General features: G+C 29.8%; 4 protein-coding genes across 6 annotated transcripts; 2 read left to right on the forward strand and 2 right to left on the reverse strand.

Annotated features, from left to right (window-relative positions):
• The first annotated feature begins 2,729 nt into the window (after positions 1–2,729).
• On the forward strand, positions 2,730–116,669 carry LOC129981454 (uncharacterized). Of its 2 annotated transcripts, XM_056092298.1 has the most exons (55): positions 2,730–3,012; positions 40,491–40,518; positions 53,965–54,046; positions 60,373–60,479; positions 61,680–61,895; positions 61,998–62,096; positions 63,964–64,094; positions 64,895–65,105; positions 65,846–65,988; positions 67,090–67,294; positions 68,350–68,519; positions 70,399–70,570; positions 70,756–70,935; positions 74,109–74,474; positions 74,603–74,779; positions 74,905–75,012; positions 75,094–75,188; positions 75,325–75,546; positions 75,662–75,824; positions 76,760–76,951; positions 77,691–77,870; positions 78,730–78,954; positions 79,764–79,955; positions 81,035–81,175; positions 83,645–83,745; positions 83,842–84,042; positions 84,157–84,358; positions 85,615–85,866; positions 87,130–87,588; positions 88,824–89,035; positions 89,864–90,134; positions 90,231–90,389; positions 91,478–91,648; positions 92,849–93,013; positions 93,272–93,466; positions 93,586–93,861; positions 94,389–94,951; positions 95,875–96,068; positions 96,214–96,593; positions 96,679–96,844; positions 97,756–98,007; positions 99,656–99,856; positions 102,399–102,643; positions 103,525–103,620; positions 103,740–103,952; positions 104,962–105,226; positions 108,423–108,613; positions 109,293–109,466; positions 110,184–110,345; positions 110,514–110,672; positions 110,781–111,077; positions 111,461–111,662; positions 112,796–113,001; positions 113,853–113,966; positions 115,790–116,669. In XM_056092298.1, the coding sequence occupies exons 1-55, from the start codon at positions 2,920–2,922 to the stop codon at positions 115,813–115,815; spliced, it is 10,668 nt and encodes a 3,555-aa protein (XP_055948273.1). In that variant the 5' UTR covers positions 2,730–2,919; the 3' UTR covers positions 115,816–116,669. The 2 variants fall into 2 exon arrangements, with proteins under 2 accessions (XP_055948273.1, XP_055948272.1); XM_056092297.1 differs by lacking the exon at positions 115,790–116,669 and having other exon boundaries at positions 113,853–114,221.
• A 58-nt stretch (positions 116,670–116,727) lies between these two features.
• On the reverse strand, positions 116,728–135,483 carry LOC129981455 (outer mitochondrial transmembrane helix translocase-like). The gene is made up of 10 exons (XM_056092299.1): positions 135,212–135,483; positions 128,080–128,121; positions 125,184–125,361; positions 124,652–124,720; positions 124,481–124,569; positions 124,338–124,380; positions 120,870–121,066; positions 119,871–119,921; positions 119,308–119,456; positions 116,728–117,079 (listed from the first exon to the last, which is right to left on the reverse strand). The coding sequence occupies exons 1-10, from the start codon at positions 135,371–135,373 to the stop codon at positions 116,941–116,943; spliced, it is 1,119 nt and encodes a 372-aa protein (XP_055948274.1). The 5' UTR covers positions 135,374–135,483; the 3' UTR covers positions 116,728–116,940.
• An 8,718-nt stretch (positions 135,484–144,201) lies between these two features.
• On the reverse strand, positions 144,202–151,362 carry LOC129981219 (tetratricopeptide repeat protein 5-like). Its single transcript, XM_056091967.1, has 10 exons — positions 151,108–151,362; positions 150,566–150,698; positions 149,310–149,527; positions 148,708–148,855; positions 148,457–148,548; positions 147,361–147,414; positions 146,621–146,767; positions 146,213–146,427; positions 145,645–145,789; positions 144,202–144,391 (listed from the first exon to the last, which is right to left on the reverse strand). Exons 1-10 carry the CDS (start codon positions 151,117–151,119, stop codon positions 144,272–144,274), a joined length of 1,284 nt encoding a protein of 427 aa, XP_055947942.1. The 5' UTR covers positions 151,120–151,362; the 3' UTR covers positions 144,202–144,271.
• Positions 151,363–156,595: 5,233 nt separating this feature from the next.
• Positions 156,596–174,392, forward strand: LOC129980973 (phosphatidylinositol 3,4,5-trisphosphate 3-phosphatase and dual-specificity protein phosphatase PTEN-like). 2 transcript variants are annotated; one of them, XM_056091528.1, is made up of 12 exons: positions 156,596–156,920; positions 157,037–157,214; positions 157,309–157,396; positions 158,104–158,188; positions 161,271–161,315; positions 164,511–164,685; positions 166,000–166,107; positions 166,424–166,565; positions 168,346–168,509; positions 170,548–170,747; positions 171,106–171,214; positions 173,703–174,392. In XM_056091528.1, exons 3-12 carry the CDS (start codon positions 157,315–157,317, stop codon positions 173,892–173,894), a joined length of 1,302 nt encoding a protein of 433 aa, XP_055947503.1. In that variant the 5' UTR covers positions 156,596–156,920; positions 157,037–157,214; positions 157,309–157,314; the 3' UTR covers positions 173,895–174,392. The 2 variants fall into 2 exon arrangements, with proteins under 2 accessions (XP_055947503.1, XP_055947502.1); XM_056091527.1 differs by having other exon boundaries at positions 156,596–157,214.
• The last annotated feature ends 107,163 nt before the right edge of the window (positions 174,393–281,555 follow it).

Below are 281,555 nucleotides of genomic sequence, written 5' to 3' on the forward strand. Positions count from 1 at the left end.
TTAATCGACTTGTATTTTAACTAGCTTTTGGATGATGAATATTAGACAGTGACCTCTAACAGCACGATAGCCAAATATCATCAAAATCGGACAAAATGATGTACATTTATGTAAAAGACGTCCAAATATGTAAATGAATTTGCACTGGAGGGTGTACTGCGCATACATTTGCCATCTAATATCATGCTATGCTTACATTCTCAACAATTTTTAGTAAAAAATTTGTTATTGCTAAGCGTTTGGCTGTTATAAGACGAAAGTGAAATATAATTTTTGGATAAAAACATTCTTTAACTGCTCTGAAATATTTAAAGCTTGGAATATATAAATTTCAAAGAGAATTAAATAAGTATATATCAGACCAAACTTAGAAAGACTTTGTATTAATGCAAACTGATATTTCTTGAGCCATTATTTATGCAATCTATTTCAAAACCAACTTACCTATAATTTAACTTTTTATTAAAAGTAATGATTTTTACGCTTATTATTATTATTATTATTTTTTTTTTTGAAAGTTTTATCTTTTCTGAAGATACGTTTTTTCTCTTCCCAGTACGTCGACTGAGTAGCTACCTAGAGCTGCTGGGCCGAAGGGTATGAGAAAATATTATTAATCAAAAATTATGAATTATTATTAATTAAAGAATATTGATTAAACGAATATTATTAGTCTGTTGTCAAATAAATGACTTAATAAAACATACAAATACTATAAATTATGAGATCGCGTTAACATTTTGTCAAGTATAATTTGTCAGATTTTTGTCTATATAATTACATTTACTTCGTTATTATTTGTAATTATATATAAAAATATTGATATGTGTACAGTATTTATAAATATCCAGTATATATGTTTACTGCGCAATTATGGTTTAGTTTATTTATAATTTGGAAGCAATACAAAGGCTATTTTGAGACGGCCTTCTTAGCTTTGAAAATCGGTTAGATGACGAAGGCGAAACCTGAGCTGAACCTCCTCTCTCCAAACTTTCTCACCACATTAATGGGAGGACATTTGTTCCAGATTTGACTTGTATCAGCCTGTATGTACATCTAACCTTTAGTGGAAACGGGTCTCAAATTTGAAACTTCCGGCTCCGAAGTCGAGACCTTATCACTAGACCCCCGTAACTCTACCGCAAAATCTCGAGTCATATAAATAAATAAATAAATAATATATATATTTCAAAATCATTTAAATAAAAGATGAATCTAATATAAATGATTTAAAAAAATAGAAATCAAATTGGCCAATTTTGTTAAAAGAGAAACTTTATGATGTATGCTACTTAGGTCTACAAAATGGCTAAATCCGTCACTAAGAATTTAAAAAATTGAGAAAATTATAATCGAATTTAAATAATTATAAATCTGAATTGATAGAACTTGTATAATTATAAATCTAAAAAATTATTTTTCAAGAGAAATGAGTTATTCATAACAAATTCATATGAAGAGTACTTGCTGTAAATTTAGTTAAAATTTTTAAGCACCTTTATTCTAAACGTTTGCAAATATACGGTAATTTTGTTCAAACCTATAGTGTGTGATGAATTGAAGATCATTATGATGGAAGCAAGAGGGCGTATGTTTTCGGAACATTTTTTTTTAATGATCACATTTCATACAAAACAGACACAACACGAAAGATCAGACAAGACATTAACGCGCGCACCTTAACAGAACAACATCATTTCATTATAATTACAATTGCAATGCACTGTGGGATGCGTGCCTAATCGGGCTTCGCCATCTATTATCCAAAAGAGAAGTAGAGTTATGTAACTGCTACAAATTTATTTATTCCATAAAATAATTCCAACTGATTCTTATAAAGACGTAATCGTTTCTTTGAAATGCATCGCATTACTTAATAAAAAAAGGTTTAACATATTATTGAGCTCCGTTTTGAGTTTTAAATTTAAAAGTATGATACTTTAAAAAAATATAAAAACAATTAAATTTAGAATTTCCCCAGAATTTATAATAATTATTAATGAAGATATTCAGAAAGGAAATTCCATTCAGAGAACACTGAAAAACTCATTATTTGCAATACTTTTCAAACGTTTAATTTACTATGAAGATCTTTATCAAAAGTATATCCAAGAATAAAAATATAATTCTATCAATTTTGAAGGCAGTAAACATTCTTTTACCCGCATCTTTACAAATATTTCTATTAAATCCACATCAGAATGCACACACCATTAGAGGAAAACGATGTTACTAGAAGTAATGCATAACATTCAATTAATAATAACGATTAAAAAGAATTTGTGACCTCAGAGTCACACACAGGAACATTCCAAAATCTTCACTCACACCAACGCTAATGAGCCGAGTTCACGAAGAACATCGATACCGTACCTCACTGCCCAACACGAAAAACGATGCAACAGCAGAGAGGAGCAGATAACAAGCGGGAGGGGGGGGGTACAAAATAAAAACAAGGTAACCATTTCACGACAAACCCGCATCTTCCCTCCCTCTCTTCATACCTGTTGCATTCTCCATTGGAACGGAAGAGGCAACAATCGCCTGAAGCCAGCTGTAGATAGTTCTCAAAGGAGGAGAGAGGGAATACATAGTTCCATGCCCTTTTTCTTCTTCGGTGTATATCTACCTGAAGGAAACCTGTCTGACAGGTTCTCAAGGGATCGTCAAACGGAGGGCTGATTTTCTCCGATCCCCCTCTTGCTGGAGCAGAGTTCTGTCAAGCGTGGTCCATTCAAGAGGTCTGCTGCGAGACCCAGAGAGAGTATTCCACGCACGGGACGAAGTGGTTGGTTTTTCTTTGTTGCCGGTTTTGGTTTTAGATCTCAAGGAGTAAGACACCGATGGTCTGTCTTTAGGTATTGCTAGTGGTTTTTTTGGGAATAACGTTGCTGTCATTAAGGACTATTAATTGCGATGGATATATGGAAGGGGTTGGCGCGCCATGCCAGGTGGTGCGCTGTTGTAATGTTAACGGTTTTGTGGTGTAGCGGAAGTGAGGCCGCTAAGGTAAGTTTCCGTTTTGCATTATATTTTTTTAAAGCTCTCACCTCTTTATCCCGTAGTGAAAAGTGTATACGTTATATGGGCTTGTGCAAATTGCTGATTTTTTTAATATTGTAGCACAATTAAGTATTGATTATTGAATGTTTTAAGGAATTGACAAAAATATTATTTATGTGCCAATTATAACAATCAATTTATTGATGTGATATAATAAGAAGCTATGATATATCTTTTGATTATTAAATTGTTTGATCTAAGTGGTCACTTAGTAGGCAATGCAATGAACAAAATAATCATTTCATATTATAAAATGTCATGTCAAGTCATACAATGTTAACTATCGTTTTTTTATCCTCGTATATATTTCTTCAATAGCAAATTAAACGTCGAGTCGATTATAATTTATCATTTTCATTAAACCATGTAAGCGGTTTCTTTCACATATCATATAAACGGAAATCCTATAATTGTTTCCTTTCTTTCTTTATCTTCAAAGCATAATAATATTCGAATTTTTCAAAACAATACATATCTTATAATTGCCATTCCATTGATTTTACATCATCATGTTCTTCTCAATCTTTTGCTTCTACATCCTTATAAACAGGTTGCAAAAAATAAGCAATTATATTAAAAATTAAAATTTTTCTTTCAGTTAATCAGTTGCGTAATAATATAAATTACCACTCATCTCGAGATTTCTGTTCCGAAATTAATTTTAACAATGGCTTTGCATTTTATATTTATATAATTATTTAAACTTTGCTTAAAAAAATAATTTTAAAATGGAAGTAGTACATTTCATTCTTTCTTTCATAATAAAAGATTTCGGAATCCTGTACCTTTAAAACAGCAATAATTCTAAAATGCATTTGCTTTCGTTGAAATAGTAATGCTCAATATTTTTCAGCTTCTTTATAGATTTATAAAAAAAACCTTTTTTTTTCACTCATTGTCTGCTTATCACAATAAAAAGAAATATGAAAATGGTACTTTTAGTTGGAAAGTAAAAATTAGATTTATTTTTACATCATTCATAACAAAGAAAAGAATATTTCTCTGTATTCATGAGGATGCATACATATATTCTTTTACGAAATTAACAACAATAAAAAACTCATGAAATGAATTATCAGTATTTATTATTTTTCACCTTTCCTAAATGATTAGATCATAACCCCAACAAGTAAGGACTCTACCAGTTGGAGAAGTATTATAGTTGCCTGAAATTGCTTCTTAATATTTTTGTCTTTAAAATATCCCTCAAATGACCTAAACAGAGAATTAATTTCCCAAATGTTAATTGGTATTTTAGGATATATGATTTTGTTATAAATATTTTAAGGCGATAGGGAATTACAAGAAAGTAACTTAATAAAATATATGAATAAATCATCTAAAAAAATAAACATCGCTAGGAAATAAAAAAAAAAGTTGAAAATCGTCTGAGAGTTCAGCAGGTGGAAAACGCGAAGGATGGAACGAATGCATCAGAACAATGTGATTCTACCGAAACAAAATCCATAATGATTCGAAAAGATTATCATTAAAGTATTGAATAATGGAAGGGCCTGTTTCATGCAAAGAACGAATAATGGATAAAAAAAGCAAATATATTTTCGTTGGTGCTACTGAAGCCGGAGGCTGGTGCGGAACGCAAAAAGGAAACTTGAAAGTGGGCATTTATGCGGTCATTTTGCTTGGTCGCTTTGTAGTGAGTGGGAGTATTTTGTTTCTCATTGCTTAACTAGTGTAACGAGTTTTGTTGTAAAACTAATAAATTTTGTTTTTCCAAGGAATTTGTAATTTAATTTTTAAGGAAAAAATGGAAATGATAGACAAAAACAAACCTTAGACAAATAAATAATGTCAGACATAAACAAACCTTAGACAAATAAATAATGTCAGACATAAACAAACCTTAGACAAATAAATAATGTCAGACAAAAACAAACCTTAGCAAAATAATAATAGTAATAATAATTGAAAAAACAAACCTTAGCAAAAAAAATTATAATTGAAATGACAGACAAATAAATAATGTCATTTCTTTGTCTAAGGTTTGTAATTTAATTCTTATTGAAAAAAATTTGAAATGACAGACAAAAACAAACCTTAGACAAACAAATGATTGTCTAAAGTTTGCAGTTTAATTCTTAATGGAAAAATTTGAAATGTCATTTGACTTTTTGTCATAATACTTATGTAAAATACATTTCAATGCAATAAATAGTTTAAATTTTTTATGCCTTATACACAAATAAAATTGTCAATCTAAAACATTTTATATGGTTAATTTTGAAAGATCGTAGCTCTTTGCGGATTCATGGATATATGGACAAGCTGGTTTGGGACATTACTCGTTCTGGTTTAAATTTACAAATTATTTCCTACGTTTAGGTTCTTGCCAGTATATATTAAAATTAATTCTTGCATAATTATTTTTTGACGTAATAAAAGATTTCTGTACTCTTTTATTTATTAAGTTTTAGGTACTTAAATATTATTCAAATGAAAATGTTGCTAGTAAAATATTGGTTCCGGAAAATAAAAATGATATCCATTGAGGCAAATCCATTAAATAGATTAAATAAAATTTAAAATTTTGTGTTCTTAAAAACATTAATAATCTTCATTGATGTAACCTTAAACAAAATTAAAATAAAATTCAAAATTTAGATTTAAGCTTTAAATTTTCGTTTATCTTAGTTACGTGTAGACCTACTGGTTCGAGTATATTAGCTCAATATTTGAATTGCATATGCGAATTAAAGCTAGAAAATGCCGATTAAGAGAAAAATGCAGAATTTTGATATACTATAAGACACCGGTTAAATAAATATTTCAAACCTTTCTTCTTTTAAGTTAATAAATAATTCTTTTTGATTCATTATTTTAATGAATGGCATATTATAATAGCTTTACAAGAAAGTTTGCAAATCGTAAGCATTTCCAACTAACCCTTGCGTAAATTTAATGTGGCATATAGATTAGCTTGATTTATGATTTTTTTTTTATCATGGTCATAGTTAATAAAGATAATACACCCAAATTTCTATGATTTTCATACTAAAATTATGAGTTCACTTAAAATAAATTATAAATGTGTTTGAAACAACTGAAATTCAAAAGGATGCCAAAAACCAACCGATGATTTAAACTAATGACAAAAGCAACACGTTTAAATAAGTATTTAAATTTAAGCCATTGTTTTCAATGATATGGAAAATGAAATGAAATAATTTTATAATGATTGTTTTCTCACCTACCGAAAAAAACCTAGAGTGTATTCATTAAAGTAAAGTACGAAAACGTCCTATCAAAATTAAGAAGTTTAAAAGAAAAGTCGTTAGAAATGTTTTTGAAGTAATTAAGATAGTTAACTGGGAAAACAATTGATAAACTATTACGAATCTACTAATTATTTCTCACGTTTCCTAATTAGCCTCTCTTTTTTGTCTTTTAAAAATAATTGTTTTAGTGTTTTGAAAAATGACCTGATAAGTTGATTGTCAGAAATGATTGAAATGAAATTTTTAATTGGAGTTAAAATAAAAATAGCATGCAATGCGTAATGACTTTATTATAGTCTTTTACTTAATGTCTCTGTTTTATACTATGGAAAGCCCAAGATTTATGAAGTTTTATTTAGTTTATTCATTATACCATGGGGAAGACAATTGGAAAATATGGAAGAGAAATCCTCAAATAAGTAATCACACTGTCTCATCTTCTGGGGGGGGATAGAAATGTTTGAGATCGATTTACTTCCATTCCAGTGACGGGATGTATTTCCTGCGGGAAGGGGTGGGTTGTAGCCCAAGCTTGTGATGACACTTATGATTCGACCTTCGCTTCTTTTGTTGTTGCGTGTGATGACTAAGATAATGCATAGGCAGGCGAAGGCAAATCTTTTAAGCTGTTATCAGGGATTGAATGTTTAATCAATAAATGAATTCTTTGTTTTCAGAATTAGATTTAAAAATATGGGATTTTGAAAATTCTAGCTGTAAAAATGAAAAATAAAATTTTTTTGAAAGCAAACTATTTTTAGTGAATATAATACAAATTAGATTTTACTATCAAAAATAGATTTATTGTTTTAACTTTCTTCGAATATAAATAATGTCGATTGTCTTTGGAAAACACCCTTATTTTCTATTTAATTTAATTTAAAATAATGCAGATTCCCCTAATCCAATTTTTTAGACTAACATTTTGTAGTGATTTACTAGTTATGATCGTAATTTTATTTTTTATCCCTTTTCCCTGTTCTTTTTTTCTTCTGAAATTTGTATTCTATTAAAAAGAAGCTTTATATTCATAAAGCTGAATATGAATACAAACTCTTGTCACACATCTTTTTTTAAAGACATGCATCAGTGAAAACTGTGCAAAATTATATTCTCTTTCTGAATTAACAAAAAATGTAAATCGTTGTATAGAAATTAAATATAAGTTCTGTATTATTAAAATGTTATTTTGTTTGACGGTTGAAAGAAAGGAGAACGAAATTCTTACTTTTTTTAAATTTAAATCATTAGAATTGATTTGAAAGCTGTAAGAATTTTGTAAAAACTTTAATTTGAAACGTGTTTCGGTAGAAAAGTATTCATAGTAGCAATCTGTATATAATATTTTTTAAGGAGGGAAAGTGTAGATCTATTGGTATTAGTAAAATTTTATTTAATCTTCATTTATTTTAGAAAAAGTCGATTTGAAAAAAAATGCTAAAGAACTGAACTCTTATTTATTTTTTAATTTAAATTATTAGAATTTATTGTATAGTTGTAAGAATTTTGTAAAGCTTTAATTTAAAACATGTTTCGGTAGAAAATCGTTCATTGTAACGTATAATATTGTAACATTATAATACTTTTTAAGAAGGGAAATCGTAGACCTGTTAGCATCAGAAAAATTTTATTTAATCATTACTGTTTTAGAAAAAAGTCGATTTGAAAAAAAATTCTAAAAATTATAAATTAATTTCTCAAAGTAATATTTGTACAATAAATGCTTTTATACTGTTCCTGAGAAAAAAATGAGTAACTTAAGAATTGCCAACCATTAATATTTATAGCAAATTAAAAACTATTGTAATAAATGAGCCATATCCTGGGAATAATTTTCTTTATCGGTCTCTGACTGATTTATTACTATATTAGCGTATGCTTACTTATCACCAACATTGTATTTGACAGCCAAATGGAAATAAAAAATGCTGGGGAAATTAAATTATTTCTTATGTGTTTATTAATTTTATTTGCCTCAAGTTAAGAAAAAATTATTCATTATTCGTTTATCCAATTTACGACTTTTTAAATATTTGCTTTATAAAGTGATAAAAAAGCCAACGCATCATTATAGCTCTTAGCTTTTTTAAGTTTTTTTCTTTTTGGAAAAGACTACATGCATTTAGTGCTTTTTTGAAATAAAATCTAGAAATAATTAACAGTCCTTTGCAATGCTTAATCTGTTATAATATTTATCCTTCATACATCAATTCTATAGAGCTCTTTGTGTATTCTGAAATAATTCTGAATTAGATAAAAATCAGTTAACACTTTTCTTCCAAAAAGTGTTTGAAGATGTTTTGAATCATTCTTTAAGAACATTCCACAATTATTTATATTTATCTCACATTTTATTTCTTTCCTTTTTACTAAGACAAGCGAAAAGTGTTCGACAGAATTTGCAAAAAGAGAGATTATTTCTTTGACAGGAGTGTAAATTAATATTAATTCGATTAAACTATTTTGGGACTAAAATGAATAAATTATAAAGCTCAAAAATCTGATACTAAGAAACACGTTTGCATTCATTTTAAATAATTTCGAATGCCAGCTCTTTATCAGATTATATTTTCACTGCTTTGAAGAGTAGCAATGCAACATGATCTTGACCTTAAAATTTATAACTGTATATTTGTTTCGTACAATATTTTGAAATTCAAGATCTTTGAAAAACGAAACCTTCAAATCACGATAACGTCTTTCACGCTACGGGAAGACGTGAACATGTAAATGTTTTAAGACACCGGAAATCCTTATGTAATCTTCACATTGTAATAAAAAAAATTTAACAGAAAAAAAAACACCACAATGTCAATGAAAGATTCTTTTATATAAATTTGTTCATCAATTGAATCTGAAGATCTGAGCCTTGATGTTAGAACCTTGAAGAACATACTGTGATTGTGCATTTAGAATAAGAATTGTTGTCGAATTCTTTAGAAAAAGTATTGTTGTTTAGAATATTATTGTGCTCCTCACGGATTTTAGCTTTTGCCGACCTTCGCATTCTTTCCAATGGCTTTTCCCCAAAGCGAGTCCAACGAACTAAGCTTCAGCTGTAATCAAAAGACAATCGTAATTTTAAAATAATTACATCCGACTCGCTGCTTGCTTACTCTTTTTCTTTACAGTCTCTAGCACACTACTGGCTTTGTTGAGCGTGAGAAAAGACGAATGCTAATGTCTCCGTTTTATCGGTCTATAGATGACACTTCATCTGATAATTTTAATTATTGCAGGAGTTACTTTGTACATTAAATGCATGGTGATGCAATAGGGTAGATATACCACAATAGTTGTTCATAATTATTTATTATCGATTGTTTAATTGTAAATTTTATCTCATTTTATTCTTTAGATATAATTATGTCTGATTTAAAAACAAAATACTCAAAAAAATTCTCATAATATTTATTAATGCAAGATTATTTTATTATTAAATGCCCGATGATGTTATTGAGATGATTTATAACAGCTGTTCTTTATAGCCTCTGATCGATATCTCTTAATTATAAATTTTGTCTCGTTTTATTTTTAAGATAGTATAAAGCAAAATTTAATAATAAAATATCCTAAAAAGGTAAGCAATTTAGTTTTTTTTTTTTTGACATAAGTTTCTAGTGACTTTTAAAAACTTCATTAATTGAAACATTATAGGTTTTACTTTTAAGTTTTAAGATTAATTTAGCAAGAATTCTTCAAATGTTTTATCGTTTCAATATATTTTCTGCTACGGATTAATCGATTCATTAAACCTTCATAAAAAATAACAAAATAATTATCATTTAATTGGTCAGTTTCCAAAAAATTGAGGACGTCTTTATTTGTTTTAAATTTTTTTAAAAAATATTTTTGGAAATGTCATGTGAGAATATAAATAAAAAAATCTAAACATGATTTCCCAAGAAAAATTTTAAAATAAGTTTTTATTATTACTTAAGAAAATTATTATTTATAAATTTTTATTATTACTTCCCGATTGTTTGCAAACAACAAGTAATTATTATTTACCTTCAAACGTAGACTAAAGTCCTTGAACAATAACATTGAGTTAAATTTCTATCCCAAAATAAAAACTCGATCCGTGTTCAAGTCATAAATATTAATTGAAAGTAATCACGCAAAAAGTTCATTATCAGATTAATTTATGAACTTTCTCAATTTGTTTATTGCTTAATTGTATGCGATATTAGGAAAAGTATATATCTTATTATTTGCAAAAGAATTGTTTAATTAACACTTCGAATGTGCTTGTTACAAAAATAAGAAAAGAAAAACAATTTACTTTTATTTTAAATACTCATTTCATCTGCAGCTACTTTGAAGAAATGAAAATGCTTCTAAAAATAAGATATTACAAAAAATATATTTCTTATTATATGTAATTATTCATTCATCGTTGCGTTAATTTATCATAAATAAAAATAAAGGTTTTTCATTCAAGATATTGAAGGAAACTAGACGCATGGACTTTAGATTCAGAAAAATATAACAAAGTTTTTTTTAATGCATTTTAGTGTTTCTCTAAACATCTGTGTAATGTAAGAACATTTTTTTATTTTAAAATATAGCTTTTGAGAAGATATTAAGACATATTTAGAAAAAGATTCATAAATAATGGCAAATTTTCTGTAAAATTGAATTATTTATTATCGTTTGTTAAAAAAAATGTTTAATTTGCAAACAAACATCTTCAAAACTAATAAGATATTGACGTCTACTGCCAGGAAAACGAATATCTTTTGAATGCCAAGAAAGATATTCAATTAATGAATTTATTTTAATTAATTTTCGCGCTTGTGTTCTAAATTTTCCATTTAAGATTATGAAACAGTCTTTTTTATGATTCAAAGCTATGATTATTTATCAAGATTTGAAGAATTAAATTTAAAAAAATAGGTTGTATTTATTGTTTTCTTCTATATGTATGTCATGAGACCCTTAAAACAATTATATCCTGTGTGCTAGGTTGCACTTCAGTTCAGTGATTCCGTTCACTTCTTTCTCCCCCTCCCCGCAAAAGAAAACCATTGTTCCTAAGCTCACAAAAGACTGCAGTACAAACAAAAGAGTTCGATAAATAATAAACAAAACGACTTGAAAAAAAAACGCGAAGTCTTCCAGCTGATATTTAGTATATCTCGTTCAAAATTAATTAGATCTTTGGAGGAAGTGAAGCGAAGTGCATTGTCAGACGATTTTTATCTGATCCCGCATTGCATACATTTAAGAACTCTCTTTTTGAAAAAGCAACTGTTCTGTTGCCACATCGAGTTGGAGAAACTAAGTTGTCAAATATCTCGTTGCCGAATGTTTTTCAACAGCTTCTATACAATATCCTTCCGGGTGCAATTTTCTCACGTTGCCAAACAACTCTTCGATGCCGTTAATTCTAAATGGACTTCTTTTTCTTTGCTTCAACTCTTACTGTTAATTTTTTTCAAAGAGGTTGAAAGGTGACGTTTAGTTTTTGAATGCTCACAGGGCAGTCAAAGAGATTACCACCTTTTTTATGATTGGCATAACCTCTATTTTGTTTGTGGGCAAAATTTTGTTTTTGTTTTGTAAAAACAAAATGTTGAATGCTTACTGACACACCTTATTATTTCTCCTTCAGTCGTATTATAAAAAGTAGTTTTTTTGTAATTATTTTTTGGACAGTCTTTTGATTGAATTAGATAATAGTTTCCGCTAAATAGGTTTTGACACTTCCTAAATATGCTTTGATATATTCATTTAAACTTCATCATTTTGCATATTTTAGAGATCGAATGATTATGATTACATATGAAAAAAAATGGGCAATGTTTTCCGAAGTTTTCAAATGTTAAATAGAGGTTTAATAATTATTTGTCATTGTTTTATAATTATTTGTCAAAGAACAATCTTTACTTTGTTTTTTGCTCTATAACATTCTTTTTAATCAATCTTTTCATTTTTAAATATCATATGTTTAATTAGCAATTTATTTGAGTGAGCAATAATCACAAACATCTGATAATATCTGGTTCATCTTAAAGTTTCCTTTCTTCGTTAAGTTTTTTTAATCTAGATCTAATAACTATCAGGATAACTTTAAAATATATAATTTTTATTAACTTTAAATCTTTAATTACTCTTAATTTTAAAGGAAAATTCAATATAAATCAGGATAGCGCTATAGAACGTGCAAAATTGTATTAAGTGCGGTTCGAAAAAGGCGACAAATTTTTGGCAAAAAATTCAAATCAGTGTCTGACCGTGAAAGACAGCAATTTCTTAGATTCCAATCAGTTAGTGTCATGGCAACGAATTGTTGATTTTTTTTTTGTTAACCAGTAGGAGATTATATGCCTGCAAAAAATGATTTGATATATTCTCAGCCTTATGGTATAACGAAAGTAAGTGTGCTGCAGTGGTATGATATTATTTTTTTCATTCCCTCTTGATATTTCTATTAAAAAATGACATAAACGCATTATTATTTTATCCCCAAGGTGCTTTCTTAGACCGGTCCTACAGCATATCCCCTCAACCCGCTATGTTTATGCCACTGTCTCACCCATCTGATACAAGTATGCAAGTTCCATCGTAACTTGCATACTTGATAACCTATACTTGCATAACCTATTTTAAGAAGTAATGGAATTTTTAAATGCTGAAGATATTAGGACCTGGAAAACTTTCAGAAATAATAGCCCATTGATACTCATCTTCACTTCGAATTTTCTATATTGACTAACCCAGAAATAGCTTCTGTTATTCAAATCTTATACGATATTTTTGACTATCGCTCGGATTTATTAATTTTAATAATCAGATGTTAAACAACTTAAAGATTGAAATATGCATATAAAAGAAATTTTAAATTTACAAACTTAAAAATTTTAAATGTAAATACATATTTTATACATTGCCCTTAAATTCCTCTTTGAATATTCAAAACATACTTTTAGTAATAATCTTATATATATGTTTAAAATATTTTTGTACTGATATAAATTTGTATACAAATTCTAAAATTGATATAAAAATATTATCAAAAACACAATGTAAAAGAATCTTTGCTAAAATGTGTTTTTGACATTAATGATCGAAAAATGTTTGAATTTATCGGTTCCATTGTTTACGAATCAAAACAGGTTTTCCAATTCATTGTTTTTAAAAAACTTCCGATGGAAATTTATTTTTCCGACTATTTTATTGAGTTCTATGAAAAGAAATGATAATACTATGTAATTTAAAATATATGCATAACACAGGGATAGTAAACAATAAGTTAATAGATGAAAAACGTATAGTATAAAATAAAAACAGAATAAAATTTCAATTATATAAGCTTTTTCATGCGGAATTAAAGAAATTCCGTTTTTTTTTTTTTTTTTTCAGCAATCTTTAATTTTTAGCAATCAATTTTCGGCTTGTAGAAAATTGATCAGCTTTTGAATTTCTTTGTAGCTGGTGACAATAGCATTCATTATATCTTTATAGGGAATGCACCGTTTGAATTTAGCTTGTGTTTAGATTAATTGTATTACGAAATATATATATATATATATATATATATATATATATATATATATATATATATATATATATATATATATATATATTCTCGCATAGATTTTCAAAGTAATTTAAGACACTTTTTACATGATAACAACATTAAAAAAAAACAGATGCTAATAAAAAAATGCTACAATAAGCTAATTGGCTTACGATATTCTTTTCAAAAGACATTTAAATATTATTTTACTTATGTTTAATGACTATCACAAGAATGACAATTAGAAAATAAAAAAAGAATATTTAACGAAAAAAAAATAATTCTTGGTTTTAAACATTTTTAAGTTTTCTGAAACATAAAAAGGCTTTTATTTTAGTGATCTAACAGGACAGGATGTTTTATTTATTATATAAACAAAATTATCATTTTGTAGTCATTTTTGACGATGTGTTAATGTTATTCAACAATATTGATTTAAATTGCATATCACTATTGCTCTAATTTTAAGTTCCACTTATATTTACAATTCAATTGTTATTTATTTTATTAAGTAGGTGAATAAGACTTTATTTACAAAGGAGTTCACAACGATTGAAAATTATTTTTCGGAAATTGCAAAGGATTTCTGATGCGAACCTATATTAAGAAAAACAGATGTCAATATTTTTCTATCAATATATTATATTGCCTGACAGAATTTGTTTAACATACTTCAAAATCAAGGTTAAACTTCTGCAAACAGTAGTTAGCAATACAATAGCTGAAACTTGCGATCAATCATGCATTCCGCAGAAATTAAAAAATATATATAAATGGAGCAGGAAGAACAAACATTGGAATATTTAGTGTTTGTAAATTGATTTTGTATTAGCTGAATAAATTCGTAATGATGTTTGCAAATAGCAAATACGTGAACTTTAATAACCGGATGTAAGCGCCAAATATTATGATGCATTTCTTATTGAAGGAATAAAGATTAACTGTAACTTTTTAAAGATGAATTATTATGTGTTCTAAGAAAAAAGAATTTATCGTTTATGTTTATAATATATATTTTAAGAATTTCGTATAGTATTGTATCAAAATATGGGGAAGATAAATTTTTTAAAATCCTTATTTCAATATAAATCTAAAAAAATGTGAATGTATGTATTATTCTCTCCGTTTGCAGAAAAAATTACATTATTGTTCAACTTGTTGTTTTTAATATCCATGCATATTCCTTAAAAACTATGCTGTAAGAATGATAATATTCGTCTAATGAGTAAAATATTGAAAATCCTGATATTGCAAATAAAGATTAAATCTAGATCTAATTTAATTCATGCAATAAATAAAGATTATTGTAAATTAAGGATTAATATTGTATGATTGATTATTATTTTTTTCATGATTCTTTTTTTAAAATACGATACTTAAAATGGGATTACATTTATGGAATTATCCGAAGCATCATGATTTTTTTAAAAATAAGGACTTTTTAGATATTTTCACATTTTATTTTTAATACATTTAATTTCCATCCTTTCTCAATATTAGAGTAACTCATACAATCTTGTAGTATGGAATTTTATTTGTAAAAAAGATAAAAATCTACCGGCGATATTGAATCGGTTTAATTGGTTTATTAAATTTATTTTAATGTTCGAAATTCTGTGTAAATCAGCCCCTATTACTATAGGTTTTAAATCTCTTATTCTGTTTTAAAATTAAATTTGAAGTGATAAAATACACAGACAAAAGCACCTGCATTTATGGATTTATAATCTAAACACCTGTATGTAAAATATAATCCTTTCAATGATAACTGGAGCATAAATCTTCAGAATATTCCTTGTATTTTATATATTGCAAAAGATTGTGTATTCCGTATTGGCAAACATAAAATAAAGGCTTGGCTTTATTTTGTGTTTTTATTTGAGTTGAAACGAATTGGATACACGAAAGTTAACTTTCGTTTTACATTGAAAAGAAAAATTTAGTAAATATACAACAATTTTTTTAATGTTGTTTATTAAAAATGGTAACAATATTTAAATTAGCATTATTATTTCTAGCATTAAAAAGGGATTTTTCATACAATATTTTAAATATTTTAATACGTAAATCGCATTATACTACATAATACCAGCAAAGGAATACTGAATTGATCATCTCGGAAGTAATGAGGTATTATTTCATTTAGGCCTTGACTTACTTGGGATGTGATCAAAAACAGTTTAAACATCTATTGCCCCACGTCTGAATTGTTGTTTCTAATATTTTAAAAAATTAACCTTGAATTCAGGCCACTACTTTCATTACAGTTAAGAACCACGCCCGTAAAAGCAAGATTTAATCTCATACAGTTTATACGCCCTCATCTGTTACGTGGTTGCTTAATCACGGCAAAATTGTTTCTCGTGAGAGAATTTTTATCATGAATATTGCATCGGTTTATTGGTATGTAAATATCTGAAGCTTTCTAGAAGCTTGTTCTCTTCATCTTTAGAAATTTCGGAAGAAATAAATTTCAAGTGCAGAAGAATTGATTATTAAATATATTCTTGCCACAAGAGAAACACTGTTACGTTTGCAAAAGAACTGTGACGACAGGTGAATTGATTCTGTTTCTACTGATCTCGCCAAAGGATTTTTTTTTTCTAAGCTGGAATCGATAAATTTTCATTTTTGATATCAGCAAATTTTTTTATACATTTTAAAGTGAAATTATAAATGGTACCTGACATTTGTTACTATTTTTTGAGAATTATACTTGCAATTGGTGAGAATTTATTAAAAAAAGATATTATTTTAATTTCACACACAGAAAGTGGAATTTTGTTGCTTTTCGTGGGTATTTTTAAAAGACATGGAAAAAATCCTTCACTCTAAAATATTAAAACGAAAGAAAAACCATGATAAATACAGAAAAAAAAAGATAGAACATATTTTGTACGAAATTGGCATCATGTAAATTTGGGAATTTTTTTAGAATGAACTTATTTTCAATTTCGCATATAATTAAAATTTAATTACATACGAGGCAAAGAAAAGTTTTAGCTTTTCTGAGGAAATAAACTACAATAGACCTTAAATTTTTTATTTGGAAACATAGTAGATTTGAGAGATTTTTTTTAATGCAAGAATCAAAAACGATAACGCTGCGTCAAGAAATTGATAATCCATGGCATATGATCTCTTTTTATCAGTAAGACTTGAGAGTTTAGCTCCCTTCTTGCTTCCACTCACCAACCCTGATGTTCATTAATGTATCCAGTTAGCAAATTTTTAACTTCACTGACCATTCGTTCAACGTTGGAAACTTTATCTTTCTATGTTGACAGCATGTATTTGCCGATCGGCCTACTTCCAATTCAAAATTCAAAGCCCCACAATGAGAACATTCTTCGCTCATATTTCCAATAACTAAATATTGAATCAGTTTTTCATGTGTGCCGCCAACGTAATAGCTTCACGATCAGTTTTTCTTTTCAAAATTAGTAGCTTCTCGCTCGATCTTTCTTCGCTTTTTTTTCCCTTCTTTATTTGATATCACTAGACGATATCAAATAAAGAAATTACTACTGAAAAAACAATGCAGAACTAACAAGTGTATTGCTTACGTATTGAAATGATTGAAAGGCGAGAGACAAAAAATTTCGGTAACGCAAATAAAAAAATAAAAAAAAAACTGGAGAAAAATTAAAATGAAATCTACGATTATAAATTTCAATTTATCATGTGAGAACATTATTATTTTGTAAGTCATTATTTTTCTTAATTAATTTAAGTCTTTAACCAGTTTAAACCGGTTTGAAACAATCACGAGATTTCTCTATCGTTTACTATCCCTCCCTCCCTCCCTCCCCCTCTCTCTCTCTCTCTCTCTCTCTCTCTCTCTCTCTCTCTATATATATATATATATATATATATATATATATATATATATATATATATATATATATATATATATATATAATATAATATAATTTTTTTTAAACTTTCATTTTCAATTTTTCTAGCTGGCAAACAGTTTTGGAGCTCGACCGATTTTGACATGAAATAACAGCTATGATGTTATAGTTCTATGTCAACCTTTTAAAAAAGCATCTGATGTTCAAAGAAGCATACGTAATAATAATGCAATACTGGTAAAAGCAGATAAAAAAATATATATGTGATTAAAAGATGATGATGAAAATTGCCATTTATGCTTTATTTACTGCCTACGCGATTCCGATCTTCAAATATTCATTGCCTACGCGATTTCGAGCTTCAAAACCCCCTAACGAAAACAACATCATGTTCTCACATGATAATAAACCAGAAAGCTATTTATTAGTGTTGCCATAAACGGGGTTGAATTAGTAGTAGAAAGTTTAAAAGTAGAATTAGCTAATAATATTTCTTTAAACTCATCTGTTTTTACTTAATAATTACTTAAAGCTTTACTTTTACCATGTGAGAACATGTTGTTGTTTTGGTTTGAGGTTTTGAAGCCTCAAAATGAGTAGGCAACAAATTAGCGATTTTTCGCTTTTGAAGTATCAATTTTTCGCTTTTATGGTTATTAGGAAATAATTCAGAAGGTTGTCACATTTGGCGATTTGTCGCCAACGAAAGTTACAAATTGATTTCCAAATTATTCATTCTCTGAATTCTTACGAATTGTCTTAATTAATTTAAGTCATTAACCAGTTTAAACCGGTTTGAAAAATCACGAGACTATCAGATTACGCATGCGTCGATATTTATAAAAACGATGGGTTTTTTTCCTCTCAAAATCGGTCGAGCTCCAAAACTTTGTTTGATAAGTCTCGTGATTGTTTCAAACCGGTTTAAGCTGATTAATGACTCTTAAATTAATTAAGATAAATAATGACTTAAAAAATAATAATGTTCTCACATGATAACTTGAAATTTGCGATCGTAGATTTCATTTTTTTTATTGTCAGTATTTCAACGTCAAATGCAATACAAATACTTACTACGATGTAGTAATATTTTTCATTAAATATTTCAAACAGTACTGGCAAAACAAACCTCAAATGTCATGGGTTAGGTGACTCACTATCTACCAATCACAAAGCAAATAAAACGCAATTTTTGCATACATTTTTTATATAATAGAAAAAAAAGAAGAATTATTGCTATTATTTCACATTTTAATATCTGTTTCATAATTATTTATCAGCGTTTCATAATTAAAAAAGCATGTAATTATCATAAAAAAATTGCATATCAATATTTTGCTTTTCTTTTTTAACTTATTTCCTTCTTAAATCGTGAGTCGAGCAGACACATCATGAAGAGAACAATACATTCTTAAAGCGTTTGAGTAACTTTCAGAAACTTATCTCAAGAATTAAGAGTTTAAAATAAATACTGGGGCAAACACGTCATAATAAGAAAAGGGTGGTGTCTTACAATTAGGTTGAAACGTGTTTCACCTGCCTCATAATTCCAAACACGCTCTATTTGGGAATTATGAGATATATTTTATAAGTTTTATTCAGTCCACCAAATGCATGGAAAAATTTAACCAAATCTAGCTTAAGAAATTTAATACATCAATAATTTATTCAATTGCATTCTGAAATGTATGACTATATCAATCAATTTATCATAATTCTGTTTTCGTATTGTTTTTTATTGCATAACCAATCTTTTCCATAGAGTTGTATTCAGCTTCATCAATGATTAAAGAAAAAAAGCTGGCGTTTCTATATTGATGGAAGGAAACTCTCATCACCTCTTATAATTACGCTGTTCGAAATACTTGCTGAATTTTAATTGCATGAATTTGTCGTATATTTGTATTTATTCAGTAGAATTTGTATTCATTCAGTTTTTTTTCAATGCTCTGCACTTGCCTTACCATTCCATACATAACATATTTTTTTAATTGCTTAAATGCTTCATGTAATCCTTCGCAACAAAGTGACAGATAATATTTTGTGGTATTGTGTTACTTATCTTTAACAACAGTTTAAGATTATATCACAGAACGAACAAAGAGCCAAGTCGGCAAATTTTTCATTTCAAAGAAAGTTCAAACAATCGCCATAAGTTGACCGTCTGTTAACATAATCTGACAGACTTCTATTCTTAAATCCTAATTCTCCGCTCAGGAGGTAAAACACGTGGAGTAAAGTTTATCATAATACTTTACAACGCTTCAAAAATATATCCAGATTAAAAGTTTTTACTCAGAGATTCGTAGTTATAAATCCTTTAAGGTGATATTCTATCAGAACGTGTTCTTTCTTCCTAAAATAGGTTTATAATTCGAAATATATAAGAATTCTAGTTTCATAAATAATATTTCCTATTCCAAGTGGTAAATTCTATCTATCTATATCTATATATTCAGTAAATATAAAGTATATTTAGAAAATATATTTAGTACTCTATAAAATATTAACATATTTTAGCAGTTGCGTGTCAGAATAAAAAAAAAGCAAAAGAAACCAAAATTTTCCCTTCAGTGATTTTACTATGAGATTTTGAAAGGGATTTCTTTGATAAGTGTCGTTTTAAGAAAGGGAATCTTAGATATCTTAAGAGAACATTTTAAAATGAAGTTAATATGGGCTAAAGTAAGATAAAAATTAGGAAAATTAATAAGGATTTAAATTATATTCACACACATATATATATATAATATAAAGACTAGGAAGATATATCAGAAACGTGACTGCCACTCGTTCCTGCTGATCTTATAAATCGAATCCAAAATGAAAAAAATAGGTTATGCAAGATGAAAGTTATGCAAAATATATGGAGGTGGAGGCATTAGTAAATGTAGGAATACTCCTTTTTTATGGAGAAAAGAAAGATATCTGAGTGGCTTTAAATCCAACATGATTGAGTGTGACAGAAGAGTCTGTTCCATTTATCCACAAAACCGCTAATTTTTTTGATTTTCCCCGTAAAATAGAGGTTTGAGTCTACAACAGATGTCAGTAAAGCCAAGAAACATTGAAGTATAAAGTGGAAATGTGGGCGGAAACCGCTTGTGAGCCCAAAAAGTGCCAGATGATTGACACGCATTGTATAATAAAAGTTACAATGCAGCAAATGGCACAGGAATATAACTAAAAATCATACAAAATATATCTTAGCTTCCAAAAAATAGATTTTTATAATGAATTGTCTTTAATAGTCATAGATTATAAGAGTTCTTTGGATTTTCCTTCAAACCCAAAAAATTATATCCGAAAGAAAGCGCTTACTAACGGAAAGACTTATCTGCATGTTGAAATGATCAATAGGCGTTATAGCAGTTAACAGCTGAAATTTACTTCAAAAATTATTATTCTTTGTGTCTTTCATCTGAAGATATTGTTGTTACAGTTGATGGTTTGTTACTGCCCAAGAGGTAATTTGAAGAACTGGCATTAATCTTAATTTCCTTCACATATTTGAAATACAAATTCATCCTTTATATCGAACTATGGAAGTGGGAAAATCAACAAAAGTTATTGATAGCTCAACAATTTTCAAACTTTTAGCAGCATTGGCAAATATCTTATCTAAGAAGCTATAGAAAAAAAAATGTAAGAAAATATTTACCATTAGTGAAATTATTATCAATTTTCATACCCTAATTTTTTCGACAGATTATAATTTTACCAAAATAATATCCGTTATAGATACAAGATTCCCAACTGTTTTAAAAAGTAATTATTTAAAAAACAAGAATGGCTTTAAAAAAAGAAGTGGTTTTTCTCGAAGAAATCTACTTTTTTTAAATTTCTTTTTCATTTCTCTCATAAACGCTTGGGCGATTTCTCTGAGGAATAACCACAACCCCATTTCTCCACTACTCAGCCACTCCGTCCTCAGTGTCAACGGGACGACAGGTCAAGAGAAATTTCTTTTTTCTACCGAACCACCGAGCCTACAACCCATGGAGCCCCAACCTACAACCTGTTGCCTCACCTCCGCAGGTCATTTCACCTCACGCATCCCGGGATGGAAATTTTTTTTTAACACACTCACACTCGGGAGAATGGCTGCATCACATACCATGAGGTTACGATCGCTTAACCTGACCTCAACCACAATCCTTGTTGACATCGACGCTTTTCCTAATGAACCTCCAGATGAGACGTGAGATGTCACTGAGAGAAATCATACGCTTGAACTGCACTCATTCACAATCTTTGATGTGATCTGCTTCAGCTGATGTCTTCCTGAGATCTTCCCTGTCGCGATATGGCTGACTTTGACCTGATTTCAGAGCCTCTGACAAGGGGCTACACCTGGTGTATTGTACTAGGGTCTTGCAATCGGGGGAAAGCCTGTCTGCTATCTCAATCTCGGAAATGAATTCTAGGCCAATGGTTCTGAACTTTTTAGAACTTGGGACCCAACTTTCCTCATTGTTTTTTTTATTAATATCTCCTCTTCTTTCTTCTCGGATGTGGTTTGTAGCATGATTGATGTAATGATATTAATCATGTTAAGTTCTTAAACACATCTGAACTTTTTGGAGCTCTTGAAGATTTTTAATAACTTTTTGAAAAAGGTAGCTAAATATAACTATTATTCATTATTTTTTCCAGTGTTTCTGCCATTATGGTGATAGTAGAAAAGATTATATCGTGTTTTGTTGCTAATAATTAGTTTTCTTCGAAATATTTACCTTCTTCTTAATGTGGTCACATTCTATTTCTACCAATTCTCCAAAGGGATCATGCCTTATAGGTTGAGGAACCCTCTTCTAAGTTATTGATAAGAAAAATTGTTCACACTCTGGTATTTTTTCTTTACGATGTAAATAATATTTTGTTTTCTTTGTGACAAATTACCAAAACGAATTTTACAACTAAAAAAAATCTAATTAATAGCATTAGAAATATTTGATTTGTGAAAAGATTTTTTAAAATTTTGCTATCGTCCTAAGGATAAAGATATCCAGTGATCATTTGTTTAAATGTTTATATTCTAGTTGATGCAATTATTCCTCCCAAACTGTTTTTAAGATTTATCATTAGATAAATATTTATTTTCAAATATACTGCAGGAATTTTCAAGCGTTAATGCATATTGTATAGCCATACCGAAATTCTTTTCAAAAACAAAGATTTTTTCTCAAATAATATTTCTAAAGCAAATTGGGAAATGCACTTTAGTCCCAAAGTATTAAAAAAATCAATTTAAGATACTATTGCGATGTATTACATTTGTTCTTTTAATGATTCAATTCACGAACCTTCGATTTCCGTTCTGTTATATAATGAGTTCTATTCTGCAGATGTAATGAACCTCGTTTTTTACACTTGGTTAATATCAAATATTAATTTTAGTTTAATTATGGAGCAGCACTCTTCATTTTTAATTTGATACATAAATATAAATTAAAACAACTTTTATGTTAAAGTTGAACAGTTCTTTTATTAAATTGTGTTACAAATATTTTTATAAAGAAACTTTCTTTTTATTCCGCAGCGTTCATACTATGTAAATTCCTTCGCACGAAATGTAACGTTTACCTTTGCTCAAAACTTATATCCATCTATTTGTTGTAATATTGCCATTAATGACAGTTTAAAAGTCTTGTGTTAATCGTTTGCATACATATGTATAATTTTGTTTCTATCAGAATGATTAATTATTAAAATGATAATGTTTATAGTCATATACTATCCTGTGTAGTGTACAAAAATGTTTAAAAAAAATCGTTCAAATTGTGATGATTTTTGAAGTTATAAAATTTGACAAATAGCTATTTTAAAAGCATCAATTATAAAAAAATATTTTAATTAAAGTTTATTCTAATTAGAATTTTGAATTTTAATTAGAATGTAATTAAAAAATAATGGCGATTTTAATGCTTTTCCCTCAATAATGTCAGAGCATAATACTGCATAAAAACTACTTTTTACATCTCCTGAAATTTAGAAAATAGCTTTTGAAGACATCCATTTTATTTTCATTTAAAAAAATTCTCTAATGTTAAGAAATTTTTGATTTTAAATATATTTTAAGTTAATACTTTTCAAAGTTTAAGCATTGCTGTAATAATAAGAATATCTTTTTTGTTTACATTTTCTGTATAATTAACAGCAAATTTTAAAAACAAAAATATTCTAAACAGCCAAAAAATCGTCATTCTAATTTTTTTTGGTGTGAAATTTTATTCTTTCTTTCTTTTTGTTATATAAAGGAAACAAATTTAAATTATGTAATATCTTAAGATCTCTTTTAAAGCTTCTCGTCTTATACTTCATAAACATGTACCTTAAATTTATTCCACAATCAATAGTAGTTTTATTGCAATTGTCTTGTTATCAGACTTCATTCTTTTTCTAATGAATAAAAAGAAGTGTCCACTGATTTTTCATAACAATTTATCCTTTAAAATGTTCAACACCTTCATTAATTCATTGTTTATTGTCTTCATAAAATGACACAAAAGAAACCATTTTCAATATTTACCTATTCCTAATCTTTCCTGTTTAAAAAAACAATTTAGAATAATACTGTCAGAAATTTGAATTATCTAAGTGATCATCCACTTCCTACTTTGGCGAACGACTTCCTTTTCGAACAATTGAATAAAAAAATACGTACCACTTACAAAAGAAAAGTAAACAATTGTTTATGAAAATTTGCTAAACGCTAAAGGCGCCGGTATCGAAAAATCAAGCCCAAGAGAAAGTTCAAAGAAATTAAGTTGATTCCAAACTGCGACCACTTACGGGCTCAGTAACTGAACCGACACGTTTTAACGAAACGTTTAAGAGAATCTTCAGTTGTTATATCAGTGCTTTGGGAAAGGCAGTGTTCAATTTTTCAATATGACAGATTCGCATTTTCAGCAAGCAGTCAATGCACTTTCTACAAGCATACTTTTCTGGATTATGGATGCTTCATTTGACTGATGAGAATTCTTTCGCGAACGTGTGCGGGTATTTATATGCGGAAGAATGCACTTTCACTGGATTACCATTTTACTTTTCTTATGCTTTGACTTGACGGCTTAAGCCTAATTCTTTAACAGTCATTTGAATCGTGTTGTTAGTTGTAATTATAGAATTCGAAAGACAGATCATTACTCTTTTTGAATTAATTAAGTTTAAGAAACGTGATTTAAAGTGGTTTTAAAATATGGCAATTTCATTATATCGTGAAATTACCATATTTTAAATCGTGAAATTACCATTTTTGTTTTTGAAGATCAATTTGTAATATTTTTGTTTTACATTGTTTAGCATATTAAAAGTTTTTAAATGTGTTTCATTTTTGCTAGTTGACTGCCTTAATTTTGACAATTCTGGTTCTTGGGGCATTAAACTCTAAACAACCAGCATTATTTAACAGCCATTCTTCGTTATGCAATAAAAGAACTTTTGATTAGCTCAAATTAAAAATGATTTTCAAAATTCTGCAACATGTTTAAAGTAAAAGTAAGCATTAATAATTGATTTTTCATAGTTTTGAATTTATGATAAAAATAAATCATAAAAAAGTGATTGTGGGTTTTTGAGATAAAATAATCTTCTAAAAAATACATTTTAAATTAGCAAAAAAAATAATTTATGTATATTGTCACTAAAGTGCAGCTCCTCGTGATGCCAGTACTGTTTATTCCAAGAACGAAACCCCACAAATTAATAAGTAGCAAACTCGAAAGAATTGAATTTTTCAATGAAATTTTGTAGAATGAGTAAATTGATGATCCAAATGAGAATCTGGTGATTATTCTGGAAAAAGAGCATTCTTTCGATGGAGTTCAATATTCTGCAAAATATAATAAATTGATAAATTGCAAACTGCAAGTTCCTATTTGGACAATTATGAATTGCAATTAGTTTAAATAATTAGCAAGGTAATACGTACTCTAACTAATTAACTCATATCACAAATGCTTTCAAGTGAACCTATAATAATATTCTAACGTCGGTTTATTTCATAAAAGATGTGAAAAAGTATTTTTTTAATCTAGAAAATAATATGAAGTTAAAAGATTTTTTAAAACTAAAAATAAGGCATATTTTCGCTAATTTTGCATATAAAAATTGTATTTTCATTTCCCAGTAACATTTGAAGAGAAAACTATACAATTATATACTAATTATACAAAACAATTAATGATCATCCGTTACAACATTAATCGATTTTAAAATATTTGATGACCTTAACAGATAAATTTACTTGCATTGATTTAATGTTGTAATGGTCATAATGTGTTTTGAATAATATTACGCTTTGTAGTTCAAGATCATTTCTTAAGAATTATAAACAACTTATTTAATTTGGAAATCAACATTCAGATATACATTGTCCAATGGAATCAATTTATGCTACCTGGAAATGCATCAGTGCGCAAAGCTATTTTAACCTTCGATTCTATTGCTTATCTGATGGGCAAAAAAATTCGTGACATCATAGAAGAAAATATAACGTGTTAGATGATATAAATAGTCAAATTTGTCTTGTGACAGTGATGCCATATAAACTGACTTAATAGTGTAATGTAATACAGACTATAAAACTCTACAACTGTTTCCATTGACTGTTACACAATCATATCTAGAAACATATTTAATTGTTCGTAAAATAAGTTAATAACTGGGGGTTTTTTTTCAAAAATTTTTATGATAATTTTTAACAGTAAAATTGTTAATCTGATAATATATTTGTCGATACTTTCTAAAACAATAATTGGAAAGAAAATAAATTTCATTTTTACTCTAATTAATGTTAACAAACAATACGCCATTTTTGGATATGATTCGTTTTCTTTCCTAGCTTAATAAATTAGTTCGATTTAATAAATTGCATTGGCTCTCTTGTTGGATATTTGGTTGAGTCTAAATGCCAGAGCACTTCTACTCAGATTGAGTGTAAAAAAAATTAGCAAGGATAAGAACATTTTGTATCATTATCTATTCTGAATCAATGAGAAGCAAAAGATTTATGGAAATAGTTACGATGATGTTAATTGTATTAACTAATATTCTTTCTTCCCGTTATATACTTCAAAAATTTATCATCAGATTAATCAAGACGTTGAGGACGAAATAAAATATTTAGGATTACAAAAATTGAAAAGCAATAGCTCATACCCAAGTATGTTTTTTAATCTACAAACTTTAGAAGGCATTGCACATCTTCAACAAACCGTTTTTGATAACAGACGAAAATCATTTGGAAGGGATTATATCCTTAACGCCAAAGCTGTACGGCGCGTATCGCATTAGACAGATAACAACAAAATACTATAAAACGCTTGGGCAGACACAACATCATTATGAAAGTCATGCTCAGACATATAGACGCGATAATCTGTTGGAAGATTATACATTCCAAACAGAAAAAATTCGATTTTATATATTAACTTGTATATAAGTACACAACGGATATTTTTGCAAAACAATTTGGTTTGGAAAATTGCTGAAATCGCATTATAATTCCACCTTGCTATTTTCAGTAAACGATTTGTGAAGTTGACGCTGCTCTGGAATTATAGTCATCAACAGTAACTGCTGGGAAAAAAAATCGCTGCTTGTCCCTCATATTTTAGAAATTTCTTCAAATATTTTTAGGCCACGTATATATTTATTTGAAAAATGCAACAAATAATACCTATATTCGGATGGTATATTTTAAATCTTGTGTTAAAGTATGTTAACCAAACCGTATACAAAATTAAGCATAATATTTTGATAATTATATTAAAGGCCGCTATGTTTTGTATATCGCTAAATTATGGAAAATGGAAATGCTCATTATTTTATGTTATTTAGATTCTTAAACTGTTCGATGATAGCTTCAATCCTCCTTAATAAACCTGATAATGCATCAAAGTTCTGTAGAAAAATATATTGCAGATGGGATACATTTCAATATTATTATAAATTGTTTTTAATCTATTTTATTTTCCTCCATAATCAGGATCCAATGAATCTCTACTTAAAATAAAAGTTAAATTTGCAATAGATATTCTAATGTAAACAATCAAACTAAAGATTCAGTCATTGTTCTACTTTTTTATTATAAATTTGTTTCCGAAATTATTATAAAAGTATTAGAAATTTTCATTGTTATTTATTTTATTTTTCTCAAGATATTTTCTTCTAGGAAATTCTATTCCTTCTCTTCCGAGATCATAATATTACCACGAATAAAATTTAAGAAAATGCTTTTCAACGAAATAATTCTGTTTATTTTTAAATGTAAATTGAAAAGATAAGACGAAGAAATGCTCATGATGTCACTTTTTAAATCAAGATTAAATATAAAATTCGAAAGAAGAAAAACATGTACAGCTTCTAGAAACGTCTGATCAATTTCTACGTTATGCTGACAACAAATGTCACTGTTTCTCTATTTTTCATTCATCTCACCATCATTTAGCTTCCATCTATTAAACCTCAGTTCACATATGTTTAATCATTTTTGAAACAAGAAATTATATTATTTATTTAGTGGAAATTTAATTATTTATTTTTTTTAATGTGGCATATATAATATTTTCTAAAAAAAAAAAAAAAAAAAAAAAAAAAAAAAACCGTTTTCAAATGGAAAATCAAATGCCAAAGCCATTATTAAACTAGAATTTCCAAACCAGATTCCAGATTCAATTTGTGTTCTTCGTGACATCTCATTGAATGACTAGACTCAAAGAACGCAGAAACTTTCGATGGAATGCAATTTTTTTTGCACCCATAACTGGGGAAACTAGTCCATCTTCCAACCGAAATGAAAATGATTGCAAAACTGACCGAAACTTTAACCACCAACATCTGCAAATCCGGTTTAACATTTTAAATTCATCCTTTAAGCAATTCCTTAAATTGTGACGTATTTAAAAGACCTTCGAACCATTTCTGATTTGGGATAACCTACTTTCCGTCTGCAGATTTTTTAATTCTTGGTTAAGTTGGAATTGTTTGAAGACCAGTTTTAAGAAAACTACAGTTAATGTTCTCGAGTATCATCTGAAGATAATCGTCTGAAGTTGTAATAAATTGAATAGAAACTCTTTAAATTAAATGGATCAAAATTTAAGTGTATTTATTACCTGTCTTAAGATCAAAATAAAGCAGGTAGAAGAAACTAATACATTTTTTCTATGTATCAAAACCAAAGATTTCCACAGAATTTTCAACTTCTTTTTTGATTAGAATATATTTTTCAAAAAGAAAAATAAACGAATGAAGGTAAGTCTATGGTAACATAGAATTCTTCAAATATATATTTAAATATAATTTGGCTATATAATATTTGTTATTAATTTTTGCCAAACAGTATTATAGTATTTGGGAAAAGCATGTTCTACCAAAGATTCTATAGTTTTAAAATGTTTCTATGCAGCCGTATTTGAGGCAGGAATTCACAGTTTAAGAGCATTTAAGCAAGAATAAGCTTTAAGAAGGAATATAAAAAAAAAACTGTTAAGCATTTTGAGAAGAGAAAAAACTTGTATTTATTATCTTCCAGAAACAATTTTTCAATTCGTGTTTCAACAAATAACAATAGCTTCACTATTATTGTCCATTCGAATTTAATAAATTTTTAAACCTTGGGTCTCACATTTTAAACTTTGTTTGGCCATTTTCTAAAATAGAATATAATGCTTATCAAAAATTTAATCGCAACAATAATTTTAAAATATACTTTCCAAATTCACGTTATTTTAAATCGCTGGTATGTGAGTTAAAAATTATACAATTAAAATTATTCTTGATACAATCCTGTTTTAAATTTTATCTGAAATCGCCGAATTCTGCAAAATAATTAGATTAAATTTGTTCAAAAGTTTAATATCACGTGACATATATTTTTTTATTATCGAATAAATGTAAAACCTTATTCTTGATTATAGCATAGCATATAGCATTATAGCTTGATATAGCTGATCACTCGTAACTTTCCAGAATGAGATTTTTGCTTGAAACATTTACCATAAGCCAAGATTTGATGAATTCCACGTTTTCAATCTTTATGATGCTGCTGCAATTTCAGAAACTGATTTTTTTTACACACAAGATTTTTGATACTTCATCATATGAAGATTCTTTTTGCCTAGCATTTTAAATTAATATCAAACCAACAATCAAATTCTTCTTATATAGTTAAAATAAAAATAATTTTGTTCTTAAAATTTTTTGACACCATGATTTTCTCTCTATTCATAAAATCTATTATAAATGATTTTGAAGCTTAATAAGAAGTTAAATTTGTAATTTGCAATTATATAGAAATGTGACAATGAAATAAAGTTAATATTTAAAATTTCATTTTAAAATTATTTTTGTTCTGAAACTTTTGACCAGTGCTATATCAATTTGCATTAACAATATAAATAATTTTACATAGAAAAAAAATTTGAAAGAATTTGAATTAAAAAATTATTGTTCAGATACATTTCTTTAAGTTATGATTTTATGCTCAGATGCCATCTGACCGAGGTTCAAAGTTACAATATTCGTCTAAAAATAGTGCTAATGTTGCTTTGAAAAGGGATATTAATACAACTGAATTAACATCGTTTGACTATAACATCACTATATATTATTGTGACGCAATTATTACAGCAACATTTTAATTCCACGTAGTGTTTCATACAGAAAATTTATCGTTGTGGGCTCCCTTAAATAAGCTAGGATTACGTTCTCTTCGGTTTCTTGAATTCGATAAAATCTGATTCAAACTGATATGACATAATTTGATTATTAAAAAAAAAGTATTCTTCTGCAGCAGTTTTCTCTGAAATCATCAAAGTATATTTTAATTTATATAATATAATTTTAAAGATTCTGGTAAGCTTTCTTGCAATGATATTCACATAGAGCTGCCAATGATTCTAAAGATATTATCTGGTAGGTTGTTGCTTCAGTAACGCCTTATAACTCCAGCATTCTTTTCTATAATCCATTGTTCAAATCTAATAAAGTAATTGAATTTTCAGATCATTAGCTTATTATCCTTGCTATTCTGGCACTATTTACCAGTAGAATGAAAATATTTACTTACATATTTCAATATTTATGATATCAAATTTATCTAAAATATTTTAAATTATAATATCGATCGCTTTAAACATGCTTTGAATGCTTAATATCTTTTACCAATAAAATAGATTTGTGTCAAGTAAGATTTTATGCAGTCCCATATACGAATTCGGGACAAGCTAAGCTAGACTATCCTCTTGGCATTTTAAGACTTCGGCATAGTTAAACTCCGACCCCAAATCTCATTTTGGAACGGAAGCGACTCACTGCCAGACGGTTTCTGATTCGGATAGACAATGAGTCATTCTGGGAGATAAATAATTCCACTGATACGATGAATGATCATTAGAATCGATTTATTTGCGGTCCCCGTTGCGGTTACAGCGTTCCAGAAGTGCGTGATCTCCTTTAAGAGTGAGACGGCCTTGCGGGTTGAGAGTATCCCAAATGAGTTCAATGCCTCAACTTATATCTATCTTTTTCCCACTGTGTCGCTCACATTTAATGATTATTATCAAATGGTTCATTCCCAGGAATCATATATTCTCATTTCACAGAAAAGTAAACCTTTTAGAGGGCTTAGTGATTGTCTCCTAATATCTTCTCTGAAGTCGTAAAATCCTGAAGAATTCCACCGTGAATATTTCATCTTTTTGGAATTGTATTTGTAGAAAACGACTATCTTTTCAAGTACAGAATGTATTGTATTAATAGATTCAAAGAAAAAAAAATATACTACGTGATATTATCATTTTAAGAAGTTATATATTACGCTTATTATTTTAGATAAAAGGGTATTTGGTTTGCAATTAATTGGAAACAATTCATTCGAAGATCAGCATTCTGTTTGGCAACTTCTGTTTTAATATCTTTATTTAATCATTAAAGATTAAGATGTAATAATACAGAAAGGGATTTTTAATTTAAAACTTCAACTGCTATTACATGGTGTCATTTCACATTTAAGTTTCGTTTACATTAAAGCTTGAAATTTTTAAACCCAAGATTTTATTATAGTTGATTTATTAAAACTTTTCATAAAATTTAATTAAAAGAGTGGTCTAATTTTTTTTCTTTCCATTATCTTTGCTAAATATTTAAGGTTTGTTTTTAATATATTTGTAAATTCTTTTTTAATTTATATTATATTTTATATTTATATTATATTTATTATATATTATTATTTTTAATTTATAATATATTTGTAAATTATTTTTATCAGTGTTTTAATTATAATTCTATTGATATTGTTTTCTTATTGATACAGTCGGAATTCAATATAAGCTCGTTTATCATTTATCCCAAAAAATTATAAACAGCAGTAAAATATTTTATTTAATCAAACAATCAACAGATGAATTAAAAGATTTTATATAAAGTTTTGAAAAGGACATTTTTTTTTCTTTGCTTATAAAAAGAAGTGTTTATGTGTAGGTATAATTCCTCTACGGGACAGACAATTAAACTTATGCTACTGAATTTAGCACTAATACATTTTAAAATGAGAGAATGTACACCTGTAAAAGAATTTTTTAATTTAAATTAATTGATAATTAAACGAATTTTTGAAATTTTCCCGCCATTACATCTGAAAATATTACCGCGAAAATTTGATTTTTACACCATTTAAAAAAATGTCTCTTTTTTACGCAATTTAATTTCTGTGAAATTTTTTTAAAAAATATTTTCGAATAATTTTTAACACTAGATTTTTATTGTTTTCAATGACATTCAAAAATTTTCCGTCGTCTCATCAAATGTTTAATCACGTGATTTCCTGACAGTTTTGAATGCTAATGGAGAAAGATTCTACTAATTATCGACTCAGTGTACACGAAGAGAAAGAAAATGAAATTATAATAACGCAAAATATAGCGTGCTATCGTTCTTAGACGATAGCATGTCATTTTGATGCCATGCAACTCGGTTTCATTAAGAAAGTCCATGTACACAGTAAATAGAATCGATATGAATCTATTGAAACAATGCGGCTTTAAATCAAAACGTCATGCTTAAAAATACTTTATTGTAAGAATTGAAAGCAAGTTAGGTATAAAGATATAATTGAATAATATAATTAATAATAAAATAAATTAATAAAGAATTAATTGATATAACCAATATTTCTGATAAATCAGCCTGTTGCCAAAGGACACTGAAATTTAACTAAATCAAATATAAGATTAACCGAAAGATTTTATATGAATATCTAAAGAGCCATTTCATTTCTTTTATCTCTTTATTATCTCTCTTTATCTTTTTATTTATTTTATTTCTTCTTATCTCTTTTAATCAAATTTCTTACCAATAATCGTTTTTCTACCTCACAAACTTTAAGAATTCCTTTAAGCTTTAACTCAATTTAGTCTTCAGTAATCCGTGATCACCAGTGAGAAGACGATCAAGGATTGAATCACATTTTCTCTTGAGCCTCTAGATCTATTTTTATTAATGATTCGTTTTGGGAATTAAAATCTGGTTTTCCCATGATGCTACCACATCTTAGAAAACCTCTGAGAAGATGATCAAGGATCTAATCACATTTCCTCTTAAACTTCTAGATCTATTTTTATAAATGATTCGTTTAGCGAATTAAAAGCTGGCTTTCCCATGATGCTACCTCATTTGAGAAAATCACTGCAGCGGTAACTTCAATGAAGTAGGAAAGGATTTCAACAGTTTGATATCATGTGTAATTATATCCATATCTAAATATGTCAGTGAAGGTTTATTGTTGTTGAAACTTAACTTCTGTGGTTACCATGTATCATTACATAAGTCTAACATCGGTTCGGAAATGTAACTATGGTCGGGATGAATTATTCGAAAAATTATTCGAAAATAATTATATTTTTGAATATTTGTATTAAAAAGTTTGAAAAAAAAACATCTATGAAAAAAATATATACCAATTGAGAGGCAAGTTTTTTAAAAATTGTAAAAAAAGTGCCTTTTTTTGGCTAAAAAGAGATGTAAAAGGAAAAAAATCTTCTGGTTTATGAATTTGCTTCAAGTTTTACAAATAGCTTAAGAAATATATTATTTAGGTTTTGAACTAAACGATGAACTGTATTTCTACCCATTCTTTTAATATTTGGTTCGTTTGAAAAATAACACGAAATTTTCAACTTTTTTCGCATTGTGAAGCACTAAAATAATTATAAAATATTTCTAAACGTATAGAATACTTATTCTCTTGTGTAGAAACTGCAGAGCGTATTGAAAAATCATTATACCAAATTTGGACAAAAAATGTTCATTAGATTTTAATTTATGACGCTTTTCGAACGAAATTTCTATCAAAGATTAGAATTTGAGTAAACAGTATCAAAGCATGTAAAATAGCATCAAAACGTTTATAAATACAAATATAGAAATCAGTGTAACTTCCCAAAAAATAGACTTAGAAACAAAAATCTAACGGTTTTTATAAAGAAACCTGTACGAACATGAAGAAACATTAAAAATAAATGCATAAAAATAATGACTTTTTTAACGTAATCACCTACCTTTTAAATGAAAATAGTTGTTCGGACTGATATAAATATTACAAATATAGAAATAATTTCACATCCATATTTCCGAATGCTTCCAAACCTGGTTACGACGCTAGAATCCTAACGCTATTTTATATATATAAAATATTATTTAATGTAAAAGATTCTTTTATTTATTATATTACAATACCAAATGTACATAAAATCCTTTTATCATCCGCAACTTTATTTTTAACGTAAAAGATATTCATTTTATTTAAAATATTATAATATACAAAATGTTCTTATCGTCTGCAACTTTATTTATAAAATGAGTAAAAATCGTTACATCAAAGGTTTTTAATATCTCTTACTTCTTTGAAAAATTATAATTTGTTCCAAAAGATTTTTAAATATTTCATTTTTACCAAACTTTGTTTCCAAAACGGATTTTGTTGAATTTTGTTTGCTTCCAGTAGTGTATGTGTAGATAACTATTTCCTATACAGACAAAATCAAAGGAAACAAGAGATGCATTTTCAGCAAAAGAATTTCAGATGGCAAATTTTGCATCCTATTGAACTGCAATGGTTAAACTATTTTTCGGTTTGTTTTTTTTATTCGATGCAATTTCATTGCATAATCTGTTATGCAATACTTTATTCAATATTAGAAATTTTAAGAACAAATCCTAGATGCGAATTTTTACTTTGTCGTATACGTAGTATAGAAGAAATATAGCAATCATCAAACAAATTTGTACTCGGGATTTTGACGAATCTCCACGTTTTAGACCCCCCTCCCCCTGTTTTCAAAAAACAAATTTTTAAGAAATGTTCGTCTGTGATAAAAAAAATAATGACTAAAAAAACGCTTTGATCTAGATGGTTGAAATTTGGTATACGGTTTTTACATCAAATTTCCAGATTTTCATCAAATTTTGAGCAAAATCTCTTTTGAGGAAATACGATAATTACAAAACGAAGCGATCTAGATAGATAAGATTCGGTGCACAAATTTAATATCTATCTGTAGAAACCTGTCAATGAGATAATACCAATGACATGTTGTCAGTCTGTACTTTCAGAAACATGTTAACGCAATAATTTCAAAAATTTAATGACTTAAATGTATCAAATTTTGTATGGAAATTTGTGAATACAAGTGCAGTTTTGTACCAAATATTTCTTCCAGTCGATTGAGAAAAATGCTCCGAAAGAACAAATTCAATTTTCGCCAAATAATTCGCCAAGGGTTACGCGATAGATTCAGTAAAATGCTAAATTCACGCTAAAAATTGATTTTTCGTAACTATTGTACACCATTGTCTTGCAGAGCAGTGGTGGCCTGGTGGTAAGGTCTCGGCTTTGGAACCGGAGGGTTTCAGGTTCCAGTCCCGATTCCACCGACGAACTGTCGTGTAAGCGGGTCTGGTGCACTTTAAATAAGTCCAGGACAAACATCCTCCAACTGGTGTGGTGTGGAGAAGGGGTTGCCAGCTCAGGTGTTGTCCTCGTCATCTGACCGCGGTTCAAAATTACGAAGTCCATCCCAAAATAGCCCTAGTGTTGCTTTAAAAAACGGGACGTTAATATAACTAAAAAAAACTAAAACCATTGTCATGAAAGATGTTCTATGGCATGATAATCTTATTAGAGAGTATGTGAGAAAATTTTGGTTAGAGAACTTTCTTGGTTATTACAAAGCATTTCTTAACATGGTTAGAGAAATATTTACTGCGTTCATAAAATGTTACATATTTAGGTTAAATCCTTAAAATGCAAAATGGCTTTTTCTGAATTTTATTAGGAAAAATCAGCTGCAATAAAATGCTATTGCTTTAAAAGACTAGTAAATTTGGTAATGTTACATTTTTTTTTTTTTTTTTGCTTCAAACAATAAAATTTGAGTTTAAAGTTTTTTAATCCATATAAAGAACGGCGAATAAAATTTACCTGTTAGCTATAAATAGCTCTGAAATCCGGAAGCATTCTGTGTGTATGAACATACCCTCATATCCTGTATTTTGTAACGGTCTGCTGAATGACGACTTCATGGCAGCTTAAGCCCGCTCGCCAGCAAATTGAACAGACGTCCTAATAGCGTGAATTAAGCAGGAAGATTCACAAAACGATAAGCACAGAGTTAAAAATTATCTGAAGGATTTCAACAACGTTATGGAAGGAAAATTAATTGCTTCCCAAGTTGCAAAACTTTTTTTTTTTTCTTCGATTTCAAATTCTTGAAATCACTCCTTTTTTCGTAATTGTTTTGGATAATAAAAAACGTGTAGAAAATATTTAATAAAAAAAGTAAAATTAATTTTTATCGTTATATCTTTTTATGCATGATTTACGAAGAAAATGTGTCATAATATTTTAATGCAAATACAATATCTTGAGAGGAATTCTTATCGGTTTCAAGGTTAAATTATTTTCTGATAGAAAATTTTACATTTATTTCTGAATATGACTTAGAATAAAAGTATTTTAACAGTATTCACTCTACATTTCTGCAAGGAATATTCTCCCATTTAAATAAGCAACTACTTTGATTTGCTCATTTTTCTTTAAATTGAATTTTTTTTGTAATGTTTCGAATTTTTCAGTTTCGAAATAACATGATTGTGGATCAATCAAATTGAATTAAATTATTTTTATGTTGATTTTGCTGTTGATAAAATTAAGAGGAAAACAAAATGAATTCATATAAAATATGGAATTTAATGAAAAATGTACTATATTTCTGAAGATTTCATTTTATCTATTGAACCATACAAATTAGAATCATAATACGACATACATATAGTACATTTTCTGAAATTCAAAAATGTTTAGTAATTTAAATCAATACATTATAATCTCTAAGTTTATATAATCCATAATAAATTTAATATAAATTAAGTTGGTTCAGTCTCAGTTGTGTAACTGAGTTCATCATTTTATGAATTTCGAATCCATTGTTACAAACAATTCGTAAATATTTGTAGTTTGTTTTGATATCTAAATCAGCTCCAATCTGACGCACAATACATTATAGTAATCATTTAAGTTAAAAATGTAGCATTAAAATTGATTTTTTTTTTTTCGTTTTACGAAAATAGATTTATTTTATATTTTTAAATGCGATTTGAAATTGCTTTTCAACTGATAACTGTCTGTCTTTAACTTATTATTTGCTTTGTATTTGTTATACTAACTTTTGATTTCTTAAAATCATCGCTTATTCATTTTAATTAGATATCATTTTAATCAATTATTTAGAAATAGAGTATTAAAATGCAACAAAAATTGCTAATTTAAAAGAATTGGAATAAGCTAATAAAAGTCAATTAAAACCTTGAGTTTTTTCATCGTGTTTTATTTGTCCTATATCACCTTCACTAGATGAGATCTAACAAATCCCATAAAAACAACAGACAGCATTTGATGTTCTATTTCGGCCAACTGGTGATTATTGGATTAGAATTAACCTATTGTTCTTTCTCGACAACGCAGAAATTGCTTTCCAAAAATAGAACTTATCTTTCCTCTAGCCATTCCACACATCTCTAGTTAACGAATCCACAGCTCACGAATATTTTAAATAAGGTTCTGTAATAATAATGCTTGCTAAAGGTCACACGGCAATTTCGTGCCATTTTGTTTTACTCTTTGGATCGAACGATAATGGAGGTAAAATGAAAGTGTTCGCCTTAAAAGAGGTACATTACATCTATGGCGAGAGTAATTTTTAGGCTACTAAGACAGTGACGAAGATAGATGAGGATAGGGTTAAGTATTTGCAAATTGAATTCAGTCTGCGTTATGGAGAATGGTAGTTTTATGATAAATTTGTATTATTTGCGTCTAGTGCTAGTCGAAGATGGAATGTTTCTGTGGGCATTGGAATTTGGGTGTGTTAACTAGGAAATAAATTATAATTTATAAATAGATTTTAACTAATAAGATTATATCAATTAATGTAGGTTATTATTTTTTCAGAAAGTTGAAAATTGTTTATACCGTTATAGAATATTCTTGATTTTTATTAACTGCTATTCTTATCAATAGTAAGAATCACCTTTGTGTTTATACGTAAGGTAATTTGCAATTGATTTTATTAAATATGAAATTAGGCGTAAATTATAGATATTATTGTCGGTTCAGAAGATTTATACTTATTTTTTACTAGCTAATTATCGTATATTGGAATCATTCTAAATTACTTCATGCGTTGTGAATGAGATTATATCTATTATCTTGTAAGACATTATCATTTTAAAATTGCTTTTAATGATAAAAAACAGAATATAAAGAATGTTTAAAAGCATATTACAATTACTTTTATTGAAAAATGACTTTGATTTACACCTTCTTTTCATTTGTTTTGTTAATTACACAGAATGTGATTTCAAATGCCAACTTGAAAATTGCTTAGAACCATGAAAAATATTCGTACATATTTGTGTCATTATCTGTGAAAATATATCTTTTTATCCAGTTTACAAAGTATTACCTTTCTTTAGCTTGTTTAATGAGCTGATAAATTGCTGATGTGGTGATTAGCTTTTTATGATTTCAATTGCTCAATCTGAAGAATTTGCTTACAATTCTTCAGCAAGACTTTCGTTGGCTTACCAAGTATTTTGATTATTAATTTGCATAATTCAATGATTCTTTAAATAATTACAATTCTGCATAGAAGCAAGTAAATAATTACTTTTTTTTTAACTTTTACTAAATTATTCTTTTAAAATCAAAATTAGTGATAATGTCTTGTTAAGTGATTAGAATTAATGAAGATCTAGAATGAAACTTTTAATAGCAAAGGGACCAAAAACTAAACTAACGTAAAAGAAATGCGTAACAGCAAAGTTACAATTATTTTAAGCCAGTTTTTATTCAAAATAAAGGGTGTCTCAAAATTAACACAAGATTTAAATGTGCTAGCATTCGTGCTGTAAAGTGTTGTCAACACTATTAAAAATCATTTGACAGCTGATAGGGTTAGGGTTAGTAAAAATGGAACGTTACACGATAGAACAACGTGTTAACGCAAAATTTGAATTAAATAAAAAAAATACATTTTATTTATTATAAAATATGACAAATAAAATGAATAAAATATAATAAATAAAATTTTTATAAAATGTAACAATTTTCTTCTTTCACATGGTTATATTTTTATTGAATAATAAAGCACACAGGATAGGATTATATATAGAATAGTAGCACATAGGGCAAATGGCCTCCACGGCTTTCTTGGCACATACGCACTCTTTTGAAATTTTCCATGACCATTTTGAATAAAGGTGGCTGAATTTCGTTGATGCAGCATTGAATTTCCTCTTTCAATGCACGCGTACTTGTGGGCTTGTTGGCATAGACCTTCTATTTCATAAAAAGAAATCTGATGAGGTTAAATAACACGATAGAACAACATCTTCAACAATGAAAACATGTTGTTCTATCGTGTAAAGCTCCATTTTTACTAAACCCTAACCTATCAGCTGTCAAATATTTTTTTAGTAGAATTTCCAACACTTTACTGCATGAAGGGCGGCAAATTCAAATCTTGCTTTAATTTTGGGATATCGCTTAGAAAATGGATCCTTTTCTACTAAAGTATAGCTTTAATATCAATTGAAGTTAATTAAATTATTTATTAAAAATAATTTTGAATAAATTAGAAATATTTTTAAAGCGAATTGTAAATCGCCGACGCATTTATTTGCGTATTACACTTTATTCAAAATAAATAAAAAATGGTTTTCTTTATTTTTATTTACTCTTGCCGAAATATTTCGTTTTATTTTCCTTAATATATCGATTTATTGAATAAACAAAAAAAATTCAATCTCATCTGTCATAAATAACATTTTTTTTCTTTCTCCACTGTTTACGCTTAGCAATTTTAAACAAAAACGAATTTTATATACGTAACACGTTCCCCCGTCTTTCAACACAGCAGAAAAAACTTTTATATTTATATCACCGAACGTATAACATAAATATGTCGACGCGAAGTTGCATTTTGCACAATATTCGCCTTTTATGTTTCCCGACAAAACGTGATATCAAGGATCTATTGAAATATAAACCCAATTATCCTGGCAGTCGATGGCCATACCTTAGAACCCTTTCTCCCGTCTTCAAAAATAGGTAGTTGACCCACTTCGTTCAATATCGCACAATAAGTATTGTTTGACCACTTAGATATCAGTTGATTTATCTTCCTATTGTTGATGCTCCTTCTACTGAATATTTACCATTTTTTTTTTCTTTCTTTTCAGGCAAATGACATACTCAAGTGCCCAGATGGTAAGCGAAATTTCATTTCTATCTGTTGAATTTCTTTCATTTCGCTGGAAAAAAATTTTTTCTGTAAAAGACTTTCGTTTTCTCCATTTCTTTGTTTGGGCAATGCTTACACGCGCGAGTTATAAGAACTCTTTTCTTTAAATTGGCTCAAGCAATCATTTACAAGAACTTTCCTTTTCCTTATTTGAAATTGGATTAAGTAAGTTTTTTTTTATTATTTCGTGGCGTGTTTCGTAAAAATTATGGGAAGAAAAGGAACACAGATGATGGTTTTTAAACTAATGTTCTGTTGTAATCCTTTACTGATTTTGTAATTTCTTATTTAACTTGGGATTTAATGACTTTATTCGTTATGAAAATTTGTCTACGATCAGAAAGCTTAATAAACTTTGCTTTAATATGCATACACATACAGTAAAACACCGTATCTCATTTATGGCTTTTTAGAACAATCCCAATTCATTCATAAACATTGCAATGAAAGCCAATTCGTTTATATGATGCAAAGGACACCAAGTTATAGTTATACGTAGTGCCTAAGTTTCAGAAGACTGAAATCTAACTTTCAAGAAATATGTGAACCGACATTGTGACTTTGGATTTAACCCATTAGCTGCCATGGTCCAATTTGGGAACTTTGGAATTTTACATACACTACTTGACGCAAAGAATGTTACGCTCTACAGAACAGATTGTTGACTTAGAGTGATCAAATTTAGCATACAATTACTTCTTAAATGCTAGGTTGCAACTAAGAGTTTTTTCAAAATTGTAACAAGATTTTTATTCAGTTAAGAAAATTAATAGGAATTTTGACATTTTTGCTTAGTAACATTCAAACATATTGTCACTCAAAAACTATAACCCACCATTGTAAAACTAAAAATATCAAATTTTTAGTGTTACAAATTTCTCTTCCTAATTTTAACAGTTAAAAAAATTGCAATTGCTAAAATTAGGATAAAAATGCTTTTTAAAAAATAAATTAGTTTTGATGGAGAATTTTTATTTTAGGTTTAATTAATATCATAATGTTTCTAAGCTGGTATTCCTTCTGTAAAAATTGTAAAAATTGCTGAGCGCAAAATGCAATAGCTGATGTTATCAAGCTAGACGAAGATTAGATAAATGAATCAAGCCGGAATCATAATCACGTGACGATGCTCCGGACAAGCAGATTGACATTTTTTGTCTTCAACAATAGATATTCAAGAAATTCCAAAATTAAATTGGACCGTCATAGTTAATTTGTGTCATGAGTTAGTTCTATTATATTTTTAATTCATGGATGAACTGACATTATTTATATTACATGCATAAGAAAAAATGCAAATGATAAGAATTATATGTTAAGACTAACATGTGCTAAAGCCTTTTTAATTAATGCTAAATTTCTTTGGTAATTTTTCGTTAACAGCGCTAATGGACCAATATCTCTCTCCCAGTGTTTATTTTATTTTTACGTTTGATTACTATATATACTGTGTTACCTATTGTCGCCATTATTTGGCTACAACGTATGCTTGGCGCCTATATTTTTATTTAGTGACAACTGACATTTATATTTTGAATTGGCAACGATCAGTGCCATGCTAATGGAAAAGTTTCTGTTCCTTAATATGTCCCGAATTAAAAAAAAAAAAAAAAAAAAAGGAGATTGGATCTTAAAATTTCATTGGTGCACTTTGATATTTGGTGGTTTTTTTTTTTTTTTTTTTTTTTTTTTTGTTAATTTCAAACTTCATTGCTATTTTTTAATAGCGGGTTTGTAACAAGTTCAAAATGAAACCGATTTGTAACAAAACGAAAATAAAACTTTCTTATCTGGCATTGTAACATTTACTATACAGATTATGAAAGTGAGACTAACGTAATTTTAAAATTCATATTATTATGCAATAAAGAGAAAATTCGTTTTTTTTTCTCTGACATTCTAAAAAATAACATACAAAATCTACATTCTACATTCAGACAATTTTCTACATTTTCTTTTTATTTGTTTTTACAAAATCTAAAAAAAAATATATTCGATTATAAAAAAAAATCAAAATTTTGACAAGATAAACAAATGAAGGCTTTTAAACACTCTTTAGCTGTTTACTTTCAGTTCATAGTTTCCCTTTCTTTTCTTACAATGACAACATTATTGTTTTATCAGCAATAAATTGCAAAATTATCCTTCCATACGTCAAAACAGTATTTCTTGCTATGTTTCTCCGTACCTATCGAACATTTCCCTGCTTATTTAAATGTTCAAGGATCAAAATTGCTGATAGCACACACACAAAAAAAAAAGATACGCGAGGCAACTTATTCTTTCATGACAATCCATCTCTTCTTTGATAAATCACATGACATGTATGCTAAATGCCTAAAAGATTTACTATTGTAAATATCCCATTTTCCTTCGAATATCAAAAATCCTTATTGACTCTGTTGTTTCAGGTCAGACATTTATACTTCATGATCTCATACGTATAAAAAGAAATTTTACGAAAATATTTATTGCTCTAAGGCACTTTTTATTCTTTAATCGGTTTCTTAGAATTTTCAAATATGCAGTAAAATTTCGTTCTAAATCATAGGAATATTTTATCCTTAATTTTAAAAAAGTTATGCTTAAAATATTTATCCCACGTACTATCGCTGAAAATAATTTTAGAAGTAAAATACCACTTTAATAAATTATACCAATTTATTACACTTGAATAAATTGTTTGTTAACCAATAAATTTGGGTTCCTTTCAAAGATTTCTTTTTGCTGGGATGTCATTATGATGTTATATGACCTCAACTTTTCGCTTTTTAGTATTGTTTAGTACTGTTTTTTAAAAGAATTGTTTTGATATTGGTTGATAGAATAAAATAATGTAATTTAGAAGACATGTTTTTAATTAAATTGAATCATAAAATTAATTTTATTTTTTATGTTAGAATGATTAATTAGCAACTTTTAATTTACAATTAGAATGATTAATTAACAATTAAAAATCTGGCTTATTGAAGAATCAAAACCTTTTTGTTACTTTAAAAAACTATAATAAAATTCGTAACATTTGTTGGTATTAATTATTACATTTTTATTTTTATATAACTGTAATTTTGTAAGGTGTTATTTATCCATTTATAGAGTAGTTTAATATTTAGTAGCATAGCCTTAAGGAACTACGCCTTCATTTTGTCTTTTAAACATCGATAATTATAGAAAAAAATATGATTGAAACAGCTCTCATTTTATTTTAAATACCATTTATAAAAAGATTACATTGTAAAGTTTTCCTATTTAATTTTCTCTTTTACAAAATTTTCGTTTTCTATGTGAAATTCATTCATTTTATTATCAAGGAAATTATCAACAATTAGAAAAGCTTGTTAATTACAAACCCAAACTTATAAATTTCTAAACTAAACATCGAAACACGGAATGAAAGAGGATATTTTAAAATATTGTTCGAAATTTTCTTAACAATTAGCTATGCTCTGGTTTAAAACAAATTAAAAATTATAAAATATTGCATATTTTCGAAATGAAATCATTCGATTAAGTTAAAAGTAAAATCTTCAACGAACAAAAAAAAATAAATCATTATTGGTGTTATTCTTTGCAGTCATTTTTTAACTAAAATAGTTTTAAATAGAAGAATTATTTTTATAGTAAAAATAATTTATAACTAAGAATAATTTTAATTATTATTTTATGTAGAAATAAATTAAGATCTTTGAACTGAATTGAAATGAGGCTGAAAACTATTTAACACTCTTCGAAAAATTCTTCCAATCTGAAAACAATTTTCCGTTGTTGCCATTAACAATTAGAAAATAATACTCATACATTCCGCCGCTCCTTACGGAACAAGAATTTTCTATGCCTTTATCTGAAGAAACCTAGGAAATCATGGAACCATGCGAAGAATTTTACCCTGAAGGGATAAGAACTTGACTTTTCATCGTCTACTCGTTTGCCATTTTTATTTCCTGGTCTTGAGAGAAAAACCGTTTGAACGTGATTCTCATAAGTAACGTGCCTCAAATGAATGTTTTCACATTTTTGCTTTTTCGTACTCAGATTATTATTATAGGAGCTTTTTTTCTCGTTCCAACCGTTGCATAACTGCTTAAGGTAAATACCCGCTTATGCCTTTCTTCCAGAACTCATAATAGTTCGTTCTTCAAAATGATATAGAAAAGTTTTTTATAAAAAAAAGATTTAAAAATGGTATATTTTGAATTCTAGAGTGGAATGTCTCAATTAAAATTATGAAAAGAAATAAGTTTTTTATATAAAGATGAATGTTTGCATATTTTTTTATGCAAATCTACGGGTTTGTTTGATTTTGATGAAATTCATGACACGTGGAAGTTCAAAGTTCGAAAACTAATTATAATATGTTTATTAAAAATTAATTAAATTTTTGGTGTTTCAGCCGAGTTTGTCGAAAATATTTATTCTCAAAAATTATTTTTACACTACTATAAAATTTTAAAATAAAGTATCTTATAAAGATACCAACTTTATGTTTGCCAGTTTTTGTTTTTGTTCTAATTTTGATAATTTTTTAAAATTAATTTGATACAAAATTTGCAACAACGCTTTTATTACATACATACATACTTATTTCATTTTCAATCAAACAATCCAACTGCATGCTTGTACCATGTTAAAATTTAAAAAATTGCTTACTTTTAAAAATTAACTCCAAAGTAAGAATTTTATAACCAGTTTTATTTCTTACTACCAGCTGTCTTTAATTTGTTAACGCAGTAATTTGTTGAATACTGATTCCATAAAATTTATATTTTTTTAAACCTTATCAAGTAACGAAGCGAAATTTTAAATTAATGCATTCGAAATTACTACTTCAGCAACCAGAAAAGCCAATATTCCGGACGAACAAGTTGTTGCCAAAGGCAGTTAGTCTATATTAAATGTTTATTTTTATTGAGTATTGATTCTTTTTTTTAAGTTTTGAAGGGAATTGAAGATAATTATTTAGAATCCCTTTAAGATCATAATGTACGTGATTTGCAGGCTTATCTTCCATATTGCTAAATGTTTTAGCTCTCAAAAATAATTTCAAACCTCAAATCTGAAAATACTACAGCTCAGTTATGCATTAGGCTTGATTTGTTTATCAGGTCTTTGTCTTGCTTGATTGCATAGTCGTTGCATTATAAGGATAAAAAGTTTTACATCGCTCAATTTCCAGAAAGAATATCCGTCTGTCTGTCAAATCTTTATGAAATGTTTTACTTTTTTTTTCAATGAAAGATTTTTTTTTTTTTTGCATGACATTATATTAAAACAAAAATAAGAATGATTTCTAACCTAGGAGCAATATATTAAAACTAAAAATTCGGCATTGAGGTTGAATAAAATCGTAAAGCATTAAATTTTCACGAATTCAGAGAAAAACAACTCTGATTTTAATCTGCCTTTGAAAGAACATATCATTCGAAAAATCAAAACTCCATTCAAGGTTATATGTGGCTCACAAAAGAAGATTAACCGCGCATGAGGGGAAACAAATTCTGTAGACTAAATATGATTAAGTCAAACACAATGCGCTGAAACAGAAAAATGTCAATCACTAGATCGAATTATCAGCTCTGTTTGCTGTCCAAACTATGGAGATAGCAGAGTATTTCTTAGCTGACCTTGAAATTCTATTTTTACTGGACACAATTTTTGAAAACTGGGATTTTGAGTAAACATTTTCTTGGCCCATTAAAATCTTTGTTCCAGAACTGTTTAATGCAAACAGTAACGTCAATTGAAATCTATTTTCGTCTGCTGTTTCGCGACGCAGAACTGAAATGAATTGATCCGGAAAGAGAATACAGGAAATCTATCGGATGACCGTAACGAAATGATGGAGCCATCTCATTTTAATAGTCTACCTTTGTGGGGCATAGTCTCTGAGATTAACTTCTATTTTTTTAAAGATATTCTCAGGGCGGTAAAATTTCTTTTATTTCAAGGATGATTTCACAAAACCAGTTTTCCATCGTCGCTTGGATCTTGTTTTGAAAGGATTAAAGAACAAATAAATTTTTGAAAAAGTTAACCGAGTTCCTCGTGGCCTGACCGGTTTTGTGGAACGGAAAACATTATTTTGTGGAACACCCTTAATTTGTGTTTGAGAATTTTAAAAATAAAAACACAATTAAGAACTCATGAATGAGACAGAACACAAAGAGCAATTTTAAAATCCACAGTCAAAAATATTCGTATAAAAATTTCAGATTTAGCTAAATTTGCTGTTTTATGTTTTATTATGAGAGTTTTATAATAAAGCTGCAAGAAATAATATTATTTGAAACAAAAATCAAGGTCAATTTTTACTTTCTCGTATGATCGATTACTCCATGATCGATTCAGTAGTATGGTGAAAGTATCGTAATCGTCAAAAAATTCGAACTGGAGATTTTGACGTTTGAGATCTCCTCGTTTTAGAGCTTCCTGAGTTCGAAAAACACATTTTTTGAAAATGTATGTCTGTCTGTCTTTGACAAAGATCACTCAAAACCGTTTTGAGCTAGGCAGTTGAAATTTGGTATATGGCCTTTGCTCCAAATTTGCAGATTTCTATCAAATTTTGAACAAAATCTGTTCAGCGTAAGTACATCCGTTCAACTGTTCGAATATAAGTAACTATAGTTACAAAAATATGAGAGCTAGATAGATAAAATTCGGTACACAGAATCAACATCTATAATGTAGACACCTGCCAAATTTTGAGCCAAATCCAACAAAGAATCGAGTGTCTACCGGTCTTTATTTGCAGATACATGACAACGCGATAATTCAAAAACGTTTTGATTTAAATCTATCAAATAAGGTATGAGAATTTGTGACTATAAGTGCAGGTTTGTCAAATCTTAGTTTCAATCGATTGAGAAAAACGTGTTTATAATGAAAATTCGATTTTCGGATACTATTAACTGCATGCCAGAGATTAATCGCCAAAAAACTCGCCAAATATGACATGATCGATTCAGTAAAAATGCTAAATTACTGCCAACAGTTAATATTTCGTAACTATTATACGCCAGTGCTATGCAAAATGTTCTCTGGCATGACAAGTTTATTTGAGAGTATGCGAGACGGTTTTGGGAGCGACCACTTCCACTTGTTCTATTTGAAAGAGAAATTCTATATTTTGTAAATATAGCTATTTCTATAAAAACCAATATATTCATACAATCAAAGTTTCCAAAGGATATTTAAAATAAAGTTCTATTTTTCATTTCCTTCCTATAGTTTCATTTAAAATTTGATATACGAGTGCTAACCCAATTACTAAGTGCAACAAACGTCACTTTTCAGAATCGTCTGAATTTTTCAATGTATTCTGCAAAACTTTCTGAAAAGAAATACAACTTTTATAATAATAGTGGTGCATAGTTCACTGTTTTGATGATGGATTAAAGTCTCAGTGTAATGTCCACAATGGTGATTATCCACTAATATTATGTTTTTTAACAGAGAGTTGTTGGCGTAGGATTACATCTCAGCTAACATCTTACTTTTTGAAAATATTCGTAATAGAAGTTTAATGAACTTGACTTAATACCCGAATTTACTTGGACCTGACCCATTCTATCCAAAGTGTTCCAAGGAATAGAGTATCAAATTATTATCATTAGAAGTCATTAGACTTCAGACGTTCGCAATATCAAATATCAATGTAATTTCCATATTTTAATGACAATATAAGTATAAAATTTGGAATTAACCTCTTAACAAATTCACTTTTTTTGGCTCTCTAAATAATTTTTGTAAAGATTTATAATGTCTACAAATTATTTAATTTTAAGATATTGAGTTCAGGAATGCAATAAATCGATGCACGTACTGTCATTTAACAATCTCGTGACTATCACTTTTGGGCAATTTTACTCCTCATAGGTGTGATTCGCTGAAAGATAAGTATTTTTCCGGAGTTTATTATGCTTTTTTTTTTTGCTATTTTTTTCAAATGTTGAATTTTATTTTGCTGTTGAATTGAACTCGAAATTTTGACGAACCTCCACGTTTTAGACTTCCCTGTGTTCGAAAAACACATTTTTGAAAAATATCCGTCTGTCTGTCTGTCTGCCATCGAAAAAAAAAATAACTCAATAACGTTTTGATCTAGAAAGATCAAATTTGGTATACAGGCCTAAAACCAAATTTGAAGGGGGTTTTTTAAATCAAATTTTAAGCAAATTCCGCTCAGAGGAAGTCTCTCTGTCCATCTGTTCGAATATAATTGAACATAACTACAAAACGAAGAGAGCTAGCTGGATAAAATTCGATACACAAAGTTAACATCTATAGGCTAGACACCTTCAAATTTTGAGCCAATTCCAACAAGGAATTGACCGTCTGTCTACCTGTGCTTTCAGAAACATGCAAACGTGATAACCAAAAGACGCAAGGATTTAAATATATAAAATTTGGCATGGGATTTTCTATAGTTGTAGTTCTGTGTCTAAATTTTGTTTCAATCGGTTGGAAAAACGCATCTAAAACACAAATTCGATTCTCGGATACTATTAACTGTATGCCAGGGATTATTCGCCAAATAACTCGCCAAGGATGACACGATAGATTCAGTAAAATTAATAAATCATCGCCAAAGGTTAATATTTCGACTGTTGTACACCATTGCCATGCAAGGCATTTTCTGGGACAACAACTTTATTAAAGATTATGTGAGAAAGTTTTTAAGATCACTCCCGCTGGCTTTAAATTTGAAACTGTGTACTGATTTTACATATTACTTTGGCATTAAATCAAACTTTTTTTAATTATTATTTTGATGAAATGAGAACCAATTTGAGCATGCGCAAAAGTACAACAGACGAATAGACAAGATGAATGAGAAATCATTTAAAGGGTTAATTACCCCTATAAATTAAATATGTTTGGAATATATATATGTTATTTTAAATTGCAAACAATAATTACAATTGGATCAACAAATTATAGGTATTCTAAAATTTACAGTATCAAAAACTAATTAAAGCGATTGATTGAGTTTGAACTATAGTTTAAATAAAAAAAAAAACTGTTGGTTAAGTTAATGGCAGAAAAGCTCTTCCTCGACAAACGACAAGCATAATTAAACGAGTGCAACATTTTTCACGCGTACAAGATTTTATGGTTACACGGTTTTTACTCCGTTCGGAAACCTTCAATTATGCATGCGTCAGATGAAACAGTGAAATCCTCAGGTGTTTAACCCGGATATCCGCTGAAAACACGCGAAGTCTTTAAAAAGCAGTGAGCAATTCATTCCTCTTAGGTGCTACGGAAGACGCATTCTTGATGATATCAATTACTGTGCAGTAGCATTTAGTTCATTCTGCTTGTGGTTTTTGCTTAAAATAAATCAAGGAACTTAATTAGATTTTCAAATTGGATGTTGTATCAGTTTTGTTAAACGAAGCATAAAACACGAAATTCAGCTCGAAAATTCTTATAACTTTAAACGTGCAGTTCTTAGATATATGTAATTTTATTTTAACATTTAATTTAATCCTAATTAATTTCCAAAGTTTTATCTTAACCCTTTCTAGGGCCGGGGGAAGTATGCTTCATACCAAATTTATCAATCTTTGTATGAAATTATGTAGGTTGGTATAAGTTCTGACAAATTTTTTAGAAAGACAGAAATTTAGATGCTTCAGTTCTTTATCTTACACAAAATGATGCGTCTTGATTTGTTACTTAATTAATTAATTTGGTTAATTAATAATTAATCATATTAAATTCATCTAATAAGCTAAATGAATCCCTTTCTTATTCTAATTTCAGGCCTAAAGCTTTTTAAACATAATATGACTAGAAAAAATGGCCCTTTAAGGGGTTAATTCGGCCCATATTACTTCATTCTAAAATGTTCTCTTATTTCCTGATCTAATCCCACTTTTTTTTATTTATATAACGCGACAGAAGTTCTGTAAAATGGCTGAGATCGACAAGTTCCCACATTCCGAGTGAAGGGATAAAAATGTGTCGATCTGATACGTTCTTTTGAAAGATCCCTATAATTCCCTTACCTAAATTGACACGTGTAAAGAAATCTCTATCAAAATCTCACAGTATATATTCATGGGAATAAATATTTCACTAGTTTTACCTCTTTTCGCTCTTGTGTCGTTCTGTATTGATGTGCCTCCTCGCTTCTGCTTGTACATAAATTATGCCACCCGGGATGGAATAAAAGCAAAGTTTAAAATTCAAACGCGTCTCTTCGGCCACGATTTTGCTTCAAAAATTACATGTTTATATATATTTCGTGTATCTCTGAAACGGCTCAAACGATTTGGATCAAATTTTATATTTAGATAAGGTTTCGCTTTTTAAATTTATCTATATATGTGTCTTTCCTAAAAAACGCGATTTTACACACACACACACACACACAATTTTTTTTTATATCTAAGTATTAACATGTGATTATATATGACTTGCATAATCGTATCAAAATGGAGTATTGGTTAAGGATTCCCATGCATTTTTCTCATGTTCGATCCCGCGTTTGTAATTCAATTAGATTTCTCTTATAACTTTAAACGAACCGTGGGATAGGATTTTATTTACGATTTTACAATAAAGATAAATAAATAAAAGCTTCCGAACGAAACTCGGCCTCCCAGGTTTAGTTTAATTTAGTTATATTAACGTCCTGTTTGAAGCAACACTTGGGCTATTTTGGGACGGACCTCGTAATTTTGAATCACGATCAGATGACGAGGACGACACCTGAGCAGGCACCTCCTTTCCACACCACACCAGCGGGAGGACGTTTGGTCAGGACAGATTTAACGTGCAACAAACCCCCTTTCACGACGGTTCTTCGGTGGAATCGGGTTTCGAACCTGAAACCCTCCGGTTCCGAAGCCGAGACCTTACCACCAGGCCACCGCTACACCCAGGTACTACACATGGAAAGAGAATTCCATAAACTTATTTTTTTTTTTGTATATTTATTTGAAATTTATTTCGTCTCATTAAAAAGGGCAATTTTAAAATAATTTTACATACGAAAGTAACTGCTAAAAACAATTTCCTTGATTACTCGGTTGTCAATTTGAAAGTTTGCATAACGAATTTTCCAAAAATCAGTCAAATTATTTCTCTATTTTATGTGGAATTCTGAGGTTTATTATTTTACTATCATATCCATCGATTATATCTACATCACGTGGCAAGAGAGCTTTGCGAGTTTCCGATATTGTTTATAAAAAAAATGTTCCCGAAAGTATTTTAAAATTCCCTATAGTAATGTTTCTTCTCAATATTTTTCCTATTTTTTCTTGTCATTAAAAGAAAAAAAAAAAACCTTCTAAAGGATGTTTGAACCTCCAGTCCAAAGCATAGTAGCATGATAATGTTTCTTTCATTTTTTATATTTTTATTATATATTATTTTTTATTTGTAATTTATATTTTTTTATTCATTCGTAGTTATATAAGAGCAATAACATGCACACACACACATACAAAATATATATTTAATATCTTCACAATATATTTCTGACTGTAAATCTAATAAATAAAAAATGAAAATATTGTTGTAAAATATATTTAAAATATTTTAAAAGAATTTTTGAAATTGGAGACAAAATTGTATGGATTTTAAATTGACATCATTGAGAAACTAATTTGATATTTTAAAGATGCGTTTGGGGCAATTACATGCTGCGAAATTAGTGAACAAAATGTATTCGAAAGTTTTGATTAATATTTTATCAGTTATGTCAATACCAATATTTTATCAATTATGTTAGTGTCACGGAGTGCTTGAACTCAAGGTTCTTAACCTCCAGACATAGCATATGAATAATGATATGGCAGTGAGATTTGTAAATGATTAGTAATGATGATAATAAGATTAGTAAATGATTGCACAAGAAAGAAATAAAAGCAGACATGGAAATCCTTCTTCTTCATGTTGTTAACGTCCAAAGAAAGCAACTTTTTTTTTATCTTAACATTTGTAAAAGTACGAGAATTAATTTTTTAATGAAATTAGTTTGAATTTCAATATAACAATAGAAAGATCGTTACATATTGCGCATCAAATTAATTTTTGAAAATTCATTAAAAATACAGAAAAAAAATTACCAAAAAATCAGTATTGTTAAAAAGGATTCTTTTTTAATTTAAGGACTGCATAAAAATCTATTTTATGAGGTCATATTTTCATTAAGAGATAGCGCTTTTAAGAGAACAAGGAACAAGAATTTCTTCAAGAAGACAGTGCAATTTGCGGGGGGAGGGGGGAGACGAAAGTTTGAAAATATTGAATCTTTCAGCTCCAAAATATATGTTATAAAAGATAAAAATAGCATTATAAGGTGCATCGTGTAATAAGATGAATATTTAATGTGTTTAGTAAAGTGTGCTCACTTTTCTCAAAAAATGCCTCTTTCATTCATTTTCAAATTGTTTTGATTTTTAATAAATTGTTTAAAATCCCTAGTAAATATTCCAGTTAAATATAAAATTTAGACGTATATTTTGTCGAGAGCTTTTGTAGACGGTTAGAAGTCTAATTTAGTTCAGAAAAACTCATAATTCGTATGAAAAATTAAGGCATGCGCATAAAATTATTTCCAAAAATTAACCTATAAATAGAATTTCAAAGCTATACCCAATTTTGTTCCAAATGTATTTTTATACGATAATAAAGAAAAAATAAGAGGGAAAAAAATTAAAAATTATTTCGCTTGAAATATTTTAAAATTTAAAAAAAGTATAATTAATACATGATTTAAAATTTTTTAACTTTTATAAAGTATTTAAAATTTTCTTTATTTTTTTTATTTTAAAGAGTTTTTAAAAATATATTTGACGAATTTATACTCTGTCAAGAATGTATAAAAAATTTCATAACTCTAAATCAACAATATGAAAAAATGTCTAATAAAATCCATCGCTCCTTAATTTTTAAATAACGTATTTTAACCCTTTGCGGGCGAATGTCTTCTCTCAGCTACCATTCAAGACGGTGCATCATTTTGACATTTTATTTATTTATTTTTTAAAAATTTTAATTGTTAAAAATACCTACAGAATATTAAAATGATTTAGACTCATTTTCCAGAGAAACTCAACTTAAAGCAGTTACATGTATTTATTTTTTGGTGTAATAAACAGGGCCCATGTATTGAGTGAATAATTATGCATCGAATTATCTTTCGACAGCAAAGTGTTAATTGACTTTAGGCTTCGAAAAGACTGACTTTCCTGTTGTCTTGAAGAGCAATAAAAAGGCATACAAACATTCATCTTTAAATGTTTAGATGCCGTCCGATTTATACGCTAATGTTTTATTTCTGATTTCTTATTTTTTCTTCGTTTATTGTATTTAGAATAACATAAAATATTTCATATTTTGTTTTTGTTTTCTTTCAATGAGTGTACTAATAAATTTTCTTCTCTTTTTAACAGGATGGACGCAGGACGACATTCATTGCTATAGGTTATTTAATATTAGGCATTCTTGGAAGAAAGCCGCAGAAATCTGCGGGAGGTAAGAAATCAGCTGATTTTTTTTTTCAAATCTCTAACGTACATAAAACATTTAAAACAATAATAAACTGAATAAATTCTAGTTTTCTGATGATTGAAAATAGGACAAATTGCTAAACAGGATTAGGGAACTGAATAAAAATTTTACACCTTCCATTTTTTTCAGTAGTATATTATGGATTAAAGCAAAATAAGATATAATTTTTTTAACTTTATTTATAATAATTTTCCGATTAGAAGCATGGGCATAACTCTAACGGGGGGATCAGAGAGAGGGCCTCTGACCGTCTAGCCCAGAAGTCGTCGACATTCACCATCGTGCCAAATAATCGTTTGAAGAATTCAATAGCAAAATCGCAGAAATTTTCCATTTTATTACATTAACTTAACTTTTGAAATTTTCAGACTTTATAATTCTTTGATATATTTATTCATATCAATTCATACTGCTTTCTTTTAGTTGTTCTATTGATATAAGAATTATGGAACGTTTCATTCTAAAATTAATAAATCGTAAGACTTCAAAAGTTTAGAATTAATTTATCCACATTCGGACAAAGAGGGAAAGAAAATTACATTCTGAACTGTGAATTGAAACTTTTTTTGCATTCCTGATTTTTTAAACCAAATATTTTTTTTTTAATATTTTTATCCTCAGAGACTTAAAGAAAAAAAAAAAGAATGATTGGTTTTGTTGACTTTATAACTACCTTTCAGTTGAAATCTTTTTAGGAAATATTATTTTTAAATATGCCTATGAGAAAGTTCGACATTTTGTGTTGAAAAAACATGTAAGAATGTCATTTTTATATCATAACAATTCGGGGGAAAAAATTCTTCGGAAACAATTTCATTAGAATGTTATCAGTTACAGAATTGATGCTCTAATCAAAATCCACGAAAGGAGGAAACAAGATTCGTGCCAACTAATGCCAGCTGGAAAATGCAAACATGCGAGATCCGGAATTCTCGTACTTAGATGTAACATCTCCTATATCATTTCATTTGAAAATAGAATAAGTCATAACTTCAAGTCTTCATGACAAAAAATTTATTCTTCAGAAGAAAGAAAATCTAATAACGATAAGGAAATATAGTAAATCCTTCACATGAAAGCTAGATCATTCAAGTAATCGTTTCTGCCCGAGGGCAACTTGTTATCATTCCATTAAGGCATTTTAATGTAACGCATAGCACGTCTAGTTGGGACTGATCTTTTTTTCACAGCGTAATGTTACGAATCATTCATAACAGCATTATATCACTAATGAAAAATAAATGCAAAAATGGATGAAAGAAATAGGAAGTGAAAGATGCAACTTGTTTAGAGCGGGGCATTAACTTGTTATTTTTGCTTCAGTGACGATATAAAAATGACTTTTGTGGTAGTATGTGGTGTATAAGGCTATATTACTTTTCAAAGTGTAAATTTTTGGTTCATTTCAAACTTCAGATAAAATGCATTACTTATTTACTATAAAAGCATTTACGAAAAAGTCTTTTTAATGCTTTTTAACACATTCATTGCTAAGGATGAATTAGTTTAAAAACTCCATGAAAAGACGAATATCAATTCTTCTGGCTGTTGACCTTTTTTTATACAAAATAATAATAATAATAATAATAAATGAAAAAAGTAAAGGTATACTTCAGATATGTATTAAAAAGTTCAACCTATCTAAACTTGCATAAGAGACAAATCTTAGCCCACAGAAACCTGTCATTGGAAGTATCTGAAAGAAGAGATATCTCGTCGGTAGCGTTGAAAGTGTTAATATTTATCAGAACAATTTGAACCAGTGGAAATGGTCTTCCCGAAACTATCTCGCATACTCTCTGTTAGTTTAGTTTAGTTTAGTTATATTAACGTCCCGTTGTAAAGCAACACTAGGGCTATTTTGGGACGTATCTCGTAATTTTGAACCGCGGTCAGATGATGAGAACGACACCTGAGCTGGCACCCCCCTCTCCATACCAGCGGGAGGACGTTTGGTCTGATGGATTTAACGTGCAACAGACACCCTTACACGACAGTTCGGTGGAATCGGGTCACGAACCTGAAACACTACGGCTCACAAGCCGAGACCTTACCACCAGGCCACCGCGACCTTCGCATACTCTTTGAAAAATGCTTTTCTGTATTACTACGCTCATGCCATTAGCTAACAATAGTCAAGAAAGAAACTAATAGCGTGCGATTGTTAGCGATTTTTTTGCTGATTAATCGTTGGGATGCTGTAATATGCAAGTAACGAGAAATCAAGTATGTATTGTGGCCTTCTTTTCCCTAATCTATTGAAACCAGAGTCTATTACAGATATATAATGAAAAGCTTTCGCACGAAATTTTATATATTCAAATCATTGTTTTTTTTTTTTTTGTTGTTGTTGTTTTTTCGAATTATCGCGCTTGCATGCTTGTGAAAGAGAATCAACTCTTTGATAGATGTGGTTAAAAATTTGATACAGATTATTTGATAAAGTTAGATGCTAAAACTGGGGATCAAATTTCACTTATCTGTTACATATTTACATTTGTAAGTACCAAATATTGATATATAACTATAATTTTACTAACGAGATCAAATACCAAAAGTTTATTCATTTAACTCTTTCACTTCGGATCCGGCCCAATTGGCCGTGCAAATTATATCCAGGTAGGCTAGTTTCTGTTTCAAACGAGGAATGCACACCAAGGATGCTTTCGCTTACATCCTGCGTTTGAAACCGAAACTGGCCTACCTGGATAAAATTTGCATGGCCGGTTAGGCCGGGATGAAATTTTTGAATTTAGTTGTCGCGTTTAAATACTTTTTAAAGTACAGACTGACAGAGGGTCAGCACTTTGAGAGATTCAATTCAAAATTCGATAAAAATCTACACTTCAGACGATAAAATTGTATATCAAATTTCTTTTGCCTGATTTGTTGCGCTATCACATTTACGTGCAGACAAGACTACGGACAGACAAATGGTCACGCATTTGAATGCATTTATATTCAAAATTAAAATATACATGCACATTTTAAATGTTGGTGTATCAAATTTCATTTATCTAGCTTTTTGTTTTGCGATTTTCTTGTTTACTTGTATTTGGACAGACAAAAACAAACTTTATGCGAATGCATTTCTTCGAAGATTTGATTAAAATTTAATTTGGTTTAAAACTAAATATTAAATTTTATCTTTCTAGATCAAAGGTATTTTTTTACTTATTATGTTTACATATAAACAAAGTAATTGTCAGTCAGACGGACTGATATAATTTTTAAAATGTGTTTTTTAGATTCAGTTAGGCATTAAACGCAAAGATTCGTTAAAAACGAAAGTTTGATTTTTTTTAAAAATAATTCTAGTACAGGGATGGCGAACACAATATTTTGGGCACGCTGCCGATCAAAACGGTTTGCATGTGATTTTATTTGATAAATTGAACTTTTCCCAATTCAATTGGTTGGGAATTGAAAATTTTGAAATACAACTGATTTATTTCCAGTCTAGATAAATATGGATTCACAAATTTATTAAAATAAGGAAAAAGTTGGAATTGAAACAGGTTGATTAACAAGCAATATAAGTAAAACTGCCAGTAACAAAATTTTAGAAACAAGGAATTCGATTCTAGATACATTTAACTGTTTGAAGAAGCTGGCTCATGCTAACCATATTTTCATCTACCTATGCCTGCGAGTCCTTATTTTCAGAGATGAAAAGCATTGAAGACTCGCTTTGAAAGAATTTGGCAGATGACTCCAATTCAGTATGCATTTTGCTGAAAGTAACATCTTACAATCCTAATATATTTTTCATCTAATCTGCAGCAACAGAATTCACACTAATGTTACTTTAATTTGAATTACACGCATTATTCAGTGCAAAATTACTTACTTACGTACTTACAGTGTTACTTTAATTTGAATTACAATTACTACTATACAATGCAAAATGTACTTTTTCGTAGTAAATAAAGACTTTTGAGTTGTGATTATTGGGAAAATAATAATACTAACAAGTCAAAATTATTTGACGGCACGCCTATTCCTCATTAAACATTTCTTTAGAAAAAATGGCGCGTTGATCCATAAAGGTTCGCCACCCCTGTTCTAGAACTTCTTCTTCATGTGCGACGAAGTTAAAACATTGAATAAATTGCGTCGATCCTGGGAAAATTAATCATATTTCGATATGATCCGAAATATTTCTTTGAAATTAAAATTCTAGATATTGATTTTTTTTTAATTATAAAAGAGGATAATTTGTGAGCACGGGTTAATGAAAAGTTGTCAGAAGTTTCATATAAAAAGTAATAATATAACAAATCCGTAACTAAATAACAGAAACTTGGGAAAATATTTCATGAAAAACTCCATAGAGTCTTTTACAGATTGATGTCACAATAAAAAAAATCAGGTGAATTCACTGTATAAATAAAAATCTTTAAGATATTAAATAAATCCATTCATCTTCTTAAAACTGGTTTTGTATCCAATTTACTATTGCTTAAATGCATCTTTAACAATTTCAGCATCTTTTAAATCCCTTAAGTATTAAATAAGTTTTATCAAACATATTTATTGGTTGAGTTGATAAAAAAAAATTCTTAATCCGTTCCGTGATCACCAATAATTTTCAGCTTTGAGGACAAATTCTAATCTACTTTCATGACATAATAGTTGAGATTTATTCGCATTATATAAAATGGTGAGATAAGTTTTTCTGTGTTTGTGATATTTAGAAGTATTTTATTGCTATCACCGTTATTTTTTTTTTCTGAAATTGTACTAAGCTTCAGTAATCTCCATCATATTTTGTATTTAAAGATCATTTTTAAACAATAAAATCAAAATTTTGAATAATATAAAGGATACTAAAAAAATATAGTTCGTAACATTGAATAAAAATCACTAAATGATTGAATTCCATTGCAAATTTCAAATTAAGATTTTAAACGAAATATTCATCAAAAATAGTGGCCGATTTCATACAGAGGTCATTATTTAAATGGCTTAAAATTTTCATTGGTCAGTGGTTTTCTTGAAATACAAAATTCCTTCACAGCGCAGATCTGAATTCCCTTGATTGTTAAAAAACATGTCAGAATCTATAAAATAATTGGCTGACTATGCAAAACATCTACAACAGGATTTTTGTCATAATATCGGATTTTTATTTTCTCTTATACAAAGCATATATGGAAGTATTATGATTGTAAAAAAATTCGAATTCGAGTTTATAATAAATGTTTCCAATTTCAAGCCTCCTTGAATTTGAAAAGCAAATCTTTTGGAATTATGTCTGTCTGTGAACACGATTACTCAAAGCTGTTTTGATCTAGATGAATGAAATTTGGACATATGAAATTTAGACCCAAATTTGTAGATTTTTACATAACGAAGAGAGCTCGATGGATAAAATTTGATTCGCAGATTTAGCATTTAAATTGAATATTATTAAATGTTAAGTCTAATCTTACTTGACTGTCTATCTGCCTACCAGTCTGTAACTCATAAAGGCAATAACCTAATGAAATTCCATTATGATCTTGTGACTTTAGTTATAGTTCCGTATCAAACTGATTTCTTTCTGTGGGGAAAAATATGTCTTTAATACCTATTCGCACAGTACAATTCAGTAAAAGCTGGGATAGCCTGGTTGGTAAGGCGTTGGATTCTCTCCCTTCGGTTGCGAGTTCGAATCCCACCAGCCGAAGGCTCTCCGTGTGTGTGGTGACTGGTGCACGTATAAATCTGTCGTGATCACAAAGTCCGCCATGTCGAGAGTAATACCACTGGGGGTACTGTATCCGGAGTGATTGTTCTCTGATTCAGGTCTAAATTACGATTTGTGGATGAGTGAATGAAATGCATGAATGATGTCCGCCCTGTATAAAGGGTTGTGACGTGTGTGTAGCTAAGTCGTGCTCTTGCCCAAGATGGCGCTACTGAAAAAACAAGAGGCGCACCCTTGGTTTAAAATCACTGCCTCCTAAAGTCTATCTTGTCTATGACAAGTGCCATTAGAAACAACAACAATTCAGTAAAAATGCTAGATTTAGGATAACAATCGAAATTTCATAATCCTTATTCATCAACAGTATACGAGGCATTCGTGCCTTATCTAAGGTCTATCCTTTTATGGGAAGGGTGGGGAATAATAAAATTTTTTGGAGGGTATGCCAGAAAGTTGTGGGGACATCACTCCCGTTGATTTACTTTGCGATTATTTTTGCTTCAGAAAAATAGTATTTGCGATTAACCTGTTATTGAATTTTAAGTCGAAGTTACAAATACAGTTGCAAGGTATTAAAGGAAATTTTTTTTCTTTTCAGGTACGGAGGTGATTTAGTCCTGATAGGAGATTATAGTCAAAATAATTTTACTAGTAAAGTAGCGTTAAAGAGCTTAAGGGATTCAGGAGAAATTTCCTACTGGATAGGTAATGTATTCAATCACTTTTCAACAAAATGATTACAATGCTATGACGCGAAAAAATTATTACATTAATTAGTTTTGTTATACCTCTACTTGCAAGAAATCATGTCTTTAATGAACTTTCATTTATTAATACATATAATTATATAGCATTGCTCTTAAATATAGTTGGTGCACTATATTTAAGAAAGATGAATGCACTTTTCCATAAATTATTTATATATATTTGTATTCTTTGAGCAATTAACTTCTCAATTATGTCATTTTTCATAATATCTAATTTAATTATATCTTCTTTTTGGAGAAGATATTGTCAAATTAATTCAACTAGATATCTATGAAGCACTTGCGATGTTTATAGATTTCATATTGAAAAAGTTTTGTATTTGAAAAATACATTTATTTGATGTACGAAAGATGTTCGACCAGACCAGTTAAGAGGTTAATAAGCTACAAAAGGAAATTAATAAATAAAACTGCAAAGTTTCTGGGCATTTTAGTTCTGTAGAATTCTTCAAGTGTTCTGTTTGAATTTTAGAAACATTCAAAAGTAATTTTCTTTTGAATGCGTAATTTTTATTATTAATCTAAAACTCAAATTTTAAACGGTATTTTTGTTCTCTTTAATATTTTTATAATGTATGGATTATTTTCTGAGACTAGATAACTATTTTTAGATATAAAAATTCCCAATGGTAATGTGTTGATTTTAAATTTTTAGCAAAGGTTATTTTAACCCTTCAACTGCTTATCCCGCGGGTTGGCAATCAGTCCATTTTCTATTGCATCCCGCGTTTTTCGCAGTTTAAAGTGTTTATTTTTATGATTACAGATTTTTATTATATTATTATCATGTAACATATAGCATCAGTTTGTTTGAAAAATATTTGAACTTATTTGCAAACAACACATCTAAATAGTGATTTTTAAAGAATTACGTAGTCAGAGGGTTAAACTCATAAATCAAACTATTCGATTTTCTGACTTTTCATCAGTTGATAATTTCAACGTTGAAACTTCTAATTGCAATTCTAATTTTATAATCTATTTGTAAAATGTTGCCATAAATCAAGATCTTGTAATTGCGTACATTTTAAATAATGAATTACAGACATCAAATTTAATATCATTACCAATTTTATGACCAATTCTTCTGCTAAAACATTGCCAAAACTAAATAAAATGTTTCATGTCACGCTTTCAGGTCTAACGTCAGTGGACGGCCTATCTACAAACACTCTAGAATCCTCCAGTGGCTCATTCATATCGAAATATGTGGGCTTCTGGGATCATGACCAACCACAACCGCATAAAGGCGAATGCGTCCGGGCCAAAATTAAAGGAGAATCACAAGTTTGGGAGCTGGCTCCATGTGAAACTTTGCTACCTTTTATTTGTCACTTGAAAGCATGTCACAGAGGTATGGATGAACAGACATTAAAAATTCAGTGTGCTCAATCCATTTACTATCCTCTTTCTTATTATTATAATTTTTAATTTGTGAAAAAATTCTTTTCATTAGATTCATTTCATTGCAACAATGGACAGTGTATCAGCAGAAAATTCTTGTGCGATGGTGAAGATGATTGTGGTGATCAATCCGATGAAACGGATTGCCCAGGTATTTTTTTAAAATTAAGTTACATTTTTATTACATGTTACTATTTTTCTAGACTTTATCTCCAAAGATACTGATTTTCTAGACTTTTTCTCCTAAGATACTGATTTTTTAGAATTTTTCACCTAAGATACCTATTTTCTAGACTTGTCTCCTGATTTTCTAGACTTTTTCTTCTAATATACTGATTTTCTAGACTATCTCCTGGAAATTTTTTCTAACATTAACTGAAAGTGCAGAGAAAAAAATACAGAGAGTCAGTCCACAAAAAGTTCTCTGCCCTTAATTTTTTCTCGTTTTGTCCAACATTTGAAGCATATAATTTTAATGGATCGTTATCCTCCTCTCATTTTCTAACCAAATATCAAAATTTTATCCATCAATCTAACAAAAACTTCAAAATTAGAGAATAACTGTAATATCATCATTTCTTTCTTGGACACAGCAAATGTGTTTTATGAAACTGTAGATAATTTTGTAGAAATAGTTTGTATATACATATTTGAGTTTAAAGTAAAAATAAATATAATTGTTTAAGTAGATTAATGACCAGAACAGGCCCGGATAGCCTGGTTGGTAGAGCGTTGGATTCGCGTGCCTTAGGTTGCGAGTTTGAACCCGCCGGCCGAAGATTCCCCGCGTGCTTGGTGACTGACGTCTGTCTATAAATCTGTCGTGGTCACAAAGTCCTCCATGTCGAGAGTAATACCACTAGGGGTACTGGATCAGGGGTGATCGTTCTCTGATTCAGGTCTAAAATACGATCTGTGGATGAGTGATTGAAGTCCGCCCATAAGAAGGGTTATGGCGTGTGTGTAGCTAAGTCGTTCTCTTGGCCCTAGATGGCGCTACTATAGAAACAAGAGGCGCCCCCCCCTCAGGCATAAACCTTCTGTCTTCGAACACCGGGCTTGTCCATGGCAAGTGCCATAAGAAACAACAACAATGACCAGAACAGTCTAAAACAGCGGGAGTGATCTTCCCCAAACGGTCTTGCATACTCTCTAATAAATTTGCCATACCAGAGAACGCCTTACATGGCATTGGCGTACAATAGATACGAAATATTAACTTTTGGCATTAAGTTAGCATTTTTACTGACTTTGCCATGTCATCCTTGGCGAGTTATTTGGCGGCATGCGGTTAATAGTCTTCGAAAATCGAATTTGTGTTTTAGGTACCTTTATCTTAACCGATGGAAACAAAAATTTGGCCAGAAACTTGACTTGTAATAAAATCTCATGCCAAATTTCATATATATTTAAATCATTGCGTTTTTGAATTATCGCAATGGCATGTTTCTGAAAGTACAGACCAACAAATATTCAACTACGTAATTGTATTTGGCTCAAAATTTCACAGTTATCTACACTTTACATGCTAAATCTGTGTACCGAATTTTATTTATCTAGCTCTCTTCATTTTTTAATTATTGTATTGATTGTAAGACCGTATACCAAATTTCAATCCTCTAGCTCAAAGCGTTTGTGAGTTATCTTTATCACAGACAGACGGATATTTTCCAAAAATGTGTTTTCCGAACTAAAAGAAGTCTAAATCGTGAAGATTCGTCAAAATCTCGAGTTGGAATTTTTTGGCGATTAGTATACTTCTATATTACGTATACGAAAAAATAATAAAAGCAACTTAATTCCTAGTTATATTAAAGATGCCAAAAATTATTTATGATATCCTATTTTTCTAATGAATTCTAAAACTAATTATTCAGTCATTTTAAACAAGAAATATATTAATTATATAAAGATAAAGGACATTAAATTTTCAAATAATGGCACAAAATAAATTTGAATTCATTTATCAAGCAGTTTATTGAAATCTTTAGTTAAACCTTGGCATTTTAATTTTTTAGCATCTTGTCATTTCCACCTACAAAGTTCTGGAGACGCTATCCAATCACCAAACTACCCAAATAGATACTTTGCCAATTCAAATTGTAAATGGACGTTGGAAGGACCCATCGGTACCGGCATAGTTCTTCAGGTACGTACTTATACTCGATTAATATCCATACAAGATACTAATACACTGAAATACCAAACTCTAAGAGAACTATATGGGCTCAACTAGATTGTAGATTAGATAATATTCGACAACCACTCATAATTGTATTGTTAATGCAAGTTTTGAATTTTGTCAAAGAATGGCTTTGTTCTTCATTATACAAATACACTCCAAAGAATTCATTTCTGGGTGATGTCTGGACTGATGAATTAAATTTAATTAAGATGAATATCACATTTTGGAGAAGCGTGATAATTGGGAACTGATGTCGCGTTTTATATCGCAATAACATAACGAGCACAATGGTTTAAATAGCAGTCTTTTCTACAAGCATCGATGCCGCAACAACTTGAAGCTGTTTTACCAGTGATAGCAATTTTGAATGTAGTTTAGAATACATGTAGGTTCCTAGAATGACTGAATTATGAACCCTTTATCATCCTTCCTCGAATCCAACAAGCCATCACTACACTGGCTCCATTAATTAAAAGAATTTTTTAAACTTCTGATGGGCTACCCGGTTATTATTTTGCATTCAAATGAGATTAATGAATCTCGATAATCATCATCGCGTATAGTTTTGAGAGGTATTCAAGAATCCAATGGATAATTCTGACCGCATTTAATTTATATCAATACCGTCATCTTTCTAATACAATAAATACACATAAATTCTTAAGTATTTTTGAAGCTTTAGGCACTGCAATACAATCTAAAGTTAATTTTAATAAATCTAACTTGATTTTCCTAAAAAAATATGCTTTTTTTTTCCCTTTCAGTTTTCTGACTTCGATACTGAATCTAGCTTCGATACTGTTCAAATACAAGTGGGCGGAAGAACTGAAGAAAAGAGCGTTTCTTTAGTGACTTTATCAGGAAACCCGGACCTTTCTTCCATGTCCTACACGACAGCGTCTAATCTCATGATTATTAAATTTCGCACTGATGGATCGGTGGAAAAGAAAGGATTCAGAGCTAGTTGGAAAACTGGTAAGTCATACATTATTTTAATCTTTTTCTTATCTTCATTCATTATAATCATATTTAAATTTCATCGAGGTTACATAAATGACCATTTATGTAAATATGTTTAACCCTTTGCATTTGGAAAAGTAATTCGATGCATAATTATTCATTTAATACATGGCCTTGTTTATTGATCCAAAATATATATGGTGTGTGTGTATTAAGTTGGATTTCCCTGAAAAATTAATCTACGTCTTTTTATAATTCGGTAAATATTTTTAACAGTCAAAATGGAAAAATAAATAAAGCATCAAAATGATTGTACCGTTTTTGAGTGGTGCCTGAGAGACACCATTTGAGTGCAAAGGTTAAATTCAAGAAAAGCAAATTTTATAAATTATAAGATAGATTTTTTTTCAAAATTAAAAAAAAAAACTCTAAGAATTATGGAAATAATTCTTTTTTACCACATATTTTTGATAGATCTAATCTTTATAAATAAATAACTATCACAATTCTTGAGCAGAAACATTGCTATAATTCTTTCATTCATAAATATTATTATTCATAAATATAATCTTATTAGCACGCAGAAATTAGCCAAAATTACGAGGGAATATCATGGAATGTTAAATGTCCGCATAAAGAAAACATTTGAATTATAATGAGCTCCCTTTTAAATAAAATTTTATACATAATAGTATAATTAATTTCAAAACTCAAGGAATTGTATCTTCTTTTTTTTTTTTGTTTGTTTTCACCAGAACCTGTCAGATGTGGCGGTGAATTATTTGCTCAACCAACTGCTCAAGTCCTTACGTCAGCCACATATCCTCAGCCATATCCTGGTGGTCTTGAATGCTTATACGTTCTTACAGCGCCTCCTGGGAAAATATTGACTCTTGAGGTATTTATAATCCTTTTGCAGATACCTATTATATAAAGTTATGCTCTAATTGTTAAGAAGCGGCAATAAGGTGCAAATTAGAATAAATTTTCATTAAAAAATCCCTTTTACTTAATTTTTAATTCCATTTCTGCTCATGAAGATAAATGAGGCATAGAATTTTTTATGGATATGTATATAGTATGGCGTCTAGGGCTAAAATGAATTTTGTATAAGGAATAATAATAACCGAGTTAAACAAGCAATTAATTTATTAAAAAGATTTAAACACTTTGATATTAACGATATTAGGCTATTTACAGAAAGGGGATTAGACAAACAAAGAGATTGGTTCACCTGTGAGATGGGGATGCTAAACATGGTCAAGGCCTCAAGAGAGTTTGCTTTCGTCTTTTCTGTTAAAACGGAGTACATAAGGAGAGTCAAGCCTCACACGTCCATTTACGGCCAGTGTTCTTCTCTCAGAAGCCTTTGTAGCGGATTTGGTATGAGCGAGGATAGAACCAGAGACCTTGTGGTTCGCAGCCCAGTAACATGACCACAATACAAAAGCAATTGCTCATACAGCGTAGCTGTTAACTGGCTTATAAGCTTTCACCACACCTTTAAGGCGCTTGACTAACTTCTCTCGTTGGATGTTAAAATTCGACTAGATCTAATTAGACTTGATTGATATCATCATCCCTTACAATCGAAATTAACTAAGCATTTTAATTAATTATTATCCCTTAATTGAAACAATTATGTTAATATTACCTTCTATATGTATTTCATTTTCGTTTATGAAATCCATGTTTTCCTAAAAATAATAGCATTATTTACTTTTCATAATTCCGTTTCAAATTTCATTCACCAAAATTTTTTATTAGAATCGTCGTTTAATATTCATTTATATTCGAATTGTATGTGTATCATGGATAAAAATCATAATATTACATGTACACTCTCTTATTGTATTAGATGCTGCGTTTTAAGGAAATCAACAAAAGAAAATAAAATTTGAGTCTCAGAACAATATTTTTGCAATTTTGGAAACTAATTCTTTAGATTATTTAAAATTTAGATTTTGAAAGTCGTATAATTGAATATCATGAATTTCAGGTAGTTGATATTGATTTGGAACCTGACAAGGACTTCATCCATATCCGTGACGGAGCCAGCCCTTCTGATCCATTGCTTGCCAAAATGACGGGCGGCGTCGAAGACAATCCTAAATTTATTTTATCTACTACAAACAGAGTTTATATATACTTCCATTCTAGTTTCGGAGACAGTCGTAGAGGATTCGCAATACGCTTCAGAGCTGGTAATTTTTCTCTCATATTTAAGGGTCAAGTGTATCAACTTAATAGTTCTGCTTCATAAATTTCACTTGCAATTTTTTTTAAATATCTATATATATAAAATATAACATTTACTATCCATTTACATGGCAATATGAAAATTACAATAACGTACCAGTACCATTAATAGTATTTAACCAACATTACTTTGAAACATACAACTTCATTGAGTTTTGGATACATCACTTAACTATAATTGTCTCGCATTTTTACGTAATCTTTGTATTCCCAAACACAAATACTTTGCATTACCCACGGAAATTCTGACCAAAACTTTAATTTTGACTCGCGACTTTAAATGATTTTACAATTAACTTGACTTATTCGCTTAATTTGCCTCATATTTTAATCTCTGTATCTGAAATCCTAACGTTAGTAATAACTCAAGTCGTCATGTAAAATTCAACAATTCAAGTCTTCATATAGATCTGAACTCAAGTCTTCTTGTTAACCTCATTGACTCAAGTCTTTTTGTTAATCTTATTAGCTCAAGTCTTTTAGTCAAATATGGCTGTTGAGCCATAAAACATAAACAAACTCAACTCAAGTTTTCTTGTTAACATCATTAACTCACGTCTTCATGTTAACATGAACAACTCTAGTTTACATATATACCTCAACAACTCAAGTTTTCATGTTTACCTCAATTCTTGACAATTTCATGGTCTAAAAATATGCGATTCTATAATCATATTTAAATTACAAATTCAACTTGCTTACTTGCAATTATAACCAATTAATTGAATTAATTACTTGCTGTTAAAAATATAGAAGTATTATTTAAAATATTATCTCCGAATTTTTTTAAAAATTTTACCTTTTATATCTTTTGTCTACATTTAACACATTTTGTTATATATTTCATTGATTATGTTAATATTTTACTTGGTAAGGGCATTTTTTTAAACATTTTGATAGGGCTGCCAAACTAAAAGTCGTTTTAGACTCGTAAAGACATAAAAACACATCAGACTAAAACAATCAATATATATGAAAACCTATTTATAATTTTTTCCAGGTTGTGAAATCGAAGTTGTCGCCTTGGCTGGTAATTTGTCTTCCCCTGCCTATGGAGTTTCAAATTATCCTTCGAACCAAATTTGTTCATACCATGTCAGCCTGCTTGGAGGTGGACCAGTGTCTTTGAAATTCGACGCTTTTCAAGTAGCTCCAGATGACTTTGTTCAGGTATAGAAATAAGTGCATCTTTTAGAACAGTGCTACAGAAATTTTTTCCCCTCCTCCTATTATCATAAATCCATCCAAAGAAAAAACTATTTATCAATATTGTTTAAGTCCTTGGATTAATTCAATGACGGATTTTCAGTTGACAGATAAGATAGCTGCCAAGCGTTATTAGATTAAAGTGTATTGCATATAGGGCAATTAAAAATATATTAAAATACTTGCCATTTCTTTGTAATACATATCTTTTTATTTAGAAAATTTCAGGGCCATAGAGTGTATGTACACATTAAATTATTTAAATTATTAATTAAAGTATCAGTAATTATGTTTGTATATTATATAGTAAAATTAATGATACAGTAACCGGTTATGTTACATCCAATTTGACAGGTCCTCTAATAATGCCAATTCTTGATATTGTTACGAACCTATAATATTGCTACCCGGCACGAATAGAGTCATCGTAAGAAAGACCGTTGTACGATCGGTCCTGTACGTGCTGAGATCAATGAACTTAGAGCTTGGCGACAGACTTGGCGAGCATTTGGCGGCTTGGCGATAAATTTGGCGAGTTTGGCGACTAAATGGATAGTACCGGAAAGTTCGAGAACTTTCAAGATCCATCCACTAACAACCGAGATGCAGCCAGGTACGCCCTGATTGGTCAGAAGATTCTAGCCCCGCCTCCCGGAACTATAAAAGACGGGCGCTCAGAAACTACGAAGTTGTTGTTGTTGTGTGGATATCGGAGGAGGTCGTGTCGTGTGTATCGGAAGAAGTCGTCGTGTGGATCGTCAGAAATGGTGTGTGTGCGAGTGGTCGGAGTCGCCGACGAGTAAACAGATTTGAGAGGATCAGACAGCAAGCAAGCTGCTGAACTAGTATAGCAATTAAATGTGCTGCGCTATTTCGATTGATCGACGTTATTTTGCTGTATAGAAAAAATTTGTAACAATATTATATTTGTTTGAAATGCATTTATTTTTCCTTATAATCTTTTATAATAACCAAATTCTTGCATTTGAAGATAAGGAAATCATTAATTAATAATGATGGTTGATTTTTCAAGAATTGCTCTACTTTAGTTTTTTCATGAGACACATATTAAAAAAGAAATGAATAAAAACATAAATATTTTCACAAAAATATTAAAATAAATCATTAACATGTTGATTAAGTCAAAAATGCGTTGAAATGTAAAACTAAATTTGACAGCTATTACAAGAGAAACCTAATAAGTGCACACAACAAGGCAACAAAATGCCCAAGTATGCTATTAGGTTAATTTAACCCTTTAAAGGGCCATTTTTTTCTAGTCATATTATGTTTAAATATTTTTAGGCTTGAAATTAGAATAAGAAAAGGGATTCATTTAGCTTATTAGATAAATTTAATTTGATTCATTAAATGATTTGGTTAATTAATAATTAAGTAACAAATCCAGACACATCATTTTGTTTAAGATAAAGAACTAAAGCATCTAAATTTCTGTCTTTCTAAAAAAATTTGTCAGAACTTATGCTTCATTCAAAGATTGATAAATTTGGTAGGAAGCATACTTCCCCCCTAGAAAGCGTTAAGATGCAAGTTAGTCTCAGTGAAATTTGTAGCGTTTATTTTTGATTTTCGATTCTACGAATTCTTCCATTTTTAAAGTACAAATTTAAAATCATTAAATTTATAAAAGGGGTATCTTACAATGCGAATAAATCGATGTTTTAATATTCAACAACAAAAATGCATGGGATTTAATAGGCATTTTTTTGTGAGGATTAAAGTTAGTGTCCCAGAAACGTACTATCTGTTTTAAGTTAGATAAAAGTTATTTAATTATAACTAATTAAAAAAGTCATAAAAAGAGAATATTCTTGAATTTCAGGTCTATGATGGAATAAGCCCCGAGAGTGGAGTGCCTTTACATCCCGGTTCTGGTTTCAGTGGTTTGACAAGGCCTTCAATTACCATGACTTCCAGCAGTGGAAATCTGCTGGTATTATTTGCCAGCAATCCCGTCAATACAGCCAGAGGATGGAAAGCCAGTTTTAGTGCAGGTTAGTTATCTATATAAAAGTATAGATTAGCAAAACATAATAATATTTCACCTTACAATATTGTTCCTTCGTTTAATATTGTCATTTTGTTGATGTCTTAGTTCTGAAGAGCTACAGTTTACATCTAACCTTTAGTAATTCCAAACAATAGCTTCACTCCTGATATGTTTTTTTCTTAATTTTAGATTGTCCTCAAATATCGGTGGGTAACGGTGCCATAGCATCTAGTCGAGAAAGGACTTTTGGTGCCAAAATTAGATACACTTGTCCCATTGGCCAAGAATTCAGCACCGGCGTAGCAGAGATTGAAATTGAATGTTTGCAAAGTGGTCAGTGGAGCGTGCCGCATATTCCCAGGTGTCAAGGTGAGTTGTTCTTGATTTATAAATGAAATAATAAAAACTACATATGTAAAAAATACATAAAAATGTGACGCTGAAATAAAAAATGAAGGAATTAAATTTATCTCCATACAGATGTTTTTTTTATTCTTAAATACAATATATATACAGGGTGATCAAGAAATAGCAGGAGGTGTTCGGTTCCCTGTAGGATGTTATGTACTGAACGAAATATAACAAAACTTCGCCAACATATATATTAAAGTATGCGGTTCCGATTTGTTAAAAAAAATAGTACCAAAAAACGCCGATAGCAGAATTCTGGCTGTATGATCAAAAACTTCATTATGTAATGTGCATATACGGGTACTTTGTGACACGATATCAAAGGTAAAAGAAAGGGTTGTGTAAATTCAAGTCATTCTGCAAGAATTCGCCCGTCGATGGCGTTGTCACTACAAGAACATACCTTATTAGTCAAGCTGTTTTGTCAGTGGGATGAAAATGCCATTGACGCTCTTCGTGAATACCGGCGGTTAAAACGGTTACGTAGAGGACAGATGACCATAGCTAACTTACGAAGAATGATTGAAAGATTTGAAACAACAGGAATTCTTGGTGTGCAACCAGGCCGAGGACGTAAAGGTATCAAGCAGGAACAAGTTGAAGAAGTTGCAACTACCGCTATGGATCAGGCGATAGCTAATAAGCAGGGCACGCTTAATATCACGACAAACAGATATCCCATTCTTGATGATGCAAAAGATATTGAGTAAGATCCTCAAATTTTATCCGTATAAGATAACACCCGTTCAAGAATACCCGATTTGAGTTTGTTTTGAGATTTTTAGCTCGATTGGAAGTTGATGACGAATGGCCATGGTGGATATTATGGAGCGATGAATGGATATGGTGGATATTATGGAGCGATGAATGGATATGGTGGATATTATGGAGTCACTTCCATGCGCACGGTAATATCAACACATACAACTGCCGTATTTGGGCTGATACAAATCCACGCGTTGGTCAACAGATCGGCGTATATTCGACGAAAGTCACAGTTTGGTGTGGGTTCACTGCTTCTTTTATCATCGACCTGTATTTTTTTGAAGAAGTTTGTGGGAATGGGCTAGTGACTTGTTCTGTCAATTCCGATAGGTATGCCTATATGCTCGTGAACTTTGTGATACCTCAACTGTAGCAAGGACATTGCATCGATTCTACCATTTTATGCAAGATAGTGCGCCACCGCACATCCGAAGTCGGGTGAAGGATGTTCTGAGGCAACATTTCACAGACGCTAGAGAACTTAATCGTGCATTTCCCATAAGCTGACCTCCGTGGTCTCCTGATCTGAATCCTTGCGATTTCTGGTTGTGGTCTACTTGAAAGACGTTACATGTCAGATGAATAAATGACAATAGGCCGCGAGCCACCATCGAAAATCTCGCGTATCGCATACAATTATTGGAACATCAGGCTGGTGGTCACCTTGAGCCAAATTTGTAAGTTGTTATAATAAACGTTTTTCATTGGTATTTGGTGTGTTGTTATTTACTGTTTCCATTGGTAGTTATTTATTCTTTTTTCACACATTATGCGCTTGCAGTGCCAGAATTTCCTCTATCTGCGTTTTTGTTACTTTTTTTTTTTTTCCTTTTGGCAAATTGAAACCGCATACTTTAATGTGTATGGTGGCCAAATTTTGTTACATTTCGTTCAGTACATAACACGCTACACGGCTCTTAACACCTCCTGTTATTTCTTGATCACCCTGTGTATATAATATGATCTCTCTGATATCTCTTAATAATTTTCTGTAATGATATCTCTTAATTAACTTCAATCCTAATTAATTTCCTAATTTTTATTTTAATTTAACTCATATTAACTTCATTCTAAAATGTTCTTTTATTTCCTTATCCAATTCCTACTTTTTAATTTAATTAATGCAACACGCTCGCTACAAAAATGCTCACTTCAGCATTTTCTTATGCTCCGAGTGATGAGATAAAAATCCCTAATGCTTAGGATATTCTTTTAAAGATACTTAGATTTCCTTATGCTAAATCGATATGTGTCAAAGAAATACCTATAAGAATCTCATTGTAAAAGCCACAGAAGGGAAAATCTCGCGATGTAGACTGACGTATCTCGTCGCTTCTTCCCTGTACGTAATGTGCATCTTGGGATGGAATAAATTGAAGTTAAAATTTCAAAAATTTCTTCTCTTTGGTCACGCAACTGCTAAAAAAGTATGTTTACATATATATGATATCTTAATTTAATTTAAATCCTAACTAATTTCCTATTTTTTTTATCTTAAATTAGCTCATATTAACTTTATTCTAAAAGGTTATTTTATTTTCTGATCCAATTCCCACTTTTTTATTTAATCATTTCTAGCATGCGCTCCAGTTATCTGATAACTGTTACATCTTCTCTCGCTCCGAGCGACTAGACAAAAATCCCTAACAAATATACTTTTCAAAGATCCCTAAGATTATCCCCTTTCCAAAGTCTACACGTGCCAAATAAATCCCTATCCGAATCTCATAGTAAAATCACTGAAGGGAATAATTTCGGTCAATTTGCTCTTATATCAAGATGTAAACAGACATCTTTTTATCATCGCTTCTCTCCTGTACGAATTGTCACTCCGTCTAAAATAAAATGAAGTTAATTTCAAAAGTTTATTCTTTTCAACCACACTTCTGCAAAATTATAATTACATATGTATTTTTTGCTTAAAGTAAATAGAATGAACTTGTTTATAAAAGAGTATACACAAAGATTAATTTTTAAGACAGTTTTTTTTTCTAGTGTTTATTTATAGTGTGGTAAAACATTTTCATTATAAAAGATTTTACATTTATAATTTCTTTAGTTTTGTAATGATATACAAGCATTAAAAAATTTCTTCAAAATTTCATTAATTCATCCATTTTTATTAATTCCCTTTCAACAATTCATTTCATCCTTTCAACATTTTAATATTTTGTGAATAATAAAACAAATTTGAATAAATTTTTATATGATGCATTTATTTTCCTTTGGCACCGAAAAATATGCTACATGAATATTCACAGTAAAAAGATCATCTTTAAAAATTTACTCATTATCTTATTTGATTGTTTTTGAAGTACATGAAATGATATGCAATTTCTTACAAAGACTCTTCCCTTCTTTTACAGAGAGATACTGCGGCCCAGTTCCTCAGATAGACAGCGGCTTTGCTGTTGCTGCAACCAATGTAACTTACAGAGGCATCGCAACATACCAATGTTATGCCGGGTTTGCTTTTCCAAGTGGATTACCGACAGAAACCATTCGTTGCTCAGAAGATGGCAAGTGGGAAAAATTGCCCGTATGCCTTGCTTCATCTTGTCCCCTGCTGAGCGAAGCTCCTCATGCAGTACAAACAGTTTTAAACGGTGGTGGTAGAAGTTATGGTACGGTAATAAGATTTGAATGCGAGCCAGGATATTACAGGATTGGAGATCCTGTTATTTTGTGTATGAGTGACGGAAAGTGGTCTTCAGCTCCCCCTCAGTGTGAAAGTAAGTATTGTTAAAAGTTTCATTCGCATTTTAAATATCTTCTGATGCAATTTTTATGAAAGCCCTTTGTGTGAAATCTTGTATTTAAAAGTTGTATTCCTTAAAATTGACTTCTTTCATTTTAAAAGGAGCCCAATGTCCTATACTTCCTGAAATCGAAAATGGATTTGTGGTCGAATCCCAAAGAACGTTCTTATTTGGAGATGTTGCAAAAATTCAATGTCACAGAGGTTACAGACTTGAAGGAAGTCCGGTTATAACGTGTGGACCTGATCAAAAGTTCGCTAATGTTCCTACATGCACAGGTAATATTTCCATTAAAAAAGTTTAGAATTGGTTTTTATTCTAGAAAAAACTTTTATATAAAATTTGAAACTGTATTAAGCATTTTAGTAGCTAAAAGTACAATTTTCTGGTTTTCATTATGTAGATGTTAATGAATGTTCAGCTTCAACTTGCGATGCTGCATCAACAGTTTGTACTAACACAGCTGGAGGATTTTTCTGCAAATGCAAAGAGGGTTTTGAACCAAACTTTGGTACGTAACACAAAAATATATCTCTTGAAGTCTAAATTTTAATATTTAAATAAATGTCTTATCCTTATTCTCTCTATAAAGATTGCAGGCCTGTTGGAGACTTAGGACTTGGCTCTGGAATCATTCCTGATACAAGCATAAAAGTTTCTGGTGTTGAAGCTGGCTACGGCAAAAATGTAAGTAAAGAATCTCAGTAATTTGAGCGAATCATTTTTGTATTGTTTTCGTGGATGTTTTATTTTTCTAGATACGCTACAAAGAGTTTAATTATTATTTGCTACGAAAATATATATTTTATAAATTCTATTACAGGCAGTAAGACTTGACAGCAGTAACGGTTGGTGTGGCAATGTTCCAAGACCTGGACATAACTGGGTGCAAATTGATCTTCGAGCTCCAACAGTAATAAGAGGGTTCCGAATTCAACAAGTCATTCGATCAGATGGAGCATCGGCTTTCCCTATAAGCTTAAGAATTCACTTTACCGACGATCTAACAGATACATTCCGTGTATACAGCGATCAGGCTGGAAGGGTACGGATAGTTTTGATATAAACCTTTTTGTGTGTCTTTTTTATCACTCTTGCCTTTTTCTAAATGTATGCTTGTTCATTAACAATGTTGATGATTTCTTCTGTTTTGTTTTCAGCCGATTCAATTTAGACCAACCCCGGATAATAGGAGTGGTATTTCTACCATTACTTTGCAACAACCTTTGGAAGCGAGATACGTCAGGATTGTCATCATGGAATATGTTGTCGCACCATGCTTGAAGCTGGAACTTATGGGCTGCTCAAGACAAGATTGTGTTGGTAAGGATGAATAAATTTATGCTTTTATAAATTGCTTGTTTTCAGATTTATTGTAACTGCATTTGTATGTCCTTGCGTACTAATTGATGATTTTAAAGTAGAATAACTTTATATAAATTTAAATTTTCATTTTTTTAAAATTAAAAGTGATCCTTTTTTATTATTATAATATAGTAACTTCTCTATTCTTTTAAATATGATTTCTAAACTATGTGTAAAGAGATAATTAATAATATGGCATAATTGCATAAATTTGAAATAATATCAAGAATGATTTAGTTTCAAGATTTATTGGCTTGTTCTCGTGTTCAGATACGGGAATTGTTTGGAAACAGGAGCTAGCAATTATATATAAAAAAGTAACCTTAGGAACTTTATTTTTAAATCAAAGAATTTTTATTTCTATGATAAGAAATATATAGTGTGTTCTGCTAATGTGCCAATAAACTCAGAGGGTTTTAAGGTGGCACCAAAATGATTATTTTACAAGACGGCGCAGCGCGGCACAAAAGCAAAAGTAAAGAAGGAAAAGAAGGACCGAAACAAATGATCACTAGTCTTATATAACATGGGATTTCCGGCCACGTGCCGATGGAATACATGTGTTGACCTTTGACAAGGGCAACGGAAGTATCACTTTCATTTGATACTTAGTACTGATGGCACATTATTTTTACAAAAGAATTAATTAAACCGAAAGTGGAATTAGATCAGGAAATAAGATAATATTTTACTATGGGCTAAATTAAGAGTTTAAAATATCATTACATATATATAATATTTGTACGATATGAGGTCAGAATATTGAATTAAATTATAAAACATGTAAAATTATCCATTTAAGCATGTAAATATAATTGCAAAATACAAACATAATTAAATTAACTTAAAAGAAAATGTAATGTCTTTTTTTACCCATATTTTGTCTGTTTCAGATAAAAACGAATGTATGGAAAACAACGGTGGATGTGATCAAAGATGCATTAATAGTCCCGGAAGCTTCAACTGCCTGTGCAATGTTGGATTTGATCTTTACACCGAAAATGGTACCGCAGGTTTCCATATTGCTTCAAGTGAAACTGGAATGAAAGATGACGATGTATATCGAATCAATAAGACCTGCGTTCGTAAGTTTCTGACACTGAAATCCTTTTTATTATTATAACTCGTCTTCTTCTCTGTTTGTCTGCCCAGTGCTAATTTTGGAATCGATTTTAAACTTATTTCCCGTTGAGTTGGAACATGAAATTTTAAACATAGTTCAGAACTTTCTGACAATGCAATATTAACTCGTTTTCTTGTCTTTCTCTCTACTTATCTGTTCATTATAATTTTTACAATCAATTAAAAACTTTTATTGCCGACAGATAACGCCATGGTAAATCGTTTGCTCATAAGGAAGTCAGTTTAAAATCAATTGCAAAGCTTCACACAAGTAAGAAAAAATGGAATATAATTATTTAAATTAAAAGTAATTAATATACCACGTTCAAAACTTTTGTCATAAACTTTTATCATATTTCTTTTAACATATTTCTCCTAGCCTCTCCCCAATACAGATTTATAATCCCATGAAAATTGTCCTGAAAATTTGTAATTGTGAATTCTTAAAATTCCTAATCATAAAATCTCAAGACACTCTGTATGAGGTTAGGAGAAATAATATTATACTTTTTAATCCGCTTTAAAAATGCGGCATATTAAATAAATATATATATATATGAATAATTATTTCTAAATTATAATTTTAAATCCATAAATATGATTACAGTAAGAAAAAGGGATTAAAAAATAATTAATTTTCAAATCCAGCTACTATTTTTGGAATGTAATTCTTAATAGTAATTGCATTTTCTTTGACTCTAGCTAAGATGTGCCCTACTTTAACGGCTCCTGAAAATGGTATGATTCTTTCTACTAAAAAGATGTTCCATTACGGCGATGTTGTCAACTTCCACTGTGACTTTGCCTACGTTATGATCGGAAATCCTACAATACTCTGTACCAGCAATGGGGTATGGAATGGAAGCGTTCCGACATGCGAATGTAAGTTAAATACAAATTATTTTTACAAGCTTGTTTTAATATGTAAATAATTTTAAATCACTGTTTTTGGTATATCTTTATGTTATAATATCTGCTAAAGGAATGATTTTTAAAAACTTTAAGTAAATTCTATCATTAAGTAACGAGGATTTTTTTTCTTTGCTTCTAAAAAAAGTTTTATTAAAAATACTAATTTAAAAAAACATATAATATCGAAACTTTAAAAACTTGACATTCTTTTTTATATATTACATTTGATACTTCTAGTTAAAATATTCCTTTCAATCAAAAATACTCTACGGCATTTAAAAGTTTATAAATATTCAGCACGTATTGAAAAAAAATTAACTAGAAATGTTCACCTAAGTGAATTTAAGAACTCAAAGTAAATTTATTACACTCTTTGAATCAGCATATTAGGTGAATTTAATAAATAATGTTACTAAATTAAATATTTTTTCTAATTCCCTTAAATGTCATTAATGAAATGATGGAAAACAAGTACTTAATAATTAGTACAGAAATTCCATAATTTTCTGGACAAAAAGCTCTGTGTTTTTAACACGATCGGTTGATTCGCTTTGATTGTATTTACCTAAAGTCCATGATATAAATCAAGGAAAAAAGAGATCTAATAGCTTTATAATAAATTTCAAAAATATTATTTCTTTCATCACTGTGCAATTCATCATTAATGTTTCTGTTTCATTGTTTAAAAAAATTATACAATTTTTTTAATACAAAAAATTTTGTTTGTTATAAAAGTTTTATAAAAAAAAACCAAATAATTTTATGAACTTAGAAAACAGGCCACCTCAGCAACATTCGGAAACATTCATTTCAAAATCTTATATTTCAGACGCATATTGCGAAAGACTCCCAGACGACCCCTCTCAAGGCCTGTTCTTGGAGACTGAAACTGAAGAGAAGTACATCCCCTTCTTCGAAAACGTGACTGTGTCCTGTCACGAAGTAGGCAGACCCTTACGATCCACAGCTACATCGGGATTCCGCCAGTGTGTGTTCGATCCTCACGATGGAATGCCTATGCACTGGCTTTCTGGAGCTAGACCCTCTTGTCCAAGTAAGTGAACTGGTGCTTTATCGGATAATGATATGGTTTAATGATTAGTATATATTCAATGTACATCACGTTGGCAGAAAGCATTTTACATGTAATGTAGGCTTCAAAAGTTATACAAAGGTCTGGTAATTTTAATGCAGTTTAAAAAACATATGTAGGGCAAGTTTATTCAAATAAAATAATAATAAATATAGAAATCATTGAAAATGTTTTCATTATTTTTTTTTACTTTGTACTTCCTTGATGAAGAATGAATCGTGTACAACGTGCGTACAAAAATACAAAAATTAACAAGGAAAAAGATGAGCAGTTTTATGTTATAAATCTTTTAAACGCAAAATCACATGGCTAAGTAAAGATGCAGTAATATTCTTAAAGTGAGCATTATATCAGAAACAAATCACTGTTGCCACTTGAATTCTTTATTTCATGATGCTTTTTATAGTGTTATCATTATCAGAAAAATATCACATAGCGTAGAATAATACATTCTGTAAATAATTTATATTTGAAGTTGAGAATCTTAAATAATTTTTTGTGTAAAAAGAATTTAAATAAACTTCTTGAATATGTATGAGTTATTAAATCTTTTATCCAGTGGTCAATAAAGCAGTTATTTCACTTTTTCTGATTTGTCGATAAACGCTTTGTGTTTACTTTAAATAGGCATCAGCATTAAAATGCGATTTGATAAATAAAATAAGCGAGAAGATGTTCTAATTTATAAAATAAGTATCACATGTTAAATTGGTGCATGAATAAAATTAACTGTATTAATTGAATTAATTAACCATCATTTATGTTTACAGGAATTGATTGCGGTCCACCCCCGGAGACTCCAGGCGCTACTTATGGATTTCATGCCGATACCCGATATAAAGCAAGCTTCTTTTTCGGCTGTGAAGAGACATTTACTTTAGCTGGAAAGACATCGAAGAACGACAATGTCATCCGTTGTCAAGAAGATGGAATCTGGGATTTCGGAGATTTAAGATGTGAAGGTAATGTATAAATTCTCGTCAGAAGAAAATGCTGGTTGACAATTTACTATCTTTTCCAATGTGACTTGGTTGAAGTGAGATAATATACAATAATACAAGCAGCTAACCAGATACTGTTAGTATAGTGTCAAAGATAGTTCATATCAGTGGCGGCCGAAGCTTAAAGTGTGATGAAGTAATGCACCTGAGCTAGTTATATGAGCGCTCGAGCTGCAGTTTCAACATTTTTCTGTTAGAGTTGCAGTTTGGACTTTCAGTTCAGTTTCGGTTCAGACAGTTTTCCTATGTTCGTCTTCTAGAAGTTAAGACAATTGCAGTTCCCATTGTTCCTGGAACAGTTTCTATTACAACCATCTGTTATCTTCAGTTTCTTTAATTTCCTTTTTTAACTATTGTTATAGTTTTTTTCTTTAAAAAATTCAATACTTTTCATATGGTATTTTTAGGAAAAGTATCGTAACATTTTTATTGGAGATCGGGTATTGGAGTCAGATATGGCCCAATTCACCCACACTTCATTCAACTAATCCGATTCTAATTACTTCACGAATCAAAGAAACTCATTTTATAACTACCCACTTTCCTTTCTATTTAATTATTTAGATTAGATTTATTAAGATGATACGATTTATCCCAGGAATCCGTTTTCGTTTTGATTTCAGTAAGTGTGAGATTCAAATCAATTTTATATCGAATTATTACTTTCAATTTCAGTAATGAACTTAAAAAGTTCATGATGAACTGGTTCGAAATTAAGGAATTAAATGAATATATTGCAAGAATATAGACTTTTGTTATAAAAACATACAAAATAAAAAATTATATTTATTATAAAAGTCAGTACAAATCAATAAAAAATTATAATCTAATTGCATAAATTTAGACTCTTTTTTTTAAATAAAAAAAATTCTTCAACGTAGCAGGTATGTGATTTTTGTCTTCCAAGAAAGTGACTTTCGATTTGGTGTTTATCAAACGTTACAGGCATACATTCCTGTTACAGTAAATTTGTAAAGTATAATCGCATTGAAAATTTTTTTAAAAAAAGTTATTTTCTTATTTTATGCATTCTGTTGCAGGTCCTGTTTGCGAAGATCCCGGCCATCCACCCGATGGGCAGCAAATAGCTATAAGTTACGAACAAGGAGCTGAAGTTCAGTTTTCATGCTCCAGACCAGGATACGAACCATACAGCTCTGAGCCTATTAAGTGTGATAGAAGTAAGTATTTGTTTAGTTACTAGAAGAATTACCTGTCTTAAAGGGCTATTAACCTGTTAACAATATCTCAGATTTGATTAAATGTCATTTAACTTTGTCTCGTTTTCCATCGTGCAATTATCTCTCTTGCTGACTTTTGTTTCTTTGTAGTGGGATCTTCTTTGTTCACAATGTTCACGAACTCTCAAATCAAAATTAATTGCTAAAATTGGATTGAAACGAATAGTGACTCAGTGACAAAAAAAATTGCAATCTCCAATTTAAATTTTTTTTTTTTTAATGTTGCTGGAAGAAAGTATTAGATTTATAAAATAAAGTTATTATTAAAAATAATTACTTAAAGTGAGAATAGAATAAATCAATATAAATATAAACAATAAAAAAATGCAGACCTCAGCTCACTGACCTCTGCTAAAAATGAATGGGAAGTTTACGATCCCATTTTTATTCATATTTAGCTTTATTCGAGCATAGATAAATCGGCCGATTTACATATTTTTAAAAAAATCTGCTTCATTTTCTTGATGCTAAGACAGAAGATGTAATTACGCTCCCGATAATGACGCCAATCAAATGAGCCGGGAATATTTTTAACTCCGGCTAACATTACAGAGGGGGCTGCACGTTTCTATTATAGATTTATTTCTTTAGTATTTAAGGAACAAAGCTAAAATGTATTTCTTTGTGCATTTCACCTTCTAATGCGGAATTTTTGTAATTATTAATTAAAAGATATCAAAGTGGCACAATATTGTTTTATTTCATTATTTTATTACTTTTGCATATAAATTTTTCTCTTTGTATCAAAGCAATCCCTCATAATATTAACAGCATTATGTGTTAAAAGAAAACAAATAATGCACATTTTTTATTATGAAATATTTTTTTTGTGATTATTTCTCTCATAAAACAAAAGAATATATGTAATTTTTATAATCTTGTGATACACAGATGCAAAGACTCGTCAATTTTAAATTAACAAAATATTAAACATTTTTATTTTTTAACTAGTTCAGAAAATGGAGTTCTTTAAGCCTGTTTTTGGCATTTCCATCAGAATGTTTCTCAAACTTTATTATTATTTGCGTTCCTCTTCGCCTATGATCACTATTCCATGCAACTCAATTTTTCCCTCTTTTTTTTTTTTTTTTTTATGTTCAATTTATTTATCAATACGTAACATTACATACTTTTTCTGCTTAGCCCCCTAAGACCATTTTACATATTCCTGGGTGTAAGCACACCATAGGTTGAGGAACGCAGTTCTATTACATCAGAGAACTATTTAAATACCTCGGATGAAAAAAGTTGATGCACCATCATTAAACTGTAACAGCATAATTTTAATGCTGGAATTGTGTACTTCGTGAAAGATTTAGTATATATGAAAATTGAATCATAGATTTCTTATTATACAACTGAATATTGACTTTTCTGTAAAGTAATAAGACAATTTGAATCTATTACAAAAGCAATATATAATATGTAATGATATTTTAAACTCTTAATTTAATCCAAATTAATTTCCAAAACTTTATCTTAATGGAGCCCATCGTAACTTCATTCTATAATACTCTCTTATTTCGTGATCCAATTCCACTTTCGGTTTAATTAATTTCTCTGTAAAAAATAATGCGCCATCAGAACTACGTTTCAAATGAAAGTGATATTTCGGTGCCCTTGAAAAGGTGTCAAAGGTCAACACATGTATTCCTTTGGCGCGTGGCTGTAAATTCTATGTTATATAAGACTAGTGATCATTTGTTTCGTCCCTTTTTGCCCTTTCTTACTTCACTGTTTGTGCCGCGCTGCGTCTTCTTGTTAATAATTATGCTTTCCCGAAAGGGATATTAAAACGAAATTAAAAATAACGAAATTAAATAGTCTCTTCACTGCTTCGAACCTGCATTCTTCTTAAACCAAAAATATGTTACATATTATTTAGCTGACAGGATTCGAAAATATTATATATATACTTTTGAAATATGAAACATCGTTTTATTCCATCCCGGGAAGCATAATTTATGTACAAGAAGCGCGGAAGAACTGACGTCCGTTCACAAGCTATATAAGAGCAGAAGAGGGCGAAAAATTGCGAAATATTTATCCCCGATGATTATATACTGTGAGATTCTGATGGGGATTTCTTTATACGTGTCGTTTTAGGTAAGGGGAAAATAGGTACATTTTTAAATTATTAATTTAGCTTGACAGATTTTTTTAGAATGGTTAATATGAGTTAAAGATAAAACTTTGGAATTAATTAGAATTTAATTTAGATTTAGAGATATCATTACACCACCCCCCTCCACACGCACACACAATATTCTATTTTCCTGATACATTCTATTTTGTAGAGTTTAACTCAACAGAAAATTTTATTTCTTGGTGAGATTTATTATATATATGAAGAATTATTTGTTTAGAATATATTTATATCTATAACAAGGATAACTTTCCAATATATAGATGCTGAATGTAAGGTTATAAGGCCAATCGGTCTAAGCAGTGGATCCATACCGGATTCAGCCATCAATGCCACATCTCAACGATTAAACTACGAAGCAAGGGTAAATCACCCATTTCCTTCTTTATAATTCATCTACAAATATTTTACCATTTAATACCATTCTTTAAAATGACTTTTTCGTGTTGTAATTATTTAGAATGTCCGACTGAACAGTGCGACTGGATGGTGTGGAAAAACCGAGCCCTTCACGTACGTCACTATTGATCTGGGACGCGTATTTATCATCAAGGGCATCATGGTGAAAGGTGTCATAACAAATGATGTCGTGGGACGACCGACCGAATTGAGATTCTTCTACAAAGTGCAAGAAGCAGAAAATTTTGTTGTCTATTTCCCTGTAAGTACTTTTTTTAAATATTTCTTTCAGTCCCTTCAGTTATGAGAAGTAATGAGATTAAAGTAATAAAAAAAGGGAATAAAAAATATCTTCTTTTTTTCCCGCTATAATTAGAATTTCAATTTAACGACGAAGGAGAACAATTTTGGAGCTCTTACAGTTCTGGATCTGCCTTTGAGTGTCCGCGCAAGATACGTGATCCTAGGAATCGTTTCCTACAACAGAAATCCTTGCATGAGGTTTGAGCTGTTGGGCTGCGAGGAGACAAAAGCTCCAGTTCTGCTGGGGTACAATGCTGGATATCCTGTTTGTATAGGTAATTATTGATTTTATATAATAAGGTTCAATATTAATATCGTTTCTTTAAAGAAAATTATAGATAAATCCTTATTTTAGTCCCAAGGCTGAAATAATGGTTTAAGTCAAAAATTTACACGCAAAGGGACATATGAAATTTTGAAGTACCAGCTGAAAATCACTACTGACAATTGATACTCTATGATAACTTTTACATACAACATTCACATACCAGATACAACCTTCACATATCACATATAACCTTCACATATCACATACAGCCTTCACATATTACATACGATATTCACATACAACATTCACAAATCGCATACCACATTCACACATCATATATAAAATGATATTAATCATTTCAATATTTATCCCATATCCCTAATAATAAATGGGCATTATAAAAATTAAAATATTGCTGTTAATAATATTCTTTAAAAATAGAAATCACTATTTAGACACATTTTTTTTTTCAAATAATACATTTCTGTAAACTTTTTGCAAATTTTTTTTTATTTATTTTATTTTAATGCACACATGCATAGAGTATTATTAAAAAAATCTAGCATTTAAAAATGGCTTTCCGCAAGTGTTTCTATTCAAATTAATCAAGAGTATCACAATTTTATTAAAGAATTTCTATTTTAATTTATTTATTATTAAAAAAGATTAATGCGCAAATTATTTTTATTTTAATTTATAATAGTAAATTCAGAACTTCATTCAAGACAATAATCCTATACATCATAAATTAATATTTCAATAAAATAAACTTCCATTGACTTTTAGGGCCGCGGTGGCCTGGTGGTAAGGTCTCAGCTCGTGAGACGTAGGGTTTCAGGTTCGAGACCCGATTCCACCGAAGAACGGTCGTGTAAAGGGGTCTGTTGCACGTTAAATCCGTCAAGGCAAAAGGTTCTCCCGCTGGTGTGGAGAGGGGGGTGCCATCTCAGGTGTCGTCCTCGTCATCTGATCGCGGTTCAAAATTTCGATGTTCGTCCCAAAATAGCCCTAGTGTTGCTTAAAACGGGACGTTAATCTAACTAACTAACTCCATTAACTTTTAAGTAAGAAATCAGTAATCAAAAAGCTTGATTGATCAAATAAAATGATTATTTCCCAATCAATGTACTTGATATAAAATCATTCTCTGTTTCTTTTATGTGTACTGAAATAATGAATTTCTTTTAATCAATTTATCAATATATACATGTACTAAAATAATCAAATACTTGTAATAAAATAATGAATTTATCAATTTTCCAGATAAGGAGCCTCCTCAATTCATCAACTGTCCAACAAAGCCTGTTGTTGTGACCAGATCATTAGCAGGACTAATGCCAGTAAACTTCTCCGTGCCCGTTGCTGTGGATAATTCTGGATACATTGCGAGATTCGAAGTCATTCCGCTGGGTTTCACTTTACCCGCTGTCATTGTAGAAGATATGAGTGTTGAATACAGAGCTCATGATTCGGATGGAAATGTTGCTTCGTGTATAATCAATATCACTGTTCCAGGTAAAGTAAATACTCTGCTGACATCAGTAGATTGTTATATACATACAATTAAAATTTAGTTCATAAAGATAACTGCTTAACAATTAATTTGGTGAATTATATTACAAATACAAATGAAGTCGAGCATGTTTCTATCAAACATTCATTATTCCTTTTGACCTACTCTGCTTATAATAAAGATGAGAGTGTGTGCCTATGTTGACATATTAACTGAAAATTTGGTATTAATTAAAGCTTAAATAGTTTCAGTTTTTAAATTAAAGTTCAAATTTAAGGGGAAATCACAGAAGATTAGAAAAGTGCATGGTTCAAAAACTTATGACTGCTGTTAAATTTCAAAAATAGTATGAGTTATATGAAATCAAAATTTGAAGCTAAAAGTATTTTGCTGAGGAAGTTATTAAGTCTAAGTTATATAAAATATTTAATTGAAACATTCAGCGACCATTAATCCTTGCAAACCAGTTGATTGCGAACGACGGCTAGTAATCAATATAATCAGTATAAAACTTAAGATAGGATTTGTAACTATGAACTTCTTTTTGACCAATGCCACAAAGATAACTGAAATTATATTAAGCTATCTCTTGACTAATTTTAAAAATGTTTTCTCTAAAAAATGCCTAAAGCCTTAACTTTCCTCGAAAATAAATTGTATGCCTTATCAAAATGTATTAGCATTTAATCAATTATGTTGGTGTAACGGATTGATATGAGCGAGGATAGAACCTGAGACCTTGTGGTTCGCAGCCCAGTAACATGACCATGATACAAAAGCAATTGCTCGGGTAGCGCAGCTGTTAACTGGCTTTTAAACTTTCACCACATTGGCATTAAATAAAAATTAAGCGTTTTGTTTTTGTAAATTATTAATGAATCACATTTTACCCAGTAAAAAAAAACTTATAAACTATTTAAGTTATTTCTAACTAAAAAATAAATAATAATAATAATAGTAAAGACATGAATTCATCCATGAGTATCAAATTGAAATTTTAATATGACCCGTATGATAGATATTTGAAAAAAATCTATTTACGAATCTAATAGTACTTCTTAACATATTTAAATAATAATGTCAAGTGATAGGTTGATTTACAAAAATACTAGAATACCGTTTCATATCTCTTGAAATTTGAATTTAGATCATGAGCACTTTATGCAATAACAATAATATTATGAATATGCAATACAATTTCGGGACAATGCATTGAGATCAATCTTCTTTATTCACCAAATTAATTTTTTTTTCTTTCATTTCAGATTTCACTCCGTCTTTCTTGAGCTGCCCTCAGTCGTACGTCGTAGAACTTGTCGAACAACAAGAAAGCTATGCCGTCAATTTTAACGATACCAGAAGACTCATTAATGCAACCGATGCTTCAGGCCCCGTCACTATCACTTTATCTCCAGAAACTGCTATAATTCCATTATGGAGCTACCGAAATGTGACCGTTGCTGCTACAGACATCCATGGCAACGCTGCCTTCTGTCATTTCCAAGTGGCCGTCCAGCCTTCAAGCTGTGTGTCCTGGTCTTTGGAGCCTCCAGTAAATGGTATAGTCAATTGCCTTCCAAATGATGAAAGAAATGGATACCGTTGCCTGGCAACTTGCAATACGGGCTTCAGGTTTACAGATGGTGAACAAGCCAAGACATTTTCATGTTCTTCTGGTCAACAGTGGTCCCCCACAAGCATTGTGCCTGATTGTGTTCCGGAAGGTATGTTTGAAATTATGTTTTTCTCTCATATATAATGTTTAAAGTAATAACTCTTAGCACTTGACTGGTTATACTGGGTTACTGTCCACAAGAGGGGGGGGGGCATTTCATAATTGAGGATGAGAAGTTTCCAGCATGGTGGTTGGTTCTCGCCGTTCTTGTGGGTATACGAAAAAGTGGTGGTGGTAGGGGAGTATTGGCTACCTCCCATCGATGACGAGACGTACTTCCTTAGGAAAGCGTTGTACAGTGGCCGGTGATGCCCTTAGGACTCAGCCACAGTTCCCACCTGTGTTGCTGCGGCGGCGATCAGGGCACTCAAGTTTTTCCGTGTACCTAGAGTAGTCAGAAAAGATATACTGGGTGACTTGCACTCTTTAAGTTTAAAACATATAAATCAGTTTTTTCTTTATTTAAACAACATTGGCATATCTTTATTGAGGTCGCAGTTACTAATAGCGTTTGCTAATAAAAGTAATTATATCGTAATCATGAATAAAAAATGGAATTATATGCATTATTAACTTCAAGGTATATTTCGAATTATCCTTCTTGGAGGTCATTATTAGATTGTATTCTAAGTGAGTGTCGTGTATTTTCGTGTTCGTGTTTGTTTTGTCTTGTGGAATTTATAAAATGATTAAATAATTGTTCCTGAAACGCATCCATTATTTTCATCTACCTCATAATGAAGTTATAAAAGTAATTCTAGGAAAATCTTTAATGAAAAGAATAAGAAGTTTTTTAATTCTAATGGTGAATTGAAAAAATTTTCAAATTAAATTACACTTACTTTTACACTGTAAATAATGATTATTCCAGAAGACTCTTTTATTTTTGTCCTTAAATGCTTTTTTAAAAAAAATTTGGGTAAATGATAAATATGCAAGTTTAGCAATACATATTTGGAATATTTTTTTCAATGATTAATCTCAAAAAATATTAATGAATTTAAAATAAGAATGGTATTTTTTTTTTTATTTCCGTAAAATATATGAAATCATTTTCCAATGCAGATACCTCAAAGAAATTATTATAAATATGCAAATACTTTAAAGCTTAAATTCAAAATTCAATTGAACTTATTCTAAATTTTGACTTTTATTTGCATCGAAGTGTAAGGCATGAATTATAAGTTGAATAATTTTAACTAGATGAACTTAGCGTGTGAAAGCAGCGATAAGAGTATGATTAATAAATGAAAAAAATTAATTCAAATTACTTTTTTTTTCTAGATACGAATCAAGCAGCTTATGACGTGCTAGCTACAGTTGATTACACTGCTGATGGACCTGTTTCCCCTTCTTGTCTGAATCAATATATCTCTTATCTTCAAACTTATTACAGTTCCTTAAATCAAGTTCTCTCTGAAAGATGTTCCGCTATCAATGTAAAAATGGACATCACCTTCCATAATACTTCAGTTCGAGTAAATGCTGACAACGAGGTAAGTTGTAGCTTTTGAGATAAAGTACACTCCCGAGTATCTGGTTCGAGAACTATCCGTCTTAAGTACTATCCAGCCTAGTTTTCTTTATCGTAATTAATTGAGGAAGGCAAGGCGTTACATTGGCAACATTGCCTTGCCAAGGCATTAAAAATTAATTGTTACGATCTTCCATGTGCAAAATGCTCGAAAAGAGTAGCGTTCTACTCGTTGTTCATTGTTTTGTCATTATGTAACCATTTCAATTGCTGCCGCTTTCCCTGATTATAACTGCATAGTACGTACATGATTCGTAAATTGTCCTTTAAATATTCTTTGTGTTTTTTTAAGTATACCACAGTGAAGTGAACAGAATCCATGATAAAATATGTAAAATTTATATCCTTTGACTTAGTTTTCTCTAATAAATTTTAGCAGTGCAGTATATAAAGATATATAAACTACCAGTACAGAGCCGTCTAATTTAACCCGACACGTTACCGGCAACTGCTCCTATAATTCAATGGGCTACGGCAGCGTTCACATTCTACGTGACTTCAGATGAATGGATGGCTTAATACTCAATAAGAAGTGAGGAAACGCGTATTTTAACAGTGAGTTGTGATATAAAAATTTTGTCTTCTGGTATTGGTGGACAAGGAAATGAATTCATTGAACTCCGGTTTCTGCGGATTTTTGTTATCCAGCCTGTCTTTCCACCACATTGGACCGGATATTTGAGAGTGTACTGTATATATTCTAATTTAATATTTGTTTTATCACTTGCCTTTGTGTAAATATTAGGTTTTTGATTGCTTGCTTGTTTTTTTTTTTTCCTTTTATTGATAGGTTGCTATAGCATATACAATAAGAATAGATCCAGTTGTTCGCCAAACACTTCTGTACGATCTGTGTGGATCAACCTTGGGATTAATATTTGATTTAAGCGTCCCCAGTACTTCTGTAGTCATTGAGCCTATTCTAAACGTGTCGTCTCAAGGTTTGCCTAATCCTTTATGCCCCAGCTTACAAGCACTAAGATCTCAAGTCACTCGTGGATTTGCTTGTGAAGAAGGTGAAGTTCTCAATTCAATGGGAGAAGCTCAAGTGCCGCGTTGCTGTAAGTTTCAACACTATTCCATTATAGAAATTTGAATTGAATTGCCATTTTCTAGAAGGAATAAGGAAATTAAATATTTTTAAAATTATTTTTCAGTACATTGTCCTGCTGGAACGTATGCTTCAGCAACAAACGAATGCATCTTCTGTCCCAGAGGATTTTATCAAGATCTTGTGCGGCAAGGCTCTTGCAAACGTTGTCCAGATACTATGTATACCAGACAAGAAGGCAGCAAAAGTCTAATTGATTGCATACGTATGTATATTGTGAATTTTATTCCGTTTCTTCTGTTTACTATTTCGTTCAGGCTGGGATAGCCTGGTTGGTAGAGCGTCGGATTCGCGTCCCTTAGGTTGCGAGTTCGAACCCCGCCGGCCGAAGATTCCCCGCGTGCTTGGTGGCTGACGCGCGTTAAATCTGTAGTGGTCACAAAGTCCTCCATGTCGAGATTAATACCACTGGGAGTACTGGATCAGGGATGATCGTTCTCTGATTCAGGTCTAAATTACGATCTGTGAGTAAAATGAAACGCTTGAATGAAGTCCACCCCGTAAAAAGGGTTGTGGGTTGTGACGTGTGTGTAGCTAAGTCGTTCTCTTGGCCGTAGCTGGCGCTACTATAGAAACAAGAGGTGCTCCCCCTCAGGCTAAAATCGGCTGTCTTCGAACAGCGGGCTTGTCCATGGCAAGTGCCATAAGAAACAACAACAGTATTTCGTTCCCTTTCTGCATAAATTTGAAATATAAAGATTCATTGTTGAGTCATCCAACTTGAATATATGAGAAGATATATAAAATTGAAACACTTTTTTTTTTCAAAATCGGTGCTACAACTGCTTTAAAATGCTATTAAACTGAAGTCTCTGTAAAACATATGAAATATGCTGTTACTTTATAACTACATAGAGATAATTTTTTGGCTTTTATTGTAAAGTATTACATAAAATTACAAAATATAATTGCTGTAAGAAATAAGCGTAATACGCAATATGAAAAAAATCGTTTAAAAACCATAAATGCAAAACTTTTTTTATTTTTTGAAAATAATATAGAATTAAAATGACGAAAAAAATTAACTGAAATTGACTCACAAAATTATTTGAAAATAATTTTTTTTTTAAATTTATGCTTTCTTAGAAATAGAGATGACTTCCTATTAAAATATTGTTCTTTTAATACTTTTCAATTATTGAAACTCATTTAATTTTTTCCCATTAACTCGAATTTTATTAAAATTCTAAAAATTTAATCATCAAAATTTTAAATAGTCTTTTTTATAACTAGTTCATGACGAAATTTTAGTTATGAAAGTCAAAGATTAACCAAAATTACTTTTTTTTCCAGCTGTTTGTGGATATGGAACATACTCTCCAACTGGTTTAGTACCTTGTCTACAGTGTCCTAGCAATACTTTCAGTTCATTACCGCCAAGAGAAGGCTTCAAAGAATGCCAAAGATGCCCAGCAAATACGTTCACTTACTCTCCTGGCTCGAAACTGCTTGATGATTGCCGAGGTAAGTTATAGAAAACTGATGCAATACGAAAAATTGCATGGAACTTCGAATGCATTTCTCTTGCAACATAGAATCAATAATAAATAAAAACCTCAGACTAGAAAAGCTGAAAAGAAATAGAAGAGTTTAGCTTTGAAACTATTTTGAGCAACCCTCGTTAGTCACTCTTATTTTCAGGAGGTTCAGAAAAAAAAATATTTACAAAAATGTTTCTGAGAATATAAAAATTATCTTTGTTTCCATCCTTCATTGTGTCTAAGGAAAAATCATTTAATACAAATCATATATATATAAACTTTAAATCATAATTTATTTCCAAATTTTTATTTTAATTTAGTTCATATCAACTTCATTCTAAAGTTGCCTCTTATTTCCTGATCCAATTCCCACTTTTTATTTTAAAAATTATACACACGCTCTATAAAACTGCTCATTTCAGTATTTTCACAGACTCCGAGTGAACGGATAAAAATTCTTAATGCTTATAGCATTCTTTTAAAGATACCTTAATTTCCCTTTCCTAAGGCTACATGTGGCAAAGAAATTCCGATCAAAATCGCATAGTAAAACCACCGAAGGGAAAAATTTCAGTCTTTTCTGTTCTTGTGTCGTTATGTAATTAGATCCACGATTTTATCATCGTTTCTTATACACAAAATCCTCCTCGTAGTGAAATAAATCGAAGTTTAAAATTTCAGAAGTTTCTTCGATTCAAAAACGCCACTGCTAATATATAATATATGCTTTTCTAGCATTCAAAATTTGAAAGAAATTTCTGCTTCTTTGTTTTATTTGAACAAGGAATATCTTAAAACTATAATCTTCCACTTTTCTTAAATATGCATGCTTTTTTCTAAGAATTGATACATAAAAAATATTTCATTTTGAAATTTTAATCTGAAACCCTCAGACATCAAAAATGAATCTGAAATAAAATAAATAGTAATTTAATTCGAAATTGAATATTTATTGCAAAGCTAATAAGTAATGTAATATAACATGTTCGCATATTAATATTTTATGAAATAAAACAATGCATTAATTTAATTATCAAAAACTATAATCTCGATTTCATTCCAGAGATTCAAAAATTAATAATATTGGGGTTATAAAATAATAGAGTTGTAATAGGGTAATAGGTACTAGGGTTTTAGGGTTATAAAATAATAATAATAATAATAATATCAAAATATTTTTCAGCTAAATGTGTACCGGGTACACATTCTGAGACTGGATTAGAACCTTGCGCACCATGCCCCACAAATTTCTTTCAGCCCTTAGAAGGTCAGACATCTTGCACAGAATGTGCAGCAAATCATCGAACTCTAAGACCAGGAGCCTTAAGTCCAGAGGCTTGCATTCCAGGTAAATGGAACTTTGCTTTCTATGTTGTACTTAAACGTTTCTAATATTCATGCAAAACGTTATATTTTCTATTCTGTAACTACATGATTTATAAAATCATAAGTTTAGTAAATTTACTCACTTCATCAATTCATAAAAATCATACTTTACTTCGTAAAAATCATATATAATTTATTCCAAGATGAATGTTAATATTAAGTTGTTGATAACTTAATAAAAAAAAAATTTCTGAAAAACTGCTTTTTTTTAAATGTTTAGTTCAGTGCAGTGCTCAGACTTGTCAGAATGGTGGCGTCTGCTTAGTTCAAAGACATCTGCCAAAATGTTATTGTCCTGCTGGTTTCACCGGACAATTCTGTGAAGTTGATATCGACGAATGTGCTAGCAGACCATGTTATAATGGCGGAACATGCATAGATTTACCACAAGGTTATAGATGCTTATGCAATCCTGGTGAGTTCAAAAAAATGTTTAATAAAAATTTATTTTCTTTACCATAATACTTGTGAATATTTATTATCAATCAGAAAAAATAAATGTGAACAAATTGCCATTTTTTTTTTTTTTTTTAGGTTACACTGGTCTGCAGTGTCAGTTAGAGCAATCAGAATGTCTAAATGGTTCGTGTCCAGAAAGAGCCATGTGCCAAGATTTGCCAGGATTAGGAACCATCAATTGCTTATGTAGATCGGGTTACGAAGGTCCTGCCTGCAATGTGACAATCAATCCCTGCACATCTGGTGAAAGTCCTTGTTTAAATGGAGCAACTTGCAAACCATTGATACAGGGAAGATATAAATGCATATGTCCACCAGGCCTTACTGGACCTACTTGCGAAGTAAACATTGGTAAGTGGCTATTATAAAGCATGTTATCTTAGCAATAAAATATTACAGTTATTAAACTTGAAGGAATTAAATATTTAAAATGAACCAATTCTTCCTCCCATGCTATAGAAAGAATGCTTTTAGCTGGCTTTCTTTCTTTTTTTTTTTTTTTTTTTTTTTTTTTTTGGTTATGGTTGTTCTTCCTGTTCTATCTGTGAGATGTGTGAATGTGCCTTCCTGGAATTCCTGGAAAAAGGGGTTGTGTAAGCGAATGAGTGATGAGTGAGTAGTCAAGTCGTACTCTTGGCCCAAGTTGGCTCTACGATAAAAACAAGAGGCGCTCCCCTTTAGGCTTAAATCAGCTGTCTTTAAACAGAGGGCTTGTCCGTGGCAAGTGCCATAAGAAACAACAATAGAATGCTTTTAGATGGTGCCAAGTAGTATTTAAAATAGTTGTAATAAGGAATTGCAGTTCCTATTCTTAAAGTGATAAGAATTAGTGCTCTATTAAGTACACATAATTAATAGAACATTTTTTCTCCTTCTAGATGACTGTGCTGAACAACCGTGCTTGCTAGGAGCAAACTGCACAGATTTACTGAATGATTTCTCTTGCGACTGTCCGCCAGGTTTCGGTGGCAAGCGTTGTCAAATGAAATATAACCTCTGTGCCTATGATCCTTGCGCTAATGGAATGTGCGTCGACAACTTATTCTATTACACCTGCATTTGCGATCCTGGCTGGGCTGGCCCCTCCTGCGATATTAACGTAGATGAATGTAGCAGCAACCCTTGTGCAAATGGAGGACAATGCATCGATTTAATTGATGGTTTCCAGTGTCAATGCGAACCTGGATTTACTGGATCAAGATGCCAGCACCCCATCGATGCCTGTGAAGAAAAGCCTTGCCAGAATGGTGGTACTTGTTTTGATCTGATAAATGGATTTGCTTGTCAGTGTCGACCAGGTTATGTTGGACTGCAATGCGAAGCGGAAATCGACGAATGTATCAGTAGCCCATGCAATCCAAGTGGCACAGAGCGCTGTATTGACAAGGATAATTCTTTCCAATGTATGTGTAATCCTGGATTTACTGGAGAATTATGCGAGGTAAGTGGTTTGCCATAAATTGACAACTTTAAAATGGATTTGTTACCGAAAAGGCTTCAACCATTGACACATAGTAATTCTTTTCTATATTTAATAATAAAAGTTACCGAGAAAAATATGAAATGGTTACTTTAAAAACTTATAATCTTTTAACATAATTCTATTATTGTATACATAATGCATTTTCATTCAAAATTTAATCCTATTATTAAAGAATAATAACCACAACAAAAAAATATGCCAGAGATTACTTATGGCAGTCAATAAATAAACTGGAACTTAATATTTCTTGAGAGCTAATAATGAGATAAACAGATTAAAGCCTAGATTTTAATCTTAATATTTTCTAAGGGTTAATAACTAGATAAACTGATGAAAACAAGATTTATTGATTAATATTTCCAGAAGGCTAATAATGTGATAAACTGATGAAAGTTTAAAATTTGTTATTTAGAAAAAAGATTTATGGATAATATTTTACATATAACATCGCTGTTTAAATTTTTTATTTTAAACTGAAAAAAAAATAAACTGGGATTGTAACAAAAACTGCATAAAATATAAATCATTGATTTTAATTTGTTGTGATATTATTAAAGAATTTTTAAAAACTGTTTTGAGCAGGTTTTTATAATAATATTGCGTTTTTGAACTAAAATGAAAACTTTTGAACAATTTCGATTCCGAACATATATTGAGCATCTAATTGTTACACATATATATTGATAACAACACTGCTAATTTCTTTAAGAAATGTTTTGAAATAAACTATTATATTTATGGCCCGATATTTTACTCATTTTTTTTTTTTTCAATTTATTCATATTAGAATAAGTGTTATTTTCTCATTAGTAAACGTTTTAAGCTTAATATTATTAGATATCAGAGAACTCATGGGTGTTCATTTCATCTTATTATTTTAGTTTAACATGAACGAATGCATGTCAAACCCTTGCCTGAACAATGGAATTTGTACTGACTTAGTAAATGGATTCAGATGCCAATGTCCACAAGGATGGACTGGTGAGCGTTGCGAGTTGGATATTGGTGGATGTAGCAGTGAACCCTGCCTCAATGATGCTAAATGTATTAATCTCTTCCAAGATTACTTCTGCGTGTAAGTACATGAAATATTTGTAGATAGACATTCAAATAGATAATTTCTAAAATTATACATTTAAAAATTCATATCACAGCCCTTCCAAAATGAAACTTTAGTTATTCTGCTTCTTTGCAATTCTCAACCATTCTTTCTCCTGCAGCTGTCCATCAGGCACTGATGGTAAGCGATGTCAAACGTCACCCGAACGTTGCATTGGAACTCCTTGTATGCATGGCGGACTTTGCAACGACTATGGCAGCGGTCTCAATTGTTCGTGCCCAGCAGAATACACTGGACAAGGTTGCCAATTAGATTACGATGCTTGCGAAGAGAACATATGCCAGAATGGGGCCACATGCCAAGACATGGGCGAACAGTTCAAATGTATCTGCCCACCTGGATTTACTGGATTCCTCTGCGAAGAAGATATTCCGGATTGTCTTCCTAACTCATGTCCACCAACGGCACAATGTATCGATTTAACGAATGACTTTTATTGCAAATGTCCATTCAACTTTACTGGAGAAGATTGCCGAAAACGTAAGTACTTCCAGATTTCATGTATTTTTCTTGATATATATAACCCAGAAGGAAAGCTCATTGACAATTGATGTTTTCTTTCTAGCGATAAGCATCGATTATGACTTGTACATCAATGATGAAAGTAAATCATCAAGTGTGTCGTTAGCTGCACCTTTTGAGTTAGGATCATCTAGTCTGTCTGTTGCAATGTGGATTCAGTTTAACAGCCACGAAACCTCTGGAGTGTACTTTACTTTATATAGTGTTGAGTAAGTAAATATTACAAATTTCATCTTGAAATAACTTTATTTATCGTTTTTCCTGTGTAACTCATATTTACAGCAATTTTTCTGATTTAACCCTTTAAAGGGCCATTTTTTTCTAGTCATATTATTTTAAAATAATTTTAGGCTTGAAATTAGAATAAGAAAAGGGATTCATTTAGTTTATTAGATAAATTTAATTTGATTAATTAATTAATTTGGTTAATTAATAATTAAGTAACAAATCAAGACACATCATTTTGTCTGAGATAAAGAACTGAAACATCTAAGTTTCTGACTAATTAAAAAAATTTGTTTAAACTTAGGCCAACCTACATAATTTCATACAAAGATTGATAAATTTGGTGGGAAGCATACTTCCCACGGCCCTAGGAAGGGTTAAAAAAAATCTTTTATTCTGTTTTGTTTGAAATTCTGGAATATGGTGAAAATGCTACATTATTTTATTAATTACGTCAAAAATTAATTTGAAAATTAATGGAATTCAAAATTTTCTAAACGATTGAAGAAAAAAAATAGAGCACTACAAAAGTAATCTATGTTCATAACTTCATTTATGTTCGTAATTTCTTTCTTTTCTTTTTTTTTTTTTTTTTTTTGCCTTAAAGTTTTTTATATATATAATCACCAAATGAATATAACATTATCTTTAAAAAAATGCATTCTCTTTTAATTATTGTTTAAAAATATATCAAATAATTCCTAGTTCCCATTTTAACCAAAAAGAAAAAGAAAAGAAAGGAAAAAAGCAAGATTGTAAAATAGGACAACTTTTCCATAAAAAAATAATAATGAATATTAATATTTTGGGATTCACTTTTTATTAAAGGTTAATATAAATATGAGTACTTGCTGCTTGATTGTTGAAAATTAAATTAACACATTTAACTTTGCAGATCCCGTCATCTGCCTATTGGAAAGAAGATTCTTTTGCAAGCCGACCAAGCTGGTGTCCTCATCGCTCTTTTCTCTAATATAGTTCCAGACACTTTCATACCTTACCTCAAAAATGTTCCTATAAACGATGGCCAGTGGCATCATTTGGTGATCATGTGGAGTGGTGAAACAGGCACTGTGTCTTTGATAACAGACGCTGCTGTAGCTGGTACAGTAACAGGATACGCAGAAGGCCATTATTTACCTCAAAAGTAAGTCGTTTAATGTCTTTTTTTTTTTAAATCTCTTTTGGCTCAAAAATACTTTTTTTTAAAAAAATATAATGGTTTTACCTTTTAAAAATCAATAGTTTACTTCGTATTATGAGATAATTTCATACTTAAAATCTTTTGAAGTATAGTGTCAAACAGTTTTCAAGGGAATATGAACTGTCACTCAAAAAATACTTACGTTGTTCTGTAAATTTTATTTGACCTATTAAAATTTTAGAGATTCCGACCCGAGCATAACAAGAAGATAACATTAATTAAATCACGGAAAGAGATAGCATCCAATCAATGAGAAAGAAACAATATAAGAAAATGAAATCTACTATCGCAAATTTCAAGTTATCATGTGAGAACATTATTATTTTTTAAAAGTTATTATTTGTCTTAATTAATTTAAGTCATTAACCACTTTAAACCGGTTTGAAACAATTACAAGACTTTGCTATCGGTCTCTATCCCCCCTCCCCCCCCTCTTTATATATAATGATAATTTTTTAAACTTTCATTTTCAATTTTTCTAGCTGGCAAACAAAGTTTTGGAGATCGACCGATTTCGATCCAACAATATTTTAACTTGTTTGGTTTATTTTTAAAAAACGTTGCGCGAGTTAGGCAATAACACTGTGATTTCCAAGGGAAAAACTACAACAGCATACGATAGATAATTCAAAAGCTATACAGTGAAAGCCGATTCCAAAACAAAACTACAATAGCATACGATAGATATTTCAAAAGCTATGCTGTGAAAGCCGACTCCAAAATTAAAAAAAAGGGATAAATCGCTAATTTGTTGCCTACGCATTTTGAGGCTTGAACAATTTTTTGCCTTCAAATCGCTTCAAAAATCTGAAACCTAAACAGCATCATGTTCTCACATGATAAAAAAATAGCAAAGCATGATATACAGTAAGCGTGACATGATCTCATCCATACTGCAAGCGTGACATGATCTCATGCATTCAACAAGAGTGACATAATGTTATGTCTACAGTAAGAATAACATAACCCGATGTCTACAGCAAAAGTAACATCTAATTAATAGGCTTCCGAAATCCCCAGTTACTTGTTCAATTCACAACTGTTCATCAAACTCTTTTGCCAACTTTTTTTTAACCTGATATAGAAAACTAGATAATTTTTAATACTTTAAGGATATAATACAGCGTGGAATGTGATCTGAATACAAAAATATTATTCTAGCTTCTATGATATTGGTATAAATATTTCATATAATTGCCAAATAGATATCAATATTTCACTTAGTCCTATACCTTAGAAAGGAATTATCTGTTGAAATCGGTGGAAGCATTATAGAAAGCAACAATTAGTTTATGTGACATAATTACTAACAATGAATTGTAGATAAAACTTGATTTAAGAGAAAAGTGACCAAAACAAATTAACGTACATATCAGTTAATGTTTTCAAAACTTCCTAGCTACATGAACAAATTATCAATTACCTTTCAGCCCTTTTCAATATATTATTTAGACAACAGTCAATCATACCACTCAAAAATTTAATTTTTAAATTCGTTCATCAGAAAATGGTCTCTATTGTAAAGTTTTGAATGTAATAATATTAAATAATATATAAAATTGTAACAAATGTCATTTCCTTTTTTTTTCAGTGCTTGGGTAAATCTTGGAGCACCCCTCGATGAAAAGAACAGAGCTACAGCTTCTGCAGGCTTTCATGGCAGGATCAGTCGAGTGAATGTATGGAACAGACCTCTCGACGTATCCTATGAAATACCGACACAGTTCCGTAGCTGCAAGAGTGCCCCTGTTCTTTATGATGGACTCTTATTGAGATGGACAGGATATGACAGGTAAATTCTTTCTTTCCTTCAAGGAAATGATGAAAACTACTACAAATTTAATCGTATAACATCGTCTTTCAGTATTCTTCCATAAAATATCTTTGTTATATCAAACTCAATATTTTACAATCTCTGAAAATCTGGACTTCTTATTTTAAATAGTTTTTTTTTTTACTTTCATTTTATAATTTTAAACGAGCAATTCTTATATATATAATGTAATTATATTTTAAACTCTTAATTTAAACCAAATTAATTTCCAAAGTTTTATCTTAATTTAGCCCATAGTAACTTCATTCTAAAATATTCTCTTATTGCTTGATCCAATTCCACTTTCGGTTTAATTAAATCCTCCGTAAAACTAATGCGCCATCCATACGTCTCAAATGAAAATGATACTTTTGTTGCCCTTGAAAAGGTGTCAAAGGTCACAACGGGTATTGAATTGGCGCGTGGCCGGAAATCCCATATTATATAAGACTAGTGATCATTTGTTCGTCCCTTTTGCCTACTTTCTTACTTCTGCTTTTGTGCCGCTCTGCGTCTGCTTGTAAATAAATTGCTTTCCCGAGATGGATATTAAAGAGAATTAAAAATACAACGTCTCGTCTTTGTCTTCACACCTGCACTCTGCTCCAACGAAAATAATGTTATATATTATTTTGCCGACAGGATTCGAAATCCATTATATAAATTTATTTCCTGTATCTCGGAAATGGCTCTAACGATTTGAATCAAATTTTATATTTAGATAAGCTTTTAGGTTTTTAATTTATCTATAGTAAAGGTGTCTTCCCATAAAAAAGGAGATTTTATACAAACAAAAACTTAAGTAATTATCAGAGCCTTTTTCTATCTGCTCTCATATTTACAATATCAGATAGCGCCCTCTCGTAAATTTTCGTGGTACTTGAATTGTTGCCATAGGATGATAATCTACTGGTGCCTCAAAATTTTGTGAGACAGCGCTATATCACATTATCCGAATACGAATACGTTCAATAGCAGCAACGTAATTATTGCTCTAACCAATTCGAATAACAAGTTAAAGTAAGTGCATTCGTGATTTTTTTTCTTATTTAAATAACCAGTTCATATGTAGGTAAGATTAAAAAATATTCATAAATAATCAGTATGTGACTCGTATCTAAATATTTTCTCCGAAAAAAAAAACATGATTTCTCACAACAAATAAAAAACCTTGCAAAACGAAGTTCGGTCTCCTAGGTGCTGCCTATATAAATGTGTGAGAAATATGTGTTGTGTGTAGTTCTCATTTTTGTGCGTTTCTCTGAGCGACAAAATTGAGCAAGTTGCTACTGGAGGTTGTATTGATTGAAATATAATGCAAGCAGAAAAAAATTTAAGAACCATTTAATGTTTTATTACTTCAAGAAGAAATAAAAACTGATAAACATCTTATTTTCTTCATAAATAATTTTAATTAAAAACATTTAATGAAAGAGCTTCTTGTACCGAACAAAACTTTTCCATCCTTAATTTCGATAAGATAAATTAATAATTTCTATTCTTAATAGATGATTAGCACACGTTTTCTAACTATACAAAATTTTTATATTTTCATTCGTTATTCCGTTTTTGATTAATAAAGTTTCTACTGCCAACATCCCCGAATTTCAGAATTGAGAGTATGTGGGGGGAAAAAAGCACGATTCCTTATTACATCTAGTAAAATAATTCTAAATATGGTAATCATGCATTTAAACATAATTTATATTATGGGTATAGTTTAATTTTAAACGCTATTCTCTAAATGGAAATTTTATAGCTAAAAAGAAAATCCTTACATTCTTCTGTAAGGACTTGAAAAACCAAATTTATGTGTTTAAAAAAATATAAAACATTTATTCTCAGACACAATACAAATTAACTAAAAAACAAAATTTAGAAAAAAATAAAGCCTATCCAGAATTTATCAAAATTAAATCGAACAAAAAAGTGACTCGTAAGTCCTTTAAAATCGATTACTCTCTTCCCCGTGATCTGGACGTCCTGGGTTCGAATCCCGGTTCGGGCATGGTTGTTCTTCATCTGTGTTCTATCTATGAGGTATGTGAATGTGTCCCCCTGTAAAAAGGAGTTGTGCAAGCGAATGTGTGAGTTTCATCTTCATATGAGCTAGAAGTCAGACTTCTGCCCTCGGGTGCTCAGGGGTCTTTACCCTCAGAAGCTACTGCACCCCCTTTCTGTGGTAACTCGGACACATCATTATGGATTACTCTGCAGTCAAGGTAAAGCGGTTTTTTTCCCCTTCCTTATCGAACTAAAACAATCGACATTTCTGACTACGTCAATTGTAGAATCTTAGTGATGGTAAATCATTATTTCCACAGACTTTACACGCGAACTTAATTCCGTTTTTTAACAGTGATGCGGTCCCTTGAAGCTTTCTGGGTACAACCAGCTTGAGTTGCCACTGGTTACAGTATAAAGATCGGATAAAGAGAAAAGTTAAAATCTATTTATTTAAATAAATTTGATCAAATTTTGATTGTTGTGTTTATTGTACCAATAAAAATTTATTTTGCAGAGTTGACGGCACCATTGAACGAGAGGGTCCCGGCACCTGTGGAGAATACGTCTGCCCTGCAGGTTTCACTGGTGAGTCTTGCGCCACTCAGATACAAGATAAATCGGCCCCGAAGCCCGTAGAATGTCCCCAAGACATATGGGTGGTGACACCGAATACAAGTGCGGCAGTGACATGGAAAGAGCCTTCATTCGTTGATTCAATGCACACATTGTATGTTATGGAACACAGAGGATATACACCAGGTTAGTTGAATTAAAAGTAATTTTAATGCGTTTAAAATTGGAAAAAGAATCTGATATTTTTTTTTCCAAAAATATTGCACAGAATTTTTGTTATTATTGTAAAATATTATTTGTATTACAAGATACAAGCATTCTAATAAATATTAAGCTTCTAACAATCAAACCCAAAATATTTACAAAAATTATGATAAAATCATCTTAATAAATGAGTTGTAATTGGACAGCTGTTAAGTATAAAAAAATCATAATGACGGGTTTTTTATATATATATACTGCATACTGTGTCGAAAAGTAACCTTTATTTTTATATGTAATATGCATACAAATCTATATTAAAACTGGTTCTAATGGAAAAAAAGTCCATATTGATTTTTAGATGTTTTTCCAATAAAAGAAATCGTTTGCAAGTATGTCACATAACAACTAAATGCAGTTCTTTTTTAGACTGAGAACTATTTCGGTTTTATTTTCTACTAGAAAAAAAAAACAGTTACTTAATTGAAAGGAATGCTAAATAGCATTCCTTTGAAAAATTTATCAATTATTCACCTTCATTAATGAAAAATTCATAGCAAAATGATAATATTATATTTTATGATTAAACAGAATGCTTTCCAATTAAAAGAATTTATAAAATTTTACGAAAGTATTCTGCTAAAATTTTGAGACAAAATTCTGCATTCAATGTAAAGGCATAGTTTGTCGATTTTGACAAGTTTATACACTAAAAGGATCCACATTAAGCAATAATGTGCTGAAACGTCTATAATCATCATTTACAGAATCTTTAATACTTTTCTCATAATTGATAAATAATCGATAACTATTACTATACAAAATGCTAAATAATCCTCTAATAAATAATTATATATTATTTTCAGGTCAAACTTTAAGCCGAGGTATTCATCAGTTATCTTACATTGCCAAAGACGCAGAGGGCAATACAGCTAGATGTGATTTCCGTATTCATATCTTGAGTAAGTTTCATTGGTTTGTTCAATCTTTATCAGTTCAAATGACGATTTTATAATTTAGCTACAATATTATTTAGTTCAGTATTATCCAATATTAAATATGTTTTAATGGTGTTTTGCAGAGGAGTTTTGTCCCTTACCAGCACCTCCAGTTAATGGTCAGAGACATTGTTCTGATTGGGGTCCAAATGGTCGATTCAAAGTCTGCAGCATCACTTGCAATTCGAATTTGGAATTCTCTCAACCTGTTGCTAAATTTTATACATGTGGAGCTGAAGGAACATGGCATCCACCGTCTGGTCATGGATCTAATTTGGTATTCCCAGCATGCTCAGGTAATATTTCAAAATATGAATTAGCATAGTTATGATAAATATTCGAAGTTCATTTATCCGAATTTCATGTCAAAGAATAATTAGAAGAGATTGATTTCTAGAATGAAACTCAATATCCTCTTTCCTGTTTTTGTTATATATTTTGTTTTAAAAATGATTGCAAAATTTAGAAACAAATAGATATCTAAAAGAATAAAATCATCGATTCTATGAATTGAGGTATTGATTCACGTTAATTGAATCGGCAATTGATTGTTTTTAATTCGTAATATCCTTAACAATTAAAGTGATGAAATTCAAAAAAAAATGTAAATCCTTTATCTGAAATCTGAAATAATTTAAATTGTACAAACAATATTAATGTTTAGTGTTGTAAATATTCAAAATTTTATTTATTATTTCGTGCCTGCGATAAATTACTAAATGCTCTTTACTATCTAACATATTTAAAGATAAAACAAAGATTTTATGAAAAATATCATAAAATATAATTAAAAATAAACAGTTCTCGAACCTGACGCATTTTTCGGAACTCTGAAATTCGCGAACATACGAATTGCAGCGTTTTTGGAATCGAATTTTAACATTCTTGAGGTTGATTGATTTTCTTTTATGTAACAATTCTACGATATTTTTAATATCTGAAGCAATTTTGTATAAATTTATCATTTTATTATTCATTTAATAAAACTCTATTTTTTATGCTTATTTTTAGCACAATTCATTAGTTTATAAAGTTGAGTCTTTTTTTTTCTTTGTTTGTTTATTTATTTCAAGCGTGTATCATATCTGTGCCCTAAATAAAAGAAATGACATAAAAATTTTTAAAATTTTTTTGTTCGTGCATTCAATTATTAAAGATGTTATAACGAAGTACAAAAAAAAAAAGTAATACATGTCAGTTATCTGTAATAATATATAGAATAATTAATCTACGAAATACAAATTTGCAATCACTCATTATCTTTCCTTTATTGTAAAATTCCACTTGATCCTCTTATCTTTTCAGCAAGAAAACCCGCTCAGAAGATATTCAAGATTGATATGAACTTCCCATCTTCCGTTGTTTGCTCCGAGTCAGGAAAGAAGATTCTTCAGTCCAGAATCGAGAGTAATTTGCTTCAAGTAAACCGTGAGTGGAGAATTTGTTCCGACAATACTCCAGGAAGTTGCTCAGGCCTTAGAGTCAAAGTCAATTGTAAGCAAGCTCCTGTCAAAAGACAACTGGAAAACAATGAACTTTACGTGGTCGAAATAGAATTCCCTGCCAATAAGTAAGCAACTGAGTTTTCTTTTGAAATTATTCTTATCAATTGTTAATAATTCTGACCCAAGTGATGCTTTGTTAAATACTGACCTGCGTATTTTCGGTCTTTTATTTTAATAACTTGTGGTGAATAGCATATAAGCCAGTTAACAACCACGCTACACGAGCAATTGTTTTTGAATAATGGTTTAGTTACTGGACTGCAAACCACAAGGTCCCAGGTTCTATCCTCGCCCATCTCATACCGCTTCATTGGTGACCTCGGACAATGAACCTTCAACCTTCGTACAGTTGTTGTGGGGCCATCTACCCTCAACCAAAGTCGTCAGACTCACTTGACGCAGCAACCACTCACTCACACACACTCATTACTCAACTAGGTACAGGCCCATTAGACAACAGCTAATAAATACATCATCACTCAACAGCCATATCGTTCGTCTCACCTCCGACTCACTGGAGGGAGAGTCTGTGGTGAATAGCATATAAACCAGTTAACAGCTCTTCTACCCGAGCAATTGTTTTGGTATCATGGTCATGTTACTGGACTGCAAACCACAAGGTCCCAGGTTCTATCCTCGAGCATCTCATACCGCTTCATTGGTGACCTCGGACAATGAACCTTCAACCTTCGTAAAGCTGTTGTGGCGCCATCTACCCGTAACCAAAGTCGTCAGACTCATTTGACGCAGCAACCACTCACCCACACACACTCGATACTCAACTGGGTACAGGCCCATTAGACAACAGCTAATAAATACATCACCACTCAACAGCCATATCGTTCGTCTCACCTCCGACTCACTGGAGGGAGAGCCTGTGGTGAATAGCATATAAACCAGTTAACAGCTCTTCTACCCGAGCAATTGTTTTGGTATCATGGTCATGTTACTGGACTGCAAACCACAAGGTCCCAGGTTCTATCCTCGAGCATCTAATACCGCTTCAAACTTTTAAAAGTTCAGACAAGGTGATAAAACGAGTACACAATTGAATCTATACCATTTCAATCGATACTTTTAAAATGTATAATTCCGATTTAAATTTAGAATTAATTCTGCATATTGCAAGAGGGAAAAATGATAAGCCACCATTTAATTTAATATAACGTGAAGTTACTATAAGTGTATCTGATAGAACCATCTCTTGAAATGACTCCTATGAACATAGAAGTTAGATTAAAATTTAAAAAAAAAAATAAGAAGAAGACAGTGCTTTGACACATACTCATTGAACTTCATATATGTAGACTAGTGGTGTGGTGTAATTAATCTGGCGCTTGAGGTATAATATGATTATTTTATTTTTGTCATTTTTGCTCTTAAAAAAAATGTCATATATGGACAAACGTTTTGTCTCCATGACGACCAAAATATCCCTTGGCATATAGACGCAAGGAAGGCAAAGAGAATGAAGACATATTTGTTCAGCAGAAATCACCGTAGTACTTACTTGATGTTCGGTGTTGTAAATGTACGAAAGTGATTGATTCAAAATTGCTAAACTGGTTACAATTACTAAACTGCTCAACTTGATACACTTATTCGTAAATTTTGAACTTAAAATATTACATTGGTTTTTAAATTTTAGGAAGTATGATTTTGACCACAAACCCGTGCTGTTGTTTTTTTTTTTTTACGATGAAAACCAGCAAATATTGTTAATGACGTAAAGTAATAATATAAGGTAAATGACCATCGGAATACAGTATTTATATTTAAGCCACGAATTTTGGCCCTTTGAAATGAAATAAATTTTCTATTTTATCTTTGAGACGACATCCTATCCTTTGGATTGACGGAAGGCTTGATATTTTCCTCCATTAATCCATAGGGCCCTCGTGACTGCATATAATTAATCCTCTGAACTTGGAAAAGAATTAGAATATCAAGTTAGATTCGTAATTGTTCAGATGAGTATAAGGATTCATTTTAGGGCTTCGAGATCTGAAAAATAAAAATTTAAAGATTGATTCTTTCCAAAAAAAATTAATAAACAATTCCTTGTAAATCTGATCTTTTAATGGCTTACGAATTTAAAAAATATCAAACTGATGCAAAGTTTAAAATAGCGCATTACGAATGCAAATATAAAACTTGAATGGCAATTTTGAATTAAGGCAAATATATATATATTATTACGAAATTTCCGGGGTTCGTTTGGATAGTGGAAGTTATATGGTGTGATGGATCGCTCAATCACCAGGCGGCAGTAGAAAATAAAACAACGACGTTTATTTACACGAAGACACACAGGACAGCACAAAGACGACAACTATATACAGCATAGAAGACTATTATCTTTAGCCGAGACGTGCAGCAACAACAGCAGCATATAACAAGGTTCTACTGCAAACAGAAGCGGACAGCTTAGTTCAGCACTAGCTTCATTCCGTCGCTGCTCCGTTTATCTCTGGAAGGCCAGTTCTTTACTGTCGATTCCGACTACTCAATTCTGTCGCTTCCGACTACTCTCGACTACGACTTCGACTGGTTCACGATTACCCAATTCACGACCAATCCCCGGCAGCTGCAGCTCCTTTTATAGGTCTCAAGAGGCGGGACTAGAAGCCTCTCAACCAATCAGGAACGTTCGAGACGTAACTCGGTTCCTACTGAACGGTTCGGGAAAATTCTCGATGTTTCGGGTATAATCTATTTTGGCGCTAAAGTCGCCAAATGGTCGCCAAGTTTGTCGCCAAGCTCTGGGACCTCCTATGGAACCAACTATGCTGGGAAGCCGCATCACAGATTCGTAACAATATATATATATATATATATATATATATATATATATATTGGGAATGAATTGAAGATTTAAAATAAATAAAAAGTTTTGTGAACTTAATTAGTAATTTAAGACAAAAAAAAAGGCATTTAAACATGATTTTCACTGCCTTAATCAGAATAATATGAACTTTTTTTCCCCCATTCTTTACTTACATTGTACACAAGAAAAAAAAATCTATATGTAAAAACAGAAACAATAATTCATGAACTAAATCCGTGTCTTGAATAGCAAATCGGAGAATCATCAATTTTAGAATAATTTTGTCATGAGTTTAATCTATTTCTCTATTAAACTTCTTAATGTACAAAATAAAAATATATTGTTATCGAATACATTCGAATGCTCCTTCATTGATTATAAATATCAATTTAATTCTGAATTATTTCATTCATCTGATCGCATTCCATTACCAGGGATCCCGTGGTGAATATTAACACTCAGCAACAGTCCACCGTACAAAAGGTTCTTGAATCAGCCATATTGCAAAATCAAGCATTTGATATCCAAGATACCTTACCGAATGTTTTACCGGATCTCACGTCTCTTGAAATGGTTACTGATTACACATGTCCTGCTGGTCAAGTTGTCGTTGCTCCTCATTGTGGTAAGTCTTTATTGTTATTATTATTAAATTTTATAAATTGCCTTCTGCATATTCTACAGACCAATAAAAAAAATTCCTTCGATCAAATTTTGTTTCTAAATTAATTTTTTAGAAAAAAAAAACTAAGTAATTTAATGAAAATTTGAAAAAATTTAACTTGTTTAATATTACATTAAACTTTAGAAACCTTAAAGATTCTGAATAAAAAAATTTTTTCAAAAATTTATCGTTTGAGCGTAATACAAAAAAATATTTTAACATCATATTTATGACAATTAAAAATTGTGGCTTCAATCAGGGTTAAAGAAAACATATTGTGAGACAACTAAATTATTCGAAGTTTTCAGTGAATATTTTTTTCTATTTTTATCATTAAAAATTATTTTATGTTGACAAAAAAAATCTATATAATTGTGGATACTTTTTATGTTTCATTTATAAACTTTTATATAAAATTTTCAGAATTTCTCTATATATTTCTTAATGAAATTCTATGTCATAACATCAGTTTCAGAATAATTCCATAGAAATAAGAAATGTAATTTATAAGTTAAATATAAAAATATAAGTCATAATGCAAGTTATTATAAGAATAAATCTAGAATATAATATAAATTATAATAACAATGCAACATTGTACTCTATGTTAATAAATATGATTTCCTTAATTTGTTTTCAGTTGAGTGTGGACTTGGTTCATTTTATGATAATTCGTCTCGAAGTTGTTTGTCGTGCCCAGTTGGTACATATCAAGATGGTACAGGACATTTGACATGCAAGCCTTGTCCAAAAATAGGGGAAAAACAAGGTATCACAGAAAGCATTGGAGCCAGATCAGTCCAAGAATGCAAAGGTGAGTAAAGAGAAGGACCATATTTAAAATGTATTTTAATGCACTTAAATTCATTCTATATTAAACCTAATTTAATTTGATGTTTTAATCTTAAATTAGACCATATTATTTAAAAATTTTCTCTTATTTTATCATCCAAATCCCACTTTTTTATTTAATTATTTCTAACACACGTTCGAAAAAGTTGATGATTAATACATTTCTGACTATACAAACGAAGGGATAAAAATTCCCAATTTCTACGGCATTCTTAAGATTCTATTTCCTGAACCGACACTATCAAAGAAATCCCTATAAGACTCTTTCAATAAAAACGCCGAAGGAAAAATTTCACACATTTTTTCTCTCGAGTCTCAGTGCGAACAGACGCGTTTCACCTTTATCTCCATGTATAAATCATGCCCTCCGGTGAAAAAATAAATTAAGATAATTCTTAATTTGTCTACTTATCCGTTTGATATTTGGAAAAACACATTACATGTAATTGTAAAGAGGGTAGTTTTGGGTTCTAGGCACCATAATGGATGAAGATATCTAGAAATATTTTTTAAGTCGTGTCATGAGAACCATTGCAAAAGGTAGTAGTTTCCGAATAGAAATCTACATAAAATTTTGTATCCTATCCAAATACTGCGTTAAATTTTTCACTTATGGATATTGATGAAAAAGACTGTTTTTTTAGTTATATGCTCATGTATATTCATTTTCTCTACACAGAACGATGCTTGCCTGGATTATACTACGACGACGAGGCCAATGTGTGTCGACCTTGTGGTCATGGTTTTTACCAGCCTAATGAAGGAGCATTCAGCTGCATATCTTGTGGATCTGATTTGACAACAAAAAGCGACAGGGCTGTATCTGTTCAAGAATGTAGAGGTAAGGGTTATTACATAATTTTTGTACTGAATGCGACGTAAAGTTGAAGAACGATAACGGTTTTACCATGAACTAAGACCGCTGTTGTCTGTTCATAATGAAAGTTTGTTACATTCTCAGTCGGTTATTAAGTACTTGAGTGTTCTGTAACCAAATTTTCTTTAACAGAGGAATGCGCAGCTGGATTTCAGTTAACAAAAGACGGGAACTGTGAACCATGCATGAGAGGCTTCTTTAGACCAAAAGGTGCACCATCTTGCATCAAATGTCCACCACAAAGAACAACACCATCCATCAGCGCGAAATCAGAAGCTGAATGTTCAGAAGGTATGGAGCAAATTTTAATGTTTAATAATGCAGTACTGGGTCTTAAAAATTTTCAAAACTTTGCTTCAAGATTCAGAATTATATTAAATATGGTTGTTGTCTTTTCAGAACTTTGTAATCCAGGTTATTTCATGGACAGCAGCAAACACTGCGTTGAATGTCCCAAAGGAACTTACATGGATCACGAGCAACAAGAATCGGAATGTAGACCTTGTCCACAAGATACAACCACTGCAGCGAAAGGTGCAACTTCTGAATCTGATTGTACCAACCCCTGTCTAGTCGATGGCCAAATGCGTCTCTGTCAAGCAAATGCCTTCTGTGTATTCAGAGAAGATGTTGATTCATACAATTGCGAATGTCAGCCGAAATATCGTTTGGAAAACAGAACTGGAGAGTGTGTTTGTAAGTGTATTTAACTTTCATATTTTGGATAAGACACAGTGTTACAAAATTTAAATAACAAAACATATCCTCTTTAAGTGGTTCTTAAACAGATATTTGTAGCAAACCTTTTTTATTATATACTTATAGAAAAAGGAATCTTAAGACTCTCGCAATTTTCTATTACAATGTGAGACAGAAATAAATATGGGATAAAAAAGAAAAATGGATCTTTGATTTCCTATCTTTCATAAGAATAAAACAACTTTGATTTTCAAAGTCACAAATTTTAATCAAATATGATACAACATGGTCTTATGTCATTGAAATTAAGAGTCCCTGACATCATTTGTTTTCAAGCATTTATTGCGCACTGTAAAAATATTTTTTTTTCTCTCCTTCAGCTGTATGTGAAAGCTACTGTATAAACGGAGGAACTTGTGAAGTCAATGCAGAAACTCATGAACCAATATGTCACTGTGTTACCAATTTCCATGGCAGTAGGTGTGAAAGTAAAGCAGAGTTTGTATATATTGCTGGAGGTATAGCTGGTGCTGTCATATTCATAATACTTCTAGTACTTCTCATTTGGATGATTTGCGTGAGGTAAGAAAGCATATTTTTATCAATTTATAATTCAGATTTATAGTATAAGAATAATTAATATCGAAAAATTGACAATAACTATTTGTATGCTATTTCTATTGCATAAAAATATGAAATTTTTTTCTTTATTTTAGAATAATAGAAAACATTTGATACAATCACATATGATTTCATAATATTATTGAAAATATATAAATGACAATTTCAAATCTTTCAGATTATCAGAATAAAATTTGAAACATAAAAATCCAGGAAGAAATTTCATCCTGAACATCCACATTTATCAGATGAAACAAATATTTTATATAACTGCCAAAACAACATTTTTCATCGCTCGATATTCTCCTAGTTAAGCTCCTATAGAAAATATGCAGAGGAAGAATTTAGATTAAATTATGCGACAATGTCTAAAATGAAAATTAGGGGATTTCTGACAGAGTGCTAGTTTAATTCAATCATTTAAATATCACATTGAATTTACTAACAAATTTAAAAAATAAGTAAATATAATATTTAATTCCAGATCATAATTTGTTAACTATTTAACAGCCATAAACATTTATTTTTGTCACAGCAGCACATAATGCGTACTATAATATGCAATCCATCGTCACTACAAAATTAAAAGTATTTTTATATTACTTTAGTAATCATAGCTGTTTTCAAAGTTCAGGCGAAGAGATGGTTATAATTTAATAGCAAGGAAGGCTGCTTCATTATTAAAAGTTGTAGCGATTACATAACTCTACTACCTTCTCAATTGAAACAATAGATGGCGTTGCCTTATTAACATCAAGGTATATTTCCCATTATCAGATTGTGAGTGTCGTGTATTTTTGTGCTTGTCTTGTGAAATGTGGAACTTAGAAAATAATTACATAACTGCTCCTGAAACGCTTCTATTATTTTCATCTACCTCATAATGAAGTTACTAAGAGTCTTGTCCCTCTACAAAGTTAATTTTGTTTCGAATTTCGTCTTGCTCGCTCCTCATATCTTACAGTAAATGAAGTCATCAGTTAAAAGCTAGCTAATAACTTTTTTTGATATTTCATAACAAAACTTAAATTAAAATTACAATTAAATTTTGTTAATTTGAATAAAATACTCATATTTACTTATTTTTAAATTAGGTCTTCAGCGCAGAAGAATCTACCAAAGAAAATGCCAGAGCCACCTATCGATCTGAGCAACTCTCAAACAAACTTCTATTATGGGGCTCCAGCACCTTATGCAGAAAGTATAGCTCCTTCACATCATAGTACCTATGCTCATTATTATGATGATGATGACGATGGCTGGGAGATGCCCAACTTTTATAATGAGACCTATATGAAAGGTAAACTCAGTTTCCTCTTTTGAGCAACTGGAAATTTAGAATGCTTTTAAATGCAATTTACCATCTATTCATTAAATTTAGAAATAATTTACCACATTTAAAAAAAAGCTTCACTATTGCAATGCAACAATGATGATTAAATTATCTGGAAATTTTCTTTTCTTCAAGCAACTAGAATCTTAACTATTCAAAATAACCATTTATTTCAAATGCTTTAAAATTTATATTTTTAAATGCAACAAAACATTACAAATAACCATTTTGTGTAACAATAAACTTTGAGCATATGATACATAGTTTTAAGAAAGTTTATATTTTACACTGTACTAAAAAGAACACTATTTAAACAAAGCTTGATTAAGTCCTAAAGGTAATACAACTATACCATAAAATTTGTGTTCAAACTTTAATAATTGAAATCACAGTATATTCCACCAAAATGGATTACACTATTTATTTCTTAAATTTTGAGCACAACTTTTATGATATGTCAATTTCTACGGTAATAGAAAAACACCGTCACTACAGTGGCACCAGCTGCAAAGGGTTAAATGCAAAAAAATTTAAACAACATTGTGAAATCTTTTACTGTTTTTAATTATAAATTTCGGGTTTGTTAATAGTATTCAAAAATTAGATATTTTAACCCCAGAAAATGAAATTGCATTATAAACCCTCATAAGGAAATAAAAAATGCCACTTAAAACTACATAATACATAGTGACATTATTCCCTACTTTTTTATACCTTGAAAGAAAAAAAAAGTCTTCTAAGGAAAGCATTTTATATGAAACAAACATATACAAATAAAGAAATTTTTATTTCATTTAATATACAAATTCATTCAACAGATAGTTTACATCATGGGAAAGGAAACAGTTTAGCTCGTAGCAACGCTTCTATTTATGGTAATAAAGAAGACTTATACGACAGGTTAAGGAGACATCAATACCAAGGGAAAAAAGGTAAGGTTCTTTTATCGCATAAATGTATTTCAAAGGCTTTGTCTTTCTATACTCTTCTTTTCTATTTGACTATTTATCTTTCATTAAGTACAATTCACAAATACCTATATTATACATTCACATGGAACTTGTTTTAAAGATCTTAAAAAAAGCAAATTATGAAAATGTTTACTATGATTATATAACACATATTATATAATCTAGTGTTTGTTTGTTTTTAAATTTTAGTCTTTTATATGTTAAAAATTTATCATACAAAAGGATTTTTTTTATGCGGTCTTAAATAAATTTGCCATGAGAGAATTCTCAGAATTTTAATAGCACGTTCTTAAATTTGTATCTTTAAAAATAATAATGGTAACATTCGTCAAATTAAATACTTTAAAAGATGAAAGAGTTAGAAAAAGCATGTTTTTCTTTAGTTGTGCAACACACTAATATCTTACGTCAAATTATTTTAGAAAAGGAATACATATGAATTTTCATGTTAAACAGTTGAACTTAGCAATTTTCGAAAATAATAATGCTTGCATTTAATTTTAGTAAGATGACATTTTATCAAAACAAATACACAAGCATGTTCCATGTGAATATCAGTTTTCTGTTAGAAAAATACCACTTCCTCTTTTTACATTCACAAATCATTCTGAGCAGAGAGTGAGCAACTCTAAAATTATAAACAAGACACAAACTATAACATCTTTATGACACATTAAAAAAATGTTCTCCATTTTTTTTTCTCTCACTTCACAGCCTAAATTTTTCTGTGCTTCCTAATATACTCAAATATCTAAAAACTTAATAATAGAACTATATTTCTTCTAGCGTTTTATTTGAGCTTAAACATCAAAAGATGCGATTATTTATATATTTTAAAGGAATAATTTGCACAAAATAGCTAATAAATCAACAATATAAAATTTATTCCACTTTTTTAATGTATATATTTGTTAGATATATCTATAATAGTGTTTTATAGATTTGCTAGTAAGTTCATATTTTTTGCCAAATTTGTTTACAAAAAAATTATGTAAGTACATCTGTACCCCGAGCCTACTATGTTTGATAAATTTGGTAATATTTAAGGAAAATGAATCAAAATTAGACGGATGATTTTATTAATAGAATTGGACATCAATTTTGTGCCATAAGAGGTTTCACTTTGACAAAAATTGCTTCAAGGATATGCTAAGAATTTGTATAAAATGGAGGGGGGCGGGGCAGTGGAATGAGTCCAGCAAGTACTTGGGCTGCTGATTACTTACACCAAGATGGGTATTTAATGGAGAGCCCAAATGCCCAAATGAATGAATTTGTGCAAGGCGAAAAATGCATGAAATGTAAAGCTCTTCTTTGAAAGAATAATGTTAATACAAGCAAAAAAAAAAAATTCTATCAAAGATTATAGAACTTATAATGAATATTCCAAATAGACTTTTAGAAGATGGAGAAAACAAATAAGTAAAATGATGAAGAAATCGCTTCAAACAGTTCAAATGTTTATTTTTTCAACAAAATAATGGTTTAAAAAATTATGCAAATAAAGCAGTTTTGATACTTCCTAAAATAACTATTAATTAAGCAATTTAATTTTCAATATTACATCTAAATCATAAGAAAATTAGTCTTGATTGAAAAATTTATCTTCAAATAGGAATATTTCCAATAAATATTCATTTTCAGATGAAATTGAAGAACTGTTTAGCCAATCGTGTTTCCAAAAATATAGTTTATCCTAATTGTTTACCAGACTTACCAACCTTTTTAAACTGATCTCATTATTATAATTATTTTTTGATAATTTATTTCATATCCAATTTCAGACAGCGACAGTGAAGACCAAGGTTAAAGGATTCCATGGTTTCAGGGATTTTTTTCTTTTAAGTGGATTCAAAGTCTTCATTCTTTCATCAAGAGTCATCTATGAACTCTATATTACCTGTGGCTTCAAACTTAAAACATTCAGTTGTGTAATATAATGAAAAAGTCTTATCATCTAGATTTATATTTTTAATAGAGATTTTATTTTTCAATTGACAAGTTGAAATACTTATTTATTCTTGTAATGAATGTAAACTAGCAGCAAGATTTTATAAAATACTTTTTTTTTTTACTGAACTTATACTCTAGATGGTAAGAACTGACAACTTGTCCAGTCTGAGAGAATAAATAGAATACTATGCACGATCAATCTCTGAAATACTTCTACATCATCCAAGTTTTGTATATATAGTTTGCTTCACTTTCATTCTCATTCAAATTGTGCATTTCTCTCAGCATTTAGGTTATAACAGATTATTATTTATTTATATTTTTCAAACAGAATGCACAGGGATTTAAATGAACCACAAGTTGAAATTAGTAAAAATCAGTTTGTTTGTTTGTTTTTTCTTAGATGCATTTAATATTTAGATACAATATAAACTTTTTATACATTGCAGTTATAATAATAAGTGTTATTGTAATTCCCTGATAAATTGCTAGATTTATAAATATATATTGTTTTAGTAACTTATTGTATTAATTATTTATTAGCTTTTTATCACTGTACCGAGTGATTAATCATTGAAGCTAGTCATTATATCCATCAGCTTCTATTGTGAAACTTGTGACATAATAAAAATAACTCTTAGTTCATTGTATAAGTGCAGTTCATATTGTCCCTGGACTTTTTGTGTTTATGGAAATAAATTGTTTTATATTTAAACAAGTGTACATTCTTTTTTCTTCCAATCACAAGAAAAAATATAAATACAATCCCTTATAAGCTACACACTATATATGTACAATTTATTTCAAGTCAAATCATATATATATATACAACAGGTAAGCATTGTAATTCCCACGGAAAGAAAGAATCTGAAGGCCAGATATATGGAGATGAAAATAACTAGTTATAATGATGGTCTGAAAGCTGCTAAGCTATTGAGAAACTGTGAACTTGAAAAACCTATATGTGCCAAGCCGAATTTCACTAATCAAGTTCAGGAACTCGGGGTCTATATTTTGAGCTAGTATGAACCTTAGAATCTTTCATTCGACCCAAAGCATTTAAGAAGTCATCCATGCTTATTGGCCGTAGAGCGTCATGAAACACTTCAGCATCTGGAGAACTACAAAGAAAAATTTTTATTTAATTTGTAAACATAACTATCTTTTTTGTTCTTTTAATCACTTTTACAAAATAGTGCTCAGTTTCACAAACACACAAAATGGATACTTCATAGTAATTGAGTTGATATAAATATATATTTAGAATCTACTTTGATTTTTTTAGATGATTGTCCTAGTTTTCTGAAATAATTTTTAATGGCAATGAACTGACATAAAATAAAACATAGCATGCAAAGAAAATGGAAAATGATACAAAATATTATTTAATAAGTTATTTGGTGGAATTATTTGTACTTACAGAGACTGAGATAATAGTACAAATTTTCTTCACACTTTTACAAAAATAACAGGAATGTGCATAAAGAAAAAAAAGTAACCACTAAGAAATTCATTTTTGAATTTTGTGATCAATCTTTAACCTTTTCAGTGTGGATGCACTAGAAGAAAGTGCTCCGACTGGACGGAATCTAGCAAAGGCAACTATCCTTACAAATTAGAGCATTTTTGCAAAATTGTATACTTTGCATTACCATGAAACAGTTTTTAAAAATTGAAAAATATCACATTTTTAATCATAATTTAAAAAATAAATTAAAATATTTGATATTTAATACTAGAATTTTTAAAAAAAATGGTGTATTTTATTAAGATTGATAATACTTTTACCCTTTCATGATGGGTGTGTCAAATATGCAACACCTACGAATGACTCTCACAGCCAGACGTAATACCTGCGCATTTCTGGATGGGACGGTGATGTTTATGTGCATTTTAAACTGGAACATCTTTTAAATACCACAAGATGTGTCCATTACTTTTAAAACAAAGTTTCAGCATCCTGACCTTCAGTCTGCTCATATTCAGTCTGACTTTGATATTTTACTCATCAGCTGTTGCAAGGGAGACTGGGGTTAAGAGCAATGTAAATAAACAGAGCTGGGTTGTGTAACTTTCCCCTTGATAGAATCATTCACATTTCTGATCTCCTACTGAATTCTTTTTTGTTATTAGTGGGTAACTGTAATTAGTCTTTTGGGGTTTTACCATCAGTTCTGTTGTATTATGCGCAGCTTTCAGATACATTTCGCACATTTCTTTTTATTATGGCAAGAAAATGTAATTAGTCAGAGCATGAGTGGGCTTGTATTGTGAATGAATTAATAATCTAAAAAGATAACAAAAATGACGACATTAGGACTTTTTTTTTCTTTGTGTATGTGAATTTTTTTCCCCCCTTCAAAGTTAGGCTAAGCAACCACAAACCTCTGTCCTGTGGGACCATTTCTTTCGTGTATGCTCCATACAATGCATGAATCTAGGACAGAGGTCTCTCATCCAGAAAGGATTAAACCAAACCCAGATTTTTTTAAATGCAAAATATAAAAACATAAGAATATTTACATTTAACACTTTAAAAAAATTATAATAGTTAAAGCCATATGGAAAATATCAAAACCCAGATTAGCATAGTGATCAATATTACACAATTAACATTCATAGGCAGAGTCTCTTCTTTCATCTTGCTTTGAGCAAACTATGCACCTAAAATATTTTAATGCTTTAATACTATGCATTTTAATCATTTACTTTACCATAAAAATTTAATGTTTAATTACAATCAATGTAAAAATTCAGAGATCGATTTTTCACAAATTTATGTACCATCCCTCCCGGGAAAGATTTTTATAGATAGTATAATAATGAGATAAAGATCAAGCTTTAAGATATTTTAATATTTGCCTTGGGAATTTGCAGGTTTACTGCTAAATTACAAACAGGAAATGCTCGACTAATCACAGAAATCTTTAGAAAGTATCACCTCCATTAAAATAGAAAAGATTTTCAATAATTCTTTATAAAGAATATCACTAAAACTTGAATGCTTAAATAATTAAATCAAGTACTTTAGCAAAAATATGTTGCATTAATTCACAAAATAAACATTTTCAACACAAAACACAAACTAAACATAACTTTTCAAAACAATCATATGAGGAATTTTCAGATAAACATAAAAATAAAATGTGTGCAGGTACTACAGAACTCAATAATAAAACAAATACGGACTTTTGAATATTATTTTGTGTAGTCATAAATTTCAAGAGCAACACCAATAATTTTTACTTGTAATAAAAAAAACTAATATCACAGTATCTGGAACCCAAATGACATTGAAACAATGTATACCCAAATTTTCACAAAATTATTATAAAAATATATTACTTACCCGTCAGTTTCATTTTTGTTTTTCAATTCTGCATTACAGTAGTCCCGGACTCTATACAAAGCTGCATTACGGCACAGCTCTCGTAAGTCACTTCCAGAAAATCCATCAGTTAGCTTAGCTATTTCTTCAATGTTTACATCCTCAGCAATCTAAAAAGTTGAAAAGTTGAATTGATATCAAAATATTTTAAGCATGAATGAATAAATCTCTTTTGAAAATAAACTGATTGAATGCATTGATTCTGGCAACATAATGTTTCATTATTAATGAACTTGATTTATTTTTATTAACATCTTTTATATTAATAAGAAATACATCACAGTTTAATATGTGTTCCAGAAATTTCTGAGTAAAATATGAAGATATTTAACCAGAAAAGATGGAAGTAATAGTTCAAAATAAAAGCAATAAATTTTCAGAAATTTGAATAATTTATTTTTAGGACAGTAATAACTAGGTAATAACACTTCATACCAATTAATTACAAATCAAGAATAAGCAATGTAATATGCAGAATACACTGGAAGCTATTTTAGTTCGAAAAATAAATACTATCAACTTACCACTTCATTTTCCAACACAAGTTTTAGGACGCCACACCTCTGTTTTGGATTCTGGTAAATAAATATACAATTATTTTCCCATAATTAATAATCATCCTCTACAAAAGAAATATAAATTCAATATAGAATGCTGAAAGAGGAATGGATTCATGCAGAGTCATTTTCAATTATAAAATAATCAAAATCCTTTTATTTATTTGTAAATTTTCTTATTTTGACTTTATTCCAGAAACTTTCATCACACCCCATTGACTAATCTATGGGCCTAAATTAGAAATCATTGTGTGACAAAAGATATGAATTTGTTCAGAAAATAAATCTGTAGCTTGAATACGAACCTGATAATTTTAATAAGTTATGTTGTTAATTGTTTTTGCTTGGCAATACTTCACAAACATTTTTCATCACTTTTTATAAGAAATTGCATCTTTTTAAACTAAGATTTCTGTGATTTTCAGCTTATATGTTTAACTGAGTATTAAAAAGATTTATCCAGAATAAAATAACATTTTATGCTGCTATAGTTTCAAGCTAGCTCAGTACAGAATTTCTATTTTTGAACCATATTAATAAGACAAAAATAAATTTATCTGGTACTTGAACTGAGATCATAAATAAATTTTATTGCATATCTGAAAAAAATTGTACCAGCAAATGTACCAGCAAAAATATTATAAGTTATAACTCTCTTTTATAATTTTGGATTTCACAGTTTCATACTAACAACTATACGTATCTGAGTAAAAATACAATAGCTTTATAAATTTCTAATAAACAAGATGGTTTTGGTATTTTTAACAAGGAAAAAGAAAAAACGATTGAAAGAAAAAGTTCTAGTAACTTTAAAAATAGTTTTTAAAATTTAATTGTTAATTAATTACCTTAAAAATAAATACAATGAAGGGGATTTTTTTCAATTCAATTGCTTGTAGAATTAATATTTATAAAACCATTATGAGATTATATAATGAGAATAAATATCAGTTAATAAAAACTTACAGGGAGGCCAATATGGAACATAGCAGGCATACGTCTCAGAATAGCTCTATCAACATCTTGAGGGCGATTAGTAGCCCCCATCACAATAACTTGACAGTCTGGATCTGTTATCAAGCCATCCCATAAACTCATAAATTGTGCTTTCATCATAGCTGTTGCTTCATGATCAAATGTATCTCTAGAACGGAGGAAAGAATCTGCAAACAAAAAAGTACTTAAATAAGCTTTTATATAAAAACTTTCTATTTTCTAGCAATTTAAATAAAAATCAAACACAAGTTTGTATAAAGTTATAAGAATAGAAATTTCTGACTTCATAAACAGTTTTGCAGTCCTGTATTTTGATGAATTTTAACTTTTAATACTGGCAGAGTAAGTTTGAAATGACTAATGAAAAGATATATTAGTTTAAATATTATTAATGTATATTAAATTCTTATGTTTAAAAGAATGCACAAATAAGAATATACTCTCAGAATACATCAAACACCAGAATTCAATGGAAAGTCTTTTTAAGAACAATTCTGAAATCTTTTCCCACAACTCGGCAAGAGTAGATGAAGCTTATTAAAAGCCATTTGTAATTAATTTCTTAAATGTGAGCTCTGCTAACACTATACATATATGCTTGTATATTTGTCTAACCAACTTTTAAACTTTAAAATATTATAATTTTGCATACTTTTACAGTATTTCATAAAAAACAGTTGCCTTTACATTTATTTTTTTTAAATTATTATATAATTACTATAATATTTTTTTATTAGGTTGCTTTAAATTTTATTATTTTATATTGATCTGTGTGCAGTAATATATTAAACAAATAATTATATGCAGTACAATTAATAGGATTCTTCATAAAAAAGAAAACGCACCAGGCATTCTTCTCGGAAAATTTTTTTAATGTAATTCAACATAGAACAAATATTTCTAAAAGTATTAAATTTCTTTCTAAATGATTCTTTATTTGGTTATAATCAATAATAAATAAACAAAAATATTAGTTTGAATTCAAAATGCATAAATATATCAAATGCCATGAATCAAGAAACTCAAACTTCAGGCTTCTATGCCACACAGCAAACAAACAAACAAACAAAAAATTATTTCATATTCTTTTTAACAAAAATTAGTTGTCATATCTGTATAAAACAGAACTTAAATTAGAAGATATGCCAGGTTATATCACAGTTACCTATAAAGAAAACTGATGGCTTGGAGTACATTTTACATAAAAATATATCAAAGTTAATTTTCTTCAATCATCTAAACCACTAACATCATTTTCATATCCAAGAAATTATGTTTTGTGGGTGTGTGGGTACCCTTGGATGTGCAGTGGTATGACAGTGAAACCACCACTTTCTAAAAATTATTTCTAAATGTATTGTGGTTATTGATCGAAACCAAAGGCTCTAAAATAATACTCTAACTTTAATAATTGCCTGTAGATGTCAGTACAAAAGTTAATATCCCTCATATGTACAAAAAAAAAAAAGCATTTTTAATGCTTTTTCTCAATACTTTCCATTTTTTTCAGCAAGCAAAAAAAAAAAAAAAAAAAAAAAAAAAAACTTGTAAATTTGTTGTAATGTGCAGTGAATATACATTTTTTTCAAATCAAATTGCAAAAGAAGAGTTCTTTTTACTTGACATCTTTTTAGGTAGTTTCAGAGACATACCACAGCACATTTACAGCATGAGATTCTCTACCAATTGAAACACGCTTGCGAAACAGATCTGCTTTTCTTCCCCTGACTCTTTTGGTCAAGTGGCTGATAATTTATGGGGAGTTTTGCCAAACGTTTTGTGGATGAGGAATTTATTTACATTTGTGTAAGATTTATACAAATAGGAAGGTTGAAATCTTTTCTTTTCAGTTGTGTTCTTCATGTATTAGCAAGAAGCCATATACTGCAGATGTTAAATATATTTTCAAATATAGTATAATTTTCTTAGTTTTTAAATAGTTAATTTAAATATTGTTTCTTCATACATGAATATAGTGTTGATTATATTTAAAGTCTAAATGCCACATAACGAACTTGCCATTGCAAGTTTTATGTGAGGATCATTTGTTCTTTAAAATTGTTTATTTTTCTTTTATAATTTATTTTCCCGTTGTAAGATTGTATAAGTAGTTGTCATTAAAATATTGTATGTTTTAATATTTCCATAAATAAATAATGAATAATTATGTTATAAAATGAATTAAAATGTATTAATTATTCACAAAAAGAATATGTTGTAGGTGCGAAGTGAAATCACCAGCCCTCTCGTGCAGTCCATTATAAATTTTTTTAAAGGAATTTTCTCTTTCCTTAGACCCTAAGCATACAAATTAATTACATAATTTTTTTTAAAATTCAGGAAATTTATATTTGTGCGCTTCAAAAGATTAATAAAGGTAGTTCTGACAAAAACGAATTCAGTGACTTCTATTAGAAGAAGTTATGTTACAAATGAAAATGATGTATGTCAAACAGATGTATCCTTTCTATGCATCATATGAGAAACATATCCTACTACTAAATGCTTGAGACTCATTCCTGCAATTTTTCTTCAGGATTTTTTTTTTTTTTTTTTTTTTGTTCATATTAAGTTTCATGGAATTGCAAAAATTGCCTAAAATTCTTGAGTTACTAAGTTATGTACAGGATATTACTGAAAAATCAAGTTTTAATTTTAATTCTTTAACAAATAACTCATCTTCATCTTAAATACATAGTTTGTCAGATGATTTACAATAACAACAACTATTCAGGGAATATATTAAAAAATATTTAAATATGTATTTTTTGCAAAAATTTAAATCCATTTTTTAAATTCAGATTTTAATTTTTAAAAATATTTTGTCAATCTGTACTAAGTTGCATATCACAAGAAAAAGTATGGAAAATGCTGTAAAATGACACCTCTTCTAGCTCTAACACTTAATTAGAAGAGCTCATAGAGCAATTTAAAAAATTAGTTATTTTATTTAGAAAATTTTTTTAACCTTTACATAGCTATAATTCAAAAGCCAGTTGCCCTTACTTCTTTTTACATGTTTTCAAAATAAATCTATTGACTTATTTTTCTTTTGTGGCCCATATAAAATCTGTAATTTAGAATTTGTTTGGTACCCTTGCCTTCACAGCAATATCTTTAATATTAAGTTCCATATTACAAAATATTTTTTCTATTGTAAATTGATAGGGTTAAATATTAGGAGATATATCAATATTTTTTTAATCTAGATATTAAGTATTAATATTACAGAAGAAATAAAATTCATATTAAAATCTTTTTAATGGTGAATTTCATCAAAATATATAAAGGACACATGAATTTTTAAATAAAATGAATGAAAAACATATAATTTTAAACATGATTTTTTTTTAATATAAAGAACAACAGCAAAGGAAGTCAATGTGAATATTCATTAATGAAGAATTATTTTGGTTATCAAATGAAATATGTTCTTACCTATTTCATCAATGAAAATAATGCATGGCTGTATTTTTATTGCCTGAAAATAATAATAAAGAAAAGAAAATAAACATTTATATTTTTTTATGCACAAAAATAGATCATTAAAGTATTAAAATAGTAATAATATCTGCATATACCAAAGTAAACACAGCAGCAGCTAACTTCTGGCTTTCTCCATACCATTTATCCGTTAAGGAAGAAACCTCCAAATTTATGAAACGAGCACCTAACAAAGAGCTGAATATTATTAAATGTAAAATATAGCAACCATTTTGCAACAATATAAATTCAAATTATATATTTATTACCTGCTTCTCGAGCAGTAGCTTTTGCTATCATAGTTTTACCACAACCAGGGGGTCCATGTAACAGCACACCTATACAGAAAGAAAACATTCTAACTTAATACTGATGTAATTGTAGGATTGCAATAATAATAATAAAAAAAAGAGATCAAAAATTTAAATCAAACAAATAATAAAAAATTACAAATCCAAATCAAACAAATGTATCTATAAATATAAAAATGAAATGGTATTTACAAGTAATATTTATTATTGTGTAAATTTTAAGAGGGGAAAAAAAACAAAAACATTTTGAATAAATATCAAAATTGAGAAAAAAAAAAAAAAAAGCTTTTTCTTATTCAATTATTTTTTAAATATTAAAAAAATACTTATATTAATACTTTAAAAAAATTTCAAAGGATTTCAAAGGATTCCAAATATTGCACCACCCCCACACAAAAAAACTGTAAGGAAACAGAAAAAATATCTTTGCAATTAATTATATTTGCAAACAATTTTGCTTAAGTAGTCTAAAAATAAGAACTATACTAACCTTTTGGTGGTTGTATGAGATTAGAACCAGAAAACAGTTCACTTTTTTGAATAGGAAGAATAACAGTTTCCCTTATTTCCTGAATGATGTCTTCCAATCCAGCAATATCATCCCATGATATATTTATTGTTGATGGATCAACTAATTGAGCAGCAATAGAAAGTTCATATTCACTAAGCTGAAAAAAACACCACGATTTTAAAAAAATATTGCATAGGACAGTTTATTAATTATTTCCTTATAATAAATGCAATTATCTATTAGATAAAGCAGAAGAGAAGGAGATCTTATCATAAAGCAATATTATTGAATTCATTATATGAGATATTATATTGATTCATTGTATTATATTTATTTATTATATTGAATTTATTATGGAACATTTCATCATTATTGAAAATATCCCATTAATGCAAACTATACATAAAAAGCAAAATAATTTCTTTTGCGAAGCTAAAAATTTTATAATAATGCTAGCAAGTTAATTTCTTTCAACTGTCTATAATTAAATAATTTGTATTTCCATTCAAGATTTTGGAAACGGATATACATATTAATATATATAACATAACACACATAAACAAAATAGAAACATATGATTTACATCAACTATATATTTATTTATTTTTTAAATTATTGTAAATCACAACTTTTAAATGAAACTCCTTTTAAATCATTTATTCTTTTTAACAAACCACCTGGGTTATTTTTTATAGAAAATTAAGCACTAATACTAAAACAAAATAAAAAAAAATTAAATTTAAATAGCTTAAAATATATAATTTTTCCAAAATTAGAGGCAAACTTGTAGTAAAATTACATTATGCATCAGTCATATTTTTAATATGACCATATTTCTTAAATTCTTTATAAAATCTCCAGTGCTTAATGGCAACTGGAGCTAACATCCACATAATAACCCACAGAGAAGAGTGGCAACTAAAATTGGTAACATTCATGAGCTAGTTTATGAATAGTACTCAGTGTCTCTAGTGTCCCACTATGCAGATTACATAATGAAGAAATAAATCATATAATATGAATTAACATTTGTTCATTTCCCACTTTTTTTTTATTAGTGGATACTGTGATGAAGCAATGAATAATAATTAGAAAGATTTTTATATCAGTACTGTCTGTCTAAAAAATATTATCATATCTCACAAGGAACATAATTTGCTTTTCATTTCATGTTTTGCCCTCCTCAAAATGATTCCAAAGAAGTTGCAACTAGGAATTAAAAACTGATTTAGATAGCAGCGGCAAAAATGAATCAAGTCTGGAAATAGCACTTCACAAAAAAGATAAATGTAATGTATGAAGAAATACAGGATTAATTATAACAAAGTATAATATCAAATATAATACAGATGGTGACAATTAAGTCCTAAAATCCATTACTTTACTACACAGAATTCCGAAATTCAAGCAAATATATATTATTCGTGAAAAATCATACATTAATGCAAATTATTTTTAGTGAACCATTAAAATATATTGTGGATAAAACAAACTACAGATAAAAAAAAAAAAAAAGTTAGGACATAATTAAACAAACTGCTTCATTGCTATCTCTTTATTGATTGTGAAAAATAAAAGGCTATCATTATCAGAATAATAAAACAGAAACATTGAAAAGCAATACTTTAGCAAATAACTAAGCATAACCCCCCCCCCAACTTATTACTTGTTTCTAAAATAATTGACTCTATCAAAGAGGAATAGTTTTGGAATAAAATTAGTTATTCTTTGCAACTACAAGATAGGTTATATCCAAAATTCCATTATTTATACAGGAGGATGCTAAGAGTCCAAATATAAAGACTTCGGTAAAATGTTGACTAAATAAGACTATAGTATAGAAGTGTTGTAAAATTCCTCCTAAAATCATATCTAGGGAAAAGTCACAAAGATCGGTCAATTGGTGCATAACCTATGCATCATCTGATGTACTACATAAAAATTGTACAAATGCATTTGGTACAATATAAGAATACAGCAAAGGAATACCAGAAATAAACAAAAAATTACAAAATGGCAAAACAAGCTTTCCCTCACTTGAAAATGTTATAAAGTGGCACAATATAAAAGAAGTTTTAAAGATTTCAACCATACATAAAAAGGAATTTGTGGATATACAAAACACTACAATGAACAGGAAATTTTACAAAAATCAGCTTATGTACACAATTACAATACATCAATGAATGCAATAAACAGGAGTGACATGGTAATCGATACTTTTAATTCAGCCTACAAAATAAATTATGCAAACAATACTTCTTTCCTATCGACAATTGCTTATGGAATGCCTGTTATCAGTACAAATTGAAAACTCAAAAAATTATACTAATAACAAAAATTTCAACTGAAATTAATAAATAAGATGTTAATGAAAAAAAATCATCATTCAATTATATTCAGAAATCATCATTCACCAAGACTCAACATAACACATTTTCCTTCATTTAACAAACCAAAACAGCTTACAAAGAAATGTGTGGGAAAAAAAAACATAAGGGATAAGAATTAAATTATTAATCACCTTATATTATTTTTTAGTTCAATGTATTCAATTGTTAATCACAAATTTTATATAGATTTAAAAAATCTTATGCATAGAAATTATGACATTAAAAAACATTGAATTTAAAGACAAATATCTCATTTTTCAAGATAAAATATTCACAAACACTTTTGGGATTGGGTCCAATACAGTGCTGATGTTACAGCAAACCAAAATGCCAATACGAAAGGGTTAATATTTGCGTTCTTTTGAAAAGGGAAATAATTATGTAAAGAGAAAAACTATTCAGTTATCTTACTGGAATTCTATCTAATTATTTCATTTACAATTTTTATTTAAAATCATTAAAAAAGTATATCTAATACTTACCCGAACATTTTTTACTCCTATTCTGTTCAGAATTCGTTCAGCCTAAATAAGAAATAAAAAAATAAATATAATAACATGCCAAAACAAATATCTTTAAACTTAATTGATATGAATATTTATCTTAACACAAAATAAAATAAGAAAAGGTCAGCAAAATGTAAAATTTTAATTATATTTCTGATTACTTTGAATTTCGAAGCATAAAGAGAAGAGCTGTCTTCCCTAGTTAATGAATAGTATTAGTAGTATATATTTTTAAGCACAAAGAAATTTTTTTCTATAAAAAAAACCTTAATAATGCATTATATTATAAATAAGTATGTTAAAAGAAGGGATTAATATAAACTGCCCCAATCAACTCAATGTCTATTTTATTTAAGGTTTTATCACAGTTTTTAATAATGCCCTCAGGATACTTTATTTTATCCAATCACAGTCCATTGGATAAAATTTAGATAAGTTAATTTCTAACACATTAGAAATAAGATTAACTTCCAATTGGAAAAATGTTTTAGTCAATGAAAGTACTTCTGAAGAAACTATGAAATCCACCTATCTCAGTAAAATATTTTAGGCAGACACTCAAACACTTTAAATAATAAACTATTTGACTAAAATTGAATTAAGCAGCTTACTTTAGAGCTATCAACAACTAAATGTGATAGCTGTAAAGCTGATTGGCAAATCTTCTTAGAAATACCCATTTAAAATGGTTTAAAATAATGATATTCAATTAGTATTGATTAAAGTCTATATAAATATAAAAATTTAGATTTTGGATTTTTTTTTATTAATATATTTAATGAATCAAACAAAATAAAAAAAATTAAGAGCCCTTTTTCAATTAGAAATATAAGTAATATTAAAAATTTAGACATTAGCTAGTGAACAAGACCAGAATATGCACCCTAGACATTTTAAAGCTTTCTGTAAAATTAGATATTAAAATAAACATCTCAATGAAAGGTAAATATTTTAAATTGCTGTTTACAGTTTGCCTTATTGCATATCAAAAGTTAAGTATGCTCACAGAAATATGGAAATGCAACAATACAATTCAATATAAAGCAATATTTTTTTACCAGATTTTACATAACATATATGCAACTCTAGACTGCAACGATGAAGGGTTGAAACTGCATGCAGGTTTTGCTATTTTAAAATTACTGATCTGATTATTAACTAAATCATAAAATTTTTCTAAAAATGTAATGATTTATGAGAGGTTTCATTCATTAAAATATCCATCCTCCCATCTTTTCCCCCCTCCTTTATTATTCCTAATTTTTTTTATATATTAACTTATATATTTTATATATTAACTATCCATTTACTGTAGATAAAATTCATTTAATGTCGCAACCTTAGTTTTAATAAATGAAATCGCATTAAACAAGACACAGGAATATTAAGAACAATTTGAATTCTGCAAAAGAATACTGTAAAATCAGGAGTAAAAACATTTCATAGTCCAAACTATCAACAATAGTTAGCTTATAGTATAAACATAATGGTGAAATTTCATTCACTACAATATAATTGAAGGAAATGACTGTAGAAAACTTTAAAAAAAAAATCTGCATGTAATTTTTACCATTACTCATAGAGCATTTGACAAAGGATAGAAAACAGCCAGCAAGAGAAACTAACAATTCCTTGTATCTTTTACAGCTTTAAAATTCAAACCTAAATTATAAATTTCAAAGAAATACAGATTATTTCCTATAACCCACTTTCAGAATATCTTAAGAGGTTTCCTTTTCATTAATGCAGAAACCAATTTTAAAATTGCTCACTATTTAATGCTCTACTTATACCTTTTTAAAAACACTGACTTAAGATTGTAATAAAATTTTATTTTCAGCTATATTCTATTTCAGTTTATATTCAATAAAGCTAATACTGTAAAATCCATCAATCTTTTTTATTTGTGTACTTTTTTATTTCTTATGTAGGTCACTCTTATAAAAGAAATGTTTGTCAAAAGAGTATCATTTATAGATAAAGTAATATAACATGGCATTAAAAGCATCTTAATCAGAATAATCCTATCTTGAAATGTAGATGTTTTAACAGTGGTAAGAGCATATTCGCTCAATACTCATCTATAAAGGAAAATTTTTATCAGTTAAATTTATATTTTTATTAGTGTTATACATATTATATTTATTTGTTTGATATTTACTTCTCACAGAAAAGTTCCCTTATAATTACTATCCTGAATAAAACTATAATATAAACTAAATACTTTAATATATCTGCATTTTCATATAACTTTACAACAAAATTATTCCCCAATTCATCATATAAAGAGAGTAAAATAAATTACTTACATTGGAAACTATCAATCTAGAAATAAGGAAAAAATCAATCCAGAAATTTAACGAAATGCAAGCTCACACTGTCTTTTGGAATTGCACTTTCAAATTGTAAGTGTTTTGCTTTTATTTAAATGAATTTGGTTCTATTTTCATAGTATTTTATTGTGTTCTTATTTGGATTGATTTTTGGAACTGATTTTACTTGTTTTTGTATAATTATCTTTGATCTTGCGATACTAATTTTATCTCCAAAACCTCAATTTCCTGGGATTTTCGGGTCATGGGGGGTCAATTTGTTAGACGAAGGTCAGACCCCTCACAGAAAAAATCCCTGGTTTGAATCCTTGCCTGAGGGTGACCCTTGAGAAAGTCTTCGGGCCGGATTCATTTAATCTTTCTTTTTGATTCTTTGGTTGTAAACTTAATATTGATTTCTAATAATTCTTCTAATTTAATTAATTATTTAATTACTTACATTGGAATATTTATAAATCTACTATGTCTCTTTCAAATAAAATAAATATGCGATTCTTGATAATGCATTTACAGGGGGAGGGGGGGGGGAGGAACACTGTTTCTATTCGCTTCATAAATATGAAAATTCTAAAATTATTTAAAATATTATCCAAATAATATCCAAACTTCATCAAACTCGTAAACATATATAACATTTTTGGTTTAAGTAGAATGCAGGTTCGAAGCAGTGAAGAGACTTGGTATTTTTAATTTCGTTTTTATTCTATTCCGAGTGGAAAGCATAATTATTAACAAGAAGATGCAGTGCGGCACAAACACAGAAGTAAGAAAGGAGTGAAGAAGGGCCGAACAAAGAATCACTAGTCTTTTATAAAATAGGATTTCTGGCCAGGCGTCAATTAAATACGCGTAATGACCTTTGACACCTTTTCAAGGGTACCGAAGTATCATTTATCGAAGTACCATTTGAAACATAGTTCTGATGGCGCATTTTTTTTACAGAGGAATTAATTAAACCGAAAGTGGAATTGGATCACAAAATAAGAGAATATTTTAGAATGAAGTTACAATGGTTAAATTAAGATAAAATCTTGGAAATTAATTTGGATTTAACTAAGAGTTTAAAATATCATTACATATATATATATAATTTTTTTTTTGTTTTTCCTATTAACTTGATTCTAATACTTTTGTATATATATATATATATATACTAGTCGCCTTTGGCGACCAGCCGGTTCACCAGTATTACTGCTTGCTACAATTTTCAATTAAATATTTTAAGTAACTGGTCTCTTAATAGATTCTCAAACAAAACATTTTTAATCTTCAGATTTTGATAGTCATACCAAACTTATACTGTTGTTTAGATCGTTTCAATTTACTATATTTTGCTAATTAGTTGTCATTTCCAGTAAAACTTCAACTTTAAATTAAAGTGGAAATGATGAAATTGCAATTAATATAAATTTATTTTTTATTAAAACCAAGTGTTTCATTTTATTTATCATCGTTAATGTTATTTATTTATTATTATTTATATTGAATATGAGTATTGCAAACAGAATCGCTCGGTATTTAAGTCTTATGTGAACTACAAAATATTTTTCATAATTTATGTAATATCTCAAAGAATAATTTAACAAAAACTTCTCAGATTCAGCATAAAATTCAGTTTTTAGTTTTGCTTTCAAAAGGATTGAAATGAAATCAATAATAATATTTTGTTCTGGCCTATAAATATATTTCAAAAATTATGAAGTCTAAATTTAATGCAGTAAGGTATCATATTCTGAGAAATATTCTGGACACACCAAATTTTAAATAAATGAAAGAATGTTTCTATTTTCCACGATCAACTAAGACTTATTTATGAAGTTTTGAATGTTAAAAATTTAGAAAAACTCAACATTTTCTTAATCTTAGGCCAATTAATCTTGGGAAACCTGCACGCTGATTGGCATATTTTCTTTGAAACGATCGATGGAAAATCTAAAATTATCCTTTTTTTTATTGAATAGTGATATTCAAATTTTCATTAATCAGTCAGTTTAAGTGACTGATTTAGTTGATTGGAAATTAACTCTTTTTTTATTTAAAAAAAATAGTGTTTCAAGAACATTTTGTTCCACAGCAGAAGCTTTATGTAAAATCAAAAATTCATTATTTATTAGAGCCTTTATTGAATGAAGTTACATAAAATATAATCATTTTCCATTTAGACCATTTTAGCATATCTGTGTCTTACTAAAGGTTTACAAATTAGCTGTGTGGCCCTGATATGAATGGATATCCTGTTCATATTAAACAAAACTGATTTATTGGATTAATTATATAGAGTGTAAAAGGTCATAAAATAATTTTTCTTGAATTTATTTTTTAGAAAAAATAATATTTCATATTTGTTTCATTTCCTACAGACATGTGCCGAAAATTATATTTTTGCGGATTTCATTTCCAAAAAGATTTAACTTATTTTTAATTCGAGCTTTAATCAATGTGATGGCAACACTTTAGAAAAAGCTAATTTTTTTCCCATGAATGCAAAACGTGCTCGTGCAGCTTAAATTTAATTTTTATTTTGTACGAAAAAAATTGTTGAAAAATATAGTTAAAATATTTATTTAAAAATTCATTAAAAATAGAAATTTAACTTTAAGGTTGAAACATTGGTATCATTTAAAAGATAAATTTTTGATCTTTAACTTCATGTAAAAATCTTTTTTGTGCGGTAATATTTTCAGAAGTTATAGCAGAAACACGCCAAAATTTCGTTTAATTTTTAAATAAATAAAATTTTAATTAAAAATTCAAAAAATAACCCCCAGGTGCACATTCCCGGCCTCCAAGGTATACACGTGCCAAATTTGGTAGCTGTAAGTTGAATGGTCTGGCCTGTAGAGCGCCAACACACACACACACATACACATTGAGCTTTATTATAAGTATAGATAAGTAACCAATCAAAAGTAAGAAATATTTTGAAAAAGAAACTAAAACGAAATAGTCTCGGAATCGCAACTAAAAATTATTTCTTATTCAAACCTTATGAGAAAAACCAAAAAAGGAACAGGAAAAACATCATAGGATTTCGAGTGTGCACATGCAGCTACATCTAAAACACAGATAAATTGAGACAAAAGTAATAAAAATCAAGTTAATAGGAAAATCAAATTAAACTAATTTTTTTGGTTCAATTTGATTTTCCTATTAACTTGATTTTTATTACTTTTGTATTATATATATATATATCTGTGAAAAATTTCATTGCAGAAGATTTTTAAAGAAAGAATGCAGACAATTTTGTTAAGTAAGAAAAAAAAAAAGAGATACTCTTAAAATGAAATCAATACATTCTTTGGTCACAGTATAAATCACATAATTTTAGAAAGAAAAGGCTATTCAATATCAAGATTCTATTAGAAATAAATATAAATATACTTTAAGCCATTGCTTGTAACAGTTTTCAAAAGTGAGAAGTTAACATTCTCCTCAAATATCATGATTTAGAAAGCTGAAATCTAATTCTGAAGCTGAAAGTATACATACATCAGCAGCACTCAAAATAAGCAGCAATTAATTTTTTCATTGATATAATATCCTATGTCTTTGTTAGATAATAAATCATGAATAAAGAAATCTTTACCGTCATACTGAAAAATAGAATTTTCAATTTGGAACAACAGAAATAAAAAGGGGAAGATTCCACAGTGTCCAATATGAGTACAAGAATTAGAGAATTTGGAAAAACATTACTTTGTTAAATATTAGTATAGGTATTTAGTAACTTGATTTTTACAACAAATAAGCTTATTTATAAAAAGAAACACCAACAATTAAATACATTAGTAATCCTTTGGTTTGTTTGTATTACCATACATATCTTCTAAATAACTTTTTCATACTAACATAAAAGGAGACAAACATCTTATTCTCACGTTTTAAATTAAATGCACTTATATACATATATTTGATTACTTTCATATTAGAACAATTATCAATATCTGCATATATTTTATCATCAATTAATCAGTCCTATACTGATATAATTCTATATGATGTCTAGAAGTATAAATTATACATACACTGATTGATTGATATAAATCACTAGTACTAATCTCATAACTTTTATGTCTCTATCATGAAGACAGTATTATAAAGTCTAAAACCAAACAGTTTTCAAAATAAATACATTTATCACACACTGGACAGCTTTGTTTCACATCTGATAAAAAACTTGTAACATATTTCTTTAACAAAAAAAAAAAAAAAATCAAAATTTTCACCTAAATTGATTTTAAAAACAATAAAAAAATCTGCAGCACCAAGGCAGTAAGTTATAAAGAAAAAAGACTATTTCAGTTGCATTCAATAAATTAAATGCATCCAAGAATGTAAAAAAAAATATTAAAGTATATATTATAGTAAAATTGTTCATAATATGCTTGCATGATTCTTCCATTCGTAAAAAAATGTAAATTTGACAGACGTTTTTTCGCCAACATTTTTTTTTTTAATGCACCTGCCGGGGAATACCCTTAATTTAGAATAATGGATCGTACTTCGTCCTACAGAGGTCATTTATTAAAGTTTCAATTTTAATCAAAATATTATGATAAATTCATATATTATGATATTTCATCCTTAATATATATATGACGAATATGCATTAGTAGCAAATATAACAGTAAGATATAGCCTCTTATACGCATACAACTTGTAATTAATAAAACTTTATAACTTAAAAAAACAGAATTAACCACTAAATTAAAATAAAATTTTTAATCTCATTAAATTTTTAAACAGTCAGAAATTCTAAAAAAACATTTACAAACCCGTTTTTGAGCTTCAACTTTCTGTTTTCGAGTTGGATCAATTGCTTTTACCATCCATCGCACTCCGAAGTATGTTAAAGCACCGAATAATGTCAAGCGAAACACTAAACTAATTACTTCATTTCTAGTTATTTGAGAAGAAACTAATTTATCACCGGACATATTTTTACACAATATTTAGATTTCAATTAAGTAATAAAGAAATTTGAAGGAATGTTGAAATGTGCTTCTTTACAATTTTTGCATCACATTCTTTAGTAATTTCATCACACAGCTTGTCACTTCGTGAAGACGGAAAATCTGTTTCATTTCAAAGTTAAATGCAATAAATTTGAATAATGGAAAGATGTTAAATTAAATAAATTATTTAGTAAATTTCTAACAATATATAATTATTTCATTATCCTGAAGTTCCTTTTATGAAAATTATGAAGGAATGTATTCTTCGATAACTAAAATTACAACTTTTAAATAAACAAAGTAGTAGAAATGAAGTGAAGTAGTAAACAAAACACACGCTGAAAAAGGGAAAATCTCGTGTGTAAAATTTGTTATTTATTAATTTTTAAGCAGGTAAGTAATTTGTGATAAATATCAACATATTTATTAAATTTTAGTTTAAACAATCATTCAAGGTTAATTTATTTTAAATATTGTTAAATTAAAACATGGTTTAGAATGTAATGTTTTATTTTGTGAACTGTTACTTATTGTAATTTTTATGATAATATTTTTATACTATTTGTTTCTTATTCAATAATATATTTTTGAATCGAAATAATCACATTGTTGAGTATTCTTTTAACTTAAACAAATTATTGTTATTTTAGGTATTTTTGCCATCGATCAAAAATGATTATTCCTGTTAGATGTTTCACTTGCGGTAAAGTTATCGGAAATAAGTGGGAAGCTTATTTAGGATTATTACAGATGGAATATACAGAAGGGTAAGCTATTTTGTTTGATCTTTGTTTATATTGATAAGCTATGTTTGTGCATTCAAAAAGAAATTTGTTCCTTAACGGAATGGCACCTAATAGTAAATCATGTTTTGATGAGAAATTTGTTATCTTAAGCTAACTTGGAAAATTTTGTCCTACTTAAATGAATGTGATGCTTATATAGTATTTGTAATGAATTTCCTGATTTTTAAAAAGAAAGTGGATCTGCTATTCAAAGATTTGATTTTGCAATGTTAATTAGTTTTAACTAGAATGTTTGTCAGTAACTGGATAAATGTATCCCTCATAATTAGGAATTTTCTCCTTGATAGTAGGATGTTGGATAGAAAGATGTGTATGAGTAAAAGAGTGTTATGTTTCATTTAAAATTTTGTACACATATTTTATTGTATATGTATGTAGCTTTAGAAATATACTGGAATAATTAAACTCTGAAACAATAAAATTCAATAATTCTATTTCTAAAGACTAGAATTGAGCATAGTTTTTCAAAAATAATTTCTTGGAAACAAAGAAAAGTTTTGAATTTTTTATAGTAATTCCATTTCAAAATATCGAAAATCTTTTAAATTAGAAATTTTACAGACATTACTACTGTTGAGCAATTAAAAAAATTTGGTATTTTCCTCTGTTGAATCAAGTAATATCTTATTAATTTTGGAAATTTCTATGTATCACCAATTTAAATTATAATGATTGAAATAAATTAATTTCATAAAGATGTTTACTAAAATCAGAATGAAAACAAAACACAACAAAAACTTACTGTTGAAAAAAAAAAAAAAAAAAAAAAAACTTTTCAGCTCTGTCTAGTTTTATTTCAAGCACTTAATACAGATAAATTTTAAGACTAATTCTACTTTTATTAGTAAAAGTGATTTTTAACAGGACTGCAGCCATGGTATAGTGAGTACTAGCTCTGTTTTAAGCATGAGTTAATTGAAGATGATGTATCTGCAAAATGCTTATTGCTCATTTCAATACACAATACACAGATATCATTTGGTTTTCCATATGGTATAATCTAAAAACATAAATTTTTATTTCTTATAAAGTATGAAAGAATGGGAATGTTTAAAATTAATATATTGAAAATAATTTTAAAAAGTCTTTTGTGAAAATGTTGAATCTAAACAGAAAGAATTGGAAAGATTTCTCAGCCTTACAGATGAGAAGTTGTGTGATATAAGTATTAGAGTCAATCTGAATCCTATGAGAAAGATGTGGATCAGCATAAAGCTATGGTTAAAATCATATATTACTTTTGCAGAGATTATTAGTAATATTCTGGTTTTTGGGACATAAGAGTTTTCAATTGTAGTTGTGAAAATAGGAAAAATAAGACTTGACAAAACTGTTATGAAATTTTTAGTGTTTATTTGCCTAAAAGATTAAAAATAATAATTCTTGGGTATTATTCTAAAACAATTATTAGACTATGAGTAATAATTAATAAAGTTATATTTGTATTATAAATGTCTGGGTAAGTGATAATTATTCATTTTTATTTTATATCAGAATATTTTATAAACTGGCATGCTAAAATTCTGATTTTTTTTTTAAAATTTGAAATGAGACATTAAATAATTTTCTATTTTTCTTTGTTACAATTTATTTGTTACATAAAATTATTATTATTTAGAACTATTCAAATTATATTGGCATTATGAAAAACATTTTTCAGTCAATCTATACCCATTGTGAAAATTCCGTTCTTGCTAATTTATAGTACACTAATGTTTTTTTGTTTGTTTTTATTTTGCAAAATTTGTGTTCTAAATTGGAAATTTACAATTCATCTTGAAATATGGAATAAAAAAAAAATTTTTTTTCTTCACTTCCTTCAAAAGAATTTGATCACTTGTAAAAGTGAGCCATGTTTTAACTTAATTGTTCTTAACATGATGCACATCCTGTTTGGGTTTTATAATTTTTGTTTCAGTCAATATGTATATGTATTTATGTGAGGTATACATTTCTTAGATATGAAGCATATGAGAATCTAAATTAGGGCATCATAAGATAGAATATAAATGTGATTGTCTTAAATTAAAAACTGTGAATTTTTATGCTTTTAATAATGATTCATTTATTAACCTTTTGTAAATGTAATATGTGTTTGATATTAATAAGTACTAAAAATGTGTAAAATAATGCTGCAAAATATATTTGCTATTGCCTTACTATTTTTTGCCATTATTTAAATTGTTTGTTCTTATTAATTTTTCTCATTTTAGAGATGCTCTTGATGCTTTGGGTCTAAAGCGATACTGCTGTCGACGAATGCTCCTTGGACATGTGGATCTGATTGAAAAACTGCTGAATTATGCTCCCCTTGAAAAATGAATTCCAATTAAAAAAACATCATTATTGTGTAAATAAATATGTTTTGTAATTTACTACATCTAAATGTCACTTTAAATAATTTTCATTCCAGATTTTCTGTTTGTTTAAGCAGTTTTTTCCAAACAGATATGACTGCCTTAAAATAATGCATGAAAGTCTTACTGTATATTCATTTAAGGAAATTATTTTAATAAAAATATTGTTATTATTCCTTGTTTATCATTTAATAAATTTTCCAAAATAATGACATCAAATGTCCTTAATGCAAATTGTGCTACCTCCCATTGATGACAGGATTACTTCCCACGGTAAGAGTTGTATCGCGGCAGGTGATGGCCCTAAAACTCAACCACAGTTCCTGCCAGTGTTGTTATCGTTGCGATCTGGTCATTCAGTTTTTACTTGTGCATCGGAGCTGTTCGGAATAGTAAATTTATGGTACATTAGAAAACTCTCCTAGAGAAAATGAGGGCAGAATCAAAATAATCGTTGACGCATAGGAAGATGTCCAACGTGTAAAAGGAGAAATTTAAGGGAAAATTGAAAAGATGCTGATCTCGAAGCCAAAGCAAGTACTGACTGTTCCAACTGTAAGTTCGGAATTCGCATATTCCAGACATGTAAATCTTTGATATTCGACGGACAGTCGTCCTGGACTGTTTTCAAGACTCAGTTCTATGAGATGGCTAATTGATGTGGTTGATAAAGGGAGTCAACTTGTAGCCTCTCCGAGGATCTAAGAGAAAGCCATCTCTTTCAGTTTTGTAGAACTGTGGAGAGCCTAATGAGTCGATCTTATGCCGAATACTCTCTGGATGTTCGTGAAAACTTAGCAACTCAATGCTTCGATTACGCCCTCAGAGACGAAAGCATGCAACATTCAAGACTAATAGATGCAAAGGTTTTGAAATCTGACCTGGCAAATAGCATGAACTACGAGATTGCGAAAACTGTTTGAAGACATACAGTCAATATGAATGGAGGATGATGTTGATAACGATATTAATTTTGAATCCCTACAATTGAAAATATTGGGGAAATTATCCACCAATCTTGCTGCCTGGAAGAAAACCGTTACTCGACGAATCCGACTGAATTTGGTGGAAGTGCAACAAAAAAGGGTACGCACATCGCATGTGCCCAGGTATTGCATATAATTTGGAAAACTGTCTTAAGGCCATTATGTGGAACGCTGATTGTCTTTTTTGAATAATGTGGTTATTGCAAAACGTACTGAGTATATCTGTTCAATTTGCCAAAAAACCTTTATACTAAAAAATAAATAAAATATTTTGTATTAAAGGATAATTGAAAATAATATTTTGATACATTTGAAAAATGCTTAGTTTAAAAAATTAAAATTATCTACTGTTATAACTGACTATTCAGTTTCATGTTGTTTATATAAATCCTGTAAAATTTGCGGTATAAATTTAAAAAAATTCAATATTGCATGGTGAAACTGATTAATTTGATATGATTAAAAACATTTAGACATTACTTTTGTAGGAAAAAATCTAAAAAACAACTATTTTTCTTTAAGATAAATTTCAAATGAGAGATTTGTGACACCGGTAATGGAAAAAAAAAATGAAAGAATTTGACATGCAATTATTCTTGGATAGTAGATATTCAATAAGAAAGAGTTTTTCAAAATTTTACTTAGCTGTTTAATTAAACTTTTAACTCTATTCATTTACAACATCTGAGTATGTTTCGCAAAAAGAAAAACTATTTTACATCAGTTTCAAAAAGTACGCTTTTTATTGGCGTCAATTTTATTTCCATGGCATCCCCCCCTTAATTCAATAAAATTTAAGAAAATATTTTAAAGTATATTTTTTATTGATTTAGTTGTTGAATTTATAGTCGCACATTAAACGATATTTTTTGCATGTACATTATTACTATTACATAATTAAAAGTAAATTTTAAAAGCAGATAAAAAAATAAAACCCAAAGCATTGTCACGCTACGATACTTCGGATTAGAATCTTGAATTTCTTTTAAATTTTTCCTCGTTTCCTAGTAAGATTTTTTTTTATACGAATGAGAGGGAAAGGACCAATCTCGCACATTATAACAAAAGGAAATTTCGTTCCGTTTTTATGGATTATGTTTAAAAATAAAGAAGGCAATTTCCAAATAAAAAAGAGGAAATCCGCCAACAATCAGCGGAAATTAAACAGTCCTAAGCTATCCTGTGTCGTTGTGGTATGAATTTATGATGAAACTAATTTTTCCGCTTCTGAGATCATTTTACTAGATGTGACAAAATTTTCTTATGTAGCGATAATTCTAAATATTTGTCTTTTTCGTATCTTACAAATAAGTTTATAACAAATATATATCATAATATTTTCAATTGAATATGAAATTTTATTTCAGTCTTTTTAACCCTAATAGTCTCGAAATACTGGTACCTCAAAATGCTGATGCGTCTGAATTTCTTTTTCATATTCTCTCCTCCCTAATTGCAGTGAAAGCAAATATTCTTAAGGGGTTGATACATGAAAAACAATAAATGTATGTCATATCTGTGAAACAGATCTTCAATACTCTCTTCGAAGAATGTTACCGAATGTGATCCAAGATGAACCGTAATGTTCATTTGAGATTTTTATTAATCTGGAAGAACTCTCATTTGCAGAAAGAACATATAGCAGGAATGTCTAAAAATTATCCTTTAAAATCTCAATTCTGGCATGCTGGTAGATCAGTTCATTGCCTAGGGTTCAAACATCCATCTATTTCTTTCGAACCACTTGATCAATTCGTTCAACAAGATCTATTGCGACAGAGTTACAACTTTACCTCGATTCCCTGAGGGCGCGCTTTTCCTTTCTCCTGAGTTGATGGTTAGGATGAGACAAAATTTCCAGACTAATCAACAGCTTCAAAGGAACATTAAGACCCACCACACATCTCTGGTAGCAATGTCCATCGAAGAGGGAAGAAGAAACTTGATCCATCGATGTGATAGTTGTCTGAATCTTCACAACTATTGTACCGAACTAGTCGTCTTTGACGATCAGTCATTCGCAAATATTGCTGATTTTGTAAGTTATTAAACGATTAACATAGAATGTATTTTTTTTTAATTTAATTTATTTAATACATATTTTATTTCCGCCTCTCTTCCCGCTGATTTAGTACCATGTGCTTCGATAAACTGACAGATTAGATAATTTTGAACGCTGTAAAATGACAATATTCAAGCAACTTTAGCAGACTTTCGGATGTTTAACCCATGCTTCGCTTGTTTTGTATCTTTGGTATATTTACGATTCAATTAAGGCTCAACTTGGCGACTTTTCGATTATGAAACCGAAATAACTTCAATTTAAAACATAAACTAGACAGCATAGGAATCATAAAATGAATCTGTTAACTCATAAAATGTGGTTTTCAATCCCATTTGGATGATTGGACCGGGTGCAAAACTTTGTAGCTAAAGAAACATTGACAATGATGCTGTTTTATAGCATTTTTCACTCATAATAATAATAATAAAACTATAGGAAAACAATCTAAAGTTGAAATATTTTATTAGAATTAATCAATTCTAAGAAATTTTTAAAAATTCCTTACCTATTATTTCATAGCTTTATTTTACTTTGATATGTATATTGTTACGGAAAATCAGTCAGTGAGTGAACAGAAAAAAGTACAATAAGATCGATAACGGAAAACGACGCTTTATTCAACAAGAAACATCGGTACTAAAACATAGCCAAAACTGATCCAGCACTTGCAAAACTCGTAAACACACAAACAACAAATCGTTAATTGAATAACAACATAGTACATGGGCTCCTCTGTTTAAAACAACGGGATAACTCGCTCCCTGATCCAAAGGTAGAAATTTCTGGGTCTCGTACGTGAGCCATGACAGGGCATCGAAAGATACAAAAGGATCCAGTATCTCGGCTCCAAAAAGAGATATAGACGAAATTTCTGCATTTTCGAGGCTCTTCATTTTTGTCATAATGGTCCGGAGTTATTGATCAGTCATTCATTAATAGAGATATCTGTAAAATTAACTGCTTTGTTATGAAATTAACTGCGCTGGGAAGAAGTCTTACAGATTCATAACAATATGTATATTCAGAACAATGAGAATATTTCATTACAACACGAAAGAAAGCATTATAAAAAAAATGATACCGAATTCAGTCTGTATTAATTACAAAATGACAGAACATTTAGCCGCCTGGAAAGGACGTCCAGCCAGCCATCAAAAACTAAATTCTTTAACCTACTTAGAAGATCATATGCTACCATCAAAGCCAACGTCAATGACTAAATAAAGTACAAAAGAATAAAGTATCCACTCAATAAAGTACAAAAACAATAGGAATTAATAACATAAGAAGACCTTTTCCACTACTTAAAAGTGATGAACGTATGGCATCTACTTCTATTCAGTCTTGAATCTATAGCAGAAATCAAAGAATTCCTTCAAGAAATTCCAAATCGCTTTCAAGACATCTGAATTAGTAGAAAAAGCAAAAAGTCCTTATCCTTGTTTATACTTTGCTACAAGGAGACCCAAACTCCAACAATGCACCTCCATGCCCATAAATCATAAGCAGCATCCTGAATGGATTACCAATTAAAGCTGTAAATCCAGCTACTAGTTCATATTCCAAGTCCCAGGGCAGAACTCTGAACCAAAGATGGCCTTTGACACGCCTCCACCCTTCTCCACATTTATTGCTTTGACCAACATCCTACTTTGTTAATCTTCTGTTCTCTTTCAGAACAAACTTTTTCATCCTGTTCTAAGTTTCAAGAACTTAAAAGCACTGTAGGAATCACTAACCTTCTATCTATGTCTATGAGAAAAGCTTCTGATTAAATTTTAAACTAAATAAGGGAAGACAAAGACAGATTTATTTTGAATTTTTCAGCAATCATATAAAATATTTCCCATTTGTTTTTCGTATTTGAGTTTTTTAATTTGTAATAAAGAATATAGTAAAACAAATTTCTCCGATATTGTTTTTACACTCGCATGATATAATCATATATTCATTTATTGGAGATTTGTGTATTTAGTGAAATTTTCCAAAATAGGGTAGAAATAAATAAAATAAAAAAAATTAAAATAGGCTTTTTAAAAAATTGCATTTATAACTTTTTTTTATTGAATAAAAAATGTGGGGGAAAGTAAAATTTATATAAGAAGTTAAAAAATCATAGTATAACAGTTTCTAAGATGTTTTCAAACATTATAAAAGATTAGCTTCAAATATTATAAAATAGTCCAATAGTTTTACATCTGCTATAATGTGAATCATATTAACAAATGACAGATATAAATTTTGTCCATATGATATTCTTTCCATAATAGATACTTCTTTAATTTTTTTTAACATAAGCAATATTAAAAATATTTTAATAATAATGGAAAGATTTGAGATGTAATTTATGTTTTAACAATTTATTTCCCCTTCAATAATTTTTTTTTAAATGTTAAAAAAATTGAGAATATTGAACTTCTTTGTGTTGAAATTTGTAATCCAAACCGTAACTAAAAAGTCAATTGCATATTTTTTTTTTAATGTAAAGTATTATATTGGTGATTATTTCTGTTTAAATGTTCTAGTAAGTGTTAACTTTACTGACCTAAAAATAAAATGAATTAGTTTTTATTCTCTTGAAAAAATTAAAACTACATTAGATGTAAAAATTATTTTATTAGAAAAAAATAAAAAAATATGCAAATGTATAAAGCTAAAAAAAATAGTTAGTCACTCTTCAAGGTAACAGATAAACGTGGAGCAGCAATCACTTCTTGTCCCAGCTTTTTCTTGTTTACTTCTAATTGCAATGGACTATTTACACGAATAGATGAAAATGCAAATGTCTGTAAAATAAGTAAATGTTACATTAAAAAGTAAATTGAGAAAATCACGAAGCCCAAAAAATAGAATGAAAAAATATTTCATTTAGTATCAAAATTTTAATTGTAGACAATTATAGATAGAATAAAGGCACATGTATGCATAGTTAATCAATTTAAATATCATATTGAAAGTAACTGCAATATTTTATATACATAAACGTGACAAATTTCTCAATCGTGCAATAAATTGCTAACTACCATTATACAAAAATATCTATGAAATTAATAAGATATCTGTTATTATGATAGATGGGGAGAGACAGTTCCATATAAAGGAATCATTGTTCAGTGAATTATTCCAGTAACTGTTTCTGAAGCAAATGGAATAAATTCTGCAAATTTTAAGTGATTGCACATGTAAATTAAACAGGAAAAGATTGCAAAAATTCGTTTAAAGCAATTTCAAGGCTTTAAATGCATTTTCAGAAATAGAACAAAAGAATTTTTTTTTTTGTAATTACATAGTTTAACCATAATTCACTAATTTTATTATACCAATCAATATGCAAGTAACAAAGGACACTTAATTTTTACGACTTTACATGTGAATATTTAATTACCAATTTTTATGCTTTTTATTTAATGAAATGTTTTATTTATGACTTTACAACAATGCAGTTCAATGCCTTGAACAGTAAAGTAGGAAAATGAAAAAGTATTTAAAAAAAGATAACAATTTAATTCCTTTTTTATTGATAATGTTGATGGCACAACAACAGATATATAAGTGGTCTTAAAAAACAATAAATATTCATTAGAGGGAAATGTTAATGTTTGAGAAAAATGCAGAATTGTCTTATTTTATGTTATCATGTATCATAAGTGAAGACAGTCAACTTAAATAGACAAGAAGACAACAGAAAATACTATACAAAGATAATTTGAATAATGTGGTATAGTACTTAAAACTAATGCAAAGTATTTATAAATAACATAATTCTTAAAGATGTTAGAGCTAGTTGTAATTACTTGCTCAATTATAAATGTCAGAGAACTTAAAAATAAGCCATCCAAAAGGAACAGATTGGATTGCCTTTTGTTTAATAGTGTATAGCAAATTCACAATCTGAAAGAACTTTTTATACATGTTCATTATTTCTTAAGATCTTTCAAAACAAATACTTCAAGAAATATTAAAATAAATAAGTGTTCTTGAAAAATAATAATGCAAATATGTTAGATAATTTTAGATATATGAAAAAAATTAAATCTACCTTATCTTGAAAAGTGAAATTAAAATGCTGAAGGAATGGCTGATATATAGCAACACTATCACCAATAATAACCCCTTTTCCCTGGACCATGTTATATACATTCACGCAAAAGCAAGTCTCTTCTTCATCAATCATACAGAAAGTACTATAATGAAAACATGCAATTTATTTCAATAATATAATTTATAAAATACTTTTCAAAAATTAGATAATTGAAAAAAATAAAGAAAAGTATAATAGATGAAAAAATTAAGTCATTAACATACTAATAATAAGCATTAAAGAAAACTTTTGTGTTAAAATATCATTCATATTTTAAATAAAATTTACTTTTTCTGACTGAAAAAATCATAATAACAGAAAATTACAGTTTTGAATGTTTTACTGTAGAGCAAAAAGAAAAAATATCAGATTTAATTAGGTGTAATATCATTGCAACAGAATGAATTTCGGTAATAAAACAACTAATGTAACAAAATTTAGTTTTTTTTAAATCATGAAGAAATACACAAAAAGAAATCAACTTAGCAATATCATTTACCATATAAAATGAAAACACAATACTCACAATGATGGTGAATCTGTACAATAAACATGACAGATAACCTTCCCTCTAAGTATTTTATTAGCATTAAGTCCTTCTTTAAGACCTGAAAACTTAGATCTTTCTAACACAATTTTTTGGCCCTTTTTATCAGTAAAAGTCTCATTAGCACTTGAAGCAGCTAGTTCTTTCTGAAGTGAGCTCAAAATTTCTTTTATTTTGCGAGGCTTCATCTTGCCCTGCAATGAATATAGAAATATTTGTAATAATGTACAATGTAAGGTTTTGAATGTAAATCTTCATACACATATCTTTTTCTTCCTTTTCATGAGCACAACAGCCCCTTGCAGACCTTGGCCGCCTAAACCACATGCAGTTTCCAACATTCATACACATATCTAGAAGCAAAACAAATTTAATATATGAATTTACCTTTTTGCTAATCATAAGCTGAATATTTTCTAAATGCTTCATTAACATGTCCAATTGTTCCTTTGGATCATTCCAAAATGGATCATATTTTAAGGCTTTCTCAAAATTTTCCAAAGCCAGTCGATAATTTTCATCATACTTCAGAGCCTAATGATAAAATAATATTTTCAGGCAAAAGAACAGAGAGTAAAAAGCATTTTTTTTTTTTAGCATTTTAGTTAAGAATATTTCAATGAATAAAACATTATAATTAATGCTAGCTAATGAATGAAATCTTACTTCATAAATATAAAGCAAGTTTATAAATTAGTTTAAAATAAAGGAATAAATAAGAATCTAATTGTTTGAATTATAATTGGTGGTTTGTAAATCAAATACTTTTGCGAGTATTTGGAAGATAAATAATTTGGGTAGCTAAACTGCTCAAAAGTAGCAATTAATGAACAAAATTTTCTTTTAACGACTATTTTTAAATTTTATGTAAAATAGATATTATAAAACATTTGAGTTTATAATAATTTGATATAAAGTACATCATATATATGAATTAAAATAAATAATTAAATTAACCACTAAACAAAATTTTAATAATTCAATAACATTAACAAAATGAATTTAAAAAATATCATTAGTAATAAAATGAAATTTTTACTACTGTATTTATCATCTTCTATACCATAAATTATTATTCAAAATAATAGAGCTAATATTTAAAAGAAAAGAATAGTTTGAAATTTTACCATTGCCCAATTGTAATAAAGATCAGGATTACACTTCATAGAAGCATCAGAAAACTATAAGGAAAAAGAATAAAAAAGAGGTCATTTTTGTTTAATGATAAATTTTTTTGTCAAATATTCTATTGTGTTTTAGTTCAGGAACACCAACAAAATGTTTTTTACATAGTATAGAATATATTAAGACTTTGGATTCGGAATTAATGGAAAATCACAGATGATTATATTTTAAGAAACATGAAATTAAAATTGTTATATTATACTGTATACATACATTCTTAATGAGAAATAGATCTCTTGACCATAATAATTAGGAGATGTGCAAAATTTCAACTCTGCATCTAAAATATTTATAGGAAATTGCTTAATAAAAAATGTTGATTAATTAATCATCAGGAGCGTCAATGTGATGACATAATGCATGCATATGCAAAACATGTCTGTACCTAATCATCAGTTTACATTTTCAAAAAGCACTTTTAAAATTTTACTGCTTTAGAGTTGTAAAATAAAATATGGTAACTGTAAACTAAATCTGCATTCCAATATTGCAGAAACGCATGCATATACAAGTCTAGTTGGTTCCAAAGATTTGCCCTACTTTTACAGTTAGATGGCATTGCAACAAAAAAATAAAATGCTATCTATAACATTCACATAAAATTTTTATGCGGGAGATTCAGACAGTAAAATGAACAGATTATTTGGTCATAATATATAAATTTTGTACAGTATTGGAAATGGCAGAAAATAAGAAGCATTATCAACATTTCATGCTTTTTTTTATTTCCAAAAAGTTAAAAATCTTTTTTAAAAATTAATTATTAAATAAATTAAATAAAAAAGTATGATGAATGTTTTATTGACAATTTAATATAGCTTAAGTGGTTCAAAAAGTCTAATGGAAACTATTTTAATCTGATCATTAAGCCATGCTCCAAGTGAGCATGAACTAACTGAGATAGTTGGACAAGGACCTGACTAGAGCTGCTTACTGCTAATAACAGGCACAGAACAACTCAAAAGATTAGATATACTCCAAAAATCAGTAAATCATTCAACAATATTTTTACCATATTCAAAAAGAAAAATAACTTACAGAATGGTTGTAAGCAGACAGGCATTGTTTCAACAAATTTGGATTCTGATCAGTAGTGAAATATAAGCTCAAGTAAGCATTTCCAAGTATATCTAAAGGATAAAAATAAAATATTTTTTTTTGAAAAAAAGGATATTAACTCTTTCATAAATTATAAACAACTATAACAAATAATTTGTTCCAATCCTTAATGACATTAATTGCTGAAAGAGAAGGGAATTTACAGAGTAAATTTGGACTAACATATTTACACCATGATTTTCCATCCTGAATGTTAAGGTTTACAGCTTCCTTTGCCTTTTCAAGACTTTCATGTATTTTTGCCAATTTGTCTTCGGGAGACTGCCCCATCTGCCGTAGAATCATAGACAAATTTCGAAGAGATTCAACATTTTTTTCCTAAAAATTTTTTAAGATAAATTTACTAGATAAAAATATATATGAATTATAACATAACATATATAAAATTAACAAATACTAATATTGATGCCATATATGAAATGATAATTTAAAACAATCATCAGAAAATAAATACATATCTTTTTACAATATTTAAAGAAACAATTCCCACTAAACTAAATATTTTACAAAAAAAAAAAAAAAAAAACTTGTTTTTTTAAATATATATACTTTAATATCCAATATATAGAATATGTACCAGTCATCAGGCAAACAGTTTTGTGTTTTTCATTATAATTTTTTTTTACTGACAGCAATTATATAAAATTGAAAACAGAGAAGAGAAAGTTTTGTTATCAGGGTTTTTGTAATAGAGAAAGTTTTTCTTAGTTAAAAAGACATTCGATATAATAATTTTATTCGAAAAATAAATTTACAAATTAAATTATCATACTTCTCTTAATGCACTTTCAAAACAGCTCTTTGCAGCTTTCATGTCACCTTTCTTCCAAAAACATGTACCAAGTTCATTCCATGCTTCTATTAGTTTAGGATGAAACTTAACAAGTTTGGTTAAAATTTCAAGGGCTTCTGGATTAAAATCTGGTAGAATGTTCAAAGCTTTAGCTTTTAATAAATCATACTCAGCTTTTTTGGCACCTTCATGCTCATCTATAAAAAGAAGATAATTTGAAGACAGTTGGTTACACAAAAATAGTGATCATGAAGCAAGATATTTTTAAAATATTAATTTTTAATGAAAGATTATTGAAATTCCAAAATAAAAATAAAATGACCTTTTTTTTTTAAAAAAAAGAAGAAAAAAAAGGAAATTATAGTAAAAAAAAAAAAAAAAATTTAGTCTTTGGTACAAAATGAACTTTTAAAATCTAAATCTTATGAACTGCATAATTATATGTTTGACAGAAAAGCAAGAAGTATGTGAACAAATTTTGATGATTTGTGAATAGATGAAGAATAAGAATTTGAAAACACATTAATTTAAACATTATTTATCAGATATATGCACGTCTCACTTAAAGTTTACTTGTTAAAAAGTTAACAATTACAACAAATAAAAAAGAAAGATAAAATAATGGTGTTTAATAACTGAAGTTTTAAGGCTGAAGATATATATAAACACTTATAATATATATGAATTTAAAACTTGGATTGATAAAGTAGTCATTGAGTCTTTTAGTGCTTAGAATTGCATGGATACAGGCTCAATTCTTTGCTTTCGTTCAAGTTTTTTTTCTTTCTTCCAAGCCATGAAAATAGCAAAATGATGAAACCAGTAGGTAAGCAGCATGAATGAAAGAGTGAATGTTAGAAAGAATTTTAACCTCATATAATTCTAGAAACAATTTGCAAATCTCAGCATCTAGATTTTTTTTTTAAAATTAATTGTGGCACAATTCTAAAGTTAAAGTGAAGATGGAGTTTATGTAATTAGGAAATTATTTTAAGTGCATATATATAGATAGACAATCTGGATCAACACAACATTTCTTAAATAACTAAAATATATTTTCAAAATTTAAAAACATTTTGATACAAAATTTAATGAGCATTTATACATTTTCATAGTGTTTTAAACATTTACTTATTGAAGATTAAAAACATGTTTGACAAGTAATAAACTCATTCAAAATAGTCAAAAGTTAGCATAAATAGTTTCTTAAATTTATACCACTGTTTTTTAATTACCTTTTTGTTCATTGAAGTTTTTTAAAGTTTTATTTAATTCTTCAGATAAATCTTTTATCTTTTGATCTTCAGATGCTGTTTCATGATGTTCAAAGTAATGATCCCTAAAGGTGTACAATTCATCAACAATATCCTACAAAAGGCATTGCAAAATCAAAATTCATAAAACAGAGACAAATTATATGAAATAGAGAATCTAATGTATTTAATAAATTTTAATAAAATGAATTAAAACACATATTATTAATAAGTAAAATCCATGCCGTAAACATTAGTTTCTTTCTGGTTTATATTTGAAACTTATTAATTGAAAATTCAGCTAAAATATTTAATTCTATAAAAAATGTATAAATTAAATGTACAGCATGTATCAAAATTTAATTCATTATCTTATAATTTTTCTTAATCAACCGACGGAGAAACATTCCGATTTGGTTTTATTTTTAACAATAATGAACAAAAATTATTTCAATATACTTTACTACCAATGAAATTTGTTAAAGTTACAACTATTAAACAAATTTTTCAAAATCATATATTACCTTTAAGGCCATTTTTATGCTCCTTTGTAGTAAATTAATAACATTTGGTTTCGGAATAACACAAAAGAAAAATTAGCAAATGCGTTAATATTTACAGAACAGACAGAATTATCGGCGTATGACTCTGCGTTTTAATGTGCAGATTGTAAACGCTCGATACATAAAATAAACATTTCTTATTTTAGGATATTACGACCAACGATTTAAAGTATTTTAAAGAAATTAAAATAAAAACACAAACTACGTCAAATCCAAGCAACGGCGAGCATCTCACTCGTTCTATTTATTTTTACAATATAAATCTCGTTGCCAGATGCAACAGCAGAAAAATAGTTTCATTTAACACAAAAATAATATATAAAATATTTTTGATGCAATTACTTCAAAAACAAACATGAACAATTATAACAATTAAACAAATACAAAACATTAATAATTATTTATAATATTTAGTTACGTGTGAACCACAATAACTTGCGATGATGAGTTGCGTTACTCACAACCTGTTCCTACATCACTCCCTTGCCAGTAACAAAGTTACGTTAATTAGAAAAAAAATTGAAAATGACATTTAAATTTAATATGAATAGAATGCACTAGAACAACATTTTATGCATCGTCTGTAAAACGCACAGGTCGTTTTATTTTTCTTCCACAACGTGTTTGTGTGGTTGAAGCAGGCAGTTTCTCGTCCTTTATTGAATCACTTAATGCATTCTTATGTTGCATCCTTTCAGTTGAGCCACTTCTTTTGGGTTCACAAGATGCAGGACTGTTAAAAGTTGATGGCAATGGAGCATCAGAAGTGTCAAAATGTGTTAACTTATAGGCTGGTTTAATTCGATCAATAGAAATATTTACATGTTCACCTTTGATTAATAACGTGAAAAATTTTTGCGTTCGTTGTAATACTAAAAATGGTCCTTCATATGGCGGTTCTAAGGGTTTTTTTACGCGATCAATCCTAAGAAATACGTGAGTAGTTGTATTTAAATCTTGTGGAACAAAAATGTGTTGTTTACATTTTTGCTTGGGTATTCTTGGTTTTATTAACTGCATCTGTTTTCGCAGATTATCAACAAAAGAATCTGTAATGGACACAGTTTTCGAATCTTCAAAAAATTCACCAGGTAATTTGATAGATTTACCAAATACCATTTCTGCTATTGTAAAACTACAATCGTCTCGAAGAGAAGCTCGTAAACCCATGAGAACCGTAGGCAACGACTCAGTCCATCGAATACAGTTGTGGCATCTAATGGCTGCTTTTAGCGTGCGATGTAGGCGTTCTATCTTTCCATTGCTTTGGGGATGATAAGACGTCGTATGCCGTAATTTTACACCACAAATGATTGCTAATTTTTTGAATAATTCTGAAGTAAACTGAGTTCCTCGATCCGTAACCACGAGAGAAGGTACTCCAAATCGTGTTATCCAGCATTCGTAAAAAGCTTGTGCAACAACTTCAGCAGTGATCTGTCGTAAAGGAACCACTTCCATCCAAGATGTGTGTCTATCGATGCATGTCAAACAATAGATGTATCCATCCGATGGAGAATACGGCCCAATCAAATCAATATGAATTACACTAAAACGATCATCTGGCGGTTTAAAAGTTCCAAATTCGGATTTTGTATGCCGCGAAATTTTATTTTTTTGGCAATGGAGACATGCTCGTGTCCAGTTACGAACTTCGTGTTTCAGTGAAGACCAAATGAATCGTGATGACATTTCTTTAACTGTTGTACGAATTCCAGGGTGAGATAAATAATGGATTTGTTGAAACATCCGCATACGGAAAGGCTTTGGAATAAAAGGTCTAACCTTTGATGTAGATGTGTCGCACCATAAAGATTTTCCGGATGGAAGTTGACACTGCTTAAATTTCAAGGATTTACTGTAAAGTCGCAGTTGTTTCAGTTCGTCATCATCAGTTTGGGCTTCAGCAATTTGATCATAGTCTATAGTTGGCAGGTTAACATTAGCAATTCTCGATAATGTATCTGCGACAATATTTTCCTGACCCTTTACATGACATATATTTGTGGTAAATTGAGAAATATACTGTAAATGTCTCAACTGTCTTGGCGACGCTTTGTCGTTCTTTTGCTTAAAAGCAAAAACTAAAGGTTTATGATCAGTGAAGATTTGGAAATCTCTACCTTCCAAATAATGCTTAAAATGTTTTACGGACAAATAAATAGCCAAAAGTTCACGATCGTACGTCGAATAATTGGTTTGTGCCTCATTTAACTTTTTTGAAAAAAATGCGATAGGTTTCAACCCATCAGGTTCGTGTTGTTGCAAAACTGCTCCTATAGCCAAATCCGATGCGTCTGTGTGAAGAGACAGAGGATAATCGGAATTTGGATATGTCAACATTGCAACTTCTGCTATATCCATTTTGCATTTTTCAAATAATTTTACAGTTGCCTCACTCCAAGGCACTTTTCTCTGATCTTTCTTTTTGGCACCTTTTAAAAATTCATGAAGAGGGGCTTGAGTTGCCGCAGCATTTTTTATGTATGGACGATAGAAGTTTAGCATACCTAAAAATGTACGCAATTTTTGAAGGGTGTTTGGCAATGGATACTCTAATATGGCCTTTACTTTTTCAGGCAGAGGCCTTGATCCTTTAGCCGAAATTTTATAGCCCAAAAATTCTAGTGAATCAACTCCGAAAACTGATTTGCTGACATTTATGCGAAGCCCGTAATCATTTAAGCGTTGAAAAACTATTTTGAGATGTGAACGATGTTCTTCTGGACTAGAAGAGGCAATCAATACATCATCTAAATAAGGAAACACAAAGTCTAAATTTCGAAATACTTCGTGAATAAATCTTTGGAATGTTGCCGGAGCATTCCGCAAACCAAAACTCATTCTGTTAAATTCGTAAAGTCCAAACGGAGTAATAATAGCTGTTTTTTTCTTGTCCTCCTCTGCAACAGGAATATGAAAATAGGCCTTAAAAAGATCAATTTTAGAAAATATGACTTTGTTTGGCAAAATGTGCTGAAAATCTTCGAGTCTAGGAATTGGATATCTATCTGGGAGTGTTTGGTCATTCAACCTTCTGTAGTCCCCGCATGGTCGGAAAGATCCATCTTTCTTCGAGACCATATGCAGTGGACTGGCCCACTCTGATTTAGATGGACGAATAATATTATTGTCCAGCATAAACTTAAATTCCTGTTTGGCAGTTTCTAATTTCTTCGGATCTAATCGTCTTGCCTTAGAGTACACTGGTGGTCCCCTAGTTTCTATGTGGTGTTTTATAGTATGCTTTACATCAGAAATAAAAAAATTAGGTTTTGTAATAGATGGGTACAAATACAATAAATCTGAATATTTACAGGCACTGTACATTGTATTTACACTGACGTTTAAGGCAGGTGCAACTTTACCTTCAGTAGAGAGGTTAGTTATTCCATCAATTAATGTTTTATTCTTAACGTCAACTAACAAATGGAAACGATTTAGGAAATCTGCTCCTAAAATTGGCTGTTTGATATTTGCTATGACAAAAGGCCATTGGAATTCACGACGTAATCCCAAATCAAGGGTTAATACTTTCGTTCCATATGTTTCAATTTCAGTTCCATTTGCAGCATATAATTTATAATCACTAGTTGAAATTTGTTTTGCGGTATTGGGAAAAATGCTAACATCAGCTCCACTGTCCACAAGAAAACGCAAACCCGTTGTTTTGTCAAAGACAAATAAACGGTATTTACGGCAATCTTGATTTACTTCCGCAGCAGAACTCGCCGTTAAGTCTGCTGCTGATGCTAGTTTTCCGAATTTGCATTTTTCCACTCGCAAGGTTTCTTGCATTTATCGGGATGACACTTTGCTCCAAATTTATAATGATAAAAACAGTACTTACCAGCAGGATTAAATCGTTTACGAGACGCGCTGCGCCCCCGATTGTTTTGATTAGCAGCTCTGCTCCTTGAACGACTGCGTTCAAGTTGTAATCGGTTGATTTTACGCTCTAAAGAAACAATTTGTGAACGTAAACTATTTATTTCACTATCCTGCTGTATATCACCTCTAGATGTAGCATATATTTCCCGATTCGGATGCATTTCTACAATACGGTCAGCCATTTCGGCAAGTTTCCGGATATCTTCATTGCTGACGATTAGGATATTTCGGATGGAATCCGGCATTTTTTGAAGAAATAGAGTTTTCAACACATTATCCGAAATCCCATCTGTCGCCAAACTACGCATTTTTTGAAGTAGTTGAGTTGGCCGTAAATCGCCTAACTCCATTTCTGACACGAGACGCTGAATACGTCTATTTTCGCTTTCTTTAAAGGTATTCAGCAATCTCTCCTTCGCAGCGGTATATTTATTTTCATTAGCATCAGTGACTATATCCCATAAATTTTCAACAAATCTTGGTTCCATCTGCGCAATTAAATAATGAAATTTTGTTTCCTCCGATTTAATACCACTAATGGAAAATTGCGCCTCCACTTGGTAAAACCAAATTTCTGGCTTTTCTGTCCAAAATGGAGGTATTTTTATACTAACCTTGGCTACTTCACCATTAGCTGCAGTTTCCGTTGCACTTAGTTTCGGTTCGTGTTTTTCGCTGGTCGCCATTGCAGTTCTGTTTCCGGGTCACCACTTTATCGGCGTATGACTCTGCGTTTTAATGTGCAGATTGTAAACGCTCGATACATAAAATAAACATTTCTTATTTTAGGATATTACGACCAACGATTTAAAGTATTTTAAAGAAATTAAAATAAAAACACAAACTACGTCAAATCCAAGCAACGGCGAGCATCTCACTCGTTCTATTTATTTTTACAATATAAATCTCGTTGCCAGATGCAACAGCAGAAAAATAGTTTCATTTAACACAAAAATAATATATAAAATATTTTTGATGCAATTACTTCAAAAACAAACATGAACAATTATAACAATTAAACAAATACAAAACATTAATAATTATTTATAATATTTAGTTACGTGTGAACCACAATAACTTGCGATGATGAGTTGCGTTACTCACAACCTGTTCCTACAGAATCAATTGGGTCATGTTGCCAGTTTTTAAACTATTTTACCTAATGCTCAGATTTGTACCAAGGTACTGTTTACTGTTAAAGTGCGACTTCAATGCAAATCGCAAATAAGAGATTTCAAATACTTGTTATTTTAGTTAAAAACAGAAGTAAATTGTTAAACGTAAATCCAAAATTTATTTATAATAAATAACAAGAAATATCCAAGAAAATCAGTTTTTTACAATCGATTTAATTTGGGATCCTTACTTCATAAAGAATATTTTCACTGCATATTCAAAATTAATCGGTTTCTTAAAATAAATGTTAAAACTGTCAAAAAGAAAGAAAATTTAAAATTTTCAAAGATAAAAACGAAACGAAAATTGTCAGTACTTTCCTTTTCTGACATAATTTAGACATTCATTACTTTGCTAGAATCAGAGCCTAAAATAGAACCTTGAAACCTCGTGTGCTGTGCATCTATATTCACTATAATCTTTCTACTCCTTTTTATACATTATTAATTTTCATTTTTTGCATGTAAGGTTTATTTTTCGCTGCATTTTTCTTCGCTTTAGATTTGTTAGTGTACAGAGCAAATGCTCTACAGCTTCCTTGAAGATCCAATTATACTTATTAAAATGCTGATATGCACCCTGAAAGTACAGAACAGCGAAGTACATTCGAATTTTTCAAGGAATGTGTTCAATATTTAAAGTTATGTTTATAACTGAAGCTCGTGTTTGTATGCTGCATTCCGTAAATCAGACTTGCTTATAATGATGTAAAGTATATAGAAAAGATTTTTAACTCCATCGTTAGTGTATTTTGTTTTCAGTCTGGAAGAGAACGTGAATGACGTTTTTTTCATGTGCACTTTCCATTTGGACTTTTTTTCAGAAATATGATTTAGAAGAAATTTCTATTGGATACACACATTGAAAATGTTGGAGTTATGGTGCTTGTATAATTATTTCGAACTTTGCGATTGCAAGTATTCGAATTCTGTTTGTGAAAAATTTTGCAACAGATATACTTCACCACTGTCGTTTCTCGTCAAACTTTCTTTATTAGAGAGGTTTGTTTTTATATTTACACAGTCTTTCCTGACAAATTTCTATTACTATTTTGCATCATAATATTCAATGCTATTTAATTTCGTTTGCAATTAGTGAGAAATGATGGCTTCAAGAATCAAAGGTCTAGTCAGCAAAAAGAAGCGAAGATATAAAGAAGATGGTTTTGATCTAGACCTTACCTGTATCCTTTGTAATTTTACAAAAAGAAAAAAGAAAAAAAATTACATTTTTTATGGACCTGCCGAATACAAAAATATATTTGTTGGTAAATAAAGTGCTGAATAAATAGTCAGTGAATTGATTACATTGTTGATTAACATAAGTCATAGTATATTTTCATTCTAGATTTCATTATTAAAATTTATTGCGAAATATTGCATACGATTTTTAGTTTTAGTCATGATATATATATATATATATATTTGATCATTTTGTTAGATAATAAATTTGCAGTCTATATGCTATAGTATTTAAAATTAGAGAAGATACATTTATCATAAAATAAAAAGCAAAATGCACTTTCATTTAAGTTAATGTGTTTTGAAGTGCCAGTTTGTTACATTTTTGTGTGATGTATATTCACAACTAATTATATTTCGTATAATTAATTCATGAAATATTATTTATAAAAGTTTAATTATTTATTTTGAACATTTTCACTGCACATTTTTTGTGTTGATGTATTTTGGTATTTATCTACATATGGAATTTAAGAACGTGAAAAAAAACAATTCCATTTGCAAAAATCAATTATTCCTTTTAGTATTGTATGCTATAGTTAGGCGCTAAATGAAAATATATTTTCTGTTTTAAGTTGCAGTTTATTTAAATGCAAAAATTAAAACTGTAATTTTAACAACTACACTGATATTGCCTTAACTTTGTAAGATATTTGCAATAATATCATTGCCATGGGATATCCAGCAGAAAAAGTAGAAGGGTTGTATAGAAATCATATTGATGATGTTAAAAGGTAAGCATTTTATTTAAATGTTTTCTCTACTAAATTTAAAATTGGTAATTTACTTTTCAACCAATTAACTACACTAAAACACTACACTTTAAACTACCTAAAACTACAAATCTTACCATTTTCAATGTAGTATCTGTTACATTATTACTGGTCTGCAGTTTTTTTTAAGTATATATATATATATGATAAGTATCATAGTCGTTTTTGATAAATAAATAATTAGCCAGTTGTAGTAAAGATTATGAAGCAAATGTATATGTTAAACTTTTTGATTAATGTTAAGATTGAGATCAATCAATTAATATTTTTTAATATTGTGAATAAAAATTGAAAACCATATGCCAGGACCAACTTAAAACAAACAAGTAAAAATCCTTTAAAAACAAGTAAAAGTGAAAATCAATTTTCATAATATAAAAATACTAGTTGAAATATGGGGGAATTAATAAATTATTAGAAAATTGTACCTATACAGATACTTATAAAAATGTATATCAAAACTATTTGTAAAATTAATCTTTTACATAATAATTTAATATATGAGTATTTTCGGAAGGAAGTAATTTATTTTAGTTTCTGATATATGAAGAAGAAGTAACAAAATATCATAAGTATAAGAAAAAGTATCAAAATATTAGATTTTGATAATTTAAGGAATCTACATTTTAGACTTCCCTAAGTCCAAAAAACATTTTTGAAATTATATCTGCTTCTATCTGAAAATACAATAACTCAAAAATGCTTTGCTTTAGATGATGAAGTTTGGTGCACGAGGTTTACATCAAATTGTTAGATTTCTGCTAAATTACTTCCTTCTTGTAAATGCATTTATAAGAAATTTCTTTATCTGATTTTCCATGTACAATTGAACAAAATAACTACAATGTGTAACGAGCCAGCTAGGTAAAAATTTGGTGCATAGGTTTAGTATCTAAAATATAGGTTTGATCAAATTTAGGACCAACTCTGTCAAGGATTTCATTGACTGTCAGTCTATGCACCAATGGGTTAAATAAATGAAATTTAGTATGTAATTTTTTGTACACTTGGATTTCTCTGAAATTTTGTTTTCTATCAGTGTGGAAAAAAGTTGTCCCAAATACATATTAGGTTTTAAAGGTGCGCTTGTTTAGCTGAAAATTTTAATATTGTTAAAGACATTACTTCACAATTGACGAGAGAGTATTATAGTCTCTTAACTAGCTAAAAGCAAAACAGATGCTAGAGTACTTAATAGAATATATTTATTTTTATATTGTACTCTCGTGTTTCAATCTTTTCCCACTCTGACTGATTCTTGACCCACCATTAACCTTTACAAAAGTAAACCTTGAGTCATTTTATTTAAGAAACTTCCTTTGAATTATTTTTATTGTGTGAAAAAAAGCTATATTTTATGATCAATTTATTTAAATTATCTATTTGTTTAAGTCTACAAATACTTAATTGTTAAGTTATTCTTACTTTTTGTATTCAGACTCTATAACTTTCTCGAATTTTGTCTGGTCTTTCTAGTCGAATTTTGACTTTGTTAAATTTAATCACAAAAATCGTTTTTTTTTTCCCCCCCAAAATTATAGTAAGTCAAATGTAAAAATTCAGAAATTCAGACAGGTTCTCTTGCAACCCTAAAAATTGAAGCTTTCGGTAGTGAAATTTCATATATGTCGCTATTCTAGATGGTGGTGGTTTGGAGTATATTTTGTAAATCTACTGTTATGTCTCATGTGTAATTTTATATCAATTTGGAACAAATACATCTTTGTTGCATTTAAGTATGGAGATTTAAAAATCATCTGTCTGATGATTTAATCATTATTAAATTTACTAAGATAAATGTGTGTGTGAAATTTTTCAAGATTTTTGACGATTATTTATTACAAAAATTATATACATTCCTAAAGAGACATGCTTTAAATGAATTGAACACATACTGAAAAAAAGGTATCTCTTAAAAATTACCTTCAACTTTAATAATTTGAATCTTGCTCTATGTTGTGAAGCAACAATTTTTAATGCTTTGATTTATTAAATTGTTAATTAAATATAATTTCAATTGATTAGAATTTGTTTGATCAAATATTTCTCTATTTGTCTTAAACAGGAACTAAAGATTATTACCTTTAACTTTTACTCAAAGTATTTGTACTGAAAGAAGGTGCAAAAATGAAGTATCCACTCTTTTCAAAATTAAGTTAAATCTGTTTTATTTTATCATGGACCCATTTTTGAAAATTTAATTATTAGAATAATATTATGGTAAATGATGAATACCTTTCTGAATGGATAATTTTATACTCTACAGACCATAAAATATTATTTTCTTCTCCATCAAATATGCGTTCGAATTTTGGGGGGTCAAAAATTTCTGCAAAACTCTTTATTTCCCACAAACCTTTCTCTTCCTGATTTTAGTTCCTCTCCATTGCTTGTTAATATGGATACTTTAAGAGTAATTATAGGATCACAATAATCTTGGTAGATATTCTAAAGTAGCTCATAATAATTTAAATTCAAAACTCAATTTGACGTCTTGACATATTTTTAGAATTGGATGATAATTAAGATAAAATATTCGGAAGCTATATTTTTTAAAGTCCAATCCATTACCATTAAAATGTTGAGTTCAGAGCAATTAAAATCATTAAAAAGCATCAAGCAAAAGAATTAAAGTTTGTTTACAGCTTTTAAATTTTAATAATATAAAAATTATCAATATTTTCAAAATTGGCTCTTCTATAGAGGGACCTATGTTGTTTATAGACTTCACAGACTAGTCCCCAGATAGGGAAAGTTAGTCATTATATTTTAATTGGAAAAGGGGAAAATAAAGTTACAACACTTTTAAATTACAGTGAGAGTACTTTAGTTGCAAACATTTTAATTTTAAGTCAAATAGTTTATTTTAAAATACATATACTCATGGTGATGTGAATTCAATATTTTTTTTAATATTATTATTTATTGATTTAACTTCTTTTCTGCCTAAATTCATGATTTTGAAACATGTTTATTGAAAAGACAAATATTGACTGTGATATTTAATTTCATTCTAATTAACTGCTATTTTTTTTTCTTTTAGATTTTTAGATTCAAAGCATGATCAACATTACAAAATTTACAATTTGTAAGTAATAATTTCGTAATTTCTCTAAAAAAAATTTCTCGTATATATTACGTTTTAAAAAGGAACATAAAAAGTATAAAATTTTTGGTAGTGAGCTTTCTATATATTTAGACTAGTTGCAAAGCATAATTTTATTCATTTTGGAATTTGTAGGAAGCAAGGTTTATAATAAATTCATCATAATTGTTGAAATATTGCTCTTTGTATCATTACAAGTATCTTACATGTAATATGGTTAGAATTATTTTTCTAAAAGCATTCAAACTTTTGTTGTGGTAATATTGTAATAAATTTATTTTGCTTCTTGTTCTTAATGGATGAAAATATATTATTGCTGCATTTTCTTTGTCCATTTATTTGTATTTTAAAATGAATTGCAAAATATTGAGAAATATTTAGCATTTTATTTTTCCATTGAACTCTTATTACTATGATTAATTATTTGATAAAAGTTAGTTGCATTTGAAAGTTTTTCATATTTATAGATATTTATCTTGTATTATGTTCATTTTTTTCATTGTTTATTATATTACCATCATTTATTTTATTTTATTATTATTTTGGTTTTTATTTTTTCAGGTTTTTTACCATTTTTCATTTCTACAGTGTATTCACATTTCTAAAATGTAGATTGCTTTATTTCCTTCTTAAAAGTAAAATTTTATCATTTGTAGTTAATGAAAGTATGTTTAGATGCATGTGTATTGTGAAATTCATGTGTCAACTTATAAATAAATCTTTAAATTTTATTTAATTGTCAATAATTACCCATTTTTATTAAATTTGCTACCAATATAATTGTGTGGTAAAAATGAAAATCTGTAACTTAAGTTTCTAATTTGTAACTATATAACTGCTAAAGTATGTTTTTTCATTAGAACTGAATGGTTATTCAAAATATTTGCTTAGTTTCTAAAAATGAAGTTGTAGAACTTATCTTCAGTAAAAGAAGGTGCATCAAAATTTTCTGAAATGAAATATTTTCCCTCGAAAATATGAATTTTCAAATTTGCATGATATGCAATTGCATTTGGGAATGCATTTTTTTTTTTTTAAACTGTCAACAGCATATTGGAATTCAAAATTGAAATTGCTTCAAAAATAATTTCCTATATTTTATTGCATATATACACACACAAACACATCCTGCTTACAAGCTTCTAATTCTGAAGTAAAAAGTTGAAAATGTCTGATAAAACTGAAAATGCCTGCAGTAATTACTTAAATAAAATCTTTGTTACAATTCATATGAAGGAGAAATATAAAATGATTAGTTTTAATTAGAAGAAATTAATGAAGACTATTTTTAAAGTAAAGAAATAATGCTGGGGGAAGGGCATTCTGCCTAATGGATTGACAGATTATACAGGGAAGCAATATAAAATTGTAACAATTCCTGTTGAACTGTAGCAACATTGGCAACATCGAAAATGAAGAAATGCATAGAGTTTGGGGAAGTATGAATTATTCTGATTGCTATTCAGGTATGAAAAGAAGAAACTTGATGAAATTGGTTTCAGACATGGAGCTGTCAACTGCGCTGCTAACTTCATAAATCTAGAGATCAGCATTTTTTTACAATATATTGAAACAATGTGAGGGCTTAACAACATAGCAGAATAAGAAGCACATAGATAGTGATAGGAATGGTTTGTCACCATCTGAAATCATATCTAGGCAAATTCATACCGTATCAAAATCAAATAAAGATATATGGCATCCAGATCAGGGTTGCTTTCAGTCAAGAATATATTTTATTATGAAATTTCTTCCTTGAAAGAATTTTGAAATGTATACTTGTGCAGTAATATGGTAATAGTGTGATTGAAAATTTTGTTATATTAAAAAAAATTATGAATCTAAATTCCATTTTTTGGGGAGGGGGATTGCTTAATAAATATATTTTCTTCTTAAATCACCATTCCATTTCTGTAGGGGGGGAGTCGATGTAATTTCCTTAACCCGTTGAGGACCATGATCACATATACGTGATTGATCGAGTCTCCCTTCGGGGCCCATGATATCATATATCTGATCAGCCTTTCCCACTCCAGGAGCCCATGATTGTGTATATGTGATGTCAATTTGGAACATTTTATTTAAATTTTTAAATGGCTCTAGATGAAGGTTGAAGTCCCTTATAATTTCGAATAATGTTTCACAAAACATTAATCAATATACTCATTTGTTTCCGAATTTTTTTTTATTTGATCCGGGTATTTAAACATATAAACAATTGCACTTTTTTGGCTCTCTTGAGAGGTTAAGGACCTTGACTGCCTGCTTTCTGGGTTTACATTTATATTTTGCCTAAGATAGATCAAAGATTACATATTGGTTTATGTGGGTGTAGATTTATCGTTTGCATTTGGAGTTTACCAAGTTTAAATATATATGTATATTGGTCAGTTTTATTTTAGTCACTATGACAAAAAAAAGCAAAATATTTAAGTGAGCGTGAGATTTCTAAATGCATACATGAATCGGATAGTTTTTTAAATGAATAAAAATGGAAGTTATCTTATTGTAAATGTAAAACTTTAAGGGCTTTGTTCCGAGATATATTTTGAAATGTATCATAAACTTCAAACATTTTAGCTATAATTAATCATTTTTTTACATTAAGTTTTCTAATATTTTCTATGTTTTGAATATTACTAAGCAAATGTATGTCATTTTCTGAAAGTATATATTATACATAACTTTATTTATTAAAATGCTACTCTAATAAAAATGTTCCTTTATTTTATTTCATTTACTTTAAATTTCACAATTGTTTTTTTAAATATTGCTACAATTTTATTACAATATATTCAGATACTGTCAATTATAATAAACTATAATTTTCAGTGTATTTATTTGCAGTAATCATTTTATATGAATTTTTAATTAAAATTAGGCTTAACAGGACAAATCGCCTGGGCCGTGGGTGTGTACACTCTCGAAGCTTGTGGGCCTGGGGGAATGCTTCTTTCGCCGATCCTGAAGGGGTTAACATATTTGTGTTAATATATTAATTCTCTTAAGTGTTTCCCATTTTATCCAGAAAAATGCAATTTAATATAAAATTAATTGAAATCAAATAAACTCAAATTTTATTTGCTCTTAAATATTAGTTTCTTAATTTATTGATTTTAAAATGAAATATATTAGTCGTGTGGGGGTTCTAATTTATTTAATATGTCATATTTGTAGATGTACAGAACGAAATTATGACACAAGTAAATTTCACCAAAGAGTTGCGCAATATCCTTTTGACGATCATAATCCTCCGAGTTTAGAACTCATCAAGCCTTTCTGTGATGATGTTGATAGCTGGCTGTCAAAAGATGAAAATAATGTTGCAGTTATACACTGTAAAGCAGGAAAGGTAATTTCAAAGTATTTTGAAACTATAAGACATTCTTAGCAAATCTCATTTTGAAATAGATATATATTTAATGGGAGTAATAAAAGAGAATACAATGGATGTTCTTTACTATTTGTGTTTAATTTTGTTTACTTGAGGAATTCATGTGTGTAATTTTTTTATAATAAATTAACACTATATTATTATGTTTAATTCGACAAATTTGATTATGTTTGTATGATGAAACTAAGAAAATTTTTATTATTAATATATCTTAATGTTCTGTAAATCTTCTGAGTAAGTTTTTCATTGTTAATCAAACATCAATAAAATATGCAGAATTTAAATTATGCCTTAATTTAATAATTTTATATATAAATGCACGTTAAGGGATTTTTTTTTTTTTTTTTTTTTGATGAAATTCTTTTTTATATTCTTAGCTTTTGGATAATATCGAGCATTTTAGTTAGATACAATTATTTAGTTTAATGAATTCAACCTGATTTTCTCTTCTTTTAATATTATCAGTAGTTTTCACTTTTATGAAGATTTGAATTATCTAGTTTCCTAAAATTTTACTGTTTCCCTAATGTAAAGAAGATATATAACTGAACACTTTATGCGCCCCTCTCTTTTAGGAGTTTATTTTATTTCCTTGTTTTAAAGTGTTGGTTATTTATTTGTACTTAAGTTATAAAAATTACTGAGTAATAAAAATAAATAAATAAAATTGAATTATGTCTAATATGCCCTCTTTTTAATTCTTGTATTGAATATATATATATATAATATTGATCCTCAGTTGGTAATATTTCTACCAGATAAAATTTGGTAATATATATATGTTAAAAAATAAATTTAAAAAAAATACTCCAAAGATTTTGTTGCTGAAAGGAAAATAGCTAATTTCATTTAAAATAATTACAATTTTTTAATTTGCTTTAAATTCATCATGCATTTTAAACTGTCAGAACTAATTTTCATATAATTAACATGTATGAATAACTTCAGTAAATTTGTGTGTATTGCTCCAATGTGCTGAGATTTACTGACAAATTTTCTTTTAAATGATATATAAATATATGCTCTTCGTTCTGGAAAGCCATTATTTTTCTAAAAACATTTTTTAATACTGCTGCTGATGTTTTATAACTGAAAAGATGATGATACTTGATTCTTTTTAGGAAAGAAATCAATGTTGTTAAAGCTTTATACTTTTAGAATATCTGACAGTTCTTGATTTCATATTATGTAGTATTTATATCCAATAATATACAAAATATTTATTTTGTGAGCATTGCAATAAAATTCTAGTAAATGGCTTTCTTTTTGCAGGGAAGAACTGGCGTAATGATCTGTGCATATCTTCTTCATAAAGGAATACATGCAACAGCTGAAGAGGCATTAAAATATTATGGGAATGCTAGAACCCACAATCAGAAGGTAAGTCTTTAATGATTTTTGTTCTTTTGGTTGCTTTTTATTTATTTCCACAAAATAATGCAAAATGGTATTTATTAAATTTCAGTGCATTAAAAAATATATGATTAATTTTTTTTTTTTTTTTTTTTTTTCCCACCCTAACTTCATATGTATCGCTATGTATTTCAAATTATCGTATTTTAAAAGGTTTTATAAGGAGTGAAATACTTTTTTAATTGCTGCTTTTTTTTGGATTGCTTAACTAATTGTTGTTTAAAGTATGCTTTTATTCTGAATTTTGATTTCATTCAAAATTATAATTTCACAATTTTAACAGGGTGTAACAATTCCTAGCCAGCGGAGATATGTTGATTATTATGCTGAACTAGTCAGGAATAATCTTGTATACAAACCTGTGACTCTTATTTTGAGATCTATTGTTATTGAACCTGTACCTACATTTAATGGAGGAACTTGCAGTAAGATTTTTATATTTTAACATGTAAACTGGTGAAATGTTGTTTTACTGTATATTTTTATTCTGTCTGTCAAAATTTGAAAATGTAACTGTTCATTTTAATTTAATTTTATTATTCCGTTAACTTCTCTGTCTCTCTCTTTGTATAATAGGTATTTTTGTGTAAAAATCATAATTATTAATAATTACAAATTACATAATTATTAATTATAATTACAAAACTGCTTACATTATTTCTTTAAAAAAATTGCATTCAAATAAATCTAAATCATTTGGAATTGTTCTTAGAAAAACCATGACTCATAAAAGCTTATTTTAAAAAAATAATAAATATTTTCTGATGATTTTTATGGTTCTTTGTTTTGTTCAGGGCCATGGCAACTAGAGGCAGGGGTACATCCCATGTAGTTAGATGTTTTCCCTAGTCCACACATAAACATTATTAATTCACAATATTGGAACAGATAATCCAATTTAATTTAAATTTGCTTTTTATAAGCAAATGCATAAACAAAAGACAATATTATATCATTTTTATCCATTAGAAACTCAAAAGTTTTAACCATTTAACGGATTTACACTGCATGAATGTTCATCAAATTATCATATTTTAAATTAATAATTAAATTTAATATAAAATAATGGAAGTAAGCAGAAAGAGTATTTGCAGTAGAAAAAATTCAAGGGAAATGAATAGGAAAGATTGAAATACAGTAACATAAATAAAATGGCGGCAATGTAACCCCAAACAAAACACCACCGAAAAATTGCCAACCTCGCAAGGAGCCAAATGACTGTATATCAAAGCTTAGCCCTAAATATTTCAGAATGTGTGCTATAAAAAATTGCTTTCTAATTATTTTTGATTTCTAAATATCTTTATGTCTGTTTGATGTTGCATAACATGCTCACGTCATATCAGGTGGAAGCTTTAAGCTTAAAGTTTAAAGTTAATTTTCCCTCTTGGATATTATGCCACAGGCAATGCTGTGTGGGTACTGCTAGTATATTTATAAGTAATTGAAACAACATTCTCAAACCAGATAGTCATCTTATTAGATAAGAAAGAAAGCTAATTGGGTAAATGATTAAATTGATTTTGGTATGTAATTTATAAATGAAACTACTGCTATTAGCATTTGTATTAAAAAATACTATTGGTATATTTTGAAAAAATTTTAGAAAAAAGCATGTAATTCTAAGTAATGCTATAGTATTGAGATAATAGTTCAAAAATTCTTCGAATTAGTGTGGACTTCTTTTAAGGAAAAAAGATAATAATTTGTAATACACAAAATTTGTACCTTAAGTACTGTAAAGTAGAATCCCCCCCCCATTATATTTAAAAATAAATTATATTTTTTAATTTGTGAGTAGAGTACTGTTTTATATTTCATTAATATGTCATCTGACTTTGCAAAACATTTTCAAAACATATTATTGTCAACTCGTGTCTTAATTAATTTATTTTTTTAAATTTAAAACAAAAATTTTATGATTTGAATTTTTTTCCCCCATAAACACTGATTTTTAGTTTCAATACGTAGTTTGCAAGTTCAAAGTCTGAATGCGATATTGAATTTCAAATTTCATGGAATCACAATTAGCCCTATATAAACTTTTCCTGTATCTTTTCTATACTGAAACACTATTAGACCATCTTTATTTTGTTCAAGATATTTGAATTTCAGTTTGATTGTATTGTTTCGATATGTAATATTGAATCTCAAATTGAATTTCAGGAAGAAATATTAAAATAAGCTATGAAATACTCATTGCAGGTCCTTACTTTGTTGTTTATCAGTTAAAAACCAAATTATACACATCACCTGTTCTAGAAGTAAAGCGTAATAAGAAGTTCCTATCCTTTGAATTTACTGAAACAGTGCCAGTTTGTGGAGATATCAAGATTGAATTTCGCAATAGACCAAAATTTGGGAAAACGGTTAGTATTGATCATTATTTGCTTTTCAACCTGTGCTCCTTTCTCTATTTTTTAAAAATCAATAAACTTGTTTGTATTCACAAATTAACATTAATTATAAATGAATATTTTCTTTTCCCTTTAAAAATATTTTTATTCAATATATAATTTTGTAATCATTTCAATGTTCCTGTTTTCTATGTATTGAAAATAAATTTGTGATATGAATTCTTTTATTTTAAATTTTTCATATTTGTAACATTCTGGCCTGTTTGCAATTCATATCTGTTATCTAATTACAAGATGTATCGCAATGATAGCCCTTCAGAAAAAACTAAAGTTATGTTGAAAGAGGGGGAGTTCTATATGTACAAAATACCATTTTAGAAATTATATTACTTTTGTGAAATAGCTATTTCAAAAAGTAAGTCCATTAAACAAAGTATCTATTTAATGATAAATTTTTTAAAAAAAAGTCCCATACAATTTTTTTAGAATGAGCTCATTTTTTCAAATCTGTACATAGTATAACTGCTTTCCACTTGCATACACTTCTTTTACAAGAATGCTTCACATGTTGTCTAATAGATTCTCAAATTCTGGTGGCAAAATAGCAAATCAATAATAGATGCACCATTTCTAGAAATTATTTAAGCGAAGTTTGCCATATTCATAGGAGCATAAAAAATGAGTCTCCAATGTGACAATGATTGTTTAAGAATATATTGTCCATTCAGATGCCTGCAACATTCAAACAATTGTCTGTAAATGCTATTATCAGTTTTTCCTGTATTTTGGAATCCAGCCTATACCATATCAGAACCTCCACCAGAGTGTCTATTTGAGAATATTTCTCTATCATTATATAGATTGTGCCAGTAATATTGCCAGCTAAATAGATTATCCAAGTTAAATTCCTTTTCGTAATGATGCTAGTCTTATTTCCTGGATATCATTTCCTGTACAAATTTCAGTCACTTTTTTTATGCTTTTTAGTCAATATTGATGCAGCTCTTTCAGTAAATTATATTGCTGAACTTTTTTTACCACTTTGTGGAACATAATTTTTTATTTGGATAATTTTGTTGTGAAGCCAAAGTTTCCAGATTTTAACTTCTTTATAATTGTCCTTTTGTGTTGTGGTTTTATTTACGATGGATTTCCCAGTTATTTTTTTTTATAGTCATAAGGATTAACCAAATGCACAAAACTTATTTACAACTTTACAAGCATGTTTTGCTCACTTTTCAACACTTTTAAAATTCATAAATTTTTCACTCTCAACAAGCAAAAGACTACTGTAATGACAAATCATTTTGTTAGATTACAATATGTTCAAATTTGTTTAAGTACTTCTACAGCTGCCAGTGTAATCTTGCAGTAAATTTAAATCATTATATTTATGTAAATTCTTTGAAAATAAACTTTTTGTTACTAAGATTTGTAAAAGCGGTCTTATCTTTTCAAAACGGAAATTAAATAAAATTGAATTATTTTTAATAATTTGCTTCCTAAATTATTATAATAATTATTGTATAATTATCTCTATGAAAAAATTGATTTTTATTTTCAGTTAAGAATCAAAACTTTAAAAAATGCAGTTGGACTTATCATTTTGATATACATTACTTCATATGTTCTATTTGAATAAATTTTTTTTACTACTTTTAATAGATAACAAAGATGTATATTTACTAGATAGATATTTCTAAATCATAAGCATAAATCATCGCAACTGTTAAGAATATGAAATTAGTAAGAAATTATGTTTTGTTTATATATTTTTAAAGACGTATTAGATTTAAAAATATATATATATATATTGAATAGCTATTTGTATTGTCTATAGAAAGTAATAAAAAGTAGCAACTATAAAAAAAAAAAGGATTAAATATCTTTCAAAGTTATGGTTTTATAATTTTTTATTGTAATATGTTATACAAACTGGTAAAATGTTGGTTAAATCTGTTTGGGGAATTAAATGTTATTTAATTAAATTGCTTTTGAAATTTAATTATATTAATTTATTTATGTGATAATTTACTTCTATCCTTAACAGGAAAAGATGTTCCTTTTCTGGTTTAATACATTTTTCGTCCGACCTGTTAGTGAGAGTTTACAAAATACCCAAAGTAATGGATGCACCGCTACCTCTGTATCTTCATATATTAATTTAAATAGCTATCCTGTGAGGAAAGAAAAAGATAATATTACCTCATATCATTTTCCTTCATCACCACATGCAGAGAAGAACAGAAGGTTTGTTTTACTTTTCATATAAATTCCAAAATAAATAAAAATGTTCTAATTGCCACCAATCAAATATCTTCATGGTGTTAATAAAGAAATCTGTTTTTTGAACTATTTGTATTGGATAAGCTGAATATTTTGTTCAAATTAAGTTCGAAAAAAACTTTTTATCACAAATATATAGTTTAATGATCTAGTTAGTTAAAAGTTTTAATTTTGCTTGATATTTATCTTTTTCTAAATATCTGCTTGTCTTTAGTATATGAAAAACTTGAGTGAAACATTTTTATATAGACTTTATACCGTGAAAAAAAAGTGTTCCAGTATATGTTACTCTTATTTATATTTAATAACTATATTTTTTCAGTTTGCAACCTGAAGATTATGGAAAATGTCCTGTGTTAATACTGTATAAAAATGACTTAGACAAGGCTACAAAAGACAAAACACATAAACTTTTTAGCAGAGATTTCAAGGTTTGATATATTTTATTATTCCTCCCAAAGTGTCTGGCTTCAAAATATTTTAAAGTTTTCTTATTCATTTCATTTATGTTTTATATCAATATTTGTTGATAATAGTTATTACACTATATAATACTAAATATATAACACAAATTGATTGTGAGGATGTAGGCTGGAAATAATTTCCTATTTCGCGATTCCTCACATACTGTATCTGATATCGTGGATCTCATAGAATCGCATTTCTTCAATATTAGATACTTATGTAGCTAATCAAATTGGCTTATTCAGTAATATTTTTATCTACTTTAGCTATTTGTAAAATCAGAGAAGTAGTAAAATTAAGAGTCAATTGACCGTTCTTAATTTAGAAGAAATATTCAAATAATCGACTAGAAAAAATTTAGGTTTACTAAGCACATCTTTTTTAATAAAATGTCTTATGCAAGAATTGTAATTTTAATCCTTGGAATTTTTTGACAAAAAGTGATTAATTTATAAAAATTTCTCAAAAAACAGAAATTTGTTTTGTTTTTCTGATACCATTGTTCTCCGTACAATGACATGGTATGTGCAAATTAGATTTCATTAGGATGACAATTGTTTGCTGTTTCTATTGGTGCAAAGATACCAACAATAATTAAAAGTGATACTGCATACAAATACATGTGGAAAATCATTCTAATACAAAATACGTAGAATATATCTGCATTAAATTTTAAAATTCAGGCTCTGAGGGGAATTGATTCACTATTTGGATTGCCTGTGCACAAAATTTCATAGTTGTAAGCGCTATCTGATTTGAATATAGCACAAACATAAAAACACTTTCTTTTATAAAAGAAAATATATACAGGGTTAGCGAGAAATAAGTTTCCCACTTCGGAGGGCTCTAAAATGCATTCTATTGGTCCAAATAAGATAAAATTTGAACTATATATTATTCAGATGATGTGCTTCACATTTATTAATTTAAAAAAAATTTAATACAAAAATTCACCAATAGATGCCGCTATAACACAAATTCATATTTGCTTATATTGAAAATGTGAAACATAAGTTGCATTACAGCGCAATTTTTTACAATTTTTGGGTGTGGGTTTATTTCAAGGACAATATCTACCATCAAATGCCATCATCTCTACCAGATCAGAAGGACAACATTCGGTGCTATATTCTTAATATTCCTGCAGGCTCACTCTGGTCATCTATAGAAAATATGGTTCTTCGATTAGGGCATATTGTTGAAAATGAGGACATATTGAGCAATTTTAATTTTACAGTATTTAACAATTATAAACCACATTAAATGGTTTTATGTGTATTACAATGCCACCTAATGGTGAATTTTTGTACTTTTTTTAAAATTTAATAAATATAAAGCGCATCATCTTAATCTGTAGTTCAAATTTTTTCTCATTTGGATCAATAGAATGCATTTCAGAGCCTTCTGAAGTGGCTTATTTCTTGCTTACCCTGTATATACACACACATGAAGATGTTGGAGTTTAATCAAGTGGAAACACCAATATATTTAAACATAATTTGAAATGTGTAACCAGAATTATAATGCTATAGTACAATATTATTTCACATTTCAGATAAGATATATACAATTTATTTTAAGTATAAGTTTTAGCTGTTGAACCCCTTGGTTACGGATTCTGAAAGAATTTTTCTGTTTGAAATAGATTTAATTTAATGTACAGAGTAGTATATAGAAGGTTTATTGACAAATATAGTTTTAATTTATTTATTTTTAAAAAGACGATTAAAGTTAATTAGAAGTTTTATTTACAAATTTATCATGTAAAATGATTAAAAGATTATGTACAAAGTTTTAGTCATCAAATATATCCTTGGGCCAAGTTTTAGGTTAACAATGCATTTGTAATTTTGTGAATATATTTCAGAAATTATTGTTGGAAAACTTTTTTTTTAAATGTGTCATGAAATTCATATAGGTTTTAAGCCAATCTTTTCATTTTATCTTGTTATAAAGCATATATGTATGTGCATGTAGTTTTAAATGACATGAAAGTTTAAAGATATTTTATCTTTTTAAATTGGCAGGATTAGAATTTCTTTGTAATGTGTTGTTTTATTAACAATCAGTATTCAATTTAAGAGTGTAATAAAACGTTAAATGCTAATAAAGCTAATCCCAAGATTGTAAAAACTCTGTAAGTATGTCTATTTATGTTCTTGATTAGAATCAAATATTTTGTGGATAATTTAAGCAAATATTAGCAGCAAATGATTTTTATTGCTTATTGTTAAGTTTAATGAAATTAAAAGACATTGTATTAAAGTGTTATAATTTGCACATAATTGGAAGCAAGTTAAAAATTATCTTAAGAATAGCATAATATCATAATGTGCAATAACTACTATAGTTTAAATTGTTGATATGTTTACTTTTTGTAATTAGTTCCTTATTTGTTTCCTGTTTTTGTTAAAACAAATATTTAAAACATTCTTGCTAAAATATTTATTGTAGGTCACAGTAGAATTTACTAGTGTGAATGATTCTCCCAACATTTCACTTGATTCTGAATACAAGGGATCTGTTCAAGGACATAGTGATACTGCAAGTAGTCATGGTGAGACAAGTAGTGACAATGAAATGCTAGAAAGTGAAACGGATTCAGACGATGAGGATTGGGAAGGCTGTGAAGCGACTCATGTTTGATATGAAAGCTGAAAGCTTTTTTTAACTTAACAAATTCTTTTGTCTGACTTCTTTGAAGTAGGTTGTGTAGGTAAGAGCAAGATATGATCTTGTTTCTTACAAACCACTGATGACATTTTGGGACTTAAAAATGCAATTATGTATGACTTTTTATGTCTGATTTATGGTGAGCAAACATCCAGTTATTGAGAACAAGAAGAATTTTTTTAATTTGTAGAAATTGTTCTTAATCATCATGTGTCAGACAGTTGTATATCGTTTTGTGTGTTTAAAAAAATATTCAATGATCATCTGTGATTTTGACTCTGTGCCGTGTATATTCATTGAACATAAATAATAAACGGGCTGTGAAATGCCTCTATCCATGCATTGTAGTAAATTTTTGTTTTTACATCCTTTTGCATAAAATGTACCTTCATTTTTCTCTAATTTCTGACGAAGCCACTTTGGCTGTTCAGTGTGCCAAGATATTGAGAAATTTAAATGGAATCGAGATGTTGTACAAAATGGTATTTGATACTGACCAGCAATTAATAATAGGTTGATTATTCTGTATGTTATGGAATGCTTACTTATGGAGAGGATAGGGTTTTTATACTTTTGTACATTATTTAAATAATGTAAATAGATGAATGCAATGTTTAAATCTTTAAACCACTGTTCTTTTGAGGCAAGATATATTATTTATCTTGTCAATAATCTTTAACAATCATTTTTAAACATAACTTTGAATCTTTAAACCATTAAAAATAGAATTCATCCAAATTTCAAAATCACAGATATATTAAAATTTGCAGGTTTTTCATTTTAAAAAATATGAACGATTTTCAAATTTTTTAAAACTATTTCCCATTTATCTTTAACAGTTAAAAGTTTTATTTTCTTCAAAATGTATTAAAAAGTATGTGCACTTATATATTCACGGGGTTTTTCCTTCACTTGGTATATAATAGTAACTGAAGATGACCCTTTTGGAAGAATTGATCAATGTTAATTTCCATTCAAACCCTTATATTTATCTATTTTTCTTTTCATATTAATGCTTTCATGAAGATTTAAATTCAATATTAAAACAACCATCTCCCCCCCCCCCCAAAAAAAAAAAAAATTGGAAACTAAGGTAAATTATTCAACATCTTTCTTAAATGTAATTTTGAATTTTATTTGGAAAAGTATGCTTTTAAAGTTTGAGTCCATAATTTCTAAGATTAACACATTTACTATTAAATATTCAAATCAATAACTACTTGAAATTTGTCATTTCGGGTAGTATACTTATAACTATAATATGTTTTTTGTATATGTTTGCATTATATTATTTTATAAATACAGTTATTGGTATTTGAACGGTTAATTTTTCTTTCTGTTTCTTTTTCTCAATCTTTTTCATTGCTTATATTTGAAGCTAAATCTAAATAAGATATTTTTTGGTAGATTGCTGTGTACATTTCATAATTAAATTAAAACATATTTTCTGAAATATTTTAAGTTATATTTTTCAATTAGTTTCTATATATATCACTAAGTAAGAATTGATATTTATCATAGGTTCTTTTAGTAGTTTCGATTCTATTTAATTTTATGATTCTTTATAAATCTTTTGAATCTTGAAAAACTTAGATTACAAAAATTTTAATATAGAATTATTGAATGGTTTTATATTAACAACACTCAAAACTCCATAAAAAGAAATGTAGCTACTAGAGCATTCATGTTCATTCAGCATGACAAGTTTGGAGACAAGCATGACAGTGTTTTGTGCAAAATGGTATCTGTGTTTTGTAATTATTGTTTTTTATAAGTGTCTTAGTACAAAAATCTTGGTTTTATTTGCTGTCTGTTGGGAATGGGAATCTAGTAATGTGTAAAGATTGAGTAAATAATATCTAAATTCCTGCCATTAAAAATTTTAAAAACCGTTAATTAAATAATTACTTTGTCTTATTGAATATAACAAATAGTCAGTAAAGAAAAATATATTTTTGTCATTCAAGAAAATTTTAATTGTAAATATATTCTTAAAACTGGGTTGGAATTTCAATTCTGTGAAAAAAAAATTACTTATTACTTCGAAATCTTCTAATTAGAGAAAGAAAATTACATAATTTTTGTTTGATACTTTACCTCCAACTTCTTATTTTACTTAATATTTAGTATGATGTATTGTGGTACATTTATGTGTGCAATTGTATTTAATGAAGGTAATTTTTTGTATTCATAATTTAAAAATTAAAATAATAGTAATCTTAAGTGTGTTTCATTATAAATATAAATATTTCATTTCTTGTTATCATAAATGTTATTTGTTTTCATCTGTCTGTGAATCATTATTCATTTCAAGTTTCAACAAATTTAATTGTTTGCGAGCATTAGTTTTCCATTTATGTTTAAACACTGAATACTTAACAGTGATATAAACCCTCCATTAGTAAGCTGTAAGAACATATTTTTTAAAGAAGCAAATGAAATGAAAATATGTCCATGAATTACCCATCAGAGTATCTTATTCATTGAAAAAAAATAATAAATATGTTATTTGTCATACATAACTCATTTCCATCCAAGTTTTGCTCTCATGTATAGTTGTCTGTCATAGAAGTTTGTGTGAGACAAACATGCAAAGTATTTATGTCACTGTAATGAGAAATCTACTTCCGGTGTTATAATTAGTCATTACAAAATGTCTGTCCTGACATGAAATTGTGATTTTTATGATGATTCTGAAGCGAAAAGTTTTTCTTTTTTGTTTTTGATTGATAATGAAAAGATATGTTTTCCCATAAAGAAAACTCATGTAAAGGAAAAAGTTGGAAATAAGAAAAGCCAGTATGTTTTGGGCAGGTGTCTTTTTTACAAAATAATCTTGTAATATAGGTATTTACAACGCACAAATGAGAAGAAAAGATATTATTGTTTTGTGTAATGTGTTATGAAATTTTGTTTATTTCTTTTCTTTGAAAAATTTTAGTTAAGTTTTATTAGTTTAATCAGTATTTCAGTTTTTCTCCCATTTGTAAGTGAAACTGTCGGTATGATTTTATAGAAAGAATTAAAGTGGAATAAAAATTTGTACTGTTCAATAAAACAAATTGTAAATTTGCAATCCTTGTTGCACATTGTCTTTCATTAAAAAAAATAATAATAACCTTTTCAGTACATCTTAATTTTTATTGTCAAAATTAAGTTCTTGTGAATAAAATCTGATATTCTTATTTGGATCTGTGAGTTTTATTATTTTTTTTTCTTTAATTTGTATTGCATATGCATGAAAATGTTTTATGAATTCCTTAATGATATACTTAAAGTAATGGAAATCCATAATCCATCATAAATATATGAAGGAAAAAATATTCTTTTCTGTTTAAAAATTTAGAAAATATTTTCCAATTTTCAATAGCCTTCAATCATGGCCTTCAGATTCATTCTTAAGATTCAATTCATTCAAATATCATGGTATACATTAAGCCTGCCTTTGGAATAGAACACCTTCCTTCTGAATGTAGTGTGGAGATTTTTGAAGAGGGTCCCGTTTTAGATGTTGTGTTCACCATATGACTGTTATTCAAAATTTATGCTAAAACAATTTTTGTTCATATTAATGTCAAAATAGCTTGAATGTAATTTTAAAATAAAGTATTTATTAGGACAAACTGAACCCAAATTTGAGGAATATTTCAACATTTTATTAAAAATTTCAAAACATTCCATATCTAGTGTGATAAATACAAGTCACGCTTGTTATCAAAAATTTGTCTAATAGAAAGCTTTTTAATAATAAAAACACTTATTTAGAGTGTTGAATCTGTATATTTATAATGAATGCTATGCATGTGAAAATGTATTATTTGACTTGCATGAATATTTCTTTGCCTAGAAAACACAAGAACCTTGATGGCACTAAATTGTGAAACTTATGTACTTGGCAACCCAAGAGCACTTCAAATACAGGATATTAAAGTTATTTTCCAGGTTAAAAACTTTGGTATATCCTACATTGTAACACAGAAAGAAATTTACTTTCTATATTTCTGGGGAGAGGGGAATAGTATAAAATAGAATTGGAAAAGAATATTATAAGTTGGTGATAAGTTAGGATTAGACCAAAACTGAAGTTTCAGATCTATTGGACTCGGGTTATTGAAAAGTAGAATAGAGTATCTATGAAACATATCATTTCATTATTAAATGAGTATAAAATTTATTATATATAACGTTTCGATTCTAATTCAACGATAGGTCTGATCCGGATGTTAAACCGTTTTGAGGGTGTTGCCGCAGTAGGCGGTGAAGAATTTAATCGGACTACAACCTTTTACAAGCCCAAGCCACAACTTAAATATTATATTGGAAACGAAAAAGCAAATACATTAACCAAGAAACTTTTAAATCGAAAATCCAACTCAGAAATGAGACTAAAAAAATTATTAAGGATTGGCAGGAGTGATGGAATGTCTCCATCAAAAGTAGAACTACCTATCAACATTTTAAAAACGTTTCGTTTAACCGAATTGAGGGTGACTTTTATCTTAACTAAGTATACACTGGACATATGTATTTTCTGTACATCAGAGCCGTTTCTTTGACAAAAGTTCGACTTGCCAGAAGGCTATAAATCAGGTGGTCAAAGCCTGTGCACTATGGCGAGTCGGACTCTGATGGCCAAGAAATTGGATGTCTTTTGACGTCGAAGAACTCTTAAAAATTTCAGCTATTAAATCTTCTATTAAGGACATGTCAAAGCTCTTGTCTTTAATTCTCACCTAATGACCAATATGTGCTCTCTCTAGAGGATCATTTGTTGTTTGCAAGTGTCCAATATCATCAAGTGTCGTTTGTTCCTTCGTGCTAGGTAGGGGTTGTTCGGTGGCCCCATCAAGTTTGCCTCTGGCTAGGTTGGGGTATTGCTTGCATATGTTACGACCAAAGCCCGAAATCGGCCAGTTCGCGAATTGGCCGGCCAATCCGCGTTTTGACCAACGTTGCTGTAAACTTGCCGGCCAATGTCCGATCTTTTCTTGATTTCGGGTTTTGGCCGGCCAATTCGCGAAGTGGCTTCGGACGATCGTCCAAAGTAGGAAGAAAAAAAATCAAGAGCAGATTGTTTTACACATTGTTAAAAATGAAATACTTAAAAATGAGTACTTCTGTGTACTGTGTTTTTTTTTTAAGTACAATTGTTTGAGAAACTAGTTTAAATATAAATAACACCTCTGAGTTAAAAATAAGCTTGTAATATATAAAAACATAATCTCGTTTATTCTGTTCTCATATTAAAGCCATAATAGAAATTATTCAGTGAACGTATATGCTGTCAAAACATGATAGCGTGAAGAATATTAGATTTGCGCTCTTCAAAATGACGAATTATATCTTAAGCAAATGCTTTGCGTATCGTGCATGAATACAAAAGCAAATTGAGTACTCAATTTGTCAACTACCTACCTTACGTCTATAGAGCAGAAAACGACTAATGTTAAAGATCCAAGATTACATTTTCTCCCGAAATATTGCTTCAAAAAATAGGAAATGTTTTGCAAAGGCAAATAGCTAATATCAGGGCTAATTAAAACAAATATGAAGAAAAAATAGTTTTGTTGTTAATATTTTTTAAAGACATTTCTTTGTTGGCACAATCTGCAGAATTTCACCTACAACATGTCCTTATTTATATTTTATACATAAATGTCATTATATTTATTTTAATTTAATCTTAATATTGTTTTTTTTTCCCTTGTAAAAAGTTTATATTTTATGAATCGATATTTCGGAAGAAAATGCAATCTGGAAAATTTAGCATTAGGTCTATGGGGAAGAAAAAGATTGACGATCACCCTTAAAACATTTCTTGGAATACACCGCTCTGGTGCGAGTTAGCCTAGATGGCAGCGTGTTGGGCTGCAGATCAAACGGTCTGTGTTCGAACTCATCTGGGTCCAATTATATCAGTTGAAATTTTTTTTGAAAATTTAGGTTTGCATAATTTCTACAGATTTGAAAAAAAAACAAAAAAAAAAAAAAAAAACACATACTCATATTCGAATCCCTGTACGTATTCAAAAAGTGAGTACATGCATTTCTCAAATTTAAGTCTATTGTGCTCGGAGTTATTATAACAACATGGAGTACTCAAGAATAAGTACATTTTACTTATTTTTAAGTATTCTGTTTTAATTACTAATTTCTAGTACTAGTTAATTACTAATTACTAGGGAATATTACTAATTTCAAATGATGAAAATAATTACGATAGTGTTAAGCATCATTTATTACACCAAGTTGAACTTCCATGGTATTTCGAATTGCATAAGCGTTGATTAGGGATTGCAATACCGGTATACCGAATACCGGTATTTGAGCCATTTGTCCATTAATTTTGAGCCATTTGTCCAATTTTGTAATACCGGTATTCACAAGTTTAAATACCGGTTTTTCTGTATCTACTAGAAATTTTTAAAATTGTCTTCACTATATGTTCAGGTATCGCGAACATAGCAATATAGTATACTCCCTAACGGGCGAAATTAATTAGCTAATTAATGGCTTAATTAATTGCTTAAATCTAAATTAGCGAAACATAGATTACCCCTGAAAGAAAATATTGTATCCATAACGACTGATGGAGCAACAATTATGAAAAAAGTTGGAAAGTTGATTGGTGCAAATCAGTAGTTGTGCTATGCACTTGGAATTCAATTAGGAGTAATAGATGTATTATACCAAAAAAATAAAGAACAGAAGAATCCAAATACTGTGGATATAGAAACTTCGGATTCCAACTTTGAAGAGAGCAAGAGTGAGAGTGATATTGACAATGAAGATAATGACAATGTAATTGTTGAAGAAGATATTGCTAATGAGGATGAAATATTAACCATCAAGAATTGCTTCCTATAATTTATAAAGTTCGAAAAATTGTTAAAATATTTAAACGTTCCCCTATAAAAGATGACATATTACTAAAATACATACTAACTGAAAATAAAACAGAATGCATGTTAATATTAGATTTTAAAACACGTTGGAACCATTTACTCCTAACAGCACACATCACTATCTAAAGATTATATATCGCATTAAAAAATCACACAGAAGAAAGGCATATCGAAATACAAAATGGCTTATGGTATTTAATAATTATAATGATTTTAAAAATGAAAAAGAAGAAAAGAAAAGAAACAATTCAAATCTGATTAAGTTTATAGTAAATTTTCTTAAAATTTTTTACCCACAAACCTATCCACATTCAAAAGATTTCGGTTCAGTTATCGAAGATTATGATGACACTAATGTCGATAGTGAAAAGGAATTGTCTCTTGAACAAAAATTAGAATTAGCGATAAATAAGAAAATTTCAACGAACCAAAATACAATATAGAAATCAGCTATATCCAAAACCATCCGATAAGGAATCGATTTATTTGAAGATGAGGGATTTAGAGGTAAATACTTGGGAAAAGTATATCGCGCATTGCTAACAGTACCACTAACTATCATAGATGCCGAAAGAGCGTTTTCGACAGCTAGTAATTTTTGCACAAAATTACTTTTCAGGCTTAATGACAGTACAATTGATGCATTATGTTTTTTAAAATCACATTTCAAAAATTTGTATTAGTACCACAAACTAAATAATGATATTTACAATTTTTTGTGATTTACCTAAATAAATAAATTGTTCCTTTACTTTTTTGTGATTCTTTATATACTGATATAGTTTATAAGTTACAAATTATTTTTTGTGATATTTACCTTTTCTAATAAAACTGGCAAATAAAACAAAGAAACACTTGTGCTTTCTTTCATTTTCTAAAAATTTCTAATACCGGTATTAAGATCTAAAAAATACCGAATACCGGTATTGAAATTTTGGTCCGGTATTGCAATCCCTAGAGTTGATGCTTCCTACATTTACAGATATTTGTTCCGCACTTGGTATTAATTACATCTACCATTATCACATGGCCAAGGATTCCCAACCACTTCGCGAAATGGCCAGCCAAAGTAGAATATATATTATATAATCCTGAAACTTTCTTTTCGTGATAAATGTGTTATCTCCCTTTCCCAGTGTGAAATTGTGGACTTTGGGCATAGCTGAAGGCATCTTGAGTCCTCAGATTTTTTTTTTTTTATTTTCATTCAGTGGTTGACAGTTTTGTTCTTTTTATTAATATAGTAAAGAAAACCTGGATTCCTTTTTATTCCCTAATCGATAGAACACAAAATATCATTTTAGCAATTGGATCACATACCAAATTTAATTTACTTGTCTTGTTTTCGAAGTATCATGTTTTCTTGCATACGAAAGTACGGACCGACAAACAGCCGACTCTTTGGCAGACTTAGTTCAAAATTTGATCAGTATCTTCACTTTTAATGAAATTGGTACACAGAATTAGCATTTATCTACGTCATTGTGTTTTTGAGTTACAACGTTTATATGCGTGTGAAAGTATAGACTTAAAGTCGATCAACTTCTTGACGGATTTGATTCAAAATATGAAACGAATCTACATCGTAAGGAGTAAAATTATATATCAAATTCCATTTATTTAATCTTTTCGTTTAGTAGCTATCAAGTGCACTTGCATCCGGACAGACAAACTCTCTGACAAGTCATTTCTTTTAAAATTTGTTAGGAACCTACAAATTTGATGAGACGTCTTAGTTATAGTGTTTCTCCGACAGACATAATTCCAGAAATGCAGTTTTCGGATTCAGAAAGGTTTGAAATGTGAAGAAATCCCTATTTCTAATTTTTTGACAATTGCTATACTTTTTTTTTTTTCAAATATGAGAAAAAAGTTCTTTTTTAAAAAAAGATCGGTATTCGAGATATTGAATAACTGTGATTTACAATTAAACCTGATGTTTGAAGTAAATGATCACAATTTGTGAAATCATTCAATTGTATTTTCTTATTTATTTTTCAAAACAATATGGAAAAATCATTGCATATGTGTAGAAAAATTTTTACAAATTGGTTTGAAATACGCTTTATTCCTTCTATGTGTCGACACCTCGATTCTCTTATTCTGCTGCCTCAGTTTAGTTTAGTTTAGTTATATTGAAGCCCCGTTTTAAAGCAACACTAGGGCTATTTTGGGATGAAACCCGTAATTGTGAACCGTGGTCAGTTGACGAGGACGGCACTCCTCCTCTCCAAACTTCTACACCGCATCAGTGGGAGGATGTTTGGCCTCAATGGATTTAACTTGCACCAGACTCGCTTATACGACGGTTCTTCGGTGGAATAGAGCCTCGAACTTGAAAACCTTCGGTTCCAAAGCCGTGATCTTGCCACCAGGTCACCGCGACCCTTCTGGCTCAGAAAACTGTTTTATTTTTAAACTGTGTACTTGGGCACCTAAATAAGTATTTTTTGAAATCTTTCAGTGATAATATCTTTGTTAGGTAACTTTACCTATGAATATGATTGCAAGAATACAAATGACAGTTCATAGAATTATCCAGAATCTAAAAGCAATTTATCACCAAAATTTCGTGCTGAAGTTTGTAAAATAGTGTAGTAATGGCTTTTTTACATTTTGGAAGAAACGAACTATATTGAATATTATTTCAAACGCTACTTCTGCTTAAAAATCCATTCAATAGATAAGTTTTTTTAAAAAAATTGTTCGGAGATGCACATTCTCATTCTCTAAAATATATTTGTGCCAGATTTGGTAGTTCTTGGTTAAGCGATTTACCCTGTAGAGTGCAAAGGCACTTCTAGGGCATGTTGTCCTTTATTATTAGTAGAGATATAAATTATTGAAAAAATTATTATCATATATATTAACATCAGTTATATTATATTAAGTTATCAGTTATATTAACATCCTGTTTGGAAATAATATGAGAGCTATTTTCGGACGAACCTTGTAATTTTGAACCCCGGTCAGCTAAGCTTTGCAGATGAATTTACACAGTCTCATAGTTTAGTTACAATAATATCTCGTTTAGAAATAACATGGTAGCTATTTTCGAACGAACCTCGTCATTTTGAACCCCGGTCAGATGATAATATCTGAAAATGAATTGGCACCATCTCTTCAAATTTTCCCACCACACCAACGGGAGAGCGCTTAGTTCCAGACGTCATATTTAACGTGTATCAGGCTCACCTACACGATGAATGTTATGGGAAATCGGGTTTTGAACTCAAAACTCTACCGTTAAACCACAGCAGCCCGGAATTTATTACAGGTACACTTTTGTTTACTATAAAAATAAAGCTTGCTGACAGAATTTTATAACTGTCTTCCTTAAATTTCTACTATGCATGATCAGTTAGAGATGAGTTTTTAATAAAATATAAGTCCTCAGATCCTGAAAAATTAAAAAGTCTACGAAAAAATTCAGTGTTTCGTCAAAGATATATCAAAATTATCATTTGCATGTCAAATTTATCAAAACAGTTTTTTACGCAAAGCACTTTATAGTTTAACTTCATCTGCTGTCAAACCGTTGTTTATTGTCAGGGTCTGCCATACTTCTCTAGCAGTTTCAGCTATTATATTAAAATGTCATATGTTTTTTATCTGTGTTTTTAACTTATGCAATTTTGGAACAATAAATATGTATTGTACCAAAACATGAGTAAAATAATATATATGTATAAAATATACATAAACATGTAACAAATATGTAATGTTATTCAATGAATCTATTTAATGATTTTCAGCTGATCATGCGGAATCATTTGATGGTGTTGATTTTATCAATGGAAATGTAAATTTGCAGTATCCTATAAAATCTTCGAAAACTGAGGAAATCGGGGACCCAAGTAATTAAGAAAATAAATATTATAATATTTCTTAAAATGTTTTCCACTCGAAAATTTAATTAATTGTCTCATCGAATGGTATCCTTTAATTTATGAAATTGCAGAAAAATCACAATATCTGAAATTGTTGAAAACTTTACCACCAGATGGCAGTTCAGCACATTTCCTTCCTGCCAAGGCAACTCGAAACCGAAAATAAAACTTGGTTCAGTCTATATCGAAAAGTACGTTTATATATTTCAAACTTTCTATGATTTTGCTTCATTCTACATTAACGCGATTTGATTTAGATTATCGTAAAAACAGTTTGGTTATTATTTCTAAATGGATTATATTTTGAAAATAAATAGCTTTTTAGAAAAACGGTTCAAAACAATGGGTTAAATCCAGTGGTTCTCAAATTTTCGAAGAAAAAAAATGATGATGAAAAAAACTAACACTCGAGTAAATCGCTTATTTTATTTTCCTGATTATTTATTAAAACGTATTCTCAATAAATTTCTATTTTATGGTGATTCTTTTTATTAATTTGTATATATTTTTTTAACTTTTCCGTAACTGACTGGGGAATATGCAACTGATCGATACGCCCATTCCTTGTTCATTTTAAATGTAATAAATCATTTCATAGAATATTTTAAAAAATTTCTCCACCTCGTTTCATTGAATATTAATTTATTATTCAAACTAATAGTAACAGATATAAATAGCCATTACAAATTAAATATTATCGTTAAATACTATATTATTTATTGTAAAAAAATATTCTTTCTTCTGAGAAAGGGATGATTCTAAAATGATATTTTTTAAACCGTCAATAGGAACAGTTCATTTGAATACTTTTACAAAATTTGATAACAGCTCCATTTTCATAACATAAGTATTATGAAAACAAGAATAAAAGAAAATTGTTTGAAAAGTCTATATATTGATTAATATACAATTTTTGCTGCCTATTAGCCGCCTTGGTGACCAATTGGTTCTTCGCGAATATTTGTTGTATTTCATTTCAATTAAATCTCTTATACAGAATTTGATTTCCATGATTCTCTCAATAAAGTCTTTTTGAGTGTCAAATTTCGACAGACATTTAAGCTGTGTTATTTTAATAACTTTATAAGTGTTCTGTTTATTGTGTACATGAACCTTTTTAATGGAGTCAAGCCACATGATATCACAGTGTCATTAAAAACTTAAATTTCTGATTAATTCATTTCAAATCATATGTTGGTTTTAGCGATAATGTAATTTCATTTTTGATGATTTAAGCTTCATAAATAATTATCAAATCTTTCTTCCTCAGCTTTCAACAACGGAAGTCACGTTATTATTATATAAAAATTATTTTTATAAAATTATCAAAATTTTGTGAAAAAAATTGCACAACTATATAACACCATAAAAACACTTTAAAACCATAAACAATAACAATAACCCAACCATAAATCTAACACCATAAAAAAATAAACTTTTTTTTTTTTCGTTTTTTAAAAATGGTGTAAAAATTATTTTTGTGCAATAATGTTTTCGAATGTATCGCGCAAAAACTCGAAGATTCCGCTTAATTTTTAATTATTTATTATTTTATTTAAAATTTCAAGGGGGGGGGAGAAATCTCTCCGGGCTTCACCTTCCCATCCTCAAAAATATATCTATATCAAATTTGGTAGTTCTAAGTTCAATGTTTGGTCCAAAATGGAGCTACCACACACACGCTGCTATATTAATAGTACAGATAGAGACGAGTAGAGATTTTCATAAAGACGAATAATTTAAAGCAATTATAAATCGGGAGCCAAAAAAAATAAAATTAATCAATGGCGTTATGGCTGATGACGAGGTATACTTCTGTGATTCGCAGCTCAGTAACATGACCACAATACAAAAGCAATTGCCCGTGTAGCGTAGCTGTTAACTGGCTTATAAACTTTCACTTCTCACCTCCGACTCACTGGAGGGAGAGTCTATGGTGAAAGCTTATAAGCCAGTCCCAACTTCTATCCTCGCTCAACACAATCCGCCACCCTTATCAGGTTTCCAAGCACGAGAAGCTCCTGAAGGGGGGGGGATAATTCTCATGGCTCATATTACTCGCGTGTTAGAGTAAAGGGGTCTGATCATTGAAGCTTAACGTGTCTTAACTATTGTATTTAATTCCTTGATTTTAGGTTTTCCTTTATTTCATGTTCCAGAAGATTCTGTACATTTCTTTAGTTTACCAGACAAGTGTTCTGGACTTTTTTCACTCTCTCCAGAAAAGTATTCTGGAACTTCCGCTGCTAGTATAAAAGCAGAATATCTATCTGTCACTGTGTTCTCAGTTCAGAGTTGAGTTAATAAATTGGTTTAGCTCTACTTCTTGTGTGTGTCATTGAGTTCCAAACTAAAGAACCAACGTGACAATATCTTAATATAAATATAGAGTAGAGGGTTTTTTTTTTACTTATATATTTAATGCCCATATATTTAAAATAATTAGCAAAACAAAAGATCAAGTTTTCCACACCCTACTATTGTTCCGATTTCGCCAATTTTTTTAATTATATGATAGATTATCATTTTTAGATGTCTCATTAATGGTCAACCACCGTATCACCACTCTTTATTTTGGTGGAAAATATCAAAAATAACAGTTCACTGTACAGTGTCTGTGCAGAAAAATTTTAACAGATCCTTCTCCCCTCCCCCTCACAGCGTAGTCACTGTACCGTTTTCACCAATTTTTGTTTCATCTGGGAACTCGCGATTAATAGATGCATCATCAGTGGCAGTATGTTCTTCAATACCTTTCATATGTAAGTGATATCACGAAATAAAATTTTGGCAAAGCAACCGGTATCACCTTTTAGCAACTTAAAACTTCCCCACTTTGATATCAAAGATAATAAATTAGAATAAACTATGATTACTGCTGAAGTATAGTTTAAAATAAAACTTAATTTTTATTGTGATAAGATGTAGTACATCAAAGTTTGTGCATATGATTAAATGAATGCTACTAATATGATGGATAAATAACTGGATGCCAAAGAGAGCCAGTTAACATTTAAAACTAAATTCCATTAAAAAATATCAATAATTTCTAAGCAAAATAGGGTTTTATCCAGGACTATTTAGTATTAAAATCTATTTTAAAAGCTTGGTCAAAAGATTTTTAGAATCAAGATGCACTCACTCAATGAGACCACTCCGAACTGTTGAGAATTAAATAAATATTTGATGGATTCTAATCAAAGCTTAATCGTAGGGAAGTTTTAACGATAATATTTATGTAGCGAAATCAATCAATCCTAATATAACATTTTTAATATAGTATATCTTAATATAGCATAATCTTAATATAGTACCCAAAAGAAGAAAATTATTTCAAACATGACTACAAGGGAAATTTTCTCTCATCTCACTAAAAGCGGAGATATATGCGATGGACTTTTAAAACAGAATTGCAGAGAGTGTGAGCGGTCTCTGGGACATAATGTGATTTCTTTGGTCCCATTTGCCATAAGTGGCATCTCATTTGTCATAATTCTCGATGCATGGCATCATTTTTTTCTCCTCTTCATTACATTTAGCTTTAAAAAGTAGAATACACGTTCATGCTGCATGGTGCTGCTTTCAGTGTTGTAGCAAGAATAAATTGCGCCCAAGGCAAAATATAGAGCTTTCTTTCCCTGTCGTCATCAGTCTCTCCGCAAGGATAAATAGCACACGGAACATGCTATTATTTTTTTAATTGATGCATTGGTCTCCTCGAAATTTCTCACATACTCTCAATTGCCACGCATAAAAATGTGGACCCTGGATAAGGCCGTGAACTCCACGAGTGCTCAGATTTTTATTTTCAAAAATTAAGTTGTACATTTTATTGTATAATGTAGAAAACCGTTAATTGTATATTAACGACGTGCCATTGGTGAATAATAGTTAAGAAAGAACAATCTTTGCTATGAATCTACCATTTTTAGTGAATCTAGCGAGCGATATGTGGGATTTTTCTTTGTTATTAATCTCTTACACTCAGTTAATACACAAGTACTAGAAAATAAAATTTGTATTTTGGCCGGGTTTTTTCCCCCTAACCGATTGAACCCAAAATTCTACATAGAGCAACGATTGCAGTCACAAAATTACATACCGAATTTCATTTATCACAGTAATCGCATTTACAGATCGAGAAAATACAGATGGACAGACATTCAACCCTTTGATGGAGTAGTTCTGTAGTGAAAGCTTATAAGCCAGTTAACAGCTACACTACATGAGCAATTGCTTTTGTATCGTGGTCATGTTACTAGGCTACGAAGTACAAGGTCCCAGGTTCTATCCTCGCTCATACCAGTTCGTCACAGTTCATTCAGATGCTAAACCTGTATACCAAATGTTATGTATTTAACTCTTTTGCAGTTACAAGTTTGATGTAAAAATTATTTACAGAATTTCATCCGTCTAGCTCAAAGCCTTTCTGAGTTAACAAGTTCACAGACGGACGAACATAATTCGAAAACTGTTTTTCAGACCTGGGAAGAGTGAGAAAGTAAAAAGTGGCATAAACTATTATTATTTTATCCCATTGCGCCAAGAGCATTTATAATCTAATTGCTCCCCGGTCGCTGTGCATGTGGTTTCTCTTTATAACTGGTACCAGCTACATCCATATTCCCTGTCGCTACTCCTGTATTTCGAAATATAACGGTAACATTATTTTAAATTTTATGTTTACTTTTGTGTAATAATTTTACTTTGGCATTGATTCGTAAATATCAGTGTGTTTAGGAAAAAAATCTCCAAAGATCACATATTAATAGGTTCTTTTGTAACAATTTTTGACAATCCAACATTTTGATTTAATTCAAATTAAAATTTGAAACTTTTTAAAAGATAAAGGTACTTCTTCGCAAACTCAGCGACTATTACCGTAAAACCTAAGCTTCAGTACGATGAAAATAATGTTGCTTTCGGCTAAAATTTGAATAGCAAATCGGCATGAAAATGAAAAACAACACCTGTCCAATAAAATGGTTAAAAAAAAAAAGGCAGTTATGCTTTTATAATCATTCACTCATATATCGTTAAATCATAGTTAAAATTTAATTTTTTAAGAAATAATAATTTGAAATATAATTTTAAACTGACAAATAATAATGGCAATTACCTTTATCATTAAAAAAAATCGTCTAGGTTTCATTTATTCACAAATTTTTAAAATTTTCTTATGCATTTATTAAGATTTAATAACAAAAAAAAGAGTCAGAATTATAATTATATAAAAGTTTGAAAATAAAGAAATAAAAATTGAAAATCTTGCACAATTCATAAATGGCGATATTGTATGCTCACATGATGACCAATATTTTCTGTAGAAGATCGATTAAGAACCAGATTTTACATTTTGGTATACATGCCGATGCATTCAATAGATTTATTGTTGCTTTCTGTTTTCTGTATAGTTACAATCTGTTTTTATAGACTTAGAACAAAGTTTTATAAGTATTTTAACCAATAATTTAAAATTTTAAATGATATTAATAATTGTAATTACTATTTACCATTATTAAGGGATTTTTTAATAATTATTTAAATTCTAACAATGATTCATTTATCACATGAATGAAAAATTTATTTTATGCATAAGAATGATTAGTATTTTAATTGAATATATGAGATAAATCATTATTGTTTTTAAAAAAAATAACTTAAACTATGGAAGATCAAACCCTGATCACTTAGTTTGCAAACTGCTTCACTATACGCCTTGCTGCTATGTCACTAGTGGCGTAGGAACGAGGAAGAGAAATTTTTTCTAACCTAGAAATAAAATTAAGACGATACCATCCACTGGTAATCCAAATCATATTAGGACATTGATGACTTAAGTACAGTTCTGATGGTACCAGACAATCTTAAAACTCTGGAGGATATGATGTTAAAAATTGTCAGTTTTTTTACCAACTATTTGAAAGTGCTTGGATTTCTGTTGATGAGAAACGAGAATTTGGAGAAATATCGAGAATTTCGAGGATATTTTCTTTAAGTGATGGCCTGTTCCTCTTTTAACACTTTCGCTGCCACGATTCACACCCAATATTCGGGTCCTCTATCTAGTTAGATGACCCCTTCTTTGCCATCTCCTGACTGTAGTAGAAAAGGGTTCATCTAATAATATAGATGGTTTGGTACAATTACATATTATCTGCAACGCACTGGCGCGTCATGCGGCAGTCAATGTGTTAATAAGAAGATAAGTGATTAGGGGAGACGAGGAGGAAGATCAGTGATTGACCACTTAGTGCCTAGGGGGCAATTGCCCCGAAGAGGATGGCAGTTGGTCAGTGTTATGGATAGACTATGCTGTAACATTCCCTGTTTCCCAGTACTGATAAGACATTTACAGCCAGCTGTGTCGTCGTTGTTACTTACTAAACTCCTTGAGATAACCAGATGGTGGATCTTTTCACCTGGGTAGTCTCGCATCTGTTCATTAGCGACTGCAGTGAAAGACCACATGTGGAATTCCTCGTCCAAGAGGTATTGATAGTGCCTTCAAAGAGAAAAGGGTGTCCAAATATCTGGATGCTAGATGCTAGAGGATGCTTTCTCTTTGTGAAAGGATCTTCCCACGACCCACTGGCGCTGCTGAGAGAGCATATTGCTGAACCCCGATTGGCCGAAAGAGAACTCAAATGACCAATGTAATTTAAGAGGCGGAGATTGTCGCCGAAATAAAGTGCGGAGATTTTTTATTTATTTATTTATTGGAGGAGAGAAGAAACGAATTACAGGCGTACTGTTGGACTACGCCCACGAGTTCGGAGTCCGTGAACCAACTGAGTTTCAAGAAACCCTTCGATTGTTGTATCTCCTACTACAGGTGTAAATAACTATTTATTTAACCAAGATTAGAACAAGTTGTTCTTTTGTATATATAGGGCTGCAAAATAAAGAATTGTCTGGAAATTCTGCTTCGTTATTTGATCAGTCTAGATCAAGACATTACAATGCTAAAGATAGCAGTCGGCCACAACAAATCCTGATAATACTGCTATGTTCAGTGGTGGCGGGGTGGTCGGCTGTATACAAGAAAAAGAGGAAGAGGAGAGGGGGTATAGACGCCTTAGGCAGCAATATTAGTTGGGGTGCCATGGGAGTAAAACGTTAGTGCATTTACTCCACTTTTTGAAATCATAAAAAATAATGCCATATCCAAGGTAACTATTTACATTTTTAATTGATGATGTCGATAGGAAGGAAGCGAAAAAATCATGTTATGCCCCGAGCATCGTTTACCCTCAATACGCCACTAACCAAGGGAGTTTCCTACTATATAAGCTAAGCCGACACTTAAAATTATTATCATTATTATTTTAAAATTAGTTTGCTATTGCGATAATTCTACAGTTGAACTACAAATATACCATGTTTAATCTACAACTGAATTTTTCCATCCTTTCTCTACCTTACACTCGTAAGACTTATGCTTAATACCAATTCAGAACCAGTTTTGCAAATTATGATCGAAGTCTTTTGGACTTTATGATGATATAAAGCATATTTGAAAAACATGAGAGCCTGCATTTATGTAGTTAACATTTAAAAGATCTTACCCTATAAAAAAAATTAAAGGGTGATTGTCGTGGGTTAGAATAGAAAAAACTACAATCTTAACATGAAACAAAACGAATTTGTTCCTGACAGTGACCTTCATATGCACAGTCTAACCCCCTTTTTTTTTCAGACACAGTCCTGACTATTCTTATGCTAACGCAAGCATATAGATTATCTATAACCATTCATCTACCATGCTTTGCATTGTAAATTTTAGCACGCAAACGCGATAGCAGAACCATTTAATTGCGCCTTCTTACTCAATAACAATCCTCACCCTCACACACCCCCTCCTTCCAGCACCACAAAATTCATCACGTTAAAAACTTCATCCCACCCCCAATAAAAATAACTACTGCAGCGCAAACGATCTGTTCAGGTATCGGCAGACATCATGAATATGCATCGAAGAACCAAAAACACTACACGAAGACACCCCTCCACCCCTAAAAAGTCGTGATTTGTTGAACGCGTGAATTCACATTCAGCACGCTTGCTCGCAAGAAGAAAGCTTCTCTCTCTCTCTGCCCGCCATCTGCTCTGCTCCCTCCTTCCTCAACCTTGCAGACGATTTCTTACTTGCTTCTTAGCTCCCCCCTTTTCTCTCCCCCCTGCAGCACGTGCACAGGGGTAAAGAGAGCACAGCTGTTCTTAAATCTCGGATCAACAGCTGCTGAGACACCTGAGATCTTGCTCGCTTTCCACCTTATGCACAACCTGTAAGATGTACGGTGCCTCAACAAAGAAAAAAAATATATATTAATAAAAGAAATATTTTTTATGGATTTTGAAAAATTAAAAAAAATCAAGCTACTGGAGTAGAAGTGAAAAATCTAGGTTTAAAACTATTCTGTTTCGGGATATTTATGTTTCAAATACAACACATTTGATTTCAAGACAAAAACAATAAGGAGAACAACGAGTAATAATCAGCAAAATATAAAATTCCAAATACAGGGTAGGCACAAATTAGCTGTGCAAATTTATAATTGAATAATTTAATGAATTTTAATTGCAAAGTACTAGTTTAATGACAAATTGGTAGCATTGCATTCTAAATTTTCAGATAGATACAGTGGCTACAAGCCAAACTCGGACACCACAGGAAAAAAATTTGCTCTGCCAAAATATTTTAGTTAAAATGAATTAGAAAAAAAACTAAAAGATTTTTTTGGCAGTGAATGTATTGTACAACTGAAAACAAAGTCAAATAGCGCCAATTCATAAATTATAATTAAAAAATTTAGTCATAAAATTATAATTTGTGAAAAAGAGTCCGTAAGCCAAACTCGGACATCTCACAATTAAGCACAAAATAATTGCAACTTATTGGGTAAAAATTACTTCCTCTTTTACGATTAATATTATAATTCTTTAGGGGAACTTTCCAATTGTGTTATTTTCATTTATTGTGGAATTAAATAATAATTAAATTAAAATATCAGGGCAAAGAGGCCAAACTGGCATTGAGTTAAGAAAATTGGTTATTAAGCATGCTGAAAATGGAAAGTAAGTGCCAGAAATATCAGAGATTGCCCACAGAAGTCATTCAACGTTTAATGACATCATAAAATACTTTAAAACCAATAATCAGGTAGAAAATATGCCTATGCCAGCCCACAATAAGATTTTCAAAGAAGCAGATGATCGATATTTAATTAAAAAAGTAAAAGCAAATCCATTACTTAGTGCACCACACCCATCTATTATTATTAAAAAGGAATTAGGAAAAAAATTTAGCCCATGAACAATATAAAAATGTGCACCATAAGGCAGATCTCAATGGGGGGGAGGGGAAATCAGATAAAAGCTTTTCATAAGAAAGCGAAATCAGACTAAGATTTAAATTCGCAAAATAAGGACTTAAATTTGCAAGGAACATGAAAACAAGGATTTTTCTTATTGGAAAAATGTCTTATTTACTGGTGAGACCAAATTCGTCATTTTTGGACCCGATGGCAAGCCTTGCGTCTGGAGAAAATCGAAGAAGAAATTTCGCACAAAAAAATTTGTAAGCAACTGTGAAGTATGGTGGTGGATCAGTATTGGTCAGGGGCTCGAAATCAACTACTGGATGAGGAACTCTGTATTTTATTGAAGGGAGAATGGATCAGAATGTATACCTCGACATTTTAAAGAAAAATTTTCGATAATATGTGCTGAAACTTTCTCTTACCAGCAACTGGCGATTTTATCAGGATAATGATTCGAAACATAATGCTTATCGAGTGCGTTCCTGGCTTCTATATAATTATTCTCTCGTCATGGACACTCCACCCCAAAGCCCCGATATAAATTCCATCGAAAATTTATTGAAATACCTGAAGAAAAAAGTCTGGAAACACACCACTTCCTGTAAAGATGAATTGAATAAAGTATTTTTACAGGAATGAAAAAATATTGAAATTAATTTTTGTGAAAAAATTAATTTATGCCTAAGTGTCTTAAAATGGTTATATAAAAAAGGACTTACATATAAAACAATTATTCATTTGAAATATTTAATAGTTTTTAAAATTTTCTTATCCGTACGAGTTTGACTTGTGCATTATTTTTTCTTTTCTTTTGTTTTTTGCCATAATTTCTGGTTAAAATGAATTAATTTATAATTTCTGTTATTTGCTTTTATAATTGCAATAAATATGCTATTGAAAATTCATTTAATTAAGTTTCTTATCATTTTTAGTTTACAAATTTTGATTGTATAAGTATCTTTTCTTTGATGTCCGAGTTTGGCTTGGAGCGACTGTAGATCTAGTGTTTACAATGGCAGGTTCATATGTTTTACAGTCCCAGGTAGTGCACATTATGAGGTCCTTCTTTTAAAAGTAACAGTGGAAAAAAAATGTCAGTTTAGTTTCTCATTTCAAATCATTTTTAACTTAGCAATATATTAATTATTGGAATATATTTATTTAGGTTAGTTTTTTTGTTTGTTTGATTGTTTTAGTAATTTTGTGAAAATGCATACGTTTTTATTTATTTATAGTGATTTAAGACTTGTGATATCCTCATTTGTTACCATATTATTTAAGCAGATTCTTGGTGTTCATAAAAACTAGAATAAATAAGCACACATAATTAAACAGACAAGAATTTGAATGATTATATTTATTTAAGTGCTGATGAAGTCGTCAAATCATTTTACAATTCTTGCATTCTTTTAATAAATTTATTTATTTGGCAATATGGCTAATAGCCTCTTTTATATTGAACTGACTATGGTTTCCCTTGGTTTATAGTCTAAAATACGTCCCTTAGGGTTTCATACCCATATTTGAGTAACATGTATTATACATACTGAATTATCTGTAAATTAAAACTATTTTAAACCAAGGAATTTATGGATAAAATATGTTTATCAAGGATAAAAAAAAACAAGACTTTTAAAATATAAGAACATTAAAACTTCCGTTGATAGTTTTAATCCCAATTGATTTGGCAGATGAATTACCATGCATAACATAGCAATATACATGGTAATGATATCAATATGCATTTATGATGTCTGTCAATATCAGTCAAAATTAGTTTAATTTAGATTAGATTAAAATAAGTCTCGTTTTGAAACTATAGGAAGTCTTATTTGGAGTGGATTTCTTAATTTTGAATTATGATCCAATGGCGCGGACGTCAACTGAAGTGATGCCTTTTTTCCAAGCTGTCTATAGTGCCGACAGAAGAACATTTAACTTACAATGGATTTAACATGGATTAGGTGGATTTTCTTCGGAATCAGAATTCGAGTCTGAGATTTTGCCTTGAAATCATGGACCCATGATATATCAAAAATGGTCTGTTAGTCAAAGCGATCTTGGGACTTATGGATAGCACTTGAGGAAGAGGGCCGACTTAGCTCTAATTCGTAGGAGAGTTTTCAGATTAATCTTACTCATATTTGAGTTTTTCTAGGAGAAAAGCCTGAAACCCCCATCCCAACTTCGGAAGTAATTCTTTGTCAAAGTGCACAATAATCTGCTTTTGTATTCAATAAAGGTTAGTTAAGAGTTCGGCCATAAAAGTGAATCAATGCATTCTTTCTCCGGTTTATATTTTTCAGTCATATCAGGCCTTAATTCATTTGACCATGAATGAGCAATTAAAATCTATACTATACCTCAGAGACTTTTTTGCCCTCGTTAAAGAATTCACTTGCCGCTAATGAATAAGAAGATTTCTCATAGAATTTTTCCTCTGATTTTTATTGGCTTTCATGTTTGAAACTTTTACAAATGTGATATTTTTTCAATGCACAGTTACTCTCATAGTAAGGAAAAAAATTTGTATAAACATTCATAAAGGATTATGAATGGCTGCCAAGTCAATGACTTCGACATTGACGATAAAAATTAAGGTACTAAAAATGCAAGAATTTTGTCAATATCTCTATTAGGAACAGAGATACGGAGATTCTTATAGAAAGATCTATGCCTTCTCTGAAAACTTAATGAAGCTAGTCGATATAGTGATTCTCTTTTTGGAGTGGTGATTGTGAATTGCTCTAATTTTTGCACTAATTCTAATTGCACTGTTTTTTAGTAACGATTTGCTGGCTGCTAGTGTGTTATTGATTTCTACAAGCGCTATCTTTGTGTATGCTTCGGATGTATTTTGATATCGGTGCTTAGTATTTTTCTTGTGGAATAAAGTCTCATTAGCCACTATCGAGTTTGCTGGATTTCACTGTATACTCACCAGTCAATTTACCCATTTTCCGCTTCGTATCAGGAGAACAACGTTTAATCTGCGACTTCTGATTTAACCACATCATATATAAAAAGAACTTTGGATGGAATTGGATTTCGATGTCAAGGTTGAGATTAGCCTTGGATTTAGGCATCAGGCAATGTAAATCTTGGGATTCTTTTTTTCTTTCCCAGCTTTCAAAATCAAATATTATTTTATCGATTTTAATTTAATCTCTAAATAATAAATTTAAACAGTGAATTTTGATCGAATGGAAAACAAAGCATTTAATTGCGAATCATTTTCTAGAGAGTTGATTATTTGTATATCGCCTATAAAAAAACGCAAAACTAATTTTTAAACTTTCATTAATACAGTCTAAATAATATTTAATTATAGGATAGGACTTATTTTAAGTCATAAAACTTCAAATCCTTTTTTAAGAATTGTGAATTAAATTGATAAAAAATTTGTAGCTGGTAATTAACTGGGAATTATTTGAATTCTATTGTAAAATTTAACTAATATTTTATTTTAGTTAGAATAAATTAAAAAACGTGGCCTTTATAATTAAATAAAAATAAAAAATTAAACTACTCTAAAAATACTGCAAAAAAAAAAAAAAAAAAAAAAAATCGGCCAGGCCATTTAATTAGGGGCTCTCTGGCAATTTTCTTATTAGCCTATTTAATAATTCGGCCTTGTTCAGAGCCGATATTTTACTACATCGTAGCCTTATGCTTTAGAGAAAAAAAATCCTCAAAATTGTGTAGATTCTTCAATAGTCTATGAATGGAGGGAGGGAATGATTGATGGAAAATATAGGATTCTATATGTATTTGTTATTGCGTATAAATAATAATAATAAGTTAAAAAAAGTATTTATTTATTTGTGTTTCCGGAAAATATGAAATTTCCCAAATCGCGAGCAATGTGATTTAGTTATTTTTTAGCGGATTATATCAGTGTGAAAACCTATAAATGCTGTTCCAAAATATGTTGATCCCCACATTTTACTGAAGTTGACTTCAGCTTTTATGAATCGAGTGTCAAAATTTACTGAAGCACAGATCCGAACCACACCTCTGATCCATTACACGGCCAGCAAAGAATGAAAGTGAAACAGCAAATAGAACACACACCTAAGAAAGAAAGCGAATGGACAACTCCTTTCAAGAAGAAATAATGAAGGTGGTCTTAATGGCTCGAAAGTAAGAAAAAAAGCAACTTTTGTTCTATTTTCTTAAGATAAGAACAAACGGAGATAAATTAAAGGAGGAAAGGGGTTCAAGGACAACATAGGATAAAAACTTCGAACTCTGCTGTAAAAAAAGGCGATGGTAAAACTATTTTATGGCACCTGTCCACAATTGAGAGAAAGAAGGCAACCGTATTAGGTGTAGGTCATTCGAAAGTAGGTGGTTATGAAACTTTGTATCTGGGCGGATACTCGTCTCAAAACACCTTTAATGTCACACTTGGTGCCGTTTGTCTGTGTGCCTTGCTCTTTATCAGAATGAATAAATGCTCTAAATGAATAGAAATGCACCATTTCTAGGAATCTTTTAACTCATAAATTGAACAGTGGGATGGAACAGAGAGGTCTAGACTTCTCATACGTCCGATGTGGACTGCAAATGATTGATATCTTGCTTGCAAATTCAGTAGCGTATCAAGCATAAGTGGTAATCTGGTCATAGAATTCTGTCACCGTATTTTGTCACATTTGGTGGTTTAGAGTGCGACTGTTTTATAATCTTGAATGAAACGGGGCCATCATCATCGCCTCGTCGTCACGCCACTGTGTAATTTGTGAGATAAAAGATTACTCTAAAAATTGCAATAACAAACAAACTTCTAAAGGATAGAATGTAACAATGGTGCAACAACGGAGTGGTAAGATAGGAATATGGATACTTTGGATGATAGTCCAGGAGACAGTGTATTTATGCCACTTTTTAAAACAAAATGTGATGAAGGGGCAATAACATAATACAATGTCCTGGCCGCTATTTATACTTACTAATCCACTGATGACAACTGGAGAGATGTATATGCAAAAAAGACTGCGCAAAAAGATTAAATAGATGTTGTAGTCCCCAAAATATTAAAGAAGGAAATTAGAAGAGAGATAACTATGAAGGCAGAATAGATGGGGCATGTCGTATAAAAGATGCATAACATAGGAATTCATAGAAGAACCAAAAATTATAAAAAGAATATTTCATTCGATGCTCGTGTAAATTATATCAGGGCATGTAAGATCTCCTGAATACTTCTACAGATTCGGAAGGATGGATGCAAGACAATACAAGAATATGTGGTGAAACAGGCTCGAATCAGCACTACATTGCAGAATGCATCGAATTCAAAGAAATTAGAGGAAGACTCATTATGCATAGTGATAATTTTAACAAAATATTACAAAACCTTGAAATTTTAAAAATATTAAAAAAAAAATGATGGAAAAGATTTCTAGTCTTTTACCAACAGTTTGAAGATCCTTTTAACTTTTATTGGCCGTTGTCCTCTTATCCGAAAGTCGGATAGTGAATGAGCATAACAGTGGCCACAATAAGCCCTGTTTATACGGCTTAGTTCTGTAATAATGGGGTGACTGACTGTAATAAAAAAAATAAAAAAAAAAAAAATGACAACTGGAGAAGTAAAGAATTCAAATGATTTTTTTTTTTTTTTTGGATTCTTCAAATCTTGCTACGACACTGAATGCAGCATATGCACTCAAATTGGAGATGCAATATTAATGATAGATTAAGCAATTATTATAATTAATTTAGTTTCCTCCAAAGTAAATTTAATTTGAAACTACTCTAAAATTACTTAGGGTATTCTCCACAATTTCAGGATGATGATTGACAATGACATAGATAGGCTAAATAATGCTGAGATCCATAGTAAATTGTCGCCCTCCGCCCATTTGATTTGTTTTAAAAAGTGAAGTATTCTCATTAATATTTTGTAGTCCCTAAAGACTGCATACAAGAACAACCAAGTCTGTTTGCCCTCGTGATAAAGATGGCACTCGCAAGTTTGATCCCAGATCAGATTTAAGGTTTATATGGATGGTAGAATTAGGAGCAGGGCACATGTTTTTTAAATAGCAGAACCCAGAATCTCACAGCTAATAAAGTTTATCTCATCTGAATTCATTCCCAACAGTAATATCAAAACGTTTTATAATTCTCATATTTTATAAGCAACTATCTTAGCACTTGTTGAATCCTAATGAGAATCAACTCACGAATTCACTATTTCCTGATCACGAAAACCAAGATTCGGTCAACTCGATTTAAAAAAAAGTTGTTTATTTTCGCACAGACAATCAAATCTTGGGAGAATATTTCACGCTGAATAATATGATTACTAATTAGATTTCAGCACTGTAAGAAAAATATTTCGCACAACGTTAATTCCGACTCTCTCTTTTCTTTATTAATCAATGAATCTTTAATGTCTTTTTTTATTCGTTGTTTTCTATTACATATTATCTATCCTTAGTTACGGTGAAGGATTTCATATTATTTCCCGAAAAGCCTTGATAACAGGTACTTCTCTTGGATTTTTGATACTCAGAAATAAAACAATAAAAAATCATTCTGATTTTAAATGTTTTTTTTTAATTTATATAACAAATCTGTAGTTATAAAAGAAAGTGTTTGCGTGTACCGGCACTCCACAAAATTGGACATTAAACCTAAAGCTATAACAAATTTGGCATATAAATATTTTAAAACATAAGAATGTGCACCTAATGAAGATTTTTTTTTTAAATTTTAACTAGGTTTTTAATTAAATGTTAACATTTTCGCTTATTGACATATTACGTCTGACATGTACAAAGAATTACTGATTTTTTAGTATTACAATTCATAATAACAATAACAACAATTTTTAGTAACTAAATCGACGAATCATAATTTCAGACACAAAAAGTGCCTGGAAATACTTTAATATCTCAGTTGCCTTTTATGTTATTATAGGAACTGAAATAATAATAATTATACAAATAGAATGTAAAATCTAATTAGGAAATTGTCAGAATGGTGATTTTTTTACTGGGATAATTCTCGAAAATACTACACAAAACTAGTTTTTACACCATTTTAATTTCTTAAATATCCTTTCAGTGATAACAGTTTAATTACAATGCAATTTTCTACTAAATTCTGACAATTTTTTTCTCATGATTTTCTTCCACTGTAAAAAATGAAAGATCCGAGCAGTTTACGAAAGGAATTGGAAAGTGAAATCATATAACCGCAAAAGACAATGCGCAATTTGAAACAAATTACCCAAAGATGTTTTTGATGGAATTATGATGTAATAGAAAACTTGACATCATTATGCAAACTCCTCCTTTGTTGAGAGAATTATGGATACCAATTTATGAATAAGAGATTTAATTTAACTAAAAACAGCTAATATACCAAGTAAACAAAGGCGGCTTGCAAAATATATTCTTATCATAATTTCTTCGCGTTTCGAAATCTATTCATCTATTACTTTATTATTTTTTTAGTTAGTGCTATGTTCATTTGTTAATCTTTCACTAGTCTTATTTTACTATTAACCCATTAAACGCCAAATTTCTCTTTGAAATTTTTGGCCAGATATTATATATATGCACAAAAAGTTGTGTAACGGTATAATTATTTCAAATTATGTTTTGTTTTTAAAATATTTGATATTTTTGAAAAAGGGTACCGTTATAATATCGCCAATAAAATCATTTCAATAAAAAACAAAATATTGAGTAAGTAACAAATCATTGATATAATCTCTAAGTTGCATATTTATGTACGGTATTTCATTATAATATGAAAAGCAAATCAAAAATACAATGCTTCAAATATGACAATTTTATTCTGTTCGTCTTACAGACGAATTTCAAATTTGTTCGCTTGTTGTAAAGAAACAAAGCACAGAATTACACACTTGCTTACACAATATTAAATGATTATATATATATGTGTGTGTGTGTGTGTTTGTGTGTGGAATAACACTAAACTGTCAGGTGTGCCAAATATATTTCTTAGACGCCGAATGGGTACATAAAATTGAAAAATCTCCATATGGGAATAATGGCAGCTAATGAATTAATATTAAAATCTGCAATTTAAAAATTATTTTGGAGGTTTAATTATAATTCAGCTATACAAATTGAAATAACACGAAGATGATCTCCTTACTTTGAACAGTTTGATGATGATAAGTACAATTCCGGATTTTTTTTTTTTTTTTTTTTTTTTCCTTTCTTTACACTAGTCACTGTTCTCGCTGCTTCACCTGTGTATCATAATTCTAAATATCTCTTAAGTACGTATAAAAAAGCTATATATATATGTTTTAAATATATAAAAAAGCAAAATACATAATGTACTTGAAAGTCGTAGAGTTTATAGTTGTACAAAAAAAAATATAGAAGTAATAAAAGTTATAATTAAATTAACTTTAAAAAATTGATTAAAGATTAGAGGAAAACTATATTTTAATGAAATTAATGTCATCATAAAGCTAATTTTTTAATTTTAAGATGAAATAAAAATAATGCTTGTGCAGTGATTTATTCAGAAACTGTAGGGGGGAAAGTCTAAAAATTTTCAATTCCCTTTAGAGAGGGTGGAGAAATTTTTTAATAGTTCAGCAAATCTTTATAGGTGCTAAGGAGCGTGAGTACCACATTTCGTTTGAATTCATCCAGGGATGTGGAATTCTATAAAGTTCAAGCAAACAAATGGATATTCAATTATACATACAGTCTGTCAAAGTATTGGGGAACGCTACAAGTTCACAGACTTTTATTGCAATATTTACTTAAGTATACAAACGAAACCAAAACAAAGAAGTAAATATTATTTTGATATATATAAATCATAATAATTCAAACAAAACTCTTATATTAATGTAATTATGGTTATAATTGTGTAATTCTCTACAAATAATTACTCATTTCTTTCTGGTGAACACCATTTTATTTTCGGACACATTTTTTGTGCCACTTCATGTAGACTGTTACAGATTAGGACACCTCTCACAGTTGGATGCCTCCTCTCCTCTCACAGAATCGTTCTTACACACTCTCCGTTCTGATACAAAAAAGGAATTAACAGAACTTTGTACTCGACAGATACGCCATCTATCGGCGTGAAGCTGTAACATACTCCCCACCTTGAAACCCCAGGGTTTCAAGAGATTACAATGTTCAATAACATAAACAATATTACAACTTTTACACAAAGCTAGTAAAAAACACACAATATACATAATAATCAACATCTTTAAGAAATAACAATCAAAACTTACAAATTTCAACATTAAATATTACAAAAATAATTATGTTCCATAGGCAATACACAGATTTTAGAAATGGCTCTTTTACAAATACTAGACTGTGTTTTAATCTTAACAACACGAATTTTCTTATCATCACCATAATAAATTTTAATTATCCTACCCATAGCCCATTTATAACAAGGCAAATTATCTTCAATTAATAACACTAAATCTCCTAATTTTACATTATTTTTGTCAAACATCCATTTAGATCTCTGTTGTAATTGACTTAAATAATTACGATGCCAAAATTTCCACATATATTGTACAAGTCTAGTTACCTTTTGCCATTTCTTGAGATGACTTTCTTTTAAATTTGTCAAATCAGGCTCATTCAGAGAGGTTAAAGACCTATTTATTAAAAAATGTGCAGGAGTAAGAACCTCAAAATCGTCCTCGTTAGCTGACAAGGGGCAAAGTGGTCGAGAATTCAAAATTCCCTCAATTTGCACAATTACCGTTAAGAACTCTTCATAAGTTAAGTTTATTCCCTTAACAACTCTTTTTAGATGGTATTTAAATGACTTTATAGCTGCCTTCCAAAGACCGCCAAAGTGTGGGGATCTAGGTGGAATAAATTTCCACTCAATACCTTCTGCAGCTAAATAGCCTGCCAGCTTTTCATCTGGTTTTCTAACCATTTCATGAAGTTTTTTAATTTCTCTATTAGCTCCTACAAAATTCTTAGCATTATCTGAAAATAGTTTCGCACATTTACCTCTTCGAGCCATGAATCGTTTTAAAGTCGCTATAAAGGAATCAGAAGTCAAATCTGAAACAATTTCTATATGAACAGCTTTAAAACAAAAACATACAAAAATACAAATATAAATTTTTTGTAAAGCACCTTTACGCTGAGCCTTATTCTTAATATAAAACGGCCCACAGAAATCGGCACCAGCACAATTAAAAGCAAAATCTGGAGACTTTCCTTGGGCAAATTGCCCATGATTTGAGAAGGTGCAATTGGTTGGGCTTTGAAATAAATGATACATTGATGAACGATTTTTCTGCAGCTATTACGTCCATTTAGAGGCCAAAATTTTTCTCTAACAAGATATAGCAAGGAAGAAGCACCAACATGTAAATATTTATTATGAAAATGTTCTATTATAATTAAAGTTAATCTATGGCTTTTTGGCAAAATTATTTGATGCTTTTTATTAAAATTACTATTACCCAACCGTCCTCCGACTCTTAACAATCCTTTAGAATCCAAGAAAGGATTCAAAGTTTTTAATTTACTACCAGGAGGCACACAGTAGTGTTTTTGGAGACTACTGACGTCTTTGGCAAACTCTTGGATTTGGATATTTTTAATTAAAAATGTCTCTGCATAGTTCAATTCCTCAGCATTCAGTGGACCTGTTGTCTTCACTGCTTCTTTTAGATTCTTGACAAACCTGAAAACATAACTTAAAATACGAACAATTTTACTATAATTATTACTTATATCTAATATGCACTGTAAAAAACTAGGAGTATTACAAATGGAAAGATTAATCATAGGATCATTATTCAGTTCAGAGTTCCTTGCAGTTCTTTTCATCTCAAGAAGATATTCATCATCTGAGACACCAGGATCGTCATTGAAGTTTGGACAGCTACTAGATGAAAGAAAAGACGGTCCATGCCACCAAATGTCCAACTGTTGGATCTTTGAAGGGAAAACTCCTCGTGATATCAAGTCCGCAGGATTCTCAGCAGTATTTACATAATGCCATTGGAAGTTCTTAGTATACTCTTGAATCCTAGCGACTCGATTAGCCACAAAAGTTTTCAACGATGTAGGTGGAGTTTTGATCCAAGCAAGCACCACAGTGGAGTCCGAGTACAAATGTACTCCATCAATGTCTAGTTGCAAGGATGACAGAACCTTAACGGTAAGCTTGGAAAGCAAATCCGCTGCACACAGCTCCAAACGTGGGATACTAATTTCTTTGATGGGAGCCACTCGAGATTTGCTGCATAAAAGTGACACCTTTATCTCACCAGACCTTGACAAAGACCTGGTGTAGACAGCACAACCATATGCATTTTTCGAAGCATCTCCGAAGCCTATCAGGTCTACTTTCAGAACTTTAGAACATACCACATGACGATCTATGTTTACATTTTTCAATTGACTTAATTCAGAACTAAATTTTTCCCACTCTCTATTTAAGTGTAAGGGAACTTCATCGTCCCAATCAATTCTCAAAACCCACAACTTCTGCAAGAACATCTTCGCTGTGATTATCAAAGGTCCTAAGAGGCCTAAAGGATCAAACAATCTGGATATGTCCGATAGCATTGTTCTTTTTGTTGCAGGTCTCACAATTTTTTGAACACTAAAACTAAATGTATCCTTTTCAGGATTGAATTGTAATCCCAAAGTTTTTAAAGTAGCTGAGTTGGGGTTATCGAAATTGTATTCTCGGTCCGACGTTGGGACATTTTGTAACAAAACAGGATTATTTGAGCTCCATTTGTGAAGCTCCATACCAGCTGATTTTAACAATTGTATTAACTGGTTTTGTAGTTCAATGGCAGAAGATAAATCCTCGGTACCACTGAGTATATCGTCGACGTAAAAATCTTTGCCAGCAGCAGCGGCTAAAGGATAGTTGTTCTGCTCATCACAGCATATTTGTTTTAGTACTCTGGTCGCCAAGTAAGGAGCGCATTTGGTTCCGTAGGTAACAGTGAGCAACTTAAATACACGTAATTTCTCATCCTCTAAATCCTTCCATAAAATACATTGTAAATTACACTGATCTGGATGTATCCAAATTTGACGATACATCTTTTTTATATCGGCGGTGAAAACTATAGAATGTTTTCGAAATCTCAACAAAATAGCGAACAAATCATCTTGGACAACGGATCCTGAATACAAATTATCATTAAGTGATTGTCCAGATGACGTTGCCTCTGATGCGTTAAAAACAACGCGTAATTTTGTAGTACTACTTTCTGGCCTAAAAACGCCATGATGAGGCATAATGTACCTTGGAGTTTCGCAAGTTGCCTGCATATGCCCCAAATTCTCATACTCAGTTAAAAATTCGCTGTATAGTTGCCTATACTCTGGTTCTCTCTTCAAACGTTGCCAAAGTGAATTAAATCTTTTAGTAGCAATGTGTTTTGATTCGCCTAAACATGGGGGGTCTATTTTAAACGGCATTTTAACAACATAGCTTCCATCGTCATTTCTGAAATGTGTTTTCATGAAATGATCTTCACATATTAAACTCTCATCATTTTGTAATTTATCCCCCTCAACATCTTCAATTTCCCAAAATTTCCTTAAATTTGCATCCAAATCTTCTATTACCAACCCACAATGAACAGTAGTTTCGTTTTCTATTGGAACACTTCCGGTAGCAACAAACCCAAACACAGTATTTTGAAAAACAATGTCTGTTCCCGGAAACCTAATTTGACCCGATCTTAAAAGTTCATAGAATATTTGGGCACCTAATAAAATATCCACCTCTCCAGGTTCATTGAAACTCACATCCGCTAAATTAAAACTATCTAATTCTAGCGTATCAATGTCAAATTGTTTCGAGGGGATACAATCTGTTATATGCGGCACTACCAATAACTCAATTCCCTTTTCAAAGCTTCCGCTAACGTTCGAAATTTTTGTTTTTACGATCCAGTTAATAACAGAAGAAGATTGATTTAGTCCAGAAACCAATGTTTCGTCTTTCTTTTTTCAAATTCAGTTTATCGGCTAAACGTTTTGAAATGAAATGACTCATACTACCAACATCCAGTAACGCACGTGCACTCATAAACATTCCTACATTATTTTGAATCATTACATTTGCAGTACTTAATAAAACCATTTTGTTTAGATTTAAGTTGGTAGCAGTGAATGAATGCGTAGTGTTCGAAGGTGACTCATTCAACAGTTGCGAAGAGTTATGACTGGGATTTTCAATTCGCGGAACGAATACATTTGACCTTGGATTTAATCCCGCGTTAGCATTTTGCGAGCGAGTTTCAGTTTCGCTTTGAGTATTTCCCAAGTGCAAAAGAGTGTTATGTCGTTTTTTGCAAATGGAGCAACTGGATTTTGAATAACAGTTAGCAATTTTATGGTGATTTAAACAATTAAAACATAATTGCTTATTTTTAACGACTTCTATTCTCTCATTAACAAGCATATTTTTGAACACAGGACATACATTCAGGGAATGATTTTCATTAGATTTACAAATTACACATTTCGGAGTTTTAACTTCCGATACAAATGCTTTTTGTGGACTGTATTCTTTACGATATTTTTGAGAATGGTTTACAATTTGCGGTCGTGAAAACACATTACTATCATTTTTGAATTTTGACGATACATAAATATCGCAATGCCTGGCCAAATCTGATGGCACATGCCAAGATTCTCCTTGTTTCACGCCAATATGAATTTGTAGTTCACGATCTAATGAATCAAATATTTTTTCGGAAACCATGAGTTCACAAACTCCCTTAAAATCATTTACCTTTCTTAATTGACAATAATAATCAAAAGCTGCACTAAGTCGCGATGCAAACTGGATATAGCTTTCGTTTGGACGTTTTTTCGCTTTACGGAAATTATTTAAAACTTCTTGTGGGGTGGACTGAAATTCTTTTAACACTAATTCTTTTAATTTGTCATACATACACAATTCATCTTCATTTAAATATATCATTAAATTGGTAACTTTTTCGCCTAAAATATTTAATAGGATCTCTGATTTGAATTGTTCTGGGACATGTTTGGTTTTGAAAGCTCTTTCAAGCGATTGGAAAAATAAATTATACGACTCTGCTCGTGTAGGAACAGGAATAGTTAAAGTTTTGACACTTTTTATCAAACTTTCTAAGCTAAAATTAGAATCAGAATCGCTATTTGTTACATTAACCTTTTGTGTTACATCTTTTTGTAAATTCGCAAGCTCAAGTTGTTTTTCTAATTGCGCGAGTTTAAGTTTTTCCAATTCTACTTTCAGTGCTTCATTTTTCTCGTAGAGTTTAAGTTTTTCCAATTCTAGTTTCTGTGCTTCATTTTTCTCGTAATCTTTTTTCCTATCAATTATTGACTCAACTATAGTTTTTACGAATTCATAATTATCTATATAGATCTCGCTCTTTTCAATTAAATCTTTAATAGTAACTACTTTGGCACCCGAAGGAATATCAATTTCTAGTTCCTCGGCAACTTCAATTAATTCACTCTTTTTAAGTTTTGAAAGCATTTTGAAAAGAGAACTCTGAATATATGCAACTCATAAAAACGAAACTAATACACAAATTTGGAAAACAAAAGTATACTCACAGTTACCCTGAAACCAAAACGGACATAATAATCCAATCATCGGATAGTCCAATCATAGGAATTTACACTTTATATACATTGAAGATCACTCTAAGGATTCAGAATTCACTGAGAACAATATCAAATAAGCACACGCGGCAAAACAGAAACACTTGCCGACTTCTCAAAACTCTCGATGGTTCAATACTGCGTAGTCGACGGACCACTTAATGTAATTCTCTACAAATAATTACTCATTTCTTTCTGGTGAACACCATTTTATTTTCGGACACATTTTTTGTGCCACTTCATGTAGACTGTTACAGATTAGGACACCTCTCACAGTTGGATGCCTCGTCTCCTCTCACAGAATCGTTCTTACACACTCTCCGTTCTGATACAAAAAAGGAATTAACAGAACTTTGTACTCGACAGATACGCCATCTATCGGCATGAAGCTGTAACAAATTGAAAATAAAAGAAGTGGAAAAACGTCCTCAAAAAAGTATTGGACACTTCCTAAAAATTAAGAAAAACAATCCAGGCTTAAAAATTAATATTTTGTTGGACCACCCTTACTTTTCATGACCTCTCTATTGTTTCAGTCTATTGGCATGGACTGAAATAATTTTTACAAAATGATCCATAGATTTTGGCCCACTCTTCGACCAAATGCTTTCTTAAAACCTGCTTGTTAAAAATTTGATGTTCATATAGTTTTTTCTGCAAATAATCACACACATACTTAATGGGATTAAGATCTGGACTTCGTACAGGAGTCTTAATAACACTAGGGCAGTGTTAGAGGATCCATGATTTGCAAATATCAGTAGTATGTTTCGAGTCATTATCTTGGTTCAATTTAAAATGTCAATTTGCTCACACTTTGAATTTTGCTTGAGAATGTCAAGATAGACATATTTATTCATTGTACCATTAATAAAATGCAAATTCCCGACACCAGTGCTTGCCATACAACCCCAGAATATTTCATTGCCACCTCCATATTTGGCATCAGACCGTAAAATGTTGATATGCATTGCTGTATTTGGTTTCCACCAAACCTTTTGCTTGCCGTTCGATCCGAAAATGTTATATTTGCCTTCTTCAACAAAAATTACATTTTCTCAAAATTCTTTTGGCTGCTTTACACACATTTTAGCAAATGCCAGCCTAGCTTGTCGATTTGTTTTGCTGATGTAGGACTTTCTTTGAGGTTCTCTGCCATGATATTTATATTTTCTTAAAACATTTCTGACAGTTTCAGAATTGACAGATTTTCCGAATTTACTTTTTTACATTGCAGAGTCAGTTTTACTGCTATAGTTTTTGGATTAAAGTGAACTTGTTTCACAGTACATATTCGTCAAATGTCTTTGGACGTCCTGATCTTTGCTTGCTTTCAACAGTATATATATATTTTGAACCTGTGAATAATATTAAATTCAGTAGACTTATTCAGATTCCAGAATGTTCTATACAGCGAACTGGTTTTCCGTTTATTAAATGATTTATTACAAGATTTCGTACATCAAACGATACATCTTTGTTTATCGCCCTTTTTTTTTCTATAAAAAAATCTTATCTGTTGAAACTTTTATGTTTAAAATATAGTCTAAAAAAGTATTAAAAATTCAATTCTATTGATGTTCTACACATTTATCTAATTTCTCATTTCAAAAGTGTCCCAAAACTTTTTTGACGCCTATTTGCTTTTGAATTATATCTGAAAAGTCAATCATATTATAATTCTAACATACCAAAAAAATTTTCCTTACAAACTATACAACAAATGTTAAAATATTTCTTGATTCATTTAGTTTCTATTTTAATGTGACAAATGGTTTTATATATAGCTTTGTAGTTATTCATACCAAGTGTCCCAATACTTTTTTGAGTGACTGTATATAGAATATTTTCAATTGTTTTTAATACACTTCACTTAATCAAGTAAAAAAATCATAGTAATTGATGAACAGCATATTTTTTATTTTTATAAAAATATCCGTGCAGTCTTTAATGAAAAATGTATCCAAAGTTAGTAGCTTGACAAGTTATATGAAATAATAATGTAAAATAAATTTAAATATAAGTTACACTTCAGAAAGAAAAAAAAAATCACTAATAACTGTTTCGCTTCATATTTTAATAAAATTCTTTTTCCTGCACAATGGTAAAAATGACCCGAAACCAAGCGGAAGAAACGTGACCTACATACTGAAATGATAATTTATTCCCTCTTAATAAAAGCTAACATTCGGTACTTGAAAATGATTTTCAATTTAATTATTTTCATTATTGTATAAAACAAAAATATGCATTGAATTATGCAATGAGATTTTTGATCTTTAATTCGAAAGTCTCTGCAGAAATTCCAGTGCATCGTATGCACCTTGCTACCACCATGCACTTTGCACATGGCCAAACTACTTGTCCACCCCAGTTCTTGCAAAGAGATTTTTACATTTACAGCTTTTCCAGGAATAAGGGAGGGAGTGTGCCTGCATCTCCTTTGTGTTCTGCACCTTCCACTATCCCCCTCTAGAGCCCCAGAGAAAGCGAATATTGTTGACGATCCTCCTCCTCTGACCCCTAAGGAGCTATCCAAGGTCATCCAGGTAAGAAAGACCTCGGGGGCAAGCAGCAGCTCACCTGGATGCAAGATGACAGCGGTCTTTGTGACAGCCACCCGGCGACCCTGGATGCGTGGCTCTGAGGCGTCGTCTTCTTGCTTCACTGGTTGAAGAGGATTCGGTGGTTTTGTGGTTAGGCTGGCTTTAATTTCTGGGTTTAGAGTGGAAAGCAGCCGCCTCGCTGGGCGTTGGTCATTTGCATGATTCCTTTTTTTTTGTCCGGGGAAAACAATGGGTACTTAGTCATCAGTGATATTAATATTTGTTTTTTATTGTTGTTGCTGTCGTCTATGTCATTAGAAGAAAGCATTGTGGTGAAAACGTGAGAGAATTGATTCCAAACGAGACTCAGACATTTTCTTAATTGCTGTTTGAGTGATTGAATGATTTAAACATTATTTAGATTTTAAATAATTAAAAAATGATTTATATCTAAGTAATTTTTTTTTTATTGTTGCTTAACTAGAGACAGTTATGCAATCAAGGATCAAGTCCAATATATATATTTTGTAATACAATTGTTTTTATAAAAAATACAGAAAAAAAAAAAACCTAATGCTATATTTTTCCAAAATTAACCCATTGTCATATGAATTCAATTAACCTCCTATTTAGATTATATTTTCTATTTGAAACATTTGTTGGTATTTCAATCCTATTGAAGCATAAAAGGATTCTGGGATATTGTGGCATTTTCTAATGATTTTTGCGCTTTAAGTTTCTTAATACTTTCACTCAATTGCAGATTTGAATACTTAAAATTCAGTAATTCAATGCACCGACTAGATACGTCATTATAAGCGAAGGGTTTAATTATTCCGTATTAACCCTCCAGCTGCTTATCCCTCGATTTTCGCGGGTTGGCAGTCAGTCCATTTTCTATTGCATTCCGCATTTTTCGGAACTTATAATATTTATTTTTACGATTACAGATTTTTATTATATCATATTATTATCGTGTAACATACAGTAACAGTTCACTTTAAAAACATTTGAACTTATTTGCAAATATCGCATCAAAATAGTGATTTTAAAAAATTACGCAGTCAGAGGATTAAGATGTTTGTTATATAGTGAAATGAAGCTGGTTTAATAAGCTTGCTGCTATGACTCGGGTCTAATATTCAGATCATTTATCTGATTAAATGATTCTTACTTTTCTGTGTCTTGACAATAAAGAGTCATCTAATTAGACAGTAGATATGATCTAATTAGAAAGTAGGTGTGAATCACGTCTCAGTCAATGCGTTGATTTGCATAGTAAGCGTTTCAAAATTATATTTTGCAATAGGGATACCAAAATCATCAAATGATAATTGGTTCCCTTTTATATAACTGCTTCAACTTATCCATTGTCTATTTAAAAATGAAGGAAAATAAACAGTATCAAGTTTGTTTTCTCGATAAGTTTCAATATAGCAGAAAAAGAAATAACAGAAAAAGTTTTCATTCGAATGTACATTGTATTATTTACTTATTAGGTTTAGCTTAGGTTATTTAAAGACATTTAGTTACTAAATTCATAATTGATTGTTATAGAATAGAAAAATGTTAATTAAAAGCAAAGCAGTTATGCAATAAGAAAGGAATGAATAAAAATTCTTTTCCAGATGTAGCTACTTTTGCAAAACATTAGAGAAAAAAGTTCTGATTTTGCATTTTTCCAAAATCAGTTATTATATCATAAGCAGTCTGTTTTGTAATGAATTGCAGTTTATTCAATTTTTCATTGCAAGTCATAATGTTTAGGTAAGCTTTTCAACAATGAAAGTGAAATTCATAAAATGGTGATTAATTCCTGAAGCAACAGCCACCCATTGTGTTTCCTGTTATTAATTTTATAAACAATAAAATGAAAAGGAGTATTATCAAAATCATTTTCTTTGAAAAATGTTGAATAAATAAAACATGAGTAGTTTGGAGAAAAGAAGAAAACAAATATTTTGAAATGAGTAATAACCGGTTAGCTGTTTTTGACGAGTATACTCGTCATGGAAAAAGTACAACATTTTGCGTTATGACGAGTTTATTCAATGACAATTATTATATTTATATAATATATATATGTTTATGATAATTTAGATACGCATTTTCCGAAGAGGTCGAAACAGTTAACTGGTTAGCATTCTGTTAGGTTCATTATTGAATCAAATAATTAAAAATATTTGGATTTTAATTAATTTTAAATTTTTCACAAAGAAATCCGATTAATTAAGCCTTTTTTCATTAAAATTCACAGTAAAATAAAATGTATATACAAAAATCTCTACTAAGATTGTGGCAATGGTAACATCGAATTAAGAAATTTAGTTTAATTTAAATATATTTGGGTTTTTTAAAAGTTGGGGACTATTTTTGATGAACTTCGTAATTTTGAACCGTAATCAGACAACCAGCATCACTTTTTTCAATCTTCCAATCCATACCAGCGGAAGGATATTTTATACTCGACCATTTTAATTTGCATCAACTTCATATTCATGACAGATCTTCTGTAGAATCAGGATCGAAGTCACGGCCTTGCAATTGCGAAGCTCAACCTGTAGTATAACACTAAAACTGCCCCCCATGACTGCTTTATTAAATTAATATCCTATTTTCGAAATCTAATTAAGAAGTTTTGTAGATGATATCCATATGTTTTTTGTTATTTTTTTGTCGTGTGATTATTTTAAGCCAAATTTCTGCGCAGTAGCTTCTGAGGGTAAAGACCCCTGAGCACCCGAGGGCAGAAGTCTGACTTCTAGCTCAAATGAAGATTACACACACACACACACACACACTCGCTTACACAACCCCTTTCTACAGGGGGGCTCATTCACGCACCTCACAGAGAGAACAATCATGCCCGAACCAGGACTCGAACCCGAAACGCCTAGATCACGGGGAAGACGCGCTACCCCTAGGCCAGGAAGCCGGCATCCGTCGTTTTAAATTGTGATTTGATGACGAAAATGACATTAGAAATGGCACATTCCGCTTCTAAAATTCCACGCCAATCAATGAGAGACGTGTAGTACAGATGCATGCACAGTGGGTCTTCAACGCAATCGAACTTCAAGACCTTGACTTGAAGACGACAATGAGATGACAGACATTCATTCTAGACCAAAGTAAACTTTGGACTAGTTGATCTATTGCGTTCTGAATCAATGAATCAATTTACGTAAAAAATCAAACTTTTTTTTGGGGGGGGGGATTGAATAAAATCTTGAAAACCTGATAAATAAGAAATTTCTCTTTTATCTGAAAGCATTTTTAATATATATATATATATATTATTATTATTATTATTATTGTGAAATTTATCATTCAATTAATAAAATTTCACAAAAAATATTTTTTCGATTCTTGATAAGAAACCAGAGGGACTTTCTCACATATTCCATAATAAAGGCGTCATTCCTTTCCATCGACATAAAATTGCGGAATTGCGGCAAGGCGGTAAACTCCGCAAGTGCTTGAATTTTTATTTTCACACGATAATTATATTCTTGCTTAGGATTATGCAGAGAATCAGTACTTGTGTATGAACCACATGCTAGTGACCAGCGATAGCTACGGAAGATTAATCTTTAGCATGACTCTAGCATTTTTATTGGATCTATGGTGCTAATTTTGACGATTAATTATCAAATTACGGTTAATAAACATGTATTAAAAAGTGGAATATGTATTTTGGGCATCTTTTTGATGATGGATTGGAGCCAAAATTAAACACAGAACTGAAATTATAGTCACAATATCAAATTTCATTTCCTTTAATCTTTCCGTTTTTGATTTATTGAGTTTACATGCATGCGAAAGTACAGACCGACAGACAATCAGCTTTTTGACAGATTTGGTTCAAAAGTTGTTAATTTACAATTTAGACGCTAAATCTGTGTACCAAATCTTATTTGTCTAGCGTTTTATGTTTTGTAATTATCATGTTCATCTATAATAGTAGGATAAACAGAATTTCTGTGAAGATTTCATTCAAAATTTGATAAAAGTCTGTAAACGTATAAAATTTTCTGCCTGTCTCAAAGAGTTTCTGAAATACGTGTTTGAAATAATTTCAAAGGAATGTCTTTCCGACACAGGGAGATTTGATAAGCGGAGTTTCACCGAAATCTCAAATACAAATTTTCTGACGATTACAATACTTTATTTTTGTACATTTCGTATGAGAGAAAGTAAAAAAATTGTCCAGATTATAGTCTTATACCACTTATTTTAATTACAAGGGAACTGTATAAAAATATTTCATCTCGGTGCATTCAAAAAAAAAAACAAATGAAAATACAAACAAAGGCAAAACTTATCACGCTTTTTTTCCCCTGCTAAGTTTTATTATACATCTGAATGATTCCATGCGTGACTTCTGAAAAAATCATTGCAGACGATCTTAACGACAGATGGCAAACGAAACTAACACTGATTTCGAACAAAAAGTGGGGGTGTATGAAGCCTAATTTTGCGGTTTCTTGCTAACCACCAAAATGGTAGTCTGGAGTTAGTTTCAGTTCCTCTTCCCTCCTCTCCCCTACCGGATACTGTCCTAGGAGCCTTTGCCGGAAATCACTTTTCGCTTTATTTTCGATGCGCGCACCTTTTCTTCCCTGATCGTTGGCATCAGCTGTTCCGAAGTATCGATCGTCTGCTATGGTTTCCCATCGGTGAGAAAGTTCCGTACTTCCGTTTTCAGGGACTTGTCTCCCGAACGATAAAAATATTAAAATAAGTGTCACTGAAAGGTAGGGTTTGAACTTTAAAGACCCGGATGTTTCTGTAGGTGGATCAGAAAATAAAATATTGCAAAACGTTTGATGAATAAAAGAAAAAAGAAATCGGTGGTATCACAGCAAATATAAATTATATTGCTTTTAATTAAATGGAATAAAAATTAATAATATAAATAAATCAAATCAAATAATGGAATAAAATTTTTTAATGAATGGAATAAAATTAAAATAAATATGGAAATAATAGGATGGAATAAAAATTTTAAATTCTATAGACAAAGATAATTTTAAAATAATGGTGTCAGTTTGACCCAGAAACTAATTGGGTCGAATTAGTGTTTGAAATGTTAATATTATGCATTAGCCGTTAATAAACAGTCTAATGAATCAATGCAAATCACTTGAAGTAACTGCATCTAGTAATCAATTTTTAAAAAATTGAAAGTCATTGTCCATTGATTTGACATAAAGGTCCAAGTTTAAGGAACATTTATGATAAATTATTAAAGATATTTTAGAAAAATTTAAAATATAAGCTTCAGCAAGTTGTTAATATTAACATATGATTAGAATGATTAGAAAATATTGTTGAACCCTGATTACTCGCTTGTATCAATCGATGTCTTTGTTCGATCGAACAGGTACCAGAAAATTAAATTATGTTTATTTTTTATTTTTCAATAAACTCATTGAATTTTTGAGAAAGGGCGTTAATGTTGACACTGAAACCAATTTTCATAATACGATGACTTGTAAAATGTAAATCATTATGTGATTACTATGTAAATGTAAATTATTGCTTATATATTAAAAAGTGAGCATTTAAAGCTCAAATATTTATTTAGGGAAAAAATAAAGATGTGAGTTTTATTATGAAATACTTTAATAAGGATATCAGAAAATTCCATCAAATTTGCCGGGATTCATTTTTTATGAAGAAAATGCATGGAATGATTTGTTTGCATTAATAGTTCAGAGATGTTTAATGTTGCTGATCAGATGAAAATGTTTTTCTTTGAAGAATATCCTTTATCAAATCGTTAAGCAAATGCAAGGGAAATATCGAAAATCAGTAAAATTCCAGCACCATTTTATAAAAACTAATTAATATTTCAAAAATGCATTAAGAAATTAGATAACTAATAAAATAATAAGTTAAACGATTAACGCTCGGTAATTTATGATGTCTTAATTTTACTTCCTCATATATGAAGTACATATAGTAAAAATCAAAAAAAAAAAAAAAAAAAAAAACTTTAGATTTGACTGCTCTCCACATTTAAGACTACCCGAATCCAAAAAAAACAAGCTTTTGGAAATATGCCTGTTTTGAACTAGGCAGATGAAATTTGATATGTCATCTTTACACCATTTCTTATATTTCTTTCAAATTTTGAACGAAATTCATTCTTATCAAGTCTGTCTGATTTCTAAGTGCAACACGCACACGCACACACACACACACACACACACACACACACACACACACACACACACACACACACACACACACACACACACACACACACACACACATATATATATGATGTGTGTTTATAAATATAAATACACAGATATATGAGTTTACATACATTACAGATATATATGAGTTTGGATAAATGAACATATTACATTAGATATATATGAGTTTACAAGTCATAAAGATATATATGAGTTTGTATAAATGAACATTCACCAAAGTTTGGCGTTCATTTGGCTTTTATGTACCAATTTATGCTTAATGCTTTCATTGCTCATCAGAATGAAAGGATAATCCGGAATATTATGTTCATTCATCAACGTTTTCAAGTCATGTACACTGATGTAATAAGTTTCTTTAATTATTTGTAGATGAAAGCAAAACAAGTTTCTATATCAATGTAATTTTAGGAAAGATACCAATTTGCTGACTGATAATACGATGTATAATTGTTGAATTTATACCAGATTTCATGGTTAATATAAAAAATTATATTATCTTTTAATTATGAAGAGAAAATCCTTTCTCATTTCTTTGGAATATGGAAATCGCAGTAAAGACTGTGAACAAATGTCATAAAAAGCTGTAATAGTTTTTTTAAAAAAATTTAATTGATGCTGTTGTTCTACAGCTCTACTAGACAAACCGATAATGGATTTCATCTTTCTTTCATCTAGATGCTTTTGAAAATTTAATGGGTAGAAAAAAAGGATGATTATTTTTTTTTGAGAAATTTATCGATCATATAATTATGATATTAATTATTAAAATATCAGAAACATATAATTAGCTAAACATCATAATTTTCACACACATTTGATTGCAGATTTCAACGTCGTAATGGAATGTTTGTCGGCCGAAAGTGTTATTTTTCGATGTGTAATACATATTTTTAAATATTAACTGAAAGAGAGAGATAATTTAATATGACATCTCCTTCTTTTAATCGAAGACACATAAATGCAAAATTAGAGATGAAAATAATTGTAATCCGTACATTATGGTATTTTTGCAAAACTTTCAACTTCTTTCTTTATTATCTTTAGTATCATCATTTTCTTATTCTCCTCATTTTAGTTTTTTTCCCCCATCGAACTGTAGAAAAGGTGTTGCAATCATTAACTTTTAGAAGATTTTATATTTGTTCCAAATTTAATCTTTGCATCTATATTCCATTTTTTTTAAAAATGCATTAATTATGTTTCTATGAATTTTTTCCAGAATTTGAATATGAATATGTCTCAAAAATTTTATAAAATTTTTTTAAGAATTTGCATAGCTGAATTTTTCTAAAACAAGACTAAGTAAATTCCATATTCTTATTGTTGTGAAAATAATTATGAGAACTTGAACAGTTTAAAATATATTATGTTATTCAAATTTCATTTGAAACTCTTACAATTTTTGTTTCCTTTGATAATTTACTTTATCACAAAAGAGAATGAACTAACTGAAGATGCTTTTTCCAAAATCCTTCGATTCATCGAATCATTTCTAAGATCCGAAATAGTGTGTAATTATTCAAATACAAATATCATTAGTTTCTTCATCTTTTATTGCAATGTCTATAATAAACAACTGCATTCTATTAACGATATTAATTTCTTCATGCGATATAGTTTATGATTTCGTTTAGTTTCATGAAGCACTTTGTTTCAGGAAGTAATGTACTCACTATACTTCCTTTTTAATTCTGTTTGTAGAAATTAAGCCAGAAAATTATAATTTTTCAAAACGAAAGAACAAATTAATAAATAAACTTTTTTATAATTTAATTTTTATAAAATTATTTGGAGCTTTATTTATGTTTTGGTATGCATCATTTGTATAAAAAGAGAAAATATTAGTTATCCGATATGAGATTGTTAACGTTGGATAAGCAAAATAATATCGGATAGTAAAGAAAGGAAAAGAAAGAATATTCTTTTCGTAAAATATTTTTCTGGCGTATTGAATCTATGCTCCGGTAAATGTGATTAATCCGGTGATTATGTATCATTACTAGTGATTATGAATATTCAAATTAAACTTATTAGTGATTATAAATAATCACCAGTTTATCACATTTACCTAACATCTATATACAGGGTGATCGATAAAGTTCTTTTAAGTAATTTAAATTCAAAACGGTGTTTTGTATAGGAAGAAAAGTAAGGTGACCAAGTGTGCCCATAGTAAGGTGACTATGTTGAATATATTGAGTCAGGTTACAGCGCCACTAGTGGCGAAATAAAAATCTTTCAAAAAAGAACTAAAAAAAATTAAGGATATTGGTCAAAAAGTTCAATTAAGAACCATTATAGAAAGAGAGGAAAATGTTTCATAGAGCTGTACGTAAAATTAGCGCAGATTTTGCGATTAAAATTATGACATTTTGCTGATTTGAAAAAGGATTCGTTATGAAATTGAAAAATGCATCCTTCTTCATTCCCCTCATCCTCCAAGTGTGTTTTTCAGATTTTTTTTAATTAGTATTTTGTTTACTTTCTTCCTTAGTTAAATTTCACTTCGTCGTTGCTTAACTCGGAAAAAATTTATGATAATACCGGAAAATACATTTTTCAATTCTTAAACGATTTTTTTTTTCAAATGATAAAATTCTTATAATTTTAAACGCAATTATCTCCGCTTATTTTACAGATAAATCTATGAAACATTTTCCTGTGCTTTTAAAGATACTAAGTATATTTTTTCTAACTGGACTTTTTAGTCTATCTCTTCTTTTTTAGTTGTTTTGATAATCTCTTATTTCGTCATTAGGGGCATTGTAATCTGTCTCAATAAATTTAACAAAATCGCTCTATAATAAGTACACGTTAATTTCCTGGCTATACGAGATGAATTTTTGAGTTTAAAGGGTTTAAATGGCCTTTATAGATTCCCCTGTGTATATAATACGCTAATATGTATTGCACAGAAAGCACTATTTATACTATTACTTTCCAGCAGATTAGTTCCATCGTAGGAAAGACCGTTTTACGATCAGCTCTACTGGATACCGAATCAATGATTCTAGAGCTTGGCGACAAACATGGCGACGAATGGCAAAATGGATGATACTAGAATCTTTAAGAATTTTGGCGATAAGACCAATAGGAGCCGATTTATGTTAGATTATTCAAGAACCTTTTCTGCCCAGCTCCGGAAACTATAAAAGGCCGGTAGTCAAAGCCGAAGACAATTGTGTAGATTCTTCGTGTAGTGAGTCAACGATGAATTAGTTCAATCAATGCAGCGAAGTGCAAGCGTTGGGCGAAGCAATTAGTGGATTGAGAATTAGTACTGTGTGCTGTATTTTGTAAACAAGTATTGAAGAAGCATCCCGTCATCTGACCGCGGTTCAAAATTACGAGGTCCGTCCCAAAATAGCCCTAGTGTTGCTTTACAACGGGACGTTAATATAACTAAACTAAACTGAAGCAGCATCGAGTCGTGTGGGGAGTAGCCAAACGTATAGTAGTGAATCGTCAGTTGGATACAGCTAAAGAGGAGACAGTGGAGAATATCAGGCTTTTGGAAAGATTTTAGAGAATAGCTATGTGGATTCTCTCTTCCTACCGAGTTTTGTCTGGCAGCTTCGTGTGTTGTAGTGGTCTTTTACTATCGATTACTACTTGTGGACTGCTGTTTGCTGTAAGTGCTACTGTGTATTGCCTGTGTACGTCTCGGCTGTGTATTGTCGTCTTCGTATTCGTGTCATCGTTTTATAAATGCCGTCATTTGTTATTGAGGCTTGCTGACTGTGTTACACCATATATCCACAACAGACGAACCCGCTGTCTTCATGAACTCAGTGGAAGAATTTCTGTAACAACACCTATTGTCAGATGAACGCTGAACGAAAATTTCAGACTGTTTCATTGAACATTTTTATAGTTTCAGTTAACTCAACGCTTAGTTTAGTTAATTAATGGTGGTGCAAAATAATATCAGGAATGCTCGAAAAGAAAGCTCGTCAAAACTTCCATTCAGTCGGAGGAAAAAAGCAATCAAATGTATAGAAAGACAAAAGTGTTTAATAGAAGTTTTAATCGAATTCCCGAAAATAGGCTTAACACGTTAATTACCGCGTAACTCAACAGAGGTTTCTTAAAGACTATTTAGTTGTACCAAACCATCTATTTGATTAGATGATCTTGGTGAGAAAAAGAAAGAAAATAAACAGTTATACTAATTTTTATTGCAATAAAAATTCATGGACGCCAGTTATGAAAAATAGCGAGAGTGAAAACTTTCTTGCATATTCTTCAATTAAGGTCTGATCCCCCTCAGTCCATATTAAATTATGGATCTTGGGTAAAGCCGCAAATGCATTATACGCATGGCATTAGCGAATAATAATTAGGAAATATAATCTTCGGCGCGATCTATCCATTTTACTGAATCTGTTGTGCAAATATATATATTTTGATCCCTTAAACAAAATGGGACACAGAATTGCAGTTGTAGTCACAAGATAACATACCAAATTTCATTGATTTAAATCATTGAGTTTACATACAACCATTTTGCATTTACACGTAGCCTAAAGGCCAGCCCATTAATTAATTTCTTTTAAAATTTTATAAGAATTTATATTTTAGAGGTTAAACCTGTAAAACCAAATTTTATCTAGAGCTTTTTGCGTTTTGAAATTGTCAAGTTTACACGCACTCGAACAGCTAGACACAGACTTCTTCTGAATGAATGTCGTTCAACATTTGATAGAAGTATAAAAATTCTTCGTTAAACTATATACTAAATGGAATATGGAAGTTAAAGCAAAGAAAAAAAAAGAATGAGGTTCTGATTTTTGTAATAAATAATTCCAGACAGAGAATTTTTAACACTCATTAAAAAATATTACAAATGTGACTACAATTCCATTTGATTACGATATTTCTCCTTGTCCAGTCCGCTTTTTTTACGATTTTACAATGATTCCCATATTTATGGCAATAAATAAATAAAATAAAATATTCTATCTTTTAGTATACTATACTATACGCATTTTTTAACGCATTAATAAATGAGAATTTAAAATGCTTTTAGTATTTGGCAAATAATGATAGAGATTTGATAGAAACACACATTTCAATTCTTTTAAGGAAATAGTAACTTAAATAGCGCAATTTTTCGTGTTTTCCCTTAATTCTGTTACGAGAACTTCTTTGAACTGCCGACCCTATAAACCCTCCTCCAAAGATACCCAGAAAAACCACAGAAAAAATCCGGACATAAAAAATAATACAATTACATCTTTCATTTTCTATCCATTTTTCGTTCATCGTAAGTCCTTCACATGATAAAACCACTCATTTATGAACGCTGCTTACCATAATTCGATACCTAAAAAATAATTTTTTTTTCTTTGTACAACGAGTTTGGCGGATACACTTTGCCACATACTAATTCCCATTGCTTTATAATAATTATCATCTTATCGCTATAAGAATATCTTGAATGTTATTGTTCATTAGAAGTTGGACGAAAAATAAAAAATGAAGCCCTTTGTTCTTACAGTGTGCTTCTTTATCTCTCTCCCATATCACTCTTTCTCTTTCACTAAGACACAAAGAACAGACGACAGACCCCTAAACACTAATATCATTTAAGGCTCTCTTTACACTGGCGTATGGGAGTCAGCAATCTGTGACAACCGATTACAGCGCAAAACGAAAAAAAACAAATCTCAGCCAGGCTTGCGTGAAGCTGGAAGAAACTTTGACCTTGGCACACGCACACCCGATGGACATCTGCTATTATCCTAACCAATATAACGTGGAGGTCTAATTAAAGACGTCCAGCTTGGCGCGTGGCACATACCCAAATGACCAGGATAGCTTTTTCTTCAGCACGAAATGCCGACTTCGGACGAATTATAAAGCAGAAGATAACCAATTTTGATGTCGCATGTCTTCTGGAGCGTGTAAAAGTCGCTGATAGCCAGATAGAAGCAATAAAAGCATTTTGCTAGTTCTCTCGGCTTGTTCTGCCCAATTTATGATGCCTTGGGGCTTCGTGTTTCTAGAGTTCTATTATTTGGAGTTTTATGAGGGTGAGATGTGGGTAGGGATGTGTCGTAAAACCTGAATGGCGGTCGTTTCGGAGGGCCTGAAATTGGGGATGGAGACACACCTGTGACAATTGTCTTACCTTTTTTTCTTTCTTATGGCCCTTTTTCTGATCTTGGTAGTGCCACGTTTCTTTTTGAGTGAAAGAATTAATTCTGTAACAAGGCGGAGATTCTTTGACAGGGTAATCTTAACTTATCCGAGATCCCTGGAGTAGAATAATATGGCATCTTCTGCAATCAGGAAGGAATTCGAGCGTTCATAACCTGCCGACAATGCCAACTTAACAAAAAAAAATTAAGAAACCAAAAAAAGTTACCTGTTTTCTAATATACACTTTACAATTTTGAAAATCAATGTTTTTTCAAAATAAGAATTCGCGAGCTAGTGCCTCCCATGATTGTATAATTAATTAATTTTAAGGGTAATATTATTAAAATTATTTCCTTTTCTATATATTTACCTAATATAAAAATATAATTAAGAAACCAAAAAAAGTTACCTGTTTTCTAATATACACTTTGCAATTTTGAAAATCAATGTCCTTTCAAAATAAGAGTTTGCGAGCCAGTGTTCGCCTTCCATGATAATATAATTAATTTTAAGGGTGATATCATTAAAATGATTTCCTTTTCTATATATTTACCTAATATAAAAATATAATAACATACAAAATTTTTAAATTATAAGTGTTAATATATGTTGCATAAAGAATTTGTATACCCTAATAAATAACTTATATTTTATTTAACTTACATTTTTTAATTGATTTAAAAAATGAACTTTTTAATTTATAGTACAAGGAAAATATTATTGAAATAACTGAATTTTGCCCATTTAGTTAATATAATACATAAATTAAACTAACAATAATATGTATATATACTTTTATAAACATTCTGCACCTGATTAAAAATTTTTTACATTGTTCTATTTGATATATATAAGGCATTTATTTTTGACAAATCTATTAATAACTTTGATTTGATCTATATTTCCTGGTATTTCATATTTTATGATCAAAATAAATAATTAAATGTAAGCTATCCTAATGACGATATTCCCTAACTATTTATCACTTTTAAAGTCTAAAATTAACTTTTCTTCTCTATGTATAAATAATACTTAGGTATCTTCTTTCCTCACTTGTTATGTTGTGGGTGTACATTCTATTTTTGCGATATCGCCCCCCCCCCATTTAGAGCACAGACAGGGGAGGTGAGATTTAAAAGCACACATTTTAAGAATTAGATAGATACTATCTGCAGAACAAATATAAAGGAATACAATAATAACTTTTCTGAATGAGTTCTTTGTTGAACTTAACATAAAAATCAATACGCTGGTTGATTATGCAGCTGTCATAAACATTATGACTGAGAATTTGTTTTAATGTTATTTTTCGCTTTCTCGTATACTTATTTATTAAGGAGAAAGTATCGTAATCGTCAAAAAATTCGAACTCAAGATTTTGACGAATCTTTACGTTTTAGACCTCCCTAAGTTCAAAAAAAAAACATTTAAAAAAATATCCGTTTGTCTGTGATAAAGATAACTTGAAAACGCTTTTAAGCTAGATTATTGAAATTTGCCATACGTTCTTTACATCAAATTTGCAGACTTCATCAAATTTTGAATAAAATCTGTTCAGAGAAAGTTTGCCAGTCCGGCTGTTCAAATATAAAGCTAGATAGATAAGATTCGGTATACAGATTTAACATTTATAGCATAGACACCTGTCAAATTTTGAACCGAATCCAACAAAGGGCTGATTGTCTGTCGTCTGAACTTTTAGAAACATGTAAACGCGATAGTTCAAAAACGCAAGACTTAAATATATCAAATTTGTTATGAGATTTTGTAACTACAAGTGCAGTTTTGTGTCAAATCATTGTTTCGATCGGTTGGGAAAAACGTGTCTAAAACACAAATTCGATTTATGGATACTATTAACTGCATGCTAGGGATTAATCGCCAAAAAACTCGCCAAAATTGACACAATAATATCAGTATAAATGCTAAATTCACACCAAAAGTTAATTTTTCGTAACTATCGTTCGCCAATGTCATGTGAGGCATTCTCTGGCATGACAAATTTATTAGAGAGTATGCGAGAAAGTTTTGGGGGGACCACTTCCGTTGGTGTAGAAAATATTTCACAATTTGTATTTTATTTACTGTGGCAGTATATTTAATTCTTTACGTACAGTATTTTTCATCACTGTATTATATTTATTATTTCTCAAGAATGCAAAGTCCTTATTAAGCCTGTTTACAAAATTAGAAAATTTATTCTGGCGAGGGTAGGGGGGAAATATCGCAAGGTCATAGAAGAGACGAGATGAAAAAAAATGTAGCACTTAATGTTGAGAGAATGGACGAAACTCAGGTATTTTTTACAGAGATGCAGGATCATCTTAGAGCATCCTGCACTGCTGGTAATGCCGAATATTTCAGAGGTGAATTTACAATAATCCTGACAATTTTGAGTGGCCAGCAAAACAAAATAATAGCATTCTAGGATAATATATATATAATCTTAATCCAAATCAAACTTGTCTTAGTTAATTTCCTAATTTTTATCTTAATTCGGCTTCATTTCAGTTTAATTTCATTCTAAAATGGTCTCTCATTCCCTGATTTAATTCCACTTTTATTTATTTAATTAACTCCACACGCGTTCTATAAAACTACTGAAATCCGCAGGTTCTCACGCTCCGGTGAAGGGGAAATATCCTTAATGTTTGCAACATTCTTTTAAAGATATCTAAATTTCTCTGTCCTATATCTACACGTGTCAAAGAAATTCCTATCAAAATCTCATTGTTTGTAAAAACCACTGAAGGGAAAATTTCGAACTCTTCTGCTCTTGTGTCGCCATGTAGACTGACGTATCTCGTCCCTTCTTTCTCGTACATTAATTTGCCTGACACACACACACACGCACACACACACACACACACACACACACACACACAACACACACACACACATACATCTTACTTTTTGTTTAATCAGCTAACCATTACAAAAAAAAAAAAATATTTATTCATAAGTCGCAACATTGACTAATTACATTGTATTGAAATATCTACATATTACACGATTAAGAACGTATGGTTATTGGTTATTACTATTTCCATCGACATCCGGCATCATTTCACGCCGACGTGAAGACCAGTTTCTCACCAATGCAGCTCTCATGGGAATTATCGGTGCAAATCTGTAACAGAGCACAGTAATGGTTAACGCATTCGTCTCTGACAGACGAGGTCGCAGACTGGTACATTCCTTTTACTTATGAGAACCAGAACAAGACAAAATTGTGCTTCTATTCCCTTTCCCGTGTGCCAGATTGTTTATTTAATCATTATTTTCTATAAATATTTGCTTTTGTTTTATTATCTATTATTTTCTTCGAAAATATCATCAGTCGATCTTTTTTTTTGTGTGTGCTCAGTCGCTTGCAGCCTTAAATAAAATTTACTTTGTTTTATTGGAAAGAAGAATTTTCACATTTTGTGCAGCTGGGCAAGAATTATAAATCTAGTCAACCTTAAAATCTAAACAGAAAACTGCAGCTAGAGTTCCAATTATGAACCCATATAGGATCACATCTGAAGCAAGCGTCTACTTTGGAGATCTCACCCTCCTCATATTGATAACAATAAATATCACCTTTCTAATAAAAAAAAGTAAAGAAATAAAATTTAAATAAATAGAATTAAAGCTACTTTAATTAAAAGTGTCATTTAATTATTCTAAATAAATTTAACTGATTTTCATCCTTATTTATATAAAAAATTATATTATAAATACAGTAATAAATAGAAGTTAATTATATGGAAATATATGTAGAAAATACAAAAGAAAAATTGCAATAATATAAAACTATTACCGCAAAAAAACAAAATGGGCGCAATTTTTCTCGAAACATTTTTGCAAACCCTCTAATTAATGAATATTATTAACCGCATGCCATTGGCAAAAAATCATTACAAAACAGCCCATTAAAGTGGGATCTTTGGCGATTAATCGCTAGGATGCGGTTAGCATTCTATTAAAAGAAAACCGAATTTGTATTTTGGACGTCTTTTTTTGAACAATTAATACTAAAATTTGACGCAGAATTACAATTGTAATCAGAAAATCCCATATAAAATTTTATGTATTTATATCACTAGCTTTTGACTCAGACGGCAGATAGATCAAAACCGTGACGAATTAGACTCCAAATTTGAAATATATTTATATTTTAGATGTTAAATTTGTATATCAACTTATTTCTTTATGTTTTGTAGTTATCGAGTTTCCTTGTGTTCGGACAACCGGACAGGCAGGTTTTCTATGAATGGATGACACTCAAAATTTGATAAAAATATATACATTTGTTCTTAAGCCCATCTTATTAAGGTCATTCTTTATCAACAGAAATGGCAATTACTAGCTTAACAGAAGGCTTTGTCTTACTAGAAAAAGCTAGGCCAATTTTCATAGACGATAGAATCTAATAAGGGATGCATTCTAAAAACAAGGCAAGCATAAAAATATTAACTGCTCTCTGAAGAAATTTTATGGGAAGGGAAAAAAAAAAGTATTTCGGTTACAAGATGAATTTGTCAGATTTTAAGACCCCATTGAAATACAAAACGAGTCTTGAAGCTTATGAAACTTGAGTTCTTATTGATGTTCTTGGTATATTTTTCTTTTAAGAGTTATTTTCTAAGTCTTTACTTCATATTTATTAAAATTATTATATATAAAAGGAAGTACCGGTGTACGTGCGCGCGCGTGCGTCGGTGCTCCACAGGACAGACATAAAACCTGGAGCTACCAAGTGCAACATCGATATGTTTTAAAAGTGACAATGTGCATATCGAAAATGATTTTTTAAAGTTTAAATTAATTAAAAATTAACCGAAACTTTAAAGTTACCCCATCGTACTTTCCAAAAGTATTATAGGACAAATCTAATATTTTAATTATTTTAAAATTTGAAAAAGTGCCTTTTTTATTATATTAAGTTGATTGCAGAGTAATTTTTTTCCTGAACATTGACAATTTTTAAATAATATTTTCAACAATAGATTTCACTACTGTAATAAAATTTAAACCATTTTCATTGTTTCATTGAATATTTAATCGTGTAGGTTTCTACCATTGTTGACAACTAAAGAAGGGAGATTTTGCTAAACATCTTGTGGAATCAGAAAGTAAAATGACATTACTTTAAAAGACAACGTGCAATTTTAAATAGATTGGTACTATGATTTCATTTGACTCGACTTACGTGAACTTCTCTTTTACTTAGAGAATCAGGGAAACATGGGCATCAAATTACACATAAGTGATTACAACTTAACTTTGTTGGTACATTTACTTTAACTTTGTTGTTTAGTGAACGATAGCATTTTATTCAAATTCAGCATTACTGATTGACGCTCATTATCAATAGCAATCAGTAATGCTCTTCCTTGGTGAGTTCGCTATCAATAATGCTCTTTCTTGGCGAAATAATAGTTCAGTTGTAATTCAGTGCAAGTTGAGTTTGTAACCAATGTAAGCCAACTGAAACTATGTGTGTGTATATGCCTAAAACCCTGTTTCCATGGTCCGTGACCTTTACTGATATGGTCGAAAATCTGCCATCTGACTCACTGTAGGACCACTCTCGCTTGTGGACGTCGATCGGGAGCTTCCCACAAGCTGTCGGTAAAATGAACAGAGCCCCGGATAACCATAAATGAGGGGATTCCGGACGATAGGCACCATGGGAACAGGGCTTAAATGACATTTTGTATTAACATCACCGTGTTTTAAGGAACAAGTTTTGTTAAATGGACTGTATTTCCTTTTCCAGGTCTTTAAACAAATTAAATATAACCACTATTTCTGGCGAATCAGATAATTGTCAAAAGTGGCAAGTTTATAATGCTAAATGAAAATCCATTCCACAAATTCAACATACGTGCTTTCTTTTGTCAGTCCCACTTAGAGAGTAACATCGAAATATTGCTGCACTGAATTTACTCTGATATTCTTCAGGGCTCATCATCTACATTCTCAGAAATAAAACTAAAAAGACTGTCCATAATACGTCTAGGGAATCACCGTAAAAGTGCCAGATCGAGTCATTTGGCGTCTTATTTCGCGATGCTTGATCCACCTTGCATGAAGCATGAGTTATATTTTCCATAATGACCTTATGATACGCAGACCCGCTGAAGGTCGGAGGTCATTATGCGTGTATTCCAGTAGGAATGACTGCACGGATGGCCTGTCAAGCCTTCCGGTACCCCAATCTGTTAGTTGAAAGCCAACCAGCGTTAAACATATGTCGGCATATGCGGTCATTCATTTCGACTAGATACGACAGTCAAAACTTTCTCTTTCTGACTAATTAGGCACTTAAATGGATTGCTATCGGTCTTTCGAAATGATACTGTCCAACTAAAATCAGAACTTTTTGAATAGAAAAAGATGTTTGGAATTTTCAGTTTTAATTCATGATATATTTTTTTTAATACTTTCATTTGCCTCATTTTATATATTTTTCATTTGCTAAAATTAGCAATAAAAGCCATTCAGTTTGGTAGCTTCAGGCCGTATTCTCCCTGTAGAGAGCCGACGCACTTACTTGCTCGAACAAGAATGTTTCATTTTAACTCTTCCATAAATATTTGCATAGCTTAGATCTTTGTGGGATTATTTGATGGTGAACAAGTGATAATGTGCAACAGTGGTAAAGATGCAGATGTGAATAACCTTATCACCAAAAATATGGTGTTTTTTTATAATGATAACTACATTATATCTGTAGAGTGTAAACCAATTCATGGTTGGAAAAGTTGAAAAACTGATATTTGATCAGATATTATTTTGATTTCGCTTTGAAGCCACATAAAAACTTCGTAATTTTAATCTGATAAAGAGGAAACATTTTAGCCGATATATCTTTCTCCGAATTTCAAGTAGTTTAGAGAGGGATGTGGCAAAGGGTTTTAGGCGCACATTACCAATCTTTAGGGACACACCGAAAACAATATTTTATTGGCATTTTGTGTTTTTAAAGTCAGATGACAACAAATGAAACCTTGAGAATGATCGAAGAATAAATATACTAAACTGTGTTCACCATTTATATTCGTTACGTCCTCCTTGACCAGTGGATTGAGTATGCACTAGTCGAGGGTCCTGAGGGTCCAGCCGACTCTTTGTCATCAGACCATTTCTTTCTCGGCCCCAAATGTCGTTTTTATTTTCCAGTTTATTTTGCTTTAAACAAGGATACGATAATGAAGCCGTTCTCTAATAGTTTTCGTATGACGGACAAATAAAAATATGTTAATATAGTCTCGCATCCGGTAAGTGATTGACTGCATGGCATTTATAAATATTTTCGAACTGTTCTATATTTGACATTAAATGCTTTTGGCGATCAACTAGGTCACCAAAAATGAATACTAAAAATTTTCAATTAAATATTTTTTTAAAATTTGATATTAGCAGCTTTTACAGCAAAATATTTTTGAGCTTCGAATTTTGATAGTCATATAACTTATACTATCTAAGAAACCTTACATTATTATGTTTCTTATATTAAGTATTTCCTTATTTTTTTATAATATCACCAAATATTTTAGCTTTAATTTGAAATGGAACTAATTAAGCTTTAACTAATAAATTTTTTTAATGAAACCAAACATGTTTTTTTTTTTTTTTTTTTTTTTTTTTTAAATATGAATGAGAAGATAAAATTGTTCGGCATTGAAATCTTTAGCATATTATATAAATAATCATTTAAAAAATTCTCTGGTTCAGCATAAGTTTTCTCAGTTTTATTTTGAAAAGGATTTAAATGACAAATAATACTATTTTATTTTGTTTAAGTCAATAAATGTACAATTAAAAAAATTATGAAGCTTAAATTCTTAATATTACTATTAATATTATTATATCTCATTAAAATTTAATCTTCTACGATCACACCTGATCAAATTATGAAGCTTTGAATATCATTATTTTAGAAGAATCAACAGTTTAATTCCTTAGGGACAACCAACCATAGGGAAACTCTGGTCGCTGTTTGGAGTATCTTCTTTAAGACGATTAATGGAGTGGTTTACGAACGCGCAGTTTTATGTTAATAATATTCAAATTTTCTTAACTTAGTTATAATAACAATAGAGTGGGTTTTTTTTTATTTAAAATTTTAGTTCTCAATAATATTTTATTAAATATGACTGATAGGACCGAAGATCCATATAAAAATATAGTTTGTAATTTATCAAAACTTATATTGACTCAAACTACATAATATATTAATCTATATTTCATTTAGGCCATTTTTCTTATTTGACGTATATTCCTAATGTAACTGTTTAGAAATAAGCTATTGGACACCAATTAGAACAGTTATCCTATATATATATATATATATATATATATATATATATATATAAGAAATTTGTCTTAAATAAAGCCAACTAAATGCATCTTTTAGACAATTTTACAATTCATTTTTAGCACAATGGTCAGAAACAGGAATATCTTTTACCAATCATTACCATTTATGATTAAGAAGTTAAAAGCTGGCGTCGTGGCCTAGAGTTAGAGCGTCTTCTCCATGACCCGAGCGTCCCGGATTCGAGTCCTGGTTAGGACATGGAAAAAAGCTGGCGTCCTGACCTAGAGTTAGAGCGTCTTCTCCATGACCCGAGCGTCCCGGATTCGATTCCTGGTTAGGACATGGAAAAAAGCTGGCGTCCTGACCTAGAGTTAGAGCGTCTTCTCCATGACCCGAGCGTCCCGGATTCGAGTCCTGGTTAGGACATGGAAAAAAGCTGGCGTCCTGGCCTAGGGGTAAGGCTCTTCACCGTGATCTAGACGTCCTGAGTTCGAGTCCTGGTTCGGATATGGTTGCTCTTTACCCTGCGTTCATCTAAGAGGTGTGTGAAAGAGCCTCCCTGTAAAAAGAGGTCGTGCAAGCGAGTGTCATCCTTATATGAGTTAGAAGTCAGACTCCTGCCCTCGGGTGCTCAGAGGCCTTTAACCTCAGAAGCTAGTGCACAACAACTTGGCTTAAAATCACTGTCTTAAACAGCGGGCTTGTCTATGAAAAGTGCAAAAAGCAGCAACAGAAACAAATTAAAAGCAAACAATTAAGTATATGAGATCATGATTAACAAAAAAGACTTCTTAATGATTTAACGGAATAAGGGCGGAACAAAATATTTATTTATGTAGCCTACTCTTACCAAAGCACAGCATAATCACATTTCACAATGCTGAAAATAGAATGGGGTAAAAAGGAACGTGGGAATGCATTCTTATGCTTTCGAGGCGGAAATTTTACTGGAAAAAGGCTAACCTAGCGTTTTTTTATGTGAGTTTTCACATAATTGATAAACATGGATAAGGATTTTTAGTTCAATTTAGTTATATTAACGTCCCGTTTTAAAGCAACATTAGGGCTATTTTGGGATAGACCTCGTAATTTTGAATCACGGTCAGATGATGAGGACGACATTTGAGCTGGCACCTCCCTCTTCGCGTTTTTTGGAGGACGGGTCTTTACGGAGCAGGAGGACGTTTGGCCCTTACAGATTTAGCGTGCACCAGACCCGCTTACACGGCGGTTCTTCCGTGGAATCGGGTCTCGAACTTGAAACCTTCCGATTCCGAAGCCAAGGCCTTACCACCAGGCTATCGCGGCCCCCATGAAGATACGGAATTACATACGAAAGAGAATTAATGATCTCAGTCGATTTAATTAATAATCATCAAGAGCAAAGATGAAAATGCTAAGGGATAAATATTTTTATTTCTGAATTGACGATAAAAAGGTATTTCAAATCAGGTGAAGTATTGACCTCGACGTTACTGACATCATTTATACTGTTACATCTTATATTAAATAAAATTTGCTCAAAGGAATTTTATTGTGAATCACTATCTTTTCTGTGATGTAACTGAATCGTAAATCATCCAGACAATATCCGATATCTTGACTTCGCCGTAAGGAAATTGTGCCTTTATAATATTATATAAGTACATATCGTAGAGCCTTAATTTGATTAAGTACATGATAAGAACGATCCATCATTGTTTTTACTGATTATTACGTAATTTACTGAAAATAAATTGCTGTTGGAAACCTTAATTTTAAACATCAGAATCCGAATATTTTTGAAATCAAATAGGAAATCATACTCTCTCTACTTCAAACCAAGAAGCATTAAATCAGTACTGCTTCATTTTTTAAATTATGAAAATTAGATAACATTATAAACATAAGCGATAGAACTCGGCATTTACTGTCCCAAGCTGGCTTATTCATAGTTCCTCAATAACACTGGTACACATATGTGTCCACTATTGGGAATTTTTTGGTAAAACCTTATATTTGTTAGAATGAAGATAAATTTCTTAACACTACTGGAAATGATTAGACCAGCTAATAAATTGTTAAATGATTATTTTTTCATTTTAGTCGAATTGATTATAAATATTTTAATGAAAGCAATTTTTTTTAAATCGCTGTTTTTTTTTGTTTTTTTTTCTGTAAAAGTCTGAAGTTTCTGAGACGACTCCCTATTAAAAAATCAGTCATAACCAAAATACGACACTGTTTTTTTTTTTCAAGGGACTGACTCAAAACGATGTTTAATTATAAATAAATTCAATAAAAATTTTAATAAGCAACTTTAATTATTACAAATTAAATCTATTATTGTAAATTGTATTGCTATTAGTTAATTTTTTATGATAATGGTAATTAGTAAGTTACTACATACTCCTGAAAGAGAATTTAAATTTCAAAATTATACATTTATCACAAAAGTGAGAAAAATCATTCAATTATTGAATAGACTGTAATAACTATATTTATATTTTTTGATTTTATGCAATAAATATACATGTAGGTAAGTATTTAATTAAAAAATCTTTAACTGCCACCTCAGATGCTGATTATCTGCGAATATTAACCCTTAACTGTTTTATTTTCTTTACTAACTAATAAGATGACATCTTCTATTTTGGGAATATTTTCTTACTTTGATTCAAATGGAAATCCATCAAATACTTGACTTATCTATGTATTCGAAGTAATTTTAATATTGAATTATAATCGCTATGAACGGTTTATTTTTTGCTTACTACTATCAAAATTCGATAAGTCGATGCACGTATGGCACTCAGGCGAAACAGTTAAACGGTTAAATACAGTATAAAATCAAATTATGTCCAAAGTCAATTAAAAATCAAATTAAGTTCAATGAGTGTTTATTCATTACCATTGCGTCAAGCAAAACAAATGCGAAATTTTTCAGTAGATTCTATAGCATCTTTACAGAAAAATGGAATAACTTTTTCATCATCGCTTAAGTTAATGCCAAATAATTTGCCATCTGTTAATTAATAAATTGTGAATAACTGCGAAATCTAATGTTTAGGAATAGGTTCTCCCTTAATAAGAACAAATAAACAATGTCTGAGGCAAAAACTTGTGAGTTTCAGAAAGCGGGAATTGAAGTTTTGTGTCATATAAACGAAGTATTTTGTTTTTATAATAGGTACGAATGATTCGATTGAATGTATTACGTGTTAATAAGAACCATATAAAGGGTGCTTTACTGTATAATATTACAATTTATTTGATGTTCAAATATTAAAATTCTATGTTAGTTTCAAACATTCATCACTTATCGATCACACAAAAAGTAAAAGAATAAATTTCTCAATTCATTCATCTGTAATAGTAAAAAATAAGAAGCATATAAAAATGAGCTATTTTAAATGTTTCAAAAATCCTACAAGAAATGCGAATCAAACAAAACCAAAAACGCAAGATTAGAAAATTATGAGAGAAATCTCACAAGAACTATTCCGTCATCTGTAACACAAATTTCAAGAATGAAACGAGGATGAATCTGAAAATTCAGAAGGCACACTTATTATGCATTTGGCGACCAATGAATTCTCCCATGGGCACAAAAGCATTTTAAAAGTCACTGGGGAAGGCCAAAGAATTTAATCGGTTTTTGCACTTTGTGAGTCTGCTTAGTCATTGCTCGTTTAATGAAAGAATTAAAATGTTGGAGCGGACATTTTTGTTCAATGATGATTTTGTTCCTTGATGACATTATGAAGTAACTAATCACAAGAGAGATGATTCGGCATATTTAGACACTATGAGAGCTTTTTTTTTTTAAAAAAAAATTACAGTCAATCACCTTCTTAAAATCAGAACTAAACCGTATAAACAGGGATTATTGTGACTGACTGTTATACTCATTAGCTATCCAATTTTTTGCATAAGAAAACAACAGCCAACAAAAGTTCAAAGAATCTTCAAATTGTTGGTAAAAGGCTAGAAATCTTTTCCATCATTTCTTTTAATATCTTTAAATTTCCAGAGTATTGTAATAGTGTGTTAAAATTAATATCCATAATGATTCTTCCTATAATTTCTTAGAGTTCGGTACATTCTGTTGTCTCGTGCTGGACTGAGCCTATTTCTCCATATATACATGTGTTGTATCCCTCCGAATCTGTGGAAATATTCAGGAAATCTTCCATGCCCCGATATAATTTGCACTATCATTGGAGGAAATATTCTTTTTGTAATTTTTGGTTCCGATATGAATTCACATGTTATGCGTCCGTTGCATGACATTATCCATCTATCCTGGCACTGCATAGTCATCTCTCTTCTAATTTCCTTCTTTAACATTTGGAATGATTTTGGATTTAGTTTAGTTATATTAACGTCCCGTTGTAAAGCAACACTAGGGTTATTTTGGGACGGTCCTCGTCATTTTGAACCGCGGTCAGATGACGAGGACGACACCTGAGCTGGCACCCTCCTCTCCACACCGCACCACACTAGCGGCAGGACGTTTGGTCTGACGGATTTAACGTGCAACAGACCCCGTTACACGACGATTCTTCGGTGGAATTGGGTCACGAACCTGAAACCCTACGGCTCACAAGCCGAGACCTTAGCATCAGTCCAGGAATGATTTTGGGGCTACAATATCTATTTGGTTTTTCTGTGCAGCTTTTTTTTTTTTGTATATTCATCTGCTCTCTCGTTTCCGCATATTCCGACGTGAGCCTTAATCCAGTTTAATCTAATTCATTTGTTCTCTTCACCCTTTCTCAAGTTTTCTTTAATTTTCCAGATATCTTTATTTTTGGTGTTTGTGGATTGTATTGCCTGAAATTAGGAGAATTAGCGGGAATGTTCTCCTCTCAACTTTCTTACACACTTATGGTTATGATGTAAATGTGGTATATTTTGTATTTGGCTTCATAGTATAAATGGAGAGAACTAAGGCATACATTTTAAATTTTTTTATCTTTGACCGATTAAGTCCAAAATTTGACATACGTTTATAGTTTGAGTGCCAAAACAATTTACCAAATTTTATATATTTAGCTTATTGATTTTTTTTTCAGTTATTGGATTTACTTACTCAAGAATAAGCAATCAAGGAGGCTATTAATTCCAACGGATGTTACAGTTCTTCAATTATGATAATAAAGCCTTATTCTAAATTTCACTCCTACTTTTCATTGAATTTTTGAGTTATCATATTCTCATTGTTCTCACATGAAAACTTGAAATTTGCGATCGTAGATTTCATTTTAATTTTTCTCTAGGTTGTATATATTTTTTATTTTTATTTTTCTTTCGATTTAGATGCGATGGACTTTTCTCCTTTTTGGTTGACTACTAAGGAACCAAATCCGATTCCATTAAATATCTATAATGTATATGAATTTGGATTTCATTGAAATTGGCCAAATGTCAAGGTTTGTAAATATATATATATATATATATATAATGATATTTTAAATTCTTAATTTAATCCAAATTAATTTCCAAGATTTTATCTTAATTAAGCTCATCATAACTTCATTCTAAAATATTCTCTTATTTCGTGATCCAATTCCACTTTCAGTTTAATTAATTCCTCTGTAAAAATAATACGCCATCAGTACTACGTGTCAAGAGAAAGTGATATCTTCGGTTGTCCTTGAAAAAGTGTGAAAGGTCACCACGTGTATTGAATTGGCGCCTGACCAGAAATCCTATGTTATATAAGACTAGTGATCCTTTGTTCGTCCCTTTTTGCCTTCTGCTTTTGTGTCGCAATGCGTCTTTTTGTTAATAATTATGCTTTCACGAAAGGCATATTAAAACGAAATTAAAAATACCAAGTCTCTTCACTGCTTCGAACCTGCATTCTACTTAAACCAAAAATATGTTACATATATATATATATGTATATGTATGTGTGTGTGTAAAAGATGGGTGAGTGAAAATATAGTTTATATATCTTATTGTAACCATGGTACTAAATTATTAGAAGTTTTAGAATGGGTATTAATTAAACGAACAGAATTAAATTTACAATACAAGATGGTTTTTAATGCATGATCATAAAATAAAAGTCCTTACATATCTGTAAGTGGATAAGTCAAAAATATAATCCAATTCATTCATTAAAAATTTTAATTTTTTGTTTAAAATTTCTATTAATAATAAAAGAAAAGATGTGCAGGTGTGTGCATCTGTTCGCGCTCTAAAGGCTAGGCCGTTTGATTTAGCTACTAAATTTGGAATATACACTTTAGGTGATGAAAATTTGTGCCTCTGAGTGAATTTTTTTGAAATTAGAATAAGAATACTAATTAAATAAAAATGAAATGGGATTTTGAATTTTTTTTCATGTAACTTTTTTTTCTAAATTTTGTCAATTTTTAAAAAATTATTTTTATGATATTTTTACCAATACATTCATTTATTGCAATGAAGCTCAAATCATTTCCATACAATATTAAAACTCATGATTTTCTTCCATTGTTGAAAGCTGAATTCTGTTTATTATTTGCACAGTTAACAAGAGGAATATGAGTGGTCACAGAACCACGGAAGACAACGTGCGATAAAAAATAAATACTCGAACAGATAGATTTTTAATAACATTTTGATTCACAATGGATGTTAGAAAGGTTCATGTAACTCAAAAAGTGAACAGGTGGAAGGCTATTAAATTATTTTCAATCACAGTTAAAATATTTTCGAAAGAGAGTTATAATTATCGAACTAAGCTTAAGATATTCAGCTGAAATTAAATACAATTAGTATTCTTGGCCAAACCAGCTAATCGTAAAATACAGCTACATGAACGAAGAGAATAGTGTTTTTTTATTTGTTTATTTATAGATGAGAGAGAAATATTTGCTAAATAGAAGCATAAATAATTATTCAATGATTGTTTGACATTATTGTTTCTAAGAAAACAAGTAGCATAGATTTAAAGATATTAATAATAATAAAGAAATTCTACAAATACCGATAAATGATAACGCTGGACTAGTAACTTCATCAAAATCGCACAGGGTTAGATTTTAAAATACGTAATTAATTGTCATGCAAATATTAGATGTTTGTTTGAGATAAACACAGTGTTTCATCACATTAGGAATGAACAAAAAAATCAGTTGTTTACTTTTATTAGGAGATGAATGGCTTTTACCTGACGGTCAGGGGAAAAACAAATAAACTGCATTTTTAAGATTTACAGTTAAAGAATTACCATCTAAAAGAGAGGCCAGAAACCTATGATCCCAGGGTCATTTTAGACTTTTTCAATGCATAACTGCAATTCTTTTTAGAACAGTAAACACTATATGTATAACAAATTGAAATATTAAACTTAAGAAAAAGAATAAAAAAATTCGAAACAGCATTTCGTTGACATTTTTTTTCCTTAAAAAGGAAAAAAAAGTATTTAAATATGCTTGTTTAAATGCTTTCTTTTGATGTTAACAATCAATTCATCGTCGAAAGCTACCCCTTAACTGAACATTATGAATCTGTTGTTTTGTTTAACAATGAAAGTAGCATCATATTTAACGATTTCGATAAATTTTTTAGGAAGAATCAGCAGCAGAAATTTTATATTGTTCTAAATTTTTTATGAAGTAAGTTTTTAAATGCTATTACTTAAACATTTGAATTTTTAAGTCGATATTTTATAAAATATTTGTATTCCCCCTCCCCTCCCTATTCCCCCTCCCCCTCCCCTCCCCTCCCTATAGAGTTTAACAGAAGAAGAAATATCTATACAATTTTTTAAATCACTTTTTTCTTCAATGACCATATTTTGTAATTATGTGATTTTTACTATTGAAATATTGATTAATTGAATTGTAGTTCTGTTTTTCAATACCATTAAGCAAAACAAAAATTAATTAACAACAAAAACTTCCCTCCCAAATATAATAGAATCAATTTTCAAATATGCATATTTCACATTTCAAGTTACTGACTTGCGTCACAGTAAATATTATTTATTAAATTTAATTTTAAAAGGGATTTTTGACGAAAACAGTATTGCGAACCCCTGATTTAAAACAATGAAAATTCAGAAAAGAAATATACAAACTATTGAGTGCTTTTTTCAATTAATAAAAATAATAACCTAACTGAGCTTCTAATATTTGTATACTGAATTTATGATTGATGCTGCAAACAAAGGATTATATGAAAGATTTATGTATTTACCAATGTTCATCTAAAAATATAAATGACATCCCATTGTTTTAAATATACCATGCATCAGAAGGTTATATTTCAAAGGAAAGCATTTGTAGTGCTCAAAGAATAAATGGCTATACTTGATCAATGATGTCATCAGTAATAATAAACTGGTGACAGGGTTTTGGCTTCGAAGCCAAATATTCGCGGTTTCGAAATCCGAATTGCTGAAGAACTAGCATCTGAGCATGTATGGGATGCATGAAGTCCGTCGAGTTCAACTGTTCTTCAGCTGATATCTTGGGAAAGCTCAAAGCAAGAGAAGCCATCTCCATCTCCTCATATTTCTGTCTTTTCGATAACTCCTATTCAAAATTATGGAGTCCGTACTAGATTGTTTTGTAGAGTTTCAGAAGAGAAAATTAATTTAATTATATTAAATTAAGCCAAGATTGCGATATCTGTAGTTTCACTTTTAATAACCATATCCAAAACTGTATCACGTGCTCTATTATTTCTTTAATTACCCTGTTAAATATAAACATTTTTTTCCTTTCGGTAACAAAAGCAACAACAACAACAAAACTTAGTCGAAGTGTAATTTATAGATTATTACTATGCTTGCAGGTTTCATTCGATTATTTGGAGACAGGTTCTTATAATTTTGAATTGTAATTAGAAGATGGGCAAGAACGTCCTATTCCACCTTTCTTAATTTCCATATTCCATCAGTGGGAGGAAGTTTGGTTTTATGTATACAGATTGATCGGTAAAGTCCTTTTAAGTCCTTCGAATTCAAAATGACGTGTATAACTAGAATGTAATATGTACCTATCGTAAAGTGATTATGGTGAATTTATTGGGAAAGTTTGCAGCGATCCCTTACGGTGAAATAAGGACATTGCGAAAAATAATGCGAGAAAATAGGAAATTAGCAACAACAAAAAATCCAGTCAGAAAAAGGTACATTATAACATAATAAAAGCACAGGGGGAAAGTTTCATGGTATTTTTGCAAAATTGGCAGAGATACTTACGATTAAAATTATGAACTTTTTATGATTTGAAAAATCATAAAAAAGTCCTAAAACTGATAAATGTATTCTCAGATTCCCCTTCCGAGCGTCTTAAAGCGTTTACAGATTCTTTTTATTTATTTTTATTATTTTTTTCTTTACTTTCCTCTTTGCTTGAATTTCATTTTGAAGCTGCTAATCTCTGATAATCTATATGATAATAACGGAGAGTACATTTTTCAATTAACTTCCTTATTTCACCGCTAGGAGCGCTGTAATCTGTCTATAAATTGAGTTGGGGAACCACCAAAAAGTTGTTGCTGACCAGGCTCACTCCCGCTCCTACTCCCCTGTCTTCGAACTATGGGACAGCGTCAACAGAGATCTCTTGCTCTTTTCACTCTCTGATCCAGACCCATGCAAACGACTACCCGACCAGCTCCCTGCTACAGCTCACCATCTATTACCGAAGTTAAGGGCATACCATAACGCCAGGCTTTCATTACCAGGATCATGGAGATAGCCTTGCTACGCAAGGCGGGTGCTCCGGACAACTTACCATCATCGTCCCAAAAAGTTGTAGGAATCGGGTGTGGAAATCACAACCCTCCAGCTTCAAAACACCAAGCAATCATTATCCAGATCAGGCATTCAGTTCTTGCAAAAAATGCGTGGATAGTACATGCTTTTAACATAGATTTAATATTTTCCCCCAATAAATTTAGAGTATATTAAAAGAACATTTGCAAGAGGAAACGAGATTTTAAAATGTAAACTTTTTATCGATATTAATTTTATTCCAGTGCAATTTTTTTAATTTCGATACATTTTTAAAAATATTTTAAAATATATAAATACAGCAATAATATTTATTATTTTAATTACTGGGTTTATATTTAAGCTCTGTGTAACAATATTAAACGTATCTTTCAATTGTACACGTATGTTATTTAATTAAGAGTAAATTTAAATCATAAAATATATATCAAGATAGAGAGTCAAGCCTAAAACGTTATTAACCTATGATACTTCATATTAGCTGTTTAAATCTTCTCTAAATCGTTTTATTTGTTTATTTTATGTGAAACACATGCTATGATCTCCAAACGATTTCAAAATGCGTTTCGTTTATAAACTTTGATTATCAATAACACGGCGAAAAAAACATTTCCATTTGCTAATAAAAATTGTTTGTGTTTCTATGCAATTTCTTAAAACAGGAAAACTAAAACGATATGCAAAACATATATATTTGGCGTTTAGGTAAACAGATATCCATCCATATGCTTATTATCCACTTTTCACAAACATGTTTAAACCAACAGTTCACAAAAACAGAAGAATACAAGTTCGCTTTGAATTTGAAGGAAAAATATTTCAGGAGGACCAATTTTAAATTTAACGACTATCGGAAGCGGGGCATTAATCAACTGCTTTGTTTAAGAAACCTCGAAAACAAAAACACTCCCAAGCGGTTACCTAGGTTACGATCTGACCACTTACCGCAGCAGCATCCGAAGAATATTAAGATGCGGTCAACGCTCTGTAAATAATAACAATAATAATACAAAAAAGGAGCCGACTATTCCTTTTCTAAACTGACAGCAGTATTTGAGTCCTTAAATCCAGTCGTGCGTTAAAACGACTATTGTTATTTAAACTAAATAAGCATCTTTTTTGAATTGCGTGATACTCATATACTTTTTTTTCAAACGTTTAATAAAAACTACAACTAGGCGCGTGGATTGGAGCGGAATATAATAAAGGGCGGATATGTTTGGTATAAATGTAGGCGTTCGCAAGGCTTTAATCGGGAAGATGCAGGATTGAAAAGGCTTCAGTGATCAAAGAGCTTATATAAACGCTTAGCCACGACACATTTGCTTTTGTAGTACACTTTCGTTGAGCGATTTGACATTAATATGCAAATGTTAAGTTTGTAAACCAGAACACGCCTTAACAATATCGTATACGTCTTATTTTGGGAGGAAGTTGTAACTGGTAGGAGATAAGATAAATTTAAAAGAAAAATTTAAAGATGAACCCGAATTAGGGCGGTAATATGTTGCCTTAAATTTTACCTTAATTCTATGGGCGTTTTGATATTTTCTTATGATGGATTGTAGATCAATTTCCTGAATGTTCACAAGAATAACTTTTACTAAGAAAGAAAATAGGTATCAAAAACTAATAATACAATCTGATTTTTTGAAGGGGGAGAAAATATGTACTACCTTTTATAAAATTAATTAATAATATGTTTGAATCAAATTTGAAACCAACGGGAGTGAACTTCCCGAAGTTTTCTGGCATACCCTGGCATAAGAATTCTGTTTTTTTTTTTTTTTTTTTTTTTTTTTTTTTTGAATCAGCATTCAAAATATCAGAAAACAGTCTTTCACTGCCGAAACCAGACGCCATCAGTGAAATGCTTTTTATAGACGATTGTTTTAATACTTTACCGATTCACTGATTATCCCCGAATTATCTCGGGTACGTATGCATTGCACTTAATTATTATCCCGAGTTATCTCGGGTTCATATGTAGTATATTTAATAATTATCCCGAGAAAACTTGGTCTCACAGATTTTGTTAGATTTATAGAGCATGAAACATAAAAAGAATATATATATATATATTATTGGCAGTTGCCAAGTTTTATTGGAGAAGTTTGCCACTAGATAGCAGGATTAGATACATCTTCTTCCCGAAAGTATGCTGAAGGCTGCTAGATAAGTAAGGGTAATTGAATGGAAGAAAAGTAAAAAGATGGCAATTGCGAAACTTATGCAGATGGTTTTTCAAATGGTGGTTGTGAAGAAGTGGATTTTGAATAGTCATATCACTGACTCTCCGACCACGGGTAAAGAAAACTGAATGACCGGATCGCCGCAACAGCAACACTGATCGGAACTGCGGTTGAATCTTAAGGACCATCACCGGCCACGATACAACCCTTCCCGAAGGAAGTACAATGGGCTTTGAATATAACTGAACTTTTTTCATTTGCCCGGAATAACTCGGGGGAGTAAACTGATAATAAAACTAAATGCTTTGACTCCTGTGAAAAATTAAAAATTTACTGTAAAACATGTATACTATGTTTTGTGTCAGTTCCTTATATATTTAATAATGGGAAAAGTATTTTTTTGCAGTTTATTTAAAAACATTTGATAAAGGAAACGGCTAAAGATCAATAGAATTATTAGAACTGTTATTTCGTATTATTATTATCGAATTCATATAGTCATGTGGCACACATCAAGAGAGCCTTGTTGATTTTGAAATTCAATGTGCTTCGGATAGGAAGAAATTGGACATGATATCACAATACAGTAGAAGACTATATATAGTTAAACGGGGGAGGCGGTTATGTTTATTATATCATGCTATGACGTCACATTAACTAATTTCATTAAACAAATATTTGAAGATGAAGAAAATCAGGAAAAATAATATTAATTCTTTTCATTCGGAAAAGTAAAATAAAAGTAATATTGCCTCAAAAAATTATATATATACAGTGGCTCAAACAATTGAGAGTACACCTTACTTTTACGTGATAAATCCAACTTTCAATATAAATAACACATCACCGAGAAGGGCAAACATGTTTTTATTTTTACCCATAACAAATAGTTTAATTTAGAGTAAAAATAAAGAAAAATCAACGAAAAACTTCTAAATTGAAAAATTTCATAAGCATTTTGAATAAACATACTCAGATTTTTGCCTCAAAAAATTGAGAATACACCAATGAAATTTTTGCAATATCTCGCATAGAAACGAAGTGTCACTGTTAAGTTGCATGTCTTTCGGCTCTTATAATGGCCTCTAAACGCCATGGTACCGATTCGATCCATTTTCGGCGGTATCTGAAGATATTTTATCCAATTTGTCTTGCAACACTTGTTTTAAATAAGTTTTGTTTTTAATTTTGTGTTTTTAAACACTTTCTCGAGTATGGCCCACGAATATTTTATGGCATTGATGTCGGAGTACAGTAGTAGTGTGTGCAACTGCTGTTTACAATGAAAAAGACACCACGTTTTGACTTTACGAGCATTCTGTTTGGGGATGTTGTCCTACTGGAAAATGAAATTTCCATCTAAACTCAAATTTTTAGCATTTTTCTTTAGATTGCTGCGAAGTATATCCAAGAAAACCATATCGTTTATAATGCCATCTATAAGAATGAAATTTTCTACCCCGGATGAAGCCATGCAACCTGAAATCATGACTTAGTCACCACCATGTTTACCTGTAGGACGTAAATTTTTTGGATCCAAAGCAGTATTAGGTTTTCCCAATACAATACGATGGCTGTCACTGCCAGAAATGTAGAGTTTTCTTTTATTACTAAACTAGCCGCCTTTGGCGACCAGCCGGTTCGCCAATCTTAATGTTCGTTAAAATTTTAATAATTAAATATTTTATGCAATTTCTACTTTAATAGCTTCTTTATCAAAATATTTTAAAACTTCAAATTTTGATTATCATATAATTCATTCATAATATTATAAAGGCCTTCAGTCATAACGTAATATGTATCTCTCTCATTTTCTGTTAGCACCCGTAGAATTTATGCTTTAAATTAAAGTGGAAAGAATTTATCTTCAATTAATATAATAATATTTTTTACTGAAACAAAGCATTTTTTTATAATCTGATTACTGAAAATAGAGTCACTCAGCGTTTAAACTTTATGGGCACTAAAGAATATCTTTTTTAATTTATGTAATATCTCAAGAGTTGGTCAACAAAATTTTCTTAGATTCATTATGAGCAGATCGATTCATTAACAATGTTTAAATTTAAATGCATCAAACACTAAGAAAATAAAACGAATCGTTTAAAATAAACGGTTGAAAACAGGTTTTAAAAAAACTACTTAAAAAACGATGTACTTAAAACTATAAGCATATACAAAAAATATATAACTAACATAAATACAATCTACTTACAAAAGCATGCAACTAACCCAAAAATAATTTAAATCATCCATTGATAACGTTGTCATGGCAACAATCAGAACAGAATGCGCATGCGTGAATTTTCTTCGCCGGTTACGTAACGCAAATACGTGATTTTTTCTACGTCAGTTGGGGTAACGCTATGCGGATTAGAAATTTTTAATTTCCTTTATTCTGTTTTATTTTAATTCAAAAGTACTTCAGAATGAATCTGAAAGATTGATTCATTAACAATGTTTAATTTTAAATGCATCAAACATTAAGAAAATAAACAGAACTGATTGAAATAATCCGCCGAAAAATTTTAACCCTAGCCTCATTACTGTTGGGAGAAAAAAAAACTGAAGCCTTTCTCGTTTGGCGCTGGGGATAATGGAAGATTTTTTTGGCGGAAAAGTTGGCGGTGGGGAAAATGGAAGATTTTTTGGCGGGAAAGTTAGTTTTTAATTAATAATTAAAATTCTAATTAAAAATTCGAAAAAAGAAACCCCAGGTACACATTCCCAACCTCCAAGGTATACATGTACCAAATTTGGTAGCTGTATGTCAAACGGTCTGGCCTGTAGAGCGCCAACACACACACACACACACACACACACACACACACACACACACACACATTGAGCTTTATTATAAGTATAGATATAACTTTCTTTCAAAAGTTATTGGTCTTCAAATGATGAGTTTTCAAAAACATTAGATGCCTCATCTGAATTTGCAAGCCGATGAACAGGTTTCTATCTAACAATGCGACTTTTATATCCAGCTTGTCTAATTTCATTTCGCACAGTTTCAGCACTTACACTTTTACCTATGATTTGAGAAGTTTCTGCAGCAAGTTGGAAGAACCATATGGTCGCAGCAATCTAAAGGAAAGTGTTAAAAATTTGGGTTTAGATGGAAATTCCCTTTTCCAGCAGGACAACGACACCAAACAAAATGCTCATAACGTCAAAATATAGTGTCTTTTTCATTGTAAACAGCAGTTACACACCTCACTACAGTACGCTGACATCATTGCCATTGAATATTCCTGGGTCATACTCGAAAAGGTAGTCCAAAATCACAAAATTAGAAACAAAACCCATCTAAAACAACTGGTGCAAGAAGAATGGGGTAAAATATTTTCAGATACCGCCAAAAATTGATCGAATCTGTATCATGACGTTTAGAGGCCATTATAAGAGCCAAAAGACATGCAACTTAACAGTGACACTTTGTTTCTATGCGAGATATTGCAAAAATTTCACTGGTTTACTCTCAATTTTTTGAGGCAAAAATCTGAGTATGTTTATGCAAAATGCTTATAAAATTTTTCAATTTAGAAGTTTTTCGTTGATTTTTCTTTATTTTTACTCTAAATCAAACCATTTGTTATGGGAAAAAATAAAAACATGTTTGCACTTCTCGGTAATGTGTTATTTATATTGGAAGGCGGATTTATCAAGTAAAAGTAAGGTGTGCTCTCAATTGTTTGAGCCACTGTATATATATATATATATATATATTGTAAGTATTTTTAATAATCAAAATTAAAAATAAATAAATAAAATGCCAAGTAAGAATGAGTTTTGATTATATTATATAGAATTAATGTCCTTTGAAAACCAGCAAGTTTACCGGCAATGTGGTTGTATTCAATTTCAACAAATCTTCTTTATGCGTAGCTTGAGATTTATGATTCTCTCATGATTTTTAAACATCAAACTGAGAAATATTAAAGTCGAATCATTTTGACAGTTTTAAATTCATTTTGTTTATTATATGCTTGAAACTTTCAAACGCAGACGATTCTCACGATATCTTAAAGGAAATGAATTCTGGATAATCTATTTCAAATCTCACGTTATCGTTTGCGATAATGTTATTTCACTTCCTCTTCATGTAAACAGCGCAGAAAATATATAGAATCTTTCTTCTTGAACTTCCAGCAAAGAAAAAAGTTATAGGATAGTTAAATAATGAAAGCGATTTGAATATCATTGCAATAATAAATCTATTTTTGAAAATTATAATAAAGCAATTTTTCAAAAATTGCTGAAATCAGGAAAAATTTGTGAGGCAACTAAATTAAAATTGTTAAACAGACAATTGTTTAGGTTATAAAATGGTATAAAATAGGTTTAATGCAATAGTTTTTTCGGGAGTTGTAATAGAAAAATACCAAAATCAAAAGATAGATAACTACACTAAAAAGTCAATCGAAAAGTCAGTCGCGAAATTAGGATTTTTTTTAAAAATTTAATATTTTTAATGTTTGAACAGAATTCTTTAAAAAAGCGTTAGGATTTTGTTTCTAATTCTATTTTTTGGGTAATTGTACCGATTTTTAAATTTTCATTTGCATACATGTTAATGTTATTTTATATATTTAGAAGCTGTTTTCTCAAATTCTTATTTTTGATAGAATTTTCTTATGAAAAACTTCATAAATTCAAATCTAATGTATATTTTTTGTTCAAATTTGATATAATAATTTCTGAATATGTTATGCAGTTTCTGAAGCAGAGTAATCAAGTAATCAAGTATCAAGTAATTTAGAAATATTTTATCATTGGTTTGGTGCTTCACAATGTGAAAAAAAATTGAAAATTTTATGTTATTTATTAGTTGAACCCTAATATTTAAAGAATGGACAGAAATACAATTTTTTTTTTAAATTCTGGAACTAGTCAATATATTTTTTAAGCGATCTGCGAAACTTTAAGGAAATCATTTAATAAATCTCTAAACTAGAAATTTTTTCTTTATACTTCTTTTTAACCCTTTTTTTTTTCAATTTTTTAAAAAAAAACTTTTGGCACTAATTGTTGTATTTTGGTTTCATAGATGCTTTTTTAAAATCTTTTTCTATATAAATATTTAAAAATATAAGCACTTTCGGACATCTTTCAAAAAATTCCTCCCGAACATAGTCACCTTATTAAAATTTCAAAGAAAAAATTGTTCTAAGGTGCTTGTTTACATCCTATGAATTATATTTGTGTCAAATTTAAAGCTTTAAATCAAATTATCTGATCTGTAGAATACCTCATACATATATTACCGAAGGGCACACATGCTTTCTACTTTATTTTTAGTAGAGATATTATTCATTTTTAAAACATTCTTTCGTGTTAAACAGTTTCAATAATTCTCTCAAAATTATATAATAACATTCAACGGAGCAGAAAAGAGTTATATTACTACATTTAATCATCAAGAACGTACTAAACGATACATTTGATATAGTTATTTTCCATACTATTCTTAATATCATTGTTTTTTTATATATATTCATAAAAGCATCATTCATTAATATGGAAAATATTGTGTAGTTATATTATCCAGACACTTTTGGATAATGATGGGAAAGACCCCTTTAATTGCTTAAAATAAACATTTTACTGAGAAAAAAGAAGAATCCGTTTTTGTTTTTATTTTCTTCTTTCAATGGAAAAAAAAGTTACAAATTTGAACTTCATTTATTAGCAAGTCAGACATTAGGTTAACTATTGATTTAACATTTTATTCCTTGACTCCTATTATACACCAAAGTGAAGAGGACATTTGACTCAAGTAATCGAATCAACTTAGATCAAGTCAACTTTGTTGAAATCGAAAAATCAATCCTACGATTCTGAAAAATTTTGAATCCAGCAATTGATTTATGTGATTTTTAACAATTAATCTTTGTTGTTTATTAAACTTAGTAGTTGCTCAGGATTAAAATATTATATAACATAATTATTATGAAAGCTAATCTTTTTTGTAAAATATTAGGATATAGAAAATCGTTTTATTGTCTAAAATCTTTATCGCTTTTTATCGTTTGCTTTTAATTAAAATTAAAATATCTGGAAGACTCAGTTTCGCTCGGCAATTTTTATTTTGTTTTGTTTTGTGTTTTATAAAATTGTGTTTCGTTAGGAAAAAATATTTAGATACGAATCCCATATTGATTACATATGAATATTTTTGAATCTTACTTGCATAGGAACTGGTCATTTAAATAAAAATAAATCATGCATGCACTCATTATTTAACATGTTATTCAAAACATTCTGCTACATTACACTTCATTTTACATCTTTTCTATCATTATTTATAATTTTGAACTTAAACTCAATTTTATGACGTGAAATCGGATCCCAGATAGTGCTATAAGACACTGTAAGCATGAGTGCAGATAGAAACAGGTTCTAATAATTAGTTTTAAAATTTTTTTTTCATTTTTTTTGTGTGTGTATGTAAATTCGTATTTATTCAGGTAAGACACCTATATAGATAAACTTAAAAAGCAAAAATATTAAATATAAATACATAAATAAAAAAATAAAGCAAAAAGCGGGCCGAGTATCCGCAAGATACGCGTCACTCATGTTATTCTGATAATTATACTGCAGTGCACGCACTTCGAAGCGGAAGTTGAATATACTTATTCTAATAGTTAATTATAAAAAAAATGTTTTTGTGTGTAAAATCGCGTTTTTTTTTCAGGAAAGTCACTTGCACACATAAACTTAAAAAGCAAAACCTTATATAAATACAAAACTTGATCCAAATCGTTAGAGCCGTTCCAGAGTTAGACGAAATAAATATATTTATACATACACAAGAATTGCTCGTTTAAAATTATAAGGTATCAATTGAACCAGACCATTTTTAAAACCAGCTGAGAATTAATTCTCTCTGTAAAATTATGGATATTTATTATAATATAAATAATATCACACAAACGTTGGTTGAAGTATATGAAAGGTTCTCTTTGTCTGAAGAATATATATATATATATATATATATGTAATGATATTTTAACTCTAATTTCAATTTAATTAATTTTCATAGTAACTTCATCTTAATTTAGCCCATAGTAACTTCATTCTAAAATATTCTCTTATTTCGAGATCCAATTCCACTGTTTCTACTTAATTAATTCAAGAGAAGCTTTGTTAAATTGTTGAATCAGCTAAAATCTAACTTTCCCACACTACGCGTGAAGAGATAACATACCGCTGATCAAGCAAATTCTTTTTTAAAATCTCCCTGTGTTTCCCCTACCTTCTCCGCGCCTGTAATGAAAATCCCTATCGAAATCTCATAATACATTAGCACTGTGAAGAAGTATTTTCCCTATCAAAATCATAGGTTATATAAGACCAGGGATAAAATGTCCAAGAGCTTTTTTCCTCATTCTTTTCTGTGTCGTTCTGTGTGCTCGTCGCTTGTACATATGCTTGCTTCTTCAAAATGAAATAAAACGACGTCACGAAATTAAAAGTATCTTCATTGCCTTCAAACTGCATCCTGCTTCACCACAAATAATATTACATATATATATATATATATATATATATATATATATATATATATATATATATATATGTGTGTGTGTGTGTAATGTTTTTAACCAGAGGCCAAAAAGAAAGAAGACACTTAAAATTTTTAAACTTCGCTTTATTCCATCCCGGGGGGGAGGGATATAATTTATGTACAAAACGCGAGGGCGAACTGACGCCCGTTCACCAGCGATACAAGAGCAAAAGAGAACGAAAAAGAGACAGAAAATATTTTCCCGGGTTATTTATATTATGAGATTCTGATAAGGATTTCTTTACATGTGTCGATTTAGGCAAGAGGAATTCAGATATCTTCTAAAAGAATTTGTTTAGGTTGGCAGATTTTTTATCCCTTCAATCGGAGCGTGGGAACAGCTGATGTAATCCTTTTTACAGTGATTATGTTGAATTAATTAAATAGAAAAAATGGAATGGAATCAGGAAGTAATAGAACATTTTAGAATGAATTTAATATGAGCTAAATTAAAATAAAAATTAGGAAATTAATTAAGTTTAGTTTTTAAAATATCATTATATATATATATATATATATATATATATATATATATATATATATATATATATATATATATATATATATAATGATATTTTAACTCTAATTTCAATTTAATTAATTTTCATAGTAACTTCATCTTAATTTAGCCCATAGTAACTTCATTCTAAAATATTCTCTTATTTCGTGATCCAATTCCACTTTCTCTACTTAATTAATTCAAGAGAAGCTTCATAAAATTTCTTAGTCAGCTAAACTTCGAGATACTTTCACACGCTCGGCGTGAAGGGGTAAAAATGTCCAGTAAGCACATTCTTTCTTAAAAGATCCCTGTGTTTCCCTTACATGTGATTGACATACGTCAGAAATCCCTATCAGAATCTTATTAATATATTGGCACTGTGAAGAAATATTTTCCCTGTCAAAATCTAAGGTTATATAAGGCGAGGGATAATTTATTTCGGCCCTTCTTCCCCACTTCGGCTTTTGTCTGCGTCTCTGATTGTAAATAATTGTGCTTTCCCGATGGATATTAAAAAGAATTTAAAAATGTTAAAAGGTCTCTTCACTGCTGGTCACAACTGCATCCTGCTTCACAACAAATAATATTACATATTAAAAAGTCGACAGGATTCGAAATTATTACATATATATATATATATATATATATAATTTTTATTTACATTAATATTAGCTACCTTTGGCAATTAGTTGTTTCTTCAAGATTAACATTCACTAAGATTTTAAATTAAATATTTTAAGCATTTTGGTCTTAATAGCCGGGGCTAGCAACTAGTAATGTAAGGTGGATTTCACAAAAAATCTGCTTCTTTTTATAGCCTGGTCATGTGCGTTAAATCTGTCAGAGTTAGATGTCCTCTCTCTAGAAGATTTAAAAGTCTGGAAATGGGGTAACAATTCCAACAAATGTCCATTGTTTAAAGTTACAATGCTTCCACAAAAATTGCTGTTATGTACTCTCAAAACTAAATATAAAACTAACTAAACTAAACTATCAATAAAATACCAAATTTATTAATAGTTCTTTAAAAAATTCAGCGTAGCTTCCGATGTTTCTGACCAAATAACAAACACCGCAAGAAATCTTCCGGGAACCATTGCCGAGGGTCTGCAGAATGAACTTTTCAATAATGAGTCAGGGTCGAATATCTGAATCCTGATCAGTTAGGTCTATTTTCGACTGTTTTCCATACAAAGAAAACCGTGATGACCTGCAGTAGATTGCAGCTGTCAATCACGTATAGGTTTCACGATGCAATAACGTGGGCGTATTGACATCGTGAATAAAAGTATTCACGTCACGCATGTTGTTTGAAGAGATTTTGGTCGACAGAAAACTGGTAGAAATTCAGCTGTGTATGCAATGGCTATCTCTGAGAAATCTCGAAGACCATCGAAGCGAAGGCTTTACAACTGTATACGTTATTTTTTACTATTATAATTACACTAGAAGTTGTGCTTGTTTAGATGGGTTTTTATCCTGTCAACAGTATTTTAGGTTTGAATGTTATACATTAACTAACGAAAGTTGTAGTAGAAAACTTCATGCACATTGGCAGGATGCTTAAGAAAGAAATATCTAATTTGAAGAGCACTTTAGTCATAAATATATAGAAATATTAAAAGTAAACAGTAAAGTCTCTTCCTTACAGTAAAGAATTCTATGAAAGAAAAATATTCACGAACTCATATCAAAACTAATGACTAAAAACGGATTAAAACAAATAGTACGCCTTATATGGCCCTGGCGTCAATTAATCATTGTTACTGAATCTATTGTGTCATGCTTTGGCGAGTTAGATAGCGATTAATCCCTGCATGAGTTAATAGTATCCAAAAATCGAATTTGTGTTTTAGACACGTTTTTCTCGGTCGGTAAAAAGGAAAATTTGACGCAAATCTGCACTTATGCCACAAATTCCTATACCAAATTTGATATATTTAAACCTTTGCATTTTTGAACTATTTCTTTTACATGTTTCTGAAAGTACAGAAGACAGACAATCAACCCTTTTCTGGATTTAATTCAAAATTTGCCGGGTGTCTACGCTATAAATGTTAAATCTGTATACCGAATCTTATCTATCTAGCTCTCTTCGTTTGATAGTTATCGTGTTAACTTATATTCGAACAGACGGATTTCCTCTGAACAGATTTTACTTAAAATTTGAGGGAAATCTGAAAATTTAGTGTAAAGACGGTAAATTAAATTTCAACCGTCTATCTCAAAACGTTTTGGAGTTATTTTAGTCGCAGATAGACAGATGGACATTTTCCAAAAATGTGTTTTTCGAATTCAAGGAAGTCTAAAACGTGGAGACTCATCAAAATCTCGAATTCGAATGTTTCTACGATTAATAATACGACTACGGCTTTTTTTAATAATATGAATCCCGTATGGAAAATCCATTTGAAATACGTATCGTAAAATTTCGAAATATATATGAAATTTATGAAATGCTCATTAGGTAATCCATTTTTTTTTTTTTTTTTTTTTTGTAGGGAAACAATACCGTGCTCTAATTTCCATGGTGCACGGAATTACTTTTCTCATGATTTATTTATTTAACAAGTCTCATTTTGGTTAAAAATGGATAGATTGTCTGAACAAATGGTCTATTTTAATAAAAAAAAAATTAAAAAAAATTCCAGGCTTGACAATATTTACAGATGCAAGTAGTTCATATTGCTTTGAAAAAGAGTTTTGCCTTAAAAACTACAAGCCTAAAACCGGAAGGAAAACTTCAATTTCCTTCAATATCTGATAATACTCTAATAAAAAACAAAAAATTAAAAGGTGAGTAAGTTTATTTTAACTGATATCCTTTCCCCCATATAGGTAGGTGATCAAAGACTATTTCCCACGCCTTTTATTACTGAAAACAACTAGGCGTGGAATAACAGGTAATTATTCTTCCCTAAAAGTTTTTTAATCCTTTTGAATTATATAGATCATATTCACTTATATCGCAAATCAAAATAAAGTTTTTGCCTCCTTAAAAAAATATTCCACTCAGAACTGAGATATTAGTGCAATAATTTTCATTTTCGCAACATGCATTTAAAGAATATGAATAATTATGTTTTCTAATTAAATATAAAAAGATAACCACAACAAAGAATTATAGCCATAAAATACGAACTTTGTTGAAACGTCTTCGAATAAATAACTATATTTGAATGAATATTGCAGTTTTTATGTTTAAAGCAAACGATATTTAAAGTTAACAAAAGACTGAACAATTAGCTTTTTGTTTACGAAAAAAAAATTAATATTATTTCTACCAAGAGATATTAAAAGACTTCTTTCAAATTTTAACTTTTAATTATTTTCTAAATTTAATCATTTCCTCAAAATTAACTCTTTGATTTTTTTTATTAATAGTTGTTAATATAATTTAGCGATATAATATTCCTGCAGTTCATGCTGGATTTAAAGTGTGCATTTTGACAAATTAAAGATTTGTCAACATGTCTAACGTCTAATTTTAAACCATTTTTGGTATAAATATCAACAAAATTTTGTTGCATTATATCAATTAGAATCAATTTAAAGAATCCCGATTACAGTATTCCAATTACGGATATAACTTTTGTTGCATAACTTTCATATCCGTCATATTGCATTTTAGAGTAATTCATTGTAATGACTATTTCTAAAAAAAAGATTGAATAGTTCCCAATTAAATAATAATTGGGAACTGGATTTAGAATGATTATGGGGTAAATTAAGTTAAAAATTAGGAAAATAACTATGATATAAATTAGATTAGGATATATAACGTTAAAACATTTAGAAGAAAGTCGAATATTGACAGCTAAAAGGAACTGGTAATAGTCAAAAACCAGAAAACTATTTATTTAAAGCTTGAAATACTTATTTTAGTCGATATAGTTAGTTTTAAGAGTTTTAAGATGTATTGGATGCACCAATTTTTAACCATTATAAAAACATAACCCTCGAATTTCGCTAACGAAAGTTCAAAGACGAAAAATGCAACTGGCAAAGAGGAGTAAAGCTTTTATGAACTCAGAAATGGGGTGTGCTTTCACTTGGAGAGCGAAATTAAAGAATGTTAGATTAGTAGTTAAAGTTAAATATTAGATTTTGAGAGTTAAGAATAAAAAAAATTATTTTTAAAAAATTCAAATAAATTTAATTTATCACACATACTTTTTTTTTAAAAAAATGTGTAAATTGTTATTTAAAATAGCTTGATCCTTTTACATTATGAATATATATATATATATATATGTATGTATGTATGTAACGATATTTTAAAATCTATATTGAATCTTAGTTCATTTCAATTTTTATCTTAATTTAACCTATATTAACTTCATTCTAAAATGTTCTCTTATTTCCTGATCCAATTCCTATTTTTTATTTAATTAATCTTACATGCATTTTATAAAACTGCTCACTTCAGCATTTCCTCACGCTCTGAATGAAGGGATAAAAATCCTTAATGCAGGCAACATTCTTTTAAAGATACCTAAATTTCCCTTGCCTAAGTCTACATGTATTAAAGAAATCCCTATCAAAATCTCATAGTAAAACCAGTGAAGGGAACAGTTTTGGTCTTTTTGCTCTTCTGCTCTTGTATCGCGATGTAGACCGACGTATCTCATCGCTTCTTCCTTTTACATAATATGCCTCTCGTGATGAAATAAATCAAGTTTAAAATTTCAAAAGTTTCTTCCGTTCAGCCATGAAGCTGCTAAAATATATTTACGTATATATGTTTCAAAGGTTAAATATTTTAAAGTTTCATAGTTCAGAGGAAGAAATCTTTATGATATGTTGGAAAATATTCCATAGTAGCAACTTATACAATGTTTCATGTCAAAAGAGACATCCTATAATTCTAGATACCAGCTTATTACTAAAGACTTTTAAAAAAAAAAGAACAGACGCCCCTAACAAGTATATATAGTTAAACCTGAGAATTCTTTTTGCATTCATTTTTTCAAAAGACGTTGAGACAGATACAGATTCAATCCATTACTATGGCACTTCAATAATAGACACATAATTACTGTATGCACGTGATGAGAATGTAAGTATAAGTTATCTATAATAGAAACTGAGCAAATACAAATCTATAATGCAATTTCAGGCGTACCCAGACAGTTTTTATGTTCTTTCAGGAAAGGGAAATGTAACATGAATGCTAATGTCGCCGCTTTTATTGATTTCGCAATGAGGGAACGGCTTCTTTGATTTAAAAACTTATCTTATCGTTAAACTTGTTTTAATTAATTATGGTGATAAGCCTATTCATTTGCATTATTAACTCATATTCACATGGAACTAAATGAATGAACGCGCCCTGTTTTTTCAAAATAGCATTTAAGAATTAGAATAAGGATATACAGAAATGCACTTTGAAAACCTATTGAAAATGAACATTGATTAAATCTCTCATTTTATAGAGATAAATCTAAAGTTTTTGCAAATGAATAAATTTTTATTTTATTTTAGAGAACGATTCTGTAACATTTCGATCCCGTTGTTGCTGATTGTGCCGACGTAAGCAATTGTTAATTGCAAGAATTCTGTTTTTGTGTCATGGGAAAAGTACAAACCTGATTAAATCAAAAATTCTGAGTAATTATCATAATTATTTAGATCCATTTATCTCTTCTTAAGTAGTTGATGGTTCTCAGTATCTTAGCAATGGATTATGTGAAATTTTTAAGCAATTTAGTTATTTAGTATTTAAAAAGAAATTTTGTTTCCGTTATTTTATCTATTAATGTGTGAACCTTTTTTTCCTAGTTTCAAATGGTAATCGAACTAAGATAATTTATTTTTTTAATACACTCATTTCCAAATGCTCAAAGATTTATATTTATTTTTTAACATACCTCATGTTTAAAAATTCGAAATTTTCTACTTTTAAACAATGAAAATTCTCAGTTTTTTACCCTGGAAAAAAATTGATTTAATTTAAAAGTATATAATTTGAATTATATATTCAAGTAATCAATTAATGTAGATAATTAAATTAATAATCAATTTCAGGAAATCAATAAATGTAGATAATCAAATTAATAACCAATTTCAGGTAATCAATAAATGTAGATATTCAAATTAATAATCAGTTTCAGGTAATTAATTTATATAGACAAATTAATTAATAATCAATTAAATAAATAAATAAGCACATTAATAATCAATGCAATCTGGCAAAATAATTAACATTTATAAAAAAAAATTGTTACCTTTCAAAGAATATTTGCTTCTCTAAACTTCTCCCAAAATTTTAATATAATTTGATTAGTAAATATATTAACGTCGAAATTGTTGCTGTTTATAAAGTCTTTCGTACTTGAAATATCCAGATTAATAATCTTGCAAAATGTCTCTTATGAAATCTGATCATTTAGTAGCAACCTCGCAAGTAAGAATAATTTGAATTATTTATGGTCAGCGATATTATATATTGCATTGACGAGTGTAAACCAAATCAAGCAGGTGCAAAATGGACTTCCTCCTTTATATCTGTTGATTAAGCAGTTCGTAAATGTAGTAGTAAATTGTTTCGTAGCTCGTAAATGCTGTTGCAGACAGATTGAGAGAATACTAAAGTGATGAAGAAAACTGTCATCATCAAAGAAAACATCAATTTGCAAACTTAAAAGTATTGAAATCATTTCATCAGATTTCCTGAATTTAACACTAGGAATTGATTGTATGATTTCAAAAAACAGTTGAAGGTTGAACGAAGGAAACTGATATTGGAAAAATTAAAGAAAATAAAGAAAATAAAAGTTAGAGTATAAATAAACTACTCATACATTAATAAAACAAAATAATTAAGGTACTTTTCCATGCTGATTCAGAGTAAGAATTCGAGTTTGTTTTCACGTTAATTCAAAATTTTCAGTCACTTTAATATTTAAATATGATTTATGTATTGAGAATTTTTTTTTTCAGATAAATAGATAAATATGCCGCTTGATTTTGCCTACAAACTTTCAGCAGAATTTAACAAAGAAAAATGTCAGTGTGATTATATTGTGAATATCGGTAGAGGATTAAAATGCGTAGATTGGAAAGTGGATAATGTTGAACAAGCTCTAAAATTTATTCTTCATAAATATTTGAAAGATGTAAATTTTTAAAAAATTACAAAAAAAAAAGACAATTCTTAAACTATTTTCTGGCTTTTAATTATATTTTTTTCGGACGATTTATTAATTAAAATCGGTTAAATCGAATTCATATTTATTTGAGTTACCAATATGTTTCAGTAAATTTTTGCTCGTAGAAATAAATTTGTAAAATCAAAGAAAAATGTAACACAACTTTGAACATAATTAAACTTAGTCACTATCAATGTCTTCATAAATGTTTATACCTAGCTAAATCTTTTTCCTTTCTCCAGATATTACTCAAGGTATTCTTTCGGCAAGTACTCCTGAAAAACAAAAGAAAAATTCCATTGTAATAGAATCATAATTATCAGGGGTAGACTGAAGAAAGGGTTATTTCAACACAAAAATGCTTTTAACAATTTTTATTTACAACAGAGAGCAGATACATTAAACTAATAATGGAAGAGAATGGGTGCTGCTCTGTATAAATCAGGCCGTTTCTCCTAATTACCAAACAAGATACTAATATGCTTAGGGAATGTATAAAAAAGGAAGTTCAGAACGATTTTTAAAAAATTTTAATTAATTAAAAATCAAGCAAAACTTCTGTTTTTTTACGATAATTTTAGAGAATGTTTTAGCTAAAAAAAATTCTTTTTGAAAAATTTTAAAATTCAAAAAATAGTTTTTCAAATTTTCTAATTTAAATTTCGTACAATCTTTTACCAAATTTGGTGAATTTTTTTAAAAAAATGTTGTGGTCAAAGTATAATTTTTTACAATACATTTTATTATTACAATAAAATTCAAATCGTTGTTATTTTTCGTCAGATCTTTCACTGATTTGATTTCTTCAATTATTAAGAGCTCCCCCCTCCTAAAAAAGATAAAATTTATTAAGTACGCAGTTTATATAAGGAATAAGGTGGTGAAGTTACAATACCGCAAAATACAGTGTGTAATTAGAATAAATGGAACAGCTGTGTTTTTAATGGCAATGTTACAACATAGGATTTGACTTTTAAATGAAAGTTCATTTACACAGTAAATAAAACAGTATTAAGTTATTAAAATAAAATAGCTTTAATTTTCACAATGTAATGCTTATAAATACCTTGTTGAGGGAATTATGAACATCAAGTTATGCTCAAGTTTTAATTCAAATTAGATATCATCAATGTTTCCAGCGAACCAACTGGTCACAAAAGGCGAATAGCATATTTTAGCTTTCTGTACTTAAGTGTTGATTTATGTTTTGAAAAAAGTTTGATCAATTGCTTTTGGGGGTAAGATGGTTAAACAATTCCTTTTTTTATTTGTGATTGATTTTTTTTTTTAAATTTTGAGAGCAACAGTATTATATCTACGAATGAATTATAGTGAATTTACTGCAACCTCAATCATTGTTTTTCGAACAACAGTTCAAAAATTTAAAAATGATCAATCCAACATTTCTCCTCGTTTTCCAGTTCTAGTCTTTCCATACATGGGTTAGAATATTTTTCTTTTCATTTACCTTTTGAATCACGAAATAAATAAGGATATAAAAAAAATTATAATCGTAGGAAGGTGGGATTTGTTTTACTTCCCTTTAAAATTACATTGGCCACGTAAGAAAATCTAATCAAGAAAGTCCTCCAGAAATTCAGATTTTAAAAATTCAGCTCGTTATTTTTTTGTTAAATGCAAATTATTTATTTATAAAAAATTCAAATAACTTAACTAAATTCGAAATAAATCAAAATTTGAAACTCAACAAATCAATTCAGAACATCTGGTCACTTTAGATTTTTGAAACTAGTCTAATCGGAACAATGAGTAAATATGGTCAAATGAAATATAATATAAAAATGTATCATAAAATATGGTATAAAGACATGAAACTATCTTGCTAATCTTTTTACATATTAGCAATTTATAAAATCAATTTGCTCTTTTTTTCCTTTTTTGCAATTACAAGTACTTTTTGCATTTCTTTTATTTATTTATTTATTTTTTATTTTGCCGATGCAAGAGTGAATCATTGATCTAGAAACTCAGAAGACGAGAGAGAAAAAGAATTCCATCTACCCTTCACTTCGTAAACACATCATTACTTGCTTAATTACACGAAAAAGAAATTTCCCCATTAGATATTTGAGTTTTTTGTTAAAACGGCCATTTATTTTCGTTGCAAGTTTCCATAAAAATTTAACGAAAAGAACATGACCCATGGAATTTGTAAAAATGTAACTTATACGATATGTTTATCATTATTCTTATGCAAATGGTGATCTCACCCGGCGGGGGGGGGATCACCTCAGAGATGAGGATAAGAAGCGTTTGTTATGGTGGTTGTTTTCGCCGCCCTGGTGAGTACAGAAAGATGTGGGGGGCTGGCTACTTGCCATTGATGACGGGACGTGCTTCCATAGGGAAAGGTTGGGTCGTGACCAGTAATGGCCCTTAGGACTCAACCACAGTTACCGCCAGTGTTATGTCGCAGCTGTCTGGACATTCAGTTTTATCCGTGTGCCTAAGGGGCGGTGGGTTATGGATGGAGTTGTCAGTTAGTGATTATATAAATTATCGTTAAAAGTATAAATATATTTTATTTAAAAAAATTAAAAGAGATCATAGCTGTGAAACAGCAGATGAAGAAGTAACTCAAACCGACTTTCAATCCATCATCCCTATCCGCTTTACAATGATGATTCTCCAATTTCCAATTAAACCCACTCCAATTTAAAAGCTAGATATAGCTAATTCTGATCTATACGATTCCGATTCGTTTACTCCATCCAGAAATGTGTATACGCGTTTTTAAAAGCTTTTGTATACTTACACATAAAAACAGAATAATTAATTAAATCATTAAATAACGTCAGTAAAATAGAAAATTAATGTTCTGTAATATTTTAGAATATTTTGAAGGAATATTTTCACTTAAAATGTTTTTGTTACACATTTTTACTTAGCATGACTTATTTCATTTCTCCAAAGACAGAATTCTGTAGTCAATTTTTAAATCACTTCCTTTGATGATGTACTAAATTTATGAATTTTTTTAACTTATCTTTTTTATACATTATTTAAATATTTTTCAGATGACAGCTACCCATTCATTGATTAATTTAATTAAAATTTGATTGAATATCAGTGACGACATCTGGTAGTGAATTTGAAAAAAATTTGATTCCAAATTTTTATAATAATAAATTATAAATTAAATTTTAAAATTAGATAATTTAATTACTTTAATTTTTTAGCGAAATTTATTACAAACTAGAAATGTTTTAGGAGAAGTTAAAGTATATATCTTTCAAAATGTATCATCTTGCATTTTCAAATGCATTCATCTTGTCTTCTCAATCCTCATTATTTTAGAAACCTTGTCTTGCTGGCATTAATCAATGAAGATGCTGTACGCAAGTCTTTTTTTATCTATTTGATATCAGAATTGTGTAATCTCAGTGCGTATCTAAGGGACGGTTCGATTCAGTAGGGATTATTAGTTTGATTGGTGTAGGATGATATTTTGTAGCATGTACATATTTGCACATATATCGTTATTGCCATCTGACCATTGTTCAAAATCGCCATATCCTTTTTAAAGTAGACCTTGTTTAGCTTCAATGGGAAATTGATCTGATTAAACTGAACTAAAGTTTGGATTTAAAGTTTCAGTTCATTCAGTGCCTTGTTCGCTTTTAACTCATAAGAGTAAACGCTTTGAAAGCTTAACTATTAAAAGTTATTAACATTTGAAAGAAATATTTTTTGCCTATCGAGAACTACTACTGTCATTTTTTACTACTACTACTAAACTTAATTTTTGCCATAAAACTACTCCATGGAATTTTGCTCATAGTCGGGCATTACTGTTTTCCTAATACAATTACTTTTGTGATAACTAATATATTGTTACGGATTTATAATATTGCTTCTTTGCCCAATATATTGTTATGAATCTGTGATACGGCTTCCCAGCATAGTCGGTTCCATAGGAGGTCCCAAAGCTTGGCGACAAATTTGGCGACTTTGGCGCCAAAATAGATTATACACGAAACATCGAGAATTTTCCCGATCCGCCCAGTAGGAACCGAGTTACGCCTCGAACGTTCCTGATTGGTTGAGAGGTTTCTAGCCCCGCCTCCTGAGACCTATAAAAGGAGCTGCAGTTGCCGGGGTATGGTGGTGAATTGAGTAGTCGGAAGCGACAGAGAAGAGTAGTCGTGGACCGGTGGAGTCGTCGTAGTCGGAATCGACGATAAGGAACTGGCCTTCCAGAAATAAGCGGAGCAGCGACGGAGTGATGTTAGTGCTGAACTAAGCTGTGTGCTACTGTCTGCAGTAGAGTCTATTGTATGCTGCACGTCTCGGCTGAAGATAACCGTCTTTTGTGCTGTATATAGTTGTCGTCTTTGTGCTGTCCTGTGTGTCTTCGTGAAAATAAACGTCATTGTTTCATTTCCTACTGCCGCCTGCTGATTGAGTGCTCTCCACACCATATAACTCCCACTATCCAAACGAACCCCGGAAATTCCGTAACAATATTTACTGACAAGGAATAAATATTTCAACTATTGTAATGGCTGCTAAATGGATGCTGAGCCAATGATCTCTGATCTTGACACAAACATACCAACCCTTTGACAACAAAAAAGAAGGATCCCAATAATTCGAGAATCTTGATAGCGGATGTCAGACATTTTGTCGTTCCAGGCTGAGCACATTATGAGGCTTCTCTCTCTCTTAATTTAATGGTCAATTTAGTTTCATATTTCAAAACATTTTCAACTTAATCAACATATTAATGATTTATTTTAAGCCGATAATTTTTTTTATTTTGTAATTTTGTGAAAATATATACGTTTTTATTTATTGATTCAAATACAACCTGATATTTATGCTTGTAAACAATTATATCTAAGTAGACATTTGCTGTTTATAAATACTGCATTAATTAAGTGTACATCACAAAACAGATTAGGAACCTGATCAGTTATTTTTAACAAAATGTTAATATTATGCTCATTTTTTTTAATTTATTGAATTTTTTCCACAAATTTATTTATTTGCCAATTTGGCTAATAACATTCTAAATCGATTTACTTGCCACCCCCTCAGCACAAGACAGCTTGATTGAAGGGTGGGCGCAACTGCATAGTTTGCCTAATCGAAAATCCTTTACTAATTATGATAAGACATCTTTTGGATTTCCGAGAGTTTTCTTTTATTAACTTACCCTGGCCTTCTTATTTATACTTAACCCTCTTTTGCATGATGATGGAAATTTCCATCATAACATTGAACAAAAAATTGTACTCAAAAAAGGTGTACTGTAAAATTGGTTGTTGCTGACAACTTTTTTCAAGACTATTGTGTAATAAGATGTCACAATCATTATAACGGGTTTGAAGTTGCCATTCCGTTGTTTGTTGTGGTAGGAAGAAACGTGGATTCCTTGAATATTTTTTTATAAGTAATCTGATATTATTTTACTAATAAAAGTGATAATGAGTGGAGAAATTTGGAACAGAGGGACATTGAAGATTTTGTTCTGAGCTTAACATGTAAATTTGCATGATGATGAATATTTCCATCATACTGTTGTTTTAATCATTTTATATTATATATTTATTCTAGAATTTAAAAAAAATATTTTTTTCCTTTAATCTAGAGCTTGAATTATATCACCCTGATTTATAATGCATTTCAGACGGCCGACCGTAATTTTCGAAAATACAGGCATTAATAAAGTAATCGAAACCCGATTCACAAAAAGCGCCTCTGACAGCAGCGCTGCATCCCGACTGGCTAGCATCAGACTCACCACTTATCAAACCTGCAGGGTTGAGTGGCCTCGAGCAAGCACAAGAAAGACTTCTCCTCTAAAAAGCGAGGTCAAAGACTATGTTGTGGGTCTGCAGGACTCTTTTTTTTCTCCCTTGCCCCCTTCTCTTACGTCGCTTCCCATTGGCCGGAAGAAGTTCTACTATCTACTCGGCCATGCATAAGCATTAACTCCAGCGATTGGCTCTTTGCCAACAGGTAAGCCCGCCAACTGATTCCTCGGAGTGGGTTTACTATATTAAGTGCTTTATCACCTTTTTGGCATAATCAGTATGAGTGGCTTTTATCTGATGGAATCGGCAGGTGATTCCACTTGCCCTACAAAAAGTGTAATTTCTTCCTTCCTCCCCCCCCCCTTTTATGGTTTTTATTTTTCTCACTTTAATTAGGTAAAAGAGGGTTTGTATGGAAGGGGAGATTAAAAAAAGAATTATTCCGAATCTTTTTATCTGTTAATTGTTGTGCATGAAAAATTATATTTTATATTTCGTAATTATGTTTGTTTTCCACCTGATTCAACAACATAAGTTTACAAAGCAGACATAAAGAAGAAAATAAATGTGGTACCATCCCCAATTTGTTACTTATTCATAATTTTATCATTTATTTTCAAACCATAATTAAATAAAACCATTTATTTTTCTTAACAACATAGAGCTGAAATTAACTCATTTAATGTTTCAATATAGCTTCTCTTTAGCATAGCATGCATGGAAGTGATTTATTACTTCAGATTAGAAGACATTTTTCTATTTAACGCATACCTTTATAATTCTTCTTATTTAATTCAAAATTCAATTGGGGGTGGGAAAAAGGAAAGAAAAAAATGAATATGATTTTAACCTTTTTTAAATTAACCCTTAATTGTATAGCGGAAATGATGTGCACTTCAAAAATTTTTTAATATCATTGCAATGCGCCTGGTGTAAGCGCAATAATTAAAACAATGAAGACTATAAATGCATACAAACTTAAAAACACTTTAAAATTTTATTTAAATTAAGGGAAAAAAATAGTACAGAAAAAAATTTGGTATTAATGAAAGGCTCAATTTCAGAATTTCAAAGTGCCATAAAAGTAGTTTTTATCCAATAATAGGGTAATTGACGAAATGTTAATGAGAGAAAATATAAATATTTTCTTTAATTTTTAATTAAGAATCCATTTAAAATAATGAAAATTTTTTCATAGTGATCACCAACTACTCAAGAAGTAACTATGTGCCAAATTTAATACTTTAAATCGAAGAATTAGTCCTGTAGAGCGTTTTGGACATTGACCGCAAGAGACGCAAGACGCAATTTACAGAGAGTTGCCCACAATTAAGCATTCTAATGGAGAAGCAAAAGCTGTTTAATAATGTATGATAAATAATTTCGCTTTGTTTAGTTAATCTTAGGTTTCAGTTATAATAATAGAAAAATAGACCAAATTGCGATGAAGTCACTTTGAGATTAGAAACTTTTAATTTTTTTTTCTTTTCTTTTTTTGACAAATATAGAACAGCTTTTAAGTTAGGTTACATAAATTTAAGTGAAAATAAGACACCAGAGTATCGAGGCGCTAGGAACATAATATAATTTTTTTCGCTCCCTGTTATTAGCAGCCTTATAGGAAGTGAAAATGGCGTCCGAGCATTGACCTCTTAGAATATTTCATTTTAAAAATGGACATAAAAGGTATTAAAGTGTTGTTCTCTTGATGCCCTCCAAGATTGGTTTCCTGATATATATACCTCCTTTGCTCCAAAACCGTTTAAAATAAATAGATTCACATCTTTTATTATTTCAAAAAGACAAATAGTCTCGCATGCATGGATTCTTCTATTCTAAAACTCAAATCAGAGAGAAACAATCCAATTAATATCTACAATATTTATAATTTAAACTGCTATATTAAAAGGAAACTGAATTTGTTATTTTTAAATGCATCATATCAAATTATATCCTTTCAAACTTGACCTTTTAAAATTTTAAACCTGTGGCTAAGTTCCCAGCTTTAAGAACAGAATGCAAAATATAAGGAAAAAGCATCTTTTTTATATATCTTGTTATCAATACTAACAGTGTTACTTATTTATTACACAATGATTATTAAATGAATTTATCATATCAATACAAATGTGAATGACCGACTGCCGCGCACAATAAAAATTGAGCCTGTATTTATTGCAACATGGTCAGTATTATATTTCACCTTATTTAATCATCCCTCCCATCGCAGGGTGGCATGATTCATCACGAGGACGGGAACAATACTTCTTTTCATATTGCCAGGGGAACATGTTTATTTGTCTGACTTCACTTCCTCGTAAATATTTTGCTTCTACTATGATAAGAGAAAAAAAAATCCAGGTAATAGATGTGATCATATCAGGTTATGGTACCTGGATAAAGGGATAAAAATATATTCATCTGAAAAAAAAGCTACGTTCTTATACTATTCAATAGCCTAATACTTAAATTTGGAACGAAAAATTAACACTACACAATTATATAGCATATGCAAGGTATATGTAAAATTTATGAGTTATTTAAAAGTTCTTATGTATTAATGTTAATGTTCTTGTGTAAAAGTAAAGTAACTAAATGTATTTTATTGATCGATATTTTTGGTAATTTCAAAATTTATTCACTTTTAGTTTTCACTTCTTTTATTAAGATGCTTTATTAGTTTAATTTTTGACAAAAAAATTTATAAATGAAATCAATAATTTAAAAAAAAAAAAATTTTCAAAATATTATTTCGAAAATTTTTTATAATCATGAAAACACGTTTTACCAAATCTACAAAACTGCTTTTTTTATTTTCAATAAAATAAGTATTTCGTCAGTGCAATAATAGAAAAATTGATTTAGTTTATGCTTTCTACCAGAAAATCCCCTAGAAATATAACTCTTTATTAAATACAAACTTGATAAACATCATAATAAGCCGAACTCGACAAATATCATTAATCACCATTTTTCATTACAAAAAACACTTTAAAGCATTTCATTTTACAATTTCTTGACAAGTTTCTTGCACATTAATTCTCCCCTGAAATGATCAAATCATCGAAAACATGTAATTCATTGATAATATCTCAAGCAAAACTTGTACCGAAGTATGTCAGCGATTGTTCATCATTTATCGTAAGCATAGATCTCCATGTACACTAATCAGTTGCAATTACAGTTAGGTATTTCCAATTTTTTGTTTTTGCCTAGACAAAACAATTACAAATTATCGTTTGCGAAAACGTTCATGAATTTGATCTCATTTTCGAGAACATGAATCAGCATATGCTCTTCATCTGGAATGAATAGTGATGGATGTTATATGCAGGTCAAATGGGTCATTTGGCATTAACAATAAACGTTTTGTTTACACTGTTTGCTGAAAGAAAAACTAAAAGTGCTCTTTTCTTTGGTTAATGCATGGTGACGGATCTGGTACTTGGGTGAAAAAAAAGAGTGAAAAAAGAATCCGGCTCTTCTTGCAATGTTCAATGTATAATGTTCAGATAGATTCCATTGTTTATTATAGTTTTATAAATCAAAATTTTAAGAGTATTTTCTTACTACAAACCTGAATAAACTCTTTTAAAGATTTCTTTGATGTTAATTCATTTTTCTTGTAAAACGTGTAACTTCTAAACGATTATAGAATAAAGAAAGGAATTTAAATGAAATAATTACCAGGCTATTAGATTTTGATATAAAAACTTGAAAAACTAAACTTTGCTCAAAAATTTTTTTGTTTGTTTGTTTTATAGAAAATATTTAAATATGAATCACATACTAATTATATATGAATATTATTTACCTCACCTACTTATGAAGTGGTTATTTAAATTAGAAAAAAATCATGAAGGCACTTAGTTTAACATGCTATTGCTGTATTACAGTATTCATTTTACAGTTTATTTATGATTACTTATATTTTGGAACTTACACTCAGTTTTACCACGGTGAAATAGGGTCCGAGATGACGCTATATGACATTGTCAGCCTGAGAGCAGATAACAAAAGGTTCTAAGTTAGTTAGTTACGAAAAAAAAAAAGTTTGTTTTTCTGAATTTACTTATATGCGGTTATAAATTTGAAAACTATCGCATCACATATTCGATTTGCCATTTAAAAAACAAATACTTTAAGAAACAAGTGTTTTTTCTACTGCTTTATAATTAAAATAAATTATTCGTTCTATATGTTTTAAATTTTCCATCAGATAATAAATTTTATTTGCAAAAAAATCCCCTTTATTTAAAATTGAAATTTCAGCAATTTTTAATGTCGAGAACCTTCCAGTGTCCATAACACTTTGTCAAATATATTTTATTACGTTTCTATCAGTTTCATTACGTTTATTTAGTTATAATAGTATTTATTAATATTTAGTATATTCTAAACAATATTAAGCACAAACATCAATGACGATCAGTCATAATAAACGAATACATAAAAATGCATTTTCACAAATCAAATAAAACAATTTTTCTGAGATCGATGATTAAAATATTGGTTAAGTTAAAATTATGTAAAAATTAAATTGACCAATTTATTATTATTAATTATTTGATGATCCTCATGTACATCGCCCAGGGCTTCAAATTTTCTAAATCTTGTTTTTTCATACCATTCTTTCATATTTGGCTTTAAAAAAAGGAATAAACCACCAATATTTTATCTTTGTGGCGATGCCTAAGCCTGGGGCCAGGATGTTACCTGAAACCACCCCCCTTCTCATTTATCAGTGTGATCCAAATGCATCAATTTGTGATGAACAAATGCACAAATCTACATTCGATTTTCAAACGTATTGATTTCGTTGCTGAACCTTGATATCATATATATTAGTAGGTGATCGAATGCAGTGCACTCCCAGTATCCGGCCTATGGTGGCGGAAGAGCAGGCCGGATAGTGAAATAGCCGGATAGCCGAAGTTGTTCTATGAATTCATTTCTTTTCTTACCAATACGAGAAGGCAAACTTTTTATACCAAAACTCACTGTAATATTGCATATTTTCTTACTTTTTATTGAGTACTAAGCCTTCCATTTATTTCAATGCGAACTCAGCCGCGGTCCAGTGAATTATAGAAGCAGTAGCCGGTATCGTGTCAAATTAAAATAGAAGGCTCTGTACTGGTAGTTTAAATATGCTTATGTACTGCACTGCACGTTTCAAGAATTTATTAAAATAAAAGTAAGTTAAAGGATATAAACTGTTCACATTTTAACGTAAATTCTGTAATGCTCAACTTAGATCCAGGAAACATAAACAAAACATTAACGGAAATCTTAGGCCTAATTCTTAAGAAAATTAGCTCAAACTGGTATTTTTCACTGATAAATGATTACACTGATATGAAAATGTAACCCTAAGATAAGAGTCAAAACGTACAGTTTTTAAGTTTTGAAAAAGTCCTTAATAGATGACTTAATAGATGCCTTGCCTTCCTCATTTAATTACGATAAAAGAAAACTAGACAGGATGGTTCGGAAACCGAATAATCACGAACCGGATTATCACACCGGATTCGGGAGTGTACTGTATATTTTTTTTTCATGTTCTTGTCCGAAGACAAAACTACATATATAAAAGCAAATTTGTAATCTAGACATTACATTTTAGGTAGTTTGATTACTAGTATCTTGAATAATAGACTACATTTACCGATTCCTGTATTGGAAACAGGCATCTAAAAGGAAGTTAAGTGCTTTGTCTGGGAATGCTTTTAAGATAAACAACATTGGTGACAAGATTACTGAAACAATATCAAAGTATTTTAAGTAACAGGCAATGAAAAGAAATGATTCACTGAATTTCTATTTCTCGCTATAATAAGCATTTCTTAAAGCTACTTCAAACAACGATTCAAACTTTACATTCCACTAATCGGCTTATATTTTATTTGCTTAGGAATAAGTGAAACAAGGTTACGTAATCTATCGAATGCTGTTTGTATAGTCATGTAGATTTATATTGATTCTAGAAGAAGAAAACAAAATTCCGTTGTGTTTCATTCTCTAGAACTTCGAAACAGATTGGACAGAAGTTTAACATTTTTGTGATAATTGAGGCATTATTGTTTAGAAGAAGATATCGCAACTAAAGGAATATGTATGTTGATTTTCATATTACGAGTAGCCACATTTAAGTTATGAAATATTGGAAGAAAATTGGACAAGTAGAAACTATATAGATTTTATTCTGTTAAAAAATTGTAGAGGAAAGCTGCCATTTCCAATATTTTTCAAAACACCATCTAATGGTAGAAAAGTAAGTTTTAACCCAGATGGAATCAAGGTTGATTTAGGCCTCTTTTACTAAATTGGTAAATTTAATTTCTCACCCCACCTTTATTTTAATCAATATTTTAATGATTGGTGTTTGATTCATTCCTTATTTTACTAACTTCTTAAAGATATTTGTTTTTGTTTGTTCGTTTATTATGATTCTAAGTCAGCTTGGTTTTCATGTTTGTTATTATACTATTTGAGCAGCTGCTTGGTGTTTATAAAAATTAATAACTAAGTGCAAGTAATTAAAGGGATAAAAATTTGACCAATTTTGCATGTCAAAATGTTAATGTTGCCATTATGCAATTCATAAGATTTTTATTTTTATAATTTTATTCATTTGACAAAAAAATTTATATAACATCTTTTCAACCGACCTGCTTGAGCCTTCCCTTTGACTTATGTGCTCTGAGTTTCTGCCTAATCTGTCCAATCAGTTTAGTTATATTAACACCCCGTTTTAAAGCAACAATAGGACTACTTTGTGACGGATCTGGTAATTTCGAACAACGGCCAAATGACGAAGACGATATCTGCTCCGGTACCCCCTGCATTTTCCAAATTTCCTCACCGCACTAGCGGGAGAACACTTGGCCACGACAGATTTAACATGCACCAGACCCACTTACGCGACTGTTCTTTGGTGGAATCAGGTCTCGAACCTGGGATCTCCTGGTCCCGAATTTGTCTAATCAGAAAACTGCTACTGCTAAGCCCTTTTTGAGGATCGAATGCAAGCTATTGACGTAGCACTGCCCACCGTAATTCCCTTTACTTGATCGAAAAAGGGGTATATACTTATCAAATATTATTGGATTCTTAAATATTTGATTTCCTTTCATTCGCCGACTAATTTAAAAAAATAAGGGAGGATATGGGAAGAGAAAAAAAGAGACAAAAAGGAACAAAAGATTTTTTTACCCTTTTTTGACAAATAAAAGTTCACTTGTGGAATTCGATTAAACTTCGATTCAAATATTTCATTAGTCCTGACTGTTTTGGAATAGACTTCTAAATTTGAACTATGCTCAGATAATGAGGGTGGCAATTGAGCTGGTATTTCATCTCAAATCTTTCAAAAACACCAAAATAAAAGCGAATTTTTCGACGAATTTTAAGAGAACAAGACCTTTATTTGATTTTTTTTTTTTTTTTTTTTTTTTTTTTTGTAAAATCGGGTCTGGTACCAAAGTTAAAATTCTGCCAACACACCACTGAGCTCTCACTGTCGCATTAATCAGCTATTTATTAATAATTATTTTTATAGATAGAACACTTAAATCAGTTATTTATTCATCCTAATATAAAAAAAACTAATCATAATTGTTTAACCTCTGACTGCGTAATTTTTTAAAGTCACTATTTAGATGCAATGTTTACAAATAAGTTCAAATGTTTTCAAACAAAACGAACTGATACTATATTTTACACGATAATAATATAATACAAATCTGTAATCGTTAAAATAAACACTCTAAACTGCGAAAAACGTGGGATGCAATACAAAATGGACTGATTGCCAACACGCTGAAATCGAGGGATAAGTAGTTGGAGAGTTAAAGCGTGAAACGTAATAACAATGTGACAAGACTATTTAAATAATATTAAAATGCTTTAAGATACGAAGATAATGTTAAATGATGCGAGTTGAATATCAATTTTTCGTAACAATAAGCGTTTTTTAAAACTATAATAAACTATAGCCATGACATGTCTTTACATTAAACGGTTCAATTATAGAATAAATCATTTATACGTGATAAAAGAATTGTGATAAAATCTTACACTAAATGCTGTTAGTTCATGCTTGAATCATTCCTTCTGTTCATTTTCACTTAAAAAAATTAATTTGAAAGCAGCCATAACAAATCTGACTGACTTCAGTATTTTCTCGTGCTTTTATGGCACAAAGCTGGTCAAGAATCTTAATGTATGTAAAATTGTATAATCTTCCTCGCTCTATTCATTTTCTCTTCATACCTGCATAAAGTTTAAGTATAATCATCATTCACTGGGAGCTATGTAAATCCTTTTCATTTTCTCATATATGAAGCACAAAAGCGGAAATTATTTTAATCTTTTAAAAAATTTCGATCATGAGAATTGATGAATTCCAAACTTTCAAGCATCCAAAAGGACGTTTTTGGAATAATGTTTATCTATCTGCTTGTCTGAGAAACCAATAACTTAAATATGTTATAACATTGAAATAAGTTGAAATAATAAGTTGAAACATTGAAATTTGATTCTTGTCAAAGGTGAAAGTTTCAGATATCAATCAATTCAATTGAAATCCCTCAACAGAAAATATAATTTTTTTATGTGCATGCAAACCTGATAGTTCAAAAACACAACGAGCTTGATAAATGTAATTTGTTACATAGTTTAATCTTCATATATACCGAGCTTGAAATTTTAGATTACATCCATTGTCGGATTCATTGCTGTTGAATAGATTTTGAGACCCCGTCAACGTCTTGAGGCAAGAGGCAAGTGCCTTTAACGTCTGTGAGTAATCTGTCACTGATTCAAACACACAACATGCTATGTAACAAATATTAAATCTGTTTAAAATATTAAACAGATTCTGGTTTTCGGTTGTAAGTTTCACTCTAAATTCATAGACCAGTGACAAGTTTTAAACCACATCGGACTACGGCGAGAAGTATTAGTTCATAGTATACAGTCGAATATGTCCTTCATCTTGGAATAGACTTGACATTATCTTTACAACTGGCCATGGCCCTTTCCCTTCATATTTCAAGAGATTCCATATTAAAGGATCGGATCAATGTGGCTGCGGCGAAGTAGGCGATCCCCTTCATTATGCCACTAGTTGCCCTCTCACCACATCTTTTCATCTCAAAAAACCCACCCACGACCTAGAAAATATCTGGTGGACCAACGTTATGAGAAACAAGATGTCCAAGGTTAAAATTAGAAATCTTGTGCGGTTCCTACAAGAGAACGAGGAATTGATTTCTCCAGACCCAAGCCCAGTATCAATTTTCGTTTCATTTCTCGACCAAGCTCTTCTCCAGAATATATTGACTTCAATAGATTTCATCTACTCATACTCCCCACCGAACATCTCCTTCATCATTATAATATTCTATATAGTTACTTTTTATGTGTATTGTATATGTAAACTAAAAAAAAAAAGATTTTTTTTTCTTTATAAATACACCCACGTATATCCTTTCACCCGAGAGGGAATCCTAGAGATTCCAAGTTCGGGGATATTCTGTGGCGAAAGGAAGAAAGAAGTCGAATATGCCCTTTATAAAATAAAAGTTTACACGAAATACATCATGTTGTGAAAATATGACAGTCATAGTCAATTATCTTCTCTATGCAGCAAAAATAATACGAATTGCTCCATGCAATAAATATGTGTGAGAAAAGCAAGGAATGAGCATTCCTGCTAGTTAAACATGAAACTACTGGACAGATTCCACTTCTTTTAATTAACAAACATAAACCCACATTTTCAGTTGACTACCAAAATAATGCATCTTCTCTGCTGTTTTATTTCAGGATCACGAAATACCAAGCCTTGAGGGTATTACAAAATTGGATTCCAAAATAAATTAGAGGTGAATTATTGCAGTCTCATCTTTATTTTAAAAATTAATAGTTTGGTATAAGAACCTATATTAACTATAAGTTTTGCTCTAATTGTGGTCCAATAACTAATTTCTAAATCATTAAAGATAATCATACACTTTCAAATGATAGTATAGGATTATTTTTACGTTTTTGCATCATTACAATGGTATTTCTGGAAAATTAATCTATCTTAATTTTTATACTGTCCTCCGATCCTAATAAGTATATTTAGTGAAAGAATCTTGACATATAAATATTTTAAACAAAAAAAAAAAGTTTTACTCGTTTGTGATTAAAACTGACAGAATTAAGAAGCAGTGAATTTCGCTAATGTGTGAGGGTTAATCAATAGCCTCTTCCAGAAAATGAAGCCCATAGTTGTCTCTTGTTGTTGTTTCTTATGGCACTTGCCATGGACAAGCCCGCTGTTACGAAGACAGCGATTTTAAGCCGAAGGTGGAGCGTCTCTTGTTTTTATAGTAGCGCCAACTAGGGCCAAGACTACGACTTTGCTACTCACGCATCACTCATTCGCTTGCACAACCCCTTTTTACAGGAGGGCACATTCACACATCTCACAGATAGAACAACGACAAACAACCATGCCCAAACCGGGACTCGAACCCAGGACGCCCAGATCACGGGGAAGACGCGCTACCCCTATGCCAGGACGGCGGCCCATTGTTTTCTTTAACTATTTGTGAAAAGTGAAAATTTCCCTCTTTCTAAATTATAAATAAATAAAAATAATATAACTAATGTATTTCGTAAGTATGTTAATTACAGACATAATTAATTCTCACTTTGAAATTTTCCGTTATTAACTTTGCCACTTTTTTCCGAAATTTTTCTCACTTCCGTTTAATTTTTGGAAAGTTTTCGTATTGGTGTCTGGGGGGATCCTTTGTGTATGTTGTTTATTATTACATCCTAATGGTATAAAAACCAATCACAAAAGAAAAAATTCAGTAATTCATTTTAGATGGAATAAGTTACTCGCATTTAATACATTAACTTGTAAATTCTATTTCATATTCAGAATATTTACATTTTTAGCACTGAGATTCATTGATTTTTTTAAACATATCTTTATTTGGTTTAGTTTAGGGTTCACGTTTTTAAAGTGAAGTTTTATTAAAACAAATTCTTTGCATTATATGGCGTCCAAATATTTGCTCCAGGTTACTTTTTGTTATTTCACAGCATTAGAATATTCTTTGAGATAATGCACTCAAACTTCATTGTTATTCTAGGATTAGAGTGATAGAATTGTATTCATTTTTGATAATGATTTTCATGAAACAAAATATTCTGTTACACAATTCAGATTTATCCCTGTTCTTATTTTTTTGAAGAACATATTTTATTTTTAGTTTGGTAGACATGATTTTCAATTGGATTCTGAGAAAAAATTTTCTTATTATGTTAGTATTGTGCAAAGAATTGTGAGCAAATTATCAAAAGATTTATACTAAATATACTTATCATATTGATCTTAGATTCCAGAAATTCCTTGAACAAATTATCTGAAAATTTGAAACTTATGCTATTCTTATTTATTCTATTTTTTTTTTTTTGCCGGCGTCCTGGCATAGGGGTAGCGCGTCTTCCCCGTGATCTGGGCGTCCCGGGTTCGAGTCCCGGTTTGGGCATGGTTGTTTGTCGTTGTTCTATCTGTGAGATGTGTGAATGTGCCCTCCTGTAAAAAGGGGTTGTGCAAGCGAATGAATGATGCGTGAGTGGCAAAGTCGTACTCTTGGCGCCTAGTTGGCGCTGCTATAAAAAATAAGAGACGTCCCCCTCAGGCTTAAATCGCTGTCTTCGTAACAGCGGGCTTGTCAGTGGCAAGTGCCATAAGAAACAAACAAACATTTATTTATTTTGCTTTTTCGAATAAAAAAAAAGAGAGTATTGCAATAATCAAAAAATTCGAAATCCAGGTTTTGAAATTTCTCCACATTTCATAAATCTGCGAGTCCGAAAAATACATTGTTGGTATAGTGTCTGTCTGTCTGTATTTGTGAACTTGATAACTCAAAAATACTTTGAGCTAAATAAATGAAATTTGTCGTACGGTCTTTACACCAAATTTATAGATTTCTAACAAATTTTGAACGAAATTCATTTTGAGATATTATGTCTATCCGGCTATCAGAATGCAAATTAATACGATAATTACAAAATTAAGAGAGCTAGATTAGTAAAATTTAGTACACAGATCTAGTATCTTTAGGGTAGATATGCATTACATTTGAAACCGAATCTATCAAGAAACTGACCGTCTGTACTTTCTCATGCATGTAAAAAAAATAACTCAAAATAGCAATGATTTATATAAATGTTATTTGGTATATTATTTTGTGATTACAATTGTAACTCTGCATTAAATTTTGATTTTAATCGGTCGAAAAAAACGAAGGAAAAAAAATGGGCGAACAAAATACATATTAGGTTTTCTAATATTTCTGATTTAATCGCATTGCAGTGATTAATTGTTAAAGATCGCGCCCTGATAGGCTCTTTCCTCACTATTATTCGACAATGGAATACAGTTAATAATACATACGTGCGTTTATTACAGAGGGAAACCACTCCATCTCTTATAATGGTGATTTATTTTAATAATGATGATTGTTTCTTATAATGATGATGTATTTCCGCAAACTTTATATTTAAAACCTAAAGTTAATTTTATCTGAAACAAAACTTCAGCCAAACATCATAAAAACTGTTATTCTTTATTTTATTGCTTTCCAAAATTTACCAATTTTAAGCATCTTTTAAAGTAAAATTCCCTGTTCTAATTATTTTTAATAATTAGAACAGTTCTAATCATTTTTAAATTAATATAAGGAAGCGATTAAAATATACTAGACACTAAGATAGCAAAGAATGCCAGTAAAATAATTTTAATAAATGCAATATTTTGAATAAAAAACAATTTACAATTTTAATAAATAATAATAATATCCAAATTATTATTATTATTTTACTTTCTCGTATTTAAAATGTACAGAAAAAAGTATTAAAATCATTAAAATGTTCATTAGAACGTTCTGAAATAATCACCTATTTAAACAAGGAAAAAAAATTTCCTGTAAGCCTTAAATTAAAAATATTATAGTTCAAAATTAATAATTGAATCAGATAATTTTTTTTCATGTAAATTGTATTTTTATTTTTATTTTATTTTTTATTTTTCATGTGCATTGTTATCAAATTTGGAATACAGGAAATGTATTGCTTAATTGTTTTAAGAATGAAAATATATATTGCTTAATTTGATTGCTTCTTCATCCCATGGTCCAACAGTTTCTGAACTCTGCTCCTGATTCCAAAAACTCTGAGACATTTTAATCAGTAACTTCTTTGCTACAGAGAATACAAAATTACAAAAACCAGTTTCTTGAAAATAAAAATTTCTGCAAAACCGAAAAATGAATGAATAGCGAGCGATTCATGAATAAAAACGCAATCATATTTTAAATACGTTGTTTCCATGTCGGTACTTTTTATCTTCCGTTTGCCCGGAAGGACGAACACGAAAGTAAGAGAATGCAAGCTGACTAATCCTTTCATCCTCCCACAGACACAACACCGGATTAAGAGTTGAAACAGTTCCGATTACCTGTTATGTTTACCTTCCGGGACTCTTCTAATCTGCAGAGGTATGTGCCCAAACTCAGATGTATGTTTAGTTCCATCTGCGTTTGCGAATACTGCTGAGGGTTCTTTATCTAAGTGGCCATGTATAAAAGATAGACTTGGCGAAACAAATGATTGCTATCTTAGGAATTTTGGCTAGTTTTATAATCTTCTTTTTGGTCTCCAGAAATATGTTGTCTTTTGATTGCGAAATTAATCAATGTGGTGTCACAATTCTGTGATAAATATACTAACGCATGCTTTCTAAACTGTGCGTTGTATTAAATGACTGCGTTAAAAAGTCGGTATTTGCGAAATTATGAATTTTTTTTATTTAATACTTTTAATGTTTGAACAGATTTCTTTATAAAACGTTAGAATTTTATTTCTGAGTCTATTGTTTGGAAAGTTACAGTGATTTTTGTATTTGCATTAACATACGGTTTAATGCTGTTTTACATGTTTAAATGTGATTTTCTCAAATATAGAATATGATAGAATTTTCTTACAAAAGACGTCAAAAATTAATGCATACTTTTTGTTCAAATTTGGTATAATAATTTCTCAATAAGTTCTGAAGTTTGTGCAATTCATCAGAAATATTTTATGGTTGTTTTAGTGCTTCACAATGTGAAAAAAAAGTTGAAAATTTCGCTTTATTTATCAGTCGAACGCCAATATTTGAAGAATGGATATCATTTATTTTTTAGTTCTGGAACTAGACAATATATTCTTTTAGCTACCCGCAAAATTTTAAGCAAATCATTTTATTAAGCTCTAAACTAGAAGATGTTTGCTTTATACCTGGTTTTAGTAAAAAATAAATAAAATAGTCAAATATATATATATATATATATATATATATATATATATATATATATATATATATATATATATATATATATATATATATATATATATATATATATATATATATATATATATATATATATGTAATGATATTTTAACTCTAATTTCAATTTAATTAATTTTCAAGATTTTATCTTAATTTAGCCCATAGTAACTTCATTCTAAAATATTCTCTTATTTCGTGATCCAATTCCACTGTCTCTACTTAATTAATTCAAGAGAAGCTTTGTTAAATTGTTGAATCAGCTAAAATATAACTTTCCCATACTGCGCGTGAAGAGATAAAATACCGCTGATCAGGCAAATTCTTTTTTAAAATCTCCCTGTGTTTCCCCTACCTTGTCCACCCGTGTAACGAAAATCCCTATCGAAATCTCGTAATACATTAGTACTGTGAAGAAATGTTTTCCCTATCAAAATCATAGGTTATATAAGACCAGGGATAAAATGTCCAAGAGCTTTTTTCCTCATTCCTTTTCTGTGTCGCTCTGTGTGCTCATCGCTTGTACATATGCTTGCTTCTTCAAAATGAAATAAAACGACGTCACAAAAATTAAAAGTATCTTCACTATCTTCAAACTGCATCATGCTTCACAACAAATAATTACATATATATAAATATATGTAATTATTTGTTGAATTATATATCAATTATATATCAACATCAATTATCATATAAGTAATTATATATCCAATTGGAAATTTTCCCCTTTTATTACTTTTTATATTTATTCTTTCTGCCTGTATTTTTTTAACACCTAACATTAATTTTTCAACAATTCTACTTCCATGGAAGTAAAAGCTAAAGAAGAACTATATTCCTTATATGATTGCGATTTGATTATTATTACTCTAGTGTGTCGCTGATTAGTAAATCCTCCACTGCTTCCGGCAGATTCAACAAAATTTTCAAAATAACTTTTTTTTAAGGTCGTGACAATATTTCGTGTATTTTCCATCTGAACTTACTTCTTTTTCACAGAAACGTGCCATGCAAAAAACTGATTCCTGCTGTAGTCGCACAACAACTATGCTCTTATAGTTCAGAAATTCGCTTAGTACAAAAAGGGCTTTGTGTCTTTATCTCGTTCATTCCAACTGAATCATCTTATGAATGATGCTTCAACACTTTCATTTGCCTTAATTTCTGATTTTTGACAGTAAACCGCTTAGCATAAACTCATTTTTTTCGTATTATCCACCTCCCCCCTCCCCCCCCAAAAAAAAAACAAACAAGTGCAAACGACTTCATCAGAGGCAAGCGTGTAATCAAGTCAAATGCACAAGTTGTTGCCAAATGACGGTTAACAAATTTGGTTTGATTTTGAATTCACATAAGTATTTTATATTAAGAGATGATTTCTTTATTCAGAAACACAAGCGTTTAAATGCTAAGAAAGATCATAAAACATAACTTTCAAATAACAATAATATCAAAAATCATTATTTCACAGGACCTGTTAAAAGGAATATAATACAACCAGTAATGAATTGTTAATATTCCAACATATTATAAAAGTAATTGCCTATAATTTAATTAATAGTTTTAATAATTTATTATGTATACAAAATGTAGTCTAAATATATAATAATTATAAAAAGTCGTATCTTTATTTCGTAAATTTCTAGTTTAAATTCTAGTCGTAAATATATTTAGTCTATCTTTCTAGTCGTAAATTTATTTATTTGACAACTAAGGTAAAATTTTTTAATCGATGTACCTGCGGCCCCCTTTCAGTTCAGTGGCCTTAGCCGGGAATCTGCTGTTGTTTATTTTTCTTTTGCAAGATGGGCAATTGCATCTTTCAAAATTTGGTTGTTGTAATTCATTTGACAAATATCACGTGAACACGACTATTTTTGGAGAATTTGCTTCAAAGTTTTCTTTTCAAAATTTCATATTTCTGTAACTTTATTTATAAGATAAAATGTGTTCCTCTGACAAATTTGTTCGGAAATAAATATAAAATAATCTTTAAAAAATGGAATACCAAAGAACCATGATTTCTTCTTACTGAGTTCTAAATTTTTGAAAAGATATTTTTTATCATTAATTCTTCTGCAAATTGCTCGCCTCATGGAAGTACATAAAATTTTAATGCAAAAAATAAGACTTAACAATGATCTATAAACAAAATGATGTCAGAAAATAAAAAAGAAAGATTATAAATAGGGTAGGTTTTTAGGTTTTATTATAGTTTTTTTTAGGTTTATATTATAATCCATTTATGAATTAAACTGTGTCGATCAATTTCCATAATACATAAAAAAAATATTGACACAGGATAGCAGATGTATAAACA

This window comes from Argiope bruennichi, chromosome 8, assembly GCF_947563725.1.
Source record: "Argiope bruennichi chromosome 8, qqArgBrue1.1, whole genome shotgun sequence".
Lineage (NCBI taxonomy): Eukaryota > Metazoa > Arthropoda > Arachnida > Araneae > Araneidae > Argiope > Argiope bruennichi.

Excerpts from the sequence above, each read along its gene's own strand:
- LOC129981454 (XM_056092297.1), top strand. The coding sequence starts at position 2,920 with ATGGATATATGGAAGGGGTTGGCGCGCCATGCCAGGTGGTGCGCTGTT. Across the intron at positions 81,176-83,644 it reads GCCTATTAAGTGTGATAGAA|ATGCTGAATGTAAGGTTATA; the intron begins GTAAGTATTTGT and ends TCCAATATATAG. Across the intron at positions 98,008-99,655 it reads GGCCATTATTTACCTCAAAA|TGCTTGGGTAAATCTTGGAG; the intron begins GTAAGTCGTTTA and ends TTTTTTTTTCAG.
- LOC129981455 (XM_056092299.1), bottom strand. The coding sequence starts at position 135,373 with ATGTCCGGTGATAAATTAGTTTCTTCTCAAATAACTAGAAATGAAGTA. Across the intron at positions 124,570-124,651 it reads AGCTACTGCTCGAGAAGCAG|GTGCTCGTTTCATAAATTTG; the intron begins GTAATAAATATA and ends GCTCTTTGTTAG. Across the intron at positions 117,080-119,307 it reads AACAAAAATGAAACTGACGG|TTCTCCAGATGCTGAAGTGT; the intron begins GTAAGTAATATA and ends TTTTCTTTGTAG.
- LOC129981219 (XM_056091967.1), bottom strand. Across the intron at positions 148,856-149,309 it reads TTGAAAGTGCATTAAGAGAA|GAAAAAAATGTTGAATCTCT; the intron begins GTATGATAATTT and ends AAAAATTTTTAG. Across the intron at positions 148,549-148,707 it reads TCAGGATGGAAAATCATGGT|ATATACTTGGAAATGCTTAC; the intron begins GTAAATATGTTA and ends TTTATCCTTTAG.
- LOC129980973 (XM_056091527.1), top strand. The coding sequence starts at position 157,315 with ATGATGGCTTCAAGAATCAAAGGTCTAGTCAGCAAAAAGAAGCGAAGA. Across the intron at positions 157,397-158,103 it reads TTTTGATCTAGACCTTACCT|ATATTTGCAATAATATCATT; the intron begins GTATCCTTTGTA and ends TAACTTTGTAAG. Across the intron at positions 168,510-170,547 it reads GACCAAAATTTGGGAAAACG|GAAAAGATGTTCCTTTTCTG; the intron begins GTTAGTATTGAT and ends TATCCTTAACAG.